This window comes from Clupea harengus, chromosome 9, assembly GCF_900700415.2.
Source record: "Clupea harengus chromosome 9, Ch_v2.0.2, whole genome shotgun sequence".
NCBI lineage: Eukaryota > Metazoa > Chordata > Actinopteri > Clupeiformes > Clupeidae > Clupea > Clupea harengus.
The window spans coordinates 18,217,692-18,477,353 of NC_045160.1; the positions used below are offsets into that span (position 1 = coordinate 18,217,692).

The 259,662-nt window shown below is 42.6% G+C and overlaps 11 protein-coding genes and 2 long non-coding RNA genes across 21 annotated transcripts; 9 read left to right on the plus strand and 4 right to left on the minus strand.

Annotated features, from left to right (window-relative positions):
• Window positions 1-799: 799 nt before the first annotated feature.
• ssr3 (signal sequence receptor, gamma) lies at window positions 800-3,034 on the plus strand. The gene is made up of 5 exons (XM_012824104.3): window positions 800-1,041; window positions 1,580-1,706; window positions 1,842-1,940; window positions 2,290-2,421; window positions 2,733-3,034. Exons 1-5 carry the CDS (start codon window positions 909-911, stop codon window positions 2,797-2,799), a joined length of 558 nt encoding a protein of 185 aa, XP_012679558.1. The 5' UTR covers window positions 800-908; the 3' UTR covers window positions 2,800-3,034.
• A 999-nt stretch (window positions 3,035-4,033) lies between these two features.
• kcnab1a (potassium voltage-gated channel subfamily A regulatory beta subunit 1a) lies at window positions 4,034-65,235 on the minus strand. Of its 2 annotated transcripts, none has more exons than XM_031573720.2 (14): window positions 64,613-65,235; window positions 24,746-24,789; window positions 19,536-19,573; window positions 17,315-17,394; window positions 17,171-17,215; window positions 14,776-14,820; window positions 13,689-13,732; window positions 13,217-13,303; window positions 9,018-9,103; window positions 7,414-7,534; window positions 7,071-7,165; window positions 5,375-5,495; window positions 4,879-4,967; window positions 4,034-4,777 (listed from the first exon to the last, which is right to left on the minus strand). In XM_031573720.2, the coding sequence occupies exons 1-14, from the start codon at window positions 64,867-64,869 to the stop codon at window positions 4,688-4,690; spliced, it is 1,242 nt and encodes a 413-aa protein (XP_031429580.1). In that variant the 5' UTR covers window positions 64,870-65,235; the 3' UTR covers window positions 4,034-4,687. The 2 variants fall into 2 exon arrangements, with proteins under 2 accessions (XP_031429580.1, XP_031429581.1); XM_031573721.2 differs by lacking the exon at window positions 64,613-65,235 and adding an exon at window positions 49,021-49,745.
• LOC116221846 lies at window positions 21,773-45,591 on the plus strand. The gene is made up of 3 exons (XR_004164312.2): window positions 21,773-23,348; window positions 23,523-23,732; window positions 44,693-45,591. It is a non-coding gene; the product is annotated as an uncharacterized LOC116221846 (long non-coding RNA).
• Window positions 65,236-82,502: 17,267 nt separating the features above from the next.
• LOC105897118 (vomeronasal type-2 receptor 1) lies at window positions 82,503-88,179 on the minus strand. Its single transcript, XM_042708631.1, has 7 exons — window positions 88,103-88,179; window positions 87,124-87,415; window positions 86,222-86,842; window positions 85,955-86,155; window positions 85,128-85,358; window positions 84,369-84,492; window positions 82,503-83,578 (listed from the first exon to the last, which is right to left on the minus strand). Exons 1-7 carry the CDS (start codon window positions 88,177-88,179, stop codon window positions 82,503-82,505), a joined length of 2,622 nt encoding a protein of 873 aa, XP_042564565.1.
• A 2,440-nt stretch (window positions 88,180-90,619) lies between these two features.
• Window positions 90,620-109,135, minus strand: gmps (guanine monophosphate synthase). Its single transcript, XM_012824084.3, has 16 exons — window positions 108,927-109,135; window positions 106,991-107,169; window positions 104,476-104,590; window positions 104,203-104,300; window positions 103,994-104,097; window positions 103,620-103,813; window positions 102,359-102,524; window positions 99,882-100,033; window positions 99,403-99,576; window positions 99,127-99,232; window positions 98,891-99,006; window positions 98,647-98,772; window positions 96,993-97,108; window positions 96,738-96,868; window positions 96,148-96,320; window positions 90,620-92,609 (listed from the first exon to the last, which is right to left on the minus strand). Exons 1-16 carry the CDS (start codon window positions 108,951-108,953, stop codon window positions 92,508-92,510), a joined length of 2,079 nt encoding a protein of 692 aa, XP_012679538.1. The 5' UTR covers window positions 108,954-109,135; the 3' UTR covers window positions 90,620-92,507.
• Window positions 109,136-109,161: 26 nt separating this feature from the next.
• slc33a1 (solute carrier family 33 member 1) lies at window positions 109,162-118,326 on the plus strand. Of its 4 annotated transcripts, none has more exons than XM_031573725.2 (7): window positions 109,162-109,276; window positions 113,727-114,507; window positions 114,887-115,086; window positions 115,198-115,382; window positions 115,528-115,645; window positions 115,842-116,057; window positions 116,324-118,326. In XM_031573725.2, the coding sequence occupies exons 2-7, from the start codon at window positions 113,769-113,771 to the stop codon at window positions 116,489-116,491; spliced, it is 1,626 nt and encodes a 541-aa protein (XP_031429585.1). In that variant the 5' UTR covers window positions 109,162-109,276; window positions 113,727-113,768; the 3' UTR covers window positions 116,492-118,326. The 4 variants fall into 4 exon arrangements, with proteins under 4 accessions (XP_031429585.1, XP_031429583.1, XP_031429584.1 ...); XM_031573723.2 differs by lacking the exon at window positions 109,162-109,276 and adding an exon at window positions 112,788-113,213; XM_031573724.2 differs by lacking the exon at window positions 109,162-109,276 and adding an exon at window positions 112,788-113,120.
• A 32-nt stretch (window positions 118,327-118,358) lies between these two features.
• Window positions 118,359-120,801, plus strand: c18h3orf33 (c18h3orf33 homolog (H. sapiens)). The gene is made up of 5 exons (XM_012823998.3): window positions 118,359-118,560; window positions 118,722-118,781; window positions 119,061-119,214; window positions 119,895-120,055; window positions 120,275-120,801. The coding sequence occupies exons 1-5, from the start codon at window positions 118,453-118,455 to the stop codon at window positions 120,545-120,547; spliced, it is 756 nt and encodes a 251-aa protein (XP_012679452.1). The 5' UTR covers window positions 118,359-118,452; the 3' UTR covers window positions 120,548-120,801.
• A 7,995-nt stretch (window positions 120,802-128,796) lies between these two features.
• On the minus strand, window positions 128,797-131,947 carry LOC116221847. The gene is made up of 4 exons (XR_004164313.2): window positions 131,730-131,947; window positions 130,008-130,171; window positions 129,709-129,811; window positions 128,797-129,351 (listed from the first exon to the last, which is right to left on the minus strand). It is a non-coding gene; the product is annotated as an uncharacterized LOC116221847 (long non-coding RNA).
• A 288-nt stretch (window positions 131,948-132,235) lies between these two features.
• On the plus strand, window positions 132,236-171,576 carry plch1 (phospholipase C, eta 1). Of its 5 annotated transcripts, none has more exons than XM_031573731.1 (24): window positions 136,002-136,565; window positions 147,589-147,735; window positions 148,989-149,232; window positions 150,578-150,707; window positions 151,111-151,281; window positions 152,163-152,256; window positions 152,759-152,962; window positions 153,087-153,207; window positions 154,416-154,587; window positions 156,651-156,758; window positions 159,099-159,260; window positions 160,474-160,536; window positions 160,788-160,891; window positions 161,698-161,795; window positions 162,016-162,195; window positions 162,717-162,824; window positions 163,127-163,251; window positions 163,622-163,706; window positions 163,999-164,145; window positions 164,360-164,439; window positions 164,600-164,659; window positions 167,192-167,552; window positions 167,960-167,987; window positions 168,312-168,402. In XM_031573731.1, exons 1-23 carry the CDS (start codon window positions 136,439-136,441, stop codon window positions 167,968-167,970), a joined length of 3,102 nt encoding a protein of 1,033 aa, XP_031429591.1. In that variant the 5' UTR covers window positions 136,002-136,438; the 3' UTR covers window positions 167,971-167,987; window positions 168,312-168,402. The 5 variants fall into 5 exon arrangements, with proteins under 5 accessions (XP_031429589.1, XP_031429587.1, XP_031429588.1 ...); XM_031573732.1 differs by having other exon boundaries at window positions 167,963-167,987; XM_031573729.2 differs by lacking the exons at window positions 136,002-136,565; window positions 167,960-167,987 and adding an exon at window positions 132,236-132,929 and having other exon boundaries at window positions 168,312-171,576.
• A 271-nt stretch (window positions 171,577-171,847) lies between these two features.
• On the plus strand, window positions 171,848-177,825 carry LOC105897115 (extracellular calcium-sensing receptor-like). Its single transcript, XM_012823995.3, has 8 exons — window positions 171,848-171,940; window positions 172,749-172,757; window positions 172,869-173,098; window positions 174,325-174,601; window positions 174,943-175,773; window positions 175,908-176,114; window positions 176,212-176,335; window positions 176,532-177,825. Exons 1-8 carry the CDS (start codon window positions 171,848-171,850, stop codon window positions 177,446-177,448), a joined length of 2,688 nt encoding a protein of 895 aa, XP_012679449.2. The 3' UTR covers window positions 177,449-177,825.
• A 166-nt stretch (window positions 177,826-177,991) lies between these two features.
• LOC105897155 (extracellular calcium-sensing receptor-like) lies at window positions 177,992-183,184 on the plus strand. Its single transcript, XM_012824040.3, has 7 exons — window positions 177,992-178,001; window positions 178,436-178,631; window positions 179,387-179,678; window positions 180,478-181,293; window positions 181,438-181,665; window positions 181,931-182,054; window positions 182,246-183,184. Exons 1-7 carry the CDS (start codon window positions 177,992-177,994, stop codon window positions 183,151-183,153), a joined length of 2,574 nt encoding a protein of 857 aa, XP_012679494.2. The 3' UTR covers window positions 183,154-183,184.
• Window positions 183,185-191,480: 8,296 nt separating this feature from the next.
• Window positions 191,481-197,108, plus strand: LOC105897152 (extracellular calcium-sensing receptor-like). The gene is made up of 6 exons (XM_012824035.3): window positions 191,481-192,021; window positions 192,782-193,073; window positions 194,024-194,839; window positions 194,988-195,215; window positions 195,668-195,791; window positions 196,091-197,108. Exons 1-6 carry the CDS (start codon window positions 191,780-191,782, stop codon window positions 196,996-196,998), a joined length of 2,610 nt encoding a protein of 869 aa, XP_012679489.3. The 5' UTR covers window positions 191,481-191,779; the 3' UTR covers window positions 196,999-197,108.
• A 3,045-nt stretch (window positions 197,109-200,153) lies between these two features.
• Window positions 200,154-205,629, plus strand: LOC105897154 (extracellular calcium-sensing receptor-like). Its single transcript, XM_012824039.2, has 7 exons — window positions 200,154-200,163; window positions 200,563-200,758; window positions 201,430-201,721; window positions 202,667-203,482; window positions 203,631-203,858; window positions 204,296-204,419; window positions 204,722-205,629. The coding sequence occupies exons 1-7, from the start codon at window positions 200,154-200,156 to the stop codon at window positions 205,627-205,629; spliced, it is 2,574 nt and encodes an 857-aa protein (XP_012679493.2).
• Window positions 205,630-259,662: the final 54,033 nt, after the last annotated feature.

The window sequence follows — 259,662 nt, forward strand, 5'->3', positions numbered from 1 at the left end:
TGTAGTGTTGTGTACTATAAAGTCAGACTTAAAGTCTAGCTTGTGCCAGTTTGTTACTCTTCCTATGCGTGTGTGCAAGTGAGTTGCTCAGTGAGCTTGCTTCCATGCTGTTTGGCACGATGACCTTGGGGTACCTCTGAAACAGTCATAGAGATTTACAGCTGAAGTAATGGTGGTTTGCATGACAGTTGTGATGCTCCATTTTGTATTACTCTTTTTCTTGTTAGGTTGTTCAATATAAGATTTATCATTTAAAATATAGACTATTTATTTCTGCACTTGTATATTAGCTTATTGTGTCGTTTTCTTATAACTGTTTTTAAATTCTACTTTCATATTAACATAATTAAGCTAAAAGGCAAACTGTTTCATTAATGTGGTTCCTTATCATTAGCCAACAAACATTTTCTCAAGCTTTATTCATGTTATTCATGTCTTTTGATACGTTTTTGTAATTGTGTTGTTTTGTGAATAAGTATCAGTATTCACTTCAGTCTGTTCTCATACAGGCTGTGTAATTGTACATTTATTTCCAAAACAGCATGCATTTTTCTATACTTGCAAATTCAACGCAACCAAAAAGAGGGGTCTCTATAGTCTCTTTCTCTTTCTTTCATTTAATCATCTTTGTTTTCGTCTTTTCATGTAATTGCAGAAAGCACTTCGTATTTGATCCCGTCTCAGTGGTGCTTTCATCTCTACTACACTAGATGGTGGTATACATTTAAGGAACATGGCTTGAGAGAAAATAAAACACAATTGTTTCCGGTCAATGGTGACGACTTCCGTGTCTGTGCTGACGCGGCGTAAGAAACCGAGCGATTCATACAATCTGTGGACATACGTGTCAGTCTCTTTGCTGTTCGGCACTGAAAGCTAGGTTCGCTACCAGGTGAAGTCTCGAAGCAATGGCACCTAAAGGCAACAGCAAGCAGCAGTCTGAGGAGGATCTTCTGCTTCAAGATTTCAGCAGAAACCTCTCGGCAAAATCGACAGCGCTTTTCTACGGAAATGCCCTTATCGTCTCAGCTATCCCCATTTGTGAGTAACGTCAACGCTAACTAGCCTGTAGCTAGTTATAGGCAGCCAACATGTCAGTGGTGCTGTTGCAATTGTTACTTTCATTAGCCTTCATATGAGGAAAATGTGTTGGCAGCTTAATGAAAGTTAATCTGGACAAACTTCATGTGAAATGAGCAGTTCGTAGTTTTTGTGACGATGTATGCAACAATCCTAACGTTTTACAGGTCAGCTAATGTTAGCTAGCTGTTATTCTTGGTTGAAAATAACTTACTGGTAGTTCCTATGTGGACAAGTAATGCAATGGTAGCTGCTATTAGGTTACTTAGGATTCCTCTTGTCATTTACTAACAATAGATAACTCTTTCGTATTAACTTATAATCATGTTAATTTACAATTTAATAAGTTAACGCCTAGAATGAATGGCTTGGCTAGCAACTCAATCAGTAGCAGCCTTTGATTGATCGCGGTCAGATAGCGTCTGTCAAAGTTTAATTGTCAACCACAGTATTCGTGGCTTTATCAAGTTAACTATACTGTATTTTTGTCTTGCACTAGGGTTATTCTGGAGGATCTGGCATATGGACCTGGTACAGTCTGCCGTTCTCTACGCCGTTATGACTCTCGTCAGCACATACTTGGTGGCCTTCGCCTACAAAAACGTGAAATTTGTTCTCAAGCACAAGTAAGTACTCTCCTGTCTACTAGCATGTTTCCTTGTACTTTCAATATGTTTTGTGGTGTGAGCTCTTTTATTGTTGTAAGGATTCTATGTGAGTGCATGAATGTCATTGCCTTAAATATATATATATATATTCAGGGTTGCCCAGAAGCGTGAGGATGCTGTCTCCAAGGAGGTGACTCGCAAGCTGTCTGAGGCTGACAACCGGAAGATGTCCCGCAAAGAGAAGGATGAGAGGTCAGTCAAACTCTCTTGATTGCAAGCTGACTATCAACTGATAACATGGTGCACCAACTATGTTAATATGCCAAAGGTCTATATTGATCAAACTGTCTATTGACCATTTAATGGCTTTAAGAGACTAATATGTTGAATCAGATTGGGCCTAGAGCTGTAATATGTTACTGAAATGCAAGTGAAAGACTTGAAAGGAAAAATTCAAGTTATTGTAGTTTGTTAGTTATTGTTTAGTTCTTGCTTACATTTCCAGCCCAGTTGGGAAGAAAGAGACTGAGGCCAGGAGGGAGTTATCTTATGTTGTGTGTGTTGAGGGAGGAGCCTGAATGTAATTGACTGTCTCCTTCAGGATCCTGTGGAAGAAAAACGAGGTTGCAGATTATGAGGCCACCACCTTCTCCATCTTCTACAACAACACCCTCTTCCTGGTATTGGTCATCGTGGCCTCCTTCTTCCTGCTCAGGAACTTCAACCCCACTGTGTATCCTTTACCCGGTCTTATAATAATAACAATAACAATAATAAACAATGAATTCTACAGGCCATGAAACACCCTTCAGGAGATTATAATGATATACCGTACTTCATTTTGAGTAGGAAGGCAATATGATACTCAGTGTAATAGGTGAAAAGGTCTTAAAAAGTTGGTTACATTTCCTGGTAGAAGTAGCTATATATTGTGTTAAGACTTGGGTTCAAATTTCTTGTAAAATGTTTGGTTGAGAAATTGAAAAGTGTATTTGCTGAGTGTTCTAGGCCCTTCTTTCAGTGTTTCTCCTTGACTGTCTACAGTAACTACATTCTGTCCATTAGTGCCTCGTCTGGCCTCATTGCCCTGTTGTCCACTGGATCGAAGTGAGCGAATGAACAAACGAGCTGGAGAGTTGGAACCACAAGAGGAGGAAAAGAAAAATTAGTTGGGGGGTGAGGTGGGCTGGTTTGGGAAGGGGTTGGGGAAAGCCAATGATGTGACTGTGGGCTGGACATTATCATTTCTGTTGTGCATTTTCATGAAATTCATGATGTCATCTGTGGAGTTTTTTTCTGATCTCCGCCATTCTCTTTTTATACAAATTAAAGATAATGGGCCTGAACCAGTCCTCTCAGTGTTTGTCTTTTCATGATGTTGAAGACTACCTAGAAATGGCTACAAAAAGAAGATGCACACATATTACCAGTCTGTGTTGGCATAATGCATTTTATTTCAAGCGAAATACAGGATTTATCTTTATATATTTATAAATATTTACATAAGTCACTGCTTTATGACAAGAAGGAAAAGCATAATGATGGAGAAAAGACCCTGATGCAAGTATATAATGGCTTGTTAACACCGTTTTAACTCTGAACCATAGAAAACAGGTTTTACATCACTATGATTCTAAAAACCTATGGTTAGTGAGGAAGTAAAGACAGAAGCTTTATGTACATGCAGGGTTAGGTTAAAGGCACTCATTAGGAGAGGACTGGGAAAGCAAAAAACTGAACTGTTTGTGTAGGTCTTTGTTATGAAGCTGGGGTGCTGTGCAAACAGTTGAATGCTTGAGTACAGAGTTTGCAGATGTTCATATCTAACTCAAATTTTCATTTAGATGACTTAGAAGAAATTTGACAAGACAGTTGCTTGATTGAAATGATGAGTTATATATTCACTCATTTTAAAGATACATGTTATTCGCCCTGCTAAGGAGTGTCTTTATTGTTAAAAGACATTTTAGCATCTTAGAGAGGACTGATGTTTATGTACAATGATTTATGCTTTAGTATTAACCAAAGCTCTTGATGGAGCCTTTCAGACAAAGGCCAAAAATTATCAGTCAAGTTTTTCCACCCGTTTCCTTTAGAACCAAGAACTTGAGGTACCTTAAAACTGTAAATGGAACAAATGAGTATAGGATCCCACGGAAAGTTTACATAAGGATGTCTTGTGCCACACTAGAGTTGTGCAATGTACCTACCTTATAAGCTGATTATAATACTGTGGCTGTTGTCAGGAAATAAGGGTTGAGGTCAGTTTGCTTATATTACACATGTTGCAAAAACCTTTACATCCCTCACAGTAATACATAGAAAAGGGATACAGAAATGACTCCAGCTGCAATGCACACTATTTTCAAATGAGCACAAGAAGGGTCGGCGTTGGGTCTTCGAGGGATTTCAGGTAGTAGCTGGCATAAGACCAGCATTTGTCAGCAGTCAATGATGTGGCTTCACTAAATAAGCAAATGCAGAGGCATAGCTCTCCCCCCGCAGGTGCATACAGAAGACAGTACAGTCAGGCGCCCATTCAGACTTAACAGGAGTGGGATGCAGTTCCCTGGTCCACCAGAGGAGGGCGACATGCTTCACAATTCCACCTTCCTTGAAATTCGACCCCCTAAAAGCTCTACTGCGTTGCAGCCCTGCAGGGGACTGCATATAGTAATATGGGACGGCAGTTGCTAATAAGCTCAGTTGTGCTGTTCTTGAACTGTATATAACGGATGCTTCTTCTTCTTGTGTGTTGTTACTCAGCTACCGTGTTCTTTCTCGGGGTACGCTTGTTTGAGATTCAGGCTAGGTTACTCAGATTCTATCCAGCTTAGGCATGCAGGTTTGGGGGTTTAAAAGGCCCAGCCCTGGGGGGCCTGTAGGGAGGCCAGGCTCTGGGTAGACAGTAGGGACATAACGGAAATCGTATGACCCACACTGGCTGCATTATCACTGTCATTTGTCTTAGTAGAAGACGCACAGCCTCACAGAAGAGCCTATGAACGGTAGTCCTTCTTACTGTAAGGTCGATTGCCCAGGATGTGGTCAATGTCAGTTACCACGTGAGAAGTCATTTTCGGAAGCACCTGTTAATTTGAGAGGATGCAGTAATGTTAGGCTAGCAAAAGACTGCTACACATGACGCTCTCTAGATATGCAAAAGACTGAGTGTGTGCACCTTACTAACCTGTATGGCACCCAGATTCTCTGTAAGCTGTTCAGGGTTTGATGTTCCAAGAAGCACAGAGCTCACTCCCTCATTCCTCAGACACCAGGCTGAATTGAAGAGTAAAGTTCTGTTATTATTAGCATAATGCATTCAGAATACATCTGATCAAACAGGACCTGTTCTAGCATGTAATGTCCACTAGATGGTCGCAGTACTTTACTGTGGAAGCCTGAATGCTCTGCTTCTGCGAACATTGCCAAGGTACCCTGACATAAGTTAACTCTGGAATGGATTTAGCCCTGATCCACACCAGCACCAGGTCAAATTCAGATTCAGATGCTTATTTGGGCTGCTGGGGCCTGCAGCTGTTCTAAAGTGACTATTTCTGCCTGCTGATTCTGCAACTCTCACTTGGTAGATAAATCATCTGGTGCCAGGTAAGGAAGGAACTGCACTGCAGCTAACCGCCAGAGCAAACCTGACACGGGTGAAATGTGCTGTTTCTTCATCTTACCCACAGCCAGCTGTGGAAGAGTACAGCCCAGTTTCTCGGCAATGTGACCCAGCTCCTTCAGTTTAGCCTGTTGCTTCCTGCCGTCTTCGCTCACGATCTTATCCCTCAGCCACTGGTATGACTGAGGAAATTAAAGGTAGGCAGGGGAGGATAAGAAAGAGAAAAGGACAGAAAAACTTTCAACTGTCTGATTAGGAAATAACATTTTTATCATTGAATACAGATTTTCAGTTGAGCAAAGAAATGACACACAAAATAAAACAATGCATAGGTGGTCACCGGGATCACCTGAGCAGGTGTGAAATGTTAGAATTGAAACTATATCATAGACAAACATTATTAATTAATTTGTTACTAGGCACCCACTAGAGAATACTATTCATTAGACATGGCATATCTACTCTCTTAAACCAATACATGTACTCAGATTAGCTTGCACTTTACAAATTATAGAAGGAAAAGTAGTAGCCATACTGGTCCAGAAGAACACATTTCCCCTTATCCACAGTTTTCCTGTATCCTAGCTGGCAATGAATTAACAACAGGAGCCCACATTTTACCGAAGTACAAATCTATCTGCATGTTGCCTCACAGTCTTGCTCTCAAAAAAAGTGTACTCTTTGTTTCCCTTGATTTGTTACAGGTTGATATGGATCAGATGGAGTGAATAACTAATTAATTGTCATCAATATGTTCACTGATACGGATCTTTTTGCACAAGGGTGCGACTATTATTTACACCCAGAGGCAATCAGAATGATAAGTTGTGCAAGCTCCTGATTTCCTGAGAGAATACATCAGTGCTCAGATACCAGCCATGGGTATGAATGGGTTACCAGAATGTCGTCTTTTTTAGTTTGTTTAAAAAGGTCTATTTATTATTCTTGTGTCATAAATGTGAACTTGGACATCTGGCCCATATTCACCAAGCATTTAATCTTACCACTAAGAGTACTTCTATGTCGCACTAAAAGTTTCTACCTAACAATTTTCTCCTAAATCGTATTTACAAAGCCGGCAGAGACTAACTTTTCCTGAGGAAAAGCATCCTAAACTAAGAGAGAGACTCCGTTGCTATGGCTGACGTCAAGTCTCATGCATGAACTTGCTTCAACTACTTCGGCGATGATTGACAGGTCTGATTGACAGGTCAGTTTTGGTGAGGAGGCAGGAGCTTCATTGCCTGCTGCAAAGAATGATAAAATAAATAAATAAATACGTGATACACCTAATGCTACACGTTAAATAATAGGCCTAGTGGAATACGCTATCGTTATTCGAGAGCGTCTTCGGTGAAATGCATCCTTATGATGACAGTTCATTTATACAATAAAACATTACATTTAATTCCATTTCACACTGAGTGGGTTGTTGGTTGGTGACGTAGGCTATTGCGTCCCTTACAAGCTCTATAAGTGTACCCTCGCGATTGAGACGGTATTTATTTGTTTGTATAATGCTATAAACAGCCTTTCTCCGATCGTTTGAGAGTTAATCTGAGTGAGTTAGGAGTCCTCTACTATTTCTCTCAAGTCCTCCCAGACTTAAGTGCCACTTTGAGTGCTAAGGGACTTTGTGAATAGGCCTTAAAGTTAAGGAGCTACTTTTAGCATTTAGATGCTTTGAGAATACAGGCACTGAATTCCAGGAAAGGCACATTCATTGGCTATTGTCACATAAAACTTAATCTACATACCTTCATGGAGGCCCTGGAGGTTTCAGGGATGCCATTTTCATACTTCCCAGTAATGATGCCACAGGCTAGGGGAGACCACGTCATAGCCCCCACCCCTGAAGACACAAAGGAAACACAAGTTAGAAAGTTGTGCATGATTAACTCAAATTCAGAACATATAACTGCTGTTCCTAAGAAAGCTTTTAGAAGGAGATTAGAAGAGGAATATATATTATACAGAGCTACTGTGGATTTGCAGCATCAAAAAGGGAAACAATTAATTGGGTCCCTTGATTGAAAGCAGGCAGATGGTGTGGGGTGAGGAGAGTTGGAGAGGGAGTGGGGAGGATTGATTGACACCTGCCTATTTTATGGTAGAGCTCAGGCAGCTGCACCTCCACCTTCTCCCTCTGGAAAAGATGATACTCAGCCTGCTCACACACCGGGGGGATGAGGTTGAACTGCCTCGCCACGGAGTACGCCTCCTAGAGCGGAACGAGTGAAGTTGAGGAGGGAAGAGAGAGAGAGAGAGAGAGAGAGAGAGAGAGAGAGAATGGAGTGGTAGGGAAAAAATGATATACATATGAGACAAAAAATCATCAATTATTTCCCTGGGCTAAAACAATATAAATATCTCCCCCTCAGACTACATTCTAAACTGGTTATGTTTCTTTTTAATGTGCCCATGATTTTGCCTGTGTTGTTATTTGCACTTACATGTGTGGGTATGCATGTCAGCACAGTGCCCAAGGACTAGACATGTGGCAGGCAATCATTTCCTTGCAAGCTAGGAAATTACCACATGCAGTCATATCATCTACACACTTCCTGCTGAGAAGCTGTGTTTGCGCTATTTGGCGTGACACCAGGAAGTGGAGCAAGCCCTCGCCATGGCACAAATTACAGGTTGTTGTATCTGAGCATCTCCTCTCCAAACTCTTCTCCTGCCATGTGCCTACCCAAACCCCTCATTTATAAGCATGAATTAATAATGTGGTTTCAATTGCACCACTTTGGTCTTGCTAATGCACACAAAGCCCCTGGCATGTTCTAATTAGCAGCCATTGAAGATGGCATACGCTGCGACTTAGCAAAGCCGGCACAAAAACAAAGCAAACGAAGAACTTCTCACACACACACACAAAAAATGGAGCACAGAGATAGATGACAATGGAGAACGTTTGGCGACTTGCCTATGTCCCTCCCCCTCCCCCTAAAAAAACAGCTTTACTCTGTCTCTTTCTTTCTCTAGAAAATCATTTATCACGAATGCCTCCTCACTCCATTTCCTCAAAGTCAGCTCCACACAGGACGAATGGTGACTCTGATGCTGGCGCCGCATCAAAGCGGCCGCAGGACTCCCTTTGTGAGCACCAGAATGCCACCGGATCCTATCAGACAAGGCAGCTTCTGAGACATTATGGATGGTCTCTTTTCAGTGCGGGCCTCAGACACAGTTCAGGGATATCTCAGCCCAGCAGCAGCAGCAGCAGAGCACTCATCTATTCTATTAGATCAGCTTGATGTTATCTGACTGTGTCTAAGACTCGTGAGTTGTGGGGATCATTTGTTGCTTAGTTCAAGCTCAGTGTTAAGGCTGATACTAGTTACCAGTTGTATGCATAAGGATGCACTTTAACCTGAAAGCTGAGCGCACCTCATGCGTCCAAGAACATGGCAAGAGCTCTGTGCTGAGGAGGGAAAGGTTCTCAGTCTGAGCTTCCTCTCTTTTTTCTATTCGATTTTGAAAACCTAAACATGTAAGTTCAATCAGTACTGGACAAGACTGCCAGCAGCTTTGACAGCTGCGCCTCCAAGTAGTATTAAGCCAGCATGTCCTTCAGCCTAATGTCCGCTCAATCTAACAGTCTTATTGGCATGTGTGTAATACACCGTTTACACGTACAGCTGCATGGATGAGCGTTGCATGTCACTCTCTCTAGACTCTCACTCGAATGGGCCACTCACCATAATTTCCATGGCTGTCCATCGTGACGTTCCCCAGTACATGGACATACCCTGATTGATGACATAGGTCATGGCTCTCACAATCTCTGAGAAAACAAAATCACAAATGATGCTGTCAGTTGTTTAAACCTGTGTTAAATGTCTGCAGTAAAAGACATACCAATGTGATTTGGTGCAAAAGTGGTGACTTAAGAACAGCAGATTTAAAATGGAGAACGGTGATTCAATTCATTTTGGTAGAAAAGTAAGAATTCCTGAAGAATGGAGAGATGGAGTGAGGGATTAAGAGAGTGAGAGAAATGAGGGAAGAAATTGGGAGTCCGTCAATTCAGTCACTGAGAATGTAGGTCTAAGAGTTACTTGTGGAGGAGACACTGAGTGATGGTTGGAAAAATGAGGCACATTCAACACAAAACTACAGACAGATAGGGACTGAACTTCTGTGTTAGTGGACTGTGCTCTAGGAAAACTACAGCTGCCAAAATAAGCAATCCCAGTCCAGATCCCTAGTTCATATGAGAAAATGTTGGTTCAAATGTGCCTGGCTGCTGATACAAAGCACACTTAAAATTGCCTTCAACTCCAGTCATTAATTCAGACGTGCCTAAGGCCCTGGCCCCTGGCCTTCGCTGCAGACAGTGAGTATGTGGAGAGTGACTGTAACGGGACTCTGTTCTTTGTGGAGGTTACGCACCCGGCGAGGCTGTCTAGGAGTGTTTAATATGCAGCACACGAGCATCAGGGGAGATGACACGGCACTTCTGCTCACTGCACAGCCTCTCTGCACTGTACCGCCTGCACCAGCCACACACACCAGATTAACATGGAGAGAGTCACTCAAGCCTGAACACCAGGCGGAGGGGAAAACTGACTGAAGGAAACTTTTGAAGTTTGTCTAAAAATAGTGAACATTACACTGAGAATGAGAGAGGGTGTGGAGGTACCTGCATTATTAAATTATCCGCAGTTGAAAAGGCTATAAATATTGCCCTTCATGACCCCTCAACCCCCACTAACAGTTAACAGTTAACAGTTGTTTCATGCAGTGGATCAAAATCAATACAAATCCAGTTTTGTCTGAAAAGGGTGAAAAATATAACATGTTGAAATAATACCCACGAACATATTTGTCCAATGTTGTCAACACCAGCACACTTTAACACCAGCATTCCATGTGTTTTTCACGCTGGATATAGATGTTGGAGTTAGACCTTTTTGCTTGAGTTAGACCTCTCACTTTGCGCACCAAACTGAAAAGTTCCCACTCTCATCGTCCTTGTGTTAGTGTGCAGTCAGTAGCTGACTCTGAGAAAGACCTGACCCTCTTCTGACCAGAGCCCATATCTGAATCCATTTGGTGAATTATCACTTGGAACCGAATATTGAATCAATAACACAGTAAAGTGTAATGAGACAGACTGAAAAATAAAGTTTACAGGTAGCTAGACAGAATTCCTCGGATTTGGGTGTTGGAGAAGACTACATGCATGGTTGTGGGCTTTTTTACTGTTCTACATAATTAGCCTCCAAGCTCCTTTCTCTTCTCTACAAATCACTAACAATAGAGAGCTCTTAAATGGCTGAATTTAGACTCTACACCAGCAACCAGCAAACAGAAAGATCCTGGCAAAAAAATTGAAACCTCCACAAAGCCAAGACACTACAAACTTTTATGTTGCACATAATATATGCACTTTTATGCCCACACTAGCAAACGGGTAAAACGCATTATGCATTTTGGGATTGTGAAGTTGGCTCTTTAAAGCCCTTTGTGTAATCCTCTCCATTTTCATCTTACAGTGTGTGAGGTCCTGGGAATAGGTTTTGTGTTTGTGTTTGTGTCATGTTTGAGAATAATGGTAATTGGGATGGTGTTTGTGCACAGGGAAAACATGTAGCATTCCTCATAGTGACCTCAAATAGTACAGCTCTGTCTGAGAGAGACAGATAAAGAGTGGTCTTAAACAAAAGAGCAGCCTTTGGCACTGAGGAGCAGCACTAAAGAACAGGAGAGGTGGAGCACAATGTACCCCAGGATTGTGCCACAACTGATTAACTGAATGGAGTACCACACAAAGCCAGGTTGTGTCTGTGTGTGTCTGTGTGTGTGTGTGTGTCTGTCTATCTGTGGGTCCTTGCGTGTGTGTGTGTGTGTGTGTGTGTGTGTGTATGTGTGTGTGTGTGTGTGTGTGTGTGTGTGTGTGTTTGCAAACATGTAAAAACATGAAAGATAGAAGACTATGAGAGAGATGCTGAGTTGTGCTATTATAGTTCATTCTGTTGTGTAAGCTGAAGTTTTGGATGAGCAAAGATAATGATGTGAGAGTAACATTAAGAAACATCTTCCACTGCCTCCGGCTGTGCTCTGGCTCTTTGTGTTCTCTTCTCTGCTATCTCTCTCCCTCTCTTCATCCATCCTTCACCATCCCTCTCTCTCTCTCTTCATCCATCCCCCTCTCTTCATCCCTCTCTCTCTCCCTCTCTTTTCATCCATCCCTCGCCATCCCTTTCCCTCTCTCTCTCCTTATCTTCATCCATCCCTCTCTCTCCCTCTTTTCATCCATCCTTCACCATCCCTCTCTCTCTCTCTTCATCCATCCCCCTCTCTTCATCCCTCTCTCTCTCCCTCTCTTTTCATCCATCCCTCGCCATCCCTTTCCCTCTCTCTCTCTCCTTATCTTCATCCATCCCTCTCTCTCCCTCTTTTCATCCATCCCTCACCATCCCTCTCTCTATCGCTCTCTCCCTCTCTTCATCCATCCCTCGCCATCCCTCTCTCTCTCTCTCACTGGCTATGCCTCACCTGGGGCTCCTTGACATTTAAAACACACCAACTTCTATTTGATTTTACATCTTTGGGATCACAAGTGGCTTCAGGTGAGTGAGTGTATTTCTTCCAAAGGGCCTTGTTGAGCAGAGTGCAGCCCCAGACTGGCTCTCTGTGCTTTTCAATGGCAGTCGCATGGCATTTCTGTGGCTCCGTGTATTGTACTGGCTCTGGCTAAGTGCAGTTGCTTTTGTGTGGTGCAGTGGCTAGCGGTGCGGGCGGCTGCGGTCCACGATCCCTCCTCTGCCTCAGGCAGGCTCGCTGAGTGGCCGAGTGAATGCCAGGCTGGGTCAGGTCACTCTGTGTGGTCACCGTGACTGGGCAGGAGTGACAGGGCCCCCCTGAGGGCCACTCCTAAGAAGGGTTGTGCAATTGTGCCAATCTCCATTTCACACCAAGCAGCACATCGCATAATCATCGATTTAAAGTTCTTGAGATTGAAGTCCTCAACTGCGCTCTACTGGGTACCAAGTACCAGTGCTGAGGTGGTTGATGTGGCAGTACTTCTATCTAGTGATATGTAAATAGACATGTAGAGTCTATTGTAAAGGTACGTTATAAAAATGTATTTGTTTTATTTTGTCTTTATTATGCTACAGGAAATATTATTCTGAAGAGAATGAGGGGGAAAACAAATCAGACAGAAGCAGAGGGATTGTGTGTGTGTGTGTGTGTGTGTGTGTGTGTGTGTGTGTGTGTGTGTGTGTGTGTACACACTGAGAGTAAGGCCAACAACTAACACCCTAACATGTGAGAGACAAGGCAAACACTGGGGATATTTTTTCACTCTCTCTCTCTCTCTCTCTCTCACTCAGGCCACAAATATGCTGCGTGCTTCCCCCTGCTGTGGTGGAGTACAGCACGCAGGCCCTGACCTGATTACTCATCAGCCTGGCACTCTGGCATCATGGGAGGGCCTGAGCTGGCAGAGGGGAAGCAGGAGGCCACACTGACACCATGACAGGGTCACTGGCCAGACCAGCGGGACAGATCACCGCTGACATTTGGGTGTCATGTCCCATCCCAGACCTGGACTTCAACATCCTCCAGTGAGTCCCACAGAGGCTGATGATAGAGTCATGCTGGGCCATAAGTGAAACAGCTCCCCTCCTCCTGCCATTCAGAGGCGTCTGTGCCTCCTGGGTAAGACACAGAGCTGAGCTTAAAGCCACTAGGAGACTATTGGAGGATGAGTTATGCCGGAACTGACTCGCAGCTCCAGAAAAAAGGTTATAGATTCTCAGGTTCTTTGTTCTTCTCCCATCAATGTTTTCTTTGAAGAAGATTCAAAATAATCATTCAGTAAAGGAGTCATGACAAAAGAGGCTAGGACACCAAAGGTACATGCCAGCTCTGCTTTGAGTTCACTTACCTTCCATGGGCGTGTTGCTGTCTGGCCTGTTGGCGAAAACAACATCCACATACTCCAGCTGCAGCCTCTGCAGCGAGCCCTTTAGACCTGTCAGGACACATTCACATGATTCTCTTGTGGAAAATACTAGATTTTGGCAAAACAAAGTGTTTAAGAGAGTTAAAATTACAATTCCCTCAAGCTGATGATGAAGGCCTAGTATGTGTGTGTGTGTGTGTGTGTGTGTGTGTGTGTGTGTGTGTATGTCTGTTTGTCTTATGCATTACATTTCAGAACATTACATGACAGCAATGCATTATAATGCCTTGTAATGACAAGAGGTGTGTATGCGTATGTGTATTTGAGAGAAAGAGAGAGGGAGAGAGAGAGAGAGAGAGAAAGAGATATAGATAGATAGATAGATAGATAGATAGATAGATAGAGAGAGAGAGAGAGAGAGAGATCGAAAGCAAATCTGAAAACTGAGTTTAACCTTCAATAATGTGCTTCCTTGAAAGACCCCTCTCAGTCTCTGCTCTGTACAAGAAAAAAGAAACACCAACACAAATACCATTAGTAGAGCAGGTGAAAGAAAGGGGATCCCCCACACTGAGACAGACTGAGACCTGTTAGGGGGATCAGGAGGACAAGGCCACACTGAGACAGACTAAAACCTGTGTGGGGGATCAGGAGACTGAGACAGAGACCTGTGTGGTGGATCAGGAGACTGAGACAGACTGAGAACTGTATGAGGGATCAGGAGGCCAAGACCACACAGACAGACTGAGACCTGTGTGGTGGATCAGGAGGCCAAGACCACACTTTAAGCTCTTCTTTGTCAGCCTGTTCCTATGATGTGATTTATCCTCTTCCTCTTTATCAACCCCTCTACCCCTCTCAGGCAAGCGCTCATTCGTATTCATGAAGAGACACACATAAAAAAGTCAATCAGGGGCTTTGAAAGCTTATCATACCTTCCAGCACCCCAGGACGACAGTAAAAGCACTCACAAAAAAGTTTTTTAAAGAGTGAGAGAGAGTGAGTGAGAGAGAGAGAGAGCGAGAGAGAGAGAGAGAGAGAGAGACAGTGCCGAAGCCTGTCTGGGTTCCCATCATGCCTGAGTAAAGTACTTCAGTATTATGTCTGTGATAAGACAGTCAGGGCTTTCAAAAAGGGAGAACTGGTAAAAAACATATGATTTATGAATCTTAAATGTGTAATTGTACAGTTATTTTCTCCATGCAGCTCTTTTAGTGACAATGTCCATTCCAAAAATATTTGGCAGACTTGAAGGAGCATTTGGCAAAATCGTATTTAAAAAGTAGGTTTGTTTAATTTCCATGAAAGCATACAATAAAATGGTTTTGCCTAGAGTAAATATTGCAAAATCCATCTAGACGGACACACATCAAATTATAGTCAAGTATACACAATATAAACAAATGTACACTCAAAAACGAAGAATGAACATTCTATCACTCAATACAACAGTCTCAGTGACAACTGCAGGAGCAGACATCTGCAGCTGTGTGTAGTAAGCGTGATTACTGGGATGTCCAGTGGGAATGCTTCTCACTTACTTTCCACCCCAGTAGAGCTTTGTGGTGATGACCAAACTGGACCGCCTGAGAGACAGAGAGAGACAGAGAGAGAGAGACAGAGAAAGAGAGACAGGGATTTTCTGTGACTCATTCCAATAATCAGTGAAACCCTAATGAACTCTGTTGGATCCTGTGGTCCCTGCAATCAAAGTGAAAAAGCCCATTTTGAATGGCTCTCTAATCCTTGCTGTTACACACACTCTTCCCACCATGAAACCCTCATCAGTTGCCGTGGAGTCATTACATCTTCATTAAAAGTTAACGATGCTATCACGGGATAATTGCACTTGTCATTTATGCTCACTCTTTTTGCTTCATGTGAGAGGATTCTGAAATGACTTTACGTGTTTCCCACACACGACGCACTGTTGCTGTTTTGCTAGTGCGCCTCAAGTTGTGCATTTACATTTTAGATGAGCGTAAATGAGCCTGTGGTGTGAACCCCCCCCCCCCCCAATGCCTCACATTCTAGCACATTAAACATGAAGTGCACCGTTTGCAGTCACCACTTACATAACCACTGGAATGGAAAAACCGCACAACACACACACAAGGAATACTGCAGCCGACGCAAGCATCTGACTGACACAGAGACAATCACAATGATGTTGAGAGAAACAAACTAAGACCCTCTCTCTATTTACACACACACACACACACTAGTCACACACACACACACTAATCACACACACACACATCTCACAGACACTTTCTCAGTGACACTGGGTAGCACTTTGAGGACTAATTCACACCAAGGCCTGAGCTGTAAAGCAAAGGAACAGCCAGCCAGTGAATGTGTGAGCACTCCTGCTCTGTCACTTGGCATTCCTCCAAAGAAACAGAGAGGAATGGAGGAAGAGATAGATAGATAGATAGATAGATAGTCAGATAGATACAAAGATATATAGCTAGATAGTCAGATAGATAGAAAGATAGATAGATAGAGAAGCTTGTCTGTCCATCATTTCTGTCCTTTCATGACCGCATCAGCAGTGTATCCTGGGTAAGCCAGCATGGCTCCCTGGAGATCTCATGAGGATCAGCTCACCCATTTCAGTTTGCCCTAGAAGATGACTGAAATAGCAAAGAGGACATGCAGCGCTACATGTGTCTAAACTCAACATGCTATCTTGGCATATTCCTCCTATGGAATCAATGGGAAGTTTATTGCTAGCATGCTATAATCTGAACCTTTTTATTTATGACCTCATCATCACCATCGTGACTTATAATGATTATGTTATTGCATTTCAGACATGATTTAATGCTCACAAAATACAGCTAATGTGTATGAAGTGGAGCTGAAAATGTAGAGCTGATAACTTTAATAACAAAACTGCAAAAAAAATTAAAATGTGTTTCTTGTTGGCCTCTCTCTCTGATTCTCTAGGCGACCCATGAAAGCATGATAGCTGTCGCCATGGATACCTGCATATGCAAGTGCCACTGCGTGGTTGTGGAGATGAGGGAAAAACAAAACACCTGGCAAATGTCTGATCAGAGCACCTGTTAGCCGTAAATGATTAATCAACTTTTTATGGCTATCAGACTAACAGGCACACTGCTGAAACCACACAGACGTGCAGCAAAACAGATGCTTGCTGTTAAAAACAACATTAAAGAGAATGGTTAGTGGTATAAATATATAAATATATAAAATTAGACCTATCCTAATGAACACGTGCAAGTACAGGTTCCAGATCCTACAACCCTTAAGTCGTTTTGTGCTGGTTTGGTCCCTCTTACTGTTATATTATTATATGGCATCATTAGATTAATAATACTGAAGTATCAGTGTGTAAGCAGCATATTACTGTTGGAACTGCTGGAGGCTGAGATAAATCTGAGGGGTTGTGAGATGATTAATAATAAAAAATTAAAAATAAAAAATATATATATATATATATACAATATCATATTTTCTCTAATTTCAGATTTTTGGTGCGCTATTAGATTATTTGAACATTTAGTGAAATGAAACCATGTGAGAAGTTTAGAGGGAAAATCACTATTGAGGGAGCTGTTAACAACGCTGGACATCTGACATGTGATCCTGACTACACACTGCTTTTTTGTAAGACGTCACAAGCCAAAAAGGTTGGAAACCACTGGTTTAATCTATAACTAGGTTTAGTATAGAAAAGCTTGTTCAAAAGGAAATACTCAAGTAATGTACAACTCTGTTGCTTCACAACAATGCTTGATGAAGTTAGGTCTATTGAGGCTGTAGATAACATACTGATTGGAGATGATGGATTTGTATACGTATAGGCGTGTTCAACACACTTTCAACATGCACCCCCCCAAACACACACATCATGCACAGGTATGGAGAGAAACAGGGAGAGAGAGGGGGAGAGAAACAGAGACATACCTCCAACATTTCTTCTTAATAATGTTCCCCAGTATGACTTCAGCCCTGTGATAAAACAGGTCCAAATCGATGAAAAGGCAGCCCCCACATGAGCGGTGGTGTGGTTATTACATTCATAAATCATTATGTCTGACTCTCACCCACCTTCCTGCAGCATACACCTCAGCCGTATCAAAGAGGTTGACGCCACTTTCATATGCTATAGTCATTAACTGTTCGGCTACCTGTAATTTAGACAGGGAAAGATTTGTATCAGTTGAGTCAACCTCTATCACACACACACACACACAGACACACATGCACACACACACACACAGACACACATGCACACACACACACAATCAAGGTCTGTAAAAAAAAAAGAGTATTCGCTGACCAGCAACCCCTCCATATTCCCCTTGACAAAAAGAGACCATCACAACCCACACCCAATGCCTGTCAGGGAATCTATGGTCATGGCATGCCATTACTGCAGACCAAGGGGTCCTGTGATTCAGCTCTCCTGTGTCTGGGCTCTCCTGCCAGGCTCCCTGTCCTGGCTGCCCCCGCCCGACTGTGATTCCACCAGACAGAGCACGGAGCTTCATAAATCACGCTGAACTGCTGAGAGGCTAATTTTGTCTCGGTCTGCACTTTACGATGGGGACAGTACTGTATATTTCTCTGCTGCATTGCTGTGTTTTTTTCTCTCCATTTGTGCCTGTGAGGGTGGGCGCAAAAGGTAATTAGCTTTGAAAAGTTCCTTGGAAAAACTCAGAATATCTTTCTAATGCTGTGAGAGAGAAACAAACTAACTCGATTTTCGAGGGTGCTGGGGAGATATACAGTGATGAAAGTGATTTAGGAGAGAGAGGAAGAAAGAAAGCCAAATCAGAGTTGAAATGTTGTGAGATTGTCCATATGGTGGCCTATCACTTTGTGACTGGCTGAAGGTGACCCTCAAAATGAATGAGAAGTGTGAAATGACAGATGTGTAGATGAGAGAGACAGATGGAGAAAGAAATACAAAGCGACATGTGAGTAGACAGTGTGTGTGTGTGTGTGTGTGTGTGTGTGTGTGTGTGTGTGTGTGTGTGTGTGTGTGTGTGTGCGTGTGTATGTGTGTGCGCGTGTGTGTCTGTGTGTGTGTGTGTGTGTGCACGTGTGTGTGTGTGTATGTGTGTGTGTGTGTGTGTGTGTGTGTGCGTGCGTGTGTGATGAAGTGGTCTAGAGGGTCACAGAGAGGATAACAGTTGAAAAGAGCTTGATGAGCTGAAAGTGAATAAAGAGGAACGCAGAGATAAGGACCAAGAGGGGAAGAGAACAGGTTGTTGCATAACATTGCGTAATACTGACTCCCCCCCCACACACACACATACACACACCACTCTCCTCTGCAGAGACATTTTTGCTGAGCAACAGTCTCTCTCTCCAGACAGAACACACACAAGAAGAACCGCTACTGAACACAATGCTCTGCTCTCCCTCTGAGCTTCAGGGCCCAGCAGTGGTAGAGAGAGGGGAGGAGCACGGGGGGGCAGACACACACGTTTTAGACACAAACTCACGTCTACTTTAGCATGCCATGGGGACAAAATAGACAAAAAAAAAAAATGTTATTATGAGGTGCCGTTTAGGCCGTATATACTAAGAAAGCTTGCACATACACTACTTTAATCTCACATGTGCACTTAAAAAGCTCACAAGCATAGCACTTTTACCTTGCCCACTCACTACGTGTTCTCGCACGGACACATAAAAAGCATAAAAAGAGGTCAAAGTAGTGTATATGTTACTTGTGTATTTATGTGCGTGTGCGAGAAAAAGTACTGTATGTGCAAGCCTTGTTCTATGGCCTTAAAGGCACCTCACACAGACACTCACAGTGTCACAGCGGTCAGCGGTGGTGTAAAAGCCCAATGATGAGGCTGCGGTGGCTTGACCTGGGGAGACTCAGCGTGTCAGCATATCTCTCTGTGTATGCATCCCGTGCGCAATATGAACCAAGACTCCTGTCTTTCTTAATCCCATCCAATGAGGGCAACAATCTTCTCTTTTTTTTTAGAGGGGGTGGACATGTTAGGAGGTGGCAGTGAAACAGTGAGGGCGGTATGGAGCACCTCCAGGCGGGGGAAGGAGGGGTGAACTCTGTTTATGTAACCCAGAGAGAGAGATGAGACTTAAGGCCAGCTCAGCCACTTCACACAACCCCCAAACCCACCATCAGCCTCGGTTAAACTCTGCTGTGACACTTCGCTACCAGCACCCCACAAACACAGTCTTCCCCTTCCATGTGTCTGAGTCTGGCTCTTGTGCACATGTCAGCCCACTTTAAATCATTGCAGGGACAGATTAGGTTTCAGTTGTGTTGTATCATGTCACTTACCTCATCTGAGACTTGCCCACCAAATGTCACCCAGGTGCCTGAAATGAAAAAATTTACAATATTTGTCCTGATATGTCTTAACTATGTTCGAAGCCATCAACTGATGGTATAAACAGTTTATTAATTTATATATCATATAAATATATATTATATTTATGTATTAATTAATACATCATTATATCATTAATATAATGTTTTTATTCGAACTATAATTGAAAATTTTCCTCAATATATTTATTGTATTCAGACATGTTCTTAAGCATCAGTAAATATGTTTGATATATCTTGTAGAAATGCCTTTGTTTATACCTAAATATTTGTGAAATCAGATTGTCTATTAGTTTTGTGAGTGGAACAGTTCATCATCATCTATATATTGTTCACTGACTGTTCCATCAGAATGCTTGATTTAGAACGCTAATAATGACCACGTTTGGCTTGGCAGCTGGCCGTGGTCCTGGGATGCCTATAGTTGAGATGCTGTGTGTGAAGGTAATGTGAGCTTAGAGCTACTAGTGAAATGGAGGAGGTGGGATGCTTTGCCACACCGGAGCATGTGACGTAGTGGATATGTAAGGCAGGTTTAAATCTCCTAGAATACGGAAGTGGGGTGAATTACAGCTGTCAATCATCCCTCTGTGTTTTGCTTTACAGATGTTTACTATGTGTACTACTCCAGCATCTTAATAAGTGCTGCATTTTTGGTGTATTTGTGTTCTATCCACTGTGTGAACTTGGTTAAGGTGGAGTTCACAGCATTGCTGCTGAAATCGTGCCTCCCTCAGAAACGATCTCATAGTGTGCTGGCTGAGATGCCGGCACAGTATGACAGCAGAGCAACTTCAGCTACCAAGTCCCTGAATCCTGCAGGACTGCTGGCACGAACTAGAAGAGGAACGTATGAGGAGAGAAAAAGAACGCTAACCTTCAGAAAGAGAAGGGTAGTAGAAAAATAGCAGCAGCCGTCGAATTTTGACATGTCAGTGTATGAAACGTGGGAATCCTGTACTTACTGCAGATAAACTTCAAAGGGAGCCCAGACAGATGAGGACACAGTTCAGTTTGGGGGACTCTACGGGATGATTATTTAACTTCCTGTGTCACAGTGCTTTGCTGTTGGGGTGCTGTGATCCATACCACAGTAGTTTTGTTTACACTGTTGGCAGATTCCTGCGATGCCCTTCAGCTGTGACATCTGTGCGGTTTACTACTAAAGCTTGCCAGCATGCTTATTCGTTTAGTTGACTTTGGCAGTGATTCATTGGCTAACAGTTTGGTCGCTGCCCTAATCTGGATTAAATAACCTTTGCGAGGGCACATTTCGAGCAAAGACCTTGCTGGCAGCCGTTATGGCCTCACTGGCCATCCTCACTGTCAGCGTCATTATCAGTCCATCAGCACCACCAGCAGCATGCTCTGCAGCAGGCTGGACCGCGTGTGGCCGGGCCCGGTGGCCCTGCGGTGCGGTCTCCTGCCCAGCCTCCCACCCTGGGTGAGGGCATGCAGAGGACACGCAGCTGAACAGCAAGGACATGGACGGATAGATGGAGAGAGAGAGAGGGATGGAGTGATGGAGAGCGAGGGGGGGGACGGCACTAGCCAGTGGGCTCCTGATATCAGGGCACTCCACTGCTGGCATGAACATGACGGTGAAAATAGGAGCAGATTAATCCTGGTGGGGGGGGATAGGGGCTCTGTGGTAAAGCTAAAGAACAAATAACAGATGGGGGGCATGGGACAGTCCTTAGCGCTGTTACATCCACATAAGGTGATAAAGACCCAGTGACACTGCACAACACTCGGCCAACTCATACCAATGACATGCTTATGGAGTGGAGAAGAGGACAGGGAGTTACAGGACTCACAGCTCTAATGAAATGTGTAATCACATACTTGTAATTAAATGACCAATTAGATACTTGAATAAGGAGCTTTGAACTGGATTGTGTAGCTGCAGCTACTGGCAATGGAGTGGATGATGGGAGGTCATGATGTCTTCTCTCAGGCTAGGACCAGCAACACATAATCAGGTGGTCTCTGCTCCCATCATGTAGGCTATGGCTGCCTACAGCCTCTGCCCAACATCATGTCATTCTCCGGTCCACAATTCCACGTTAATGTCTCCAGACATGTGCAAACTCCAAATAGAAGCAGTCAAGCAGCATTTACTGGAGTAGATGGTCTACTGTCTGTATGCCACTGTTGATCCAGTCTGTCTCTCTCCCTCTTTCCCTGCTGGAGAAGCCTGAGCTCAGACTGTCAAGTGGTGCAGTGGGACTGGGCTGTTAGAAATGGCTGATTAGCAGAAACAGGTCAAAGTCATCGACCCATTTCTGGGGAGATTCGGTGTAACAGCTGCTCTGCTGGAACTGCCTCCACTACTACCTCAGCAAAGCCTGCCATAATTACAGTTAAAAATCAGTTTAAACCCTTGCAAATAGTCAAGTGAGTGCTTTGCAAGCATGTGTCACTAAATATTTTAGTTTTCTTTTACATTGTCAAAAATGCTCTTGAGAGTCTACAAAACCCTTATAGCCTTATGGAGAAAGTCACTGAACCAGTCTTTTTGTTGTTGTTTTATGGCCTTCTGGAGATCACACTGTGATTTTATGTGCGCGTGTTTCTAGCAGTGTGGGAAAGGTGGGGAGGGGCACTATCAGGGCTTACACTGAGCGTATCAAACAGCCATCTTTCTCCCAGAGACAGGAGATAAACATCAGACATCCTTGGGTTGCTGCTGCACTTTTGAACCTACCTACTCTAACACACCCACTCGATCCACATGGCCAAGATCAAAACAAATTCAGAGAGAGAGAGAGAAGGAAGGAAGGAAAGCAAACTAAAAACTACGAGCAAACTAAGCCACTCTACCACTCCTCCCCACAAACTGAGGTTAAATGGAAATGTGTGTGAACCCCCCCCCCCCACCCTCCTTCTTCTAATGATTACAAATGACTGGTCTCCTCTCCTCTCCTCCTATTCTCTGGATGTGGGCAGCAGAGGGAGGGGGCCATGCGGGGGTGGCAATTTGAACTGCTTCTCGCTTCAGGGAACCACAAATGAATTACAGCAGGAAAAAAAAAAAGTCTTATCAGTGCGATGGGAGAGGAGAGCGTGTTGGTGGTAAAAAAAAGAAGGGAGACCGGATTATCGCTGATCCATAGTGGGTAATAAGTATTTGGGGAGATGTGCCAGGCTCTAATGGCACATAATTTATAAAGTCCACTTCAGTACTGTCAGCACATCACTGTTGAGTGAGGAAGATTGCCAGTGCCGCTGCCAAGCGGACGACCACAGCCCTTCCCTCTACACCAGTGGAGGCCATGCCAAGGGTCAGATGTTAAATATTAAGATAGCTGGATTTGCTGAGGGCAATTTCATGTCTGAGTGCACTGCTAAGTGTTGATTGGTCCACAGTCTGTGTGTCGTGTATGTGTGTGTGTGTGTGTGTGTCTGTAGCACGGTTGTGCAGTGACCCCTGTCAATAGTTCAGACACCACCCTGCAGGCTACACTCAGGCTGTTCCTCTGAGCTGCCTCATCATCCTATATCTTCTCCACAGACTCAGTTTTGATCACATCCTTCAGCATGGCTGTGCAGCTCCCTTCAGATTAGTTGTCTTACTACAGTTTACTGGTGTGTGGATTTACTGCATCCAAGCAGTCTTGATGTTGAGGGTCAGGTGCATTTAATGGCTTCTGCCGTCATTATGGAACCGGCAACTTGTGGAGAAGTCCTCTTCCCTCATTCAAAAATGAGAGCAGATGAGTATCCATGAAGTTGAAATGTTAGGTGCAGATAAGCAGCACTAAGGTAAGCATTAGTAATAGTATTTTAATTACTAGTATTAATAGTATTATAATTACTAATATGAATAGGAATAGTATTATAATTACTAATATTAATAGTAATAGGTCCTATTGGATGTTTTTGAATCATGTTGGTCGGAAACATGATTCCAAAGTGTTTCCACATTCATTTCAATAGGGGAAAAAGGGATGAAAAATGAGAAAAACAAAAGAATGACTGAGAGAGGGGGATTGCAAACATTTTTACAAGAGCACTGCACGAGGGATCGGAATGGACATGTCAGAGTTGGAGCGCTGATGAAATGTCAAAAGCACTAGGAGCAGACACAGTGCCAAAAACAACGGTGGAATAAAGAGAAGAAGACTTCAGAAGAACAGTAGGCCTACTGTGAGTATGTTGTGCTGAGGCAAATCACACCAATTACTTCCATGTAGTAACAGAGGCAGAACTAACACATTCAAATTGGTTTGGTATAGAGGGCACCTGTGAGAGAACATTGGATATAGTTTGAGAGATGTGTCTAATTTGCATGTAGATGAAGGTGAAGATCTCTCTAACTATATCTAATGTTCTCTCACAGGCCTTTAGAAACACTGTATCAGACTAGTTCATAGTAAATACAGATTCCATTTTAAGACCTTTAAAACGGATGTGTGTGCATCGTTTTGAGAATGACCCTGATACATAGCGATGTAATCCTATAAGGGACATATTCCAGAGCACAGTCTAGATCAGTTATTCTATGTGGGCCATGTATGTAGCTATGCTCCAAATTCCCCCATGTACACACAGTCATCTCTCTCTCTCTCTCTCTCTCTCTCTCTCTCTCTCTCTATCTCTCTCCCTCTCTCACACACACACACACACACACACACACACACACACACACACACACACACACACACACACACACACAGACACAGACACACACACACACACACACACACACAGATACAAAAACACACCCTCTAGCTCCTTGAACATGCTGATGTTGTGGTTCAGAGACTCACAAACAGCATTAAACGCTTTGCTCTAGTTAGTCTTGTGCTAATTACAAGCTCCTTGTGACCTCCTTGCTAATTTACAGTATATTAGTGTGTGTGTGTGTTTGTGTGTGTGTGTGTGTGTGTGTGTGTGTGTGTGCGCGTTTGCGTTTGTGTGCATGTGTGTGTGTGTGTCAAAGACAAGAATGCTCAAAACATGCACTGTGCAGTATAATACTAGAAAAGTATTTGTTTCTAGGCAATGAGAATGCTGGGCATATGAAATGGAAAATATAACATCTTTGTGTTCCTCTGAGTACTAATTTAATGTAATGTATAATCATGTCATGCATGTTTTGTAATTAGCACTGTAGGGCACACAACACAGACAACATGACAGTTTTGAAACATACTCACCAAGGCCCAGGCATGATACTCTCAGTCCAGATTTCCCCAGGTTCCTGTAAAGACAGAATCATAGCTGTTTAACTGCCTGGTAATAGTGTGGAACAGAGTAGGCCAGCACGAGTTGAAGGTGATAGTTATCCTTTTAAGTTCTTCATTTGTTTTGGAGTATCGGTGATTTTACTATTCAATTCAATTCAATTCAATTTTATTTATATAGCGCCATAACAATACAATTGTCTCTAGGCGCTTTACAGAGCCCAGAGCCTAGCATTCTGGTTAGTGGTTAGTGGTTTTGTTCCTTATAGTGAATAATATGTTTGCTTATGATCAGACCTCTGGCTGAAGAGGTCCTAAATGAACTCTAGTGACACCAATGTGGGAAACAACAGCATGAGTCATAACTACACAGCACACTCAGTACTGTCACCTCTCCCTGTGCAGAAATCAAACCTTCTCTCCTCTTAAGTATACTTGGCCATCACAATATTTGTGAAACAATGACCTGAGCTATAAACATGACTTTTCATATATGATCCATTGAATCCATTGATTAACTGTTGGCATCAGCATTCTTGATTGTTTTTAATGAGAATTTCTTTCCACTGCACTGAGGAATCACGTGAGAACACAATAACTTGAAAATCCTGTGTGCAGAATGAATTACTGAATATAATGGAAAAGGCCCTTATAGGAAAACGCTCCACAGAAAAATCCTATTACTAGACTTATCTATACACATAAATGACTGAAATGAAATACAGCATATTTGACAGGAAAGCGCCAGAATGTCATAAATGTGCTGCCATTTTGTCTTTATCTGGCATCACATCCACTCTCCTTCATTTAAAACAAAAGGACAATTCCCTTTATGCTCTTCCTCCCCACATCTCCCAATCTCCAATCTTGTAGACAAATAGGGAAATTGTTTAAATGGCCCCATGCTTTGGTCACTACATTATGGTCATAAGTCTTACGCAATGTCTTTGGGTGAAATGTTAGCTTCATTTGGCAGTGGGAGAAACACTGACTCACTGTGAGTCTTGAAGAAACTGTGGCTGAAGGACATCGGTAACGCAGACATTTGGAACATAACAGACCGAAAATCTTGGGATGTACTAAGACCATCCAGACAGTCTCACCCACAATGAGATGACTATACATACTTTGGATAGCCTTTACTCTACCATACCGGCACTCCACTCCAGCATATTCTTCAGGACTGGCTTAGTGATAAATAACCATACAGGTTATTCTGTGGAATTTGACAGGGCTATTACTCTGAGTTTCCTCCCCAACATTGATTCATTATTAATAAAATGTTGAAGCCATGGTTAACAGTCAAATCAGTTACCCTGAGGGATGGCATGTGCTAGATGGGCGTGTGGCCTTGGAAAGTTAACGATGACATTTTCACACAAGCACTGTCTCTCCGGGGGTGTTCGCTCACGGCAGGTAATTTACCGTACCGCTCGCTGTAGATGTTTCCATGGTAATGTGACCCTCGCTTTTGTGTATATAATGACTGTGTGTGTGTGTGTGTGTGCGTCATGGTTATACATTCCACTTAACATCACCCAGGGAAAAACAATTCATCATTTAGAGATGGAGAGAGAGAGTTTGTATATGTGTGTGTGTGTGTGTGTGTGTGTGTGTGTGTGTGTGTGTGTGTGTGTGTGTGTGTGTGTGTGTTTAAATAAAAAAAAAAGCTGAGAGAAAATTATCCTTCATAAAGTTACCCTTTGGGAAGATGTAACAGACAGGAAGATTGCAGAGAAAGAGGGAGATGGGAAGGGAACCCTTATAGGATACCTTAAATGCAGACTGACTTAATGGTTTCAAGTCTTGACAAGGATCAACCACTGAAGTAGTCCATCTTTTTGTCCGTTAGTAAAAATCCCACTTTTAGCCTCTGAGCTCTTACCGTGACGTTAGCTACACACCAGCAGATGAGACGGAATCGCGTGAATCTGGACACGATATGTGTCTGATGCGTGACACAGGTGAGTAATAACTCGACCTTTGAGAGATCTCTCTCTCCCTCAGTCAGATATCCACTGATGCATACAACATATCATACTAAGCAGCAAAGCGACAAACCCCTGTGCAGGGCTATGCCTGCTAAGCTATAAGCAGGGCACGTCCTTCTCTCTGTGGTCTATTCCATGAAGCCCATTGCATAAGCAGGGTGTGGGTGATGATCAGTGTTTGTGACACTGTGTGATATTGCCCGTGAGACTGATAAACACAGGCATTCATTGCCCTTTACAATGGCAGTGTGACCAATCGGTCATCACATCTCATCTGTCACCTCCTCTCCCTGGCAAACACCAGCCATATCGGCATGACAACTGACTGACACATGCCAACACACACGATGTTCCACTTTTCCCCCCTTTTTCTCACTACCACATCCTGTGTGCACATATATACTTGCAGACTCTCTCTCTCTCTTTCACTCACACACACACACAAGCACATTTTAGCTCACATTTTCATCCGGATAAACACTTCATTATTTGTGCATGAGTAGTGTTTCTTGAATGTCAAAATCACTTATATGACATTATTTGATTATTTAATTATTGAATGCTATCTGTCTGTCAACTGTTGGATCTCATCTGAGCATCAATCCATCAGATCTTTTGAAAACATTTTTGAACAAATACAAAATAATAATAGAGGACTGACAGAACTAAGAACCTATAAACACATTTTGAAACAGGCAATCAGCTGAGACTAACTTCAGTACTTTAGCCTACTTGGCAAGATGGGACAAAATGCTGTTACTGCTGAATTTCTCGCCTGGAGTCTATAGAGAGGATGAGGTGCGACAAAGTGAGGAGCGTGAGACCTTGAAAGCTGGCTCAGAATTTAGAGCAGTCTTACGAGGAAGTGCTGAGTCAGGCAGGGGAAGAGTGAGGGTGGCACAGGCACATTCTGTTCCTGCAACAAACAGCTGTTGAAGCTCAGCCAAACCCCTGCAGGCACTGATCACCTGAACAAGTAGTCAGTGTGTACTTACAACACACCTAGAAACCTACTGAGGGATTGAGATGAGCGCACACACACACACACACATACAGAGCGAGAGAGTGAGAGAGCAAGAAAGACTGAGAAAGACCAGTATGGAGATATCACAGTAGTTAGAGATAGAGGACACTTCATTAAAGTCACGCATAAATTCACTACAGGCTTATTAGCTGTTAGCTAATATTAGCTTTATAATTAGCTTATTAGCTGCATGTTTCACTGATACCAGAAGCTCACCTTTCCACACATTTGCCACTAAAACGCCAGTGGGACTGTTTCCATATAGTCATTTCAAGTTTTAATGAAGAGATAAGATTGCAGTTTTAACTTGCAATTTTATCTTGCAGTTTTAATAACGCCTTTGGCATTTGGCGAGTGAACGGTGTTAGAATTGAGCTGATTTAACTTGAACTCAGGTGTTTTTATGTGTGAGAGTAAAAACCTGAGCTTCCATACAGTGGATAACTAGGTTATGGTGTTAATGACTTGGTTTCCAGGGGCAACAAGAAAAAACCTGGCAGCACACTGTCCATCACCTTTTTGCTACATACTATGTTCTCTCACTCTCTCTCTCACACACACACACAAAAACACACACGCACTCACATTCTTTTGGCCTCTGTCTCACTCACTCCAACTGTCAGTCTCTGTCTCTCCACATCTGATTTCCACCCTTCCTCCCCTCACGTGTTCTCTCATTAAAGAAGCCCAGCTGTGCTGCAGCGCACGCAGGACACACACGTGTGTGGCGTACGCATCCCTTCTCAGCTCACTGGAGGATGAGCAGCATTGTGCTAAGAAACACTGCTTTGCCCCACACCACACCACACCACACCACTGTCTCATCAGACATGCTACAGCACACCTTGCTGCACCTGGCATGCAGAAACCACCCGCTTGGCATGTATCACACCTACACACGTCACACATGGCTGCGCATCTCGTGCATATGTGACATGCAAGGAAAAGTGTTAAGGGGCGGTGAGAAAAATGAAAGAAAGAAAGAAGTGAGATGTAAAGATCGAGGGAAAAGAGGGAGAAGAGGAGGCTGGGCTCTGTGTTGTTTTCGCTAACGGCAGTGGTGATTGAAGCGCAGGAGTGTTTTCTGAAAAGATGAGTCGAATTACCTTCGTAACACCGGCTAACAGTGATCTACTTCTGCATTTTGCTTTCAAAGGAAAAGGAAAATGGCTGAGGTCGAAGTGTAAGTTCACTCCCATATACGGCAATCTCCACCCACTGCATCATTTTGAAGTGGGTAAGGGGCTGAGAGGGGGTTAGGAGGGGCTGAGAGTTTAGACTGAGACTCTATGAATATCATGACCTGATACAATGTTACAATTGGTTGACTCTGCATCGGCCTCGCAAGGTTCATGGTGATTTTGAACAGGAGACGGCGTGTTGAGCCATTTCCAACCCAATAAAAATGCGAATTTTGTCAATATTAACACCAGCACTGACATGTTTCATCACAGTTACATCATATTAGTTAGTTTACAGCTAAAGAAAAAACATTTTTTAGGGTGCACTTACACTGTTTTTGTGTCTGACATGATAGGGCATTAATTAATGAAACTGAGCTATGCAAACATCAGTGCATGACCCTCTTTCTGTGAGTTTCTTCCTCTCTGTGACAATGACAGTTAACTGGTGCTCCTCTAACTCCAGATAATGAATACATTAATTTGCATTTCAACAGATGCCTAAACACCAGGCTAATACAATGTTTGGTAAACAAATGTTGAACCGAGACTAATTAGGAGTTTTAATGATCAATGATTTTGTTTGCACAGGGGGAAGAGTGCATCAGGTGTGAAGACATTTGGGATAACATGTTTTTTCTATTATGGAACAAGCTACACAAACAACAAAATGTAAACAGAAAAATAGATGAAATGGTAGCTATACGTAGTGTGCATGAAATATGTAGATATTATTTAGCCTTATTTGCTTGGAAGCTTTTCATATCTGCAAATTAACTTTCTCCTAATTTTAAGAAGTCATCGTTTAAAACGAATCGACTTCAAAATGTAGGGTCCTGACTTCATTGATCGACTTTTCCGACGGTGCGACTGTGCCCTCGCAAAGGTTATTTAGTCCAGATTAGGGCAGCGACCAAACTGTTTGTCTTACTCTAGCCACTAAATCACTGCTAAAGTCAAAAAAATAAATAAGAATGCTTTTCCTGCTTCGTATGGCGTGGGTGTGTCCACTCACAGATGTGGGAGTTCCATGTATAAGTTAAAAGTCTTTTATTGTCAGATGCACAGATAACACAGGGTCAGACTGGGCACTGAAATTCTTAAGACAAGGCACCGCACAACAACCTACCATAACATACCATAACATAGTATAAAATAACATGAATAAATGAGTAAATTAGTTCCTTTTAAAGCAACACCTTTTTCTGTGAAACTTCTAAATTATTTCATGTCAGGCAGACTTCCTGCACAAGAACCTCTGACTCCTTTGATGTAAACCGCTCCATTCACGACCGGAAATGTGTTGTTTGCTCTATTGTAGAACAATTACCGAGCTCCATGTGAATGTTAATAAGGTAAAGAATTAATTACTCAACCAATTTATTTTTGACTGTTCCCTGCTTTGTGTCAATGAAATTATCAAATATAGGTGATCCGCCTATTCTCACTGCACAGTTGCTGATGTGCGAAGCCTGTTCTCTGTGCTCGCTGTCCTATGACATTAGGGCCAGCTTTCTCCACAGTCATTCAAGGAGGTGAGAGGTTACACTGTGAGAAGAAGATATGGCCATATGGATTCCTCATTACCTAACTGCAATGCTGTGAGAATAGGTGATGCTATAGATGTTTGCTGAATGTCCCCAGGATGTTTAGTGATTGTCGTCCTCAGATTGTCCCCCATCTATAACGTTATAGATGTTTGGTGATTGTCGTCCCCAGATTGTCCCCCATCTATAACGTTATAGATGTTTGGTGCGTGTCCCCCGACCAAGGATTTGGGAATGTCCCCATGTTTGATGAAAGTGTCTGTCTCTCTGTTCCCAGGAACCTTTGCGCTTGGACAAACAAGGAAACACATCTGTTGTTGACTGAGGAGAGTCACCTTTATATTATAATGCACCTCTGTCTCCTGATGTTTGTCCGAAAAGATGAACCACTGTTTTCAGATCCCTCTATCGCCGGGTTTGGCATTGGTCTCCTATCTGCCCCCTTACTCTCTCATGCCCCCTCCCTTCTTCCCTTCTCCTGGGCTCGTGGGTCTCACCTAATCCACATTTTAAGGGTGAAATGGATTTGATGAATAGAAGGTGCCAGACCATTGGTGTGTGGTATCATTTAATGGTCTCAGTGCGAGGAGTACTAAGGGTCTCAGTTGTAGAACAATAGGGTAAATCTTTTCCAGAACCTTGGGAAAATATTGGTCCTATCCACAGTGACACAGCCAGCTGTGGTCACAAAATGCAGCCCTGGGATCCTACCTCCTGCCACTGTGATAAGGAAATACAAAGAAAATAGTGCAGAGGTCCCCAGATGTGTGAATAGTTTCTCCATGCAAATTCCCTTTTCTTCTGGCTGGGGTTTTAAAGGGAGGTGAAAAAATGTATTCTTCGAGTGTTTCTGTATTCAGAGCTCCCACACGTTATATTGGTGTGAAGACATATCTCAGGTATGCTATATCCTTGACTTGCTTTCTATTTTGTATCACTGTTAATAGTGTTATACAGTAGCTTTATGTTTTATTTGTGATTTAGCATAGTCATTGTGTTTCTATTTCTTTGATTTTGCATTGTATTTTTGCTCATTCCTGGCATTACAATAAATTGTTAATTGTTAATCTGTAGCATTGTCTCTTCTTAAGTTACTAAAGTTCTAAAGTTACAAGGAGTTTGTGTATCAAGCACTCACTGGGCAAAGTAGCTCTAGATCACAGCAGATTACTGACAGTCAGGCTACTAACTGTAATCATACCATGATGACGGTCCATGAACTAGTTTACAGAATGCTGGTAGAGTAGCGTGAATATCCGTAAGTGATTCCTTTGTGAACACAGATAAGTCCTTGATGAACGAGTAGTCAGAGACATTATATTGCTGATTATCATTTCGCAAATACAAGCCACGAGGGTATCCGCGGTGGCTAATAATAAAATAAATTCAGATTCAGAGTCAGATTGGTCAAGAGACAGCTTCAACCTAAGTAGTCGCACTAAGGCGGCGAATAAAAAAGATCACGCATTAGACCTTTGGCCTCGAGTAACCGTCTCTCTGCTCCATCAGTGGTGCTCCCTACAAATGTTCTCCAGATACTGCACGCCTCCTCATTACTGCATCAGCAGAGGGCTTTGCTCTGAGGTCTGTAGCAGGAGCACAACCCAGAGATGACAGCAATTACTGTGAAATGTGCACTTTTGACTGTGATTTGTATATAACATTATTGTACATCTGCTTTGTAGTGCATTACTGTGAATCACAATTATGGGACATTTTTAATAAATGAAACAGTATCTCACTGTAGAACTGATGTCCTGCATAGTATATTGCATTGTGGAAAAATAGAACCTTTTACTGTGAAAACCTTGATTCAGGCTTCTATCAAATTCCTTGGGTCAATTTTTAAAAGTGCTATATAATCCAATTCATTTGAATTGAAATTGAAAAGCAGGAAAAGAGCAAACACGACAATTAAACAATTAATTCAAGTTATTAAACAAGTTAATAACTCAGCTAAATGTTCATTCAATTACAAACCACCCAATGACAGGGCTCAAGACTCCAAATCAGTTCTGACCAATGGCAGGGCTCAAGACTCCAAAGCAGTTCTGCCCAATGACAGGGCTCAAGACTCGTTTCAGCCAATGACAGGACTCAAGACTCGTTTCAGGCATTTGTTGAACAGTAACAGTCATTGGCCAATTGCGGCTGTTAGTTGGAATGTGGCTCTGTCTTCTTTTAGCCTGTATACCTATAGCAACCAGATGACCTTTCCTGTTTCCTTTCTTCAGCATAACCTTATGGTTGGAAAGAAAATATAAAGGGTGGAGTGAGAAATACCTGCAGGAGAAAGAAAGAATCTAAGGCCTGCCCTACAGGATACCAAGCCTGAATGAGTCCACAGAGTCCTTTTCCACACTCATGTCAGGGGTATCGCATAGCGGAGAGAGAGAAAGCCCCGGTCCCCACTCAGCAGATGCAAGATCAGATGCAGCCGCACAGACCTGCAGTCCCCTGGAGATCAGAGATCTGTGAAATGGAAACTGTCACTCCGAGACCCCGGCTAAAGTGGGTGTGATCCATACCAGGACTATTAGGGCCATATCAAAACCACTATTTCTCCAGAGAGAAACACCCCAGAGTCAAAAGGCTGAGTGCTGCTTCAGTCTAACATGTAGTGCCTTGAATGCATAGATGTAAGGTCCAGATGGAGATAATATTGGTCCTGTCCCGCTAGCATTTATCCAGTGCATGGAAGGGAATGGATGCAGTTGAAGATAGAATACAGAGAATCAGAGAGAAAATAAGGGAAAGGTTATGTGGTTGAATAAAATAGTATTCAGTCTGGCCGTTCCTGTTCCCCAGCTGTAATGGTCCATATCTCTTCACTGCATCAGCTGTGTACTATGGTTGACTGTGGTTTAGGCTCATGATGTTCGTTTTGACATGCACCAATACCACAAAGAGTAGATCTACGAAGTTCCTTAAAACATGACATCGGTTGATGCAAAAATCCCTGGAAGGAGGATTGTGTGAAAGTGGAAGGAGCATCTGACAGGTGATATTCTTTGAACATCAGAGAGCTGGGGAAAAAGGGGGCTTGCTTCGGTAGACTTCTCTATAAAGCAAACAGGAGGAGTAATGGCTACAAGCCCTCGTAGTTTCCCGGCAACTCCGGAAGCTGTGGGCGTAATGCAAACCCATTGTGGTGTCGGTCCTCCTACCCACCGAGAGCGAGAGAGCGCGCGCGCGCGAGAGAGAGACTCAATCACCACGAGTGGGTGGATGGAAGGCGCCGCAGGGCACGGGTGGAAACGTTTTTCACTGGAGAGCCCTGCAACCTTGAGAGGTGGAGAGGAGTGGAGGAGGGGGGAGGGAGAGGCGAGAGCACAGACAATACAACTCAAAGTCTCCCAGATGAATGAACATGGCATCACAGCAACAGAAGCTGGTGCCTGAATCAAGTGTTTTTGACTTCAGTGCTTTTGCCTTCTTGGGTCAGAAGTTATGTGCTCCGCACACACACTCTTATGATCTACATCAGTCGTTCTCAAAGTGTGGTCCGCGGACCACTGGTGGTGCCCCGTAATGGTCCGCGACGGCAAAAAGTAAATTATTGCGACATTTCTAACATACAACTCAGAACGAAGAGATCACAGTCAGTAGTAGCCTAATCTATTACAGAGTTGCCTAATCTATTAACAAGGTCATGGATTGGTGGTTTAAGAGAAAATTAAATGAGAAATCCTCTGACAGACAAGGAGACGGTGCAACGGTGAGATGGTTCAGCCGCAGTGGGCATCATCCCGCCGCGGAGCTGCATTCAAACAGCGTTTTTTTCTCCCACTGCGGAGACAGCAAGATGATAACTATATTATGTGTTGTGTGACGTTGGATAATGACAACTCTTAATTATGAAAAGTTGACTACTAGGATGGCTTTATTAATGGCAGTCGGCTAGCCTACTGTTGGTAGGGAATTACTGCATTCGCGTGGTCCTTATGCGCATTGGTTGTGTTGTGTGATACATTGGCATGTCTGAGTGTGTGATGGGAGTATGAGGCTGTGAGCGAACTATAGTTTGTAACATAACCAAGTCACGCATGGAGCAGGTTCCAGATGCTTTGCCTAGCGCATCATATCTATAAACTAGCCTACCGGTACGTAAAAAAGGAGTGCCCACCCTCGAAAATCATGTGCCGCTAACAATTATCTGGCGCCAGGTCTGGGTAGAAGGCCTGTTGTTCCGGGGATATACTATTCAGTTAGATGGTCCGCGAGTTTTTTTTTATTGGCTAAGTGGTCCTTGGTCTGAAAAAGTTTGAGAAACACTGATCTACATCTACACACACGCACTAAAATAGGAATACTATCTGTCACCCCACAGCCAACAAAACTATATACTATTGCTAGCTACTTGCATTCACCGGACGTCTTGTACCTTTTGTATTATTAATTATCTTAGTTGGCCCACGCACAATTGATTTCTTCCCCTTTGTTGGTCTTGAAAGAGCAGCACACTTTCGAACTGTAAGCTTTGTGTGGAGTAATTAGGTGCTGTGCCACAGATAATCTAAAATGGCTGATGGATGACTAGGTACAGGAGACACAAAGCCTCTATTGTCAATTATGGGAGAAATAGTGTCGCTCTCAGCAGAAAGATTTTTACGTGCTGGTCAGACAGTGGACGCACACACACACACCCACACACACCCACACACACACACACACACACACACACACACACGCATGGACACACGCACACACGCATGGACACACACACACAGGCACGGACACACACACAAACACACGCACGGACACACACACACACACACACACACACACACACACACGGACAGAACATACACACATACACGGACAGAACATGCAATGCTCACACACACACATACAGTTGTCTGTATTTCTCTGTGATAGCTAAAGTGTATTTGTGTTGTGTTTTAGAGCCCTGGAGATTTTAATTATCAAACAGATGTTTGGGGTCATGTGCGTGTGTAGGTGCATCAGTGTGCGTCTGAGAGGGATGCAAGCTGCTACTTCCCTCTCAAGCATCCCTCTCAATGACATCCCACGCTTGATGGATGGGTAAGTCAGGGAACACACGGTCACAGTTGACATGTTTAAAGCCGGGAGTGAATGGACGACACGCTGCATGAGGGGAGGAAGGAGATCCCTGCTATCCTCACGATGCGTGATGGGCAGCAGAAGCAGGGGGGGGGGTGTAACCACTGGAGAGGAAAGTCACTCACGTTTCATAATTCACATGCCCCACTTTGGCTGAAACGCGTGAGTTCTGCTCTGCTGAGCTGGAACTGGTCTGGCTCCTGTACGTCCCCTGTGCTGCCAAACGTGTTGGCATTCCAAAACACCCCCCCCCCCCCGTGTGAAAGATTAGTCAGGTTTATACTCGCTTAGAAATGGGATGTCTGGGGGCAGGTTCGTTTTTTTTTTTTTATAGATGCTTGTAAATAGGAATAGCAAAAAAGCACTCGTATCACATATTGGTTGACGAACCCCTCCACGCCACCATTGCACAAGGTATTTATAATGTTGGTAGTGAAACAACACAGTAAAAGAGTGAGGGAATGGGAAATAGAGGGCAGAGAAAAGGAGGAGAGAGATAAGAGAGAGACAGACAGAGAGGGTAATGCTGAATTACTGATTTATCTTTCTCTCTTTTCTCATCACTACCCCCATGACCATCATTAAGCCCTTTAAAAGACACATACACACACACACACACACATTCCCCATAAGTGAGAGAAGGAGGGAGAGAGAGGTTTGAGAGGTCTTTAAATGTGGTCTAAAATTATAAAGAAAACCAAGCCTCTGCAGTGCTGGGAACATTTTCATTTGATCTGCACACGGTTCTCCTCCGCTTTAGCTGGAAGCAGGAAGCAGGGCAGTGAGTCTGTGTGAGTCCTACAGACTGATCCCGCCAGACCAACCTCAAGAGCTGGTGCCCATGGGGGGGATGCTCAGAATACACAAGGTGGTCGATATTCCTCACTGTTTGTGTGTGTGTGTGTGTGTGTGTGTGTGTGTGTGTGTGTGTGTGTGTGTGTGTATGTGTGTGTGTGTGTGTGTGTGTGTGTGTGTCCATGTGTGTGTGTATGACTGTGCACAATTTCTGAAAAAAAAATTGGGAAGACAGCCTGATGTGAAACAGTGAGTGGGGTATAGTTCTGAGTTCTCCACTGAGCCGCTCTAGGCTGAGGACCCTTGGTTAATGATAGACCTGTAGTCACTAGTCAATACCTGTTAGTGGTTTGGAAAGCAATTAATGTCCCTCTCCCTGAAGGTCATTGTGGACAAATGTCCCTCTGTGATCATTCATACAATGTACAGTAATAAAATATATACATTGTATGTAGTATGTAAAATTATATACAAAGAGTGAATGAAAATACATGTTGCCAGTTTGTTTAGGTACACCCAGTGAAAATGAATGCAGCCTATTAAAACAGTCCTGCCAAAAATCTCTTCTCATGATTGTTATAATGTTTAGTTTTTGCTTTCTATACATTCATTTGACATTACTGTAAGTGGCTGTTTGGGTGAAGGACTAAGCTATTACGTATTGATATATACATACACATTGCATGCTTTTTTTAGACCAAATATCACTGACTCACATGCCCCATTGCAATCCCACAACATATATTTAGCCGCTCTGAGATATGTGAAGCGCTGGGACACATGAAGGGGCTTGTGACAGTAAGCAGGACCTGCGCGCGCGCGCGCGCACACACACACACACACACACACACACACACACACACACACACACACACACACACACACACACACACACACACACACACACACACACACACTTTGATTCATTTAATCTCCCGGAGCTACTCGGCTGAAAATGTAGCCATTATTTGTGGGCGATTGTGGGGGACGGGGCTATAAGCAAGCGAGACATGTTTAATAAATCTCCTGTTGGTGTGAAACGGGGAACCCGATTATCTCCTCTGAACTGTAGTTTAATGGCATCTAAAGACTGGCTCCCTGTTAACCTGACCTATGCTGTAAAATAGGACACATTCATTCCCGAAATATAAATTCTGAAAGGACTGGCTCACACCGAGCACATAGACTCAGAGCGTGCCTTTCAAGGCGATGCCCACATCATAAATCTTCAGTATTATTAAATTACCATCAGCCGGTGAAGTTGTTTAATGTGATGCTTATTACTGGCAGCAGATTACATTCTGCCCGAAGCGTTTCCAGGCACTCAGGAGAACCACCTTGCCTGGCTTGGAGGTTTCAGGGTTGAAGTCAGGACAGATTGGCGAGCGCTGAGCTGTGCTTTACCCTGCCGTGTGGCTAATAACACTGGGATTTAGAGGCCAAAGCATCAGGTGCTGGGGGGGGGGAAAGGGGAGCCAGGATGGAGGAAGACCAGTCACCAGGGTGCACAGGACAGGGCAAGACATTCACCCCAGTGACCACCTGAAGCACAGTGGCAGAGCCTGTGTGTGTGTGTGTATGTGTGTGTGGAGACGACAAACAGTAAATGATGTATCTTGATACTTTATTTCCTCACATTTTACTCCCTTAGTATACAGTATTTGGTATACAGCAGTTATCAGCAGTGTAAAATATAGTATCCGTGTAGGAATCTGTACTGTAGTATTCCATCTGCAATGTTTTAGTATGCCGATACTACAAATCTGGAATGTGTCTGCTGCATTCTTGTGTGACAAGCTTTCCCTGTAAGGGACTGGAGAGTGTCGTGTTACATCAAGAGCTGTGAATTTGTCCCGCCGCCGAGGGGTTTGAAATCATTTGTCTTGTAAATATGAAGACATCTCAACCTGAGCACCATCCCCAATCCCATCCCCAATCCCCCCTCCTTCCAGCTGCATCTTTCTTCATTCACAGAGGCAAGGTTTTTTCTTCTCTTCGCATGTTAAAATAAATACTGCAACACTGGAGCAGCATTTAGCCAGCGCTATCGGCAATAGCATTTACACCACAGGGAACAATATCATAGATTATTCATGAGCAACTTGTTCTCTGACAATAAGTCTAGTCTGAGATTATTAGTGTGGAGGGGAAAAGAAACAGAAAAAGCACAGATTCAGCATCTCGGTGCTTCTCTTGTGGGGAGGTAATTAAAGTGCCATTCCCTGCTCAGGTGCGGGAGGGTCAGAGTCGCATTTGTTGGAAGAAAATCAGCGCTGCTCTCAGTTTATTCCCGTGGATAAAGTGTGATAAATGAAGCGGGTGAGAATTGCTTACTAAGGCGTAGGCTAAACACGGCGGCAAAAGTGGAGGTAAGCAAAACAGGCCAGAAAAATGTCATCACGACGGAGAACGAGAACAAACCCCACCGATGCCTAATTAACAGTCTGGCCTCTCCTCTTCTCTGCAAGCCATCTCATTAACCCCCCCCCCCATCCCACCCCACTGTGTTCCCTGTTATCATCAAATCAGAAACTCCAACACAGCCACCGTGCAACAGGAGTTTGCAATCATTACGCTGTAAATTAACTCCAAAGCGCAGTACGCTTGCTGCAGATTAAGTCACCAAGTCCAACATTAAGCCGTTTCCTGTGGACTCACAAAGTTCTCGCAACATGAAGCAAAGGGAGGAGGAGCCGTCAGTGTGACACCCGTTTATTTGGATGTAGTGTAAAAGCAGGGTTTAGCCCCCCCCCCCCCAGCCTTTCTCTGCGATGGTCACACTGCCTCTGTGAGTGCCCTCGTCAGGTTAATGAGCAGTGTGGGGGGATTGTGACTGGGGTCTGGGCCTCTCTGTCACTTAGCGACACAAGGGAGCGGAAGAACACAACCACCTTTTCTATTACACAGAGCACACACACACACACACACACACACACACACACACACACACACACACACACACACACACACACACACACACACACACACACACACACACATATATATATAGAGAGAGAGGGGGAGGGGGGTGGGGGGACTGGAGGCGTACCAAAAGTCAGAGGGATGTTGTTGACAGAACAGCATACCATTATTATGCCAAGGCAACTGCTGAACCAATTTAAGTATACACAGGCTTAAATACTTTATGACACTAACCAGAATCACAAGGCCAATCCAAACCGGGAGTGGACCAAGGGGACGTAGAAAATGTAATCACCAGTTAACAAGAAGAGGAGATGGAATGGCTGCTACCGATCCGCTGGGAATTAATAACAAGTTTTCAATAATTACAAAACTCTGATGTGCAGAAACTATTCTTTTTTGCCTTTTTCTGAAATGTTGTCACTAGTGTGTGTGTGTGTGTGTGTGTGTGTGTGTGTTAGTGTGTACATGTGCATATGTGTGTGTGCACGCCAGAGGCACCATTTATTCAAACTAATGACCAACATAATTTGCTTTCAATTAATTAATACATCTAACTATCCATAGGTCAGGTTCCATTGAACCAAGTCCCGCAGGCCTGAGCCAGACAGGTACCACAGCTCGTACAGCTGATAGAACCTGTATTTGTATCCAAGTTCTGGTTGTACACAAGGACTGGGTTTGTTTATCAACTGTGGGAAGGAAATGGAACCTCTTAAACTGACATGGGCACTTTTATGGCAGTAAGAACACAAAGCAAGCCTCACTTCAGCACCCTTTGCCTTCCTCATGTCACCCAGAAATGCACATCCCCCATACGAAGTGGCAACTTACATTTTTGCTGTAATTTACGTCTCCATGGTGATGTCGCTGTGATAATTCAGCTTCATGTTTCCTACTTTGTTTAAAGACCGGTTCACTCAAGGCACATTTCTACTAAATTAAAAGCAGTATGATGCTTCAAAACTGCAACCTTTACACTTTAACTGTCTTGACAATACATAGATTTCTGTAATGTAAGTATAGTTGCGTAAGATATAACAGATAGCGTAATTCTCCTAAAGATTGCCTGGTATTTCTGAGTGATCCCCCATGCCATTCTACCAAGAACATGCCACCATGTTCACCTTGTGTTCAAGAAATTGCATCAGTAGCTGTTCAGCAGCTTCGGTTATTTATATGTATATTGCACAAGCCACTAATTGCCTGTTCTTTTCTAAATACAAAGACGCAAAATGGTTTCCAGGAGCACATGACAATCAGACTGTGTGTGTGTGTGTGTGTGGTTGTGGTGGTCATAAAGCAATGATTAGTCTATTCAGATCAATATCCTCCCTTTCCAACAGATTCTAATGGCCAAGGACCCATTCCTGTCCCCGTCCTGACTGCGGGGGTATTGATCGTAATTAATTTTAATGGCTGTGGTAAGTGTGCCTGAGCAAGTATGCCCTAATTAACAAACAAACAGACAAGACCAACGGCGACCTTATGCTAATCTAAACTACCTCCGTCAGCTACATATGCACACTTTCTACATAAACAAGTATCACATTGGAATGTCAACTTATAACACAGTAACACACATATTGTTCTTTTCTATTAGTGCAAACAGTGTGCTATTAGAGGGGAGTGGGGATTGGCACTGGAGACAGATGTATTCAATTGGAGAAAACAAAATGAACACTTCTGCCAAAGCTTTCCTGGGTGATTATGGCTTGTCATATCATACTTGCTGACAAAAAAGAAAAAGGAATTCAGCTTTTTGTTCCTGGAATTCTTTGCCTCTGGAAGTGTCTTTGTACATTTGGGATATTTAATATCTTCATTACCGAACACTGAAAATCATAACACAGAGCTGGCCGATTTGGAACGTACTGTATCATCAGTGCCAGTTGAGCATGCATTTCCATGGCTCTCATCCAGTTTAAATGACATATTTGCACTCATTAGTCTCTTTTACCGATGAATAAACCCTTCCCTTTAGCTGTGTGTCTAGCCATTTGACCCCTACTGTTTCTCTAAGAAATGCACTGTTAGTAGAAATGCACCACAGCCATCGTTGCATTCTGTGCTATTGCTCACACTTTCCCCATGGGATCAATTATCTTTGCAGCAGGAGAAGGAACTGCTCGTCACACCGTTTTTTTTTAGATGCATCCTGCCAAAACTCTACGCCAACATCTGACGAGAACACACAAGCTGGTGAAACTGCGAAAACGTCAGTTTCCACCACTGGAGGTTTCCTCTGGTGGGTCCATGGAGAAAACCACACATCTAGAACATCAAAACATCTGCAAACGCATTAAACGTGAGCGCCACAGAGTAGTTGGCAGCCGCGGTGGAAGTGGGAGTGGGGATTATTTTGGGGAGGGAAGATGCGTATCGCAGCACCTTGCTTGCCTTCCGCTGCAGCCTCCATGGGACCAGAGGCAGTGCTCTGTCACAGCCAATAAGCTCTCAGTGCAGTTTGTTGTCTTCTTTATTCCTCTGCCAGGGACTGCAGATGACTACCCCGCTGTCGTCAGAACAACACTCACTCGCACCAGGACAATGGCTCTGAGTATCACCCTAAACCGTGTTCACACCATATCAGAAGGGATTGGGGATGAGGTGAGACAGGGGAATAATCTATGACGAGAATCTTCATCCGTGATTCGAAAGAAGAAAGTAACACGAAGAGAAACATGCCTACTTTTGAACAGGGTCACCCCTATGCCAAACTGACATATTTATCAGGGATTGTTACGTGATTACCCTACTTACTATACGATAAATACCAACACTATGAAATACAGCTAACTACAAAAATGGTCATCATAAACAAATTTAAATTTCATTGCTGTGTAATTAAAATGGTGTCTGCAACTATGTGATTTGTGGATGCTGCTTAGCGAGTAGTTGGAATGCATGTGGTTGGAGATATTCAATTCACATAATTGCCAACAGTAATTTAAACATCACTAGGACTGTGTCTTGGCTTTTTTTAATCACTAATGTAGCTCCATCTCGAGATGTAGTACTGCCAGACCACTCCCTCAGCACAGCCCCCCGTCTGGCACCTGTCCCGCCAGCCCTGCCAGGCTCCAGAGGGCCAGTGCTTATCATGGCCGGGCACCAGCCCTCCACATGGGCATCAGCGTTTTCTTAATAAAAGAGCCCGTTCTAATAAAATTAGCCTCTGAGGGATACCTCAGCCGTTTTGTCTCAACCTAGCACACCGTAAATGGTTTCTACAGCTCGATGCAAAAGCCAAAAGCTCTTGGCACTGTACGCCTCCATTAAGGCTGCTTTTGTGCAGAGGCAGGGCTTTGTGTTTGTTGATAAACTTCCCTGCTTTTTTATTCATGTCGCTGCCCTACTATTGCTTTTGTGCCCTTGGTTAAGTACACAGGGTTGGCTTTGCTATTTGTACTACAGAATTCCTGTGGATGGGAGCCATTGCTGTCTTACGATATATTTATATTTATTGTATCATTAGAGAGCTTGTGTGTGCGTTTGTGTCTGTGTGTGTGTGTGTGTGTGTGTGTGTGTGTGTGCATGCAAATACGTGTTCATGTGTTTTTCATCAGCTGTTGTGTTTTTGTATATGTGGCATTTTTGCCACTCTACATTGCTGCAGTGCCCTGTAGCTGTCATGGTGAAAGAATTCATTAATAATAGTCAGTGTTCATTCTTAATAATGGTCAGTGTTAACTCTCAATAATGGTCACTGTTAACTCTTAATAATGGTCAGTGTGAACTCTTACAAAAACACACAGAGTGTGGAGATATGCACACCCCCAGAGACAAACAAAAGGAACTACCATGAAATGATAAAAATGTCTAAAGAATGAAAAAACAGATTGTCTCCCCCCTCTGCTCTCCTTCTTTCTCTCTCTCTCTCTCTCTTTCTCTCTTCCTCTCTCAAACACACACACACACACACACACACAGTCACTGTGTTTCTCTGACAGTCTGCATGATCTTAACACCTCTCATATTCAGTGGGGGAGAGGTGGAAGCTACTTTATTAATAGAATTTCTCCTGGATGAAGTTGCCCCCCCTCTCCGTGTCCCCACACCTGCAAAATAAGCTGTTGCTGTTCACTGGTTGTGCTTAATTCATTTAGAATGAAGTTCACTTTTTTTCCCTGTGAACATTCATTTTTCCCCATGATTCTTACGTGCGATTTACATCATTGATGCCTTTTTTTAGCAATGTTGCCTATGCTTTCAGGTATATACTTGAATTGCACACTGCAATGCAGATCAATTTGCAACACAACAATACAGAGGCATTTTTAAGGCATTTAAACCTTAAACCTTCCAGAAAATGAACCATTTACGTGTTTTATTGAATTCCGGTTATTCCCATCAAGCTTTTTCACACACCACTACTCTTTCAGATCTACTCATTAATTTGCATAACCTACTGCTGTCATCCAACATCATTCCTCTTGGAGCACCAATCAATATGATCAATACAGCCCATTCATCAACTCCCACTGGCAGAGACTGTAGAAAAGATACAGCGTGAAGGACTCCCCCACGACAATCACAGGCTATCAGTTTGGAACTCCATCCGTCACCGACTGACCCGACGGGTGGCATCCCATTACCACGACTAGGGAGGGAGATGTCACCTTGTGATAGACTAGGCACTATGATTTTGGACCCTTTACTCCTGAAATACAGTACTCGCCCCGAGACTTTACGGTTCAGAGCAAAGTGTGTCCTTTAAGTTCAGAATGACTTTGCGCTAATTTAAGGTGCTTGATGTTCTTTAGTCATGACACTTTTTGTTGACCTTTCTTTCAATCTCTTCTCCACGGAGGGCCTTGGTTAGCGCAATCTGAAGACATCTCTAAAGGTCAGCAGTGACAAATGAGATGTTTCATTGTAAAAAGAAAAATATCTCTTGTGAAAATGGGTACAGAGTGTTTTCTGGATGAAAATGCTGACAGCCATTTTCCGTTAAGAGCCATTACGATGGAGACAGAGAGGACGCTTATCAGTGTGCTCTTTACTGTAATGTGGCATGATGTGGCAGATGGAGAACCACGTCCACAGGGGCCCTTTCCAGTGGCACATCTGACCTTTCCCAGAGTTACACGATGTAGGGAGGCAGTCAGGGGATGTTGTCATGGGTTGTGAGTCATGATGTGGCTTCATATGGACTCAGTCAAATGTATTAAGCGCAACACGCATCATGTCCATGCATCACATGCAGGAACTCCACCTCGCCTTAACAACATCAGCATAACCTTTGGTAGAAAAACAGACATTGCCATAGATTCATGGCTGGGTATATTATGTAGTAGCCAGCAGTGACACTGTGTGTGTGTGTGTGTGTGTGTGTGTGTGTGTGATCTCTGTGTGGTCATCCATGTGTGCAGGTCTTGGACTATGTCTCTGTGTAACAGGAGTGGAGTGAGGCAGTGGCCCATGGGAAAGCACACAGTGAGAATGAGACAATGGGCTGTGGAGAGCTGGTGAGTGAAAAGCCGAATTTCGAGAAACACTACACGACCTGCTCCCACCAGACTCCTACACTGCACACTGCATCCTCCTGCACATTTAATGGCCTTTTGACAGCCTGTCAGCGAGCCAGCGATCACTATCTTCACAAAGGGAAAGATTCAGTCAGTCATCGTACTGGTTCTGAAATGGAGGTTGAACCCTCGTCCACACTCTTCTCTGCAGTACACTCATTTTAAAGAAGCACCCACAGGTCGTTTCCGACAACCGCAGGCAGTTTGCCACTGGAGCCCGAATGGATGAATGACTGAACATTCAGGAACCGTGTCTGGACAGTCTGTCAAATCGCCTGAGAGCAGGTTCTTCATTTTGTTTTGTCTTGTCCGATGGCAGTAAGATCTGTGAGGCATATTCACCGGCCACCTGGCTAACGGAAACCTCTCTAATTTGGCAGGAGTGAGATGACACAAAGGGAGCCCTCTGGGGCTTGGTGTCTGCTCCATCAATGTCAGGAGTGGGAAATCTCATTTCAGATAATAAATTACATAAAGTGCAACCTGTAAGAGTTGAACTGATTTTCCAATGGCTTACGGCTCAGGCAAGATAAATGAGAGAATATCAGTTTTTAAATGTCTGTTTTTGGAAGACAGGGTGCTGGCATGGGTCATTATGAATAGTTATCAATTTTTTTTTTAATTACTCACCATATCTGTGATTAATGTGGTACAGTGCATACATTAATCTAAAATAAAGTGTGAACCATGGACACACGGATATCTAGGTAGAACAAACACACACACACACACACACACACACACACACACACACACATACACATACACACACACACACACACTGATGTTAGGACTCAGGCATCACACCTACCCGAAAAATCCTGTGGATTCTATATAGTGGGGCAATCAGTGCCATTGTCATGAGGTTGGGTGTGTGATGCAATTAACATGTAATTACCAAACGTCCACCTCCATCTTTCCATCTTGGGGAAGCTAAGTGCACATAGCTGACTGTTACATATATAGTATACCTTCAGGGAAACAAACTCAAGCACTGCTTTACTCACAGGCAACACTTCATAATGAACTAGAGAAGAATTTCCACAAGAAAATGGGAAGTGTGATTGCTCAACACCAGCAGGGGATCGCTACCCCTTGCCCAGCAAATGACAGATTATACAGACCAAACACTGATTATTATAATTATAATCTGGAACACATGAGCATACAGCGCACAGTATACTTTATGATTATTTTATGATTTATGTTTAGAGTAATAAAACGTTATTCAAAATGAGTTGCCAGTCTTTACTTGTTGTGCACTTAGGCAAAACAATGTCTAAAATTGACTAAAAGGTCTAAAGTGGTCTAAAAATATACCCATCCTCAATGAAACATATATTAGCCAACTTGCTTTGGAATCCTTAAAGTCAATGCAACTGAGTCTGCAGGTACAATTAGTCTAAACTGTATGCAATCGTTAATGTGCCTTTGGGTTGATGTTAGATTTGAAATGATTGCATTGGTAGCCATAACACCCAGCTAATCAGACAAGACCTTACATACTCTACCATACTAATATAGGCGCAAACCCATTACCATATACATGAATGTAATCAGGGAAATCATGAGCATGCCATTACACTCGGTCAGGATGCATTTGTTTGATGTACTGTACATAAAAACCTAGCAAATGAAAGTGAGCTTCACTAAATTAAGGAACTACTATGACTACCATTACTGCACACAACATAGCACACATGTGCAGACAGGCCTGAAAGATAAATCGTATTTTAGAATAAGTACAAATTCTTCTTCATTGTACACAATAGTGTTATGTAACTTGTATGAAAATCCTCAATGTCATTTCTGTTGTGGGGCTTCCTGGTGATTCCCATGTATTCTGCTCATAGCTGATTATGGTTTCTTTGTATGTGCTTTCCAAGCAATCTATTACTTTATGCATTTATTTAGTTGTTGGACAATAAAACATAGGAAATATGATCTATTTGATATGGTCTGTTTTGTAACTTATCGTGTGCCAGATAAATTGTGGAGCTTACATGTTGCATGCCGTAGAACATACATTTAACAGTCTCTGTTGATGTTTTTAACATTTACATGACGAAATACCAGCTGACTTGCTGGCATTGTTTTCAGAGATTTAAAAAAATCCTAGTATGTGTGCACATGTGTGGTACGCTTTGAATGCATTCATCATGGCGATAGCCGTACAGGCGTTAGCTATGGGCTTCTACATTACATTCTGCTAAATACGAGCTGACTTACTGCCGTTGTTTCAGCAATTCAGAAAAATCATAATCCTCCTGATTTTAAGTCTCCCCACTGTCATGGCTAACTGTAAAGGCGATAAGACAGAGCCAACAGGAGATAACAGTTTATAAAAAATCGTCGTTTTTGTTGATGTCTTCGGAGGGGATGAGAGACAAACTCAGTCACCATTGGCGTGGTTTAAACCAGATCCCTAATACAAGTTACATTAAAGCACTTTAGAACTCTCAAACTAACGTCAGTTAGCGACAGCTAGGTATGTGTAGACTGGCATTACATGGCATGCCATTGGAAACCTAGATGTTCTTGAGATGTAGCGTGAGATGGAAGTTCTCAGAAGTGTGTCCCCATTCATTTCAATGGGAAAAAGGGGGTAAAAAACGAAAAAACGCATTGCGTGGGTTTAGGACAGACATGTCAGAGTTACATGTCAAAAGTGCTAGGAGCAGAAGTGGTGCCAAAAAAAAAAGAGGTGGAATACTAAAGAGAAGATGACTTAGGAAGAACATTACTGTGATCATTGCTTCATGCTGATGTAATCACACTAACTACAAAACCCTTCCTTCTTCCAGGGATGCTGATGCTAAATTCATTAAATAAAATGAATTAACTGTCAACATTATATGCCATCACACAAGACCCTAAAACTCCCCTCCCTCCACACAACACAAAACATAACATAAAAATCACCAAATTTCCTTATAAAATAATAAATATTCATTATTCTCTCAAATAATATCCCCATGTGACGTAATTTCTGTGGCTTTTTAAAATATATTATGCAGTTCCAGCACATGTATCCAAAGCGTTCCTGGCATTTTGAAGGTAAACAGTCTGATCTACAGTTACATCTGGGATCGATCATAAACAGCTCGGTGAAATATATGACATGAGTGCTGCAGGGTCTTGTATGCTACAAGCATATAATCTTACAACTACAGTGTACAGTGTTACAGTTATATGCTTTCAGGGGAGTCATCACAAAGACAGATCTCTTTCTCTCTCTTTTTCTTTCTCTCTCCCTCAGACACATACATACACACACACACACACACACACACACACACACACACACACACACACACAAACACACACAAACGTGTGCAAAGAATAGGGCATCTCCTCAACAGTGATGCAGATTGAAAAGAAAAACATGAGGTTCTAGCGTAGGCTTAAAAGGCTTAAGGGGGGCTTAATAGCAGCCCCTGAGAGAATTAAACACATCCAGCACACACCGATGTACAAGGAGAGGACAAGGACCAATGCAGTGCCTCATTTAAAGCTCGCTCTCTCTCTCTGTCTCTCTTTCTCTCCTCACTCCTCACTCTCACATGCAGATACATGCACTCGAACACACACACACACACACACACACACACACACACACACACACACACACACACCAAGGCTACTTAGAGTCAAGCAGAGTTTAACTTCTGCACCAAATCCACCTCAAGTGTATCAGAGCTTGTGAGAACTGGTCCAAAAAGTCTGACTGTCTTGAGCTTATCACAAAGACAGGGAATTGTGGTTGTACCTATAGCTGAAATGTACACGTGCTGGGATTCCCACTACGAGCAAGTTCATTTACACTTTCTCTCTCTCTCTCTCTCTCTTTCTCTCTCTCTCTCTCTCTCTCTCTCTCTCTCTCTCTCTCTCGCTGTCTCTCTCTCTCTCTCAGAGAGAGAGAGAGAGAGAGAGAGAGAGAGAGACAGCCTTATGATCGTGCTGGAAGAATCCCAAAATGCTAGTGCTGGAACATTTTCAAAGATGGCAGATAAAAGATCGGTAAATAGTGTCTATGAAGAATGATAAATGACAATAAAAGAGACTATGAGAGCAACACAGAGAGTTGAGAGCATGCTTTACAGCCAGATATTAGACCGATGCAGGAGGTTGGTAATACTGTGGAAGATGGGATGGTGGTGAGGGTGACGTACCGGTACTTCATGCCCGTGTGTTTGCCGGTAGACTCCTTGAGGGAGATGTGGTTGCGTGGGGTGAAGTGGCCAAAGCTGCGGGCGATGATGGCCACCGTGCGGAACTTGGCCCGCGCCGCGTTTACCACGTTGGGGCTGGTGGCACTCTGCTTGCCATGGTCCCCATTGCGGCCCTTCAGGTTGTGGTCGGTGCACGCGATGGACACCTGCATGGCAGCAGCAGGTGGAGGCTGAAGGCTAGGCGCTCTTCGTCAAAAAAAAAACAAGACTGAAGCGATTAGAGGCTGTCTGAGCCACTGCTTGGATCCTGTGGTGGGGTCTTCCAGAGGACTTACTTCTCCCAAGGTGAAAAGTTGTCAAACCAGGAGAACCATGAAGGAGAAGAAGAAAAGGAGACAGGAGGAGACGCTGTCCTAAACGCTACACAGAAGCACAGACAAAGTTCCTTGATGTGGTCCTGCTCTCGGTCAGTGCGTCCTCCTGGGTATCTGTGTGCATATGAGTGCAAGTCTGAGAGAGAGAGCGAGATAGAGATAGAGAGAGAGAGGGAGAGAGGGGAGGGAGAGAGAGAGATGAAGAGAGAGAATGTGTGTGTGTGTGGGTGTGTGTTTGTGTGAGGAATGCAGGAGTCAGAGAGGAGGCTCTGAGGATGTGAGCTGATGAGTAGCCGGGGCAACGACAAAAAGCCGGCGGTGGAGAAGTGGAGAAGTGGCGAGGGGGAGGGGAGGGGAGGGGGGGTGGAGCGAGAGACGAGCGGAGGTGGAGGGGGGAGGGGAAGGTGCACAGGATCGGCCAGGAGGTTCACTCGTCCACAAGCACAGCGCATCAGCACATTACAGGACTGCGGTGACACCTCTCCTCTCTCTCTCTCTTCTTCTCTTCTTCTCTATCTCTCTCGCTCTCTTTCTTACTCACTTTTGCATTCCTGGTAGCCGATGTTAATGTGTCCCATTAATGTGCCTCTGCCCCAGATTCTCTGTTTACTTTCTCTCTCCTTCTTTTTGGCTTGTCCTCCTCTTCTGTGGTCTTCTCTCCTCCTCTGTTCTGTTCTGTTCTGTTCTTCTTTCCTGGTGATCTCAGCAGCGAAGCTCCAGCTCTGCCGCAGCGGCTCCAACGGAGAGAGAGACAGGCAGCCGTCCAGTGCAGTGAGCGCTTGCGCTCTATCTCTTCCCTCTCCTCTCTCTCTTTTTCTTCTCTTACTCTCTCCTTTTCTCTCTCAGCTTTGCACCGCTGTTTTACTGTTATTCGCACGAGCCTTGTGTCTCTTGTGTGACCTTCTGCAGCGCCCTTTTTTATTCCATCTGTCACTCTTCCTTTTCACTCACTCACTCTTTCATTCTTTCATTCTCTCTCTCCCCTCACACTGCTAAGTATCTAGCGAATCTGTGTTGTAGGCGCAGTGCATCTGTTCGCTCCAACCCACCGCACACACTCACGCAAACGATCACACATGCACACACGCACACACACACACACACACACACACACACACACACACACACACACACACAGACAGACAGACAGACACACACAGACACACAGACACAGACACAGACACAGACACACACACACACACACACACACACACACACACAGACACACACAGACACACACACACACTCTCACTCTCACTCTCACTCTCAGATACAACACTGAGGGAAAAGGAAGTAAGTGATAGGCTTCATTGATTCCTGTGGCAAATGAAATTTCTGTAAACACCACATGGCGTGTCCCAAAGCAACGGCCTTCAATAACAAAGAGCAGTGCAATTCTGCAGCGGAGATTCTCTAAGGCTTTGTGTCCGGGGATGAACAGAGGAAGAAACTAACTCCAAAGCAACAAAACTCTTGTTAGAAATTCCAAATAAACAACAAAATGAAACAGTCTACCCAATTCTAGACTCAAAATCAAGCTTGCTTGTGGTTTAAGGATGTTATAGCTACTCCAGTGCCTATGTGATGTTTGAATATGTTTGTGCATCAGGGCACAGATGTGTATTTGCTTGTGCTTGTGCTTTTGCGTGTGCCTTCATTGGGGCGAGCCTTTGAAAATGTCAGCATTGTTGTGCCACTGCGTGTTTGGTGAAATCATAAAGGCTACAGTGTGCAGTCACTCTGGGACAGATGACCTTTGCGTTCACATCAACACCTTCCTACTTTAACCTTACAAAACATACACCTCCCGCTGGCCTGCCTGTCATTAATGGCTCGCCGCAGGCAGCGCGGTGCCCCCTCGTCTCGGCCTTTTCTGCCTCCCCTGCCTCCATCCTCTCCCATTGTGGCAGGAGAAGGAGCGAGTGGAGGAAAGGATGTGAGCCGGAGAGGAGACGGAGAGGAGTGTGTACGTGCTAATGAGTGTAAGTGATTAGTGCGATCGAATGCTTCTGTGCTGACCCCTGCTGACCCCTGGGACTCCACAGCACTGAGGCGTGCAGAGATAGGGAGAGAGAGAGAGAGAGAGAGAGAGAGGGAGAGGGAGACATGTGTGTTTGGACTCAGTGTTAAATAAATTACAGTCACCGATAAAGACATATAGAGACAATATGTCTCTTGCCTTGAATTTGGAGAGGACACAAATGACAGAGAAAGGGAGGGAGGGAGAGATCCGTTTGAACTTTCTTAAACTATCACAGTAATCTAAGGTATAAAATCATCATAGCTTGGCTTTGGTGATCATTAGTGCTACCTCCAACTGAATGAAATTATGATGAGTGTGGTTGAACTACACACATCTGGCACTACTGAGCCTGTTACTCAACTCTCACCCACTCTTCATTTGCAGTTCATGGAAGGCGATTGCTGTCAGCCTTCCAAGCCTCCCATTAGGACTCTTAAGATGATACTAGGAAGCCGTGAATTCATTCCAGATCAATACAACAGCAAAAACATTATGGACCCTGCCATGACGACACTTTAGCACCAGAGGTGCAGTATCCATTCTGACCAATAAAACAGCTTTTTATTATTTCTTTTATCTCTTCTGGCTTCTGGTGATTGCCATAGGAAGTGAACGAAGCAAAGCAAGCCAAAACCAAAAGCCACAAATGTACAGCTAGTCTACAAGATTTAAGTGACCAAAGCTGGAGAAGCCATCATTTCAGATAATGAATGGAGATGGTGTGATAACAGACATAACAGACGTCAAGGACGGTGATTTGAAAGAACAGCGTGCAGCGGTGTCAGGCCCTTCACCTCTGCATTGGTAGAGTCAACACTGAAACTGAATGGCGGTCTAATTAGAACTCAGAGAGACGGAGAAAGAGAAAGAAAAGTGGAAAGTCCTTGGCTGAGTATTCATTCCACCACCCACATCTGAGAGGAAAAGTACAACCGGAGACTACGTATTAGTCACTGAGGTTTGCCTCCTACCTACTGTTTTACTGATGCAGCCACAGCCACAACCCCCCTGTTCTCATGCCCTTCACACAAGCACCCATCCACACAAAGCCCGCACTTACAGAAAAGCAAAACAGCATAACCTGCTCCTGAACCATGGCGAAAAGCAACTCAGAGCCATAGAATGTGGACAATGTATCACGATCAGCACAGATGTTTGTCCTTGAAGCCCGCATAGATCCATGGAGTGTGACACACAGCTGTGAGTGTGAACACAGTACCTGTGTATTACATCTCTCCCACTAAAACTGACCAAAAAACGTCATGGCAACATTCTAGATTCAAGACTACTTTATTTGTCCCTAGGGAAATTTGTGTGGGATGTTTTTACACCTAATCAGGTATCTCTTCTTGTGTTTAATTGGAACCCTATAGCGTCTTCCTGATGGGAGCAGTTCGTATTTGGAATACAGGACACGGGAAGGGAGCAGTTATCGTTTTCCTAGCCTGTATGGACCAGTCTGTTTATTTGTGATTTCAGTCAGATACATGTCCTGTATTTTAAAGAGCCAATCATATTGTTAGAAATGGCATAACTGTAGTTTTACCCCACCTGAATGTTCTGTTTATTTCCACCATTACCATAGCAATAGCTACGTCACAAAATGTGTCGTATGCACAGTGAGCAACACCACAAAGAATGAATAAATGTCAGATTTAAACGCAGATTCATGTGATGTACTCTAAACTCCGTCTGACCATCCTATGTGGAGTTACAGATCTCTTCCCATTCATTTAGAGGAGCCTGATCTCGTTTGCCAAAAATAGTTGCTCAGAGGCGTTGCCAAGATGGCTGCATGAGTGGCGAGACTTGCCTTTAAGGACTTTGCCGAATTGACATGGACATTCATCCCAGTCAGTATGTACACCCAAGTATTGTTAGAATGAACCTGGGTGATGCAAGTGTTATAAACCAGTAGTGGAGAATGAGCTCTGGATGTCCTGGATCAAAAATCCCTTCTTCTATTTTTTTTAGTGTTTACAATGTGATGATGGACAACACAACAACTTTTTACCCTCCAAACTATAGCCATAAATGTCAGCGTCTTTATTTTTGTAGGTTTTCAAGGGGTTGCAAAAAATAAAAGTATTATAGTTAGTATTGCATCATCAGTGCCACGATTGTCTTTATAGGCAAACTCATAAAAATCGAGCTGTCCATTTATGTTTGACTTCAGCCTGTGCTCAGGTAACAGCTCTTCAGAGTTTCAATACTGTCGGTGAACCAGTTTAGACAAGAGGTCGTCACAAGAGGTTTGCTCCTCTTAAAGACTGAATGGTAGATGGGAATGTGCCGAACAGTGGTGTGACAGAATTGGACAACGGTGATTTGGCTGTAGATGCGTTCAAGATATTTCTGTAGCATCTGTCTCTTTCTGGTGTCACATTTAATATACTCTTCAAACTCAGCTAAAGGCATTTCACGTTTGCAATGATATACAGTTACAGAATATGGACATACTATCAGGATCATCTTGGATACGTGTCTCATATATAATATATAACACATAAACCACCACACAACATAGAAAACCATACATATTAGAGACACTGCTGTGAATATGAACACAGTAGCAGTAATAGATGTCACTGCATATTTTGCTGTGTTGATCAGACTCAAGTCGAAAGTGCTGTGGTCTGCTCAGGCACTCTCCACACACTGCCGTCACTATGACAATGCATGGACTGAGCATGACCGCAGCAAGTGGCCTCGGGGTCTGCTCACGGCGCTGTCTCTCTTCCTCTCTTTTGTTCCATGCCTCTCTTTCTCTCTCTCTTTTTCCCCCTCTGTCAGAGACATGTCAGTGTAAAAGCTGCATCACTCTGCGTGCGTGACCCACAGCACTTGCCCAGTGCCTGCTGCTCCCCAGACTCGGCACATACCTCTGGTGGCTGTGATGCGAGTGGACAGCCATGCCAGGCCTGTAAACACACCAGCCGGGCAAGGTCTGCTCAGCCACTGAGAAACAAAGCTAACGGCATTGGTGTCTGGAGTGGCCCCACAAGAGCCCAGTTCAAAGTGTGGACGGAGAGAGTGACTTTGGATACTTACTGATGGCTTACAGTGAATGCATGATTAGTACAAGAGGGATTAATGAGGTGTTTGGTGCATTAAAAAACATTAGGAACAATGCATTCAAAGCCATTATGGCCCTGATGGGCATGAGGATGCAGGCATCTGGAATGTTACCTTGAAGTGAGAGGAAACATTGAATGCAAGGGATGGACTGGAGAGGGGGCAGTTAAGTATGAGAATGCCCATCATCAGGCCACTGCTGAATCAATGACCAAAAGCAGTTGAGTGACACACAGAAGCCCGGGGATTTAGCCGGAGAGTGAAGCCTGTCATCGTGAGCTTGGAAAGGTCACTGACACGAAAAGGTCATGGAAAGAGGTCAAAGTTGGCTAATGAGTTTTTATGCATCATGGACACATGAATAAGGAGTAGGCTTCTTAATCACAGGAATACCCTACATCAGGTCAGGTGCTGTGAGTGGGGAAGAGGAACACAGCATTTACTAGTGAAGCTGTGAGTTAGTTGTCTTGCACTGATGAAGAAGTCTGTGATTTTGCATCAGTGGTCGTGTAATGCTGTCATTGCGTTCCGGTCACAGAGAGCAATGTGGGTGTCCTTGGACATCTTTTCAGTTGCATCACTGACTGATGGCTGTTGTCCCAAGGTTCACTGTGACTACAAGATAACGACCCCCTGTTCCCTTCATTGTTAGTCTGCTTACCCAGCTAGTGAAAAGCCACAGGAACAGCCATCTATTTCTCCCTTCTTCTAATGAAACCGAGGAAGACAAATATCAACGGTTTGTTTCTTTGTTCCCCTTTGTCCCCACTATGTAACCCACAACCACAGTTGCATTTATTCAATAGAGAGAACAACACACATTGCTGTCAGAGACCAGGTTGTGCGTCTCTGTCAATGACAACCCAGCAATGCCCTGGTGGCCTTGGCCTGGTGAGAACTTACATGCTCTGTTCACATCTACATCATGTGACCAGAAGGTCAATGGAAAGCACAGAGGTAAGGACAATGAGACCTCCCTACAGCCTCTGCCTGTCAGTGATAGATAGCAGAAAGAAGAAAGTCCTCTTGTGTAATTTGGCCTGGCCTTGCTCTAAGTGTACGGTAAAGCACTTTTAAATGGATACTAACCAGGTTCAACTGTTGGTCACGAGTATAAAGCTCTCACAGAGTTTGCATGTTGAACCTCTCCAGCTGTGAGGTACAGGAAATAGAGCTTTGCAAAGCTTCATTCTGTACACCATTTTGTGAACAACAGCTTATGGGATACATAAAAGGTTTATGTGTTATTAAACAGGACCTCGCCGGTCTTTCTGTGCTTTTGATTGGTTGTTGATCCTTGTGCTTAGCCTAGTTAACGTGGCTGTGGGGAGTGTGCCAGGTGTCACAAACAGCAGGTGACTGTGGCTAACGTGTCCTGCAATCATTTCATAATGAAAAAATCTGCTGTTTGTTTTTCATTAGAGAGTCTTTTCTAAATCCTCTTGTGTAGCGTGAGGGATGCCGGGATTAGTGAAGGTGTTCGCCATATCGTCTGCACGCAAATGCCACAGTTTGTGAGTAACTGAAAATGTGTGTGAAATTGAATTAACTTGGCCACTCTGCTGAAACTGTCATGTGATGGAGAGACTCTAGCTGAGGAGGCCAACTGACCCTGGAACTGTTCTGGTTCACAGTCAAGTACCGCTTTCTCATATATTCCAATTAACATTCAGCAGAGACGCAAAATAAACATTTGAAAAAGTCAGGATGAACAAGGACTAGTTTAGCAATCTACTTCAAAATTCCCTTTCTTCTAAAAAAAATGACTTTTTACCTAGCTAATGGCAGTCTTTCGAGCAGTTCTTTGTGTGAATGTACAAATAACAGACCCGGAGAAATCCTTACCCTATCACTGAAATCGCTATGGAAACCGCAGCTAAAGACAGAATAGCGCATATTTTCTGTAAGCATTGACCCAGTGTCATTCCTGCATGAACTACTCTCATCACCCTGACTGGATGTTGTTTTTCCCGGTTTCATGAAAGAAAAACTTTCATCTCTCTGCGTTGCTTTTGATAAGACCATAGACCCCTGTGTCCTTCCAGCAGGGCAGAATATCTAGAGACATAAGGTAAGATAAAGTAATCATTTCTTTTCACTCTGAATTTGCAGAACATAAGGACCATGTGGCATACAAGTCTGGAATCAGCAGTTAATGAGGGACAACTAATCTTAGGTGTAGGGAGTTCCATGGCACAGACCCATATAGTTCCTGTTGATTGGGCATTGCTTTGACATGTGTGTAGAGTCTTGATAATTTAGTTAATGAGGGACACCTGTGCCCTGTCTGTTGGTTGGCTATACGCTCTCCCTCCACGCGCTAATTACTTTTTAATTACCTCCGAAGGGAAATGTGCCGTTTTCATGTTTTATGCCATCTCATCTCACCAGACTTGCACTGATAATTACACAATTATTTCTACGGTACGGCTAAAGAATTCAATTTTAAAAAGTCTGACTGTGTTTCTATTCTCCTCCTCTCTCTCTCTCTCTCTCTCTCTCTCTCTCTCTCTTTCGCTCTCATTCCCTTTCTCTCTTTCTCTCTCTCTCTCTCTCTCTTTTGCTCTCATTCCCTTTCTCTCTCTCTCTCTCTCTCTCCCTCTTTCTCTCTCTCTTTCGCTCTCATTCCCTTTCTCTCTGTCTCTTTGTCAAACAGTCTCAATCATCAACTTGAAGTACTGCCAAGAATAGCGCTGGAGACAGATTGAGGAATTGTTTACGACGAAAGCTGTAATCGTGCACTCAAGTGTTTTGTTTACAAGCTCAAAAAAAAAACGCCCATTGGGATGCAAAACGACCCCTAATGCCCAGGTATGTGGATGCATGTGCGCCGAGAGCTGAAGCCAGAGCCTCCAGAGCGTAACACAACAATGAGATGAGGAGGAGGGGTAAGAGGTCAGCACTTTTGGGGCTAATAGATCCCCCCTCCTCTCATGTGTAACCTGCGCCCGTGTGCGGCTGTATCATTTCCTCTGCCCACACACGCCCATAGAGCGACTCACAGAGGGTGGGCAGCACCCCTGGCTCCAGCCACATTCCCCCTGGACTCCTCCTAAGCTCCCCTGATCCACGCTAAACCCCTCGCTGATATCCAGAGCCCTAAAAATAGTGTGTCAGGGACGTGAGCAATGTTGAAGACTGGAGATGGAAGCTATTCATGTTTTCGTCCTCAAACACAGCTCCCTAATTGAACATGTCTCTGAATTTAGAATGTGTTCTGCAGTACATTGGTCAGGCTGTGCTTATGTATAAAACATATCCACGATAGACAAACTCGTGCACTCATTTACTTAACCGCAAAGTGCATGCCCCCCCCCCACACACACACACATATACGATACAGAAAGACAAACATACATAAACACGCACTGCACACACAGAAGAAAAGAAAGACACACACACACACACACACAGAGAGAGAGAGAGACATATAAAGACACACTCATCCATGTACATGTCTGTCAAAAGTGAGAGCTCTGGCATGTTGGTATGTAGAGCAGAGGACCCCCAGGGATGAAGAAAATGAGAAGACGCTCACTGATGAGGGGATCTAATCAGGGTGGCGCAGCCACTTAACATGCACAGCAGCGGAGCAGGGAACACCGTGTGCAGGACGCGCCCATAACACACACTAACGCATCGCCGCTGCATGAGCGCAGAGCACAAGGGAACCGCCATGTCCTCATTCAAGAACAATTCCAGAAGCGCTATCGAAGTAACACAGCCATTTAAGGAAGGCGAGCGCTGGCGTTTAATATTCTGGAGAAACGTCCATGCCAACGCTGTCTATAGTGGACTAAGCCACACGCATACCACATGACAATGTTGCATTCATGAAGATGTGGCTCAGGGTTTTCTGTCATGATTTGGGCACCAATTCCTTCTTGACTCTCAAGTCATTGTGCCCCACGCTAATCTGAATTGGTGTAAGTCCATGAAGAAAAGACTCACAGTCCAACAGTTAGAAGGCAATAAAGATGAGAGGAGACATTTGAAAAAGGAGAGCGTGGGGAGAGAGATGGATTATGGGAGGATCATTACGGTGGGTCACTGGCTTTGGGGGATCCCTGGTAATGAGAAGTCTTCAAATCTGAATGGGGTTTGAATAGTGGTTGGGGGGTGATAGAATGGTGCAGGGCAAGTAGAATGTAAAGCCATCCATCCCTCACATTAATGCACGTTATGTGGATATTGGCAGAGGGTGTCTCCCCTCCCCCCCCCCCCCCCCCCCCCCTTAAGACATGTGGATATGGGCAGAGGGTGTCTCCCCCCCCCCACCCCCACCCTTAGGACATGTGAGAGAGATAAGAAAAAATTGAACATCAGTGCTGAAGGTCTGTGTGTGTGTGTGTGTGCATTTGCCAGTGTTCCATGATTTCTCAGTAGAATTGACATGTGATAAAGTGACAGACTCACACACACACCCACACACACACACACACACAAGCATTCTGTGTGTTTGCAGGATACATCTGACATCCGACACTGACATCATCCCCCATCTTCACTTCCAGGCCTGCCACCTGTGACTACCCTCTGTGGCGCCAGCTTGCCTCCGTGTGTCATTTCCATCACGCGCTGATGGTCTATGAGACTTCAAACAGGGGGAGCCGAGCCCAAATTGAATTTCCTCTCTGCCTCTGACAGCCTCTTGCCTTTCTTTCTATGGGGAAGTGGAGAGGCAGAGGCAGAGGCACCTCCACCAGCCTGCCAAGCCTCCTCTCCCATGTCCAGGCAGGGGAAAAGCAATCAGAGCAAGCAGCCAGTGTGGCCTTATCACAGACAGGCAGAGGGCATGGGAGTCCTTGCACCAGTGCTGTCCTCCTGACACGGCCAGCTATCTCAGCAGCGCTAAGCTAACCTCACCCATGCATACTAATACGGACAGAAGAAGAAAGACAGAGGTGATGAAAAGAAAGTCAATAGGAAAAAAATTATGATGAATGGCTATCCAGACTCTCTATACTGGGTACCACCTGCGTATGGTGTGTGTGAGTGTGTGTCTGTCTGTGTGTGTCTGTGTCTGTGTGTGTGTGTGTGTGTGTGTGTGTGTGTGTGTGTGTGTGTGTGTGTGTGTGTGTGTGTGTGTGTGTGTGTGTGTGTGTGTGTGTGTGTGTGTGTGTTCGTTCGTGTGGTTAGATCACGCGTGAAATTGCACATTGACAGAAATACATGCATTAAGATGACATGGACCAGTGCACACAAACTTCATTACTTGTTCAGGACAGAACACACACACACACTCGTACATATGTACTCACACACTGACGTACACAGCTGCTCAAGAAATTCATTTACTCTCCCATGGCACGCTCATTTGATCTACAGCCTGATCAATGTGATGGATGTGTGTGATGACAGTATCTACTAATAGTGATGATTACAATGACTGAGTGGGCACATTGATGGCTCAATTATCTTTCTGCCAGTGGCTCCAGCATTCTGAGCACATGTATAGATGATACAAAAACAGCAATGTTGTTTGGAATATGAAAAAAAAACAAGAGAAAAAAATAGATGGACAAACAAACAAACAAACAAACAAAAACAAACAATGAAAGAGTGGTGGCTGTGGTAAAGGCTGTGGACTGCTCTCTCAAACCCAAGCCACTGAGAGGAGCAGCGTCCAGGAGCCAAGCCTGGCCTCTACCACACAGCAGCCTACTGTGGAGCCCCTTCCTACCCCACCCGACCCTACCCCACCCCACCACCAGTGGTCCAAAAAGGAGAGAGTGCGGAGAGAGATGGATTATGGGAGGATCAGTACGGTGGGTCACTGGCTTTGGGGGATCCCTGGTAATGAGAAGTCTTCCATTTACACCTTTCTTGCTTGTGTCCCCGGATGACAAATGATGGATGTTTTCTATAATTGATGCAGGACATTGACCCTTGCACACACACACATGCACACACACATGCACACACACACAAGCGCGGGCACACACAGTGGGGCACTCAGCATCGACTCTTGTTTCAAATCAATCAGGGGAAGATGGTACTAAGTACCTGCCTGCATTGGTTTTCTCAGTGCTCATGGAAATCCAATTAATCAGAATTGTACTGACAACTGGGCTCCCCCTAGTGGTCGACATGTCAATCTCATGTGCACTTGAGCAGAGCTTCCACCTGATGGGACTCATATTACTGTAACAACTTCTAACCCACCCACACACACACACACACACAGGAAGACCAGGCTTATCCCTGCCACCAGCATTGTCCACACAGGAATACAGTCTCTCCCCAACCTCATCCCTAATTAGGCATGTTCTTGACAAATCTCCATGGTAATCTTTTGAACAGTTTGGACGGGTGTTACAAATAGTCCTCCCCACAAAGTTTTCTCTTTACTGCCAAGTGCAACACATCCCCAACGATGTAAGCACTTCAAAAGACTTTAAGCCAACACATAACTTTCTTAAGAGACTGATCTCTAGCTCTCAAAACACACACACACACACACACACACCGCACACACACACACACACACACACACACACACACACACACACCACACACACACACACACACACACACACACACACACACACACACACACACACACACACACACACACACACAAAAGCGAATGCAGAATGCCAAGCAGATGGCAGAGTGGCAGTGAGCCAGGGCCAGTGAGATGTGCCAGTCAGCACAGAGCGAAAGTGTTCTCTGGCCGTGGGTAAACCTGTGGCACTTGCTCTCTTTGGGCATTTGAGCTTAAGTGAGCTCAGCCTTGTGCAAAAATGAATAGACAGCATGCCCTCGATCACTATTAACCGTTTCCCATCAATAATGTAGCCCCAGAAAGGGGGGGGGGGAGTTGGATGGGGGCAGGATTGCAGACAGCAGAGGAGAGTGAGAATAGATCGTATTGGATGGGTGGATCACAACAACAGGAGTGGAGGAAGAGAGACAACTGACGACTGATAAGGGTGAAAGGAAAGAATAGAAGGGTAGTCAATGCTTACACACACACACGCGCGCACGCGCACGCACACGCACACGCACACGCACACGCACACACATGCACACACACATGCACACATGCACACAAACATACACACATGCCCTTCATTGTGGAGGAGAGCGTTATCTGCTGTTGTGATTTGCTCTCATCTACTTAGACTTGCATGGGTGATCAGTAAACGATACAAAAACTGTGCAGTGTGAAAGTGAACAGGACATCGATAACAAATGTCAGTGTTATGCAGTGTCCCCGTGCAGTGTCACAGCAGAAGTGAAGATGGCTTCAGGCCTTAAAATAGTGACAAACCACATGATGAATTATTGATTGAGCTAAAAATACACATTCATTACCCTCTAAAAAGTCTAGTCCTCATTTCTATTGTACAGCTGGACTACAGCTGGATGAAGAATGTAACATCTCTCCTTGGGATTCATCAGTGCCATTGCATGTATTTACACATAAATCTTACACATCTCTGGTCAAATTATATTGTCAATAGTAGTTATCAAGCAATGTAATACATGAATGACAACAACAACAACATTATAGCATTATAACAACATGAAGGCACCCACACCCTTACAAATCTCTCATTTCTATAGATTAGATGTTGACCCAGCTTACCCTTATCCCTTTAACCATACGCCACCACAGCATGACATACCAAGAGGCCCTGCTGAGCATCACCTATCTGATTGCCACGCCAATTAAGAATTGAATAAGGCCACCTGCCTAGCCCTCATTAAACATTAATTATGTTTCCAAGATGAATAAATGATCTGTGTTTGGCACATCTGCGGCAACTTCTACCCTGCTCTGTGGCTCTGCTGCGCTCTAATTGTGGAGACTTAGAGCAACGCTTGTCAAAAAGCAAACAAGGGGACAATCCGACACCAGATGAAGGCAGTCACACGAGCCTGGAATCATTCGACGCAGTGCGTTGTTGGGGGACACATACACGAGTACTGAAGGATTTCAAAGATGGCAGCATGTCTAATGGCCACTCAAGGCGCTCCTGTAGTTAAGCGGGTTCGAGCAGCGCCCAGGCAATGCCAAGGCCATGTCTTCAATTCCTATCTCCCACAAGCACCGATAAATGACTGCTATCAGCATCAGCTGCTCAGTATACTTCGAGGCATTGTAATGGAAGATCTCTCAGCAATGGCAGGATCTGTTGTACAAACAGTGCTCTATAGGTATGCCATCCAGACAACATACAAGAACTACCAGTAGACCTGTGGATTTCAGTGAGAGATTCTAGTCTGACTGCAAGGGGGCTTGAAATTCTCAGACAAGGCTGTAATAAAAACCACAGCAGCACATTCCAGTGATAATAAACACGGATAAACACAGTGGTGGCTCCTGAAGCATTCCTTTTATGGGCAGCAGACTACATTACACTTTGTTGGCCAGGTATACATATCAGAACCATAAAATAGAGGATTCAGTTCACTTGTCTTTCCAAATGCAACAGGGAGAACTGACAGATTGAGTTATGCTCCTGGTAGATTATGTTTATTCAGACATGTTTGTTCTCTTAACCATTTCCCCTTCTTCCTGTGTCTGACTTGTGCACCTGCTGTGCACGTTTGTGGCCACGAAATACACCAGGATGTCGTCTTTTTGCCTACCGGGACTGCGGTCATGGATTTATGGCTAGGCACGGTTCCGTTGATTTAATGCGCTGCGGATCACGTGATGTGCCTGCCTCACTGGCCCCCTGAAGATATATGGGGCATCAACAGACTCATAAAGAACGAGTGTGGGTGAGAGTAAGGCAGGGACACTTCAACCTTCAACCCCGTCACATCTTTAAACACAAGGGCAAAACGATCCCAGTCACCGAGAGGCCTGAATGCGTGTCAGTCACGGTTCAGTTCCAGTGGACTTTTACTTTTAGATTCCTCTCCATAGCTCTCCACATCACAGAGCACAGATAACGTAACACTGTGCCGAAACGGTGCTACTGTTTGGGGCATGCACACGTGAGGGTGCCAAAGCGGTGCCATGATGTCACTGGCATTGTTGCTGTTATTGCTGCCCCTTCCCCCTCCTTGTGAACCCTAGGATGCCCCGGACCAGAAATAGAAGGGGAAAGCAGACAGTTATGCACATGCACAAACACACACACACTCACTCACTTTAGAAACGTTTCACACAATTCAAACAAATTCCATCATCTAATATTGAATGGCTCTGCACATATAGGACAGCTCTAGGGTCATGAGGTCACACACATCCAGCATTGATTTTTTAGGGTGTGTGGGCCGGGCGTCCCAATGAAACTGTGCCCATAATGACCTCTCAAATGGCCCCTTTTTCATGAGCGGAGTCGTGCAATCTGCAACCAACTTCCCAAAACCCGCTCACCAAATCAACACACCCTCATTCCAATCTCATGTCATCTCTCTCTCCATCCAGTCCCCTCTCATCTTATTTCCTGGAAATAACCAATCAGAGGTCATGTTTTCCTCCCCACAAAGCTAGGACCCCGGGCACTACACACATAGCACAGAGAGCAGCGTGTGTGTTGGGTGGGGAGTGGAGCTTCTCTGCAGACCAGTTGCAAAAACACAGCTGTCACAAGAATACTCACTGCCAGTTGTTCACTTCAATTACTACATAGAGCACTGAGCAGCCAAACATTACTGACAGCTCCCCTTCCAGAAGGCAAAGTACAAATGGGAACTGATGGTAGGTGATAGAGTCATGAGTTGCTGTAATGAGCTCAAATAAGAGCCCATACTTCATGTCCATATGGCTGATCTCTGATGAGGTGTTCACTCAGCATCATGTGCTCAGAGGGATAGAGATGCAGAGATGAATGTGATGTGGAAAATGCAAATCCATAGCAGTGCCAGAGCTAAATGTACTCCTGAGCTTCAGCGGTTTTGCAAAAGTTTGCCCAAGTATTACCAAACTGACAGAACAATGTCAATATTTCAGTGACAGGAAAAGAGAAAGAATCTCGTATTTTATGTGCTTAAATATTACTCAATCACTCTCCCCATTCAGTCCATACATGTTTATATTTGTATGTATGTGTGTGTGTGTGTGTGTGTGTGTGTGTGTGTGTGTATGTGTGTATATGTGCAGGTGCACATGCGCGTGTGTTTATGTACATGCCTGCATAAGTCTTTGGGTGTATACCTGTAAGCCATGCCGGTAGTGGCCCGCACTGAGTCCTGCAGCGAGAGCGCGTGCATGTTGAGGAACTCCTCCAGGTGCTTGAGCTCCAGCTGGGACTTAGCCTTCAGGCCTCTCCAGCACAAGAGCGGCGTGTACAGCCTCAGCCCCGCCGGGCTCTGCCTCCCACACCTGGGCCCCTGGGCCCTCTCTCCAGCCTTCTGCCCCCCCTTCTGCTTGGGGGCGGGGATGTCGGGGCAAGCAGCTTTGTACAGGTACATCTCTGTCTCTCTGTCCTCCTGTGCCTCTTGCACCCGTACGCATGAACATGCAGAGGAGCCTCAAATAGACAAATGTCAAGCGGCTTTGACTGACTCTGTCTGTCACAAACACTCCTTACAATCCCTTAGCAGATGCATGAAAATGACGAGAAGAAAATGACAGGATAAGTTTGATAGAAGGTCCAGATACTCCCGCTGAGTTAACTCACCAAGACAGACAACATGTCAGAGATGTTCTCGTCTCAATGTCTCAATTTTATTTGCCACTTTGTAAATATAGTCGATCAGTCCAGTGTGTTTCAGTCTCTAATAAATGCCATGGGAATCTGGGACATTTTCCCCTCCCTCTATCTCCCTCCCCCTTCCTCTCTCCCTATTTCTCTTTCTCTCTCTCTCTATCGCTCCACCTCTTTTCCCTACTCTTTCATTTCCATTCTGTCTGCAGACCGCCATGCTCTCCATGCTTGTCCTCGGCACTGTTACCTAAACATGCTGGCCATTGGCCAGGCTCAGTGAACTCTGACCTCGTCTGACAAGGGTCTTATCTGGGGGATTGTGGGAATGGATGGCCACTCCACTTTCCCATATACAGCATGGGTTTTCAGCAGGAGCGCTTTCACACTCATGCAACCTTTCATCAAGCCCCGCTGTTCCCAAATACCATGGAGGCAAGCCAATTTAGGCACGCGCAGTACTGGACTGGACACACTGCACTCTGTGCTGAGACAGAAACACACACACACACACACACACACACACACACACACACACACACACACACACACACACACACACACACACACACACAAACGAGCATGAGTGGTCTATTGACAACTGTCCCTTGTGTCCACCAGATCCATACCATCAACCGAGAGGTCAGAGGTGTTACGTAATCACTCTTTTTCCTGGGGTTTATTTTTAGCCAAATCAACAGGGGCAGACAATATTCCCAAAACATTTCTACAACTGAAGGAGTAAAGGGGCCTGCGTATCTCAAAACCAATTTCAGCAGTGGTCTGTACCCGATGGCTGATACCAATGATCACATCACTTGAACACTGGCAGAGGTCTGAATGTAAATCACTAATCACACTGCAGCCGCACCGTCCAAAGATATTTCCGGTGTAGATTTGGTTCCCTTTCCACATATTTTGATGTTAAGATGAAAATGGTTATATAAGACATTTTTCCTAAGAAGGATCATTCCCTGTCCTATTCTGTTACATATGCCCTCCCATTTGAATACATCCATATACCACTGCAAGTTTCTGAGCTTGAGTCATAGCTGGGAATACATGTGGGTGGAGGTTGTGGGAATTGTGTGGTCCATGATAGCTGTTCTGAGGGGAAACACACATCTAGAACTATGAGAGCTGTTCTGAGGGGAAACACACATAACTATGAAACAAGGGATCCCCTCCTCCACATTTTTCCACATCAAACTCAAACTGTCATGTAAAATACAGAGCTGAACTGGACTGGCTAGGAGGATTAGAACCCCCCTTGGGAAGGTATTTTAAGAACAATTGATGTTGGCCCATTTGGCCATTGCCCTACAGGACTCTACTGATCTGCTTTCCTTGTGATCAAATGAGAAAAATCAGAGCTGCCCACAGACAGGGAAGTGTTTCTCATGGATTGTATCAGTATTGATGACATTCTTCTCAACACTCAAAAGTACATCTCTGATTGTGGCTTGCAATAGGGTAGATTCTACTAGGAAGACTAAGAAGGAATAAAGTCAGCATCATTGTTGCCTTGTTGGTGAAGTGGCTGGTGCATTTTCCAGGTAAATTCTACCACTTTTATCCATGGTAAGATTGTCATAACTACAAACGTGTCCTGTTGGGTGTCGTATCCTGTGATTGGTTGGACTGTCAAAGTTGAATAATTTAATAGTGTCACATTGACATCATCTAAAATGTTTTTGAGTTGAGAGCTGTGGACTTCACAACTCATTGTCTTCACTACGTTGTACAGACACTTGATTGAAGGGCAACTAGCAGCCAATTTCCAAGGTCACTTCTGGGATTTTTTGTGCAACTTGGACATGGCCAAACATAATGATGATGACTGATGATCAGACAAATCAGATGTGCTTCACCTTAGTCTGTGCTGTTTTTCAACATCAGGACAAACAGAATACTGTATCAGAATGAAATACTAGAATTGGATTATTTGCATGTTTCCTTTAGTATATCATGTAACCATTAGTGTACTTAATGAGTGTTCTTAGATTTAAATGTTTTCAGAAATTAGACAATTTGAGATTGAACAGCCTAGTCTAGGGTGAAGCACCATCATTCTAGACAGATTTTAGGCTTTTATTTACCCCTTTAAGGCACAGCTTTTATTTGTACACGACATACCATGTGGGATGACGAAGAATGAAATCAGGATAGAAGTCTCCTGCTAGAATGATCCAGAGGATCAGAGGCTAATGTGTCCCTTTGCATCACAGCGGCTGGATGGATGGTTCCTGACGTGCATGGGTAACCATATCACATTCTCTCTTGATACTGGCAGGCTTCTCCAAGAGAGAGGAGGACAGCCTGCTGAATTTTTCAGTAAATGTCCCAGCGCTGCGGCATTACCTGCCTCTGAACCTCAATTAACCTAATCGGATCTCCCCCTTTCTGTATTAAAGCATTCCAGTGAGAAGAAAATGGCTTACAATGCAAAGTCAGTCAAGTGCAGTGAAGCGAGGAAAAGGAGGAGAAATCTGCAGAGACAACAGAGAGAAGAGAGAGAGAGAAAGATGGCTTTGGGACTGATACCATGGAGCTGCTGCCGCTGCGCTCAAAAGATAAGGGAATCAGTCACTGAAAAGATTCTGTCCAACTTTAGAGCTTGGCTAATAAACTGCATTTTGCTATAATGGATGAATGTGACTAATGAAGATAAATTGAATGATAAAATGCAAGCAGTTAAGTACCTTTTGAAACTCAAACACTACATTTGAAATGTTCCAATCTGGCTATAGGACATATCACAGCACAGAAAAAGCCCTGCTAAAAGTAGTGAATTATATCAAATCAAATCTTGATAGCAACAAGCCTTCAGATCTGGTGCTGCTTGAACTGAGTGATGCTTTTGATACTGTGGACCACCAGATTATTTTAGACAAATCAAGCCCGCATGTTGGCCTGTCTGAAGTTGTTTTTCACTGGTTTACTTAATTTCTTTGCGGAAGAATTTCTCTGTATCTATGGATGGCCACTCCTCCAAACACTATGAGGTTCCCTGTGTATGGGGCGCCGTTTGTAAAATGTTGCACGTTCGAAAATCCTGCTCAGTTTTGCTACATTTAGCATTTTCATACGGAACAAAAAGCACGACAATATTCGAATGTCACTTTTTCAAGCATTTAGAGAGAAATTCATGCGATAACTTTTCCAAGGATATTTTTTGGCAGTAACACAAAGTTGTTGAATAATATAAATGTTTCATCTAAATGTAAATGTTAAATATAAATGTAAATGTTAAATGTAAATGTAAATGTTAAATATAAACGTAAATGTTCAATGTTATATATAAATGTTAAATGTAAATGTTAAATGTAAATGCTAAATGTAAATGTTAAATGTAAATGTTAAATGTAAATGTAAATGTTAAATGTAAATGTAAATGTTAAATGTTCAGTCTACATGTCAGATTTGAAGACTGAACCTTACAATATTTACGGTAATTGGCTTTCATAGTTTTCACGTCACGTCAGAATTACCAGCTTGCGGGCAAGAAAATACACTCCACAGCTGTCTACCACTGGAATTTATACTGGAACTGACCATCTTTCATTCAAGATTATTTAATATATCCGCTTTAAAATTGTCTGACATAGGTAGTAAAATGCCAGACAGTTGCTGCTCGGTTGGCTGTTCAAATCGGCGAGGAGACAAGCCCGGCTGTTTCCAGCTGATTGTAGACGTCTTCTGGGTCAACTTTTCTCAGGCGGGCAGTAAACTAGCCTTCTATTTGGAGCTTGCAATAAAAGCATTAACCCTGTTTTGGTCGCCTCATTCATCAGAATAACTACCTAAAACGGGAATAGATCAAGAAATAAAGTCAAGAAACAAAGCATCAACACGATTAAAATTGGATTACCTGGTTTCTGCTGAGATTGCGACAAGTACCTAAGCAACTAGGCTAGGCTATTGTATTTTGTCATCCAACTGGTAATACTACAATGCCAGTAGAAAATACTTGGGAAGATAATTTCAGTTGTCATTCGCCAGACCAGGTGGTTGTACTTGTGTTAACCAGGAAATTGTGTAAAATGATAAAGAACAGTGTTGGGTAGGCTAAAGGTTGCTAGCTAACAGCATGTAGCTCGCTAGCTGGTAGCTAGCTATTAAATGGCAATCATCTTTGCTCTGATAATGAAGATGTTTATTAGTTTTCACCTTCCAGACGACATCGTTATTAACCCATCCCCTTCTGAAAATTAAATTACTATCTGTGCTTTTGGTAGGCTTTCAGTTTTTGAGGTGTGTAGGGGGACGGATTTTCTATTAGATATATGTAAATATCTCCAAACTGGAGCTCAGGCAGGGACTTCTACGACGTTACAGAAATACAAATATCAGCGGGTGCAGTAAAGGGATCACAGGTTCCCAAAATGTAATTTTTTTCTAGATATCTCTGTCTGGCTATTGTGGTATGATCTGTGTTTGATGGCGATCGTAATTGAGTAGGTTGCACTGCTCGACGATGTCCACTGTTGGTCGACACATTTTGCCCGCAAGGTATCCCTGGTAGTGTTACTGAAAGCTATGAATTACCGTAAATATTCGAATGTTCTGTCGTCAAGTCTGACATGTAGACTGAACATTTACATTTACATTTAACATTTACATTTACATTTACATTTACATTTACATTTAACATTTACATTTAACATTTACATTTAGCATTTGATATTTGTATTTACATTTAACATTTACATTTAACACTTATATTTAACATTTATATATAACATCGAACATTTACTTTTATATTTAACATTTACATTTACATTTAACATTTACATTTATATTTAACATTTACATTTAACATTTAACATTAACATTTAGATGAAATATTTATATTATTTAACAACTTTGTGTTACTGCCAAAAAATATCCTTGGAAAAGTTATCGCATGAATTTACATGCATTTCTCTCTAAATGCTTGAAAAAGTGACATTCGAATATGGTCGTGCTTTTTGTTCCATATGAAAATGCTAAATGTAGCAAAACTGAGCAGGATTTTCGAACGTGCAACATTTTACAAACGGCGCCCCATACCTGTGGGGTACCACAAGGATCCATTTTAGGATGTAGGACTTTAGGACTTAATTTGCTACCCCTGGGCAGTGTCATCTGGAGGCACGGCATATCTTTCCACAGCTAACAATTATGGTTTGGGGTGGGGGCTAAGCCATCACTAGGAATCGATAAGACATCACTACTCCTAATTTATATTAATGGGATCTACTGACATGCATGCTATCCATTAGCTTACATGTGGTACTTAATTAAAGAGAAATTACATTTTTTGTATGCATATAAGCCTGATTAAATTCTGTTAATTCGTGCCACTTCTGATTAATTTTCGTATCTCCCCTAGCGAGCGATCGAGAAAATTAAGGATTTGCGTTTTAATGACTGTTTAAAACAACAAACTACTATCAATGTCAGTGACTACCTCAACAGACATACAGACAAGAAGGTAAAGTAATCATAACGATCTGCATTATTCTAGCTCATTCTTTCACTCACTAGAATTCACATTCACTCAAAGACTTTACACTCCTGTAAACTGTAGTCTACGTTAAATTAATCATCATGCAACACTTCTTTTTAGCTATAGCTTATTAAAGGACAACCGAAATGAGAGCTGACTGGAAACAATAAACATATAGGCACATTTCTTTTTGTTTTAGGTTGGTATCTTTACTTCAATAACTTACTCTTTTAGCTGACAGGAAGGTAATGTTGAAGTTCTGTACTCCTTGCAGAGCGTGTTGCACAGACAAACGACAACACTAGCCTTCCCATTGTTCATTGCGCCGATTCTGTATTTGAACAACGTTGAAAACTGATAGCTTTGACAGTGAAGCACATTTAAACCCCCCCCCCCCCACCAAATACACTCAACTCAAGCCAAGACACAAGAAATATAAGAGTGATTTTTGACAATGATTTCAATTTCAAGTCTGATGTGGGGTGTCACTAAAACAGCATTTTATCCCTTGAAGAACATGATGCCATTTCTCTCTAGCAACACAGAGAGGTCGATGCATGCTTTTATAACTAGCAGGCTAGACTACTGTAACACTCCCCTTTCTGGTCTACCAAAGAATACAATAAATCAGCTATAATTAATTCAAAGTTCTACAGCACAAGTGCTGACTAAGACCAGAAGGAGAGTAGCCTACATGTATTAGTAAATTATGCACTGCATGTCCTTGCACAAGAGTACCCCTCAGAGATGCTGTTGGTTTATGAACTAGGTTGGCAACTCAGATCCTTAGGTTCTTCTCTTTGAGCTGTTCCTCAAAACAGAACAAAGAAAATCATTTTTGTGGATGTGAGAGGAGCTGAAAATATTGACAATTTTTAAACATAAACTAAAAACCCATCAGTCTGGCTTATGTAGACTTATTTGATTAATTCTTCATCATTATTATTTATTCATATCTACCTTGTTTTATTCATTTATAAAAAATGTAGTGTTTGCATTGTCCTTTATTATTTATCTTTTATTATGTCAACTACCCATCTTTTTTGTTGCCTTATTAAATTAACTGTGCATTAAGTTTCTAAATCCATTTAAATGATTGATTAAGACCATCACTGGTGTTTGTACAAATGCAAGAGGACCACAGGAGGAAATAAAAAAGATTCTCAAAGTCCTTTTAAGGATGAAGTGTGAAAGAGCAGAAAAAAAAGATACAAAAAAGAGAAAGCGAGAGATGCAGCTATTCTCGAAAAATGTGAAAGTAGCCCCTTTGATCGTACAAAAAGGTGAGTGAATGTGTGGGTGTGAAAGCGAATAATCTAGTCTGCAGAGGCCATGGCAGCACAGGTAGGAAACTAAGTGTTGGTGTGAACATAAGGAGCGCTCTGGGCCCTTCAGGTCGAGTTTCACGCCTAATCCCTTTATTCAGTACAGGGGAAAAGACAAACTCTTACCAAGAAAACGGTGCAACTGACGCTCGGAAACTATTCTCCACCTTCAAAACTCTGCTCTACCCTCCTCCTCCCCCCCCAGCTACTAACCTCACTGCTGATAACTTTGCTTCCTTTTTCACAGAGAAAGTGGCAGCCATCGGGCAACAGTTCGACCAACTGTCCCCCTCCCCTAAGGGCGCAACCGTCAATAGCTCATCTTTTCCTTCTTTCATCCCTCTCAGCGAGAGTGAGGTCTCCAAAATCCTAACAGGTAGCCGTCCAACTACATGCCCGCTGGACCCCATCCCATCCAACATCCTTCAAGCCATATCGCCTGCCGTCTTACCGGCAATAACACAGGTGATTAATGCTTAATTTAATTCTGGAACATTTCCTTCTCTTTTCAAAGTGGCTCGGGTAACGCCGCTGCTCAAGAAGCCGTCTCTCGATCCCACTCAGGTGGAAAACTATCGACCGGTCTCACTTCTCACGCTCCTATCTAAAACCATTGAGAGGGCAGCTTCCAAACAGGTCACCGAGTTCCTGTCAAAGAACAATCTCCTCGATCCGAACCAGTCTGGATTCAAAAGCGGTCACTCCACCGAAACAGCCCTGTTGTCTGTAATGGAGGCCTTAAAAACAGCTAGAGCAGCAGCCCAATCCTCGGCTCTCGTCCTGCTTGACTTATCAGCTGCGTTTGATACAGTCAACCACCGCATCCTTCTGTCCATACTGTCAAGTATGGGCATTTCTGGCAATGCGCACTCCTGGTTTGAATCCTACCTCACTGGGCGCTCGTTCAACGTGTCATGGCAAGGTCAGCTGTCTGTACCTCACCGCCTCACCACTGGGGTGCCCCAAGGCTCGGTGATGGGACCACTTCTCTTTGCCATTTACACCACCTCGTTGGGCCCTATCATCCGCTCGCATGGTTTTTCCTACCACTGTTATGCCGATGATACTCAACTGTTTCTGTCTTTCCCTCCTGAGGACACCACGGTCTCGGCGCGGATTTCGGACTGTCTCGCTGATATATCCACATGGATGAAAAATCACCACCTTCAGCTGAACCTGGCCAAAACGGAACTGATGGTCTTCCCAGCCAAACAGGTCATCCACCACAACATCAAGATCAATACTGACTCTTTATCTCTTGCTCCATCCAAAACAGCAAGAAACCTCGGGGTCATTATTGATGACCAACTGACCTTCACGGCCCACATCGCCTCTGTCTCCAGGTCGTGCCGCTTTGCGCTATACAACATCCGCAAAATCAGGCCGTACCTAACCCAGTATGCCACCCAGCTGCTGGTGCAAACCTTGGTGACCTCCCGCCTTGACTACTGCAACGCCCTCCTAACGGGCCTGCCGGCTTGCGTGGTGAAACCACTACAGATGATCCAGAACGCGGCGGCGCGTCTGGTGTTCAACCAACCGAAAAGGGCACACGTCACCCCGCTTCTCATCGAGCTCCACTGGCTGCCAGTAGCTGCTCGCATTAAGTTCAAGTCACTTATGCTTGCCTACAGAGTGCTTACTGGTTCTGCTCCCACCTACCTAAATGCTCTTGTAAGGGCAAATGTTACACCTAGGACGCTGCGCTCGTCTAGTGAGCGTCGTTTGGCACTGCCGTCCGTGCAAGCACGGCAATCCAGACTATTTTCATTTGTAGTTCCACGTTGGTGGAACGAACTGCCTAGTACTACTAGAGCAGGGGCGTCCCTCTCTACCTTCAAGAAGCTTTTGAAGACCCAACTCTTCAGAGAGCACCTCCCCTCCTAACTGGCACCTGACTAGCGCTTAACTTGCACTTCAGCAGTTACATTCCTGCACTTCTTTTTCCTCTTTTCTAGGTTGTTGTTTTTCTAATTCTCATGTAAAGTAGTATTTATTGTTACACCATGCTTTTTTATTGCTCTTAGCTTGACTGTTCTCTCCCTTGTACGTCGCTTTGGACAAAAGCGTCTGCTAAATGACTAAATGTAAATGTAAATGTAAATGAAAACAACAGGAAGGAGAAATGGTGAAGAGATCTTCCTTTCTAAGGCGAAGACATTCAATACTACTAAATTAACTGCTCTGATGGCGCTGGGCTTGGCAGTTGGCCCGCTCAATCCTCCTCCATTTGTTTTTGTCACCAGGGAGATGGGAAATGTCAAAACACACCCTTATGGAGTTGGACAGATGCCATGCAACTGGATACTAATCAGCAGCAACTCTCGGTCCAATGAGAAGTTATATTTACCCAAGACAAACACAAAAAACAACCAATGGCAACTTAATGCACAAAGCCATCCTATACCATCACACCAACTTATGTCATTTTTGTAATGTAAACTGCTAGATGATATCCTTTTCTCTCCCCCATCTCACACATGAAACGCATGTCTTAAATGCTCAGACATCTATTATGAAGACTGTCTTCGGTTAGGTTAATGACCTTTGTGATAGATATAACAGTCAAGTCAGCAAACAAAGACATAATATCAGCAAGAAAGAAAATGATTGTTATATTGTTGTGTAAAATCGGTTGTTTTTTTACCGGTTTTGAGCACCAGGACAACGTAGACAACACACCTGAAACAACTGACTAAATGACTCTTCTTAACTTAGAGAGACAAAGACAATTCACAACCATCACAATACTGTGTATGGAAGGCATGATCTAATTCCATAACATGAATCATATCACTAGTTCACATCTAATGCACAAATATGAACGATTAACATATATACGTTTTATGCCAACTGTTTATTTCTGTTTTATTTCTGTATATTACTGTTTATTTAATTCCACCTCCTGTTTTTCCTCAGCCTCTCCTTTCCTCTACTCTCACCTGTAGGGCATTCTGGTCTGGTACGCTATCGTGTCCTCCCTGGCCAGCCCATACAGCTTCAGGTACCAGTTGGTCTCGATCTCCCTGACGATGGCAGCCTTGCGCGCCCTCTGGAGCGCCGCCTGCTGGTGGAGGCTGTGGGCACGGCTCTCGCGGCTGTTGTCCTGAGAGTTGCGGTGGGCTCGGAGGCCGCTGATGGAGGCCACCGAGAGCTTCCGGAGCCTGGACGCCGGGTCCACTGTGGCCGCCCCGCTGCTGCGAGCTGCCAGCATGGTTGGCCAAAGGCGTCCTCCACCTCTTCAAACAGGCATGACCATCAAGTCTGTGACTGTTGGGTTTTGGGTAAATACGGGGACACCTGTCTTGTATTTTGCCTCTGTTTACTAATATCTGCTCTTCCCTTTTGCTTCCACGTCTTGTTTCTTCACCTCTCTGTCTCTTCCACTTCGTGGCTCTCTTATAACCTCCCCTTGTCCAAGGACTGAAACCAGATCCTCCAGCGCTCCTCTGCCTATCTGCTGGGCTGGAGTAGGGCTGGGCAGGGCCAAGATGGGCAGGATAGAGGTGCTGGGTACTGTCTGTTCCACCCTGCTTTCAGAAGCAGACACCCCGTAGGGCTTACTGACTCGGGGATTAGCTCACTCTGGGAGGGGCCTGCAGGTGTTCCCCCGCGTGAGCCTCAGAAATCTATAAGCCTCTCACACAGAGACCATAACCACTCATAGGGCACTAACAGATTTTCTCTTGATGCAATGCACAAAGAATAAAAAAAACACAAACTTTAGCTTACATAGTAAGTACGAGAACAGAGCTATGCACAAGACCCTATGTATGCGTATGGTCAGTTTAGTTATAATGGGCTGTTTAGTAGCAAGACTCTGAGGAGTGCTATTTCCTGTCATTAGACCTGCAAGGTTTTACTCTGAAAGGAATATCCCAGTCTCCTTAACACTCTGAGCCTTTAATAACACCACTTAGCGACTGTTGTGTACACACACTTTACAGACACACACACACACACACACAGACACACACAAACCTGCATGTACACATACGTGAAAGCTTTACATATACTGTAGGTTTATATATACACTCATCTAATAGTTAGAAGATGATATATAATTAGATTATATATGATTATACTCCGGTGACAAGAAATACAATGTTTTGCTTGGCTGGCAGGTGTCCCAATATTTCTTTATAACTGGACCCCTATGAAGTCGCCATTCTATATCAGTGCTCTGGAAACACTGAATGGTAACCATAGTAAACAACGCTGTAAAAAGCTGTCTATCCACAGAGGCAACTACAGTGAGTGTCACAGATTTCTTTGCTTCTGCCTCGTCCAATATTTTCATACAACACAACACCCTGTCCGCTGTTATCCTTTACATACCTCTTGCCTGTTGTTTGTCTTCAATAAACAACCAGCATATACAGTGATTACTTGAATTAATCAGTCCCATTATACGGTCATCACCGTGAAAACCAGAGAAGGTCAGAATGTCTGGACATCATTAAGCATCAGCATCCCATCATCCCAATATAACTGATCACATTATTCATGCCTTTAGTGCATCTATGGGAATCATTATGTTAATGTGTGATTGATGCTCTGCCAGTGACCTTGATGTCCCTCCTCAGCTCCTCAGCTATGTTAGGCAGAAGAACAAACTAGGTCCCAGTTCATTACCAGAAAATGAACTTCTGTGGCCTAAACTTTCCTCGTTGGTACCCAGGAGGTACTTATTTTCACTTGAATGCACAGTAGAAGAGTTTGCAAAATAGTTTAACACACACACACACACACTGTCTGTCTGTCTCTCTCTCACTCTCTCACTCTCTCTCTCTCTCTCTCTCTCTCTCTCTCTCTCACACACACACACACACACACACAGACACACCCTCTCTCTCTCTATCTCTCTCTCTCACACACTCACACACTCACACACTCACACACACTCACACACACACACACACACACACACACACACACACACACACACTCTCTCTCTCTCTCTCTCTCACACACACACACACACACACACACACACTCTCTCTCTCACACACACACACACACACACACATACACATACACACACACACGTCTTGAAGGTTACCAAAAGGACCTTCTGCTGGCATGTATGCAAATGCATGCTGATCTCAGTCAAACTGTAAATGAATTTGACAGTCCTTAAACTTCGGCCAAGTTCAAAGCTGATGCAGGGGAACAAGATGAGAACGCACTGCACTGCACCGTTAGTGTAATACCAATGTGGAAGCCCCTGGAGATGTAGGAAGTGAGAGAGAAAGAGGGAGGGCAGGGTTGGCTTTAGGGACTGCATATGTATAGGATAATGTGGATGCTTTTTAAGGAACGCTACTTCATCCAAAATGTGACCTTGTCCTCAGAGGAGTATTCCTTCATCTTACAGAAACAGTGAATGAAATTGGTCTGCTTCTGCAATCACTTGTAGATGCAACTGCTGTTTGATGACATGAAAAGTGGCAGCAATTTCGAATACCTCCCCCTGTGGGTTAACTTCCAAAATACTGTGTAACGGTAACTATGTTGAATTATTGAACTGGGTAAGGACTATCTGATCTGTGATGTTGGTGCAGCCTCTGTAATGCATATGGGAGCGCTTCATGCGGCAAATGCTCTGGCCTCTGGGCTTTGAGCGATGGAAAGAGGCAAAGCAGCGGGGTAAACGGAGAGGTGGACGCCTCCAGAAACTCCAGACTCCCCCCTCCCCCGAGACCTCACTGTGAACAGGGGAGAGACAGAGTCCAGAAAGGTCAGCCTCGGCACTAATGACACACAACCACAACTTCTGTCACTTTAGTCTTGAGGAGCCGGGTCACGGAGACCCAAAGAGTCACATAATACACGGGCCACAGAGGTCAAGGGGATCTCGGGCTCGTGCAGGCACGCACACTGAATGCCCGGGAGAGCAGCTGGCATGCGGGGTGGGTCTGGCCCACATCTGGCCCGTAGTCAGCTGCCGTGATGAGCATGCATGACTTGTATGGAGTCAGGCAGAGGACATACAGACCAGACAGACACTGTTGCTATTTGTAGATGGTGATGGAAACCCTCTCAAGATATCACTGCTCAGCCTTAATGTCCCCATAACCCCAAAGCTCCCTGTCAATCAATCACCAAAAGTCACACTGTCTCAACCCAGCTCTGCTATCCCCTGCTCAGAATCTATTAAATACTGCCATCAAGCCAATTCAATTCAATCAGCTAGTTAAAACTTATAACATTTGTAATGACATAATTACCAAATACTGAAATACTAAATTCAGAATCATAGTGTGTAATTACAATACAGTACAAATAAGGATTACATTTGCACATGCACACTTTAAATCTGTTCACACATAGCTGAATGGAAACGGTAAATGGCTCAGACTTCAGTGCATGACGAGATTGAATCTTTAGTCTGACACCAGAGAAAGAAGCATATTCTTGCATATTTAGGCAGAATTTCAATATTAAGAACAAATGTTTCAATCACAGCAGCGACATGCTATGTCCCATAGCACCTAAGGTTGAAAGAGCGACTTGCCTTTTTCCTGTTGATTGTGGCAAGGCGGAAGGAGAGACTGAGAGAGAGAAAGAGGGAGAGTGAGAGAAAGAATAAGAATGAGACAGAGTTCTTGTAAAATCAGCGTTTCATCACCTCAGAGAGCGATAGTGGAGGGAGTCTAACAGGCTCCCTGTGATATCTCAGAGGCCATAAATGACAACATGGAGTCCCATTTTCACAGGAATAGCTTTTTTAATTTGAGAATGGGGTGATTTATATTCATACCTCTCTACCCAAAAACAAGACTTCATGGAAACTAAACAGGACGATTCTAGAACATGAAAAAAAAACAGACTGAAATACAGTATGTGTCACAGTGTTCAGAGAAAAATTAAAGGCTAGAAACACAAAATTAAAGGGAATTAAACCGATTCACATGGAGGAATGGACAGGAATGATATTCCTGTTCTGCTTCCTTGAAAAATCGAATCATCCATCACAATGCAATCTATTTTTCACCGTGCCACTGGTACTGAGAGAAATTGTTTCCCGCCTCTGAATTTTTAATAACAAACAGCATGATAACAGAAAAACACAAGAGATTTCTCAGAGCAGTCCAAATGTGCAAGCATGCAAGCTTTAAACAATATCATAAATCAAACACACAAACGCATACACTCTCTCTCTCTCTCTGTCTCACACACACACACACACACACACAGGGAAAATAAAAATGTTTGCAATTCAGGATACACTGGTATTTTTTGTGATTTTTTGTTTGTAGCCTTTGCAGTGAAGGATCAAGAATCACTTTGTACTCACATCATGCTGTTCTTGTCGGATACTTTAAGTGTTGGCAGTAGTTGGTTATCTGTGAGGTGAGGTGTGGGTGAATATACAGTGTGTGTGTGTTGTGTCTGTGAGTGTATATGTGCATGCCATTGTGAAAGAAAGCATAAGAGCAAGGAAAGAAAGAAAGAAAGTGTTACAGTAAGAATGTATATCTCATAGACAGCAAGGCGTCATCCCTCAACGTGTGACCTTCTGCCACTGACTTCAGAGTGTCCAGCCAGTGGATGAGCTCACTTCCATGGGCATGAAAACCACTCCTTGTTAACATGAGTCCTCTGGGTGGCCCCTAGTATCCTGTTCACAAACAGACTACTACTATTACTCACGCTATTGTTAATGAGAGTGTTGGCTTTAAAGCACACGTACCTAACAGCGGCTGAGTGACCTGGTGTTCCACATCGACGGACCTACTTTCTCATTTCTGCTGACTTTCTCTAAACGAATGAAGTATAGAGACAGACTGTGTCACCTCTCATGGCCTCATGTAGTGGCAATGGCAATGAAATAGCTCTTTTTAAGAAGAAAGATCCAAATCCATTCAAAACATGATTATTTCTCTTTATCCTTTGATCTCACTTAGCCTTTACCATAGATAATGAGTGTAAAAACAGTTACTGTGACCCAGTAAACATGTATGCTCTTATGTTTTCAGTTTTTCTTTTCCTTCCCCCTTAAGTCAAACGATCTCTTGTATGAGCAATCCATTAGACATCTATCCAATAGGACATGAATCTAAAACTGAGAACACTTGTCCTGTCCAAAAAAGATTATTTTCTATATGTCAATATTCATCAAAGCACACACTGCACACACACGTACACGCACACGCACACGCGTGTGACATTGACAGTTCTGATGGGTGACTTCGGTAACCCTGTCACAGGACAGTTAACTGTATTCAGAGAAAGACTGCTATCCACCCACAAGCCCTACTGAAATCTCTATGGCCACTCATACAAACAAGCTCTGAATTTACAGTCAGCCATCTGATAGTACACCCAAGAACCTGTGCTTAGACATGAACTTATATAGGTCAATCTGAGTGCCTGTCACACCAGCTTACACACATGATGATATTTGTCTTAAGGATGATCAGTGAGGTCCCACCTGTACAGCATCTTGGAATTTCTGGGGTGTCCATTGTAGCCGTAACTTGCCACGTCAAGAGCCATTCCATTAGGCATCAGGCAGAATGTATAGGTTCAGCTCTGAAATAGACAACAGAGTTTTATGATTTGTAGCTACATGTATATTTTGCAATTAGTTACTCTTGAGTTTCGTCTATCCAGGAACCCAGGCTGCAATTTTTGAGTTACATTTTGAGTTACCCTACAGTACCCCTTCAGTCTCGCTTTTTCCCACAGTTTGATTCACTACTCTGTCCTCCCACCTGACCGGTTGGATGCACCACACATCTTTGAGCAGGAGCGAGGGCTGAGCTGTTCTCACCTTCACATGGAACTCATTCAGGTTCAATTTCAGTCTAATGGCCTCAGCATATACTTTAATATGGTCAATTATATGGTAAATGTACTTCAAAATAACACCACTTTGTATAATTAAAGTTGTTTGTAATTAAAATGTTTTTAATTTACAACAATTTTGTCAAAGCAGTTGGGTAAACATGGGTTGGCTAACACCACACACTTTTATTAAATGCCAAGAGAGCTAATCCCCACAGATCAACATACTCCTGCACTGGACACATGGGTCGTCCAGTATTTATAGCACTCCCACAGTCAGTATGCCACCATAGATATCACACAGAAGAAACACACCTTTGAACTTTACTATCTGTTGAGGAGTATGTCAATTAAATACATTATAATTAGATAGATTTCACATAATCACACACACAGACACACACACACAGACACACACACACAGACACACACACACAGACACACACACACACACACACACACCCCACACACACACACACACACACACACACACACACACACACACACACACACATGTGTGCTCCTATGAGGTTGAAGTAAATACGATTCCTGGATTCTTTGTGATCAGATCAACAGACCTCCAGAGGCCCAAACCACTCCAGACATCTCCACCATTTCAGCCTTCACTCCACACATTTCAGCCAACAGCGTTCTGTTCTCACCTGTAACGTACTCGCTGCTCCTGTTTTCACGTTTCTCCGGCTGTTACTCCACTCCTACTACTGCTAGGGTGATCTTAAATTTGTTTACACAAACACACATACACCACACAAAAAGGTCCTCCTCCGGCATGCCAGACCATCCCCTGTGGAAGAGTGTTGTTACACTTCCAATTATAGAACAATATCATCACACCACAAGGCATCTGAGGAGGCGCCAGGCTCAGACATACACTCCTCCATACTGCCTGCCGCTCCATAAGGAGCCAGGCCAGAGAGCAGCGCACAGATCTAAGGCCAGAGGTAGCTCCTATCAAGGGAATGCATCCATGTCTGTCACTGCAACTCTGAATGATGGAAGAATAAAATGGCTTTTATGTTCCCAACTCCTGAATGGAAGATTTAGGCAGATATGCTGGGTGTATGGGGCATAGGCAACCCATAGTCATCAGTCTGGTAAACTGAAACTCATGGGATTATCATCCATTTTTAGAGCTGCCGGTCTCAGGTGCAGCAGTTACTCGCCCTGACGTATTTGCATTTCTCATCAACCAGTGAGCTGTCTGTCTGTCACTCCTGTCCACAACAGACTTTCACAAGCGTGTGGAGGAGGTGACAGGAACCAAAATAGAGAAGGGTAAACACAGAGAGAGGCGCCCACCAGAGGTCAAGGGGTGAGTCCCTATTACATCACAGAGAATCAGCATGATGCCGTCACACTGGTCACAAACAGTGCCCATGCAAACGCAACTTATTTAATAAACTTAGGACAAATAAAAACACTGAAGAGAATTGAACGTGAAGTAGAATTTATTCAGTGAACTGCAGAGAAGAACACCATGACTCCAAACTAGATATACGTACATTCTCTCACCTAACAGCTGTTGAAGTTACCTCACTATGTACACTGCATCAGCAAGTTCATTTAATCTGGTATTGAAATTCCATTCACCATTGCTATTCACTGATCAATAATGCAATAGAACTGTAATGAATAATAAATCAATATAAGAATTTATGTGGAAATGAATTGCGGGCTATCTAACCAAGTGAACTTCTGGTGAGCAGGTTTTGAGGGTGGAGGGCTCAGTTATATTCTCACGCATTATAAACTTATATATTTGGCCGGTCGTTAATCATCCGCACACACGGTGGAGACGGTGGTGGCCATGGTGTTGGTGAGCGAGGCGGAGGTGCCCGTGTTGGAGGCGTCCTTGCCCAAGGCCCTCTGCCTCATCTGCTCCTGCGTGTTCCTCTCGGGCTTGACCAGCAGCACGTAGCACTTGGGCAGGAAGATGCAGGCCAGCAGGCCGAAGCTGGAGGCCAGGATGGCGAAGATCTGCACGGCCACCATGAACTTGCCGCGCGTGCTCAGGTAGGCCGGCACAAAGGAGATCCACACGATGAAGAAGACCAGCATGCCGAAGGTGATGGACTTGGCCTCGCTGAAGTGGTCCTCCAGCTTGCGGGCGGTAAAAGCGAAGGCGAAGGCCAGCAGTGCCAGCAGGATGTCATAGGCGAAGATGCAGCAGATGAACACCACGTTACCAGGGTCACACTCCAGGATGATCTTGATGTTCTGCGAGGCGGTGTTCTTGGTTGGGTGCGGGGGCAGGAGGCACAACCACACGGTGCAGGCCACCGCCTGGATCAGGGTACACACCACCGCGATCGCCCTCTGGTGGGCCGGCTGGAGAGCATCGGCGTCACTCTTAGGGGCCGGGGGTGCCGGCGCGGACTGCACCACGTCTGGGCTCTGGTCGGAAGCAGCCGCAGCTTTGGCGGCAGCCTTGGCGGCGTTCCTGGTCAGTTTTATGGCCCGGGCTCGGAGCATGAGCACAACGGACTTGCCCATGATGGAGGAGAGGCAGAGAGCGAAGCCCATGGCCAGGGCCACCTGGCTTGTCATGCACGACCAGTGCCGGGGCTCCCCGAGGAAGACGATGGAGCAGAGGAAGGTTACCACCAGGGAGAAGAGCAGGAAGAAGCTGAGCAGCGCGTCGTTCACCTGCACCATGGGCGTGCTCAGGTGCACCAGGAACACGCCGCCGACCAGGATGGTCACCAGCGCCCCGAACGCAGCGATCGCAATCAGCGTGATGCCAAGGGGCTCCCCAAAGTCCAGGAACTCGATGGTCTTTGGCACACAGGCATCACGATTGGCATTGGACCAGTCGTCCTCACTGCACTGGATACACGCTCTGGCATCTAGAAAGAAAGGCACAAAGGAGTCCCGACAAAAGACATTAGAAGACAATTCTGAGGAGATAGACTGACAGATCCTGGGCTTATTTGAAATGCGGTTCTGGTGCCTGATGCGGGGAGGGACACATGGGATGGTGTGTGTGTGTGTGTGTGTGTGTGTGTGTGAGGGGGTGCTCAGGCATTTGTGCTCAGGCATTTGTGCTCAGGCACAGCTGCTGCGCTGCATTGGGTGGATGACTTCACACAGCGCACAGTCCCACAGGCAGACACGTATGGTATGGTAAGAACAGTCCATGAACATGACAGCAGAGCTGAACACACCCACACACGCACACAAACACACGCATGCACGCACACGCACAAACACATGCGCACACAGGCACACGTACACACACACACACACGCACACACACGCACACACACACGCACACACACACACGCACACACACACACACACACACACACACGCATGCATGCATACACACATGCACACAACAACACACACCCACACACGCACACACATATACAAACACACATGCACACAAACATACGCACACACACACACATACTACCACATACACACACACACACACACACATACATACAACACATACTCACATACTCAAATCATATGTAATTGTGAAATGTGTCTATTAATACAAACAGGCTCTACCAGTAACCAAACTTATCCTACCCTGATCTTGCACACAAACATATTAATGTCACTCATTCCGCTCACATATCTCTCATGCATGTAAATAACTACATATGGATCATGTATCTTTGCAATCACCTGAGGTGTTACTGATTTCTCCATCAGCGCAAGGGATGCAGTCAAAGCAGCAGACGGGCTCCCCCTGCCTGATGCCTTTCCTGGTGCCCGGTTGGCAAATCTCACTGCACACAGAGCGCGGCACCTACGGCAGACCAGCAGAGGGCATCATGACACTAAAGAACGACACTCAATGAGATGATTAGTGTTTACATGGTGGAGATGGCAGGCACTGCCTGTGATTAAGGTGACCAGGTGTTCCGCTTTGTGTAGCACCACACAGCTTTTTGACCCGCATCCATTATTAAGTTAATGTCCCACACATGGCAGAGTTTTCTTAAAAGCCTGGCTTTCATCCAGGGGCTGAGAATAGAGCACTGAAGGCGGCATCAAGAGGCCGTCAATCAAACTGTGCCGACGTGGGGCTGGTGAACTCCTCTGCTACGTTACAAAAAACAAACTCACACAAAACTTTTCAGATAAGACAAAAAGCAAACGTGACAAAAGGTGTTGAAAGGCAGAATACAAAAGTTTCTTACTCAATTAGATAGATATTACATCAAAGTTTTAGGTTACCTCTCAGCATTGGTAACATGCCCCACACAAACGTACTACTCTGGTCACCCTGCCTGTGATCTATGGTCTAACCAGTAGTATATGAGGTTATATTACTTTCTGAATAAAAAACTGTCATTTTTGATCAGGCATATGAAAGGAATCACTGGCACCACCCATTTGAATGTGATCACGATGAGCATGTTGCATTACGTCCTCACTGACCTCAAAAATGTCACTGTTCCAGATGATGGATGTGTTGTTAATGGTCATCCTGGACTCAGCTGGTTCGGTGCTGTTGTAGAATCCAACCTGTACATAAGAAAGCTCCCCCTCTGGAGTGGTCTGCCAGTTGATGATCTCATATAAACCATCCACATCCCTGTCCTCCCTGAACTCAAACCTCTCGCCAGTGTGAGGGACGAGGAACTGCACGTTTTTCAAGTAGTACATCAGCTTTAGAGGGAAAGAAATAAGAAGTTAGTGTGACACACATTTTGCATAGTTGCACAGCAAACCAAAACTGCATGACTGCATCAAAGTAAAAACACACTGCTATTATTATACTGAGATACCTGAATTTCCCCACGGGATTAATAAAGTATCTATCTATCTATCTATCTATCTATCTATCTATCTACGTATCTACGTATCTATCTATTAAAGCAGCATGATCTGTGTGCCAGCATGACTGAGCCTCTGTGTGTCTGAGTGTACATACTGCATGTGTCCATACGTGTGTGTGTCAGGGCCTGTATTTGTGGTACCGGGGGAGTATGTGGGCCTGTGTGCATTTGCTTGTGCATGTGCAAGACATGGAAGTTAAATCTGAAAGGTTCAAATAAATGTAAATATTTCATTTAAAAATCAATGATTGTGAAAGGTGGTCATGATTTATCAAATAAGATGCAGGGCCAGCAAGTGTCAACATTCCATATTCCATATCAGTATCAGTTATTTTATCTTATTAGAAAAGTGGAAATGTTTTATAACTACTGATCATTCCACCTGTTGTTATCTTCTAACTACCAATGGCGCATCCAGCCACCCACCTGCCAAGGTTCAAAGTTGTTAATGTCAGCGCACGTCCCGTTCTCAAAGGGTCCTTTCCCGAGCTCACAGTGTTCCAGGTTGTGCAGGGCATGTGCTACGGTGTAGACAGCCTTATAGACGCTGTAGGTAATGCGGAGCTGTGACACATCAGTGTAGGTGTTGTTCAGATGCTGCAAAGACTCCCGACCCGAACACAAGCCCTCTGGCACCACTCTGGCCACGGCCCTGGACGCTGTGACGTTGCCAGCCTCTTGTGCTGCCCGCACAGCCCTGGCCTTGGCGTTCCTCAGGGCGCGGCCGTAGTCCAGGGTGCAGTTGAAAGCCGTCTCCCAGAATTCCTCGGTGAGCGGATGGTCATAGGGGTCGATGCTCAGCAGGTGGCTCTGCAGGTTGGGGATGTCGGCGCGACGCAGGCCAAAGCCCAGCGTGCCGCCCAGCATCTGCTGCACGCCTGGGTGGCGCGAGACAGTCGCAGCGGTGACCCAGGCCTCGCTGGCGATCCAGGTGCGATTGGTGACGTTCTGCCGGAGCAGCTCGTCCAGCAGAGGGCTGAGGTCCACGTCGGACGAGAAGACCACGATGATCTTGGCCGTGGACTCCACCACCGCCCGCACGATCTTCTGGATGTTCTCGGGCGAGCTCCCTTTCGGCAGCGTCTCGGAGAAGGAGATGCACACGCCCGCCTCCTCCACTTGCTCCTTGAACTCCTTGATGCCATTTTTGCCGTAGTCGTCGTCGGATGCAATGGTGCCCACCCACGTCCATCCAAAATGCAGCACCAGTCGGGCCATAGCTGAGGACTGGTGGGCATCACTGGGGATGGTGCGCAGGAACGTGGGGAACTGGAACTGACTCTCCAACACAGAGCAGGAGGACGAATAACTGACCTACAAACAATTATCATAAAAGAATATCAAATGGAATGGAAATACAGAATAATCAAATGGGTGCTCTGGTACATTTTACACAAACACTACGGCGTGTGAGATGTTTTCCAATCCTATATCTTACATCACCATTATACATTATTATATTATTCAGTGTGAATATTATATTAGAGGTCTTAATGTAATATCAAAAGTATCACAGGCCTGCTTAAAATAGTAATATAATATGTCAAATTAGACGAAACGTGGCATCTGTGTGAAGGAGCTGTCGTGCTGTGTACCTGGGGGAAGTAGTACAGGCCCAGGATGCGAGCCGTAGCGATGGAGAGGTCTGAGCCGCCGGCCCCCACCAGAGCAGCCAGAGGGGCTCCGGAGCCACAGCGGTAGTTGGGCACAGCTTCATCCTGCCCGGTGAGATAGGTGAGGGTGCCCTCCACCGCTTTAGAGATGGTGAAGCAGGAGTCATAGATGACATAGCCCAGATCTGTGTCTGGCAGCAGGTCCGTCCGTCCGTTTATCTCATTGATGGCAAACAGCATGGTCTGCGTCCAGCGGAAGACACGGAAGTTGAATCTGAAGGGTTAAAGTGAATGTAAATATTTAATTTAAAAATCAATGATTGTGAAAGGTAGTCATGATTTATCAAAGAAGATGCAGGGCAGCAAGTGTTAACATTCCTTATTCAACACCCATTTTATCAGTATCAGTTATTTTATTCATTATTCATATCTTATTAAAAAGGTAGAAATGTTTAAAAACTCTACTGATCAGTCCACCTGCTGTTGACAAATGATTACAATTCAGATCCATTATAACTTTGTTGGGTGCAAAATTTACATTAGCCACCAGATGACGCCAAATATACTTCAGTAAAGTAAAGGTCTTTGTGAAATCATCAGATTGGTATTGGTCATTATGGTGCATAAATCTTGTCTGTCATTTGATTAGTCAGTTAGAGACTGATGAAGATTTTAATTGGTTCTGCGTCAGATGCGGTGGTCCATGTGGCATGCGCCCTTAACATGGTACAGACAGAAGATGCATCAATAGCCTGCCCCTATGCCTAAATTCTGACTAGTAACAGAAATGAGACTCAACAATCCTTAAAAGAATCAGCAATATGAAAAAATCATAAAGCTGGACTGATATAGCACTGGTGAATTGACAATACATCAGTTATTAGGTCCATGTAAACTCTAAACACCGGTAAGTCAAGCGTACTCTTAAGCCTATATATCACAAGATATTGACGGTTCTTACCCTTCGCATCCAGACGATATAGGTTCCGATGTCGTGTTACTGTCAGCTGAAGCAAGGCTCTTATGAACGGAAAACATGCCGCCTACAATCACCTTCTTCTTTTCCAAACTTTTATAGCCATTCAGATTAAATTTGGCCTTAAGTTTACAACTCGCCTGCGCGTCAACTGTTGTGCAAAAATGTATAACTACTATAGCCCAAACTAGTAACCTACATTTTGTCTCATATCCTCTGAACTCCATGTCAGTAAGTGAGTGGGAAATCCTACCCGTTGCGGACACAATAGAGCTTAGACTGGTAATTGTTTTCTCAGATAGCGGCACCTTCATCATTTCCCAAGGGACTTTTTACAGTTGCATGGCACCAGCTTAGCCAGCGCACAGATGAGCTGAAAACGTTGTATGATTGTATCTCTAAACTTTATGTTGAATTTGGGTAAATGTGCCCAAACGAAATAAGAAAAATTGAGGACATGAAAGGTGTTGAGGCCAGTTATTGTACATAAGAACATTCAGAACATCTTAGTCTGTGAAATATTTGTAGCCTACTAGGCCAACGACTACTAGCCTCCTCCACTACTATTATTATAACCCACAATAATAATAATAATATTAAAATAATGAATAATACATTGTTAGTGTTATGTGTTAGCCTTCCATACCTATGGTGCTGTGACACCACAAGTTGTCGGTACAAAAAGAGTTTCCTAGATAATCGTCACGCGCTGTCCAAGAGGTCTTTTCCCCCGAGCATCAATTTTCAGAATTGAAACAGACTGCCAAAGGTGACTTGACCTATCAAACAATGCATGGTTAATACATTCAAGGAACACAAAATGCTAGGGGCTCCAAATTAATTACAGAATACATGCAGCGACTTGCAAGGAAACTCTGCTTGAACGCCCACTTATCATTAGACATGCTCCCCCCTGGTGTGGGTAGCTCGGTAATTGTCTCAGTACTGTATCACTAACATCCTTTGGGATAAGGTTGTTTAGACGTTGTGCTTGTCACTACTTGTCCTTCAAAAAGACGCGAGTCAAGCACCTGTGCCCTGATGTGCCGGGGGAGTGGAAAAGTCAGCGAGAGCTCACCTGCAGTGGGGGTTCAGCTGTCGGTTGTTTGTGAGATAATGATGATGCAAAAAAAAATCCTAGTTGTCTGCCCTGATAAGGAAATAATCATTCTACAGAATAATCAAATATACTTATAAGTAGCTAGAGATACATTATGAACATTTTCTAATGTTCTTGATAAACTGACAAATCGTTCCACAAATCACAAAAGCCTAGTTTTCTGAAAATAATATTTCATTCTAGCCTTGTAGGTCTTTTTATTTTCACATTTTAGTTTAGACATTTTTATTTTCACTGAGGTGGTATAAGAGAGGTAAACTTTAGGTTTTATTGTTGAGACGCCTTCATATGGCTCTTCGTGCTGTTCTCCTCAGAACAATTAAAACCTTCACCATTATAATAGGTATTGCACGTAACGCACAAGAATTTTCAACAATTTCTAAAATATAAAAGTTTTCACTTTTTCATTTTTCAATATGGAGTGTAGATTGATGAGGGGGGGGGGGATTAATGTAAAACTATTTTAGCATAAGGCTACAACATATCAAAATGTGAAAAGGTGAGGACGTCTGAATACTCTGTATGAATCCACTGTATATGTAATCGTCTTTAAAGATTGAGATGATAGTTCCATTTCAATCTATTTGAACTCAAAACAGAAAAGGAAATGTAACACCATTTTCTCCAGTGACAATCAAGGAGCTGGACCCTAAAATCAGCCCGGGGCCTACTACTCAGGCTTTTAAATATAACTAGTCATGAAGCTAGTTTGAAGTACTAGCATGAGGGCGCTATTCAATAAAACTAGTCATAAAGCTAGTTTGAAGAACTAGCAATTGAGGACAAATAATGAACATAAATCAAGAATAAGGGTGTCTCCTACAGGTTCACTCGTAAGTCTACTTCATAATAAAACCAAAGGCACGGTTTTCCCCATTTTACTTCAAATCCCATGTTATTGAATTGATATCTAGATTCCACTAGTGGGCAGCATTGCATTATTAAATCGGCACGGCTCGCCAAGATGGGAAAGCGTCCAGTATTACAACAATGATTGCATTATTTTAAATGAGGATTTATTTATGTAGGTATTTTGTGAGATATTTTAAGCTCTCCTCATTGCCCCGTGTGCACCATGGGCCTGTTCTGTAAAACTGGACATCACACCAAGCACATTAGGGCATGGGAGTAACGTGACTGTCAGACCTCCAGCCTTATGACCGGATCTTATATATATAAAAAAAAAAAAAATTACATTATCTGATTCTTCACGTTACGCATGGATGAAATTTCAAGGCCACTTATCAGTGAGTTCCAGCGGGGCCGTGCAGAATGCAGGCTTGTGATGGCAGAAGATTATCACGGAACTCCCTCCTGCATGGCCTGCCGCAAGACGGCATAAAGGCACATTTATGTTAATATAAAAACAATTTGAGTGACACTTTCAACATGAACTTCTTTATTAAAGCTTGGTTTTCATTATACAAATTTCAGTTTTTTCAAAACTGCATGCGGTGGCTTGGTTTGAGGCACAATACTAAAGGGAAAAAAGCATTGTTCTTTAAAAAATAAATCCAAAACCAGGAATTGCATAAATTAAACTGAATATTATTCCATATTGCAGTTCAACCCAACTACTTAATTGTCTATTAGTTTTGTGTTTCTGTTTAAACATATTTTCTGTAAAATATACATGTAAAAAGGCGACACCAGGTAACATTAAGAACAACTGTTTGCAATTAAGACAATGAACAAAACTGATCTTGCATGGTTCTTTGCCATTGTGACCGAAAAAGTTCGAGATAAAAACTGAAAAAACATACAGACAATAAATACCTAGCATGTTATTCATATCACCACTAATACTGCAACATCTATCTACAGCAGTTTCAGGTGAGGGGGTCTGTGGATCTGTGATTTGTCCATTGAGCAGGCCAGCACTAGGATCATGGTGGGAACATCTTCACTGGGGTACAAAGACAAGTTCCCACAGTCCCCCTCAAGTGTCCAAGCTGGCCATAAGTTAGAAATATTTCATTCACCCGTTCTGACCTCAGGATGAAGGAAAAAGTCCTGCTGCACAGAGGAGACAGCAAACACTCTCTCCTTCAGTCTCCGCCACGTGAGTTATTGAGTAATTGGACACGCTATTTCTCTAGATGCAAAAAAGCACAAAGGCTTATGGGTACACAGATGATGCCATTAAAATGTGCAAAATGTTGCCAAGGCGGTGAAACCGTTGGCCATGATTATGTTTTAATGAGTACACACCAATGAGTCTGTCGCTATTCTCCCCTACTCAATATCTACACAGCTTTCTTTTTCAACTTTAAAAAAAAATGCAGCATGAAAATGTTAGTCACTAACTCCACTGGGGATGGCTTTAGTCCCCAAATGAATAAGGGAAAGAAAGAAAGGAAGAAAAAAAAAAGAAGAGAAAAAGAGGAAAGAGGCACAAATTCTAGGATGACCCTCGGAATGGGGGGTTTCCTTCACTCACACACACACACACACACACACCTGTTGTTCACAGGATCAGAGTCGCTCTCTGAGGACGAGCTTCCTCTGCCCGAGATACGACATTGTCAATAGAATTTGGCAAAACAGTTAACTGAAGCTTTTTACAGACCGATGGGTCTTCTTTTTTTATTTAAGAAAAATAACGAAAAAAAAGTTGATTGGTCACGTCACCATGCCGGGCCTCTACTGTCTGAGGGGTGTTATGGGTAAAAAGGCCAGGTCAGGCCAGGCACACAGAGCCATGAGAAGTGATGGCCAGAGCGTGAAGATCCTCTGAATGACCTGACAGTCATCTCACTGTTGTTTGGCCACAACTTTAAAAAAAACAAATGAGGCTTTTGTTTGGCCCCTGATGCTGCTAAGCTCCATGGGTATATAACGCTGAAACGACCCTGTGACATTCTGGGGCTGCTTTATCTGATGCACCAGTAGGAGGCGCTAGACAACATAGGAGGCAATCAACCTTCCTGCATCTCAGTTCTCCCATCTATCAATATACACCTACACCACTTTCAGAAATCAGAAGCTAAAAAGGACAATGCTTTGTTACATAGGGAGAACTTAATAAAAATAGAAAGTTATCGTCATTGTCGACAATAACAATAATAGCAATAATAACAACAAACCTTTTTTTTTTTATTCAACATTTCAACCACCCCCCACACCCCAAAAAGGAGGAGGTGCATAAAGGTAGCGGCTCCTGGTGTGCGCTAATCACAGTACAGCCTGCCGTCGTAGGGAATGTTCCGATCGCTGCGGATCACTGTCAGGGAGGGCGGGGGTGGGGGTGGGTACAGATGGACCTCTGATCTACTCCCACTCGGTGGTTCCTGGGGGCTTGGAGGTCAGGTCAAACATTACCCTTGAGATGCCGGGGATCTTCTTGATCTCATTCACCATCTTCATAACAACCTAAGGGAGGAACCAGATTGGTGGGAGTTAGGGAGGTGAAGACAACGTCTGGGCTTTGTTTATTTGGTGTACTTAAAACTGTTGAAAAACACATGGTGGGGTGTACTGAAACAAATCTAAACTTAATGCAGGACTGGAATGTTAAAATGCCTCAATGGAAGTAAACAAAGTATTATCCAGACAATAAACCGCACCGTATATAAACTGCATTAATTTCATAAAACAAACCCGTGTATTGACCGCAGTTTTTTTTCAGTGTTGCATCATCCTGTCACGTAAAACGAAATGCCATGTAATTGTGGTGCGAGTGCTAGTAGCCATTTCAAAGTTGTATGGAATGGATATTTCAATCAAGAATGCTACGCTCCTTGAACGTACGCGCACACTAATAGGCACATTCATTCCCACTCACAGTGAAAACCATGCATTTATTTAGTGTTATGGTTTTGCGTTAGCCTTCTAGTCAGAATATGAGTCTGATAACGCTCCGTTGGGCTGTGATTATAGGGCGTGTTTCAACCGAACCAGGAAAAAAAATGCCTCTTCGCTCAATTGGATATATCTAGAACCAATCAGAGCAACGTAGTATGACCATAACGTAGACCATGGGGCCAGCTGATACATTAAACTTTTACTGGATCCCGTAGGAAGGACGGCAAAAACATCTTTTCGATCGACAAATGCCTTGATCGCGTTTCTCTGTTCCTCTTTCAAAATGAATGTGCTGTCAATGTCTTCTAAAACAGACTTGAATCTCCACATTTCAGCTCTCCAACGGCAGCCATGTTTGTTGAAAACGAATTCACCCCAAAAGCTCTTTGGTGACGTGATTGATTACGTTACGGTTGATCATCTGTCCATCATCGTATAAAGCCCGCCCTGACAATTTGATTGGTCTATCTATCTCCTCACAGATTTTTGTGAGGAGATAGTTTCTCCCCAACGGAGCGACACCAGACCGAACTTCCCGACCTAAAATGTTGTGGGCGGGGCTAAGTTCGTCTGGTATCCAGGCTAGTTTTGCGTGGGAATGGACGCTAAATGTTTAAGTCAAATCATTATTAGATCCCCTGGCATCCACTCAATTTATGTGTTCGAGAAGGGACTTAATTTATTACATTGGTATCAGAGCAAGCCCTTGCTCCACTGATGTCCCATTATTTCTCTCAGGATTGTTTAATGTCTATGTGAAACCATTTATCATCATCCACAAGTGGTTGTGATCACTCTGAAGCCAAGGCGGCCTTTTATTGGGGAGCTGATTTTGAGAATAAAACTTCCGGTTAGGGAGCAAATGGTGTAACTTGGTTGCCTAGTTGCAATGCTAGCTAACTAGCTAGCCAGAGGAAACTTTAAAATAACCTTAAATGGTTTAAATGGATCTGCATGACATGATAGCTAATGATCTAGCTGATGTTACAGTCTCCTTAAAATTATAATTGGAAATGGTAGAAACCCTCAGGGTGCCTGTGCAGCCTTTAACACAAGTTCAGATCAACATGAGTTCATATTAACACATGCTAGCAGCTGCCGACTGTGAAACTCGTTTGCTAAGCACAAGATAGCTAGGATGGTTAAAAAGCTACAATAGGCAGAAACCCTCTGTGTGCCTGAGCAGCTTCATATTAACAAATTCATATACACATATTAAAATGAGTTCATATTACACACACTAGCAAGTAGCAACTGTTAACAACATGGTTTCCTAAGGTAGCGATAGCAAGCAAGTATGGTTCATAGCTAGCTAGACCTCGCATGTTTTACACACCTCTCAGGGAGGTTCAAGCTCTGTAGCATCCTGTTAAATAGGTAAATTAGGCGGGAACACACACACGAGTGAGGATGAAAATGTGTTCTATCCAATGTTTTTTTTTTACCTGATACATTACTGGGATTTGTATGTGAAAGAGGGAGAGACCCATTCTACCTGGCAGAGTTATTGTGCGCGCTACTAACTTATAGGCAAAGAAATGTATAGACCGTAGAGCTGCAACGATTAGTCGACGTAATCGACGACGTCGATTATGAAAAGTTGTCGACGATGATTTTTTATTGTCGACGCGTCATAAAATATATTAAAAAAAACATTTTTTTTTTTTTTTTTTTTTGGCAGACGCTAGCAGAGCTACCGGTAATTTTCATTCGGCATTGCAATGCACTATAGGAAGTGCGAAATAGTGCATCTTTAACTACTAATAATTGACCCATCATTGAGAAAAATGGAACAGAATCTGCAAATAGCCTAGCATACAAATCATGCACCGTTTTCTTTGCCCTCCGTTCTCGTACCTTCATGTGCTGCATATCAGAAATGGCCGACTGAAAAGCGAATTATTCTGAGACGGCTCATGTTACCATGGAAACAATAAACAAAGCTCGCTTTAGTAGCTGCTGCATATGAGATATGGCTAACAGAAAAGTTGTCATTTTTCTCAATGATGGTCAATTATTAGTAGTTAAAGAAGCACTATTCCAGTATTTCAAAGAATGTGAGCTGTGGGAGCACAAGAACAGTGAGTTTCTAGCAGCAATTATCATAGACATATAATATGATATATCTATAACTTATAGTAAGGTTTAAGCTCATGTAGGCTGCTTGCTAACGCTATTTCATTTATGTTAAGTGCAGTGTAGTAAATCAGTGAATTATCAGAGTAGCCTGTATTTTCGTTTGTTCTGAATAGTTAAGCTCCTCCACTTAGCATTCTTCAAACAAAAGATTGTGGAAAAAATGTATATTTCATAAGTTGAATTTGAATGTCACTTGCAGCCCAGTTATTCTTGCGTTATTTTGCACTTGCAGAGGTTTGATTGCTAATTTGAGTTACTTTTAAAACTTTATTTGCACTTTCTCTTTACTTTTAAAAGCATATTTGCACTTTAATTTGTATTACTATTTAATGTATGTATTATGATTACATTTGTTACTCAAATACATTTGAAATTCAAATTCCAACATTTTGAGTCGTTATTTTAATTTGCTATGGGAAATAATCATTAGATTAGTCGATTAATCGAAAAATTAGTCGATAGATTAATCGATTACCAAAATAATCGTTAGTTGCAGCCCTAATAGACCGCACCCGAGTATTAACCGCAGGGCTGCAGAAATCTTACAAAATCAATGTTTAAACTGCGGTTAATAGTTTGGAAATTACAGTAGATCCCTGTGTTACCAACAAAAAACATTTGAAAGTAACATCATAACAACTATTACTTGGAATGATTGTAAATATGGTAACTTGTCAAACATCGTGTTATGATAGGACTGTGGCCTGCAATATCTGTTTTCAGAACAGATATAAAAACTGCACTATATTGTTTTTCCTTTCTGTTCTCCTTCATACTATGGACAGCAGGGCACCAATGGTGACCCACAACACTTCTGCAATGCAACTAGCAACAACCATTCAAAAGGAAAACAAATATTTCCTCCATAGAACAATCAACCTGCTTTTTTGACAGTCAAGCCTAAACATCCTGTAAACCCTGTTTTTAAATCCCTGCAGGTATATTATGTAATCCATGACGGCCTCACCTCTTCAGGGATTTGGTTGTCGGGCGTGGCCGGGATGCCGGTCATGAAGTCGCTGGTGATGAAGGTCCTGATGACCACAGAGCGCTGGCACGAGGGCTGCTTCTGCTGGGGGTCCCGGTCAAAGTGCAGCGGTGTCAGAATCACAGGCATCTGGCTTATTTTACGGGAGTAACCTGATTGGAGGGGTGAGAGGAGGTCATGGAGTTAGGCATACAGTGAACAAGTCCTCTTAGGCCAAAGGCAAAACCAGCTTGCCAAGCATGTCAAACAAAGTGCTCTCACTGGGGGAAAACACCACCTAATGACCCATATTACCAACACAATAAGGCACGTGTGACCTAATCTACTGGAGTGATAATTATTCCAGCGCCCAGAACAATGGATTCTCCTGTGGTCTCACCCGAAAAGAACAACTAACCAAGCAGGAGGTTGTTTGTCTGATCTGAACATGAATGCCACTGACTGACACCGGAGTGCTTTTGAGTGTTGTAACCGATTTATCTGGAATTCATAGGAGAAGTATTTGTGCATCTAAAAAAAATGTAAAATCCAACAATAAAGAGCACAGCTCTTCCTGTTGAAATCCTTACCAGACTCCCTCAGGATAGAGTGGGCCACATAATCGGCCTGTCTGAGCGTGCTCAGTACGACTGTGGTCAGGAAGGTGGGGGTGATGTCGGTGGGTGGCTCCTTCACTGGTGTCCCAAACACATACACCACTCTGGGGTTGGAAGAGAATGAAAAAAAAAAAAAAAAACGATGAATCACCATGGATAGAAGAAACTCTGTGAAACACGCAGAAGAAAATGCCACCTGTCCTGGTGAGAGAGATGGTGTGACATTACCTGTTGATGGTGTGACAGATGCGTGGGATGAGCCTGGATAGGAACATCAGGGACTCCCAGTGGGGGGGATCTTTACTGCATATTCCACACACATAGTTATATGATCGTGAGTCACCCTGCACAAGGGGAGAGAGAGAGAGAGAGAGAGAGAACAAAGGTCCAGTCAGACTTTCTGTTTAATGCGTCACACAGTCTTAACCTCAAATGACACTCTGGGTCACGAGCGTTATTTTTACTTTGTAACTTTCCAGACCTTTGTGACAGAAGTGTATCGAGACCAGTTGATGAAATATCCAAGCTAGCTTTTCAGTCAGTTCTAACTTCAGAAATGTTGATTATAGAAGTGAGAGATCCACAGTCTCAGTAAAGAGGGAAGGGTAAGACTTAACACTCTGCTGCCCTGTCTGTATTAGCAGTAGAAGCCCTGCCAGGGTATATTTAGCGTTGTGGGGTGAGGGGGGTGGATGTGTCTGGTTCAGACAGCCTGTGCTGCATCAGGTCTTGCCCCACACCCTGGTTGGTGTTTTCATACTGGGTGTGTGACCCGTCTTGCCACTCCCCTCCTACCCACTAGTCAGCCACAACACACTACCACAAGTCTCCAGACACAAACATCCTGAAGTCTCTGTCTCTCCCCCTCCCTCACGAACACACACACACACACACACTCTAGCAGACACACACAAGCTCATTGTTGTCTGCATCCATGTTGAACTGAGGGATCTTCAGCGTCCAACATACAACCATTCTACTGCAATCTAATCTTTCACTATCAACATGTTTACGTCTCTGACATTAAAACTCTATTTAAAACCCCAGATGGTCTAAGCTTACCAGGTCAAAAGAGGAAGCACATATAGTATATAACATACTAACACTATTTTCAGAAACCTTCATTATATGAACACAGCTATGACAATGACGATGCACAACTCAAAACACTCAAAGCACTACTGTCTTAATGAGAGAATATGGCAAGAATAAGGAATGAACACAATGTCCATACACATTGTAACCCCAAAACACACCAACCCTCCACACACAAAAAAAAAAATTACTTTTGCATCCAAGTATGGTTAACCACAGGGTGAGGCAACATGGCGCACTCACAGAAACAGCTGTTCCAAAAATACTCAGGGCTCCAGACAACAACTAGAAAGACTATTTGTGAATCAGGATATGATGCAGTCAAAGAAAATGATTAAGCAAATAGACGAGCAGTAAGTCAGTTTTCTACTAGGTTTATTTTCCCCCCTTTAACAATGAAAACATGGTCTGAACCCACTATGGAAATGATGGCCATTCCTTCTTGGAAAGGCCCGCTCTCCTTCTCTAGCCATACAGTAGTGCAGCCTGAACGACAGTTAGCTGGGCAAGTGAGATGGCAGCCGAGTTTATGCCGTTTATGCTGATTAATAAACAGCACACCAGTTTAAAGGCCATCGTAAAAGCCTATCCAACCTGCTTCAGACGTAGCGTTAGCATCTTATCTGTGATCCGTCAAAGTGTGGCATGTTGCCAGGTTTAGTGACCATGTGTTGCAGTCGTAAACTAAACACCAACAGAACACACACACACACACACACACACACACACACACACACACACACACACACACACACACACACACACACGCGCTCACGCTCACGCTCACCTGGACGCCCACTGTCTTGATGGGCAAAAGGAAGGCATTGAGTGAATGAAGGCTGGTGATCTGCATCATCTTTTCCTCCTCTTCATCTGATATGCACGACTTGACCCTCTGGAGGAGTGTGTGAGGCTGCAAAGACATTCCAGGGATAAAACACGCATCCAATCGTACAAACCATGAACTACTTTTGCTGTGGCTGATTAAGGGCAATTGGAATGGTCTTCATCCAAAAGTCTGAAACTGGTACCTTTTTGACACTGGCAGAGAAGTCTGTGATGATTTTAAGGATGTTGTTGGTCTCGGTAAAGTCTTTGCAGACGCAAGGCTCATCTGCACATATAACTCGGATGGCCAAGCCAGGACCTGCATCAGATAGACAGAGGTATATTACTATTAGTAAAAACCCAATTAACTATGATGACAAAAACAGCATTTTCTGCACAGAAACAAAGAGTTCACCTCATGCATGTGGACCACACTCACCAGGGAAAGGATGTCGACAGACTATCTCCTCTGGGAGTCCAAGTTCTCTGCCAAGGGCTCGCACCTCATCTTTGTGGAAGTCCTTCAATGGTTCTATTACTTTACCCTGGAAACAAAAAACATCACTTTTAGGAGGGCAACAATCCTTAAGAAAAACAAAGATTGTTACTAACTGTTGTTCTAACTTTGGAATACAACACAATTGATTTTCTAAAATCGGTACGTATAATGGTTGTATCAGAACTTCAGGGTCACTCTCTCTAGTAAGGTTCCTACCTCATCCCGGAGCTTGCGGATGAGCTCTGTGTCATTATGGTGCGTTTTGATGACCTCAGCCTTGCCGCTGGCGATGATTGAGGCGCTCTCAATCAAGTCAGGCCTCAACGTGCCCTGTGCAAGAAACACGTCCTCTGGCTTCAGGTTCATCTCCCCAATCACCTCATTGGCTACCTGTAGGAATACAACCACACGAACCCAACTCACACTTCAATGAAAGTGTTGCTTAACACAAGGGAGACGAGATAATTTAAACATACACATTTCTTTTTACAGAAGGAATATCGACCAACACCAAGCACCTCATGATCAAACATCAATGAGGCCATTTCCAGTAACTGCTTTTGTCATGTCTTCAATAGCGGCTTTGGTTAAGTATAAAAAAAAAAAGCCATGGCTTTTCTTAAGGAGAGAGGCATCATTATGGCCTTTAAACTTGAATGGCTGCTGACAAACAGATGAGACAGTTAGAGGCGCACCTTGACAAATGTGTCTCCGATGATCTTCCTCTTCTCCTCGGGATTTGTGGTCATGTTGAGTGTTTTACTGATGCGTTTCCTGGGTGTGCGGTCTTCATCAGAGATTGGCAGGGTTGTTGTGCCGTTATAGAAGGTATGTGCAGCGTTCACCACTAGACATAACAGGATATGGTAGATGGTTACAACATACCTTACATATCATCTTTACATCATATCACCTTACAATCACGGTACAGTGCTTGCAGTAAACAAAAAGCAACTTCTGTTTGAGTGGGCATTACAACATACCTTACATAAGGCAAAATGGTCAGATCATAACCAGTAACTGCCATTAGAAAAAATAGTAGTAATACTAATGTACCTATTAGCATATGAGCAGGGTTTTTCCTGCATAGAGAAAATTTGGGCGCGCGCCTACGCCGTTTTCCCGAGCGCCTACAACAAATCCCGAGCGCCTAAGGCAAAAAAAAAACTCCGCGATAAAAAAATAAATTAAAAAAAGCTGTCATTCATGGCGCAATTCAGCTTAATGGTGTTTTGAGCCCTCACCGTCGACTTCAAGACAGCACGCATCCCGCCTCCCACCCCTTGAGCCAATCATTGAACAAAGGCTGCTCCGAGCTTGCCAGTTTAGAGAAGACGTTAGTTTGAATTTGAGATTTGAGCAAGCAACTTAATGTAGCTAGCTTTTAGCTGTTTTAAACCAAGGCACTTTACTTCAAAAATGTTGTTTTCAACCTGCTTCCCAATCTGGTTAAAACAACTAGTGAAGGTGTTTTAGAATAATATTAATGCCATATACAATAACTGACTTTATGTTAACACCACTAATTCATGTTCGCTGTCTATAATTATTTAGCGCAATGCTAGCATGAATCTACCGTAATTCGATTTTTAACCAAGGCTATTGTACTGCAAAATATTGATCACGACATGTTTACAAATCTGGTTAAAAAGATAAAGGTGAGCTGTTATTTATAGATATGAATTATTTCTCAGGCATCTAATGGCTTACAGCTACCTGTAAAGCATCTAAACGTAGAGTAAGGGAGGTTGACTGCTAAATACAGTACATTAAGACAGCCACCAGTCTTTGGATAGCTCTCATAAGTGAGTTATTGTATATGGCATCAATATTCTAACCATCACACATAGGATATATATGTACACACACACACACTGCTTAAATAAAACACTAAGCCTACTATCAAAGTATTTTTTTTTAAGATAATGTAGGCAACTGCTAGCTAGTTAGATAATGTCAGCAACTGCTAGCTAGCTGCTTGCTCAAATTCAAACCAACGTCTTCTCTAAACTGGCAAGCTAGGAGCAGCCTCTGTTCAATGATTGGCTCAGGGGGTGGGATGCGCCTTCCATGTAAGCGAATATGGTCTCAATAGTATGTTTCAAGTATAGGCTACAGCCGAAACCTCGTTCTGTTTGATCAATAGTAATCGAGTTGATAAGCGTGTCTTCTTGTCTGAACAATACGCAACTGTGAGGTGCGCGAATGGACAGAGCGGCCAGCTGCCAATCACTCAATTTGCGTATGCATCCTGACTTCATCAGTCGACGGTGATTTTGAGCATAACATTCTATTTTCAGTATTCATGGCTTTCAATGTATTAAAATATCTGCTATGTTGAGAACCTACACAGGTGTAGGCTATTATTTGATTTGTCTACCCGTTTGAACGAGTACCAGTAGACCGCGAGGCCTCGGGAGAGGCAGACAACCGCATTGGTTTATCAATGAAAGCTCAGCTTGTTCTGAGGAGAGCGGATAGATTTGTGTTGCATCTCGAATATAATAATATTAATATTATCATTGATAAACCGGTGAGGTTGTAAACTGTCGTTCCGCTGCGAGGGCCAGCCCGACGTGCACGAATACACCTGTACAAATGCAAATGAAATGTCCACTCAAAATGCTGACAAAAGTTTGATTTCCAACGCAGCCTCCATTGGTGGGCCAATAGAAGTTAAACACACTATTAAACATATTTGTGGACAGTTTTAATTAAAAAAACAAAAAGAATGGTATGTAGCTTTGTATAATAAAAATGAATAGTAATAATTGATAAACTTGAATTTCATCATTTGTGTGTTCCATTTCTGACCACTGGTTAGTTCCAGATTCTATTGATATACATTTCAGTAGTTTGCATATATATGTAAAGAGATAAACCTTGATAATCTTTGAACCATACATGATAGCACCATGGGGCTTGGACTATTGTCAATCTATTAGCCTATCTATTTTAATCTAAAGTGGAAGCAAAATGATTTCCTGAAGCATATCCTCCATTATTTCTGAAATGGGTAAATGTAAGCTAATAAGGTGACATGGCAACACAGACTGTGTTTTTAGAGCACCGAAGACCCATTTTGACCCAGGAAAAACCCTGTATGAGTGATGGGTGCCGTGGTCCTATGGAAGCCTTGTGTTGATGGGTGATGGTAAATCAGGGATCTTACCTTTTAAATTGATACCAAGCTTTGTCAGAGCCTCCTCCACACTCTGACTTTCCCGTTTCCTCATAAATCCATTGTCAATGTGCACAGCGATCACTTGGTCCGGTTTCAATGCCTTGTTCAGGAGGGCTGTGCACACTGTAGAGTCAACCCCTCCACTCACAAGCACCTTAAAAGGAACACCACAGCGTAGCCCCATTGGAATCAACCAGTCATTTAAACAACAGTAGGTATAACAAGTTAACCTGTGTATATCGAAGGTCAATGTTAACTTAAAGTTACATTTCCTCAGAAAATGTCTGAAATGGTGTCTGTGGCAAATGCAGCTCAATCTGTGAAAAGTGTCATGAAACATACAGGCAAGCCCATGGGGACGTACGTACAAACTCTGAAAAACATATCTCTAATGATACAAAGAAAAACATATACATACATACATACGTGTGTGTGTGTGTGTGTGTGTGTGTGTGTGTGTGTGTGTGTGTGTGTGTGTGTGTGTGTGTGTGTGTGTGTGTGTATATATATAATATATATATATATATATATATATATATATATATATATATATGTGTGTGTGTGTGTGTATATACACATAAATTACAGTAAAATGATTACCGTGTGCATAAGATATACACACGGAATTCTGACCCTGTTCTCAGACAGCCCTTCTAAATGTGTCAGCCTCTTTGGTTTGGCAAACGCCACAGCTTAATTAGAGGGTTTTTAGCTGATTTAACCAAACTCACAATTACTTTAATAATCCACAACACTTGGCAGAGCCCATTGGACCGAAGTGCATTGGATTTCTCTAATCGGAGGTCCAGAAGATGCCAAGTGGGTGGGACTGAATGAGAGGTTGAGTACATGATTTTCCAATATAACCCATTTTACACCCCAGGAGAGCAAACCCACTTCATGGGAGCTCTGGGAGTCAGGCAATCACCTTGCTACAGGAGAGAACGCAGATTAATAGGAACTTTTAATTACTTGGCCCAAAATCCTGACCCCAAGCGCCCATATTCATGATTCAATCTGTACAGTCTGAACACACATTATATCACACTGTAATGCTGCCACTGTGACAATACGCCATCCCGATTAAGTGCCTTGGTAATGTCTGATTAATCATTAGATCATTTTCTGGAGGTGACAAGGATTGACAACTACACCTTCAATTCCAGACAGTCCAAAAGACTGCCGCAGGTCATTAGTAGGGAGTGAACGGTTACAATGAATTCTAACACTTGAGCCAAAACACACTCACCAGGACTTTGGACTTCCCGACCTTCTCTTGGATCTCCTGAATACAACTCAACTGGCGGTCCTGAACTGTGAAATTGCCGCTGCACCCAGCTATCTCAAACAGGAAGTTTTTCAGCATGTCCATCCCATTTTCTGTCAAGTCCACTTCAGGGTGAAACTGTGTCCCATACAGTTTCTTCTGTTCATTGGCAATGCCTAGCAGTGAAACACAAGGAGACAGAACATTACATTGGTAAGTGTGGACAGTGATCCCTTGATTATTCATAAAAGTATATTTGGGGGGATTGGGGCACTGCACAGACTTGCCAATCAAGTACCGGATAGCACGGTCGCACTGTGGAAAATTTTAAATGGTGAATCTTTTCCCCTCCGTACCTGCAACAATGTTCCCAGATGTGGCCACAACTTTAAAGCCATCAGCTACTTTGTCCACACTGTCTCCGTGGGTAAGCAGAACCATCTCCTCCTTTTGAAGACCCCTACAGTGAAAAAAAGACATCGCTTTAATCCCAGTGAATGGCTCAATCTGAGCTAGTCACAGTGTGTTCTCAAGCAACCTGTGTACAATCAGACTTTAGGCTTACCTAAAGAGAGAGCAGGAATTGTCAACGACAATGTGAAAGGCACCATCCTCCCTGACACTCTTTCTGTGCACTGTGCCTCCAAAAACTTTATTCATCATCTATAAGGGAATTCACACACATTACAAATTCAGGTCAGCAGTGGCAAATAATCAATGAGCATTGATTCCTAATGTATTAATATCCCCCAAATACATGCAGGGATACAAGACAGTGTAAATTAAGTAAATTATATGAGGTGAAGAAAGAATAAAGAATATTGAACCATCATCTCACCTGCATACCATAGCAGATACCCAAGACAGGCTTGCCAATCTTGAATATAGCTGAATCAAACCATGGAGCATCCTCTGCGTAAACAGAGTTTGGACCGCCTGATATAATAATAGCCCTGAAGATAATCATAGGGTCAGTTAGACATGGCACGTCACATTTTAAGTACATCAAAATGAATGCACACACTATGTACCCATGCCAATCTTAACCAAAGGATATGAGGGTCTTGCTTGCGTATCTTTTTAGTGATCGTAGAACCTTTTATTATGATGTTGGTGGAAAAAGTAATGACAAAATTACCAAGCCAGAGAAACTTCTTCACCAAAAAGTTCTCTCACCATCATGTGGAGGTGTGAATTGAACTGGCCGCACAATTCAATTTAAATGTTTTTTTTTAATTCGGAAATACAAGCACTGATGTTTTAATTTCCCTTTAAAACTTGTAAAGTGTTTAAAAAATAAATAATTAAACGCTGCATAAAAAGCTTATTTTTCAAAGATGAGTACACAGCAACACACCTACATTCTTTGTAGCCTAGTGCATTGGAAATACAACTTCTATTAAATTTCCTTTTAAACTAATTCTGCCCTTCTATTAAGCCTACAGGATTATTCAGTAACATGCCCTATAAAACAAAAATATTACATAAAAACAGCAGATACAAAAAAGATAAAATATGATTATCCATATCACAAGGTAATATGAACAGAAATTAATATGTAGGCCTACATGTGTTAAATACATATAAAAGTCTATTGAAGGAACTGTGGCCTGTATTTTGCTAATATAGCACCACAGGAAGTGGCAGCAAGTATGGTACTAGCATTGAGGTTAAGTAGCAGAGCTATATTAAAGCTATGTGTTTATTCGACTGCACATGATGACCGCGTTTAAAATATGATCAAACCAACGTGTAACTGTACCTGGCAACATAGCAAAGCTCAATGGATTTTATACATGTAGTATGCATTGCCGGTATCCGTAAGTAAACTTTCATTATGCTAGGAAGCATATTATTTAATTATTTAAAGAATGATTGTTTAATTTTCCTGCGTCGATGCAGAATCGGTAGCATCGCAATGCATCCATGCAACAACCCCCCCCCTTCATGTGATATTTCCAGAAAGGCCCGGGGGAAGCTGGTATTCTCTCACTATAATTACTCTGTAAGCAGCCGCCTAAAAAACAACCTCAGGAGTGTGAAAAAAAGACAGGCTGCATTTTCTAAGGCCCACACAATATTTTAAATGCTGAACGTGGAGCTGCTGGATTTAGGGCTGAGTGTAGAATAAGGAGGCTTTGCAATGAGGAGTCCACTGGTAAAAAAGGAGGTTGGGATGCATAAATTGGAGTAGGTCTTAACCTAAAGGATACACAAACCTGGACTAGTAAGCATAGTAGGACCATAAATGATCATTACACAGACTAAACTATTTGACTTCATGCCACAGTGTTTTACTCAAAGACTGAGTGCACTTCTGTCAATGGTCTGGCTGAACTTCATGTTCTGCCTACACCTCAGATCTCCTGTCAGCTCAGAATAAATAAATAAATAAATCATGGAGCTCCTTGGATTTTCCAGAGTTGCTGCTGTTCCTATAGAGCCTCTGGTTTGTAACCTGTCTCCACTTTACCTTAAGGCCGAGTTCTTAATATAAAATAACCTTACAAGTGCCAAGGTCAATGGCACTTGAAAAATAAGGGGTCTCGTTTGGAACTACAAAATGGAAAACTGCTATTTGTTGTTCTATTGATCGTTAAAATTGGCAGTCTTCGGCAGTTCTTGTTTTTAAATCGCTCATGCTCATTGTTTACTCAATTGAAACCACAAGTCCCACTTTGTATGCGTCTTTAGAGTGCTCCGATTAATACAATAGCTGTATGTTAACTTGTAGCAACATTAGTAAATGGTTGCCTATTCAGAAACTGATGCAAGAAGCTTTCAAGACCTTTTTAAACAGGGTACTCCAGGATAGCCCTAAAGGTTAGCAAGCAGGTTATGTACCAAACTCCTACTTGTAGTCAACTACTACAAAGTACCTAAGGACCCACAAAGAGTCAAGGATCTTCCTAATGCCAGTTTGAAGCACTCATTTCACCCCAGAGTTAAGCAATGACCTGAGCTTCAAGGTCTAGTCTAGACTGCCCACTTGTATCCCTTGAAGTACTTTATTTGAAAAAACTTTAACCCATGGATCACTAATTAACATGAATAGTACAAGAGAACAGATACAGACAGAAACACAAATAGCTTTGAGGCATTTAAAACCAAGAAATATCTATACAAGTCAAAATACTGCATCTGGCAATGTTCATGGCATCATATGTAGAAAGCAAAAACAATCAGTTAGATATGGTGGATGTAATTGATGGAGTAGCTTTACCAATCTACTGTTTCTTTATTTAGTGATGTCCCCAAAAGAAATGTCAGGTCATATTTCAGCGTGTTTCTTCATGTTGTATCTATCAAGAGTGGGATAGATATGGATATATATTAATGTTACACGGCCTTACCGAAAGCCCTGCTCTTCAATGGCGAATGCCGGCGTCTCCAGAGGCAGGATCTCTGACTGCACGAAAAGCTCACGCACACGTCGATCAATCACCTTTCCATACTGCGCCCCAGCATCTAGGATGACCACCGCACCATCGTAACGACAAGAGCTGACTTTGGTCTCTCCACTGATGTCCAGCTGCAAATAAATGTTTTAATTTCCATTACAAATCACATTACAGATTATCTAAAAATAAATATTTACTTTTCAAAAGCCCCTCCCCCAACTCTAGAATCAAAGATAAATGATAATCTTTAAGTTTCCTCTTGTAATTAAGGAATGTGAATGCATAAGAAAGTAAAAACTGTGTGGATGTCTTCACAGATTCATATGTGGATAGTCACATGAATCTCAGAAGTAGGTGCAACATGCCCCATCTCTATATGGATACAACCCAGTTACATAAGCTCAGCCACTGCTGCCTACATGCAGGGGCTATTCCTGAGTGCTGGATTCACCACATGTAGATGTTCCATCTGGTTTTATACTACTACCCTGTTAAAAGGCAAGCACTAGATTTTCACTGGAGCAATTCACAAAGGGAATTGCTAATTATGACTGACATGCAACGGGCATTACCATAATATGTTAATGGTATGTATATGTATATACGTAAGAATAGGCATGGCAATGACTATTAATAAGATATGGACCGCACACACAACTGAAGAATTAAGTACAGTGGAACTCTGACTTCATGAGAACAAAAATAGTATCCGTTGAGAAGACCAGTATTCCAATTCAGATATATGAACATTTCAAATGAAGATCAGACGAGTGTAAACTTACAGACGCCCTGAAACTGACAACACACATCAGTTAGCTAGTACAGCCTCACTGATGACAGACTTGAGGTTGGCACATCAATCACAAGACTTGAAACAGCTAGTTAACGTTATAAAGCTATAGCCTCGTTATCCATCCTAAAGGACCGGTCCTGCATTTAAGTGATTAGCTTGCATTCATCGTTGCTAGATGGTTTATTCACTAATTTATCCAATCAATAAATAATAGTGTCTCTTTCATTAAAGGGCTTTCCTTTTGAAGAGGATGGGTAATGTTAGTATAAACGCGTGAAAGTTCCCACGTGGTTTGTGTTACTTCCGTCAATGCTAAAACCAGTTGCTGACGTTCTAAAACACTTCTAACACAATAAACACTCTGATAAATACTATGTTGTCTCTGCACCAAGTGTTTAGACGCCCAAGTGCATAGGGGGGCAGGCGAGTGAAGTCAGAGCAGTGTCGGCAATCCAGCAGTGGAATGAACAAATCGAAAATCGGTGGCCTATCAAATATCAACACACTACCGCTAGCAAGCTAATAAGTCGACTAGCTTTAGCTAGATAGTTAGCAAGGCGTCATTTTGAAACGCAGCACTGTTGTAAGAGACATTACACTGTCAACAAAACCACAACACACAAGTTACGGAATGAATTAAAAAAAGTTGCTGGACTAACGTTAAGCGTATTCTACAGCCCACTTAAGGTTATGTTGGCTAGCACCGTGAGAGTTCATAGTGGGCTTGCTAGCTAGCTGGTTGAATCCACGCGGTTCGATAACAGGGTGCATAGGGAACACTCTTCGCTGAGCAACTCACTCTCAGAGGTAGAGCAGCATTGACAATGCATATGATCGGCAGCACATGTGGTAAAATACATCTCATTGTCGATGTGTTTTTTCCCTAAATGAGAAGTCAACAGGCATATCACCCTGCAGAGGGAAGCTGCAAGTTTCACCGAAACGACACAGGCCATAACCAGGGACTATCCCAAGAACCGAACCCCGCTCGAAAGGCATCCAGAATACCCATGGGGGACTACGGGCTCTCAACGCAAAAGAGACGGTGTTCATCCATCGGTTACTGGCAGCAGATGAGCCAGCAAACATACTGACCTTGGATTCTCCGTTACACAGAGCCATGAATGCCTGGAGTGTGGAAACAGCCTCTCTCTTCCTGGCTCTTCACAAGTATGTCTTTACAGAGGAACTCAGCAGCACGGGTTTCGCGCCGACCACTGCCACCGATAACAGCCTGCTCAGCGTTTCCCACAATGCCGCGTCCGTGCGTGTGATCTGCCACAGACTCCGTATAGCAGGAGCCGACTAAACTACTAGACTAGAGTTATGTCAGAGTTAAACTCGGCGACTTTCAAAGGAGGAGTTGCAGTGAGTTTCACGTGAATGAGAGATTGAGAGCAGTTTTTGTGCCCTAGGGAGAATATGTAAGGGCCACGAGTCTACATGTGAGTGCAATTTAAACCGTGCAGTTGTAATTTGATCCCCGTTTCCGTGTTTGATATGTATATGCTTTCATGAGAGTACATATGCCTTCTAATGGAACATAGTTAGATCTAATGCTAGTATACATTCGTATACATTAATTGTAAATTAAGTTAATTTAAAAAATATATATAAACTTTTTTCCAACGTTCTCTTTTTGTGTTGTTGGAGCCGACTTGCCATGTCCTTGAGTTGTGTGAAAAAGGGAGATTTTTTTCCAATTCATCGACACCTAGTGTGATGTTTACATTGTGCCTTAGCAAAAAATCTATCACCCAAGTGTCATGTGTCATGTGGCCTCGGCTATGGATATCTGAAATGTCAAGAGACCAGTATGTTTCAGCAGATGCATCTTCCTATAAGTGGGCTTTAGCTACAAGTTACAGGCACAGTGTAACATAAATGTGGATACTAGTCTACTGTGTCAACGTAACCAAAAAGAAAATAGAAAGCCAACACAGATATGGAAATGACACTGAACTTGATCTCATTGTCAAACAGGAGAGATGGAAATTGATTAAGTTGGCTTTTTTTTCCAGTCAGATAGTTGTTGTCAGTATTTACATTTCCTTCATCACATTATTGTCCTTGGCATTGCTACCACCAGTCCAGGTGGTGCAGTATGAGCACATGTTTCCTTTGGACTACAAACCAGTGTTCAGTATTTGAAAAAAAAAATAGTTTGGTCCACAAAAATCTTGTAACCTAGTCTTCTGGTATGCCCGAACGTTTTTGAGATGACATTTTAGTTTTGTCTAGTCGTCTCTAGGCCCTCTGCTGGAGAAAAGATAGCACAAGATGGTGATTTACTGTTCTCGTATGCATTATGGTTTTGCAGAAATAGACTAGGCTACCATAATATGACAAGACTTTTTCTATACTGCCTGAAACACTAATACATTTACAAAGACAAGGAGTTGACCTGTTAACAAGGGTGTCTCTGTCATGCCCAGTCACATGCCATTGCCCCATTACCAGGTTCACGTGGTCTTGATTTCTCACTAGCAGTGCAACATACAGTCACTCATTACTGGAATAGAAAAGGAAATGTAACCTCCTGATCGAGAAGATGCCTTCAGTTACGCTCTAACTACAGTATTCAATTCATCTGGTCTACCTGATTATGAAGTCAGGGAATAATGGATATTTTAGTCGGTTATTCTGAATTCTTAGTGTGCATACAATGCCACGAATGACTAAGACTCATGATCTTAATAACCAGGTCATCGAATTGAATGCATTTCCCTCCCACCTGGCCCCCACCATATTGTTTTGTGGAGGGCCCATGAGTCTGAAGCAATCCCTGGCACATGACTGCATGTCTTTCACCTCCGCTCCCCCAGCTTTGACCTGACCATTTCACAAAACTCGGGTCCTCAGGTTTAATTTGATTTAGCACATAGATATTAGAGCATGTATTTATTTTTTTCACGGTTCACAGAGTTTGAGACTGGAGTACTTTCCCAGATTTAAGGAATAACGTGTTGTGTGTGTGATTGTTTTCAATGACTCATCTGTTTGTTAAATTACGTGGCAACAGTAAGTACAATATTGTCGGTTGCCTCATACAACTAATGTCTGCTGGGCCCATAATGATCATAACAAACGGCAGGTTAATTGACACTAATAATATATTAGAACCACAGGGACCCTTGGTAACATCCTATCTCTACAAGAGGGGTATGGATAAGCAGATGTCTCATGATGACAATGATCAGAACAAAGAACATGGCTGAAAAAGTTAAACAAGAGAGGAAAACAAATGGTCAGAAAGAAATATTCATATTTACAATGAATTAAAATAGCATCCTAAAGAATGAACAAAGGGACTAGCATACTTCAACCCATCGCACATTATAGACTACTTTAACCCACGCATCGTTTTCACTTCTACTGCGTTACCCCACTCTAGAGAGTGCTGTCCAGTGCTGATATGACTTAGCTATTAATGAGCCCAACCCAAGGCTTTCATTTCAAATACTAAATAATTTGAGAAGTATACAACTAAATTATTAAAAAAACTAAAAAGTAAGGTTTAGATGTTTACACAACCTCTTTAGTATTAGGACAGTCAAAAATGGTTCATATCAAAGGCATAGCCTATGTTACTCATGCTCATATCAATCATGAAACCTTAATAAATCCTTTAATAAAAAGTGCAAAATCATTAGGCAAATCAAAGGCCCTTGAAAGTACAAATATTTGTTGCCTAGGCCTACTTGAATGAGAGACCACTTCTGAATGAAGACTGGCTATTCATAAAAGCCTAGTCATATACCATGAGAGACGGCGCCGCGGATGGCAGCCTCTGTGTTACGCTCTCTTGTACTTTTTCTGTTTTGTTTATTTGTGCGGTCTTCAGTACTCCCTTTCCTGCCACTTTAACCAGGGAAGAACTACTGTATGCTTGTGAGTACAGATTATTATATTGTATTATTATATTATATATTATATTTATTTATTATCCTAAACTGTTGCATGCATATTTTTCAGTTTAAGTACATTGAGAGCAATTAAACCCAGGAAAAATTCCTTGTATGTGGAAATGTACTTGGCCAATAAAGATGATTCTGATTCTGATTCTGATATATCTAAAACAATAATTGCTTGAAATAGAACATGAGGACAAACGAAAATAGGCACACAAAAACAGGTACCTGCAGTTAGCTCAGCTGGTGTATGAAACCTTGCACATTTGGCCCTGAGAGCTCAATGCACTGCACCTTCAAAAAACACATGCAGCTTAAGAAAAAACATGCAAATAGACAAAACACAAGCAAATTATGAAAGCATCAATTTGACAACATATATGCAGCATTTAGAAACTATGCTGGAAATTCAGAAAACACAGTGTTTCCCAGAGACACATAAAGCGATGAATACGTCTGGACATGCTTGTCGTTGTTTGCCAACCGCCATATACTGAGAAGAAGAAGAAAAAGAAGGACATGCTTGTTGGCTGTTGTCAGAATTTGCAGTGCGTTTTCTGTAACGTGTAGTGTTTAAATGCTGCACATGTGTTGTCAAATTGATGAAGATGTTGGCTTAATGTGCTGTGTTTCGTCTATTTGTATATGTTTCCTCAAGTTGCAGTATACTGAGCTCAAATTGATGAAGATGTTGTCTTAATGTGCTGTGTTTTGCTTATTTGCATGTGTTTTCTTAAATTGTAGTGTGTTGAGCTCTATGGGCCACCGTAGAAAACCTCAAGGCTGTCATTACTGCTAATTCTGTTCCACATGTTGAGAAAATAAAGCTCACTTAATCACTGTGAACTTACAGTGAAAAACTGTGAATTAAGTACAGTTTTATGCAAAAGTTTGGGCACCCCTCTGAGGTTGCATGTTAATAGGCTTTTTTTTTTATAAAAACTTGGCCTGGCCATAGAGTGTGGAAATCCGGAAGTTTGTAGTTTTTAGTGTTAGCATTTGAACACTTCCTGGTTCCTAAGAAAAAAAAAGCTTTTTTCCCAAAAACTACTTGTATGAACTTGCAGCCTGGTTGCTAGATATCTTAACCAGCTATGGTAACGTTTTAAATGCAGAATACAGGCCTCTGGGATACGGAATGTCACTTAGCTTTTGTGATATCGCAATGACAAAAATCATGAGCATTATTAGCAGACAAATACTTAATGCACATATGCTGCGAACAATGCATTAAAAAACTAATTCAGATTAGGTTAACATGAAACGTGCGGCGGAACAGAAATGTCGTCCCCAGTGACACGTCAGCTGAAGTGTACGGAAGTATTTGAGAGACGCACACGACTTCCTCGTTCTACATTTAAGCATCAATCGACGCTGGGTACTGATTTTCCTGAAATGCCGAACCTTTCACAAAATTTTACCTTGCTTGGGAGATGCGGGGAATTTACGGGTCATACTACAAATATATAATGTGTGTTTTACGACGTTAATTCATCCTTTTAATCTCTCTTAAGTGTCATGTGTTTCATCGGTCCAGGTAGGCTACTGTGCGTCACAGCTGACACAAGATGGTTTGTTTAGTTGTGTAGTCACGTTTTATACCAGCATTGTATGTTTTCTATAGAATTTTCATATTCATGTTTTTTTTTACACAGTTCACTGGCGTTGTATGTTTTCCTCTTTTGGTTAGTCTCTGCTAGTAAGAATGTTAGCTGGTTAGCATACCTGAATACCTAACTCCAAGCCAGATAAGCCAGGGTCCATCATCAGGTCAAACAGCAGTTAATTTCGTATTGTGTTATCTTATCACTTTCAAATCATACGTGCAAACATCTAACAGCTAAACCATAGGTGCAAGTTCGTCATGGACTCATCTCTTGAGCTGTGCGTTGTCAGAGCGCTTCTTCATTTCTCCTTTTCATCGGTATTCTCCTTTTCATCGGTATGTTAAACCTCAACTAAAGTAAACTGTCCTATTCTGTAGGTCTTTCGTGGGCACAACTGGATTGATGCACCTCAAGATATCATGGAGCTGCATGAATCAGTTACACACAAGAACGGGAGGCAGAGGAAGCCTGTTGTTTCTACAGACAACATGAGAAATCAGGAGGCCAAGTCATCAGACATTGACACTGAGGAGGAGGAGACATTGCTGTGGACTGAGGAGAACCACTCGAAGACCCACAAAGGCATAGGAGATGAGCTGGGGAAAGTCTTACTGCTCCTTTTCCTGTATGTCCTCCAGGGCATCCCCTTAGGCTTAGCAGGCAGCATTCCGCTGATCATGCAGAGCAAGAATGTCAGCTACAAGGATCAAGCTTATTTCAGCTTTGTCTTCTGGCCCTTTAGCCTGAAGCTGCTCTGGGCTCCTCTGGTTGATGCTATTTATTTCCAGAAGTTTGGACGTAGGAAGTCATGGTTGGTTCCCACACAGTATCTGCTGGGCCTCTTCATGCTGTACCTGTCTGTCACAGTGGACTCCTTACTGGAGAGTGATGAGCACAAAGGACCAGATGTGATCACTCTTACTGCAGTGTTCTTCATGCTGGCCTTCTTGGCGGCCACCCAAGACATAGCGGTGGATGGCTGGGCACTAACTATGCTGTCACGGGAGAACGTGGGTTATGCATCCACCTGCAACTCAGTGGGCCAAACCGCTGGTTACTTCCTGGGTAATGTGCTCTTCCTGGCCTTGGAGTCTGCTGACTTCTGCAACAAGTACCTGAGGTTTGAGCCTCAGGACAAGGGCATTGTAACCCTCGCAGGTGGGCCTCTCAAACACTACCAGTTGAATGCTTGAAAGTATGCCTTCTTATTATCAGTGTTTACATTGTGTAAAAGCAGGTTTGTTATTTTGTTGATGTTTTCTTGATTTCTAGCTACCATAGTTCACAATGTATTTATATTATTTATTTTACAGAAGCAGGTGCTTTTACTCTCCACGAATGACAGTTTCTTGAATTATGTAAATACTTCTTGGTCCCACCACTTGCTCACTCAGTCTACTGTCAGTAAACACAGATTGTCAGGGCTTTGTGTCTCCCCACAATGAACGACATTGCATGAAGGAGGCTACTTATAACACCTTTGTATGGGTATATTTGCCCAGTTGTAACATATCCTCTCCTTGTAACTGTTTTTCAGACTTCCTATTTTTCTGGGGGATCGTGTTTCTTGTGTCAACCACCCTGGTTGCCGTTCTGAAGAAGGAGAATAACCAACAGAACCTTAAGAAAAAACACAGGGAGGAAACACAGAGTGTCATGGAAACCTACAAACAACTGTTCTCCATTGTGAAGATGCCCACAGTGGCCACGTTCTGTGGTCTACTGCTGACTGCCAAGGTGTTGTATGAGGCCTAAAAACTGCTAAACTTTACTTATCATAGAGTATTGTGACAATTCTATAGCCTACTGATTAAGTGTGTGTGTGTAATATTGGCTTGTGTGTTCCAGATTGGCTTTTCAGCAGCAGATGCAGTGACAGGGCTGAAGCTGGTGGAAGCGGGTGTTCCCAAAGCACAGCTGGCCCTCCTGGCGGTACCCATGGTGCCCCTGCAAATTCTGTTGCCCGTCATCATCAGTAAATACACAGCTGGTCCTAGGCCTCTTGATATCTTCTACAAGGCCTTTCCATTCAGGTATTCTCACAGCTTCACCTGCAATGTTTCGACTTGCAAGAATATAGACGATTCCTGTCTGGCCAGTTTTTTATTTCCATAAGTCAAAGATTCATTCAAAAATGCAGGGTACCTGTTTTAAGTGTTATTGTTGTATTTCTCTTAGGTTGCTGATTGGTTTACTGTATGCGCTGCTTGTATGGTGGACCCCTAGTGTGAGACAAGAAGAGGGATTTCCCGTTTACTATTATGCCGTGGTGCTGATAAGCTATGCTCTTCATCAGGTAAACCTACCACTTCAAACTAGGTGGACATTGGCATCATTATGTGTATAGTCACAGTGTCATTTTAGGGTTTGATTCATTAAATGTATCTGGGTAAACTTCCTGAATGTTTTTCTTTTTGCTTTGTCATCGTGAGTGTCATGAAAAGCCATCTCCTTCGATGATGTGCTCATCTAGTTTCTACTTTCTCCAACAGGTGGCACTGTACAGCATGTATGTGGCCACCATGGCCTTCCACGCCAAGGTCAGTGATCCAGTAATTGGTGGCACTTACATGACCCTTCTGAACACTGTGACTAATCTGGGGGGTAACTGGCCCTCCACCCTGGCCCTCTGGCTGGTGGACCCACTGACCTCAAAGGAGTGCCAGGAAGTGGCCAGCCTGACCTGTGGCTCTCCAGACGAGGCAGGGGTGAGTACAACACCTAGCGAAGGATCATCTGATGTGTATTTCACTATTTGTGGGAAGCAGAGCTATAAGGTTATGGCTTAATACAGAAATTTAAATAACCTTATTTTAGGTTGTGTCATTGAAGATTCTAGGGTTTTGATGAGGCTGGATACAGTTTTAATGGCTTGCTGTTTTTGCAAAAAGTGTATTCTCACAGCAATGTTTATTGGCCATCATAGATTGCTGGAAGTTGCTTTAAATTCTGTCTATCTCTGTGTCTCTTCTAGCTTTGTGTGAAGGAAGGTGGCACGTGTGTGACTACGCTCGACGGGTACTATGTGGAATCAGTGGTGTGTGTTGTGATCGGCCTCAGCTGGTGGTTGTTGCTGGGCAAGAGGCTGAGGCGTTTACAGGACGAGAGTCCGCAGGCCTGGCACTGTAGATCATCAAAATAGGGAAACCACAGCAACACCCTGCATTCTCTTAGCACTTAAAGGGACAAGCACTTACCCCGCTCCTCCAAGACCTCTGGTCTGACTTTCAGTTCAGTTCACTCAATGCATACATCAGGCTGCTGTTAACTTGGACCATAAGAAGAAAAACTCCCCTGTAGAATCTGCTTGTCATGACTTCTTCCATCAAGAAATAACACGAAGACCTGTTCAAAGATATATGAACGAGGGTTATCTGCAATAGAAGTCTGCTCCAACAGATACATTTTCTGCATCTTGAAAAAATTATTCTTGTATTTACTTTACGTTCCTTCAGGGTAGGTGCCTTGCTCATTTTGAGGTTGATTCAATTTCTTTTGAGTTACCTCACACAACAACACTCAACAGTAGTTGAATTGCATGGGTTTGTTTAAGTTCAGAACAGCTACATTACTATTATTATACAGGGGGGAAAAAAATCAATTTATACAGTAAACTATTGGTTGCGGCGTATCACTTATCTCACACACATTGCTTTACAATGCACTACATGTTTAATCAACAGAACAAAGTATAATTTTGTGCTGTAGTGGATGTAATACAATGTGATTATACATGGTTAAGGTGAGTCCCTGTGCATACAACCATCTGTTAAATGATCTACTAATCTTAGGAGAATATTGGAATACTGAAAGTGCTCACACATGATGCACAATGCACTCAGGCTGTCACAAAACCCCTGTTTTATACGACTGTAGTATATCCTCAAGACCAGCATCTTAAAAGAGAAATAGCCGAAGAGTCAATCTGTTACTTGATCTTTGTGACTGGCACTTTGGCTTTATTACATCCCCCAAGAAGATTACGTTTTTGCACCTGTCTGTTGTTGTTGTTTGTTTGGTTGGTTGGTTTGTTTGTTAGCAGGATCAAGTAAAAAAAATGTGAGATATACCATTAGTTTCACTTTCGGTAACGTTGTAAGATATGGCATTAAAGGTGACTGTTGTGCCTTTGCAGAAGTGTGCACTCTTACTGAGTGTCATTGTCGTTTTTTTAATTTGTTGTTTGGCTTTTGAAATAACTTTGTGTGTTTATGTTTTTTTATTCTCACTGAGTCATTTTTGTGGAGAAGAAGATATAGACTTGATTGTAAACATCTCAAATTAATGTGTCTGTAATATCTTAAAAGCAATGTCCAAAGCTTGTACATGCCAGTGTATTCTAAACTGTTCCAAATCATAAAAAAACACTTGACCCATTGTCAGCTTATTTATGTTACCAATAATGTGAAATAAGTTGGAGCCAAATGATGTAATTTGATTTAACTAGTCTGTAATTTCAAAACGTATTACTTTGTGTTTGTTTTGGAAATGATTGTCCTTATCACTGGTGTTTTGATTTTATATTGCCTCTGAGCTTTCCATGGTCAGTGACCAGCCCTAAATTGTATTTGTAGATCTTCATCTATTTGTTATGCCAGTGAGATGAGTCAGGGTATGTGCATTTACGGTAATGCATATCTTCTAACAGTTTAGGGCGAGTAAACCCCAGGGATTTCAGTTATCTTTTTCCATGCCTTATGCACACTAATGTTGGCCTTCATCTGCTTAAAATGTTTATATTTATGGACATTTGTAGTGTTTTGTTTCAGCCTACATCATGTAGGTTCGATCAATATCCATTTAAACTCACTCTTACATGAGTGTATGGAAGGATGAGAAAGCAATCAGAAGATGATGACCGTGTTTTGTGACATTGTACATGTCTAGCAAATCAGTGCAAAGGAATTTTATACCAGCGTTTTTGAGATGTAATTCAAAAGAACTGATGTATATAATGAATACATGTGATGCAACTCATTATTCTTGTACTGCTGTGTAGTGTTTTGTCTTCGATCATTGAATTTTCGGAGTTATGAATCATGCGACTTGCCGTACTACGTAGTAGGTGGGATTTATTTTGTAGTTCAATGGCAAGTAAACAACATGCCGGATGAGCGACCAGCCATTCCGAATGAACCTAATGTTAAAGCAAATAATAACCTAATAGCTATAGTATCGAAGTTTGCTGACGATCACTTGGCACTTTTGCGGGTATGAAGTAAACTTTCAGCAACAACACCAAATAACAGTGCAAGAAATTAGTAATGGTGGTTATTCTCTTCGTGCAGCCGAAGTCGCTAACTGCTAAACGGCACACATCTCAGTCAGGATGCACGTTAACTGAGAAAAGCTGTGTTTGTTGTTTCCTGCAGAATGTCAGCACTGGACTAGCAATCGTGGGCATTGTCATTTTAGGAAGGAGCGTCAAATTGGTAAAGATGGTTTAAGAGTTGATATTTGTAACAGCAATCCAGTCTTTGACACTTTGTTTGTAAAGCTTAACGTTGCCTACTTGAAGTCCTGGACGTGAATGCACGCTATCAGGCGTTGGATATTCAACTTAACCAACACGCTGTTAGTTACTGCTTGTATGTGATCTGATCACATAATAATATTTGTTGGTATGGCACCCACTGTATTGTTATGCCCATGAGTTTTCGCGTTGATTATGCTATTCCTCAGAGACTTGTTTGGATGTCTGATGTTTGCAGATCACAAAGTTCAATGCTGCTTCAGAAATTCCCTCAAGGTTCATTGAACGAAACGTTAGTCTTCGAGGGAGAGTGTGCAACATCTCTGACAAGGGTCTGGAAGTGGAGCACATCCCAATTTATGTCCCTGCCCTTTCACCCCTGCTGGTGAAATGTGAGTGCACTTACAAACACTTTTACCTCCATAGGGACCACACCAAATCCATTCACACAACAGCTGTTATGTAGAGGACCCAGTTGGCCTACACCCATCCATATGCCCCTAATTATTGTTACCATCTCATCCTTTAATATCACCTATCATGCCATAGCTGACTGTTGGCAGTATGACTGCTTAGTAAACAGTGTTTCATAGTTTATTTACTTAAAGTGTACACGTAAGCTATTGGTAGTTCAGTTGTTCCTATTTGACCGCTTTTGACTCTGAGTTGCTGTCAAGTACATTTGGTTTATATCATACATAGGATATTATCAAGATATCCTCTCAGTTCTCCCATGGACCACACTCATGCAGTTGCAACAGACTAGCAATTAAAGATTAACCAAACCCTAAAACTGAAATGTTGTAAATTGTGCTCTGTTTCTTGTTGACAAAGGATTTAATTTAGAAGACTATCTAAATAGACTTTGCTTAAATACAGCTCTGTTTCAAATGCAAATATTCATCCAGTGTCTTTTGATTTTGCCTTTTTTGATGGATTGACTTTTCTCGTTAGGCTCTTGTATAGGGACATTTTAGTATTGGCACTTGTTTTAAAGCTCTTGTGGGAAGGACAATTGTAAGGACCCATTAAGCAGGTATGTTGCCTTTCCTGCAACCTTCTGGTTGTGCAGGTCAGACAAGCACTCCCCTACAGGTGCGTCTGGCCGGAGTGGAGCTGACCCCGGAGGGCTGGGACTGGCTCAGACGACAGCTGAAACCTGCGGAGACGGTGTGGCTGAAGCTGATTCGGCAAGAGGGTGAGACCCTGGACTGCTTTGTTTCAACAGGCCGGGTGAGGGGAAATCCATAAACTCATGGCTCATCACTGACATACTTTATTAACAAACTGTTTTACTGCCTTTTTCAACCTCTACCTTTGAAACTGTTGCCTGTAGTACATATCAGTTATGTTAACATGCTGGACCTTTACTTCAGGACAGTAAAGCCTGCTCTAAGAGTGTCACCTGGCTTGTGCTCTTCTTTCTCCTAACCCCTTTTCTCTGACCCTCAGGGCTCGTTCCTCAGCACCTGTTTGAATGAGGAGATCTTGCGACAGGGCCTGGCCCGGTCCACACCGATTCTGGGTTTGGGCCACCACTCACGGGTGTACTGGAGACTCCACAAGAGACTGCTGAAGGCAGAGCTTCATGCTGAGAGAAAGGGCCAAGGGCTGTGGAGAGAGAGCAGCCTCTGGGAGAGAGTCTCAATAGCCTTTAGGGAGAACATTGTGGTCAAGAGCATGAAACGGTTTCTTTCGTTTACCTCCAGGACCAAAGAACAGTGAGCTCACACTGATAATGGGACTGAAAATGATGAGTGTAATATATTGCTTAAAGTACATTATTTGTGAATTCTATTGGCCAACTAGCACTTTATATAACTGACTTTGGTAAAATGTTATAGTTCTTCACCTTCTTGATATGAACACAGTTGGAACAGTGTGACTAACTAAAAACTACGGTGGGGTGAGGGAGATCTTTTTTGGTAATGTATATGGCACGTGTGAAAAGAATGTAAATAAAAAAGCATGAATACTCAGACAAGCTCATTGAATTTCAGCTTAAAGAAGCATGATGGCTTTTGTCTAAAACTAGCGTGGGATCTAGCTAACCACCATTAGACTTGCCTAGCTTTGCCTAGTTTCCTTGTGTTTTCTGTGTCACATTTTTTAATTGTTAAAAGCGATACATCAGTTGTATCTTAGTGCTAGCTGCTATAGGAGCACGTGGGTCAGCATAATCTTGTTTCCTGTTCAGTCTCTCATCTCCATTTACAGTTCAGTACCCCTGCTTCTTGTGCTCAGAATGAGCAGGTTGGGCATTGTCCTTAGTAGCGATCTGTGGGGGTCTGCCCGATTACCCCACCCGGACAAAGCCGAAGCACTGTTGCCATGGATGCATCTGAAAGACAAAGAGTGTCAAAAGGTGATGAGCTCTTTGCGGCCCCAACTGAGGGGAACAGAAAGGATGGCTGTATCAGAGCAATGTGTCTTGACATATAAATCTCTAGGATCCAAAAAAATCTAAAATTCTTAAGTATGAACTATTACAGTCTTAGAAGATTGGCAAGACAAGTGCACAGCTGAGAGACTATAGGCAAAACTCCCCCCCACACACTCCACAGCCTGTGAGAAAGCAGTGAAAGCAGCATTCTGGGGGTCCACCAGGGCTAAAATTGGGGTGGTTAGGGAGGGGACAGCAGCTTGCAACTCACCCCCCTCAATCTTTGTTGTGCAAATTTAACTAGACTAACTCTAGACTTCCTATTGGCTGGGCAGTTTGAACTGAAAGGGTAATGGAGAGCTGATTGCAGGCCCTGGAAGACTTTGAGCTGGCGCAGCACTCCCAGGGTAAAACGAGGGAGGGAGGGAAAAGGAGGAGAAGAGGATCAGTTTTGCATGGACTGTTAGTGATATGTGAACTTGAGATACGGCACATACTGGGTCAAATGCATTTGTCCTAACATGGTCCTCTAAACAACAACGTTGTCCTTTTATAACAGTGTTAGTCAAGTTACTTTAATGAAGCCATTGTATGATTATACATTTGGTCTTGTCTTGTGGCGATTTATATTTCAATTGATTGTGTATAGTGGTTGTGCATAACAAATAGTGGGTTTACAACACCATAGTACACATAGATATTTAATTGTCACGTGATTAAACAGTCGCTATGTTTAAAGGGTGAACTAGAGAACGCATAGAATGGCTATATAGGGACATGGTGAATTGTGTCGTTGATCCCGCTCCATGAAATCCACTTCAGGCGTTCCCACAGGCCCCTTCTCACGTCAGTCACCCACCAGCCGTAACGTTTGAATGAGATATGGCATTGTGGCGGCAGAGTCTTACCCAATGCTGGTGTGGGACAGTTGAACGGTAAACACTCCGTGTGAACTTCGCAAGTTCCGGGCAGACTGGGCTTAAATATTGAGTGCTGTTTATTACTGGGGTGGACCATCTAAGGGATGTTTTCCTGTTGAGGACAATTACTTTAACCAAACCATCCTGTCTCAGAGGAATAAAGGCAAACCTGAAGTAAGTGATTATTATTTGTTAACAAAGCAGGTGCAAAAGATTGAAAGACCCTACCCCTTAAAAATGTAGACGCATTTAATTACAACATCTGTAGTGGGCGACGATGGAAGTCACCTATGATAGGAAAATGTAGCACGACATGTAACTGATAAATAGGCCCACAACTCCGCACCTGTTCTGACCCATTGTAGGCAATGATATGCCCTGACATCCCATGCATTATTTCCCCAATTCAATCACGAGGTTGACAATGCAAGTAGTCTTTGTACATTAGATTTATTTTAACGGTCTGTCAAAATGCTTTCAATTCAAATTTCAGTTAACTTTAACTGATTTTAACTGAATTAGGCTGAGGTAGTCAAACTAATGCTGGTTTAAAAAACGGATTAAAGTAATACAAATATATTATTAAGAAATGGGTTATTTCATCAGAAGTTATCTTTTTGCGAACTTTTAAGTTGTGGTATTGACATACATTTACCATTTCATAGACTCAGGCAGAAGTTGGGTGAACGAGTCATTCACAATTTTAAAGGTCCAGTTCATTATAACAAAAGGTTTTATTTAAAACAGCCGGTAGCGATCGAATGAAGAAGGAAATGGGTAGCTACTCCCCCCCCCCCCCCCCAATCCGGAGCCCACATCCCGGGGGATTTGAGAGTGTAGGGGTGGGGATGTCGTAATTAATGACGATTCAGACAAAGGCACGGAGGTGGTCATGTCCTCTTGTCCATCCTATATCACGGTGCTCCACTCACCAATCATTTCAAGTGAACTCTTTGTTGGTCGTGGTGGGACTTGCAGAGAAACCAACACTGGCGTCCTCTCTGAGAATTTGAGATTTCTCGTGAAAGTAAGAAAACAGCAGCTGTTGCCCTTGTTTATCATTGCAGTTCTATGCAATGTTGTGGTGCACTGTTACTTACACGTAATTACTTACACGATCTAAATTCCCTTTTCATGACAGCATTTGACTTGTCCCACAGCTAAGAGTCACAAAGTAAAACGATTCATTGGACAAGATCAAGCTTTCTTAAGTTTCTCATTTAAGCTGCTTAGCCTCCTAAAGACATGGTAGAAGCAGATTTAGGGGGCCGTTTAATTAAAGTATTCTCCCATCACGAAAGAAGATTTTTATACTGTCAAACTTGACCCTTTGGATCATTGTCCCCAAAATATTATCATCACCAATTACAACTTCCCATGAGTTTATATATATATATATCTTGGCTAATGGCACTGTCTCCCTAACATACAAATAAGCACTCACTCTGAGGTAATGTCCCCTCGCGTATAGGAATGTGAAACAATCTCATCCATGTCATGGAGATGCACCCACTGCACTGCACAATAATGGAACATGAACAGGTAAAATGAGTCCAGTGTTTTTGAAGTCATGCCCTTGTTAGTGTATCAGCTTGCTGCCCTGCTCAGGTAGGATAGGATTGGAAACAGGCCTCATTGTTGTGGTGGAGGCTGCAATGAATTATTTAACCCCCATTCTCTGTGGGACGGAGGAAAGGATGGTCAGGGGCATGCTGAATTGAACCCTTTGTAGTCAGAGCACAGAGCAGACTCTGAGGAGGTTCAGTGGAACTGGCAGAAAAAAAAGAGCCAGAGTTTGTGACAAATCTTTGTTCAGAGGTACAGTTGACCCACATGTCTGCCAAAGCCGAGGTCTGTAGAATCGTTTTAATGTCATTATGAGAGAGAGAATCAAGTGTGCAGTGACTATTTAATCTGATATTGTTATGATGCACAAAAAAACTAATAGTATTAGGAGTTCCATAATTTCTCATAAACATGTGTAAAAGGGTGTTTTAGGGTGTCCAAGAAGTTGTCAAATAAATTGTACTGGTATGTTGGAGAGGACCACACTAAAATCACATAAATCTGTTTCAAGTCACTGGAGTTTTGAACCCATATTAGCCCCTTCCAGGTGTGGTTGGCTGGTACTACAGCATGCCGCATACTACTGCATTCATGTGCATTATGCACTCATATGCATAACACTGCAACAATGTAGTATTTCACTGTCTGACACAACCAGTCCACACTTTTTTATGAGGCTGGTATAAAAATAGTAGCCTATATAATGATCAACCCTTTATGGACTGTTATTATTTCAGTGAGTAATTCACATTAAAGTTAGGTTAACTTTTGTTAAATATTTTGCCCTAATAGGAACATGGTGTTGTGCCCTTTTAGCTGTTGGTTTGATTACTGGTTTAGCATTATCACCTCTGTGGCAAACTGTGTGTGTGACTGTATGCAGATGATGGTAGAACTCATGTTACAGTTCAAATGGACTCTGATGAAGCCTCTGGGCCAGAGGAGGACTTGAACTAGTTGGGGACCAGTGAATGGCGTTGTTCATTGTTTGGAATTCCTTGACAACACAGATTTGGTAACTTGCACCCGTTTTGTCTTAGACAATGTATTGTCCTACTGCTTTGTGAATGCATAGAAACAGCCTTTACAAAGTTACAGTGTTACAGGGGGTTTCCCCAGCTCCTGACACTTAGAGACAAACTGTCACCAAGAAACATAAATCTCCACCTGCATTAAAACCAAGAATGTTATTTTTCCCCATCTCACTTGAAAGTATTATTTATGGTCTTCAGCAGTAATCTCATGAACATTCTGCTCTGACCTACAGCGATGACTGGAGGGCAGTGATAGTCTTAGATATCTGACAGCAGCTGGTGTGTGAAGTGTGAGTGTCTATATTGTGGCCCCGAGGTCATGAGAGCTATCTCTCTGAAAGTGTGAGATTATCTGGTGTGAGATTTTATCAGCTGTGTGACTGGGTGGATGTGTGGAGCGAAGGGGAGGGGGCTGCTGCGTCGCACTTGCACATGCAGCCGACATCTACCACTTTTCTGTGATCATATTAACACATACTCCTACACAAACACAGTGTGGTTAGGTGGGCACTGTGTCACTGTTTGATGCTTTCAAAATCTCAGACATATCAAACACCTGGGCTAATTCCCCTAACAGATTCATTTGTGGGAAATGATTGAATGGGTGTTGTTGCACTGTGCTGATGTGAGGTAGATGCTGTCTTCGTGTCTGTCCACCAGACCAATCTATTTTGTAGGGTGAGGATTTGAGGCCGAAAAAAAATGCAATCGATCACCTTTGACTTATTGAATTATCTCCGCAAATCCCATTGCTGGTGATGCAGTTAGTGTGGCAGACAGCTGCGCCCAGCCACGTGCATATGTGTGTGTTTGGGTGAGTCAGGGAGACAGAGACGGGGGGGTAATCATTTTTTTGGTACTGTGTGGTTTGAATTTAATTTGATTTAAGTCACTTGAGTGAGGGGAAACCCACACCTGCTCTAACTCTTTACTTGCTGCATTTAAAGGAATAGTTCACCCAAAAATGACTCATGTTCATAACAGTGCAACACAACACAAGCTTACAATAACGCCAAGCTCAAGCCCCAAGGTCAAAACAACCACAACATATTTGTTAAACAATTTGGACCCCATCTCATGTCTACAGTAAATGTTTAACAGCATGTTTGGCCGCTGTCTGAAATATAGTCTCAGCAGTCTCACATGACTGCCTCACCTCACATGTTGGAGGGCCGCTTATCTGCAGGCAGCTTCCAGCTGAGTTTCATGTGTTGTCACTTGTCAGTTAAGTGGAAGAACATACTATTTCCTCCCCAGGCACCAAAGGCTCTAATCTGGTGACTGTAATGACTCTCATTCCTCCTCTCTCTCACCCATTAGATTAATGTGTGATCTCAAGAGGTCCATCTCCTTCAGGGTGGAAACATCCCCAGCATTTACATGGGAAAGCGGAGCCTCTAGTCTACACCGCTGGCTTTTTTTTCCCTCAGGCGCACTGTTTCATTAAACTCGCATGACGCATGGCTTAATTTGAAAATAGCCTAACATTCATTGTTTCTTTTATTGGATCTTGAGTTTGAGGTGTCTGATCATTTGTAGGCCATGTGAAGTATTTTTTTAGTATGTCTATACTAAGAAGTGTCTTTATTAAGACTATAAACATAAATGATACTGGCACAGAATTAGATTTTTGTAGGGGAGTCACTGTGTCAGCTGTTGTGATTTGGGGTATTTTAGGTGCTGATGTTCTGCTTTATCTGGAAGCTGTTATCCTCTGTCCTTTTACTTCTCTTACTTCATCTACTCTTCTTCTATTACTGCAGAGTACTGCCTCTCATAGTTAACCTCCCCCCACCAGCTTCGACGTATACTCTTTCTTTCCTTGTCTCCCCATCTTTGTCCATCTTACCAACTTCTTATTGCCTGTTAACCTCTTTGTTTTTCTTCACCTCCTGCCTCTCGATCCCTTTCACGTATTTCACTCTCACTTCCCCTTGAATGTCAGTTCCCTCATTGCAGCACCTGTTGCTTGCCTTTTTCTGGGTGATCTATGGGGCAACTGTCAGGGAGAGTTCCGGAAGAGCAGGAGACTGCTCGGCGTCAGGCCTTAGTGTCTGGTTTCAGCCCACCTGAGGGGAAATGTCCAGAGGGAGGTTATGGGGTCAGACTCTCAGACATGGAGGATGGAATGCTCCCATTGAAGTCATGCCCGTTTGAATTCTGGCTTGAAGAGGTGTGAGGCACTGTTAAATTGCGTGGGAAAAAAAGAGTTTCTTCTCACTGTCTAATTTTCTTATGAAAGTGTTGAGTTGATAATTGAATCTATACATTAGAATGTACGCTTCATCAAAAATCCACAGCAGATAAACGAAAGGTTCTTTTGGTTTGAAATAGATCTACACCTATCCGTGACTCCGTTTTGTTATTTTCCTACCGTGTTTCATTCATGTCTTTATTTTCTACTCAGATACGTATCTCAATAACTCTTATTATTGTTTATCTTAAAAAAAATTATAAAATGTATAATACAAATATTTTAGTTTGATGATTTGAATCAATCAAAAGTGAACACAGAATTTTGATCACGTTATGAATGAATAGCCCATAATTTGTGATTTGGTGTAGAAAGGTCACAGTGCCATAATGATGTTGGTTTGTAGATGCTAACCTTCAATTATTCATGATTACAAATCATAAGGGAAAATGCTTTCAAATCAAATATGCCAGCGTGTGAACAATCAGCAGCAATGTAGCTTCTAAATCCTTGAGGGATTTAGCATTTTTGACATTTTGGCCCTGTTATTATCGTTCAAAGAGAAAACTTCACACAATATTATATCAGGCCATCATCTATGCTGTGAAATAGCTTCAGGTGCTTTGAGATCAGTCAGATTATGCACTGCAGTGCCATAATACAGTTTAATGCATGATGCGCCTTACACATAACGCCAGGGTTTTGTGGTGGATATATTGCTGGATATGTCACTGAGCTGAGCATTAACAAAGCTCCTTTACTGTTAGCTGAATATGTCATGACAATTACTTGTGATTCATATTTAAGCCATTTACCAGTCTGGGGTTAAAAGGACTGTGACACAACTAGGCCTTCTTCCCCTGCCCAGACTTCTTTTCATGTTCCCTCACCCTCTGTCAATCTCTTCTGGCAAACTTTATCATGACTCATACCTGTGAGCTTTTACAATTTGCTATCAATTAGAAAGTTATTAACACAACAATGATGCTTTCGTGGACTCACAACAGTCTCATTTAGTGTTCTTTGTTCCAAACTGACAAATTAGAATGTTTTTTTTTTTTTTATCTGATTTTGATCTGCTGTTACAAACAGTGGCTTGGTATGAAGCAAGTCCTAGATCATGTCATTATAACCTTTGGTTTCCCTGCTTTTGTGAAAAACCCTTAGACCGGTGAAGAGTTCACTTGGCTTTGTGGTTGCGTCTGAAGGGCTGTGGGACATTTCACATGGCAGCACAGAACGGCGGTGCTGGGTTTACCTTCCTGGTAGCCCTGAGGCTGAGATCAGTGTTAGATGACCAAAGGGATCACATGGTCTACTGGGCCCCCATCAGAGGCCAACTTCTCAAGTGTCGAGTCAGGATCGCGTGTGTCTCTGTCTCCACTGTGGCTCTTGCTGCACTTGTTTGTGGGTGTGAGTTCATGTTCCATTGGTTTGGCGCAGGAAGACAAGGTTTCGACCAGAATTACAGATGCCGCTTGTAGTTCGGTTGATAGAGCTTGGTGCGACAGTGATTGTATGATGCCATGAATTGTCATAAATGATTGAATTAGAATGAATGTCCAAGAGATCCAATGACTGATTATTCTCTTTCCTCCCTCTCTTCCATGTCTTTAGACACCCCACCCTCCTCTTGACCCTTCACTTCAGCAGGCTTCCATAATGAGCTCCTGGGGGATTGAGAGCCAGGGCAGTCCCCGGTACTGCAGACACTTCCTAACTGACAACAGCATCTTTCATGGTGGGTACTCAAACACTGTCATAATGTCCCTTTCATTTTTAGGTCTCAGAATGGCATAGATTGAAGTAAATCAGTTCTATCCGTTGAGATTTCCTGTCTGAACAGGCATGACAAGGTCATGTACAATTGACAGAGGTCCCAAGACTCAATTACAAGAAAAGGACCTTTATTAAAACTTTGGTCTAAACCCATTAGTTAGAGCTAAGGATAGACACCATAGCTTAAATAAACTGTCCTTGCTTAGACTTGATTTTGTGGACATATTCTTTGCCTAATTCTAGTATCTTTTGGCCTTCAAAAACGTGCAGTATATGTAGGAACTTTGTTTGTTCTGGCTACATGAAATACAATAGCTTTTGTTTAATTTAATTTCACATACAGTGCAGCTTTTTTGCCTTTGAATGTGAACACATGTGGATGAAAGGCAAATACAAATACCTTAATGATATTGGTATTTAAACAGTAATGCATATGGTAAACATGATTTTGCTTTGAGGTTTCTTAAGCCACTCGACTTTAAAGTATGTGCCTCAATGCTTTCTTATCATTTGCCATTCCTAAGTTGGCAAAGAACCAGCAGGGGGCAATGTCTCATCCTCTCACCCCTTAGGATATATAGAATATGTCAACACTACATCAGAAGAAACGAGGATTCTAAGCGGGTTGTTGCAAATCTCCATCATTAAAGCAACTGCGAAGAAAAATGACATTCATTTAGATTATAATATTCAGGCAGATAGACAGCTGACTTGGGAATGTTATTGTAATTGTTTTATGACATCCCACGACAGCCAGCAAGACAGTTGAGCATTCACACTAGTCTTAAAACTGAAATTCAATCAGTGAATGACTGAATTGACATGCAATTTTAAAAAGGCCACAGATGGCCATCTAAAGGAAATTGTGATGTCAGAATTATTAATACAAATGCTTGCAGCTATTGGCTATGCTCTCGTTGGTGGCTACTGGATTAAAGACATGATGCAAGTATATATATAAATAAATTAATAAATCACAAGAATATTAAAACCTCTATCTGTGTCTCTACCTTCAGGCGGTCTCTGGTGACTGTTAGCTTCCAACTGTGAGCCATCACACACTGTGTATGTCCATATACTTAGACTCTCCTCTCACTCTTGATCCTCTGTTTGCTAGATCAGGACACAAAAACCAATTGGTCAAACCAAACAGACAAAAAGATTCTATCTTGATATATCTATCAAGACGTATTAATCTGTCGAATAGGCTATTGAATCCACTGAAAATTCAGAAGACAACATTGCATTCAATTATCTTCGTAACGTTAAAGCGGAGATTTTGGGGGGCTGATGTGTGACTGCAGCAGACCTGTGGGTGGCTGGGTGGGTGTGTTTGTCTGACGGTTTGTCTGGTCCTCTGCCCTGCTCTCAGTGGTTGACACAGCCTGTCTCTGCTGAGCAGTGCTGTAATTTCGCCCCACACCTTCACCACTTAATCAGCCAGTGAGATCGGTCGGTGATGGATCGACCTGTCTGTGGACAGAAAGACAGATGTGACAATCAAACGCTGTAGAACCTGACATGTTCTCCTTGTTCTTCTCCACACCCTCTGCTTTCCCCTCCTCTCTCCTGTTGCCCCATGCATCTTTCCCCTGATTGTGGCTGACCGAGCTGGTGATGGTTTGGTTCCACTGGGAGGAAAGACATCTCAAAGATTACAGGCATGGGGAATAGGGAAAGAGCGAATCTGCCAGAGTTGTGGTGTCTACATTAAGACTGGCAGTTTGTGGAAATTAAAATAAAACCTTTGTCAACACAGATACCTCTGGACAGTTTATTCTATTCTAATACTATTAACACACAGAGAAAGACATACAGTAAAAAAGGGCATGTGAAGTCATCTGGCACCCCTTCCTATTGATATTGATATTGATTGTCTTACGTTTAACCTAAATTCTGATCAATCAGCACTTGTTTGATCTGACCTTTCTTCAGAAACCATTAACTATTTTATCTAAATAATGCATTAGGGACACAACATTTTTGCTGCAAGTGTTTTCCAGAGAGGTTTATAGGCATAACAGTGGCAATGCCAACCCCTCCTACACACACACACACACACACATACATACTTCTTGCAGAGGAAAATGTTATTTTTGTAATTTATGTGTGGAGTGTCTGCAGGGATGTGTCAGGGTAGACTCTCACTCATATATCTCCAGGCTTCATTTCCTTTAAAGTCACTGAGCACTTGATGGATACGCGTCTCGCTACACTACACCGAGACTGCAGACGAACCCAGCAGTAGAATCACTCTGAGGCAGCCCAGCAAACTGGATTTTCACTATAGGGGAGAAAAATGAGATAATGGAGTCATCAGATTAAGAGCCTACATAGTAGCCAGCCAACGAGCCCTTTTTCAGTTTTGCATCCCCTTGGGAATGAGGCCGGGTACCAACTGATAGTTTCTGCGAAGAGTGCAGCGTTTGATATCTAGAGCTGATCATTCGTTCTCATATGCCACAGCTGGGGATGTTATTGTCTTCTGGGCCACTGAGGTGTAATGACCCATGATGTGGCGAACTCCTCTGGGCCATACATTGCTGCAATTTTCCAGCTCATTTCATAATCAATGTGCCCATTGACATCAGCTTTGTTCACAGTTTTACATGGGATCACATGAAAAAATGCAGTTACTCAGATGAATACAGCAGATTGGTACCACTAAGATCTCTGGTATCGGTCATCTGATTGCCTCACTAGATTGTGAGTGTTTGAAGTTGTTTAAGTCCAAATCTGCCTTGCTTCTTCCAGAGAGGACCAGTAGCATGCGTTGGAAACCACAATACGAGTAGGCTACATTTAAAGCCTCTGTGAAATTTTCACGGACTCATAAGTGAGAATCTCCTGCATTGTCTAAGGAACCGTATTATATTTTTTTCACATGATCGACCCTATTGGTTACATGGTGAGCTCTTGGGTAGTTTCACACGATGATTTGACCCGCGAGTGATCATAAGTCTTTGACGTGAAACATTAAAACATGTATTCATTTAGAATGTCAAAACAATTGGTAACAAATTAAACAGACCTTGGACTACTTCATTGAATAGATACTCTGCCTCCTAGGCCTTGCTTGACAGTATGTCCAATCACAACTTATCAAACGGTATTCATTCCGCACAGTGGAAGAAATTGTTCATATCATGCAACACGCTGTGTTTCGCTATCCTCGGTGGATCAACAGCTTTATTTTCTCATCGGATTTCGAACTCAGTGGTATTGATCTGAACAAGGTTTTGTTATAGAAAACCGTTTTACCCAGCGTGCATCTCATCACAATGATTGTCTGTTTGTTGCTCAGCAGCTGAACTCAATTCATTTGACAATTTGCGCAGTCTGGCTGATTTTAATATTCCTCCATGCCGAAGGAAACCGTATTTTAAAGCCAGGAAAATTGGTTGTGATTGTCATGGAGTTTGAACTGGCGGACCGTTATGTCAAGCGCCGAAGCCTGTTTTACATAATAAAACTCACGTTGACTGTAAAATGCTTTTGCGCGTTTAAGTGGCCCAGAGCTGTCTTTGCTCTGACTTGCGCTATCGAACCTTTAGGAAATGTAAATTTGAATGCCTCCCAAATTCGCTACAACTGTCTTTTCTTTTACTCCGGCATCGCTTACACTGCCAACACATTCAGTAACATAAAGCCTGTTACGTTTATAATACGTCTTAAACGTTATAGAAAACGATGTATTAACAAGTGGTATTTGCAGATGAGCTCCAACCTCGCCCGTAAAATGAGACGTTGTTCACCTGTAGACTAGTCCGCAACACACCCCTCCCTCTCCCTCAAAACGGTTTCTCGCAAATGTTTTGAGTCACATGGATTTAGCAATATCGGATAGCCTCTATGGGAATCTCAAAGACAAGTCCGGGTATTGGGAGAGGGAGACTGAGGAAGAGAGTCAGCACAGACCAAGCCCGCGAAGCCTCAACTGCTCGGAGTACACAGTTAATCCGTCTCGGATGTGGAGTTTCAAATAAAATGGATGAATGTCAATTATTTTCTTCATTTGTTCTATTTTGGAGTAACCCTTTAAGCTTCTTTTTTGAATGTATGGTTTTTTCTTGAAATTATGTCAAAAATAAATGGAGGAACGCGTTGACTCAGACAACATCCCTTTACATTCCACATTCCGGAGAGGGATTCTTTGGTGAAAGTCATGCACACCCGCGATACACTGTAATGGCAGAACTAGAAGTTTTCAAAAATATCAGTCTTGAAAAGGGTGAGTACTATTTACAAAGAGTTAATCACTTTTTATTGTATTCTTCTCTAGTTTCCATCGACATGGATATCTGACTTGCTGTTTTATGGTTATCATTCTAGCGTTCATCATTCTTTTTTAATCAGGGATTCCACTATGCTATCCACTTGCGTGTTTAGAGTTGGTCTTGAGGAGCAGTCAGTAACTTGACAAATGTTAACACCTTTTAAAGGTTGATAATTTTTAAATCACTGCTAGCAGGTAAGCACCTCCGCTTAGGTGGACATATATTATGTCCATGTTACTGATTGTGTTTTAATGGTCCTTTTTGGAATAAACTTGTGGAAAACATAACGTCCACCCACACTTCATGTTGGAGGTCTGGCGCGGAGTGGAACTGTCCAAGGTCCTGCAATAGGGCGTTTGTCAATTCGGAAGATAAGGCACAAATGATGTTCGATTTACAGGAGGTTTTCCCACGGCAAAGGGTCTATAGATGGAGTTTGATTTGTGAACAATTGTTTGAGTTTGAACAGTTCTGGCATCTGGAGACAGGGTTGTGTATTTGAATACCTGGTTAATGGATACGCACGTGATCCAATTATGTGTGTTTTTATTTTTGCGCAGTAAAGTCCACACATACATCGTTACAAATCTCAATTCAAAATTCGGCCAAGACTCCTTTCTAGTTGCAATTATGTTCTCAGTGCAGTGCTTTGGAAGCCAGACAAACCCAGAAACATTTTCTGACACGTTCTCTGTCTCTCTCCCGGTTTTCTCTCTCACACACACATTATCTCTCTCTTTCTCTCCCACACACATTCTCTCTCTCTCCCTCTCTCTCTCCCTCTCTCTCTCTCTCTCTCTCTGTGTCTCTATGTGTGTGTGTATGCCTGTCTGTCTCTGGATATATTTGTGTGTGTGTGCTAGCATCAGCTTGTGCCATTCAGTTAGCATTTGTATATTGATGTTAGATGTGCAGGAATGGTCGCATTAGATAATTTGTTGTTATTCCAACCCTTCCTCACATAATACCGCCCATGAACCAATCACCACCATCTGTTGTGATCTGGTCTTGACAGTGCTGTGGTTAGTTGCAAACATGGCGAAACATGAAGAACCTGAGAGGCAAGAGATGCTCTGCGGGTTTTGAAGGACAAGATGTATTTATTAGCCTTGGAAAATATTTCTTATGACTGACTTCTCCTTTGTGCTGTGGCTTATAGGAATGTGTGGTATGTGTCAAGACAATGCTGTGTAGTTTGGTGACAGCACGAGGAAGAAGGGAATTTTGATGCGTATGTCTCCATGCAAGTGTTCCACCCACTGCAAGTGCTCTCCACATGGAGAAAATGTGTTTTCCATGTAAAATGTGTTTTTTTTTGCCATTCTGCTGATAATGATGTATCTCTGCAAGACTCTTTTGGCTCGGGGGCACAGAACCAAGTGAGAGACTCTTCCACTCTCTCTCCTCCTCCCTTTCCTTTGCCATTCTTATCTGGTGGAAAGACACGCACATACATTAAAGACACGCACATACATTCAAATAAATCAATTGCACAGAGTGCATCAAATTATGAAGGATTGCTTTTACCTAAATGATAATTCTTGCATTTGATTTGAATAGTAATTGTCACATGAATTGAATTTTTTACCATGACACAAACACATGACCATCAGTATTTGTGGCAGACCTGGCATTTGCCACTGTTCCTTGGGAACAGCCCCGGTGGTGAAACTGTTGGAAAAAAGTGTGGTGTGTGTGAACTGGTGGAGATTAGGGAGATCACACAGGGCCCTGTGCCTGTTTGGAGAGATATCCGCATCAGCGCAGCCTCATCGTGGCTTTGGGTGGAGGAAATGACAGAGGGAATATAAGACCCCCCCCACCCCACCCCCTCACATCAACACTGGCCCCCACCACCAACCACCAGTCAGCCATGCTTTGATGGAGGAGTTGGGGTGCCCACTGTGGGAGTTACATGCGCTCGCATGCGGCAGCGGCGGCCATGAATGCATTATGCCGCAGCGCTGTTGTTTTTACTGGGGCTGGATGGAGGCACCCGAGGGTCTCCTGAGAATAGATGTGTGGAGTGGCGGCAGCTCCAGCATCCTCATTGTCTCTAATTAGCAGGCAGAGCCAAGGAGGAGTGCTCTCACCAGGCATTGGGCTTCCCTTGGTGGGGCTGACATCGTGGGTGTTTGTTTTCTCACAGCTCCTTTGCACACATGGAGAGAGAAAGAGAGAGAACAAGTGTATGTATGCCACCTCACATCTATGAGTTATTTATAAAATATGAATGACCATGAATAATTACACTGACATGTGGTTCGAAGGGAGATTTACCTTCTCTGTTGGTATGTAATCCGCATTTATTCAGGTTCAGGGTGTTTTTTGAAAGTGGTATGACTTATTAAAAAAGCAAAATGTTTGGATCACTGAAGTGGTCCATACCAATCAGTTCCTATGTTTGAGTGGTAATCAAATCCCATAGGTAGGGCAACAGAGCAGTGGACTAATTTAATTTCATAACTGGATGGGTTTAATCTCTTCAGTATCTGTGATTTCAGTATAGCAGAGAGAGTGTGTTGTGAAATGATGCTGATTATGGTACTTTATGGTACCACCACACACACCAAAGAAAATTATGTTGCCTTGGTTAACATATTTTACATGTTACAGGTCCACATTTAGGCATCACTTCTGTAACATGTTACAGGTCCACATTTAGGCATCACTTCTGTGATTTTATTTGACTGTTTTTGAAGCACCATGCCTGACAAGATGAAGTGCTTTGAGAGGACATGCTCGCTCACACACGCACGCACGCAGGCACTCACCCACACACACACACACACACACACACACACACACACACACACACACACACACACACACACACACACACACACACACACACACACACACACGCACACACACATGCACAAACACAAACACATTTATGTGCACCATGCCTGTGTCCATACACTTTGTAGGAGTTGTTGCTCAGTAAAGCTCCCATCAAGTTAAAGCCCTCAGCTCCCAGCTTCAACAGCTTTTGAAAGATCGATCCCCATTGATCTGCTGTGGTCTCCTCCCCACTCTCACAGCACTTGCCTTCCCGTGCTCTAATCTCTTGATCACGCAGTCTGAAAAGAATATCTACACAGCCGCCTCATCAGGTCTCTCTGAGTAATCACACACTTTTACGCACGTATTATGTCATCACACACAGATTATCGCTCCGTCCACATCTGTTCACTTCAGCGGGGGAGTTGTTCTGCCAGCACACACACTCGTCCACAACAATGAATTATGCGATATGGAGATCTCCTGGATAAATCCGTGGCTGGTCAAAGACCCATCAACAAGAGTTCAAAGAGCCCCGTGCACAACAGCTGGAACAAGAGCTGGCAGATGACCAATAGGAGGGTCTTTGGGTGTGGGGAACAGGACCAACGAGCAGAGGGTTCGTGCCCAGAGATGGGGAGCGGGTGGTCAGTGTGCCTGAGACGTGTGTGAAGGTGCCATGGAGCTGTTGCCTGAGCCTGTGCAGCGGTCAGCTGTGGCCTCGGCTGCCTGTCTGCTTGCCAGGAGAATCTACCACATTGGCGGCAGCCTGGCCATACCATACAAATGTCATCTAGCATATTCAGGTAAAAGACAGCCTGATAGAGAGCTGTGTGGATGAGCTCATGTTGTGGACGTCTATGTGTGTAGTACTGTGCATGGAAAGTAATTGTATCTGTGCTTTTTTGTGCTTTGTGGCTATAATTTCAGTGGGATGCAATGACCAAACAGGCATTTTGTAATGATTTTTTATGGTGTTGAGCATTTGGGCTTTGAAATGAATGTTAAAAAGAGATGCATGTACTGTACAATAGCTGGTAGTTTATTACGAGCCAGGCTTCAGCCAGCCTCTAACAATTCTGAGGAACTTTCAATTGGATTGCCTATTTTTGGGACACTGAGACGCAGGTTATTTCCCATTATCCCTCTATGCCCTTTTTGGGTGTGTGTATTAGGACTGTTTATGAGAAGAGGTGCCCTGTTTTTTGCGAAACAGGTTTCTTCCTTTGGCTCGTGTCCTTGCTGACTGATCTAACCAGTTAGAAACTGTAGCTAGGTGGAACAGATGGCAGCAAACGCTATATGCAAACAGCATAAGCACAGGCTCCAGAGCTATTTACAGGACTGAGTTGTTGTTTATGATGCTAAACTGTAGATCTAGTCCAGGCGATGTGTGCCAAATTTGAGGTGATATGTTCACTATTTCATGAAATAATGAAACTTTGAGCACTTGCACAGTCTGGGGTCCTGAACATGTTCAGAAATGGAGCCATCGCAAAAACTCCTTGTGACTGCCAAGACTGCCACTTTACTTTCTATATTATGTATTTTGCATCATATCTCATAAACCATAGATGATAACAGAGAAATGTGATGTCTACCCTTTGATGGGCAAAGACTACAATGATACCATATACAACATCATAAACTGTTCAGGCGAATGGTTAATGGTGAATTCAGTATCTGCGAATTTTGGTTGACTTAGACTTCAGCTATAATATCATGTCTGTTGCATGCATGTTGTGTAGACTTGTAAACGTTTAATCCCTCTAGAGAACCTTCATCTCATTAAGGGTTAATGTAACATGCAGTACACTAAAAGCACTCTTAGTGTAGGCCTGTGTGTGTGTGTGTCTGTGTGTGTGTGTATGTTTGTGCCTCTGTCAGTAGCATGTAACTGAGTTGTATTTTATCATCCTTGTTCTGAAGAAAGGTTTTAATTGACTCCTCGTATATAGTTCTGTCACAACTGATCGTGTGCCTTTATCTTTGTTGGCCCTGTCGGGAGGGAAGCTGAATACCAATGCTAAAAGTGGAAATCAGACCGTATTATCAGATGATGTTACACAAAATGAGAGCAACAGCGATAAGTGGAAATGAATTTATCATCAGCCTTTTATAGCCCTCACTCCATTTGCACCAGTTAGTCTTTCTCTTTTTTTTTGTTGCCTGCCTCACAGTGTAAATGTGGTGTGAAGTTATGTGCATTTCAATAGCTCCATTAAAAACTGATTGTGATACTTTGTACTTCATACCATTTCTCAACATGTGAAAACGGTGTTAAGCTACCGGTGTACAGCCTTTGTCTTTGGTGAAGCCCGAGGATGGCTGTGGTGCACTGATAAAGATATTTTTGAAAAATCTGCTGTGACGTGGTGTGTCATAAACTAGGGTTGAGGTGTGAAGGCCAAACTTTGAACAGGTGTCTCCTTGCGCCATTACATTATGCATGTCTTCCTTTATACCGGCGTGTCTCATCTTTCAAATGGATGCTTTTGTATCACTCAGTTTACAATACTATATTTTGGAAAGTATATACGCCTTTATTACCAAACTAGGTCAATCTTTTTCGTCCTTTCCGGTTTGGCATTCTACACCTCCCTTTATTCATGTCTCTGTCCCCTGTTCTCTCTCCTTCACTCCCTCTCCTCTTTGCTCTTTGCTGAGCCTCTGTGCTTGTGTGGGGGTGGGCAGTGTGCTTTGTGGATGTAGGCATCAGAGGCTGAGGCTTTATGACCCAATTATCCTGCTTTTGATTTCCTTTGTGCCCCTCCTGTACACAGCTGCTTTGATCTCTTCTGTCTGCTTCCGTCAGGAGCGATGGGGACATTAGTTCACTTTATACCCCCCTCCTAACACCTACAGCCTCCTACTTCTCCCCCAAATACACACAAATGGGAGAAGAGACACACACACACACACACACACACACACACACACACACACACACACACACACACACACACACACACAGCTTTTCCTCAACTTCATTGACAGCTGTACATCACATCACTTAGCTTGCTCTTATGTGTTTGTTTATTTTTACAAGCCCCACAATCACACTGGCAAACTTTGGGTGTGTTGTGTTTTGTGTGTGCATGTTTGTGTTCCTCTGTGTGTGTGTGTGTGTGTGTGTGTGTGTGTCTGTCTTTGTGTGTAATGTGTGTTTTGTGTATATGAGTGAATATGTGGACAGTAAGACAGACCGGCCACATGTAGAGACCCCTGTGAGAGAGAATGGATTGTTTCAGGAACACTGAGACACGTGACGTGTATTCTAGTGGCTATTGAGACCCAGGTGGGAGGTGCGCCACCTGAGGCTCTGCCTTCACAGGGTCCTCTCTCCCATCTGTGGAACCTAATGAGCACTCCATCCTGCTGGCCTGGCAGTGGAGGCTCGATGGAGATTTGTAGAGCTCTAATCAGGCGTGAAGGTTTACTCTTCATACTGCTAATTGGGTTTAAACGAGCTGAAGAGAGAGGCTAATGACATGACTGTTAGAGTGAATAGACTGGAGTCAGAGGAGAGGAGAAGACAAGGGCAAGGAGTGAGTAAGGAGGGGAAGATGAGGACAAGGAGTGTCTCTTTTTAGTTGTTGTTGTCATTGTTTGTTTAGGTCGTGTGTAGTCATTTAGTTGACATACACAGTATACAGTGAAATGCAAAAGTGTGGGCACCCCTGGTCAACATTTTTGTTATTGTGAATAGTTTTTAGAGTGAATTTTAGAGTGAAAAAAGAAAAAGCTACCAATGCAAAAGCTTGGGCACCCCAAGAGATTTGAGCTTTCAGATAACTTTTACCAAGGTCTCAGACCTTAATTAGCTTGTTAGGACTATGGCTGGTTCAGAGTCATCATTAGGAAAGGCCAGGCATATGTCTAAGCTTTATAAATACACTGACTCCTCAAGCCTCCTGCCTTGCATGCTGAAAATGCCCCAAATGTATGCTCACAAAGCATGAGCAGGCTATAAGAGGATATAAAAGCTTTTCATCAGTTTGTAATGTAACTAAGAAATAGCAGTTAACAGAAACGGTGGAGTTGAACGAGCAAGAACTCCAAGAGAACTCCAATCAGAACTCCTGTTTGACTGCAAAAGACCCTCAGGAAGATTTGACAGACTCTGAGGTGGTGGTGCATCGACCTACTGTACCATGACACCTGCACAAATATGACCTTCATGGAAAAAGCATCAGAAGAAAGCCTTTCCAACATCCTTGCCACAAGATTCAGTGTCAGAAGTTTGCAAAGGAACATCTAAACAAGCCTGATCCATCTTGGAAACGAGACCTGTGGACTGATGTTGAAGTTAAAATAGTTTGGTTGAAGAAAAAAGGTGCAGAATTTCATGAAAAGAACCTCTCCAACTGTTAAGCATTGGGGTGGATTGATCATGTTTTGGGCTTGTGTTGCAGCCAGTGGCATGGGGAACGTTTGCATGCCGTTGTATCTGAAGCTGCATACAGTATCGGGCTGTAAGGAGCTCATAAAAAGGCTATTTTTTACCCTCACTGCAATTTCAGCATCTTCGATCCAATCTCATTAAAATAAAATCCTCCTTAACAGGCAGTGCATGTAATGATTAACCCTAAGGTCAACGAGAACTTGACTCGCTCCCACTCAGTCAAGAACTGTTGCAGCCTCAGAAATCCCTTTGTACCCACCTAAAATTAATTAAATTTCTGAATGTGTTATAACATGGCTTCCACACATTGACTTGTATGCTTTTTGACTAAAGCCAAAGGTTGTGAGGTGTTTTAAACTGCAACTGAGCACAGGAGACATTTTATTTCTTCAGTGGATGTTGGTCCACTGAACAATACCCCACCTTGTCAGCTAACTGAGTTTCCTCTAAGGCCTTCCCGACAACCATCCTGCCCATACAGTATGGAGGTCTACAAAAACATAAAGGGACAATTGCTCTGTCAGTTAGCATTTGGCTTAACTTAACTGTCCTTAAGAACTGTGCTACTTAAAAGAGAAGTTTTGGGGGGGCCACACGCAGCTCTACACTAAGTTAGACGTGATTGGTGTGTGAAAAAAACACTAAATGATATCAATATCAAAGTTAGATCCACAGAAATATCAATATTGTGGCAAGCTAGCCAAGAAGAACGCGCAGCAAGACAGAGACCTCAGTTTTGATGTAGCTCCCATGCCCTATGCACCGAGGAGGCAGGTCTTATACTCTGACATAACACTTAAACTGATACGCTGTTACGGCCAGCCTTGCTGACTGCAACATTGAAGACAAAAGAGTCAAAGGGGCTCGTGTCTAGGGGGGTTTATTTATTTAACAAAAAGACTAGTGCCACAGGTTCACAACAGTAGATATCCGTCTTGGCGTTAGGAGCAGGACGTGAGATCACTCGGTATTAGCCAGCGCTTCATCCACGGCAGGACACGCTTTATAAAGGGACGACTCCGCCCCCGAACCCAGGTTGCACCTGAAACCTATTAGTCAAAAGAAAAGAGCAGGCACAAAGTAAACAGAACTACTCCACCCGGAGGTTAAAGAGGACTGTAACACCTCCACCCCAAAATGGTGACTATAGTCTCCATAACTCAGATATTATTATCCATCGCCAGGCACGACATCCACAACCACGGATGCGTGCAGCACTATTTCAAAACATAGATCTGTACAGCTATGCTGTAACAATGACAACAGACAATGACCAAGCACACCAAAATCAAACATCCAATCATTCGCACAAACATACACAAAACAACAAAACAAAACCATGACATACAGTTCTTTCAAACCATAGACACGAAGAATAGAGACTACGGTACCCGTGACAGAGCGTCTGCTGAGACGTTGTCGGTTCCCCGCACATGTTTGATCTCAATGTTAAAGGGCTGCAAGATCAAACTCCACCGCATGAGACGCTGGTTAGCGTTTCTCATGCGGAAAAGAAACCTAAGAGGGTCGTGGTCGCTGTACACAACGACCTTCTCTAAAGCTCCCAAATAGACCTTGAAGTGCTGGACCGCAAGTACAAGGGCTAACGTCTCCTTTTCGATGGTGGAGTACCGCCGTTGCTGGTCGTTAAACTTCCTGGAGAAGTAGCAGACAGGGTGCTGAACCAGCACCCTGATCACTTGCGTCAACTGCGAGAGAAAAGCTTCGAAAAATCAGGCGCAGCCAACACAGGGGCAGAAACTAACAGTGCCTTGACGTTCTCAAAGGCTTTTCGACACTGTTCAGACCACTGGTACAGCACTTTAGGACTAAGCAGGTCCGACAATGGGGCCACTAGCGCGGAGAAGTTTTTGCAAAAACTGCTGTAATATCCCACCATACCCAGAAATCTGCGGAGCTCTCGGCGATCAGCAGGGGCAGGAAAATTGCAGATGGCAGAAACTTTCGCATCCAGTGGCACCTGACCCCCTCCCACAACTCGACCCAGGTATGTGACGGTGGCCTTCCCAAAATCGCACTTTGCCAGATTGATGGTAAGCCTGGCAGCAGAGAGTCGACAGAACAACTCACGAACTTGGTCAATATGTTCAGACCAAGTAGCACTAAAAAGGACCACGTCATCCAAATAGGCTTCACAGCCTGGCATACCTGTCAACACGGTGTTAATTAACCGCTGAAAAGTTGCGGGTGCGTTCCGCATTCCGAACGCCATAACGCGGTAACCTAGGAAATCATCGGGCGTAACAAGCGCCGAGATCTCCTTCGCACGACTCGTCAGTGGTATCTGCCAATAGCCTTTTAGCAAGTCAAATTTACTCACAAACACGGCAGACCCCACACGATCAATACAGTCATCCATCCTGGGCAGCGGATAACAGTCGGGTTTAGTGACAGCATTAACACGCCGGTAGTCGGTACAAAAACGAAAAGTACCATCTGCCTTCGCAACAAGGAGACAAGGTGAGCTCCAAGGGCTCATGCTGGGCTCAGCGATATCATTCAAGAGCATGTACTCCACTTCCTTTCTCAAGACCGCTCGTTTTACCGGATTCACCCGGTACGGGTGCTGCTTAATTGGAGCAGCAGTACCTACATCAATGTCATGTTCTATGACGTGAGTTTGCTTCGGTACATCACTAAACAGCTCAGGAAACTGGTGAATAATGTCTAAAATGTCAGCCCTCTGGGAGTCTGAGAGGTGCGGGAGACGTTCAGGCAAAACAGAGAGTGTTTCAGTATTGTTAAGACGCCCCTCAACCACAGCACGGGACGGGCAACTCTCAGCGTTGTCACTCTCCTCCACCAGAACAGAAAGCATCACCGTACCATCCGTGGATGGCAACGTATCGAACACTGGACTACAAGCAGGGATTGGAACACGCTCGAAACAAGGCTTCAGCATGTTAACATGACATAGACGCCTCTGCTGGCGCCGATCGGGAGTAGCAATTACGTAATCACGGTCAGAGACCTTGTCCTCGACCACATACGGACCACTGAACTGGGCTTGCAACGCAGAACCCGGAATCGGAAGAAGCATAAGGACTTTCTCACCCACTTCAAAGTGGCGACTGACCGCTTTACGGTCATACCAGTTTTTCATCTTACCTTGAGCTCGCCCAAGATTCTCTCGAGCCAACTCAAGGGCTCGGTGCAAACGAGACCTAAAATTCGTAACATGGCTGCAGACGTCCTTGACAGGAGACTCACTCAAAAACTGATCTTTCAACACGGCCAAAGGCCCACGGGGGGTGTGCCCAAACACAAGATCAGCAGGACTGAAACCAAGGGATTCCTGGGTTACCTCCCTGCTTGCGAACAGTAACCAGGGAACGGCGTCGGCCCAGTCTCGACCAGACTCCAAGCAATACGTGCGCAACATGCCCTTTAGCGTTTGGTGATAACGTTCCAGTGCCCCCTGGCTCTCAGGATGATAGGCACTGGAAACATTATGTTGTATGCGCAGCTGTTTCAGCACGCGAGCGAACGCGGGACATAAAGTTCGAGCCACGGTCAGTCTGGACAATCTTTGGCAGGCCGAACATAGAAAAGAATCCGAGGAGTTCTCTCAACACCACCTTGGTGGTGATCTTCCGCAGCGGGATAGCCTCTGGGAAACGAGTAGCAGCACACATTATGGTTAACAAATACCGATATCCACTCGTGGAGCGCACAAGTGGGCCCACAATATCAATAATTACATGGTCAAATGGCTGGCCCATCACTGGGATAGGGTACAGGGGAGCAGGTGGAATTGCAAATTCGATGTACGATTGACGGTCAGTTTTGCTACTCTGCCTAAAGCGCTGCCTATAGGCCTCTGGTACGAGCTGGTAGCTGCGCAGAATAGCCGCTTTGACTATGTCATAGCTTGAGAACGCGCAGCAAGACAGATACCTCAGTTTTGATGTAGCTCCCATGCCCTATGCACCGAGGAGGCAGGTCTTATACTCTGACATAACACTTAAACTGATACGCTAACATAAAGTAAGGCTAAACTAAGGCAGTAACAGCATAACACACACTGATGAAATAACAGTTATACATACTAATACTAGACATGAGAGGGAGGCATAACTTATCTTCTAACAGCATAAACAGCAACAACAACACAGCTCAGAGGAACTACACAGCCCCCTACTTACGTACATGGAATGTAATGTCATATGTAAAACTTTTTTTTTTTTTTTCTGTGTTACTGTATATGAAATAAATCATTATTTTTGCAATAATTTTTAACTTTTCCATATGGGTAAATTACTGTGTGTGAAATCTGTTCAAGCAAGCAACAAGGAAATATTAGTCATCGCTACGTGTTCTCTTTCAGTGGTGACTTTCTCTTTCAGTGGTGGCTATGAACTTTAAGTGTATTGTATCACACCATTGTGATTTAATCCTTAAAAGAAATAATTCTCCACATTCATCTTCAATGAAACAGACGAGACATGGCATTTGTGACTCTGTGGTGCAGTGTATAGAGGTTTGGTTGACCTTTACAAGAGGAAACACCAAGGCCAGGTGCCATAATAAGCCAGTTTTGCCAGCAATAATTTACCTAGAAATCAGTTTGGCTTAATCAAAAAGTCATGGTTATTTCTATGATGAGAATATTTCTATGTGGCCTTATCCCCAAGTGATCACATCACACCACTAAATGATCAGAGAGGTATGTCTACTATTGCTTTGCTGGTGTCATCCCAGTAATTAATAAACCCCAGTGGAGGCCCTACCGCAAGTGCTCTGAGCTGCCAGAGAGCTCACAGGCTTGTTTGTGGCTCTAGGGTTGTGTAAGCTGATATGGAGAAGCATGACGTGCAAAGTTCTGAAGCCTGAAAGAAACAGCACTGCAGCTGAAGTGAGTGGGCTCAGCCCTAATGGTTGTGGGAGTGGAGAGGTGTAGTAAAGTGCTTGAGAGCAGTGGGTGGATGGAGGCGTAGAAGGGTGCGGTGGCAAGATCATGCATCAGTGCTGAAAAAGAAATGGGTGTTTTCCTGTATGAGAAACTAAGGAACCATAATGTTGTTTTGAATTAATTCAGGATGAAAAAGACAAAGGACAGGCACAAATAATGCATGACAAACTAAAATAGTTCCCAAGTAGTCAAAGGATTAGAAGGAAAAAGAATAGCTCAAGAAAATCCAATTAGGAGAGAGAGGCGGTTTTTTCTCTCTTTCTTCTGGAGATCAGAAGTGTTTGATTTAGCTGCAGTCAGTCAGCTCGCTGGCTAAGAGCGGGATGCCCTGAATCTTTCATAAAGGCAATGCTTCATTTATAATGAACACGAGATGAGGTGTATTTAAAACACATAGAAATAAAGTCCTAAAATTCAGAGGAGCCTTTTTTACTTGTGTTCACCTAACACTTTAAACGCTCCCTCCAGTGAATTTTTGTCTTGACATTTATTTACAACGCCTTACATATCACATATCACATATCACATATCATAATACATCCTGTTACATTAACCATATGCACCAAATGAAGCTGCTCTTCTACTGCAGTCATTCAATTCAAATATAATGGTGTTGCTATTATACTGATACTGAACTGTTTCGACGAATATAAAGCCATCTCCCTGGTGTGTCAGTGAATATTGTGTGGAATCCTTTAGCTTGAATTGGCATGTGAGTGACACAGCTACATTCATAGCTGCAGATAGTGTAATACAGCCTGAAGATGCCCTACTTTTGTATTCATGCACTGTAATGACTGCGTGTGTGTGTGTGTGCGTGTGTGTGTGTGTGCACTTGCGCATGTGTGTGTAGGGTCTATATAGAGACCAGGAGGTTGAGGGGGTGATGGAGAACTTGTCTTTCATGCACATGGCAGCGGATAATTGGATTGAGGATTGTAGCACAGTCTGTGGGAAGCTGATGGGGAAGTGGGAATGGTTCAGCTGGCCGGGAAGAGTCTGCGAGGATAGGACTGGTAGGCAGGACACCACCCACTGTCGTGTTATTGTATCGGTTGTGCTGTCAGTCCTCCATGTTGAAGTGTGCCTCCCAAACAAGACAACGGGTGTCATTGTTTTTGCTGTAAGCTCATCCATTGCTGGCGCCTCCCCAAATAAAGCAACTTAGATGAAGCCCCCATCACCTCCGGGCCTTGGAACCTGAAATCTGGGCTCAGTGAATTGGAGCGCACAGTCACACATTTTCCTCTCTGTCTGAGCCCCAACTCCCGTGTGTTTGGAGAGAAAGAAGACGTATGTTTTCATCCAGTGGCTTGGCGTCTGCACACGTCAAAACAAGCCACACAACAGGAGCAGAGCAAAAGCACGCCACTTTGATTTTGTCTGATAAAGATCTCCTGGATTGAAGTCAGAAGACGTGTCTGGCATGACAGTTTGAAGTGTGTCTGCGCATGTGTGTGTGTGGATGTGTGTGTCTGTGTGTGCATGTATGTATGTGAGAGATCGAAATCTCCCTGGTTTGTTTTTTCTACCGCCGCTGACGTTCCGAGCGAGCTGAAGCCTTTCTTTGTTTCCTTCATCAAAGCTCGAGATTTTGGAGCAACTGCTCAGTCATCTGTGTCAGCGGCATAATAAATGGGTGACTGAGGGTGAAGGTGTCAGGGGGGGAGAGATCTGGCTCCTATCATGCACACTGTGGAATGGGGTGGGTGGGTGGGTGGGGGGTCTCTGCCAGGGCCCGGAGTGAAAGGGCTTCAGCTGCAGCGTAATTATTCTAGCACACCTGGCTCTGGGCACCTGAGCTCCACAGCAATACTCCACAGGCATGCAGGAGAAGGCTTTCAACAGTTTGTGTGTGCGTGTGTTTGTGTGTGTGTGTTTTTGTCTCTGTGTGTGTGTTTGTGTGTGCGTGTGTTTGTGTGTGTGTGTGTGTGTTTGTGTGTGTGCGTGTGTTTGTGTGTTTCTAAGGGACAACAGACGCTGGCTCAGATCAGATCCCTGATTCAAAATGGCTTCATTCTTTCAGTTTCTGAAACAGATATATTTGTCATCTCTTTCTGTCTCCGAAGTGCTACAACGGGCGTGTTCTTTTGCACCTACATGAGTAAATGAGGGTGTTTCTTAGTGGCCCCTGTAGATGTGTGTTCAGGGAGAGGCAGGCAGAGGACTGCTCATACATCCAGACAAAAATCTATCAGTCCGTTGCACACATAATTCACTTTCCCCCTAATTTACAGCATTTATACATCGGATATTCCAGCCATGATCCTCCTCTCTGGCTCTCCAAATGTTTTGAGGTTTTTCTTATAGCAAGCTCAAATTTGGAATGAACATATATCCAATCCATGCTATGAGGCTTGTAATACTGTGCTATAAATGACATGTGGTTTATTGTGTTAGAGCAAAGAAGCATGAGAATAATGGTCTAGCACAGTGAACATGTTTGATAATGAATCTGAGGTAATATCTTCAAATTTTTTCCCTCTCTCAGTCGAGCGATGTATGAGTGTCATGCAGTCTGGCACTCAGATGGTCAAGCTCAAGAATGGTTCTAAAGGCCTGGTCCGTCTGTTCTACCTGGACGAGCATCGCTCCTGCATCAGATGGAGGCCTTCCAGAAAGAGCGAGAAGGCCAAGAGTAAGTTTCTGAGCATGCTCAGTCCACACTGAATGGGCATTTGCTTTGATGGAGCATATCTTACATATTTAAAGATAAAGATGTTGATGAATTTTTAATTCCCAAGGGGTATTAAATTACAGCATTAATAATTGTCATTAAAGCCCATTATGCACCTCTGGCATACTGCAGGGAAACATTGATGGGGACAAATTGAAAAAGTACTTGGGAGGCTCAAATCAATTTTGGGCTCCTCGTTTACAAGGATGAAATAACAATGTCTGTTATTATTTAGTGTGGGTGTCAAGGCTGTCCTGAAAACCAAGCAAGGAAGACCAGATGTTTACTTGACTTTCGTTTATAAACATTTGGCTGCAGTTTGAATTGCATGCTCCACAACTCAGCTCATCTCGAAGGAAGTCATACTCAAGCTGCGTGTATGGTAGTCCGGAAGCTTCTGTCAGTGTTCCTGACCCTATCTAGCCCAGATAGAGGATTAGGTCTCCAAACTGAAATGCTCAGACCCAATTGTTCTTTTTCTGTTTGTCTCACAGTGCTGTAGTGGTTGGGACACTCGTGTGTAAGCCTCTTACTCCGTCGCCATTTGCATAATTACAAAACGATGAAAACCACAGATAGTTGCTCCATTGTCTGTATTGAGAGCTGGTTCGATTGGGGGTCAGAGACTGTTTAGTGTGATAAACAGTGCAGACTGAAATCAATATTATAAGATATATTTGATATGAGTGTGTGGATCAGATTGCCTCCTAAAATGTGTAAGCCTTTCAAAGAGCAGAAAGTGTTCAGTGAGTGTTCAGTGAATGCAGATCACAGTATCAGACAGTAACCCTGAAGTCAGATGTTGTTAGTGTGCAATCTATCACAAATGCCCTCATTCCCAGAGGCTGTGTGGAGGGAATCAGAACATTCACAGCAGAAACTAGGGTCACTGCCAAGCCTGTGGAAAGAATGGCAGAGAGAATGGTGAAGCATACATAGCAATGGCATATCCATTTATTTTCCATCTCAGCATCGGTTTTCCTTAATGTGTATGAATTTGTTCCTGATACCTTTGGCACACTTATGTATCTAATAGTGACTGAGGTATTGTGTCTTCCCAAATAGATCCATGTGTTGTATAATATATTATATATATATATTTTTATGTTACATTGAATTGCTGCTGTTTATCATTTTGTTCCCTACGTTTTCCCTCTAATTTCTCCTAAGAGATCATTTTTCTCTCCTCCTCTCTTTGTCTCTTTGCCCTCCAGTCACTATCGACTCCCTCTACAAGGTCACAGAGGGGCGCCAGTCCGACATCTTCCACCGCCATGCCGAAGGAAGCTTCGATCCTGCCTGTTGCTTCACCATTTACCACGGAAACCACATGGAATCTGTTGACCTGGTTACCGCCAATGCAGAGGAAGCCCGTACCTGGGTGACCGGTCTGAGATACCTGATGGCAGGCATTAGCGACGAGGACTCACTGGCCAAGAGACAACGCACCCATGACCAATATCCTTTTCTTCTCAGTGCTACAGGGAGATGTAAAGAAGATGAGTGGTTGCAAATAGATGTGGTAGATTTAGAGATTGGTAAGGAAGCATGTTGAGTACTATGGTCTGTGGTGTGTGAAATTGGCAAATGATTTGACTGCCAGGGAAAACTAATTCTCTGTGACATGTTTTTTATTTTTTGCTCTCTTATTTCCCATAGCCCGAATCTGATATGTGAGCGGAAATAAGACACAGAGTACCGTGTCTGCATTTTTAAGCAGATCTTACCACTCGAGGCTGAAGGTGTTATGGAGCGTGTTAGAAGGAGCTTATTGACAGTCTTGCTTCCATGAAGATTTTTGGGGCAAACACATCTACATAACTCTCCTCTCTAGTGAGAAGCCTGTTGGTACGCTAGTTCATTCTTGGCAGAAATACAGAATACACTCTAGAAAGCAGCTTATGCATCTTTTACTGTTATATTTATGGTCAGATGTTAAATAAAAGTGAAAACCGTATTGCTTGTCATACGGCTGCGCCTTTTCAAGCCTTTGGTCATAGTATGCCAGTCATGGCTAGCCACAGGTCCCTTGTGCCATTTGGATGACTTTCAAACACACAGACTATCAGTGACCCCCTCCCCCATCCTTGGCTTTGCTCCCGCCACCACCAGCCTCATCAGCTGTATGAGATTTTCAGCACTTGCTGAAATAATCCACTGAATTGAATCTGCCCTTGGCCTACAGAAACTCACATGGTCTGAAGATGTCTCAGATGGAGCCCAGAAGGTGATTTTCTACTGACACTTTCTTGTATGCATGGTGTACACATGACAAAGGGTCTAATGCGCACTTAATGGCATAGAGTGCACGAGAAACTATTCTAGACCCCCCATATTCTGTACACTCTGCATGCTGTTGTTTCCTCCTGATCTACTATGCTTGAGAATCCTGTCACTGGAAAAAAATAGGCTTGGTGTGAATAATGCATTGATTCACCATGCCTCTGAGAAACAGAGAAGTCATTTGGCTTCTTATTAGCCTTTGCCGCGTATTCATATTGATGAAGAGCTGTGAATGAGCCGAGCCCAAAATAGACTCTCTTCCCCTGTCACTCAGTGACTGGCCCCTCATGCCAAGTGTCCAAGGTAAACACCATTTCATGCACCCTTCCATTAGAAGTGGGGGGCCCTTCATTAAATATCATGTTCTAGGGTAGCAGTTCCCTGAGCCCCCATTTTATCTGATCTCAGTAGTACTTCACCATTTAGACTACACTCACTTTTGACTTTGGGACTTGTGAGATGCACATGCACATAACAGAATTTGGATAATCTTGTGGTTTTCTCCTTAACCCGTGTGAACATGGATGAAGCAAACATTTGAGGAAGCCGATAAGAATGGCGATGGCCTTCTGAACATTGATGAGATCTACCAGCTCCTACACAAAATGAACGTGAACCTGCCTCGTAGGAAAGTCAAGCAGATGTTTCAGGTGAGGAAAAAGTTGAGAGGTAAGAGAATCTGCAGTGTTAACGATTTAGAACAGAGGTGCCAAGCATTCCAGAAGACAGCAAGGCACTTGGGGAAATCTCTCATAGAGCAGTTGTAAGAAAGGAGCAACAATATTCTTCAGGATCACTTTTGTTGTAGTCATAGTGTAATATAGGATTACTGTGTATCGTGTGAATTATGGATAGAGTGTTAGGCCAGTACTGACATCTTGTACATTTTTCTAAGTACTCAATGGAAAGTTCCATTTCAGTGCATTCCAAGTAACACCAATTGTCCTACTTTAAATATGATTTCAATAAAATGCTCAATTTTCACTACAGATTATCAGAATTGGAGCTTAAAATGTGTCTTTGTCATTTCCTTTCTGTCCCTTTACTCTCCAGGAAGCAGACACAGATGACCAACAGGGCACACTCACATTCGAGGAGTTCAGCGTCTTTTATAAGATGATGTCCCTACGCCGTGACCTGTACCTACTGCTCATGTGCTACAGTGAGAAGAAAGACCACCTCACAGCAGAGGAGCTGGGCAACTTCCTACGTGTGGAGCAAAAGGTTCCTACTCCAAAGCTATTGAATGACAAAACCATATTTTGTATAATCTTTTTTGTAACGTGAAACCTGTGCCTTCTAAATTTTCCATCCATACGGTGCATCTGTACAAAGAGTATAATGTGATTTCAAGTTAGAATATGGAAGCCTGCATTTTTGCGAATGTTTATGAATGGTGAGGAGGTAGTAACCTGATTTCATAAAAACCCTTGCTGTCCCTACATTAACTCTGTATGGTCCACTGACCCTAATCTCTGTGAGGAATTTACCACTGATATTTTTGGTTGTGGCTTGGTTTTTCCTTCCTGTATATTCAATAGACTAATTCACATTAATTTCATGCCAGACTTGCAGCTTAGTATTTGGGATTCTCTTAAACCTTTTCTGGTGTCCGCCTTTTAGCAAAGCCTTTCTTTCCGATTCCTTCTACCTCCTTCCCTTTTTGTGGTCTTATCTTTTCTGGTCTTATCATTTGCCTTATGCATGAATGCTCTTTCTGCTCTTCTTTGAGTTCTCCCTCCCTTCCCCTCCCCTCTTTCGGCTGAATACACTCACAATTCTGGACTGGCCCTAAAATAAAAAATTGATAGAAACACTGCTGTCCAGCCAAGGGGCTCAACGGGACAATGCACTCCTCCAGCTACTAGTCATGCTTCGACATCTGTGCACTTCAAAGATATGGATCAGGAGGGCAGAAGCGACTGGGGGAATGGGGCAAGCAGTTGGAGTGAAAGAGGAGAAGAAGAAGAAGAAGAAGAAGAAGAAAAAAAAAGAAGAAAGATGAAGAAAGAAGATTCTGTATGAGCCTGAGAGATGAACTCTGAAACAGTTTGACAGGAGTTAAATAAATAATATCTGCCATGCCACTCTCCTCCACCCTGCAGATGCCAAATGTGACAGTGGAGTGCTGCCTGGACATCATTGATAAATTTGAAAACTCAGAGGAGAATAAGCAGAAAGGAATTTTAGGGATTGAAGGTGAGATTGGCCTGAATAATTTCCCCCATTTTAACTGTCTTCACTTGAGTCCCCCCAAAATGGACAATAACACAATAAAAAATAATGCAGGGGTAAAGCATGTTTCAGTTTAGCTTTTTGTTTGTGTGTGTGCTGATTAGACCACTGGAAATACACCCTAATAATAATAATAATCATAATAATCATAATAATATAACACTTAGCCAGCTCATTTATGGTAATTCTGCTGCAAAAATAGATAGACCCTCAATAGGCCCTCCCTCTGACTTTGAAACTGTTTTACAGCCCAGAGTGGTGCTCTAATGGATCTCATAGTACTTCATTTTAATATTGGATGATTGCTTTATTAATAACTGTATACATTTTTATGACCTAGAGTATGGTCTTATGTAAGCCCTGATGTCAGACTGGAATTATGCCTTCGGTTGTATTATTGCTATTCTTTGCCCTGCCTGCCCCCCGTCTCTCCGCCTCAGTCTCTCTCTCTTTTCATATCCTTTAGGGTTTACCAGTTTTATGCGCAGTCCAACATGTGACATATTTAATCCCATGCATCTCGAGGTGAACCAGGATATGGATCAGTCGCTGTGTAACTACTTCATCTCGTCCTCCCACAACACCTACTTGACTGGAGACCAGCTCCTCTCTCACTCCAAGACGGACATGTATGCCTGGGTGCTGCAGGCTGGCTGCCGCTGTGTGGAGGGTAAGAAGACTCCTGCACATCGTGCCAGTGGTTTCAGTTCATACACTTATCAGTCTATCAGTCCATTCATCCATTCGCCCATTCACCTATACAGTCTCCTAAGCCCCCTCTCTCTCTTGAGCAGTGGACTGCTGGGATGGCCCAGACGGAGAGCCCATGGTCCAGCATGGCTATACTCTCACTTCTAAGATCACCTTCAAGTCTGTTGTAGAGACAATCGACAAGTATGCCTTTATCAACAATGAGTAAGTGACAAATTGCCCTTTCCTCTTTATCTGTTTCTCTGACATTCAGCAGGTGCTGTCTTGCAATGTAGGCAAATAGAAAGCCTGTATAAACAAGGTCTGCATTTCTGAGTCATTATGAACTCCCCATACTGATATTGCTATTAACACTTAACATCTTAATTTTGTATGCATGTGAGCCTAATTGATTAATGAGAACCTTCAGCATACAGAATGAAAGCACTGTAGTTCCAGAAATTTGACAGATGCCAACATTCGTCCTGTCCTGATATTTGAATTCCCTTTTCTGCATCACATTTTATCAGTTCACGGCCACCTGTTTTCACTAATGGCAGCACATAATAGCGGGAGTGAGAGTGCAAATCACATGCAAATTACACCTATCATTTACCTTGGCTCTGCAGAGTGTGTGTGTGTGTGTGTGCAGGTATGCATGTGTGTGGTTGTGTGTGTGATTAGTGAGGGCCACGGTTAAGGTGTTCTTCAGTCCCCATGTGCAGCCGTAAGCCCTGAGGGCAGACCTATCTTTCGGACAGGTTTGACATTTAGACAGTGACGCTTTCTAGATGCCATTTCATTTTAGCGTTCCTGCAAGGAATATGCCATTTCATTTCTGAGCTCACAGTGATGTGACTCCCCCCCCACAGGCATGTAGGTAAAATGAGGTGTGAAGAAATATGGGGTTTGTTCATGATTCTTATGCAGGCAGAACAAAATCAGGGAACATTACAAAACTTTGAGAGTTTCTAAGAGTACCTTCTTACTTTAGTTTCTTCGGTATGTTGGGCCCAATCGCTGTGTCAAAATCTCAAAATCTCAAAAGGACACTGATTATACAGCATAAAAGAAAGTCACAGTTGTGTATATTAATCATGAATAACATATTGCACATGTCTGATGACTATGCACTAGCAGTGTTTCATTGTGTGGTTCTGAGTTAGGCTGCCTGTCCCCATTTAGTGGTTGTTTGCAAAAAGACTCTCATCAGTTTGACAAGTTTGTGTTGATCTATGACATACTTCTCCTTTGATCCAGAAATAACAGGTGTTGCAGATTGTCTCCCTTTGAATGTATGTTAATGACATAGCTGGGAAAGGCTGGTGCGAGTATAACTGTTGCATCACGGTGTGCCATATGTCACTGTCTAATATGTGGAATAGCTGCCATATATCCACATTCATCAAACATTACCCTACCCCTGTTTTCAGGTACCCAGTCATCCTGTCGATAGAGAACCACTGTAGTATCCAGCAGCAAAAGAAGATTGCCCAGCACCTGAGGGAAATCTTTGGGGACAAGCTGGATGTTGAGGAGGCTTTCAGTAAAGACCCAAAGCAGCTTCCCAGCCCCAACAGCCTGCGGGGCAAGATCCTTATAAAGGTTAAGCACTTCTGTGGTTTTATGGCTTTCTTCATCCCGTTATTGATCTGTTGTTTCTCCTCTCTGCATCGTCTGTGTTTCTTTTATCTCTCTCTGGTTTCAGTGCTCACACTCTTGATCTTTCCTCATTCTGTAACCTCCCTTTATATTCATCCTCTCTTCTTTCCTCTGTCCCTCCTCTATCATCTCTGTTCTTTCCTTATAGTTTTCTCCCTCTAGAGGTTAGTTTGTTCACATAATCCACGTTCAAGATGCTGCCTCCCCCCTCAATCCTTAAAACAACACAGAGACTTTTTCAAGTGTCATTCTAGAGTGTCTTTTCTGAGGAGCTTTGATTTTTTTTTTCATGTTTATTTTCCTCTTTCCTCTTTCACAAGTGAAAAGACACAGAAGATGAATGGGAAAAGTAGGTCTCTGTGTTAGTCATGGAAGATTACAAGTGTGAATGAGAATTGTTCATAAGGACTGGATGATAGCTTGTTGGCCACTTGCCATTATGGACACACACACACACAAACATGTACAAGCAAACATGCCCACACAAACAGACTTTTGCACTTAAATGATCACGGATGCACGCAGATGGGCAGACAAAAAAAAAACACACAACAAAACAAAACAACAAAAACAGCATTCCTCAAGGCCTTTTTTCCTCTCTGGCGCAATGAGCAACACACTCCATTACATTCGAAATGCACTCCTCTTACTGTCTGTTGCCTTAAAAAATAAATAGCCCGCTATCTATAAATAGCATGGGCAGACACGGAGAGTGGAGACAGGGCGCAGAAGGGAGAGATGGTCCTTAAGAGAGGAGTCAGGGGGTGGCACTGCCACAGCTGAGGGAGGTGAGGACAGATGGTCCCAGCAGCTTGCCACCCCATGGGACTTTCTCCTAATGAGGGCATCTCAACGTCATATGGAGCCGTCTCGAGACGGCTTCCCATGATGGGCTCCATCGATGGTGAGCAATTACAGATGGTTAAACTTGGCCTCAAGACCGAAGATTGCATACAGAAAAAACAGCCCTCCTACACCACTTGGTCTCATAGTTACAACCAACATTATTATTATATAATATAGTTGCAAACAGAGGACCCTGTAGCTCAACCCTGTACCATCAAGCTTCTGAAGCTAATCGTCTTTGGGAACTGACCAGTACCTGGATGTGCAACATTCTAGGAAGACTGGACAGTAGAACACCCTCAACCTGCTGTGTTGATGCCCCACTGCAGTGATGGGGATACCACCCCCCCTATAAGATGTAAAACTGAAGTCTAGACTTTCTGTGGTTGTAAAGGACCCCAAGTCACATGCTGCAAGTTAGAGTAGTGGTGGTGGCCCTTGTGTCGGCTCAAAAAGACTAATTTCCTATCAAGGTCACTTAAATTGTACCCGAGGTACTCATTTGCAAATTCTCTCTCTGCATATCTCACCATCATACAGCCTTTATGTTCTGAGGGTACTAGCGCATAATGGCAGCTGTTGCATCTATGTCGCATTTATATGTATGAGGTAGCCTCCTAAATTAGGCTCATCAGACTCCCATTACAGTTTGCTATGATGACATTTGTTGACTTGGTTTTCTGGCAGAGTCACAGATGGAAAGTAAGGCATCAGGTGCCTCAGGAACTCCTCCTTAACTGGCTCCATGAAAAAGGGAGGGAAGGAGAAAAAACGGTTGAAAAGACATCAAAAGGAGACAGAAAATTGCAATATTTGATACCCAGAAAAGGAGTGTATTTTCCATCATCACATGTAATGGATTATATGCTGATTTATGGAATTGTTGTTAGATGGGCAACATACATGTACATCACTTACATGGCACTTGAATGGCAAACAGAATGTAGAGATGAATTCCTAAGATTCGCCACTATGATCCCAAAAGTTATACATGGGTTTATAAATATAATGTCATACCTCCTGAAGATAACTGATTCCTACTGATGGCAAGTGTAAGAATGTAAGAATTCGTCCCTCGAAATAGACGGTTGTCTTTTTAAATGTTCTGTGAGGATCAAAGGGCACTAACGGGGGATCTTGCCGCTGTTGTGTCTCTACAGGGTAAGCGTCTGCCCACACATCTGTCAGCCGATGCAGAAGAGGGGGAAGTGTCAGATGATGACAGCGCCGATGAGATTGAGGACGACTTCAAACTGAGAAACAGCTCCGTAAGTGCCAAATCCAAACACAGCATACCCATCCCCCACACACAGGTGACCACTGCCAAACGGACATTGAAAATGTCAGGTTTGCTCAGACGAAAATAATTCCCTATCATAACTTTTGCCCTTCTAGCTGTTAGTCTCCTATTTTCCAAAAGCCCTACTCATTGTATTCGTCTCCCTTGTCTTTATTTTCAGTCTGACTTTTCTCATTGTTTAATCATTTTCACCTCTGCTCTGTCGCTTGTCTCTCACTTAGTATTCTTTAACACTTTCTTTCACAAATCACGCTTTTCACCACATTCCCAGGTATCTATGATGGTACCCAGCAGACCAGCTGTGCCAAACTTAGGGCAAAGTGAGTTGACTGACGAGAGCCCAGCATGCTTTGCTGCTATCCAGAAATAGCACACAATAGTCTAGATTGGCTCTCTTCTTACGAACAGTAGGAGATGTTTGCACAATAGCTACAAGCTTTAATGATTATGGAAATCAACTGAAATATCCATGGGTGGATGGCAAGAATGTTCTGGAAACCTCTGTACTTTCTTTGTGTCATGGATTATATAATTATGTGTAAATGGATTATATAAACCAACAGGTTACTCAGTATCGTATGTGTTTCATTCCACGATAGTGTTCATTGTAACTCTATGTGTATGTCCTGGCACTGTGTGAAATGCTTCTGCAGCATCTCTTTGCTTGGTGTGAAATTATGTTCAGGATTTGCATCCTCTGTGCTCTTGTGCTGAGTTATCTTCCTGTGATTGTGATGCCAGTAGAGGCTCTTAAATAATAACTCAGTCCATTTGGTATTCATGTAATACATCACAGGAACTTTCCTTTTGATCTTAAATCTTGGAATCTTAAAATGATTTCATTTTGGCGTGATTACTGAGTGTTTTGATACATGCAGAGCTATTGCTGGTATTTCTACAGAAATTCTTGACTGGAACACACACAAACAAAACAACACACTCTGTCATCAGAAACATTAATTTGGATGCCAAATGTGTGCTGGATATGATGCTGAGTTCATGGTCATTTAACAATAATTGTATCAGAGCACCGTGCTTTTGCTTTGTTAAAGGTAATTAATAGTGAATTGAATGTTTGTGGGGCAAAAAAATATTTCATGGGACATATGACACGCTTTCTTGATTTTAAATGATGTATAAAACTCAAATTGGTTGGCATATTATAGTGTCTTACAATGTCATCTTTCTGTTTATAAAAATATAAGATACTATGATATTATTATAAACATTAACATAAGATACTATAAGAGAACGCATTGGATTTAGATTAGCATTTCTTTTGCTAATCTTTAAAATCTTGTTATTTCACTGTGCCTGAAAAATAGTGTCAAAATGAGATAAATAATTCATAATTTGGAACTAAATTGTAACAGCACCTATTTGAAAAAGTTTTAACTTCATTAGTTAAATTATACATAAAGTGTCTTACTATAGACAGTAACACAACACTGAGAAGAACAATGTAGTTTTTATGGTTTATCAGATAACTAATATATGTCTTACACTAGCTAACAGTCTACATATATTGCCATTATAATAAATATTAGAATGTCTCTTTCCACCATTTAAACAAAAAAGGAAAAATGGACTTAATGGACTCTTAATGGATCCACTGCTGTGAGAACCACCTCGGAGGTGGTAGTCATTTACAGATCATGTGGATAGAGAAGCCACTATAATAATAATAATAATAATTGTCAGACTTCACAAGCGACACACTGCAACACACGCGATATATGGAGGCGACACAGGACACACACACACGGACACGCAGGCCTGAGGTCGGTGTGAATTTAGCCTCTGCTTTTTCCCATCCCGGACTGTCCTTCCTCCAGGACTCCAGGAGCAGTGGGCAGCTTTTAAGCGCCCGGGGACCAAGTGATTTGAGCCGTCTGTCTTGGTCAGGGACGGACGAAGAGTGTTCTGTTCTTTTGCATGTTTTTTCTGTTGGGGTTCTTAGTGGAGGAAACCCCTTGTGAACACCGGGAGGACATGCAAACTCCACACAGAAAGGCCCGGGAGATAGGCCACCTGAGCACTGAAGGTCTGGGGAGGACCTGCCCCCCAGAGCCAACAGCGCCCCATGCGGGAATCGAATCGCCACATACACACACTATGGCCCCAACACTGTTCACATCAGTAGTTTACGAAGCCTAGCAGGGAAAATACAGCAGCATCTGGAGAGCTGCCAACCCAGCAATTAAAGCTCTGCTTTCCTGTCTCATTTGCCTGAGGATAGATATTGTCCTTGTTTATTTCAAGTGTAACAAAACGGCACTAATCCACGCCTCCCTCACACTCACACCAGAGCAACAGCATAATCCAACGCCAGGTGGAATCCCACATCAGGAAGAAGCTTGATTCTCTGCAGAAGGAGTCACAGATCGGGGACAAAGAGGACACAGACAGCTTCTCCATCGGGGCCCTGCTGCGTGCCACACACGAGGGACTCCACAGAAACCTCAAAAAGGTGAAGATGTACAACAGCACCACAGCAGGCAAATATACATATAAAACATATACCACATATACCACATTTAAAAACATATACCACATATACCACATATAAAACATAAACCACATATACCACAGTGCCTGCAGCATGTTCTCTTCAGCAGGTTCACCACAACTGGCTCAAAGAGCTTGTGTATTCCACAGCATAAACAGCACACGCATATGCAGTAACACAGCTGAACCAACTGAACCATTTACTCACGATACCCAAGGATATACACCAGACACACATTCGCTCAAGTCAGGAATCAGCATCCACATGGAGCATGGCCCCAATATATTATGTGAAAAAAAGTTAAAATGATGTGTAACTTTGGGAAGAGTATGAGAGGTCATGAGCTCAAAACTACTCCTACTTCAATTTCTGTTTAAGTACATTATTTATATCAGTTTTTCACTACTTTCTTCTTTCTGTGGCTACTTTTTTATTGATGGTTTTCAGGATAACTCTTTGAACTCCTGACTACAGTCAAGAAAATCTAGAATCTATGAATGTTTCATTTGTTCTGCCTGTGTAAAAACCCTATTGTTTGAGTTCTTCAGCTTCACAGATTCCTTGAATCATCTTGATTCCACACACACACACACATAAAACAGAGAGAGAGAGAGGGAGAGAGGGAAAGAGGGAGGGAGGGAGGGAGGTAGAGAGAGAGATAGAGAGAGAGAGAGAGAGAGAGAGAGAGAGAGAGAGAGAGAGAGAAAGTTAAAAGGACAGTGAGAAATCTAGAAAACAAATGTGGGGGACACGTATGGACACCCTTGGGTTGGTTGGCATAAAGTGAGAGCAGTGAATGAGTGGGCTGTGGGATATTCAGGCTTTCGCTTTCCAGCCTGATTCCAGTGGATTCCAGTGATTCAAGTCCTTGTAGCTCCCTCTGTCAAAATGCAGAGGGAGGGTCTCCCTTTGTTCCCTCCTCTCCTCATGAAGACTGTGCCGGGTTATCCTCATATGAAACTCCAGTGTAGCTATTCAGTCCTCCTGAAATTGGTTTGGATACCAGCACTCGCCATAAGAATAAATGCAGAGAATTGAATGTGAATGAATCGAAAAAACTGTTGCAGATTAAAGTTATCAGCCTACATTACAAATTACATTACATTACATTACATTACAAATGCGTTACCTTTTTTGTTGTTTTTAACCTTCTGCACTAACATTCTTAATCCAGAACTCCAAAGAAACCCTGAAGAAATCCCAGAGTCGGTCTTTCATTGGCAACCTCAAACACAAGGTGGGCAAAAGTACCGCTCAAATGTCGAAATACTTACATCTTCTCCCTTGTGGCAACATATTTACCGATATGAAAAATGTTATATTTTTAATTGTTCATGTTTTCATTATGATTATACATCAATTATGATTATGCATTATACAATTTATATGATCTAGCTTATATACGTCTAGGCATTTAACACACAGGACGTACTTTGCACAGTAATGGCTGTGTTAGTTGAGACATAAGCTTTGTTTTTTATTTCTCAGAGAAATTCCAAGTCCAGGATGAAGTGTCAGAGTGTGGATGTGGACACAGATGATGAAGAGAATGAGGAGGTCTACGGAAAGGAGTTAGTTGGCGTGCCTTACAGGTGATGAGCGTGGTGATGGTGGTATTGTTTTGGATTGATTGATTATTCTATAAGCAGGACAAGAAGAGAACAGCCAGTGGCACTGGAATTGTATCCACCGTTGAACCCAAAAGGCCATCGTCACGTTTGAATTCTGTCTCGCTCAAGCGTATGAGGTCAGGAGAAGCCAAACGTGAAACAGGCCAAATGACCACATTAATTCCTAAGCCACCGCCACCTCATTTGGTATATATTTTAATATGATGTGACATGACATCATGTGACTTTAGGGTTGGCCAGATGCCATTAAACAGAGGGAATTCAAAGGCATATGCCCTTCTCTGTTACAAGAGGCAATAAAGATGAAATGGTGATCTGAAAGCATGAAGGAAAGGGACGTGGCACACCGATGAAGACTATCTGTGACACGACCATGGCTAATGGACGCCATTGGGCCTGTGGGATGTCATTAGATCAATGAGTAACTGTTGATGTGGTAAAAGTCAGAATCTAAGTCTACATCAATGAATTTAATAAGCAGTTTCATCTGGATCTAACACTCATGCTGTTGTGCGAGTCAAATAACTGTCTGAATTTGAAAGCACCAGATGACAAGAGAATGCTTGTAGGCCAAGGTTTCTTTCTGACTACCGGGCTCAATACTACTACTGTATCTCAGACACCAAGATAATTAATGAAGGTTTTGTCTGTTTTTATTCTCATCATCAGTGGGTATATATTTGTGTATGGCCACAGGGGTGTGTGCTCATCTGATTCATTACGGCCTGTGTGCCTTAATGTCTCTTTTTGTGTGTGTCTTAATGTAGAGGTGGCCGGCGGAGGAGGACTATAAAGCTGAGTAGAGATCTGTCTACTCTGGTGGGACTCACCAACACTCTGGCCGCACAACAAGCTCTGGATGAGGGTAGGACTCTGCCCTAGGATACCCAATATTCCTGTTTACTCACATTAATCTATTTGATTCAGAGCGATTAAGAAAATATGGATTATACTGGTACAATTGCAATACCACTAACACTCTGATTTGGACAAAATAACAATCCAAATGCAAAGGTGAATTCAATTTGATCTAAGTCTTACTTGTCTTTTATTGTCTGTATTTTGGTTGGTGCTGTGTCTGTTAGGTGCCCCAGGGAATGTGCTGTCATTCAGTGAGACAAGGGCACAGCAGCTGGTCCACCACCGAGCGGAAGAGTTCCTCCGTCTGAACCACCAGCAGCTCTCTCGCATCTATCCATCTGCCTACCGTATCGACTCCAGCAACTTCAACCCGCAGGCCTACTGGAATGTGGGCTGCCAGCTAGGTGAGAGACTGCTGAACTGTGGACACTGATAGACAAACACACATACATGCACGCACACAAGACACACTTTGTAAGTCGCAGCACAAATGGGACACGTCAACTTTCAATTATCACACTAACTGTAGACTGATCAGTGTGTGTTCCCAGTGACAGCTGCTGACCCACTGACCTTATCATGGTGTGTCATTGTGGGGTCCCCTCTGCACGGCCATATGCTCTCCCAGACACCATCTGGACTGCACTGTACCGCCCTATATGCACGTTCACATCATCACCCGACCAAATCACACCCATGAGGATGGGCTCTTCTATGCTTATCTCTCACGCCATTGTTTATTGTGCTTACACAGTGCCCTTCAGTTAGTTATTTGACACAAAATCTCTGTTTACCTCTGTTTGGCTTGTTAATAATATTATTCTAAAACTGTTTTTTGTAATGTTTTTGTCATATATTTATGTACATAACTCAGAGAGGAAATAATTACCTCCATATGGTTGTCTTGTCTCTTCCTGTAATTCAGTGGCTCTGAACTACCAGACAGAAGGTCGTATGATGCAGTTAAACCGAGCCAAGTTCATGGTGAATGGTGGCAGTGGCTATGTGCTGAAACCTCCACCAATGTGCAAAGGTGAGTTCAACAAGGAGTTGAAGAAAAAAACATTGTGCACAATGCTGTCAGTCACACTGCATAAAAGTGGCAGGTAAATTATGTGTGCAGGCACAGATACTATGAAGATACATAGTTCCCATAATTACTGATTAAATAAAGGTGTACAACAGGAATACTCCACCTAACCCTGTACATAAAATAAATTGTAAAACGTAATGGAGTGAGCAGTGAGTGTATTTGTTGGTTTTCGTTGATAAATACATAATTGGATTGAAGTGAACCTTGTAAAGGACAGCCATGCTTCTCTTTCTGTGTCCCAGGATCCTTCAGTCCATTTTCTAATGATCCACTTCCAGCATATCCCAAAAAGCAACTATTGCTTAAGATCATTAGCGGACAACAGCTCCCCAAGCCACCTGACTCCATGATGGGGGACCGGGGAGAGGTGGGTCTCCTTTGGCACCGTACAATACCTCCCTACCGTACAATACCTCCCTACCGTACAATACCTCCCTACCTTACAATACCTCCCTAACTTACAATACCTCCCTACCTTACATAGCTTCTCCCTAACTGACATAGCCCTTCATTACCTCCTAGTGAGAACGACACAAAATAGACTCCTGGAATTGAGCGTATTGATCCTAGTTGTTTATGATGAGATGAGCTGACTAGCCTTTATCAAGAGCTTCCAGTGAAGGAATAGATTATACCACATGAATTTGTGTCTTGTATCTGGCTCTCTCTGCATCGATCCTCCTACTTGACCTTTAGGATCTGTGTCCCTGCTTTTATCACTCTGTCTGTCCTCTCAGATCATTGACCCTTTTGTGGAGGTGGAGATCATTGGTCTTCCAGTGGATTGCTGTAAAGAGCAGACACGTGTGGTGGATGATAATGGTAGGAGTGTTTGGAACCTTGTGGGTGTCTGTGTGTGGAGCAGATGTTTTTTGTACTCTGGCAATTGTTATTACATAACATAAATTATTATATATTACATAACATAAATGATATCCTTTATAAATGCATAAATGAACATTATGAATAAATTATAAATTATTACATTAGATGAAATTAATATTATTATGATTTTTGTCCGTGTTGTTTTGTTGATTACTATTATGACCCCGCCAGTAGTTCTCCTGGTTTTTACGTCAGCAGATCAGAAAAGTAACCATAGCTTGTTTTAAAGGGTTTAACCCAGTATGGGAGGAGACTCTGTCCTTTACTCTACACATGCCAGAGATGGCATTGGTGCGATTCCTTGTCTGGGACCACGACCCAATTGGACGAGACTTTGTCGGTCAGAGAACCGTGGCATTCAGCAGCCTTATGCCAGGTAATTAAAGAGTTTTCTAAATTTGGTCAGCAAGATGAACGGTTCATGATTGTAGCACAGGGAAGGAGGGAGCGAGATGTAATGAAAATAATCTATTTATCCATGTTTGTTTTACTTGAGTTGATGGATGTGAATGCTTGAAACTTTCACTGAATAAGTACATCTTCTGTTCTGCTTGTCTTTTCTCCTTACATTTGTTTTTTCTCTCTGGTAGGTTACAGACATGTTTACCTGGACGGTCTGACAGAAGCATCCATCTTTGTCCATATCACAGTGCATGATGTTTACGGAAAGGTAAGAGTGACCTCAGGACTCCAACCCTTTTTTACCAGCTACTTGTTGAGATTATTTCTTTTTCTGAGTGGATAATGACACATATACTTCTAATGAAAAGACATGACTTGATCTTAGTAGTCTAGAAATGTGTCAAATGTTATGCATCTTTACTTTCCAGTGGAGTCCCCTAGTCCTCAACCCCAGCTATACAATAATGCACTTTCTAGGAGCTAATAAGGTATTCTGGGTGTTTAGTATATTGCATGGCACAGCATGATCTGTTGTATGGACATTGCTATGTTGTGCATGTGCACAATTTGTATGCATGTGTTGTGATTGCTTTATCCAATTCTGCGGTCTTAATGCAGTGCATCTAAATACAGTGGGGAAAATAAGTATTTGAACCCCTGCCGATTTTGCAAGTTTGACCACTTGCAAAGAAATGTGTGATCTATAATTGTAATAGTAGGTGTATTTTAACAGTGAGAAACAGAATATCAACAAAAAAATCCAGAAAACTGCATTTTATAACATTTATGACTTAATTTGCATTTGATGCAGAAAATAAGTATTTGAACCCCTAGCAAAACATGACTTAGTACTTGGTGGAATAACCCTTGTTGGCAAGCACAGACGTCAGACTTTTCTTGTAGTTGGTCACCAGGTTTACACACATCTCAGGAGGGATTTTGGTCCACTCCTCTTTGCAGATCCTCTCCAAATCCTTAAGGTTGCGTTTTCAATGGGAGGGAATGAGGTTCAAGCCCAATATTCCACGTTACATGGCCCCATCCATAGTCCCCTCGATGCAGTGGAGTCGTCCTGTACCCTTGGCAGAGAAACAGCCCCAAAGCATAATGTTTCCACCTCCATGCTTGACGGTGGGGATGGTGTCATATTCAGCATTCTTCCCCCTCCAAACGCGGCAAGTCGAGTTGATGCCAAAGAGCTTGATTTTGGTCTCATCTGACCACATCCTGTCTCCCAATCCTCCTTAGAATCATTTAAGTGTTCATTGGCAAACTTCAGACGGCCCTGTACATGTGCTTCCTTGAGCAGGGGGACCTTGCGAGTGCTGCAGTACTTCAAACCATTACGGCGTAGTGTGTTGCCAATGGTTTTCTTGGTGACTGTGGTCCCAGCTGCCTTGAGATCATTCACAAGCTCCACCTGAGTAGTTCTGGGGTTATTCTGCACCTTTCGGATGATCACCGATACTGCACGAGGGGATATCTTGCATGGAGCCCCAGACCTAGAGCGATTGACAGTTGTTTGGTGTTGCTTCCATTAACGAATAATCGCACCAATAGTTGTCTGCTTCTCACCAAGCTGCTTGCCGATGGTTTTGTAACCCATTCCAGCCTTGTGCAGGTCTACAATCTTATCTCTGACGTCCTTGGTCAACTCTTTGGTCTTGCCCATGGTGGTGAGGTTGAAGGTGTGAAGTATGATTCTTTGGACAGGTTTCTTTTATACACGTCACCAGTTGAGATCAGGTGTACCTTGTTAGGCCTAATGAGGACTAATCTGTGTGCTTCTTGGGCACATAAGTGGTCATTGGGAGCCAGAATTCTTGCTGTTTGCTTGGGGGTTCAAATACTTATTTTCTGCATCAAATACAAATTAAGTCATAAATGTTATAAAATGCAGTTTTCTGGATTTGTTTGTTGATATTCTATTTCTCACTGTTAAAATACACCTACCATTACAATTATAGATCACACATTTCTTTGCAAGTGGCCAAATTTGCGAAATCGGCAGGGGTTCAAATACTTATTTTCCCCACTGTATATCCCCATTTTAGATGCAAATCTTGTCTAACATTTTATTGATTCTGACCTTGTCTGTAAATTATTCATAATGAATAATCTTTGTATCTGTGTAAAATGTTCTCTGCATCACTGAAAGTTGTATACAGGCCAAAGGGCCTACTCAGGTTATGAATGGTGTTACACTGCATATATTTTAATTTGACAACCATAGCAGACAGTTCATCTACATAAACCTTATAGATAACTCGCTTGACAGGGCTGTTTGGATTTACAAATCCAAATAACTGAATTTAACATAAAAATCTTTATGTTACATTGTGTCAATCAATTAAATATCATCTTCCTACTCCTATCTTGACTTCTATTGTAAGCTAATATATATATGGGTATATAATATCTGTGGTTACAGAATTGACATAAGAGGAACAGAATTGTCCTTAATGTATTCAAATTGCTCAGTACACAAAGAGGGTTACATAATTAATTGATTATACCCTGGTATGGTACATTGATGTTTTTGTTAAGTTGAAAGTTGAAAGTTTTGTGTGAGGTTCTAAGATAAAAATATTGAGATGAGGCAAAAATACCAGGACAATCCAGTTTGCACTGTACAGTGCACTTTTGCTGGAATGCTTATATTTGCTGAATGGATGGTGCTGCCATCTCTTGGCAGTTCATAATATGGCATAGTCAGTCTGACTCATCACTTAATAATTAGCTGTCTGCATCGGTTGTTTGTACAGCAACTACAGTGTTGTCATTTGTACAGCAACTACAGTGTTGTCATTTGTACAGAAACTACAGTGTTGTCATTGCTGGACCACTAGACCTTGTGTTTTAAGTTCGCATTCTGACTGGATCCTCTGTTATGTGTTTTTTATAGTGTTAAGCATGCATATCTGGACTGGTTATTGTGTTATATGTTCACTGACCTTTTGAAGACCTGTTCATAATTATGCCTTTCTGTCTGTTTCTACTTGTATGTGTAATTTCTGTAGAACCGTCAGCTGAAAGGCATCAGAGGCCTATTTAATAAGGGCTCAAAGGCATCAGTTGAGAACGGACTCCCCATGCGAAAGCGTTCCCTTAGCGATCACCTCTTGCGGCGCACAGCCAGCGCCCCTGCCAAGGGCCGAAGGAAGACCAAAATGGCTCTCGCTGAGGCTGCAGAGGACCGGAAGAATAGCACCGGCGAAGCTTTACAAGCGCAGGAAGTGGCGTTGGACCGTCGTACCAGTCCTCGAGCTCCTCTCCAACACAGGCCAGTCTCCATGCCCTTGGAAAAGCTGCTGCAGGGCCAGCTCAGCCTGGCGTCCCCAGACCAGGGGAAGCCTGACCCAATCACAGACACTCTCATCGGTGAGTCTCACTCCTACACAAATTTCTGCCCAGACTCACCAAAGAACATTGTAATCAAAGTATGTCTGAATTAAGTTACGTATTTGGTCATTTGGAGACTTATTCATTTTGATGGTAGTGAGTTGAACGCAGTATGTCAGTAGATTGGGATGATTTTTTGTATCAGAGAGTTCTTTTCCACAGTAAGGATCACCCAGACAATTTATTCACACACAAAATATTTGAGCTTGTGTCAGAGCAAAGTAAGATTCAAGAGTATCTTCTGATTTTATTTCAACTCTTTAGTTACAGTATTTATATGTAACCGTCCCTGTGAGAAAGAGAGACTGACAGGTTTACACCTTTCTTCCTTAACACCTTAACTTGCTTTTGTCTTGTTCTGTCTCTACTGTTGTGCTTCTCTATAGTAGAAAACTGACTAGGATACCCTGGCAGGTAAACCAAATGCCTTACTAAGGTTGTCTCATCCAAAACATTTCAATATTACATCACTCCACTGATGTAATTTTTATTTCTAAAAAGAAATAGAAAATATCTTTCTAGCCAAAGATGTCATCTGGTCACATCTTTCAAAATCTGTTTTATAAATTCGATGTCAAAAATTTCATTCTCAAATCCCTCCACTCACAGTCTGACTTGGTGGTACATCACATTTGTCCTTGTGTTGCGGTTGGCGTGTGTCAGCATTGGTGTTCCATCCCTCATGAGATTCTGTTGCAATCGCTGACATAATCCTTTTCTCTCTAATGTCTTCCACAGATCTGGTCCACTTTGCACGCCCCAGGTCCATCTCAGTGGACCTCCTCATTGAAACCACACCCTCATATAATTCTGACGACCATTCCTCCTCTGTTGGCAAGATCCCAGGAGCAGATGAGATGAGTAATACTGCCTATCTGGTAATTGGAGAAGGAGAGAAAAATGTAGATGATCCCAACACAGCCCCTTCTTCACTGGACCGTGTCAGTCACAAGCCCAATGCTAAGGAAGTGCCAACTCCATGCTGCTCTTCGCCTGCACCAGGCAGCAGTTCAGCATCCCAGGTTTCAAGCCCAGTACATCACAAAACATCTCTTTCTTCGCCTTCACCTCTTGCAGTGGACCAGTATGATCAGCAAAGTCAGCTATCTCTTCAGGACAGTACCATCTCAAGGCTTATTGATGCTGTTTCCCTGGGCAATGAGTACGACACTTGTGGGTCAATATCGGCCTTGATTGGTCAGTTTGAACTCACAATGGAACATGGGACCCCTAAAACAGAATCAGGACAATCAATCTATGGCCCCTCTCTCTACAGTGTAACTCCAAACTCACATAGAATATCCCACAAACACAATAAAAGTAACACTATCAAAACCACAGATGCTTCAAGCAGTCCTCTCAAAGCTATCCCAAACTCACAAAAACATGCTTCCCCTAAGAAAGTCCTCCGGAACACTAGTAGTCCATCCACAGTTCCATTCTATTCTGAGCCTTTACTTCTCTCAAGTCCAGAGACCACAGAACCTGCAGTGTACACCATTCTTGATGAGGAAGTGCTGTCCCCGGTTTCTCTAAGTAACCAAAGGGATGAGTCCTTTGGTGTTGAGAAGAACTTCCGAAAGAATGCACATGGTTGCACCTTGGATTCTTTCCCTTCTAAACAGGAAATCGGTGTGAATCTTGAAGACACTGATTGCTGGGGGGAAAACAGGGAGGATGGCCAAAGAGGCCAGTATACCACTAAGAGATCAGTGCATGCCTGGCAAGCAAATGGCTACACCACCTCAGCCAGCACCGGTCCAAACCCTGACCACTTCGTCTTCTGTCATGAGTCAGCAGGTAGTAGTCTAATGGAGGTAGAGCTCAATGTCGATGAAGATCCGCTGGAGACCACACAGTTCTCTCCACGACATGGTTATGGTTGGAATGGCCGGGGGCTTAATAATACCATATCTGCTGGCATACACAATGCACATTACACTTCCTCTCTGCATGACAGACTCTCAAATGAGCCCTCACCTCTTCACCAGCCCACCCTACAGCCCCCTCCTTCACACAGACATGCTGGTCAGCCATTCCAGTTAGACCAGCGTCAAAGTTTTTCTAATCTGTGCCAAGATCGGTACCAAATCAGCAATGCAAGGACTGACCCCAATCACCACAATATCAATGATAGGACCTTATCGGGGAGGCATTGGAGGGACACTTACAGTGGATATACGACTAATGGAAGACAGGGAATGCCACAAAAAACAGATGATCATGATGAGAGAGCCGGACACTTTCATAATGGAAACCTCTCTGAATATCTGTCTGAGCCCCAAAGGCACAACTCCACCATGGGCAGGGACCTGTATTCGCCAATCTCAGACTGTGATGTTCCCTACAATTACACTGAGAATGGCTTTGTCTCAACCAAATATTCTCAGCACACCCAGGCAGCGCCCCCCCACATGGAGCATAGTTTAGCTGCACCAGGAGTAACTAAAGGCCCGAGCCCTTGCAAGTCCAAGAGTCTGGGAGACCTGACGTCTGATGACATCTCCTGCAACTTCCAAAGCAAGTACCAAGTTATCAGCCGCAGCTTCATCACTTCATCCCGAGACAACAGGAGAATGGCCAGCCTAAACCAGCGACCTCAATCTGCAGACCCCTTGACAGAGCAGCTACGCAAGCTAGTGACCTTAGAGCAAGAAGAGCTGCCCCAGTCGTCCCTCTCCAATCAGATCCCACCCAAGCCCTTGCCAACATCCCTGCCCTCTCTGAATCCTTTCCCTGTCAGCTCAGCGGAGGCTGCGGATGATCTTGAGGATCCCCCGCCTCTTCTGACCCGTCGGCTGTCCTCTCGCAGTCAGAGCCGAGTGCGGCACATCGCCAGCCGCGCCCGCGAGAAGCAGGAGGCACTGAAATCCCGAACTGCTGCCAACAGCAACCGAGTAGTTCTGCGACACAAGTCACCCAGCTCACAAAATCCTCTGCCTAACAGGCACTCCACTGGCTCCTACATTGCGGGGTATCTCGAGCAACTGGAGGACCGAGGTTTGCCTGAGGGGGCCTGTACTAGTCTCCGATACAGTTATGGTGATCATTACTACACAGATGACTCAGCGCTCCTCTCTGATTCCTGTCTTCCTTCAGAACCTGAGGTCTACTTCCTGCTCAGACTATGATTTTGTCTGTAACTCTGTGTATTATGTGCCCGCTCCACCTCCTGCTCATACTTATACTTACTTATACGCTCTCGATGAGGGTTGTCAGCTGTTAAGTAAGACAGCATGTTGTAAATATACCTGTTTTTATGTGTGAAAAGTCCTGTCCTCTTGTCCTACTGTGAGGCTTATGTTTTATTGACCCACAACTGATGAAACTACTTCACAATCTGTACTGCTTGTTACGCTTGATGTGACCTTACTCAGAATAATTGCTTTGATTTTGAGTCAAAGGTAATATGGTGAGCAGTATGGTCTTTGTCCTTTGATATTTCTCTTTGTCCTTTGAAAATGTGTATGTGTGTAATTATAAATTTGGCTCTTATTTTAAAAGAGCTGTACAGTCTTCCTATGTCTTTTGTTCTGTTTGTACATACAGATGTTGATTATCTGGTTTTATTTAAGGCACCATGAATCTTCCTGTTTTTGACTTTGTTGACTATGTTAGTAAGTAATGCATGTTCACTGTGGACTTGTCAAGCATGACTATGCACTGACTTTTAGATGTTTTCATGCTTTTGCACAGATTTAATTTTTTAACGTACTGGATGCAATACATAGACATGCTTGCTCTCTTTTAGTTATGAGTTCAATAATGGCAACAAAACAAATAAAACATTTAAACTTTTATTTTTCTAATTGCTTTGATACCAAAAGCAAAACCCAACCTTGTGTGTCTTTTATTTGTTATTTTTAAAAAGAAAACATTTCAAGCTTAACTAACATGCTAAGATTGTTTTGGTGTAGAGGTACTGAAATCTAATATTTGTATTTGCACCCAGTGGAAAACTGAGCTTTTTCCTACCAATGCAATAAAATTCTGAAAAATTTGATTGTGCATCCCCTCCTCCATCAGAGAAGTTTAGATTGTATCTTTTTTTCAGTGATGACAACACATCAGTTATTCCCACCTTTTTTTTAACCAAATGTGTTTACTTCAATGACTAACTGCCCAATCTATGTAACTCAGGCTAATCACTGTCCCCATGCAGCATCAGTCATCCGCACATTCATCGCTAAATGTTGGGCAATTATTGCTAACAGTTCATCTCTTGAGAGAGAGAAAAACAAATATGGCAAGACGCAGGGAACCGCTAGATCCTCATGGCCATGGATTACATCACCAAGTGGCCCACAACATTTGCCATCCCAGATCAGAGTGCCACTTCCAGTTCCAGTACCAGTTTGAGGCACCAGGTGAGCTGCACAGTGATCAAAGACAGAACTTTGAGGCCTCAGTGTTGGGCGAGGTCTGTCAGTAACCCCCCCTTCACCCACAAAGTGATGGACTGGTGGAGCATTTCAATCACACCCTGGCTCACCATCCTTGTCATCCAGCACCAGTGGGACTGGTCTGCCCCTGGTCCTGTGGTTGTAGGGGCACCATGTACATGTACTTTTAAAGCTGTGTGCTAAATTTGATAGCCATTATTATATTTCCAGGTCACATCCTCAATTCATTTTGGAGCAATTACTTCAGTTTTCTCAAAGGTCACACAATTTACTTTTAGCATCTTCAGTAAAATACACAGCATAAACAGTAAGGGCTTACATAGGTAGCATTCCACCCTTCAAAACACTATGGCGAACTTTTTCCAGTTAACCTGTCTGATAGCTCTCAAGAATGAGTTGAGGTTAGTGATGTTTGAGCATTTGACTGGACTATCAAATCCTGTACCACTTTTGCCCCACCAAACGCTGTGGATTCTGTGATTTATGGGTATAGGTGTAAGAATACAGAATTATAAAATGTATTTCTCTTGCTGTCTTTGTCATGCTCCTTGTTGAACGTTTTAGTGGTCCAAAATAACACAGCCATATGACCTAATGACAACTGCAAACCTTCACCCAACCTCTCTCAGATTAGCATCCCAGTGGGAGCAGTAGTGAACCGCACACTCATTGCTAAATGTTGGACAATTATCCCTAACTGCTTGCCTTCTGGGAAGAGTAATTGGAAACAACTCTCTGCTCTGTAATTCTTGTTTTTCTCACGTCCTCTCAGGACCGTGTGGTCTGAACAAATACCCATACTAACAGCACTCACACACACAGAAGGGGAGGCTGGCACTGAGTCAGAAGAGCTTCACCCATGCCCAGCTCCTCATCAACCCTTTTGCTGCAGGCTTCTGCCATACTGCTGCTTCTGCTCTGGCTGCCTGGAGAAGCAGTGGTGGCTGAGATGGCAGAGCAGCAGCAGAGCTGTTCACGCTGGGACCAACCTGAGGGGGTCGATGACCGTGGCATCTCTCAGGATGGAGATGTGGTCATTGGAGGGCTCTTTGTGGTGCATAACCAACCACCTACTCCAGACCTGAGCTTTATTAGGAAGCCTGGTCTAAAACATTGCTTTGGGTGAGTCTCTCTCTCTCTCTCTCTCTCTCTCTCTCTCTCTAAAATACACTCTTTTTTAATCCATGTTATTGTCACCTCATTGGGTATTTGAAGACGAGAAGACGTGTGATTGCAGATTTGCATTAGTGTGTGAACAAACCTAAAATCAATTTGAAAGTCTGAGATGAAACGTAATCTTTGATTCATAAAATGTATGTTTCACAATATCAACAATAAGCTTGTTATCACGTGTTTGCTCTTTTTTCCAGACATCACATGCAACCCTGTCACTAAATCTCTAATTCTTTGTAATGAATAATGTAAAATAATGTAAGAAACTATGTTTTTTTCTTGTTGTTTTACAAGACTGTATTTTGGTAGTCATTTGAGAGTTTAAAATGAAGTCATACAACATATGACAAAGTATGCCATCTGTGCCCTCTTTGTCTAAACTGTTTAACTGACCTTTTAACTAATGGGTGGGTTCTGGTTGATATTTATCAAATATCTCCTCTTTGTCGTCGTCCCCTTTTCAAGGGAAAATGTCAGAAATGTTTTGAAGGGAACTATCCTGTGCCATCTTATATTTGATACACATGGGGCAAATGGAGAAGGCAGTCACCCCACCAGCCTTGAAACCTAATCTCCAGGGCAATAATGCAGAATCCCTCATTTTTATATTTACTGAGCTATTTATTATTATTCAGTAAAGGTTTTGGGTGACAAACACTGGGCAATCTTGAGCATATAGTTCAATAATTCATTATGTGCATAATGTGTCCTGAATTACTACATTTCTAAATCTCATCACATATTTTTTGGAATAACTGCACATCAGGTACATTTGTAAAATGTCAACATTTTCAGTTCCAGTTTTAACATTTATATTGGTGTTCTAATGGATAATTAGATTAAATATTGAAATGGCCAGTCTTCACTATTTAAAATGGAATTTAGGACTGTTCTATATTGACATGTGTAACAAACCCAACATTGGCCATTGTAAATAATGAGGAATCTGTAGTGTGTTTTGTTTAGCAAGTGAATGAAGCTGATTCCTGATTCCAATGTATTTAACTAAGAAACTATAGGAACCCTCAAAACACGTTTATTTGACTGATCTTGTTCATGATGCGGGCATCAGTGACTAATTTGTTTATATTGTGAAGCATCAGACATGTCTCCAGTATTGCCTAATATTAGTATTAGTAGCAACCCTAATGATAATTTTGTGTCTCACATGTCAGTTTTCAGAAGCAACCTTACCGCTGGGCCCATGCTATGGTATTTGCTGTTGAGGAGATAAACAGAAATCCCTACCTCCTCCCAGGAGTGCGACTTGGCTACCAAATCTTAGACAACTGTAGCCAATACCCCTGGTCATTACGAGCAGTAATGTCTTTGATCAGCGGAGGGAATCATTCCTGTAAGTCTACTGGACCTGTGCGTGTGATTATAGGGGATGCATCTTCTACTCAAACTATCATGCTGTCCAGGACCCTCAGCCCTCTGCAGGTGCCACTGGTGAGTCACTCATTCATCATATAGTGGGGAGGAATAAACAGAGAGCACAGGAAACATGATCTGATGATTTATATGTTGTATCACCATTCAAAAAGTTATTATATGGCTTTAACGAAATGTAAAGCTCCTGCATCAGTGTACTAATAAGGATTCAAATATACATACAAGTTAGACAATCAAAATACCGTGCTGTGAATGAAGTATTATTTATTACGGAGCATGTTTTATTTATGATGGTCATGTTGCAGCTGTACATTTACAATCTTTCACACAATGTGAAATGTTGTTTGTGATGTTTGATTCATATTCATTTTAACTGGTTCAAAACCTCTACTTCACAGATCAGCTATCAAGCCAGCTGTGCCTGTTTGAGTAATAGACGAGAGTTCCCCAATGTCTTCCGCACAATTCCCAGTGATGTGTATCAGGCACGCACCATGGCCGACCTTGCTCATCGTTATGGGTGGACCTGGGTGGGAGCTGTGGTGGTGAATAACGACTATGGACTACTGGCAGTGCAAGCCTTCAGAGAGAGGGCACAGGGCACAGGGATATGCCTGGCTTTTTTTGAGACGTTAAACCGTGAGACCTTGGCCCAGGACGTGGATCGGGCAGCAACTACAGTGCAGATGTCTTCTGCACGGGTGGTGCTGGTGATTGCCTGGTACACAGATGTGGAGGCACTGCTGCTGGAGCTTGCTCGCAGGAATGTGACTGGTAGACAGTTCCTGGCCAGTGAGGCCTGGAGCACCAGCTCATACCTGCTCAATAACCCTGCCCTGAGAAATATCGGCAATGGAGTGCTGGGAGTGGCCATTAGGAGTGCACCCATCCCAGGCCTAGAGGCACATTTACGCCAGCTTCGTCCCTCCCGTCACCCACGAGACGCCCTTCTGAGAGATCTTTGGAGGGAGGAGTTTGGTTGTAACCCTGACAGTGGCTCTAGCTCTGACTCCTCCTCCTTACCGCCCTGCAGTGGGACAGAGAGCCTGGAAGGGGTGCAAAGCACTTTCACAGATACAACTCATCTGCGGGTGACCTATAATGCATATTTAGCTGTGTATGCTGCCGCACATGCCTTTCACTCTCTGCTGTCATGCAGTCCAATAGAGAACACTGACATGAACAGAAGCCAACAGTGTTCCTCTGACTACAATATCAGCCCAGCTAAGGTGAATATTTCAGCCTCAATTAATTTGTTCGGATAATTTGACATAAATTATGAACACAGAATATCATATAATTATCAAAACTCACCTTGACTTGAACCGAGATGAGCTTTACTGTCAACGTGTGCTCTTTCAAGCTTTTGCAACACCTGAGTCAGGTGAACTTCACCACTCAGCTTGGGGAGAATTTCCTCTTCCATGGTGGGGACATCCCAGCAGTGTATGACCTTGTGAACTGGCAGGAAGCACCTAACGGTGTGCTGAAGTACATCACAATTGGACGTGTGGAGGGATCCCAGCTACATCTGGAAGATTCTGCCATCTGGTGGGCCACAGGATCGCAAGTAATTCCATTTAAGGCTATACCTACATTCATATTGTGATACATACTTACTGAAATAACACTGCAATAATTACACTCCACCCTTCTGGCATATGCAGGTGCCAGGGTCTGTGTGCAGTGAGTCCTGCCCTCCTGGGACTCGAAAAGCAAACCGGAAGGGGGAGCCGATCTGCTGCTTTGACTGCCTTCCTTGTGCAGACGGAGAGATCAGCAACACAACTGGTGAGGATATAAAGTTTAGAGATGTGGCATCATTAACAAAACACCTATCACAACTGTCTTCTAACCTACTCATCTAATAACTAGAATTATTTTAGAAAATGAAATAAGTCAGATTGTGCCATGAAGGGATAAGAATATATTAAATAAATGTAATAGCACTCTAAATGTAGTAAATTGTCTTGTTTGTGTCTTTTAGATTCTCTGACTTGTGAGGGCTGCCCTCTGGAGTTCTGGTCCAACAATCGGAAGAACATGTGTGTTCCTCTCACTGTGGAGTTTCTCTCTTTCAACGACACCATGGGCATCACTCTCACAACTGTTGCTGTGTCAGGTGCTGTGATGACAGCGGCTGTAGCTGTTGTCTTTCTGTACAACAGACATACACCCATTGTGAAGGCCAACAACTCTGAGCTCAGCTTCCTGCTCCTGATGTCACTCAAGCTGTGCTTCCTGTGTTCTTTGTTGTTCATTGGTCAGCCAACAGACTGGTCATGTCGCATTCAACAGGCAGCGTTTGGGATTAGTTTCGTCCTGTGCATCTCCTGCATCCTGGTCAAGACTATAGTGGTTCTGGCCGTCTTTCGGTCAGCAAGACCTGGTTCAGACTCAATGATGAAGTGGTTTGGGCCGGGTCAACAAAGAGGCAGTGTATTTCTCTTTACCTGTGTGCAAGTGGTTATATGTGTTGCATGGCTATCCCTAAGACCTCCTATGCCTCACAGGAACATTGGGCTTAAGGGGTCAAAGATCATTCTAGAATGTACACTGGGATCAGTGGAGGGGTTTGCTACATTACTTGGCTACATTGGTCTGCTGGCAGCCATTTGCTTTTTGTTGGCATTTTTTGCTAGGAAGCTTCCAGATAATTTCAATGAGGCCAAGTTCATAACCTTCAGCATGCTCATTTTCTGTGCTGTGTGGATTGCTTTCGTTCCTGCTTATGTGAGCTCACCAGGGAAGTATGCCATTGCTGTGGAGATCTTCGCAATTCTATCATCCAGTTTTGGCCTCCTCCTTTGCATATTTATTCCAAAATGTTTCATAATATTAATCCAACCACATAAAAACACCAAGAAATATCTCATGGGAAAGACTGACAAAATACAGAAATGAATACATTATTTGCCGGAAGGCATTTTCATCCATGGAATGTTCACATAAAACCCATATGTGCATTATTTTGTTTTCTTTTACAAATAATAAAATAACAATATAAGAAAAGAACACAACACCCCACAATGTAATGTCCACAATAATACATTTATAAACTGTCCTTTGTAAAAACACTTGATGTACTGTATTTATTTTATTATTTTTTTCTATCTTATGATATTTTAGAGAGTTTTTTACATACAACCTTAATTCAAAACACAAAATCGTTAATAAAACATCAAAGTATCAATGTAGTTTCCCTTTCTATCCATCTTTTTTTGTTCAAGGATATGATTAGCTAATACATGGACATTTACGTGTGCATGGTAAAATTCAACCTTCACATTAATCACACTCACTTATGATGTTATGATGAGATATTGTCCTAAGTCATCGACATTGACATTGGCTTAGATGCTTCCTCCTTGCATCCGAGTGATCGAGAAAGAAATCAGTGTTTGACTGCCACCCTCAGGATGTTATGGAAGAGCACACCTCTGGCCAATGATTCTCTGTACACCCTGGTGTATATGAAAGATAACTACTATGTACTTCTACTATTAACCAATATCTACAGAAATAAACCTTTACCCTCTCCATTTTTGAGTGATGCCTGTGTAATGTGTGATTGTGTGACTATACAAAATATAACCAAAATATCCAAATAATAAGAGTTAAAGAAAATCTGTATTTAGAACATTGCAACTGTGAGGGGTGAATGCTAAGGCTGTTTTTAAAATGCACACAGTAGACTTACTGTAGCTTTGTTCAACGTTTCTAAACTCCCCAATAATAAACTATGAAAATGAAACGGCCAACCTGTCAGATGACACACTGAAAAGGCACAACCCTCTCCATAAAACAATTGAGAGCAAAGAGAGGGAGGCAGACAGAGAGCAGACATGTGGGTCTCTCCAATTCTCCTTCTGCTGGCCTGGACAGTGTCAGCGACCACACTGCTCTCTCCCATCCTCAACTCCAGCTCTGATACTCCTGACCTCTGCCAGCTGCGGGAGCAGTTCAGTCTGACTGGGATGCACCAGGATGGAGATGTGATCATAGGGGGACTGTTTGAGATCCATTTGTTTGCTTTGTTTCCAGAGCTGTCTTTCAGGACAAAACCAGAGCAGCTCTGGTGTCATGAGTGAGTTGAGAAGCTGCAGGCCAAGTATTAGTAAAAAATGAAAAACAACTAAAGATATTTTATATTTAAATGATGAGTGTATCAGTGTTATTATAGTTTAGAATATGTAATTCGTTTTTATTTGTATTTTGTTTTCAGTGTGGTTTTTGATTTCAGTTTAGTTTCAGTTAGACAATTTTTTGTTGCAAGAAGGTGAAAAAGGCAGAATGCATGACATCAAATATGATTGATTTCATTCATACTAGGTTGTTTTTATAGGCCAGTGTCTCTCAAGAAGTCAAACATAACGGGATAAAGTGGCATGGCAACCACAGTGCAAATCAACGGGGGCAAATGAAAACCAAACTTATTTTACCTGCAATTCTATTTCAATTTAGTTGCGCCATTGTAGTTTTTATTTCGTTTTTGTGTTTTGAAAGTGAGTTTTCTGAGCAAAGTGAGTTTTCATTCAGTTTAAAAAATATATTTTTCACAGCCACTTTTAGTCTTAGTTTTCATGAACTATAATAACCCTGGTGTGTGTGTCTAAGCATATGTATATATCTGTGTCGTATGTATTGTTCCACTAAAATACCAAATACCATGTGATGTAATAATGATGGCTATGAATGTAAAATAAATGTTTTATCTGACAATCCCCTCTCATATATAATTAACAGCAGTTAGCTAATAAGCCTAATTAATACCTAATTCATGGCTATGAGAGAGTAAGAAGTGGTATAATTATAATTTATTATTATTGTTATTATTGTCAGGTTTGACATGGAGGGTTTCAGAACAGCAATGACGATGGCTTTTGCTGTGAAAGAGATCAACGGAAACCCAAACCTACTCCCTTATATCAAGATAGGCTATCGAATGTATGACAATTGCATGAGGCTGGATGTGGCATTCCGAGCTGCCACAGCTCTTGTGAGCGGAAACGAAAAGTCTTTTTCAATGCGGAATTGCAGTGGGTTACCTCCTGTGGTAGGCATCGTGGGGGATGCTGCGTCCACTCACTCAATTGCCATATCCAGTGTACTGGGACTGTTCCGCGTACCGATGGTATGTAGCAGCAAGAAATTAAACTGCGAGCATATTCCGAGCGATCACTATTGGTTTCCGGACTTCTTGCTTTACATCCTAATATGTAGTTAATGTGATGTCAGTATCAGAGCAAATACAGCTGAAACTGTACGAAGCAAATAAAAGTAGCCAGATCAGATAGCTCTCTTCCCGCTTATATCCCCCAAATATGTTGGCAAGGATTCAATTTGAACTCTCGCCAAACTGAATTGATATTGATGAAATGAAAATGGACAGCTATCAAATGTCACAACCATAGAAACAGGACACTACTTGTTTATTTTTTACCAAAGCCTTTCAAAGTAATATAAAACTAAGATTCAATGTACAATGTTGTTTGTAAAGTACGAGGCAGTTATGAGTATTTCAATTTGAACGTTGCCAAGATCTTATATTCAAAACTTTTGCGAGCGTATGCAAACGTATTCAGAGGTAACGCAAATACATGTGAAAAAAAACATGCCCCTTTGTGCTCCATAATGAGCAGATGGTGCGAAATGCATAGTAAAAAAAAGTTCAGTACCTCTCTCTCTTTCCGATTTGTGTGTGTGCACGTGTATATGTGTAATACCACCTGTCTACTTGAGAATTTACACATTAAAAAGGACTTTATAAGTCTGTATGAGTCCACAGTAAGTTAAGAACCATTAAAGAAAAGGAGTGATCTTTAGTTAGCCTAAACTGTTTTGTCAGCATTATAATGTAGCATGTATAATCAGAAATAGTAATGCAATTTCATACATGGTTTAGAAACTTAATGATTTTCACTGTCTTTTAGGTAAGCTTCTTTGCCACCTGTTCCTGCTTAAGTGACAGACGGCGCTACCCCTCTTTTTTCAGGACTATTCCCAGTGACGCCTTTCAAGTGAGAGCTATGATTCAGATATTGCAGCACTTCAGATGGACATGGGTGGGTCTCATCCATAGTGATGATGACTACGGTCGACATGCTGCTCAGTCTTTCCATGAAGATATCGCTGCATTTGGTGGCTGTGTAGCCTTCTCAGAAACACTGCCCAAAGACAATGATATTGTGGAGATCAGAAAGATCATGCAGGTGATTCAGACTTCCACCTCACGAGTGATTGTGGTCTTTTCAACGGTATCATACCTAGTGCCCCTCATGGATGAGGTAGTTCGTCAGAATGTTACACGGCAGTGGATTGCCAGTGAGGCGTGGTCCACTTTTACTGCCTTTCTTATCCCGCGCCTGCTGCCCTTCCTCAGAGGCACTCTGGGCATTGCCATCCGGCGAGGAGAGATTGAAGGGCTGGAGGAGTTTCTATTGAGTGTCCGCCCCGACAACAGCCCTAACAGTATGGTGAAAAGGTTCTGGCAGGAGATGTTTGGCTGCAGGTTTGAGCCAGAAGAGGCCTTGGCAGTGGCTGAGGGAAGAATCTGTACAGGACAGGAGGACCTGAGCAAAGCTGACTTGGCATACAGCGATGTGTCGGACCTCAGACCCTCCTACAATGTCTATAAAGCAGTCTATGCCCTGGCACATTCTCTCCACAACCTGATGAGCTGTGTCCCAGGCCAAGGGCCCTTTCAAGGGAATAGCTGTGCCAGTCTCCATGATATGCAACCATGGCAGGTACAGATAAGCATGTAAATATGTTTTAAAACAGCTGACAAATTGTAGAACATTCACTGAAGCATTTGTGGAGGGCCTGGCTTTCACTATTCTCCAGATGTTTAATATCTCTCTTAATTCTTTCTCCCATCTTGTTTGTATCAGCTGCTTCACTACCTGCAGTCAGTGAACTTTACAACAGGTTTTGGGGATCAAGTGTCTTTTGACAAAAATGGGGATGCCTTGGCCATCTATGACATCTTGAACTGGCATGGGATGCCAGATGGTACAATGAAGGCTCGAACAGTGGGTGTTGTTGATGAATCACAACCAACTGGAAAAGTGCTCAGTCTGGATGAGGACAAAATCTTCTGGAACTTTGAATCAAAAAAAGTAATTTAACCTCCTAATATGTTGAACCTGAACGTACAGTATAAATGCTTAAAGTTGAAGTAAGTAGAGTGTATTAAAGCATTTATTAACAATAGAAAATGCTTGCAGCATCATCAAATATTACAATAATATAGACTTGTAAAGCTAGTGATACAAAGTAAATCATGTCACAGATATAGGAAGGTATTAAGTTGTTATATATCATACATAATATATTTTGATTATAGCTTGAAGAAGTCTGTTGTATGTCTGCTTTCAACCACAGCCTCCAAGGTCAGTGTGTAGTGAGTCCTGTCCCCTTGGAACCAGAAAAGTCAGAAAGAAAGGACTGCCTGTCTGCTGCTTTGATTGCCTTCCTTGTGCAGATGGAGAGATCACTAACATGACAGGTAAAAATGACAGACAATGTGACCCTATGTATCTGTGTGCCCCAGCATACTATTATGTTTTGGATGTTTATTTCTACGTCGCTCAAATAGAAAAGTTTCAATTACTGCACTTTTTTCAGTATGATTGGATCATTCAGTCTCTCTATTTCCTTTCCCTTCATTTCATTTCTACCTTCCAACTCTTCTTTTAGATTCTCTTGAATGCTTCAGATGTCCAAAGGAGCTCTGGTCAAACCTGGAGAAAGACCGATGTGTCCCTAAGGAGGTGGAGTTTCTCTCCTATGAAGAGGCCTTGGGCATCTCCTTGACAATAGCGTCTCTACTTGGGGCGTGTATTGCTGGTGTGGTTCTTGCCATATTTGTTTACCACCGTCATACTCCTGTAGTGCGAGCCAACAACTCCGAACTGAGCTTCCTGATCCTGCTTTCACTAAAACTCTGTTTCCTGTGTGCACTGCTGTTCATTGGTCAGCCCAGGATGTGGACCTGTCAACTCCGCCATGCAGCATTTGGTATCAGCTTCGTACTCTGTGTCTCTAGCATTCTGGTCAAGACAATGGTTGTGATTGCAGTTTTTAAGGCCTCAAGACCTGAAGGTCAGGGGGCCTTGAAGTGGTTTGGAGCAGCCCAGCAAAGAGGCACTGTCGTTATCCTAACTTCTCTCCAAGTGGTCATCTGTGTGATTTGGCTCTCCACTGCTTCTCCTACTCCTCACAAAAGCACTCACTACCAGAGCTCCAAGATTGTGTTTGAATGTGCAGTTGGCTCAGTGGCAGGGTTTGCGACATTGTTGGGCTACATAGGCCTTCTGGCAGCCATTAGCTTTCTGTTAGCTTTCTTAGCAAGAAACCTCCCAGACACTTTCAATGAGGCCAAGTTCATAACCTTCAGCATGCTCATATTCTGTGCTGTGTGGATTGCTTTCGTTCCTGCCTATGTCAGTTCTCCTGGTAAGTATGCAGATGCAGTGGAAATCTTTGCGATCCTGGCCTCCAGCTTCGGCCTACTCATGGCTATTTTTGCCCCAAAATGCTACATAATTCTCCTGCACCCAGAGAGAAACACCAAAAAGGCACTCATGAGCCGAGCCTCTAACTGAAATACCTCCCTGATATACTGTAGCATTTACTCTTTAATAATATACATCTATATATAATGTATATCTACAATATGCTCTTTTCCCTTTCCAGGCATAAAACAATTTTGGATTTGGTACACAACTCTATGGTCCCTACTTACAGTTGCCACAATCTCAATCTTGACCAAAGGCAAAGATAATGCTTTGTAATTCATTTGTCCTGCACTGTAAACACACATTTCCCTACTTTTTAATGCATTATTGAAGTTCACGGCATGAAATAAAACAAATTTTTCACTGATAAAGTCTGTTTTATAAAGGTTTCATTTAACTGATATGCTAATATGAGTTTGAACGTGTAAATACAATATAATCTGAATCAGCTTTGTAATCAAACAATAAGGTCAGTGTTTAACTTCAAATCAATCTGATGGTTCAGGATTTTGAATTTTATTAACAAAGTGATGGCAAAATGTATATAGTGTACGAAAAAGGCAAGCGTTTATTTTTGTCAAAATGAATATACTTCATGGCTAGGGTGAGTGAGGCTCGCCTACAGTGACGAGCATAATGCCTGTTGGTGTGGGTGGGTGGAATTCGATTTTTTTTTTCACCTAACAAACGATGACACAAACATAGAAAGATGCCATTTTGGAAATGACAAGCAAAGCTAGGTGAAGATCCAAAAGAGTCTGATAAGTATGAGCCATCGAAGCACTTTTCACTCACGCTGAATGGCTGAGAAGGTGTTAATCATTCTCCTGAGCCCCTCAGGAGTGCTAAAATAGTCATGATTGATGCTGCCTCGTCCTCTTTCAATACTTTGCTTGAAGTGATTCAGTCGACTGTGCTTTTCACCTGGCTAGTGCTACGCCTATTAATCTCAGATTCAAGGTCTTCTACTCCTACAAGTCAGTGAGTCCAGTTTCTCCCGTCACTGGCTTTGAGCGCCATGATTTTTAAAAGTTTGAAAGTTTTAAGTTAGCTACCTAGCTGGTTCGCTAGCTTGCTTGTTCTTGGCCCGGCCAGCTTGCTGCCCAGTTCGGTTGTATACTGTTTTTAGGTAGAACTAACTAGTTTTCCTTCGAGTGGCTAACTTTTTCTCTCGTTCTCAGCATGTCAAGGCAACTGCAAGGACAAAGGGGACAGACACTGGGAGTGCAGTTTTTGTCTTGGCAGAGAGCACGATGAGGCAGCACTGAAGAAACTGCAAATTCTGTGCGTTCCTGCGGCAGCCACCCCTCCCCCATTCCTTCACCCACCCTCATGGTAGCAACGCACCATGAGACAGCGGTGGAGCTGCCGCACGGCTTTTCAGACCAGCCTGTTCCTGATCGGGATTTCGGACTGGAGTCAGAGCCTGCCTGATGATTACACTGGGGAGGCGTCAGATGGAGATATGCGTATGGCTGAAGAACCACGGGGACCCTCTCCCCCGTTGGCATCCAGGACTAGGGTTGGGTACCGAGAACCGGTACCAATACAACCGGTACCTACCCGGACCGAAATGCAACGCAGATTTCGGTGCCTGAGCCAATTGAAAACGGTTGCTAGGCAGATTCCGCGGGGCACATGTAAAACTGCCCCAGCTCCCAATGTAAACTTTGTCCTATGTCGCTCACGCTCATTGGTGTTTTCATAGCAACAGTCTTATGACAGTGAAGAGCATGCAGCATTTCACAGAGCAAGCACAAACAGAACTAGCCATCAACCTTTTAACAGAGAAAATACCGAAAGGTAAACGGTCAAAAGTGTGGCTGTATTTCGCACCAAAATATTCAAACATCGCGACGTGCAGCAAATGCAACAAAACAATTGCGTGAAAAGAGTGGAGAGAAGGCAAAGAGTCAACGGCAGATCAGCAACCGAAGACTGAAAAATAAACGGAGATGACAGCTATACTTAACCTACAGTAGTCTCTTAAAGGGGCAGTACACATTTTCTCGTACTCAGTGTGTTCAAGTAACAAGATTAACTATAAACAAGATAGAAAAGATAGGTATAAACCAATCATAAAATGGTGAAATTTCATGAAATAAATGCAAACAAAATAATACATTTTTGACTCCAAAGGCAAATATGCTCATATTTTTGCAAAAGAAGTTTGAAGCTGTTTTTTGTATTTATTTATATTTATTTAAGTATACTATGAACTGTTGTTTACAGTTAATATAATGTTCATAGTTTGAAGTTAAAAAGTTTGAAGCCAAGTGTTTTGTATGTATTTATATTTATAATATACTTTAAACAGTTAATATATTGTTCAATTTGAAGAAAAAAAATTGAATTGAACAAAAGAATTGCTGAAGTATTGAAGCTGTAGTGTGTGTACAGAGTGTGTGTGTGTGTGTTTTGTATTTATTTAAGTATAGTCTAAACTTTTGTTAACAGTTCATATATTATTTAAGTTTTAAGTTAAAAGGTGTTTTGTATTTATTTATATATATAATCTACTTTAAACAGTTCATATATTTGGCAATAAAGCCTTTCTTAAATGTCGTCAATCGTAAACATTTTTTTGTTTTTTATAAAAGTATCGGTTCCGGCACCGTTTAGGCACCGGTATCGTTTTAAAAGTATCGGTTATGTACCGGTATCGATAAAAACCAAACGATACCCATCCCTATCCAGGACACTGGGCCAACAGCTGCATAAGGTAGCCCTAAAGGCGGCCAGCAGGCTAGGTCTCCCCCTCCCTGCCCCACCCAGCGCAGAGAGCTCATTGCTGGATGGCCAGTATTATAGCAGGATCTGCTGGTGGTTTTGTGTGCACTTACAGGGCCTCCTTTTGAGCCTCGTAGAGTAAGTGGGCATAATCGTGCCTTAAGTTTTCTTGAAGTGATAAAGTAGTTGTGTCCCAATGCTGTTTACACACCCAAGGTAGTCGCAGCTCTATTTCTTTTCTTACCCCCTCCTTTTTCATCTGCAGAGGATGAGCGTATGAACAAGCATTTGGTGGTGGGCCGAAGCCCCGTATCTGTTTAACTTTGTAATTTAAAATGGGACAATGTTTTTTTTTCTAAAGTTGGGGTGATTATGTTATTTCTAATGATAAACCAGTTGTTGTCAGGACAATCGGCACAATTTATCAAAACCATAGTGTAAAAGTTTGTTAAATTCCCTGTGGGCGTTACGAGAATATTTGTATCATTAACAATAACTTTTTCACATGTATAGTCATGATTCTACGATTTGTTAATTCCTCATTAACCTTTTCTCTGTCAAGTTTAATCAACATTAGACTCACTCTCGTTAGATGGTAGACTCATAAACAACTCAAAACATTACAGTCTAAGAAATATATAATCATCAAGGTTTTTTTAGGCTGGTAAATGGGAAAGAGGAAAGGAGAAGGGAAAAATGTGGATAAATAAAAAACACAGTAATTATTCACGATTGTATCAACGTGCTGCATTTCACTTACAGGTCAGTCATTCCCTAAATCTTTTGGATGAATGCAATTGTACATCTGGGTTTCTTTGGCGACTGTTGTCGCATCCAACAGCACAACATATCCCATGCATTTGAACTTTCTTGAACAGACGTTTTGTGTTGCGTGGTTTATGAGTCTACCTGCCACGGAACGAACAGACTTCGAGATAGGAGTACTGGTAACAGAGTTTATTGCAGACAGAGACAGCCAGGAACACACAGGACAGACAACAGGTTGCAGACACGGAGATGCTGATACGGACACGGAGAGGCTGAGGGGTTAATCCTCGAGAACACAGTCACAACCCTCAGAGGGTCACAGGCTCGTAGCACTGCTGGGAACTGAGGGAACTGGCGATCTGATCGCAGAACTAAACTAAGCAGAGGCAACCTCTGAGCGAACTAACTATAACAGAAAAGCCGTTACGGCAAACAAAACACAAGTCACACTCGGCAAGGCACTAACTAAACAAGAACTAAGATGATACGCTAAACTGGAACTAAGGAGATAAACGGAACTGATACAAACTAAGACGGGAGAGTACGTAATCCTCATGAAAGTCAGGTCGCAGGAAATCCAAGGTTGTACATCCGTTGAAGTGCGATACCAGACACCGCGTGAAGGGAGAGTGAGGTATATGTAGGGGCTGTGACAGGTGTGGGTGATTAGGAACCAGGTGAGTGCAAACGCGGTGCAGGTGAGTGAGGATGCAGGTGTGAATAACGTTGATTAAACTTGACAGAGAAAAGGTTAATGAAGAATTAACAAATATCATAGCTAACAGTAGGCTAGCCTATATAGTACAAACTACGGCTCGTTTTTTACACCATTTTTTACACCATCACTCGCGTATGAAAAAGACGGTTTAGAAAACAAACATGTTTTAAAACGGCCTTATACTGATCAAATTATTTGTCTCCGTTTCAATGGGTTGGAGCTGTTGCGGCTGCAGTGAAAGATGTCAATTAGTGATGTGTCGTTCGTGAACGATTCGTTCATTTTGAACAAATCCTTACAAGGATTCGAGAGTAACGAGTCCTCTCAAAAAAAGATTTGTTCATTTTCTCGTGGCCACGCATCGGGACTTGCATAGGCTCAGCCAAGGAAACAGAAATGATTAGTTGAATGCAGGTCACGTGAAAAAGGATCCAAAGACTCGTACAAAGACCGAGTCGGGAAATGAACGAATCATTTCTGTTTCCTCTAGCTACCAGTACTGAGCCTATGCAGGTCACGTGGAAAAGGATCCAAAGACTCGTATCCGGCAGATGAACGAATCATTGATCCAAAGACTTGGTTGGCAGAAGAACAAAACATTGATCCGAAGACTCGGTTGGCAGAAGAACGAAACATTGATCCAAAGACACGGTCGGGAGGTGAACGATTCGTTCATCTGCCGGATACGAGTCTTTGGATAATTTTTCACGTGACCTGCATAGGCTCAGCACTGGTAGCTAGAGAAAACAGAAATGATTCGTTCATTTTGACTGGGTCTTCGGATACGGATCTTTGGATCATTTTTCACGTAACCTGCATAGGCTCAGAAGAGGAAACAGAAAGGATTTGTTAACCTCGTTCTGACTAGGTTTAGTAAGACGTGAATGATATTCGTTCACAAGTAATAATTACAGGTTTCGTTATTTTAACTTTTTTCTACTTTACTTACAGTTCAGTGTAGCGCGTAATTGTTTGCCGTGATAATTAAATGCTAGTGTGATAATAAATTACCATTTCATCCAAACTTTCATGATATATTATTTTAATGCACGAATTTCTTATAAATTAGTATCTGCTGGTTGAAATGAGCGAATGACTCAAAAAAAAAATTGTTCATTTTACTGAACGAGATTTAAAGATTCAATTGACAAATTGTGCCGATAATCTTCCTGGCAACAACTGGTTTATCGTTAGAAATAACATAATCACCCCAACTTTAGAAAAAAAACATTGTCCCATTTTAAATTACAAAGTTGAGCAGATACGGGGCTTCGGCCCACCACCTACATGCCCTTCAATGCTATATGCAGCGCACAAGGGCTTTTAGACAGTCCAATCAACTTTTTGTGTGCTTTGGCACACAGGCTAAGGGCAGGCCTCTGTCTATGCTGGGCCACTCGTGCTGGATAGTTAAGACTATTGAGTTATTTTATGCAAGTTAGTCCTGGGAACCCCCAGAGTGGCTGAGTGCTCACTGCACTCGCGAGATCTCTTCTTCCTGGGCCTTTTTGAAGGGAGTTTCAGTGGAAGACATCTGTCGGACTGCAAGCTAGTGTTCTCGCCTCACATTCATTTGCTTCTTTATGATGGATATGGCTGAGCCTAGTTTCTTAGGAGCAGGGAGTCTGTGATTGCCTTGGCCCCAGAGAAAAGAAAAGAAAGCACACTGTGCATAAGAGAAACACACTGCATAATCACATCATAACCCTCCTGTATTGCCCCATGATCAGCTGATATATGGCCTTTCTCTAAAGGACCAATTCAGTGAGCTAGTGCTCCTGGCCTCCACTGTAATTCACGCGTGATGGGATCTTGTCCCATGTGTTACATCATTTCATGCAGATGGCAGTCCAAGAAAAAAATTAAAGTTTAAGGTTATTTCAAGTTTCCTTAGCTAGCTAGCTAGTTAGCTAGCATAGCACCTACACAACCATAACAACCAGACATCAATGTTTGCTAGCCATAAGCAGAGTTTAATTTCTCAAAATCAGGTCACCAATAAAAGGTTGTCTTGGGTTCAAAGTGATCACAACCACTTGATGATTATATTAAATGGCTTCACATAGACATTAAATAATCCTGAGAGAAATAATGGGTCATCAGTGAAGCAAGGACTTAATAATGAAAGGCCTTCTCGAACAGGTAAATTCAGAGGTTGTGATCCCACTGCAAAGTTTATGGTACGAGGTTGCCAGGGGATTGATTAACGATTCGACTTAAACGTTAAGCGTCCATTCCCACAGGCACCATAACACCAAATAAATGCTCAATAAATGATTTTCAGTGTGAGTGGTAGGTATTTGTGTGTGTGTGTGTGTCTGTGTGACAGCGGGTAAAGGGTGTACTGTTATTTCTTGAAATGCCCATTCCGGTTTTTAAATGGCTAGTAGGCTAGGGTCGCACCACAACTACATGACATTTAGTTTTATCTAAACACGATGACGTAACCTTCACACATTACACAGATTTGTTTTATAAAATGACATACAATACTGCAATGTGGTTTATGTACGGAGCAGTTAATAGTCAGAAAAATATGGTATTTTACACTGACACTGATTACCTGACAGGGAAAGTGAGGCGTGAAGCAGTGAAAAGACACTCAACCAACATTACTTTTCGGTTCGAGATTTCCCATCTCTATTTTTACAAAGGCTAGATCACCCTTCCCTTCCAGGCTTTGGGCAGCAAAGTTTGCCCTGATACACAATGGAATGACACCCAAAGCAGTAACATCTATGTATAGAATAGTGGTCGACCGATATTGGTTTTTCAATGGCCGATGCCGATATTTAGAGAACATGGCTGCCGATGGCCGATATATAATGCCGATATCATGTCATTTTTTTGCATCTGATAAAATACAACAATTTAATAACAATAACGAATGACAAACAAAATTGCTGAACTTAAAATAACATTTATTTAACACTGCTATTGTCTGCATTATCTCTGTTTGCTTATGTAGATCTGCACTCTGCACTTTACTTATTATTTTAAATAAAAAAATATTAATCAAAAAACTAGAGTCTGTTTAGTGGGTTAAAAATAAAACAACTATGTGCAAATGTTAACTGTCTTCAAATTGCTAGACCAACTCCTGAGATGAAAAAAACATTTCACTATGTGTAATGTTCACATGCTCCAATGGTCAACGTGTGCACTGAGGTAGGAACATGTCTTTAAGTAGCTCAATAAACTTCATATAACTCTTGACACATTATTTACTCTCTGAAGGTCGCTTGCATCTTTCAGTAGATTTCTCAATCTCTCTCAGGACACAGCAGAGATCTCTCCAATGGCGTTTGTAAATTGGCAATACGCTTCGCAGTTCTATCATCCAGTTGTGGCCTCCTCCTTTGCATTTGTACTCCAAAATGCTTCATAATATTAATCCAACCACATAAAAACACAAAAAAATGTCTCATGGGAAAGACTGAAAAAATACAGAAATGAAAACATTATTATTTATATTATTATAGGCATTTTCATCCATGGAATGTTCACATAAAACCCATATATGCATTATTTTGTTTTCTTTTACAAATAATAAAATAACAATATAAGAAAAGAACACAACATTCCACACTGCAATGTCCACAATAATACATTTATAACCTGTCCTTTGTAAAATCACCTAATGTATTTATTTTATAATTTATTTCTATCTTATGATATTTTACAGAATTGCACAAGAGTTTTTTTAAATAGAGTTTAAAAAAACAACAACAACAACCTTAATTCTGAACACAAAATCGTTAAAAAACATCAAAGTATCAATGTAGTTTCCCTTTCTATCCATCTTTCTTTTTTTTTTTTCAAGGATATGATTAGCTAATACATTGACATTTACATGTGAATGGTAAAAATCAAGCTCCATATTAATCACACTCACTTAAAAAGAGACAAAGGTTAAAAAAAAACCTTATGATGTTATGATGAGATATTGTCCTAAGTCATTGACATTGTTGTCCAGTAGGCTTAGATGCTTCCTCCTTGTGTCCGAGTGATCGGAGGGGGGAAATCAGTGTTTGACTGCCACCCTCAGGATGTTATGGAAGAGCACACCTCTGGCCAATGACTCTCTGTACACCCTGGTGCGTATAAAAGATAACTACTATGTACTTTATTAACAGAAATAAACCTTTACCCTCTCCATTTTTGAATGATTCCTGTGTAATGTGTGATTGTGTGACTATACAAAATATAACCAAAATATCCATATACTGAGTTATATAAACCTGTATTGAGAGCATTGCAACTGTGAGTGGTGAATGCTAAGGCTGTTTTTAAAATGCACACAGTAGACCTACTGTAGCTTTGTTTAACTTTTCTAAACTCCCCAAAAATAAATTATGAAAATGAACCCTCCCCTCTCAAACAAATGGCCAACCTGCCCAATTTGATAAATCTAATGTCAGATGACACACTGAAAAGGCACAACCCTCTCCATAAAACAATTGAGAGCAAAGAGAGGGAGGCAGACAGAGAGCAGACATGTGGGTCTCTCCAATTCTCCTTCTGCTGGCCTGGACAGTGTCAGCGGCCACACTGCTCTCTCCCATCCTCAACTCCAGCTCTGATACTCCTGACCTCTGCCAGCTGCGGGAGCAGTTCAGTCTGACTGGGATGCACCAGGATGGAGATGTGATCATAGGGGGACTGTTTGAGGTCCATTTGTTGGCTTTGTTTCCAGAGCTGTCTTTCAGGACTAAACCAGAGCAGCTCTGGTGTCATGAGTGAGTTGAGAAGCTGCAGGCCAAGTATTAGGAAAAAATGAAAACCAACTAAAGATATTTTACATTTAAATAATGTGTATATCAGTGTTATTATAGTTTAGAAAATATAATTTCAGTTTGGTTTTTGATATCAGTTTAGTTTCAGTTAGACTGGTTTGGGTTAACTTATTATTTAGTTTTAGTTTTTCTGGTATTATGAAGAAAGCCTTGATTTAAAGAAGCTGAAAAAGGCAGGATGCATGGCATCAAATATGACTGATTTCATTCATCCTAGGTTTTTTTATAGGCCAGTGTCTCTCAAGAAGTCAAACAGAACAGGCCAAAGTGGTATAGCAACCACAGTGCAAATCAAGGGGGGGCGAATGAAAACCGAACTTATTTTACCTGCATTTCTGTTTGGATTTAGTTGCGCCATTGTGCATTGTAGTTTTTATTTCGTTTTTGTGTTTTGAAAACTGTGAGTTTTAATTTTTTTCACAGCCACTGTTTGTCTTAGTTTTCATGAACTATAATAACCCTGGTGTGTGTGTCTAAGCATATGTATATATCTGTGTCATAAGTATTGTTCCACTAAAATACCAAAAACAATAATATTGCAATAATGACTGCTATAAATGTAAAATAATTGTTTTATCTGACAATCCCCTCTCATATATTATTAACCGCAGTTAGCTAAGAAGCCTAACTAATATCTAATTCATGGCTATGAGAGAGTAAGCAGTGGTATAATTATAATTGTTATTATTGTTATTATTGTCAGGTTTGACATGGAGGGTTTCAAAGCAGCAATGACGATGGCTTTTGCTGTGAAAGAGATCAACGGAAACCCAAACCTACTCCCTTATATCAAGATAGGCTATCGAATGTATGACAACTGCGTGAGGCTGCATGCGGCATTCCGAGCTGCCACAGCGCTTGTGAGCGGAAACGAAAAGTCTTTTTCAATGCGGAATTGCAGTGGGTTACCTCCTGTGTTAGGCATCGTGGGGGATCCTGGGTCCACTCACTCAATTGCCATATCCAGTGTACTGGGACTGTTCCGTGTTCCGATGGTATGTAGCAGCAAGAAATTAAAGTGGAGTGCGAGCATATTCCTAGCGATCCCTACTGGTTTCCGGACTTCTTGCTTTACATCCTAGGGATGTAGTTAATGTGATGTCAGTATCAGAGCAAATACAGCTGAAACTGTACGAAGCAAAAAAAAGTAGCCAGATCGGATATCTCTCTTCCCGCTTATATCCCCCAAATATGTTTGCAAGGATTAAAATGTAACTGTCGCCAAACTGAATTAATATTGATGAAATGAAAATAGACAGCTATCAAATGTCACAACCATTACTGAAACAGGACACTGCATGTTTATTTTTTACCATAGCCTTTCAAAGTAATATAAAACCAAGATTCAATGTATAATCTTGTTTGTAAAGTGCAAGGCTGTTATGAGTACTTCAATTTGAATGTTGCCAAGATCTTATATTCAAATATTGATGTCAGGGGTACGCTAAAGAGCCCCCTAAGGGTGATGGTGGTGATTTTTTCCTGAGTTACTTTTGCGTTCTATAGCAATAGTTTCGCATTTCCTCGCAATATATTTGCCTAAGCGAGGGAACGCAAAACTATTGCGAGCGAATACAAAAGTATTCAGAGGGAAGCAAATACATCTGAAAAAAAAACATGCCCCTTTGTGCTCTATAATGAGCAGAATCAGGACATGGTGCGAAAAGGAGAGTAAAAAAGAAATACCTCTCTCTCTTTACGTTTTGTGCGTGTGCACGTGTATGTGTGTGTAATACAACCGGTCTACTTGAGAATAGACATATTAAAAATGACAGTTTATAAGTCTGTAAGAGTCCACAGTAAGTTAAGATTCATTAAAGAAAAGGGGTGATCTTTAGTAGGCCTAAACTGTTCTGTCAGCATTATAATGTAGCATGTATAATCAGAAATAGTAATGCAATTGCATACATGGTTTAGAAACTTAATGCTTTTCACTGTCTTTTAGGTAAGCTTCTTTGCCACCTGTTCCTGCTTAAGTGACAGACGGCGCTACCCCTCTTTTTTCAGGACTATTCCCAGTGACGCCTTTCAAGTGAGAGCTATGATTCAGATATTGCAGCACTTCAGATGGACATGGGTGGGTCTCATCCATAGTGATGATGACTACGGTCGACATGCTGCTCAGTCTTTCCATGAAGATATCGCTGCATTTGGTGGCTGTGTAGCATTCTCAGAAATACTGCCCAAAGACAATGATATTGTGGAGATAAGAAAGATCATACAGGTGATTCAGACTTCCACCTCACGAGTGATTGTGGTCTTTTCAACGGGATCATACCTTCTGCCCCTCATGGATGAGGTAGTTCGTCAGAATGTAACACGGCAGTGGATTGCCAGTGAGGCGTGGTCCACTTCTACTGCCTTTCTTATCCCGCGCCTGCTGCCCTTCCTCAGAGGCACACTGGGCATTGCCATCCGGCGAGGAGAGATTGAAGGGCTGGAGGAGTTTCTATTGAGTGTCCGCCCCGACCACAGCCCTAACAGTATGGTGAAAAGGTTCTGGCAGGAGATGTTCGGCTGCAGGTTTGAGCCAGAAGAGGCCTTGGCAGTGGCTGAGGGAAGAATCTGTACAGGACAGGAGGACCTGAGCAAAGCTGACTTGGCATACAGCGATGTGTCGGACCTCAGACCCTCCTACAATGTCTATAAAGCAGTCTATGCCCTGGCACATTCTCTCCACAACCTGATGAGCTGTGTCCCAGGGCAAGGGCCCTTTCAAGGGAATAGCTGTGCCAGTCTCCATGATATGCAACCATGGCAGGTACAGATAAGCATGTAAATATGTTTTAAAACAGCTGACAAATTGTAGAACATTCACTGAAGCATTTGTATTAGGAGGGCCTGGCTTTCACTATTCTCCAGATGTTTAATATCTCTCTTAATTCTTTCTCCCATCTTGTTTGTATCAGCTGCTCCACTACCTACAGTCAGTGAACTTTACAACAGGTTTTGGGGATCAAGTGACTTTTGACAAAAATGGGGATGCCTTGGCCATCTATGACATCTTGAACTGGCATGGGATGCCAGATGGTACAATGAAGGCTCGAACAGTGGGTGTTGTTGATGAATCACAACCACCTGGGAAAGTGCTCAGTCTGGATGAGGATAAAATCTTCTGGAACTTCGAATCAAAAAAAGTAATTTAACCTCCTTTATATGTTGAACCTGAACATATAAATGCTTAAAGTTGAAGTAAGTAGAGTTTTGTTGTCAATCAATCAATAGATAAATAAAAAATACGTTCACACCCACAATAATGACATCATTCTGCCATCTTTGGAGGTTTACATCAGGCAGAAAAGGGTTCCTTTAACCAAAAACTGCAAAAGAATTCCGAGCTGAATGGATCACATTGGGAGATGCTATCTTTATGTTTATTGTTGAACTATTGTAACTAACAAAGCATTTATTAATAATAGAACATGCTTGCAGGATCATCAAATATTACAATAACATAGACTTGTAAAGCTAGTGATACAAAGTAAATCATGTCACAGATATAGGAAGGTATTAAGTTGTTATATATCATACATTATATATTTTGATTATAGCTTGAAGAAGTCTGTTGTATGTCTGCTTTCAACCACAGCCTCCAAGGTCAGTGTGTAGTGAGTCCTGTCCCCTTGGAACCAGAAAAGTCAGAAAGAAAGGACTGCCTGTCTGCTGCTTTGATTGCCTTCCTTGTGCAGATGGAGAGATCACTAACATAACAGGTAAAAAATGACAGACAATGTGACCCTCAGAAACAGGGTTTTATTTTAGCGATGTCTGTAGTGTTTTTCTAAAAGCCTCAAGAGGAAGGCACTCAACATACTACTCTAGTAGAATCTGTGTACTCGATGTATCTGTGTGCCACAGAACACTATTATGGTTTGGATGTTTATTTCTACTGAAATACGTCACTCAAGTAGAAGAGTTTAATTTATTGCAATTTATTCAGTATGAATGAATCATTCAGTCTCTCTATTGCCTTTCCCTTCATTTCATTTCTATCTTCCAACTCTTCTTTTAGATTCTCTTGAATGCTTCAGATGTCCAAAGGAGTTCTGGTCAAACCTGGAGAAAGACCGATGTGTCCCTAAGGAGGTGGAGTTTCTCTCCTATGAAGAGGCTTTGGGCATCTCCTTGACAACAGCATCTCTACTTGGGGCGTGTATTGCTGCTGTGGTTCTTGCCATATTTGTTTACCACCGTCATACTCCTGTAGTGCGAGCCAACAACTCCGAACTGAGCTTCCTGATTCTGCTTTCACTAAAACTCTGTTTCCTGTGTGCACTGCTGTTCATTGGTCAGCCCAGGATGTGGACCTGTCAACTCCGCCATGCAGCATTCGGTATCAGCTTCGTACTCTGTGTCTCTAGCATTCTGGTCAAGACAATGGTTGTGATTGCAGTTTTTAAGGCCTCAAAACCTGAAGGTCAGGGGGCCTTGAAGTGGTTTGGAGCAGCCCAACAAAGAGGCACTGTCCTCATCCTAACTGCTCTCCAAGTGGTCATCTGTGTTATTTGGCTCTGCACTGCTTCTCCTACTCCTCACAAAAGCACTCACTACCAGAGCTCCAAGATTGTGTTTGAATGTGCAGTTGGCTCAGTGGCAGGGTTTGCGACATTGTTGGGCTACATAGGCCTTCTGGCAGCCATTAGCTTTCTGTTAGCTTTCTTAGCAAGAAACCTCCCAGACACTTTCAATGAGGCCAAGTTCATAACCTTCAGCATGCTCATATTCTGTGCTGTGTGGATTGCTTTCGTTCCTGCCTATGTCAGTTCTCCTGGTAAGTATGCAGATGCAGTGGAGATCTTTGCGATCCTGGCCTCCAGCTTCGGCCTACTCATGGCTATTTTTGCCCCAAAATGTTACATAATTCTCCTGCACCCAGAGAGAAACACCAAAAAGGCACTCATGAGCCGAGCCTCTAACTGAAATACCTCCCTGATATACTGTAGCATTTACTCTTTAATAATATACATCTATATATAATGTATATCTACAATATGCTCTTTTCCCTTTCCAGGCATAAAATAATTTTGGATTTGGTACACAACTCTATTGTCCCTACTTACAGTTGCCACAATCACTGAATCTTGACCAAAGGCAAAGATAATGCTTTGTAATTCATCTGTCCTGCACTGTAAACACACATTTCCCTACTTTTTAATGCATTATTGAAGTTCAAGGTATGAAATAAAACCAATTTTTCACTGATAAAGTCTGTTTTATAAAGGTTTCATACAACTGATATGCTAATATGAGTTTGAACGTGTAAATACAATATAATCTGAATCAGCTTTGTAATCAAACAATAAGGTCAGTGTTTAACTTCAAATCAATCTGATGGTTCAGGATTTTGAATTTTATTAACAAAGTGATGGCAAAATGTATATAGTGTATGAAAAAGGCAAGCGTTTGTTTTTGTCAAAATGAATATACTTCATGGCTAGGGTGAGTGAGGCTCGCCTACAGTGACGAGCATAATGCCTGTTGGTGTGGGTGGGTGGAATTCGATTTTTTTTCACCTAACAAACAATGACACAAACATAGAAAGATGCCATTTTGGAAATGACAAGCAAAGCTAGGTGAAGATCCAAAAGAGTCTGATAAGTATGAGCCATCGAAGCACTTTTCACTCACGCCGAATGGCTGAGAAGGTGTTAATCATTCTCCTGAGCCCCTCAGGAGTGCTAAAATAGTCATGATTGATGCTGCCTCGTCCTCTTTCAATACTTTGCTTGAAGTGATTCAGTCGACTGTGCTTTTCACCTGGCTAGTGCTACGCCTATTAATCTCAGATTCAAGGTCTTCTACTCCTACAAGTCAGTGAGTGCGGTTTCTCCCGTCACTGGCTTTGAGCGCCATGATTTTTAAAAGTTTGAAAGTTTTAAGTTAGCTACCTAGCTGGTTCGCTAGCTTGCTTGTTCTTGGCCCGGCCAGCTTGCTGCCCAGTTCGGTTGTATACTGTTTTTAGGTAGAACTAACTAGTTTTCCTTCGAGTGGCTAACTTTTTCTCTCGTTCTCAGCATGTCAAGGCAACTGCAAGGACAAAGGGGACAGGCATTGGGAGTGCAGTGTTTGTCTTGGCAGAGAGCACGATGAGGCAGCACTGAATGACGGTCCCTGCTGCAAATTCTGTGCGTTCCTGCGGCATCCAGCCCCTCCCCCATTCCTTCACCCAGCAACGCACCATGAGACAGCGGTGGAGCTGCCGCACGGCTTTTCAGACCAGCCTGTTCCTGATTGGGATTTCAGACTGGAGTCAGAGAGCCTGTCTGATGATTACACTGAGGGGGAAGCGTTAGATGGAGACATTGACCTCGATGTGGATATGGCTGAAGAACCACGGGGACTCTCATCCCCGTTGGCATCCAGGACACTGGGCCAACAGCTGCGTAAGGTAGCCCTAAGGGCTGACAGCAGGCTAGGTCTCTCCCTCCCTGCCCCACCCAGCACGGAGAGCTCGTTGCTAGATGGCGAGTATTATAGCAGGATCTGCTGGTGGTTTTGTGTGCACTTACAGGGCCTCCTTTTGAGCCTCGTAGAGTAAGTGGGCATAAAGTTTGTTTCATTGAAAACAGTACTTCAGCGAAACACGATGGTGACATGCAAGCCCCGTCAGTTAGCCCATCGTGCCTTAAGTTTTCCGTGAAGTGATAAAGTAGTTGTGTCCCAATGCTGTTTACACACCCAAGGTAGTCGCAGCTTTATTCCGTAATCAGGTCGTTGAGCTTGCACTTTTCTTACCCCCTCCTTTTGCATCTGCAGAGGATGAGCGTATGAACAAGCTGTGTCCGGTGCGTGCCCTTCAGTGCTATATGCAGCGCACAAGGGCTTTTAGACAGTCCAATCAACTTTTTGTGTGCTTTGGCACACAGGCTAAGGGCAGGCCTCTTTTTATGCCGGGCCACTCGTGCTGCATAGTTAAGACTATTGAGTTGTTTCATGCAAGTTTGTCCTTGGAAACCCCAGAGTGGCTGAGTGCTCACTCCACTCGCGAGGTCTCTTCTTCCTGGGCCTTTTTGAAGGGAGTTTCAGTGGAAGACATCTGTCGGACTGCAAGCTAGTGTTCTCGCCTCACATTCATTTGCTTCTTTATGATGGATATGGCTGAGCTTAGTTTCTTAGGAGCAGGGAGTCTGTGATTGCCTTGGCCCCAGAGAAAAGAAAAGAAAGCACACTGTGCATAAGAGAAACACACTGCATAATCACATCATAACCCTCCTGTATTGCCCCATGATCAGCTGATATATGGCCTTTCTCTAAAGGACCAATTCAGTGAGCTGGTGCTCCTGGCCTCCACTGTAATTCACACGTGATGGGATCTGCTCCCGTGTGTTACATCATTTCATGCAAATGGGACTCCTAAAAAAAAAAAAGTTTAAGGTTTCCTTAGCTAGCTAGCTAGTTAGCTAGCATAGCACCTACACAACCATAACAACCAGGAATCAATGTTTGCTAGCCATAAGCGGAGTTACATTTCTCAAAATCAGGTCACCAAAAAAAAGGTTGTCTTGGGTTCAAAGTGATCACAACCACTTGATGATTACGTTAAATCGCAATTTAGATTTCAGTTAATTCACTGAATTTTGTTAATTGAAGAAAATAAACTGTTAACACTTCCATTTTTGAAAGCATTCTTAGTTTACAGCATTTTTTCACACCTGCCTAAAACTTTTGCACAGTACTGTATAATGCCGATATCATGTCGTTTTTTTTGCATCTGATAAAATACAACAATTTAATAATAATGACAAATGACATCAAAATTGCTGAACTTAAAATAACATTTATTTAACACTGTTATTGTCTGCATTATCTCTGTTTGCTTATGTACAGTAGATCTGCACTCTCCTTATTATTTTAATTTAAAAAAATGAGTGTCAACCTCCATATTAATCACACTCATTTAAAAACAAACAAAGGTTAAAAAAACATTATGATGTTATGATGAGATATTATCCTAAATCATTGACATTGTTGTCCAGTAGGCTTAGATGCTTCCTTCTTGTGTCCGAGTGATCGAAAAAGAAATCAGTGTTTGACTGCCACCCTCAGGATGTTATGGAAGAGCACACCTCTGGCCAATGATTCTCTGTACCCCCTGGTGTGTATAAAAGATAACTACTATGTACTTTATTAACTAATATTCACATAAATAAACCTTTAACCTCTCCATTTTTGAGTGATTCCTGTGTGATGTCTGATTGTGTGACTATACAAAATATATTACAAAATACAGTACAGTACAAACACAGTAGACCTACTTTGCTTTGTTCAACTTTTCTAAACTCCCCAAAAATGAACTATGAAAATGAACCCTCCCCTCTCAAGCAAAAGGCCAGCCTGCCCAATTTGATTAATTTAATATCAGATGACACACTGAAAAGGCACAACCCTCTCCATAAAACAATTGAGAGCAAAGAGAGGGAGGCAGACAGAGAGCAGACATGTGGGTCTCTCCAATTCTCCTTTTGCTGGCCTGGACAGTGTCAGCGGCCACACTGCTCTCTCCCATCCTCAACTCCAGCTCTGATACTCCTGACCTCTGCCAGCTGCGGGAGCAGTTCAGTCTGACTGGGATGCACCAGGATGGAGATGTGATCATAGGGGGACTGTTTGAGATCCATTTGTTGGCTTTGTTTCCAGAGCTGTCTTTCAGGACTAAACCAGAGCAGCTCTGGTGTCATGAGTGAGTCGAGAAGCTGCAGGCCAAGTATTAGGAAAAAATGAAAACCAACTAAAGATATTTTACATTTAAATGATGTGTGTATCAGTGGTATTATAGTTTAGAAAATATCATTTCAGTTTGGTTTTTGATTTCAGTTTAGTTTCAGTTTTTCTGGTATTATGAAGAAAGCCTTGATTTAAAGAAGCTGAAAAAGGCAGGATGCATGACATGAAATATGACTGATTTCATTCATCCTAGGTTTTTTTATAGGCCAGTCTCTCAAGAAGTCAAACAGGATAAAGTGGTATGGCAACCACAGTGCAAATCAAATAGGGGCAATTCTATTTGGATTTAGTTGTGCCATTGTAGTTTGTATTTAGTTGTTATTTCAGTTAACCGTTAACTGTTAGTCTTAGTTTTCATGAACTATAATAACCCTTGTGTGTATGTCTAAGCATATGTATCTATGTCATTAGTATTGTTCCACTAAAATACCAAAAACAATGTGATTTAATAATGACTGCTGTCAATGTAATATAACATAATAATTAATAACAGTTTTATCTGACAATCCCCTCTCATATATTATTAACAGCAGTTAAGAACTGCTAAGAAGCCTAACTAATACCTAATGCATGGCTATGAGAGAGCAGTGGTATAATTATAATTGTTATTATTGTTATTATTGTCAGGTTTTACATGGAGGGTTTCAAAGCAGCAATGACGATGGTTTTTGCTGTGAAAGAGATCAACGGAAACCCAAACCTACTCCCTTATATCAAGATAGGCTATCGAATGTATGACAACTGCGTGAGGCTGCATGCGGCATTCCGAGCTGCCACAGCGCTTGTGAGCGGAAACGAAAAGTCTTTTTCAATGCGGAATTGCAGTGGGTTACCTCCTGTGTTAGGCATCGTGGGGGATCCTGGGTCCACTCACTCAATTGCCATATCCAGTGTACTGGGACTGTTCCGTGTTCCGATGGTATGTAGCAGCAAGAAATTAAAGTGGAGTGCGAGCATATTCCTAGCGATCCCTACTGGTTTCCAGAATTCTTGCTTTACATCCTAGGGATGTAGTTAATGTGATGTCAGTATCAAAGCAAATACAGCTGAAACTGTACGAAGCAAATAAAAGTAGCCAGATCAGATATCTCTCTTCCCTCTTATTTCCCCCAAATATATTTGCAAGGATTAAAATTTAACTTTCGCCAAACTGAATTAATATTGATGAAATGAAAATAGAAATGTCACAACCATGACAGAAACAGGACACTGCTTGTTTATTTTTACCATAGCCTTTCAAAGTAATATAAAACCAAAATTCAATGTACAATGTTGTTTGTAAAGTGCAAGGCTGTTATGAGTATTTAAATTTGAATGTAGCCAATATATTCAAATATTGATGTCAGTGGTAAGCGAAAGAGCCCCCTAAGGGTGATTTTTTTCCTGAGTTACTTTTGCGTTCCATAGCAATAGTTTCGCATTTCCTCGCAATAGATTTGCCTAAGCGAGGGAACGCAAAACTATTGCGAGCGAATACAAAAGTATTCAGAGGCAACGCAAATACATCTGAAAAGAAAAACATGCCCCTTTGTGCTCTATAATGAGCAGAAGCAGGACATGGTGCGAAAAGGAGAGTAAAAAAAAATGGTATTTAAAAATAAATACCTCTCTCTCTTTACGTTTTGTGCGTGTGCACGTGTATGTGTGTGTAATACAACCGGTCTACTTGAGAATAGACATATTAAAAATGACAGTTTATAAGTCTGTAAGAGTCCACAGTAAGTTAAGATCCATTATAGAAAAGGGGTGATCTTTAGTAGGCCTAAACTGTTCTGTCAGCATTATAATATAGCATGTATAATCAGAAATAGTAATGCAATTGCATACATGGTTTAGAAACTTAATGCTTTTCACTGTCTTTTAGGTAAGCTTCTTTGCCACCTGTTCCTGCTTAAGTGACAGACGGCGCTACCCCTCTTTTTTCAGGACTATTCCCAGTGACACCTTTCAAGTGAGAGCTATGATTCAGATATTGCAGCACTTCAGATGGACATGGGTGGGTCTCATCCATAGTGATGATGACTACGGTCGACATGCTGCTCAGTCTTTCCATGAAGATATCACTACATTTGGTGGCTGTGTAGCATTCTCAGAAATACTGCCCAAAGACAATGATATTGTGGAGATCAGAAAGATCATGCAGGTGATTCAGACTTCCACCTCACGAGTGATTGTGGTATTTTCATCAAGATCATACATACTGCCCCTCATGGATGAGGTAGTTCGTCAGAATGTAACACGGCAGTGGATTGCCAGTGAGTCGTGGTCCACTTCTACTGCCTTTCTTATCCCGCGCCTGCTGCCCTTCCTCAGAGGCACTCTGGGCATTGCCATCCGGCGAGGAGAGATTGAAGGGCTGGAGGAGTTTCTATTGAGTGTCCGCCCCGACAACAGCCCTAACAGTATGGTGAAAAGGTTCTGGCAGGAGATGTTCGGCTGCAGGTTTGAGCCAGAAGAGGCCTTGGCAGTGGCTGAGGGAAGAATCTGTACAGGACAGGAGGACCTGAGCAAAGCTGACTTGGCATACAGCGATGTGTCGGACCTCAGACCCTCCTACAATGTCTATAAAGCAGTCTATGCCCTGGCACATTCCCTCCACAACCTGATGAGCTGTGTCCCAGGGCAAGGGCCCTTTCAAGGGAATAGCTGTGCCAGTCTCCATGATATGCAACCATGGCAGGTACAGATAAGCATGTAAATATGTTTTAAAACAGCTGACAAATTGTAGAACATTCACTGAAGCATTTGTATTAGGAGGGCCTGGCTTTCACTATTCTCCAGATGTTTAATATCTCTCTTAATTCTTTCTCCCATCTTGTTTGTATCAGCTGCTTCACTACCTGCAGTCAGTGAACTTTACAACAGGTTTTGGGGATCAAGTGTCTTTTGACAAAAATGGGGATACCTTGGCCATCTATGACATCTTGAACTGGCATGGGATGCCAGATGGTACAATGAAGGCTCGAACAGTGGGTGTTGTTGATGAATCACAACTAACTGGGAAAGTGCTCAGTCTGGATGAGGATAAAATCTTCTGGAATTTCGAATCAAAAAAAGTAATTTAACCTTCTTATATGTTGAACCTGATCATATAAATGCTTAAAGTTAAAGTAAGTAGAGTTTTGTTGTAAATCAATAGATGAATAAAAAATGCTTTCACACCGACAATAATGAAATCATTCTGCCATCTTTGGGGGTTTTCATCAGGCAGAAAAATCTGCAAAATCTTTCCGAGCTGAATGGATCACATTGGGAGATGCTATCTTTATGTTTACTTTGCAGAATTGCACTATTGTAACTAACAAAGCATTTATTAATAATAGAAAACGCTTGGGGCATCATCAAATATTACAATAACATAGACTTGTAAAGCTAGTGATACATAGTAAATCATGTCACAGATATAGGAAGGTATTAAGTTGTTATATATCATACATTATATATTTTGATTATAGCTTGAAGAAGTCTGTTGTATGTCTGCTTTGCACCACAGCCTCCAAGGTCAGTGTGTAGTGAGTCCTGTCCTCCTGGAACAAGAAAAGTCAGAAGGAAAGGACTGCCTGTCTGCTGCTTTGATTGCCTTCCTTGTGCAGATGGAGAGATCACTAACATGACAGGTAAAAAATGACAGACAATGTGACCCTCAGAAACAGGGTTTTATTTTAGCGATGTCTGTAGTGTTTTTCTAAAAGCCTCAAGAGGAAGGCACTCAGCATACTACTCTAGTAGAATCTGTGTACTCGATGTATCCGTGTGCCTCAGAACACTACTATGTTTTGGATGTTTATTTCTACTTATGAAACACGTCACTCAAGTAGAACATTTTCAATTACTGCAATTTTTTCAGTATGAATGAATCATTTAGTCTCTTTATTTCCTTTCCCTTCATTTAATTTCTACCTTCCAACTCTTCTTTTAGATTCTCTTGAATGCTTCAGATGTCCAAAGGAGTTCTGGTCAAACCTGGAGAAAGACCGATGTGTCCCTAAGGAGGTGGAGTTTCTCTCCTATGAAGAGGCTTTGGGCATCTCCTTGACAACAGCATCTCTACTTGGGGCGTGTATTGCTGCTGTGGTTCTTGCCATATTTGTTTACCACCGTCATACTCCTGTAGTGCGAGCCAACAACTCCGAACTGAGCTTCCTGATTCTGCTTTCACTAAAACTCTGTTTCCTGTGTGCACTGCTGTTCATTGGTCAGCCCAGGATGTGGACCTGTCAACTCCGCCATGCAGCATTCGGTATCAGCTTCGTACTCTGTGTCTCTAGCATTCTGGTGAAGACAATGGTTGTGATTGCAGTTTTTAAGGCCTCAAGACCTGAAGGTCACGGGGCCTTGAAGTGGTTTGGAGCAGCCCAGCAAAGAGGCACTGTCCTCATCCTAACTTCTCTCCAAGTGGTCATCTGTGTGATTTGGCTCTTCACTGCTTCTCCTACTCCTCACAAAAACACTCAATACCAGAGCTCCAAGATTGTGTTTGAATGTGCAGTTGGCTCAGTGGCAGGGTTTGCGACATTGTTGGGCTACATAGGCCTTCTGGCATCCATTAGCTTTCTGTTAGCTTTCTTAGCAAGAAACCTCCCAGACACTTTCAATGAGGCCAAGTTCATAACCTTCAGCATGCTCATATTCTGTGCTGTGTGGATTGCTTTCGTTCCTGCCTATGTCAGTTCTCCTGGTAAGTATGCAGATGCAGTGGAGATCTTTGCGATCCTGGCCTCCAGCTTCGGCCTACTCATGGCTATTTTTGCCCCAAAATGCTACATAATTCTCCTGCACCCAGAGAGAAACACCAAAAAGGCACTCATGGGCCGAACCTCTAACTGAAATACCTCCATGATATACTGTAGCATTTACTCTTTAATAATATGTATCTATATATAATGTATATCTACAATATGGTCTTTTCCCCTTCCAGGCATAAGATAATTTTGGATCTGAATCCTGACTACTGGCAAAGATAATGCTTTGTAATTTATCTGTCCTGCACTATAAACACACATTTCCATACCTTTTAATGCATTATTGAAGTTCAAGGCATGAAATAAAACAAATTTTTCACCGATGAAGTCTGTTTTATAAAGGTTTCATATGATTGATGTGCTAATATGATTTTGAATGTGTAAATACAATGTACTCTAAATCAGCTTTGTAATCAAACCGTAAGGGCAGTGTTTAACTTCAAATTAATCTGATGGTCAGGATTTCTAATCTAATTAAGAACATGACATGGCAAAATGTATATAGTGTATGAAAAAGGCACACGTTTTTTTGTTGTCAAAACATATATGTATATTGTATTTTATGCCTAGGGGGAGTGAGGCTCGCATACAGTGACAAGCATAACGCCTGTTGGATCGTGGGTGGAATTCGAGTTTTTTTCAATAAACATAGAAAGATGCCATTTTGGCAATGACAAGCAAAACTACGTGAGGATCCAAAAGAGTGATAAGTTTGAGCCAATCAAAGCACTTTTCACTCACGCCGAATGGCTGAGAAGGTGTCAATCATTCTCCTGAGCCCCTCAGGATTGCTAAAATAGCCATGATTGATGCTGCCTCATCCTTTCAGTACACTGTGCTTTTCACCTGGCTAGTGCTACGCCTATTAATCTCAGATTCGAGGTCTACTCCTACAAGTCTGTGAGTGCAGTTTCTCCCGTCACTGGCTTTGAGCTTCATGATTTTTAAAAGTTTGAAAGTTTTAAGTTAGCTACCTAGCTTGTTCTTGGCTTGGCCAGATTGCTGCCCAGTTCGGTTGTATACTGTTTTTAGGTAGAACTACGGTAACTCGTTTTCTTTCGAGTGGCTAACCAGCAAGGACAAAGGGGACAGACACTTGGAGTGCAGTGTGTCTTGTCTTGTCTCAACCTATTACAATCATTTGTTGCATGTTAATTGTGGCAGTTTTTTCAACGTTTCAGATGTGTAGTGTAACTGTTGCCACTATATAATGTATAATAAAAGATAAGACTTTTATTTTGACGCCTCCGCTGAGCTGCTGGTTAGAGCGTGAGACCAGAGAAGCACACTGATGACATTGCACACACACGTTAGTTAGTTAAGAGAGATATTAATGCCTTTAAAATGTCAAAAGAACTATAAAGGACTATAAAAGAAGATAAGAAGATTTCCTTTCAGTGCATGCAGCCAACGAGGTATTTTGTCTGTTTGTTATTTACTTTAACTTTGTGTTACTTTTGATGCTGTGTTTGCTAACCAGCTAACGTTATGTCTTATGTGTTTGATACCGTGTATTATTTAGTTTTCACGGTTTGATTTGGAGACTGCATTAAAACCCGTAAAAGGAAACCATTACTGTCTGACTGTGCTTGGGAGGGAGTCACAGTGAAAACTCGGACTGTTCGTCGACGTAAGTGGACGAAGCAGCAAGAAGTCTCAAGACTAGCAAGCTAATCTCAACGTGGTGGCTACGGTGCTTGGAACGTTCGTCAAAGGACTGGCAGATGAGTGGAAATCACGCACTTTCACACATTTGAAGATGCACACACTCACACTGATTGAGCAATCGTTTCAAAGCAAAGCCATAAGAACTTGGACACTAATAAGAGTGAGCTAAGAAGAGGGCTTTACAAAAGTTTGCTTAAAGGTTTATGTGTAGGCTAAAATTGAAGGACTGTTGTGTTACCGTGGTAAAGTTGGTTGGAACTTCGATATTCAACAGACATTCGGACACCCGTATGTTTAGGGACCATCAACAAATTACACATTTAAAATTTCAAAAGTCAATAGCTTTTCAACAACATGAACTAAAAACATAAAAATTATGTTGAACTGTTCAAAATGTATGCATACACATTGCACAGCCTTTATTTTGTTTATTTTCATATCAGGTTGTAACAAAATGTTTTAATTCAAAATAAATCTTAAAACTTCAATAGCTTTTTGGTCATGTGACTTATCATTAGGGTTGGGTACCGAGAACCGGTACCAATATGGAACCGGTTCCAATACAACCGGTACCTACCCGGACCGAAATGCAACGCAGATTTCGGTGCCTGAGCCAATTTAACACGGTCGCTAGGCAGATTCTGTGGGGCACATGTAAAACTGCCCCAGCTCCAAATGTAAACTTTGTCCTGTGTCGCTTACGCTCATTGGTGTTTTCATAGCAATAGTCTTATCTGATAAATGCCGAAATGAAGCACCGAAATCTGCGTTGCATTTCGGTCCGGGTAGGTACCGGTTGTATTGGAACCGGTTCTGATATGACAGTGAAGAGCAGGCAAGCACAAACAAAACTAGCCATCAACCTTTTAACAGAGAAAATACCGAAAGGTAAACGGTCAAAAGTGTGGCTGTATTTCGCACAAAAAGATTCAAACATCGCGACGTGCAGCAAATGCAACAAAATAATTGCGTGAAAAGAGGGGAGAGAAGGCAAGAGTCAACGGCAGATCAGCAACCGAAGACTGAAAAATATACGGAGATGACAGCTAAACTACCAACGGTAGTCTCTTAAAGGGGCAGTACACATTTTCTAGTACTCAGTGTGTTCAAGTAACAAGAGTAACTATAAACAAGATAGAAAAGATAGGTATAAATTAGGGATGCACCGATACCACTTTTTTACAAACCGATACGAGTACGAGTATTTTTATTTGTGTACTTGCCGATACCGAGTACCGATACCGATACTTCTTAGATTTGGTCTCCATGAAAGTGCAATTAATTTGGAGGCAGATTTTATTTTATCCTCTGCAGATTATGTCAAGCCTATAGTACAAAATTAACAGAAGGCTATCCCAAGCCAAAATTAAACAGAGCTTTCTGGTTTTAACACACAATTCAAACAGACAATATCATCACATTAGACAAAATGCAAATATAACCAGATAAAGGCAAATCAATTTGCTGCATAGTTAACTACACAGTCTGCTTAACAAAAAGTGAACAGAACTATTACTGGATTAGCACAAGAGCACATTTCAGTTACAAAAGGATCAGAAGAATCTCCTGTTCAAGTACACAAACAATCACTTAACCTATGTGGCACAGTCTTTCTCTCTACCTCTCTCTCTCTGTGTGTGCGTGAGTGTTTTTTTCTTTTGCAAGACGTCAGTTAAGATTGGTTGCTTCGGTCTTGCGCCACTAGCATCAGTGAACTCTGTGTACTTAGCACTATGGTGCGTCTTCAGATGTTTAATCAAATTGCTTGTATTAAACAGAGTAGCCTACTTTCCTTTCCGCCCCTCGACACCGTAGCAGTGCAGATCTTACACTGTGCCTTAGTCCTGTCGTCGTCATTTATCTTAAAATGAGCCCAAATCGCCGTTAAGGCAGCACAACGGAATTGCTAATCGCTAACGAGATGCTAGCAGCTAAATTTAGCGAAACCTGTATACTGAAATACTTTGACACTATGACACACTTTCCTAACACAGTCAAACATCAAGCAAATGCAACACAAGACAGCAAATAAGCTACTTACTAGTCTGGCAGAGAGTGGTAGGACAGGTAGGACAATAAATCACATTTTGTGTCAGCATAGCCCGGCCAGTTTGATGCAGTGAAATACTGATGAGTGGTATCGGTGCTTGGTATCGGCAATTCAAAAACGAGTATGAGTATTTTAACGAAGTATCGGCACCGATACCGATACTGGTATCGGTATCGGTGCATCCCTAGTATAAATAAATCATAAAATGGTGAAATTTCATGAAATAAATGCAAACAAAATAATACAGTTTTGACTCCAAAGGCCAATATGCTCATATTTTTGCAAAAGAAGTTTGAAGCTGTTTTTTGTATTTATTTATATTTATTTAAGTATACTATAAACTGTTGTTTACAGTTAATATAATGTTCATAGTTTGAAGTTAAAAAGTTTGAAGCTGTAGTTGGAAGCCAAGTGTTTTGTATGTATTTATATTTACTTTAAACAGTTCATATATTGTTCAATTTGAAGAAAAAAAATTGCCTTGGCAATAAAAAAAGCCTTTCTTTAATGTCGTCAATCGTCGCTTTGTGCTTTAAAAAAAAAAAGTAGCGGTTCAGGCACCGGTATCATTTTAAAAGTATCGGTTTAGCACCAGTATCGGAAAAAACCCAAACGATACCCATCCCTAATTATGTACTTTCAGATACATATCTGTGTGTACAGGCCTCATCGACAGCATCGGAGATGGTTTTCTCCTGTGCAGGTCATGCGATTAGTCAGGAAAGGTGTCGCATTTTGCCGGAGAAGGCAAAAATGCTGATATTTCTACAAAATAATTGCTGAAGTATTGAAGTTGTAGTGTGTGTGTTTTGTATTTATTTGTATTTATTTAAGTATAGTCTAAACTTTTGTTAACAGTTCATATATTATTTAAGTTTTAAGTTAAAAAGTGTTTTGTATTTATTTATATATATAATCTACTTTAAACAGTTCATATATTTGGCAATAAAAAAAGCCTTTCTTAAATGTCGTCAATCATAATTTTTTTTATTTATTTTTTATAAAAGTATCGGTTCCGGCACCGTTTAGGCACCGGTATCGTTTTAAAAGTATCGGTTATGTACCGGTATCGGATAAAAACCAAACGATACCCATCCCTACTTATCATCCTCAAATTAGTTTCAGAGTCTTCATTGACTATGTATACATGTTGCACAGCCTTTAGTTTTTTTCATTTTCACTTCACACTATTTTCAGTGAATATTTTGAAAATTTGAAACTTCAATAGCTTTTTGGTCATGTAACCTATCATCCTCAAATCTATTTCAGAGTGTTCACTGACTATGCATACATGTTGCACAGCCTTTAGTTTTTTCATTTTCACTTCACACTATTTTCAGTAAATTTATGAAAGTTTGAAACTTCAATAGCTTTTGGGTCATGTGACTTATCATCCTCAAATTAGTTTCAGAGTGTTCAATGACTATGTATACATGTTGCACAGCCTTTAGTTTTTTCATTTTCACTTCACACTATTTTCAGTAAATTTATGAAAGTTTGAAACTTCAATAGCTTTTTGGTCATCTAACCTATCATCATCAAATCTATTTCAGAGTGTTCACTGACTATGCATACATGTTGCACAGCCTTTAGTTTTTTCATTTTCACTTCACACTATTTTCATTAAATTTATGAAAGTCTGAAACTTCAATAGCTTTTTGGTCATGTGACTTATCATCCTCAAATTAGTTTCAGAGTGTTCATTGACTATGTATACATGTTGCACAGCCTTTAGTTTTTTCATTTTCACTTCACACTATTTTCAGTAAATTTATGAAAGTCTGAAACTTCAATAGCTTTTTGGTCATGTGACTTATCATCCTCAAACTAGTTTCAGAGTGTTCATTGACTATGTATACATGTTGCACAGCCTTTAGTTTTTTCATTTTCACTTCACACTATTTTCCGTGAATTTATGAAAGTTTGAAACTTCAATAGCTTTTTGGTCATGTAACCTATCATCCTCAAATTAGTTTCAGAGTGTTAATTGACTATGTATACATGTTGCACAGCCTTTAGTTTTTTCATTTTCACTTCACACTATTTTCCGTGAATTTATGAAAGTTTGAAACTTCAATAGCTTTTTGGTCATGTAACCTATCATCCTCAAATTAGTTTCAGAGTGTTAATTGACTATGTATACATGTTGCACAGCCTTTAGTTTTTTCATTTTCACCTCACACTATTTTCAGTGAATTTTTGAACATTTGAAACTTCAATAGCTTTTTGGTCATGTGACCTATCATCATCAAATCTATTTAAGAGTGTTCATTGACTATGTATACATGTTGCACAGCCTTTAGTTTTTTCATTTTCACTTCACACTATTTTCCGTGAATTTATGAAAGTTTGAAACTTCAATAGCTTTTTGGTCATGTAACCTATCATCCTCAAATCCATTTCAGTGTCCATTCACTTTTCTTTCCTTTTGGTTTAGTAAATAAATTACAGGTATAAATTGCTGAACGGGCTATTTAAGAGGAGAACTAGTGCTGATATTTCACCGCCATCTCCTTTCAACACACCCAGAACATGCAACCACTAAACAGTATCAAACTGCAATATCTGTGCAATCGCACATGGCATGACATATGATCAAATAATTGGAGTGCTACTCATCTGATAGCTTTATTACACAAGACCAGGTGCATGGTCACACCAAAAGATTGTAGAGGATAAAGTATAATAGCTCTTTAACTTGTTAGTTCAGACACGCCCCCTAGCGGGAGCATCGGCGCAACCGGGCTGATAACATCTTAATTACGTGCATGTAGCCACAAAAATAAAAAACATTTTACCATAAACAGACTTTTTTTCTGAAAAAGCACTAAAACTGCCACAGGCACACGTAATATCAAATGCCTGTGTTCAACAGTTCATTAGAAACGACCAAAAGAAAAACGTGGTGTGCCCCCTGCTGTGCCCCACCCCCTGACGCCTCCTCAAACTAATCGTCCATTTAAACATGCTATCTTTGCCAAAATGTCTTGTTATCTGCCATGAAAAAATCGTTATCTATCCAAACAACTAAATGATGACACTGAATAGTTTACCTGAGGATATTATTGTGGTTTATTTATGTACTCACATCACAGCACAAAACATGCCTCCATTTTCCCATATCATATGATCTCAATCTTCTCGAGCTCCTCGTGGCCATGACAAATATATATTTTTTTAAAACATACCTGAATAATCAAAGCCATATATCTCTTCTACGAAACTGTGTAGTTTTTATTGGCCACAGTACATTTTATTCCTTGTTCTACCGTAATTTTCATGTCTAGTGCCCACAAACCAACCACTTCCTGTAACAGATGACCGCATTCAAAATGCCTGTTTCTCCAATCCAGTTACTACAAACTGATTGACACATATTCTATCCAATAGTACTCATTCTCATGTTTACAATGGTATGCCCATTGCCTGTCTTTGAATAATATTACGGTGTGATTGGTCCACGCGTAACCGAAGGTTCTCTGGTGCGCTTTCCATGCGCCAGAGAAGTCATTCCGAGCACAGGCTTTGCGCATTCAACACAAAACGTGGAGTTTGCCCATGGACACAATTGGAACAGCTGGATTGTGTCCTAGACATGACATGTAAGTATCTATATCTGCATTTATGTTTTCAGACACGCATAATACTATTAGTATGCACTTTGGTATGTTCTCACAATATTGGCTTGCCTATGTATTTTTCTGGCAAATTAGCCAGCCTGCTAGCATGCTCGCTAAAGTTAGCTACATGGTATTTTGCTGTGTTGTGTGCTCGTAATGTAAAACTATGTAAATACATATCTGTATGGATGGTTTCACACATGCATAATACTATTGGTATGCATTTTTGTACGTTTCCAAATTATTGGCTTGCCTATGTATTTGTCTGGTAAATTAGCAAGCCTGCTAGCAAGTTCGCTAACGTTAGCTACATGCTATTTTTGCTGTGTTGTGTCCTGATGTAAACTATACATGTCTGCATGTATTCGTTCACACACGCATAATACTATTAGCATACATTTTGGTATGTATGGCATGTTATATTTCTCCTGTTGTGTACTCTCTATGTCTGCATCTTTCTTGTTTTTAGTTGCATATTGTGTTTGGTTGTTTTACAATGTCTTTATTTTTTTTGCTGGATTGCTGAGTTGTTTGTAACATTTGCCAATTGATTTATTTTTTCCAGAGAGATGTCCCTGCAGGAGATGCATCTGTCCGCTCCCCACTCATTTCATCTCATCTGAACAGATCTCATCTCATCAGAACAGAACTCATCTCATCTTATCCCTCCACACCCACACCCCACTACACCACCACACACCTCCACACCACCTCCACACACCACTACACACCTCCACACACCACTACACCACCTCCACACGCCTCCACACACCACTACAACACCTCCACACGCCTCCACACCCCACTACACCACCTCCACACACCACTACACCACCTCCACACCCCACTACACCACCTCCACACACCACTACACACCTCCACACACCACTACACCACCTCCACACACCTCCACACACCACTACACCACCTCCACACACCCCACTACAACACCTCCACACGCCTCCACACACCACTACACCACCTCCACACACCACTACACCACCTCCACACCCCACTACACACCTCCACACACCACTACACCACCTCCTCACCCCACCACACACCACCTCCACACCCCACTACACCACCTCCACACGCCTCCACACCACCTCCACACACCACTACACCACCTCCACACACCACTACACACCTCCACACACCCCTACACCACCTCCACACCCCACTACACCACCTCCACACCCCACTACACCACCTCCACACGCCTCCACACACCACTACACACCTCCACACACCTCCACACACCACTACACCACCTCCACACCCCACTACAACACCTCCACACACCACTACACCACCTCCACACACCACTACACACCTCCACACACCACTACACCACCTCCACACCCCACCACACACCACTACACCACCTCCACACCCCACCACACACCTCCACACACCACTACACCACCTCCACACACCACTACACACCTCCACACACCACTACACACCTCCACACACCCCTACACCACCTCCACACCCCACTACAACACCTCCACACACCACTACACCACCTCCACACGCCTCCACACACCACTACAGCACCTCCACACACCACTACACACCTCCACACACCACTACACCACCACCACTACACACCTCCACACACCACTACACACCCCTACACCCCACCACACACCTCCACACCACCTCCACACCCCACCACACACCTCCACAAAACATACATGATGTACTTTTGGGTACAAAACCACGAAACATACATGATGTACTTTTATATGGATCTGGATAGGTTTTTGGGTATATTTTGGAGAGGCTATAGACCATCATATGTGTTGTCACAATAAATTACAATATATTACACTGAAATTAATTCAGAATGGTTTGCTGTAGTACAGAAAGCAAGAAAAAAGTATGAATTCTTGATGTACAGTGACAGGTACTGGATGTTGTATTTGGTGAGGTTGGAGAGGTTATGAGACACTTGGAGACGTCTAAAGGTACCATATGGAAACTGATGTGTAACACTTGTAAACTTTTGTCTATCTGCTTCAAATTTTTTACACACACTGTCAAGATGTTGTTGCATCAGGAAATGTAAATGTTAGTTTCCTATGACATTCAAAACCCAGTTCTACACTGAAACATAAAAAAAACACTAGGCGTTTTATGTTTTTTTCTGACAAAAATGTTGGTTTTGCTGCTCTGAAATGTAAACTAAAATGACATAATAAAACACTTTAACTGATTGCATTTGATGGGCCAGGTGTCTTCTTTAATTTAAGCCATGAATGGTTATTATGCAATGTTTAGAACCATAGATATTCAAGTTTTAAATGGGACAGTGCAATATAGGCGGAAATTGTCAAAAATACCCTTCTGAATTAACAGGTTAATAACAATGCAACTAAACACATTCAAAACAGTTATATACAGAACACGAGCCACATTATTGTTATTTCCCCCATAATATTTAAATAAATGTTCTAAGCCATACAAAAATGTTGTGCTAAAAGGGATTGAGACTAAAGAAATAAGCAAATGAATAAAATAAATTATTTGGATGCAAGAAAAATAATAGCAGCAGACATATAGCAGCCACCTCATCAATATTGGTGTCAAAATCCTGGGGTTTCCTGAAAAACACATGTAAGAAGTATTAATAAGATATATTTTTTATTTTATTGTGTAAGCAGTCTGACAGTTCAAATGAACATTTTGAAGATTTTGAATTCCTAATTTGACTTACAGAAGACGGTCAGTGACAAAGACAACACTTCCATCTTCTTCTCTTTAATTTGTTCAGGACAGGTGTAGTCATGCCAAGGCATACCTGATGGAACCATCTTTGACAAGAGTCACACTGGATCTATAAAGTAATTACAATAATATTGTTTTAATTTAGCAAGTATTAAAGTCCATGAATGACAACCTGTAACACACTAGCATAAGAAATGCCCTCAGAATATCTATATTTTAATAATGACCTTGTGTCTTACTGCTGGGTTTTTGTTGGATTGTAGCAAATAAAGCTGCAAAAGTTATTTGTGTGTGAGGAATGGTAATTCTTGGTTAGTTTAAACCAGGCATACACATTTTGTTTCCTCCACACAGATTGTAAGATTTACATACATGTAAACCATATCATTTCTGGAGTTAATTTATCATCATATTGACATGAATGCATGTCTTTAATTAGGTAGTATTGTCATAATTACATTCACAGTAGTGTTACAATGAAATAGCTGACCCATATTGTATTTGGTCCACATCCAGGGGGCTTGTCTGTTCCGCACAGTGAACAGTCATTGGCCCTCATTCTCGAACATTTTCTGAAGTTTCTTCTGAAATGTTTCTTACGGGCTTCGGAAAAACAACGTAAGCAAAAGACATCCGCCAAATTCATGCACGCTTGAAAATGTGGTCCTACGCAGCAGAAGTTTTCTGGGCTGTGCTCCCCCGGAAGAGTTTTCTTAAATTGAAAGCGCGTTCTCGTGCTTAAGGGCACGCAACCGTAGTGACGTGTGCAGTCGGAATTGACCGAATCTACACGAAAGCAACAGCAGTGTTCGTGTACATTACATTTAGTCATTTAGCAGACATTTTTGTCCAAAGCGACGTACAAGGGATAGAACAGTCAAGCTACGAGCAATAGAGACCTAGTGTAACAATAAATACTACTTTACATAAGAAATAGAAAAACGAAATAGGAAATAAAAACGAAGTGCAGGAATGTAACTGCTATAAGTGCAAGTTAAGCACTAGTCGAAGTGCCAGTTAGGAAGGGAGGTGCTCTCTGAAGAGTTGGGTCTTCAAAAGCTTCTTAAAGGTAGAGAGGGACGCGCCTGCTCTGGTAGTGCTAGGCAGTTCGTTCCACCAACGTGGAACTACTTGAAAATTCTGGATTGCCGTACTTGCACAGACGGCAGTGCCAAACGACGCTCACTAGACGAGCGCAGCATTCCGGTGTAGTGCTTTTATTTATTTTATGGCATCACGGTGCCTCGTAGAATCATGACTATAGGCCTACATGTGAAACGTAATTGTTAATGATACTTTAAGCCGAGGATCTGTAGAGTTGATGTGAACGCAATCACCAACGATTTCTCACAAATTCATTAACACGGAGAGTTTTCTTAAATGCGATTCCTCAAAAAACCACAAGATGGCCCACGGGGCCATCTTGTGGTTTTTTAAGGAATCGCATTTGAGAAAACTCTGGCCGAGTTACGACTGCTATTTCGAGTTCGGAAAGTCTTCTGAAGTTCAGAGCAAATCCCAGATGAGAAAACTTTCATGAATGCCAAATGTTGTCCTAAATCCAATTCAGAAGAAATTCCTCTTAAATTCTTCTTAACTGCGTTCGAGAATGAGGCCCATTGTTTTCATCAAAGACTGGAACAAAATGAAAGTATATTTCAAGCCAAAAGTTAATAATGAATTAAATCAGACGTAATCTCCAATTTAACTCTCCATACCTGAGTACTCCAGAATGTCTGTTGCCATCTGGCATCTCTTGACTGACATTGTTTTTTTCGAAGTGTCAAACTTCATGTCTTGAGGGATATTGGGAAGGTTGTCCAACACCACCTCTGCCATCTTAACAATTTTACAAAACATTTATATTCTGACTGGCATGAAATTGATTTACTTTAAGGAAATTAACATACTAGGATATTTTCTCTGTATTACAAATCTCACCTGCATCACCAGTACACCACAGCTGAAGGAATCCTTCTGAATGCTGTGGGTTATTTCCCCTCCTTTCCACTTCCTATCAACCCAGTCACTTCTGCCGTGGCATGCTCTTCGCATCTTGAAGTATTCTCTGAGTAAGAGTGAAATAATGCAGCCTTTTTATAATACACTTTGTATGCCCGAGAGTTAAAATAATAATAATAATATAGCCTAATAATATGTATATTATGTTATTAGCAGACATGGGGTTATATCATTAACTTCTTTAACAAATAATAATATTTGCTATAACTATGATGTAATTTGTTACATTTGTACTTACCTAAATCGGGATGCGGCATGTTCGGAATCTAACTTCTCATCATGTCCAGCAGGATCCAAAACAAATACTTGGCTGGTTTTTGCATGCAGATACTGTGGAAGAATAAATGTTGCTTAATATAGTACACAAAAATGTTATATAAACTTCCAGTGGTTGTTGTCAATGTTAAGAAAACTAATGACAGCACTGTAGTCCTCAAAACTGACCTAAATAGAAAATCAGACAGTCACATTACCCTATCAGCAATAAATGAAGGCAGACTGCACATTTCTTTAGAATGATAAAAATGTATTATGTTTAGACGTACCTTTGGAAGACTCTGGTGACGGACTACTGTCCTCTTACCATTCATGATCACCCCCGCACTGTAATGGTTTAAGACATATACTGTACCGTCTGTCCATGTCCTCTGTTCTGCACAGCCACTTGAAAGAAGCACTCAATAGTCTAAATTATGTGAGTAGAAGAGGATCACAAACTGTTAATTAAATTCACAAAGACACAATTTATTAAGGTTGAAATAAGCATAACCAAGTTATAAAATGGAATTTTAAGATACTAATATTTAAGATATTAAACGCTAAATACAACACTATGCCATAATAAAACCCTAGAAACAATGTGACAATAGACTGTTGCATTAATGCTGGTTTGGTGTGTACAGTGAATGGTGAAGGGTCATTTCCTGTTTTAAGGTGCTGACTGCTCTATATTGTGCAGGTATTAGATGTGTAAAACAGTAATTGTACTTGTAGATTGCCCCTCCTAACAAATGAGGTGGTAGACAGTATCTACCATATGTATATAACCTGACATACATGGAGTTACCATGTATGTCAGGCTCGGCTCCAGAATTAATCGGACATGGGGGCATTTTGTATTGCTCTCTTATAGAAACCTTATAACTAAAATGAAAGGGGCACATCATACCATTTTTAGCTGACCCTGATGTATTTTTATTTATTTTTACCTCTCCCATAAGCCACTTGTGTGGCTGCAGAGTTTTCAGTTCCAAGTGGCGTAACATGTGTGAAACTCTTTTGCCATGGGAATGGATGACGGCAACCACCACCTCAGAGGCCTTTTTCTTCCACAGGGCTAGTACCTGCATATAACACAATAAAAACAAGGATTGATTTAACATTTTGTTAAATATCATCCACAAAACATCGAAAAATGCCCGAAATAACAGTGATCATACCGCTTAGAATAAAAATGTCTTCTACATAAATAAAGTGTATGTAATGAAATGTATATAATACCTTTGCTGCTATTTTGGAAGTGCTATCAGATAAACTGTCTGAGGCATTGCTCACAGCAGGCATTGTCTGAGTGGCCTTGTATGGCCCTTTTGACCTTCTGGGACCCTTTTTTGGGATTGGAATTTTCTTTGGTGTTTCAAAGTACTTAGATTTCCTCTTTGTGGTACCATCGTTTTTGTCTCTTTTTGCCCATTGCTCTTCTGCTTGGTCTAAGCCTGTTATAGCTGGAGGTTTATCAGTGATTAAAGTGTCTGGTAGGTTATTTTGAATGATATGCTCCTTGTATCTGCCTTGCAGAGAGCCATACATTTTGTGTATGAAATCGGCTGGACAGAGGTACTTCTTTTTCTGCAGGATGGAGTGTTTAACAATCCAAAACCACATCTCCACTTGGCAGTTAGTGTCACGGGTCTTTGGAATTTCTGTTGTTGCCTTGCTGAGTTTGTCTTTGGCATATCTTGTTAGATTGCCCAGCAATATCCCACTCCAAAGTGGAAATATGCCTAAGTAATGGTCAAAAAGAACATTGATGATTTCTGGACAGAAAAAGTTGTTCTTTGTCCCTGTTTTTAACTGTGATAGGATTTGACACTGTGCCTTTTGATGAACAGCCTGAAAGTCTCTGGTGAATGGAGATTGTCCCGACACAGTCTTTGCTCTGATGTTCATTTCACCATGGAACTGATCTTCTGAGTCTTCTTCCACATTCTCTGCTTTGATGTGTTTAGCATGCGATATGCTTTTGTCCAGAGTGTTTTTTGCAAGTTTGACAAGATCACCATCCTCCATTGAAGCAAAAAGCACACACATGTGTTGGAACACAGGAAGGGCTTCACCCATGCTTGTGCTGTTCAACAATAACGCAAAGCAATAGGTGGCATACTCCTTTAGTCCTTTGTCTTGTGTCCTTTTCCCAAATCCTTGTGAGACAGCCTTTACAATGTGGGCAGAGCAAAGGTGTAAAACTGAGAATTTATGGAGGTCACTGTTGGTTTTCTGAATTGCTATGACTTCATGGGCTCTTTCCAGATAGGCAGATATAGTCTCTTTGTTGAAGGACAGCAGCACACTATCCATCAGAGCCCAGCTGTAGTCTGTCTCTACCTGTTGTACTCTGCGGGATGTGCACTTGGAGACTCAAAGTTTCCATCAACCAGTATGTCAATGTTGGGATAAAATGTTGATTGGTTATAAGCTCAGAGATAGGGACAGGTGGCTTATCTTTGCCCATCCCTGGCAGTACAAGGGCATAGTACAGCACCCTTTTCTTTTGATTTGGGATCTTTGACACAACACCACCAGTAGCGTCAAGATGGAGAGTAACTGGTGTGGGTTGTTTTAGATGCTCCACCAATATGTTTATTCCTGCATCCATGTACAGATGGACTCCAAATGGGTCCACCTGCAGGTGCTGAATATAACCACCAGAAGAGACATTGCTGCTGCACTCCTTCATTATTTTTTGTGTGAGCATCAGCTCCAGCAGGACATCATTATGGAGTCTTGTACTTTTATGCACTTCCGAGGAGATCATTTTTAAAACATCTTTGGTAAGACTCCTGGTGATATTACCAGCACATAGTTCTACTCTTGGAGTCTTCCTGAGCTGCTGATAGTGGTAGTTGCTCACACCTTTGTGGATCGACCTGGCAATTCTACCTCTTCTCAGGAAGCTTGCATACCGAAATTTACTTTCCTTTTTTGAATGAGTCACTTTTCCTAATCTCAGCACTCTGATGGTTATGTTTTTTTGGGGGGTTATGGGCTTGTGTTTTCTCGCGAACACATACACAGCTTTGCATGACTTAAATGTGCACACTGCAGATACATGCAGGTATGGGGACATTCTTTTACGGCTGTGTGTAGCTTTAACATGTTGGTATTTAAATGACACGAGTGACATGAGTACAGCAAGGATTGATTTTAATGAACTCTTTGGAGAGGATTTCTGTTCATGGTCGCCTAAGTTTGTTTGTGCCTGCCAATGGTTTTATTTTATTCCAATTCTCCTTTTTAATTTTAATTGTGAAAACTTTGGGTCCAGGTTTTGTTGCTCTTAACTGTGATTGGTCAAATTCAGGAGAGCCTTTGTCTGTCTTTTTCTTCCTGTCTCTCGCCTTCTCTAACTCTCCTTCTGTATCTGTTTCCAGTGTCCCTTCTGTCTCTATGCTTTCACTGTGTTCAGGAGAGCATGTCTTCTTCTTCCTGTCTTTCGCCTTCTCTATCTGTCCTTCTGTATCTGTTTCCAGTGTCCCTTCTGTCTTTATGCTTTCACTGTGTTCAGGAGAGCCTTTGTCTGTCTTCTTCTTCCTGTCTCTCGCCTTCCCTATCTCTCCTTCTGTATCGGTTTCCAGTGTCCCTTCTGTCTCTATGCTTTCACTGTGTTCAGGAGAGCCTTTGTCTGTCTTCTTCTTCCTGTCTCTCGCCTTCTCTATCTCTCCTTCTGTATCGAGAAGAAACGAAGGAGGGCTTTCGCGATGGGCTTCGCTTTCAGGGAGCGCAATGGAATAGCCTCCGGATACCTAGTGGCAACACACATGATTGTTAATAGGAACCGATGCCCAGATTTTGACTTTGGCAAAGGCCCTACACAGTCCAAAATTATACGCTCGAAGGGCTCATAGATGACTGGGGTCGGGTGAAGTGGAGCGGGTGGAATAACTTGGTTTGGTTTCCCTACTATCTGGCAGCGATTACATGAACGGCAGTGTTTCACTACGTCAGACTTCAGGCCAGGCCAAAAGAAATAACGTAGGATACAATGATAACTTTTCTTGATGCCTAAATGGCCTGCAAAGTCATGATCATGCCCTTGTGTCAAGACATGCAGCCTCAACTTAGCAGGGATAACCATCTGATACGCTGTATCCCAACCCAGATCTTGATGCGGTGATGGCGTCCACTTCCTCATTAATAAACCATCTTCCCAATAATATGCCACTGATTTGTTCACTATTTCTCCCTTTCCAGCAGCTGTAGCACGGCATCTAGCCAAAGAAGAATCGTTTCTTTGTTCCTTCTTCAGCATCTCTCTGTCCACCGGCAGAGATAGGAACGATTTAGAACTTTCAGCACCAACGGCCGTAAACAGCGACCGGCGCGCTGCTTTCCCCGAGGACTCGGAAGACAAGACAAATGAAACCCCTTCAGGACGAGGAAGTACTCTCTCATGGGCCAGTTCATTCCCAATAATAAGATGGATATTATATCCATCGGCAGCTGGGAACAAACGGCCACTTAAACAAATCCCGACATTAATTTACTCTGAACATACACAGTGTGAAGTGGAAGTTTCAAAGTTCGCATCTCGATTCCTTGTACGAGAACGTCAGACTCACAATAGCTCTCTTCTGAAAAAGGCGAAGCAGAGGCGAGAATAAAGCTCTGAGCAGAACCTGTATCTCTTAAAATTTGAACAGCCACCTTGTCTTCCTCACGCCCGGTGAGCAAGACCATTCCTTTCGAAATAAATGGATCAAAAACGGGATCGGTTTCCCCGTGTAACTGACCTACCGGACAGACAAACCCGGAGCCTTTCGGACTCCTTTGCTTTGGAGCGTCTTTCCAAGTTTCCTCATTTAAGGAAGGACATGCTGCAATAAGATGACCAGACTCATGACAATAAAAACATTCTCGCGAATCACGCCTCGGTGGAGAATTATAAGACCTGGGATTCCTCCAACTCTGCTGTGAGGGAGGCGGCTGAGCAGAGACAAGACGAGGTGATGAGAAAGTGCTCTTGTGCGTAAGCACGAATTCATCTGCACAAACGGCAGCCTGAGCTAATGTCGTTACCTTCCGATCATTAACATACATTGCGACATCATCTGGAACGCAACGTTTGAACTCTTCTAGCAAAACCAACTCTCGAAGCAGTTCCTTAGTTTGTGTGCTTTGAGAAGTGCACCACCTGTCAAAGGCCCTCTCCTTTTCTCCTGCGAACTCAACAAACGTGAGCCTGTCAGACTTTCGCAGGTCACGGAATCTCTGTCTATATGCCTCCGGAACTAACTTAAAATTGCCGTTTTAACCGTGTGGTAATCAGCGCTCTGTTGCGAAGAGAGAGCTGAGTACACCGACTGTGCCCTGCCAGTCAGAGCAGTCTGCAAGAGCAAAGTCCACATTTCAACAGGCCATGCCAATGCAACAGCAACCCTCTCGAACTGAATGAAATATCTATCCACTTCATGTTCATTAAAATGCGGAATCATACGAGTGTTGCGACTCACATCAAACGGTCGGTTTGGTGGCAATAACACAGATGGAACAAGCAGTGTTGGATCTACTGGAGCAAAGTTAACATTATCACTCGGAGGAGGAGCAGGCCGAGGAGCATGGAGAGACGACTCTGCAGATCCCACCAGAACTGAGCTCGAAGACGCTCCATTTAACTCGCCCACCGGAGCATCTGCATCAGCAACAGGAGACAAGAAACGAGCAGGAGAGTGAACAGGGGAAGAAGGGTGTGAGCCCTGAGAAGGAACAGCCGAAGCGACGTTAGGAGAGATGGTGAGTCCTTGGGCAGCCAATTCCATCTCAAGCTTTTTTAGAGCGAATTCACGCTCCTCGCGGTCACGCTGGTGTTGGAATGCCCTTTGACGCTCATTCTCACTCGTTTCATTTTCTAATCTTTTCATATCAATCTGATGCTGAAACTCCATTTTTTTTAATCTCCAGTTCATTGTGCAACTGTTTCTCTTGGACCATTCGGTTCTCTCTCTCCGCGCTTATCCGCGCCTCTTCTAATTGCAACTTGCGCTCCTCCAATGCGTATTCTCTGATTTTAAGCTCCTGCTCCGAAATATTACTCGCCGATGATAAGACTGGCGAAGTTGGGCCAAGAAGCACCTCTTTAACTACCAGGCCCAACCCAACAGCTTTAAACAACGAATCTTTCAGCCTCTTATCATCGGATGTAAGACTAATCGAGTGATGCTCTGCAATCTTTATTAATTGCTTTTTGCTACACTGCTCTAACAGAGCATAGGAAGGACTCGTAAGAAATTCGTCTACCACAGACATCTTAACTTCTGTTGCTAACACTATCAAATACACCGAAAAGTTACAAGTTCACCGAAGGAGCTCAAAGTAACCTGTAGTAGTCAAATGTTTCCACTCAACATACCGTTTAACTCGAACAATCGATCAAATTGGCTTCATTGAATTCCTTCCCCCCCCCCCACCACAAAACAACAACTGGATGCTCCGCAAAATAGTAACTAACAGAGGGAAAATTCTAGAAGCCACGACCCTCAATTATCCACCACTTAATGCCACAAAAATAATCGAGTCCCTTGAATAGCTGGCCATGGCACCGAACAACGCAGCCAAAAAGATGCGCACAAGAGAGGAATAAAAAAAAAGAAAAGAAAAAAGATCTTCAACACTTTGTCTGCCACTTTACAAGTACTCACAAAAACACTCGGAAGGCACAATGCAAGTAACCAACCCAGACTGGGCGAGACTCTGGTCCCTAATTACCTACCCAACTAAACTAAATTACCTCAAATATCTTCAAAAGCTTACCAGTTAGAGGCCGAAACCTCCCCCCGGAGTTGCTTCCAATAACCCACCACCAAATCAAAGAAACAATCAAAACACTAACTTACCAGAGTCTCTTGGCCACAGGCGTGCTTCCGAACATAACGCATTATGGAAAAATCAATAACCAACGGACGACCCCAAAACGAGATCGAGGACCAACAGGGAACAAAACGAAAATAAAAACTAGGCCCTGAAATGAGTTAAAAAAATAACACATCAGGCCAAAAACACCAGGCCCTGAGAACAGGCCTCCGCAGCCTGGCACTCTCTCCCGAACTCTCACTCCGGTGAGTAGCGAACCCGACGGTAGTGGCGCGGGCTAGGCCCGAGGCTGGGATTAGCGGCAGCGAGGTGTAAGTGGCGAGACAGCCAACAAGAATGAGCAATCCCCAAAGCACGGCCTAGTGTGACGTAATCGGGCTGCTTTTAAAGGGCCGGGACTCCTAACCGTCCGATGGAATCAGAGCCCCGCTCAGCTGCGCGCCAACCCGCCTGTAAGACACACAAAGCACAACAGAGACACGGGCAAGAATACATATCAAGACCCACAGGGTCGTAACAGTCAGTGAACACTCTGAAATAGATTTGAGGATGATAGGTTACATGACCAAAAAGCTATTGAAGTTTCAAACTTTCGTAAATTCACTGAAAATAGTGTGAAGTGAAAATGAAAAAACTAAAGGCTGTGCAACATGAATACATAGTCATTGAACACTCTTAAATTGATTTGAGGATGATAGGTCACATGACCAAAAAGCTATTGAAGTTTCAAACTTTCATAAATTCACTGAAAATAGTGTGAAGTGAAAATGAAAAAAACTAAAGGCTGTGCAACATGTATGCATAGTCAGTGAACACTCTGAAATAGATTTGAGGGTGATAAGTCACATGACCAAAAAGCTATTGAAGTTTGAAGATTTATTTTGAATTAAAACATTTTGTTACAACCTGATATGAAAATAAACAAAATAAAGGCTGTGCAATGTGTATGCATACATTTTGAACAGTTCAACATAATGTTTATGTTTCTAGTTCATGTTGTTGAAAAGCTATTGACTTTTGAAATTTTAAATGTGTAATTTGTTGATGGTCCCTAAACGTACGGGTGTCCGAATGTCTGTTGAATATCGAACTTCCAACCAACTTTACCACGGTTGTTGTGTTAGTGGTGAATGCATCTTATTTGCTCAGCAAGTTTAACTGAATCTTGCTATTTACTCTATAGCCAGTTTTAAGAAGCTAAAATCTACATACTTTTTCGTTTTAAATTTCTATTCTATTACCAATTTAAAGTGTATTTTGTGGTAATACTAAGTGAAGGCTATTTGCCATTTGATGTTTAAGTTCTCAATAAGTGTTCCAAGGGAACCGAGATTTCTTTTATACATTTTCTAAGTGCATTTTGAGTTACTTAAGTGGGAATTACCCACTGACTTTACTGCTGTTGAGAATCATAGCTGATGATAATATTTTTAGTTTAAATATACAGATACACACATTTAATACACACATTTGAGTAAGCTCTAGCAATTTATCCAGACATTTATTATACTTCAGAGTTCTAGTTTTATTTACAATTTACATGTAAGCTATTCAAGACCTTTTGATAATGGCAGAGCCTAGTCAGTCTCCAACCCAGGTTAGGGATAGTGAAAATGAGCTGGCTGAAGATCAAGTCAGGGACACTGAAGCCCAACCAGAGGAAGTGCCTCAGCCAAAACGTGGTGATCGAATCCGTAAACAAACAGAGAAAGGCAAAGAAATGCAAGACAAGAAAATTAAACCACTGCAACAAAGATTTAACTACATTTACCAAAAATGGAGAACACAAGTTAAATCCGCTAAGCAGCCATTATCACAATCATCAGAGCCATTAGCAGACAGTCTGCTTCATGATATCATTGGCGACACCAGAGGCCTTTGTGCAGACGTCCAGCATGTTTATGAAGAGCTGCGCGGAGTCACAACACCAGACCATGACATGCGTCGAAGAGTGGATCGGTGTTTAGAGATTTCCAGCTTAATCGTGTCCAAAGCCTCGAGTCGTCTGAGTGGGAAGATGCCAGAGGGAGAAGAACAAGATTGGCCAGATGCAAGCTCTCTTTGGAACTCAAGTGTGAGTGAATTCGGAACTGTCGCCTCTATCTTAAAGGGCGTCTCAGAGCATTCAAACAGGTCTTCTGTGAAACATCAAGAAGCTGCCGCCGACGCTGCTGCAAGCCAAGCTGTTCTGGAAGTGTTGCAAGAACAAGAAAGAGAACAATTGGAAATACAGTGCCTGGAAGCAGAGGCTAAAAAGAAGATTGCTGCTCAAGAGGCCGCCTCTCTAAAGCGTCATTTAGAACAAGAAGCAGAAGAGGTGAATAGAAGAATAAAGAGAGAAGAGGAGGATGCTGAAATGAAAGCTAAACTGGAAGAAGAGCACACAGCTATACAAAGAACTCTTGAGGAAAGTCGGAGAAGAATACAGTATTTGGAGGCCATGAAGGAGCTCAGTGCAGCGCAAGCAAGAATGAAGGTGTACAATCAAGAGCCAAAAGACATCCTAGGCCATGGGTTGGTTGCAGATAACCAGCTGCGGGGCACCACAAGACACCTGCCCCTGCCTGTGTTTCCTTCCCCTCAAGCCATCACTACCGCCACGAGTGAAAGCACAACAGAGCTTGTCAAGGTCCTGGCAGATGCTTTAAGTGCCAACAGAATCCCAGTTCCTGAACCATCAGTATTCAGTGGCGATCCATTAAAATACAGTGACTGGAAGCTTTCTTTCCAAACTTTGATAGGCCAGAAGAATATTCAAGAGAAGGAGAAGATATACTACCTCCGTAGATATGTAAGTGGACAAGCCAAGAGTGCACTGGATGGCTATTTCCTACTTGGGACTGAATCTGCCTATGTGTCTGCATGGGATATTTTGGAGGAAAGATATGGAAACCCATTTACAGTTGCAATGGCATACAGAGAAAAACTCCAAGCATGGCCCAGGATCGGCACTAAGGAGAGCTTTGAGCTCAGAGAGTTTGTTGATTTTCTCAGAAGTTGCGAGGCCGCAATGGTCCACATCAAAGCCCTGGAGATTCTAAACGACTGCAATGAAAACAGAAAGATACTGTCAAAGTTACCCGACTGGCTTACTGCAAGATGGAATCGGAAGGTCATAGACGTTTAGTCAGTTTGTCAAATTTCTGATAAGAGAAGCGAAAATTGCTTGTAACCCAGTTACATCATTGCAGTCACTGAAACAAGTTGAAATTGAAAAGCCAAAACAACAACGATATCAAAGTTTTACAGCAAAGACACTAACTACAAGCTCCAATGAAGAGACTGTGAAAACCTGCACTTTCTGTGAGAAGACTGGGCACACTTTGCTCAAATGCAGGAAGTTTGTGGAAGAAGCAGTCTCAGACAGAGTCAAGTTTGTCCAAGCTGAAAGGCTGTGCTTTGGTTGCCTTAAGCCCGGTCACCTCTCAAAGAGTTGCAACCAAAGGAGCGTTTGCGACACATGCAACAGGCACCATCCTACTTGTCTGCATGAAGAGAGAGACAAAGTCAAACAAAGTCCAAGTCAAGACAGGTCGACTACAAGGCAGGAATGGAGTAGGGCAAGGCCCCAAGCAACACAACGTGAAACAATTGCAGTAGCTACTTCAAATAGAGTAATCCTTGAGGAAAATAATAAACAAACGTCTGCAATAATTCCTGTCTGGCTGTCATCTGCCGCTCAACCATCACAAGAAGTACTTACATCTGCTCTTCTGGATTCACAAAGTGACACAACCTTTGTTCTCAGTGAAGTAGCTAATGCTTTGGAGGCCGACAAAGAGCAAGTCAAGTTAAAACTCTCTACTATGACTTCAAGAACAACACTGGTAAGCTCTCAGAGAGTAAACAACCTTCAAGTCTGTGGCTTTTACTCCAACAAGAAGATCCATTTACCACCAACCTACACACGTGACTTTATTCCCGCCAACAGAACTTACATTCCAACAGCTAAAACTGCCAAAGCTTGGCCCCATCTAGAACACCTCCAAGATGATGTGGCACCTTTACAAGACTGTGAAGTAGGTCTGCTCATTGGGGACAACTGCTCGCAAGCCTTACTCCCACGAGAAGTTGTGTCTGGCGAAGAAAATGAGCCCTATGCACAGCGCACTGACCTTGGGTGGAGCATTGTCGGCCATGGGCATGCCTGTGTAGATTCTGGAGATGCCATCGGAATCAGCCATCGCATAGTAGTGAGGCAAGTGACACCAGGAGTTAACCCCTCCGGCAGTCTGAAAACTGAAGTACACTATGTGAATAGAACCAAGGTCAAAGAAATCACCCCCTCAGACATCCTAAAGGTCCTTGACCCAGACTTCTCAGAAAGAGCTGGAGAAGAGGATCCTGTGCCTCAAGATGATCTCAAGTTCCTGTCAAAGATAAGAGAAAACATCACACAAAAGGATGATGGGCACTACGAAATACCATTACCGTTCAAACAGGAAAGACCAAAACTACCTAACAAGATATGTGCAAAACATCGTCTAAATTGTCTTCAAAAGAGACTAAAGAAGAATGAAGCATACTACAAGGATTACGTGAACTTCATCAACGACATAATTTCACGTGGCGATGCAGAGAAAGTCCCTGAGGAGGAAATTGACAACAGCCCGGCTTGGTATATTCCACACCATGGAGTTTATCATCCGCAAAAAAACAGGGAAAATTCGTGTTGTATTTGACTGGTCTGCCAAATTTCAAGAAACATCTCTTAACGATCATCTACTCACTGGACCCGACCTGACAAACATGTTAGTGGGTTTCCTGTGTAGATTCCGAAAAGGCTCGATGGCAGTGATGTGTGACGTCGAAAGGATGTTTCACCAGTTTCATGTGAAAAGGGAAGACCAGGATTACTTACGATTCCTATGGTGGGAGTATGGCAATCTGAAAACCACACCCTCAACCTTCAGAATGAAGACCAACATCATTCTCTCTCCACCTGGACAGTTTATCAAGGAAGATCTTTATCTTCAAAAGAGGTGGCGTCGAGTTCGATGGAAAAAGGAATATCTTTTGAGTTTACAACCAAGACAAAAGTGAACAACATTGTACTTTTAAAAGGTGATCAAGCCCCACGTAATGAATGGAAGCTGGCCAGAATAACAGAAGTTTATCCAGGGTCAGATGATAGAGTGAGAAAGGTCAGATTGTTAGTTAGTGACACCACATTTAATGAAAAGGGTAAATCTACAACTAAGACAGTTTTCTTGGAGAGACTTGTGCATAAGTTGGTTACTCTGCTTGAAGCAGGCCTAGTTTAATATTTCTAATGTTTATCTTCATTCTATGGAAGAAGTTTAATGTTTATCTTTGCTTTCCATACTTAATGGTTAATGACAGATGTGTAATGTTTTAAGGTCAAAGTCTTTAACTGCAACAGTCAGTATGTGTAAGAAATCTCAGAGTAAGGTTGTGTGATTTGGTGGGAGTGTAACTGTTGCCACTATATAATGTATAATAATAGATAAGACTTTTATTTTGACGCCTCCGCTGAGCTGCTGGTTAGAGCGTGAGACCAGAGAAGCACACTGATGTCATTGCACACACACGTTAGTTAGTTTGTTAGTTAAGAGAGATATTAATGCCTTTAAAAGGTGAAAAGAACTATAAAGGACTATAAAAGAAGATAAGAAGATTTCCTTTCAGTGCATGCAGCCAACGAGGTATTTTGTCTGTTTGTTATTTCCTTTAACTTTGTGTTACTTTTGATGCTGTGTTTGTGTTAAAGAAAGTATTAGTATATTTTATCATGAATATCTTTTGGTTTAAGTTTTGTTCCAAAATGCTGTGTGCCCTGCGTTCTCCATGTAGATTGGACTTTGGAAGACAATTAGCAGAGTCAAGAATGTTAACCCAGAAACCTCACGTATATGTTTACATAAGATAAGAAGGACTTGGGGGGTTGTGGAATGTCTTGTTACTGGGCAGAAGTAAAGTTCAGCTAAAGTGCAGATATCCTAAAGTGTATCCCAGAATCCTGTCTGCCATCCTGTGTAAACATTAAGAGACAGAGTCAGGGTTGGGGGAAGGTAAACATTCTTATCTCTTGGAACCAGAGAACGGGATGGTACAAGATGGGAGTGTCATGTATGAACTGTGGACATTGTCTTTGCATAAAGTCTGTTTCTTTTTACCAGAGAAGGCAGTGATGGGTTGAACAGCGTTCTGAAAGCACTGCGCTCCTCTTGAAGGAGTGTAGGTTGAAGAAGCGGTCTGACGCCATTCACTCCTCTTCGCCAGAGTAAAAGTTTGTTATTTATTATATTCTTGGTTGTGTGAGTCTTAATTCTGAGGTTAATACAGTCCTAAAAAGGGTGAAATAATTCCCTAACAGTTTGCTAACCAGCTAACGTTATGTCTTATGTGTTTGATACCGTGTATTATTTAGTTTTCACGGTTTGATGTGGAGACTGCATTAAAACCCGTAAAAGGAAACCATTGCTGTCTGACTGTGCTTGGGAGGGAGTCACATGTAGGATGATCATGGCCTGCTGCACCTGCACAATATCGCTATGAAAAGCGGTGTACCACTGCCCTTGCAGCCACCTCACCAACCACCTCAACAGGATGTGCGTCCTGAGCCATTCCTGGGCCCGGAAAACCAACACGCTATCCAAGTCTGACAGAAATTAATTAGAAGAATGTAGGCCAAATAAAGTCTTTCAACATTCATTTGGCTGTCACTATTCCTTGATACAGTTTACAACTTATCTCAAGAATTTATCATTTCAGTAATACTCAAACAAGGGTGTCCGGTAGGGGTGTGAATCTCTCATGAAAAAGACGATCCGATTCGTATCTCGTTGCCACATGGCCACGATACGATACAAGAAAAGATGCATGTTGATAAAAAACGATTCGATGCAGTTCAATAATTGAAAACACTGCGTTGTGAGGAAACAATGGACCTCATTCTAGAACATTTTCTTAATTGTCTTCTTAAATATCTTCTTTCCAACCTCAGAAAAGATCTCTGCCGGATTCATAAACACCTGGAAATGTGTTCTTAAAGTTTTCTTAGCTGTGCACTGATTCTTTAATTGAACGTGCTTTCTCATGCACCTGAACTTGCATACAGAAACGCCCCGCCAGCTCCTTATAAGGGCATGCTATTGCAATGTGTTTACACTCCACAGGCAACGCGAAAGCAACTTCAGACTGATCTAATCATGTCAAAGCTAGCACCGGTAAACCCAGACCTAATTTCACCGGTGCAGAGGTGGAGGTACTTGTGAAGTCTGTATGCGTTACACGCTGGTTTGCCCTTAGCTGACTACGTACTCCGGTAAGAGAGTAGCCACAACCTTCAGGTGTAGTAGAAACAGGTTTATTTGTGTTTAACCTCCAGCGGGTTAACCGAGTGCATTTGGTGCTTGCAGTAGAATAATCATACATTAAAAGAAGTATTTGTACATGTTTGTGTGGTTTCTGTAGAATAAACAAAATACAGAATATAACATAAATATACATAATTAGCAATATGTACCAATATACATAAATATATGTATATCCGAACAATATACATAATAACATATCAATTATGAATCATTTATAATATATAATTCACTATTATGCAATAAACAGAATTGCTATGCAAACCAACTGAAATAATAATATATTAATACCTGCACTCAGTGTATCAGTAACACTGTAATCACAATGCTGTTACACTACTATACCACAAGATGGCACTCTAAGACCACAAATGGCCTGGCAGTCTGAACTCTAAGCTACCAGCGATATCAAAACTGGTTGGATCTCCACATCAGCGTCGGAGACAGGCTAGAACAAATCGATGCAACGTATGCGAGAAATGACTAGTTATAACAGCTAGTGCTAGTAAACATCAACATGAGGAGGGTAATGCTAGCAATAACATGAAACCATATACTTACATTGGCAGTAACGCACACGGCCACAACATTAACTTTATGCTAGCATGATATATTGAAAGCACGTCCACTTGTATTAGCAGCTGGTATAAAAAGGAAATGGAAAGTTCGTGCGCGTGCGCAACACCTCAGCCCCGACAGTGACGTGAGCTCCACAGTACTGTTGCAGAATGTAGATGTGTCCATTCTATTCCACTATGGCTATATCCACGCGATTGAGTTTAGTGCTTATTTATTTATTCACTGCCATTTGCAGTGTTCGTATAGTGCTTTTATTATCACGATGGCTCGGTCTCGGAATCATGACTATAAATGTTAATCATAATTGTTAATGATACAAATATTCTCCTACTTATTATTATTATAATTATTTAAATCCGAGGATGTCTGTGGAATCACGCAATCAACAACGCTGTATCTTCCTTGGCTGAAGTAGCTAGCATAGCATTGGCCATTGGAATGAATAACGTAGCTAGCATAGCATTGTCCATTGAAATGAATATAGCTAGCACAGCATTGGCCATTGAAATTAATGGGAGATTGGCTTATGCTATGCAGGCTTTGGCCAATGACAGGTCATTGTTCTGACTGAGATCAAATGCAACAGGTCAGTGAGTGAGAGTTTTGCGTAGCATTGCGTAGCAATTCAACGGAGAGACAAACGCTAATGAACCGGTTCACAACTTTAAATCGGGAAAAGACCGGTTTATGTTATTTTAATACCGATACGGGACTTCAGGCATCGATGTAGTCGTATCTTACACGCAAAAAACGGATATCGATACGTATCAGTTATTTTTTACACCCCTAGTCAGGGCATCTTTCTGTTTTTTTTTAGTGAGGGTATCGTGAATTTTCGCCATCGTTGACGCAAATGCTTCCAGTGCCCTCGCGATTCTCTCCTGACTGTCCAGCACCGCCTGTGTTATTATGTTCCCACGGGCCGTGGGTGCACGTGTGGCTGGGCTGGTGGACGGCTGCGGTTCTGCCTCCAAATCAGTTTCAGCTGTGAATAAATTAGTGGGTGATTCATTTATGGGAGATGCTCAGCGCACTGCAATGGCACATCAAATCAAACTTGATTTGTACAACGCTTTTCATACCAGGAGGTAACACAATGCGCCTCACAGTAGGAAAAAAAGGGGGGGAGGGGTACAAATTCAGAGATAAATAAACAGGAAATTACATACTAACCATACTGGCACCGTAAAGGACTGCTCAGTATGGTTATCGTCAAACGTTTCAATTGGATATCCATTGTGGGAGACCTGCTTACCGTCCGTTTCACTATATGGCGGAATCAATCGGGGAGACAGGACGGATGCTGAGGTTAGGAGATGGTACTCCTGGGCCCTCATTTATAAAATTTTGCGTACTTTCAGTGAGCGCAATCGGGGTGAGAAGGCATGGCTTCAGAGGATAACCTCGGTCACCTGTTTTCGTAGAAATGATTAGGTTAGGCTACCTTATGTACGCTCTAAAAAGCAAGAACCAAATTGGGCTACGATTTGTTTTTATTTTTAAGTGTTTACCTAGAAGCCTGCCGTCTCTGCCTGCTCCATCCTCCAGTCGGTTCCCAACATTGCAATAACGCACGATGAAGGAGTCGACCCTGGCCAGCTTGCAACAGCGTTCAGGATGACCATATTGGCATCACAAATGAGCTGCACATTTATTGAGTGGATGTTTTTCCTGTTAATATAAATGTACTCGGAAGAAAACCAGCCAAATGTAATCACGTCTGGGAACCCTGTTTTTTGAAGGAAACCCTCTTTTACATTTCGCTGTTCCTGGACACTGTACGGAAATGTAATATATTGCCAAAAAGTCGGCGCAATCACAGAAAACCCGCTCTCTCCTTATTGCCAGGTTGGCAATGTCTTCTAATAACGCCAATGCAGCCATATCTCCTACTGAAAACAAATAACTATCAGGCTTTTTATGGGTTATAGATTGAGCTAAATGTTTTACACGTGTGGAATTAAAATGAATACCTATTAGACGTGAATTTCATTCATGTGGGAATTATTCTGGATGTTTAATTGATTTTATTGAGCGAAACATTAATTTGGCCTTTCACCATTAGCCCTAATGGTGACGGTGGTAGTGACGATGATGATGATGAAACTGCGTGTCGGCGCTCGGAGAGTTCCGAATTCCTGCAGTACTCCAGTATTGCCACAAGGAAATGTACTTACGCAAACTAGAACCAGACGTAGAGATACGTCCTTTTCCACGTCTAAGATGGTTTTTATAAATCTGTACTTTTACGTGGATTTGATCGCACGAACACTCTAAGATCAAATTTGTGCGTAAGTACGTTTAATAAATGAGGGCCCTGGTCTGTGTTCATATTCTCAGCAAATGGCACACTGGCGACTGCTGTGGTGTCCATGATGGCCCAGATGCGCTTGTCCACCTCAGACAACCCTAAGCCCGCTGTTCCTCCTCCAGTGGCCAGCATCTCTCTCCTAAAGTTTGCGATTCTTTTTTTGGCCTCTAATTGTTTACTTCAGCCACTGTGCGCCCCTGTCCTGACACCACGTTAACCTCACAGGGTCAGCCCTATGTTCCCACAGCCCTATGTTCCCACATTTCTAGATTTTTCTGAAAATCTGAAAACACTTTGGCCGTGCAAGAACCCATTTCCAGGCGTTCATGAATCCTCCTAATGTTTTTAAACTGTTCCATGACAATCAAATCACATAATTGCTCGAATGTGTTAACATGGTAAGGACGTAATTTCCTAGACCAGGGGTGCCCAATGCGTCGATCGCAAAGCTTATGGTGGTAGATCGTGTCATTTAAAAAAAAAATAATAATAATTAAATTAAAGTTCTTTTTTTTTCTTTTCTATAAATCGCCAGATCACAACGGAAGTCATTTAAGGTTACCTTTCTTATAGAACAGATATAGCTTTTTCGTGTATTAAACAAAATAAAAAGCCTTATGTTATTTAGCTGTGAATAATGAAGGAAGCAATAAATCCAATTATTATCCAAACCCTTGAGAGCTGTTGCCATGGAGATTTAACGTTACTTTCTGTTTGAAGATAAGGTAGCAGCGAGTGTTGAAGAATGGATGACTTGAAATTGGATGACTTTAAATTAATATATGTAATTGAACAACATCAACAACTTTACGGATAAAATAAATAAACAAGGATAGCAAAACAGATTGATACGCATAGAATGAGAACGGCAGAAACGCAGGCAGGACGTCAGATGATGAGACAGATCACAGTGACACAGGCTGTTTTTTCCCCCTCATATGTGAAGGCTGAGACATTCATAACATTTTATTCAGTCTTACTGATGGTCCTTCTGTAATGCCAACAGTTGCACTGTGTTGTGAATAAGTTTTGTAGTCCTGGTAATCTTTTGTTTAGCATAAGGTTATTTATTTTTGTTCTTGATGAATGAATGTTTGTTTATTAATCAGTTATTTTTCAACAAATAACTCAACTTTTTGGAAAAGCTCCCTCGAAATCAAGAATTTTAGGCTGCAACTATCTCAAATAATGTCACCAATATCACCATGATTCCTTTAAGTGTCTGTGTCCCCCCCCCCCTTTTTAGCCATGCATATTCTCTATTTATGAACATGTTTTGTGGTAGATCATTTTTAGTTGGTCATTTAGATCACGTAGATCACAAGCCAAAAAAGTGTGGGCACCCCTGCCCTAGTGTTACTTGGTTGTTATTAATCGTTTGCCTTGCAGTGAACGACTCACTGGCGACCTGTCAACGACCACTGAACGGACCCCTAGCGCACGCAGCGTGTGACTAACATCAAACGAACGTCATATGACGTCCAATAAGCGTCATATAGCGTTTCCCGAACGTCCATGCATGTGGGTAGGTTAGACTGAGTACAGTTGATGCACCCGAAATAACTTATGTGCGTAGCAATCCTGAGACGTAATTTTTAGTTTGGACATGCCTACTAATGTCCTCTTTGATCCCGGGAATTTGAGCACCTAACCCATCTCTCGTACGAAGATATCGGCGAAAGTTTTTTCACCAAGGGAAGATCTTGATTTTATCATGTCCCTTCTACAATTAATATGTTATTAACCATACGTGATCAACAAACGCAACTTACATCATTGCAAACGTTATTCTGTGCACTATAAATCTACATATTCCATGCTATCATGTCATGCAAGGTCATTGCATAGTCTAGCGAAAAGCGGAGTGGAGGGTATATATGCTTGCTTGAGCCCAGCATGAAGTAGATGTACTGAACTTGAACGTAGCTGAGCACTGTTATAGCTGGTGCTGTTCCATGGCAGATGGATATGATATGAAGACTCTTGTGACATGGACAATGTGTGTGGATGTGTTGATGTTTTCTAATAATAAACATTGAGAAACACAAATTCAGTGTCAAATTTAAATCATTTATTTTAATAACATAAAACCCCAGGAATAACGCCCGCTATTTCGTAAATCACAGTAATAATAACAGTAAATCTTCGTCCGAAGACATTGCTAGTGAAAGAGGCTTTGTATTCTTCTTACTTTCAGCAGCATTTATCATCTTCTTACTTGCAGCAGCGCTAGTAGCAGAAGCCCCCCTCACACCTTTTCCTCGTCTTGGCGGATGTTCACTGTTCAGATCAACTGAATCCACTATGATTTTCCAGCGTTTTATAACCGTTTGACCATAAAACCCACACGCCAGCAAAACGCTATTATGTCATTATTCACACGCTCAACACGCTCGTCTAAGGTTGACTTATCGTTCGTCGCGCACCAGTGACACGTCAGCAGACGTTTGTCGCGCACCAGTGACACGTCACTCGGTCGCTGTTACACGCTCCTCATGCCTCAGTCCCACGCTAGTGATGCGTCAGTCCTACGTTATTCTGTCGTTAGTCACACGCCAGATGTGTCCACCTCGCCCTAGAACGCTCGAAATTGAACGATTAGAAAGTTCAGAGAACAGTGACCAGAACGTTATGGTGTGACGGGGCCTTTACAGATATTATAGACATCTCTACTAACTTATGTTTAATTCTAGCTTTTTGGGTAATGTATCGTTGAATAATTAAGACCTTTGTCAGGTTTTTAATGGCACACACGACACACTGGAACACACACGTGCATATATTGAGGTGACACAGGACACACACACACACACACACGCAGGTGGGCCTGAGGTCGCGGTGAATTTATTTTCTGCTTTTTCCCATCCTGGACAGTCCTTCCTCAAGGACCCCCCAGGAGCAGTGGGCAGCTTGTAGCGCCCGGGGACCAAGTGAAGTGAACTGTCCATCTTTGGTCAGGGATGGACATGTGTTCTGTTATTTTGCATGTTTTTTCTGTTGGGGTCCTTAGTGGAGGAAACCCCTTGTGAACACAGGGAGAACATGCAAACTCCATACAGAAAGACCCGGGAGATAGCCCACCTGAGCACTGTGCACTCTGGGGAGGACCTGCCCCCCAGAGCCAACAGCGCCCAATGTGGGAATCGAACCCATGACCTTCTTGCTGTTAGGCGGCAGTGCAAGCAACTGAGCCACCGTGCCACTAATGGTAATGCTCTGCCACTACACGCAATTGGCCTTTAGTTAACCTATCCAAATATATCTCTGTTGGAGACGTGAAAAAATCTGCCATCGATTCCATTCTTACCACACATTTTCCTACTTACTGAGCGAAATAACCAATGTGGCCTATGTTTTCAACAATGCCTTAACATAACACCGATCGTTGTTTTTTAGGCAATGGCTCAGATACGACAGTGCACAACCAATCAAGAAAGGCAAAGAAACAAACAGCGGTAACAGAGCATTCACACCTTTGCGTTGGAATGCGTTGATTCGTCAGGGTTGACGGATCCCCATTCACTTTGAATGGGGTGACGTCATCTTTTGCCGAACTGAATTGTGGCTCCGTTGGGTTCCCTTGCGTTGCGTTTCATGCTTTGCTTGTGGCAAGAGTTGAAGAATGTTCAACTTTTTGTGAGGCAATGCATGTGTGAACCGGGAGCGTGCCTATGTTCCCACAGCCCTATGTTCCCACAGCCCTATATTCCCACAGCCCTATGTTCCCACATTTCTAAGAGCTTTTTCAAAATGAGTTCTTATGTTCCCACATTTCTAATATTCATTACAAAATTAGGGCCTAAGTTCCTACAGTTCATCTAACCCTAAATAATAACCCTAACCCGCGGGCGAGTCCGCGATTTTTTTTAAAATGGCGATTTTTGTACTTTTTTTTGGCAACATGAACATGCAAATCGACTGTATAATTGTGGAGGAATTGATCATTTACTTTAGGCATGCATTTGTAGGTGTTTTTGTCCCGAAAACGGCTGGGGCTTAACAGGAAATGTGGGACCATAGGGTTTAATTTTCAGAAAAATCTAGAAATGTGGGAACATAGGGCTGTGGGAACATCGGGACTAATTTTTCAAAATAAATCTGGGAACATAGATCTGTGGGAACATAGGGCTGTCGGAACATAGGGCCTAATTTTCAAAATTGTCAGTGAAAAAAAAATCCTTAGAAATGTGGGAACATAGGGCTGACCCCTGTCAACCAATCAAATTGCCTTTCATGTATAACTGACAGCACAGGCGCTAGCCAATCAGATCCTGTATATGCTCACGTCTAAAAAGCGGCATACTCAAAAAAAAAAATGGCGGACCAAACTCCGTAGATGGTCGTATTTGTACCTAAAAGTTGTTTGTTTGTACAATGTAAAAACCCCTTTATTGTAACTGAAAAATACGTCTGATAGGATTTGCGAGGTGTCTGAGCCCCCTACCTAATGTTAGCATGCTACTACTTACAAGGTAAACAGCTTGCTAGTGGCGTGATTGGTTTGTTGACCTGTCAATCTTACTATAACGTCTCTGGTATCAACAGAACCCCATGCACCAGACTCCTCCGACATCCGTTGGATCAACGCATTCTAACGCGTAGGTGTGAAAGGTCTGTAAGCACTCTTCCCCTGCGCGGGGGTTCACGTTAGCTCGGTAGGTTCTAACCTACCATCCCCCACCCAGTTACCAACTACACCTGTATCCAATTGCCTTCAGCATGCACACAGCAGCGAAAGCCGAGAGCTGCAGTGCCTCCCAAATGGCTCTCCTCCTCCACAGCAAATCAAAGAAAGCAAACAAAATATCAAACAAAGGGCTACTCAAGGAAATCTTAGTCATAAACAAATTACCAAAATCAATTTCCAATTAAACAATTCTCAAAACAAACACATCACGATCAACATCGCGATCGACGGGTTGGCGACCACTGCTCTAGGACTTGGGTCTTCAGTAGCTCCTGTTACAGGTCGCTCTGTATATAATCTTGGAGTTGGAGTGCTATGGTAAGTCGGAGGAGGTTGCTCCTCGTATTCATTCTCTGTGTTCTCACCAAGTATGCTAGTCCTAGCCGCCACTGTTTTATCAGTGTCTTCATTTGTTTTGTAAGCAATCAGCTGTTGTTGTAGTTGTGCTATTTGTCTTCCGTCTGTCTCTGTTCTAACAGTTTTTGCCCTAACAGTTTTTGCTTTAACTGTCTTTGTTCTAACAGTCTTTGCTCTAGGTATCACTAAAGCCTCTTTGTGCCATTTTTCGTCTTGTTTTAACCCATTTTTTTCTTGTTTCTTGCTGTCACCACAAGCTTTGAGTCTGATTTATTGTATTAAAGCACTAGTTGCCTTTATTTTTAGCTGTCTATCAAATCCAAAATGTTTTTTTTTCCCAATCATGTATATGCTGCACACACTGTAACCCTCTTTCTATTGCCATTTGTCTTACATCTACCTCTAACTGATGTAAGTCTTCGAATTTAGGCGCCTGCTTCCCCATTTATTTTTACTCAACCACCAACTAGAGCAGTGGTCACCAACCTTTTCTGGCCAAAGATCACAACCTCTGCCTTGGTGACAGGCAAGATCTACCTATTGAGGCGTTGAGAAAAAAAGACTGTCCAGACTCCAGACTGTACAACTTAATTGAATGAAATTGAATGAAATTAAACACTTTGGTCCAGCTTTCAAATTGATGTGGCCAAGAACACACTAAATCATTTAATTTCAGTGCAACATAAAAAGGAAAATATTTGTTAACCGCACTCAATATGAACAAGAAAAAACACATTTGCAATGAGCAGGCTGGATATGAACTGCTTTTTTTAATCAACTGAAGTTACAACACAACACTGACAATCTTTGTTTTCAGATCATTTGACAGTTGTTTTGAGGCCCCCATGTTTCCACTCTTCAGAGGAGAATCAAGGAGAAGCACATCTTGCAATTGGCTACCTTAGATAGTTTTTCTAATGATTGAATGCACCTTTCTATGGAATTGAAGGCTTAACAAGCTAATCAGACTAATTATGTGTTGCAATTATTCAGGATTGAGTAGTTACAGGTGTTCAAATCATGAAAATTATTAGGGTGCCTAAATATTTGCACAGCCTATTTTACGACGACAGTACGACAGTATGCGTGCCTATTAATATTTCGAAAACCAACGCGGTAATTGGAATGAAGTGGGAATGGCTGATAACTAACATAAGCGCAAACGTACTCATGTAACGTGTCACCTTTAACATTAATATTTAGAAACACGTTGCAGTGTTAAACGAGTCGTAGAAGTTAAAATAGACAAATATATGCCTGGAAAACCGTTCGTTTGGGTAAGCTAATCTATAAATAGACTTATGATATCGTTTTTTTTTAAACAAACTGGCCGATAACCAACATAACAATGACTTCAAGAGAGCTCGAGGATGTTATGCACGCGAGTTGAGCCTAGTTGCGAGCTGTCAGACGAGCTGTCAGAATGTTGGAAATCTCTCTACATTGGGCAGACATTCTGCAACTTTACCCAATCTGACAGTACCAGACAATGACCACTGCCGCACGCTGACCCAACTGTTGGTAACTGTTGGCGTTTGTTGGAGAATGTTGGCGTTTGTCGGGGCAGTGTGCAAGCTGCTTTAGAAGGGGCATTTAGTGGGAAGGGCTACATTTGTGAGAAATCGTTGGTGATTACGTTCACATCAACTCTACGGACATCCTCGGATTTAAATAGCTGGCGTTCATGAATCAGGCGGAGATCTTTTCTGACTTTGGTCTTCCGAAGTCCGTAAGAAAACATTTCAGAAGACACTTCAGAAAATGTTCAATTTTTTTTTTTTTTTTTCTGTATTTAAAAAAATTATAATTTTGGAGATCGACAGGGAAGGTCTTCGAGATCGACACGTCGATCGCGATCGACGGGTTGGTGACCTGAACTAGAGAGTTCAACACTTTGAATGGGGTGTCGTCATCCTTTGCCGAATTGAATTGTGGCTCCGTTCAGATCGGCAAAGAATGACGTCACCCCATTCAAAGTGAATGGGGATCTGTCGCCCATAACGGATCAACGCATTCGGACGCAACCGTGTGAATGGGGTCTGACTGATTGATCAGTGGCCAGTACTAATAGAGGATAAGTGTAGCAGGGCAGGGGCTTGCAACACCAAGCTTGATACCGCTAATATCAACCTTTGGTCTGCATTTGCCATTGTCCCACCGTTCCAATAGACATATATACATGTATGTCACAGGTGGGGGGCGCCACCACTTAATCTAAATTACTACTACTACTGAGGAGCCAACCATATCCCCCCGAAAGAGATGTCAGAACTCAAGTGTAAAATGATACATTATTTTATTACTTTAAAAGAAGAGTCTAGGGGAATGCTGACGAGAGGGCAGGGGAATGGGGCAGTGAGGGCCTAATCCGTGGCACGGCAGTTGTTCCCAGTGCCTCCTACAGGGGGTCTGGGCCAACAGTTGCTTGTCTCCTCCAGCAGGGGACTGGGCAGCAGGCAGCTAGTCAGGGGCGTGGCAGTTACTCATGTCTTCCAAGAGTGAGAGGGGGGAGTCTAAGCCTAGGGGGATGATGGCGAGAGGGCAGGGGAAAGGGGCAGTGAGGGGCTAGTCTGTGGCACGACGGTTGTTCCTGGTGTCTCTTACAGGGGGTCTGGCCAGCAGTTGCTTCTTCCCTCCAGCAGGGAGACTGGGGCTGCAGGCAGCTAGTCAGAGGTGGGCGGCAGTTGCTCGTCTCCTACAGCAGGGGATCCCGGGCTGTGGCCAGCTAGTGAGTGGTAAGCCAGAGGTTATTAGTCATGCTCTGCGCTTGCAGATGGCACAGGGTACTAATGTAGCCTACCCAGGCTAAGTGCAGCCAGCTACCCGGAACTGTAGTATAAGTTAACACTAGTAACAGTGAAGGCACTTTGTGTAAACACTCCAAACACAAGGGACTCAATGTGTACACTTCATATGATGGCACAGCACCCAATGTCACTTCAAACAAAGTTACTTCCAACAATGACACTAAGCACAGTGGACTCACGTGACCAAGCAAAAGAACAGTCCGGGCAGTAATCTCAACGATTGGCTGAGAGGGTGGCAAACCATATACCCATTAACCATATAAATGAAACATGCAAACATAAAGAGAAAAACATGAAATTAGTCCAACATTACCCAAAGTCATCTGGACACCTATTTAAAATGATGCTGGGCAATTCTGTTCCTTGCAGCCGGTCCGGACAGCTCATCTAAGTGGACTGGTTCTATGTCTTCCTCAGGATGGTCCACGATGACTGGGGCCCTCTCCTTCCTGATCGTGGCCACATTGTGGAGCACTGCACAAGCCAGTGATTGCACATGCCCTGTCTGGTGCCACCCTCAGCCCCCGCAGACATGTAAATCTGCCCTTCAGTAGGCCAAAGGTCATTTCAATCCGCGCCCTCGTTCAAGCGAGAGCACCGTTGAAACGGGCTTCAGGGCCTGGTGCTGGCTCTGGATAGGGGGTCATTAGCCAGGGCCTGCAGGCGTAACCCCTGTCTCCAATTAGGAGTCCATCATAGTGACCTAGTATATGATATGTACAATGTTGGATCACCTCTACATAAAATAAGCAATTTCTGAATGACATGAGATTTGCTATACCTTGCTCGAAGCTGTGGCGCAGTGTACTCTCTGAATATCTGGGAGTCGTGAACGGAGCCCGGCCACTTGGCCTCAACATTCGTAATGAGGCAGGTGGAGTCACAGATCAACTAAGATGAATTGCAGTCAAGTCATTGGTATTGTACAGTACATGGGTAGCCTACAGCAGGCAATTTCAAGAGCCACAGAGCTCTGGATTTAGGAAAACATTTGGCATTCATGAAAGTTTTCTCATCTGGGATTTGTTCTGAACTTCAGAAGACTTTCCGAACGCGAAATAGCAGTCGTAAATCGGCCAGAGTTTTCTCAAATGTGATTCCTTAAAATGGCCCCTTGGGCAATCCAATTTGTGAGAAATCGTTCACATTAACTCTACAGACATCCTCGGATTAAAATAATCATAATAATAATAAATACGAGAATATTTGTATCATTAATAATTATGTTTCACATTTATAGTCATGATTCTACGAGGCATCGTGATGTCCGAAAATAAAATAAAAGGTCTACACAAACCCTGCAAATGTAAGTGAATAAATAAATAAGAACTCAATCGCGTTAGTGGAATAGAATGGACACATCTACATCCTGCAACAGTACCTCCACCTCTGCACCGGTGAAGTTAGATCTGCGTTTACTGTAAGTGCTCGCTTTCCGCTTTCACATGACTCGTTTACGAGTTGCTTTCGTGTCGATTCAGTCGATTCCGACTGCACACGTCACTTATAAGGATCTGGCGGGGCGTGTATGTATGAAAATTCAGGATCACGAGATCACGCTTTCAACTTAAGAAAACTCTTCCGGTGGAGCACAGCTCAAAACACTTCTGCTGCGTAGGAACACATTCTCAAGCGTTCATGAATTTGGCGGAGGTCTTTTTCTTACGTTTTTCCGTAGTCCGTAAGAAACATTTCAGAAGAAACTTTGAGAATGAGGCCTATTATTTTTTCTACACTTTTTGGACTGAGCCTGTTTCTTTTTTTGCTGACAACTTCTCCACATTTAGAAAACACTCGTTCGGAAGGAACTGATGAGGCCGGCGTACATAAAAATTGTTGCGCCAGTATAAAAAGATGAGGGTACACATTTTTATGATTCCTCCAGTACACCAGTGGCTCTTCTGATCTTTCCAATGGTGGATCGTTCATGTATTGCTGAACCTCCACTGTAGCATCCACTGTGGCATTTCTGGCCATCCTTGCTTCAGAAACATCTCTGTCGAGGGTTTCCCAAAGGTTAATATCTGAAAAACAAATATGACAGTAATCAGTACTAGGTTTCATTTTCTGTAACCTTTTTTACTTTTCACAACATTACCTGTAGTTGATGGAATTTTAAAATTCGCTGGAGCTGGTTGAGCTGATGAGGAGGTGGAGGGTTCTTCCTCATGATTGACAGGTGGTGTTATAAATAATTGTGAACACTGACAAGTGAGTCGTTTTATTGCTGCTTGTGCATTTGACTGATTGTAAAAACCTATGGCTTTGAATCTCGGATCTAACAGAGTGGAATGGGTCAGTGTGGTTTGATTCTTTTCTATGCTGTCAAATTTGTTTTGCATCATGATGATCATATTCTCCCCCAGTTGTTTGGCTATGGTGTGACCTGTTTTTCCCATGGAATCAAACAGGTAGAGCATGAGCATTTTGATCATTGGGATGATCTTTGATCCCGAGACTCTCTTCTCCAAGCAATTTGAGGCATGCCGTGATGGTGTCATAATCCTCAGAAGACAGAGGTCTCACATTGTTTCTGAGGGTTGCAAGAGCTGCCCCCACTGCCTGTCTCTCTTCAAAAAGGCGCTGAAGCATATGGTATGTGTTGTTCCAGCGGGTGTCCACTTCCTGAATCAGCTTATGTACAGGACCCTGCATCTGCTCCTGCACTTCTCTTAGCTTCTCCTTAGCTGTGGTGCTGGTCTTAAAATATGTGACCACCTTCCTTAACCTGGATCTAATGTCTGCAAGGACAGGAGTTGCATCGAGGCTCTTTTTCACCACTAAGTTCAGAGCATGAACAAAGCAGATGACATGGCGAAGATTTAAACTTCGCACAGAGGCCACCATATTGGCTCCAGCATATGTAACTATGGAAGTGACTTTGCCTTCTATTCCCCATTCCTCCATGAGCGACCTCTTCGCAGCCGAGATGTTATCTGCAGTATGAGACTTCGGGAAAGGCAGAACTCCCAAAAGAACTGTGGCCAGCTGGTCTAGCAGGTGACTGCTAGATATGCTTCCATATTAATGGAGGTCCACATATCAGAGGTCAGGCTAACAGCTTCCACACTCTGCATGACAGCCCTGGCCTTGGTCTTCTCCTCTTCATATTTTTGGACCACAATGTTCTTAAGAGCCCGCCTGGATGGCAGAGTGTAGGTAGGATCCAGCTAAGCCACAAAGTTCTTAAAGCCGCTGTCCACAATGGAAAAAGACTGCAGGTCTTTCACCACCATATTTACAAGAGCCTCATCCAACTATTGCTTTCGCTCCACTAAAACATATAAATAAATAAATAAATAAATAAAGACATAAAAAATAAAGATTTATGTACAATTACATGCCTAGTCATGGAATGAAATAATATATTGCAATAGAGTGTGTCTAATAAAAAAACATGTACCTTACCATGACTTGTGTTCTCCTGATTAACAGCAGCTCTATTATTTGCTGTGAAGTGCCTATTCATGGATGATGTATGTCTGTGAAGTCCGTATGCGTTACACTCTGGTTTGCCCTTAGCTGACTACGTACTCCTGTAAGAGAGTAGCCACAACCTTCAGGTGTAGTAGAAACAGGTTTATTCGTGTTTAACCTCCAGCGGGTTAACCGAGTGCATCTGGTGCTTGCAGTAAAATAATCATACATTAAAAGAAGTATTTGTACATGTTTGTGTGGTTTCTGTAGAATAAACAAAATACAGAATATAACATAAATATACATAATTAGCAATATGTACAAATATACATAAATATATGCATATCTTAACAATATACATAATTACATATAAATTATGAATCATTTATAATATATAATTCACTATTATGCAATAAACAGAATTGCTATGCAAACCAACTGAAATAATAATATATTAATACCTGCACTCAGTATGATCAGTAACACTGTAATCAAAATGCTGTTACACTACTATACCACAAGATGGCACTCTAAGACCACAAATGGCCTGGCAGTCTGAACTCTAAGCTACCAGCGATATCAAACAATTGGATCTCCAGATCAGCGTTGGAGACAGGCTAGAACAAATCGATGCAATGTATGCGAGAAATGACTAGTTATAACAGCTAGTGCTAGTAAACATCAACATGAGAAGAGTAATGCTAGCAATAACATAAAACCATATACTTACATTGGCAATAACGCACACGGCAACACAACATTATCTTTATGCTAGCATGATATATTGAAAGCACGTCCACTCGTATTAGCAGCTGGTATAAAACAGGAAATGGAAAGTTCGTGCGCGTGCGCAACACCTCAGCCCTAACAGTGACGTGAGCTCACAGTCCAGAATGGAGTTTTCCACAATGTCCATTAGTGCTGTCAAACGATTAAAATATTGAATCGCGATTAATAGCATTTATGTCATAGTTAACTCAAAATGAATCGCGATTAATCGCAAATTTTTATCTATTCTAAATGTCCCTTCATTTATTTATTTTTTCCATCATTTTATTTTTATTTTAATGCCCTTATCAACATGGAAAAGTGGATTGGCTTGCTTTATGCAATTTTTTTATTTTATTGAAAACCAACATTGCCAAACAGGGCAGTACAAAATAAAATTAGAAAGTGCACAAGGACTCGGCCTATAGTGCAGTTAAACCATGGCTTAATATTTTCTTTTTTTCAAGTTTGCTGGGAACAAAGAAGTCAGGCCTCTTATTTCAGAAACAATGAACCGTAACAGTTAGGTTACCAATAAAAGGTAAGCCTACTACTTCTTTGCTTTCAGCCAGCTGCCTGTTGACATTTTTAGACAACAGTGAAGCTTGCTTCTTTTGCACAACACAACTTTTAAAAGTAAACTTTCCATTCAGAAGCTTTTTATGATCCATCACACCGTATCCATCACACCAGTCACTCAAACCATAACGTTAGCCTACTACACAGTTTGCGAGGCCAAAAAGAACGTTAATCTAAAAAAAAATAACGCGTTAAACTGACAGAACTAATTTTCATGGTACTTCAATTCAGCAGAACATGCCAAACACCGCACCTGCAGAGATATTTTTATCATTATTATTTGTAAAGATAAAAAGCATTTAGTCTTCAAAGCTAGCTAGATGACTGCACTTATCATAGGCCTATAATTAGTTAGATAGATTATTTTTAGGACTAGCCTGCTGATACAGTCTACTTTTCCTACAGCCTAAATATTTAACAGCCAGCGCACCTTATTATGAGCAATCAGAATAAAGTGTTCCCACATGTCAGAACGACCTCTCTTCCTAGATGCTTCCATAATGATGATAAATCAATACGAACGTAATGACTGTCACAGTATGAGATAGGCTACTACGAACCAAACGCAATGTTGTGCGCTGAAGTTTTTATGCTTTTAAGGGCGCTACAATTCAGACTCGAAACGAGGCGGTGCCAGTTGCAGTGGCAGCACCTGACTGGTCCGTGTGGCGCTGTGAACCACTCAGCTGGTCCATTCAGAGAAAGAAGCAGTTGCTGTTTTGCGCGTAATATGTCACGTGATTTTTCCGTACCAAAGCAACCTTCGAAGCAGTGGTTTTATGGTTGGTGTAGTTTATGGTATGAAGCACGTTCCGGCACTTCAGTGTCGGGCTGCCATCACTACAAGCAACGCAACGGAACCCAACGGAGCCACTATTCAGTTCGGCAAAGGATGACGTCACCCCATTCAAAGTCAACTTTGACGGATCAGCGCATTCCAACGCGTACGTGTGAATGGTCCGGTCTCTAGTTTAAAAAATAGAAATGTAGGCTATGCATCATACATGTATATGTCTATGGTTTAAAACTTGTCATCTGACCGGAACTGAAAAAACGTTACGTTTTATTGTTTAATACCATTACTTTTAAACAATCGTTTTTTTTTTAGTTATTATGATGTTATACGGCTCAATACTCAACTGACTTGTTAACCTAACTTTTACGGGGCTATAGGCCTACAGCTAAACGCACAACCGGTGTGCTAATTGAACTTTTACACCGTGTCAAATAAGATATTAATAGTTACAAGCTAGTGTAAATAAACTAATTGCCGTATTGGCTTAACTGTTTATTTCACATGTTTTTTTTTTAAAACTTAAATTCAATAGATAACATTGAAGAACTATGACAGTGTACAGGTTTTTTTTATTTGTTTTATTTCGATATAAGACATTTAGTGTAGGGTGATTGCAGGAAGATAGGTGCCAGTCTTCAGGGGGAGGGTCTCTGTATGCTGTGGTCAGTCAAAAATCATTTTCTTGATGAGTTAAATTCTGTAGACCTGTGGAAGTACACAAAGCAAACTGCAAAACATACTTGTTTTAAAAACTTGCTAACTAACACCATTCAAAGCAAGACCTGTTTAGTGGAAAGCCCACTCACCACGTCAAGGTACAGGTCATGAGTGGGGTGTTAGTGAGACAGGACAAGACAGAAGACAAGGTTAATGAAAATGCAAAGCAGGCTTATATGAGAAATGTGTATGTATTTAACAAAGACATGCGACAAAGACATACAAACTTCACAGGGACATACATAGAACATGGTATACATATAACTTACCTTTAAAGGGGAAAATGAAGAGAGAACAACACTTACCTGTCCCCTTACAAAAAACAGTAAAGACAACGACAACAAAAAGCAAAGCACGTCCAACCCCAGGTGTCTGCTGACAGACTGTAAGTCACACTTGGGAACCGTAAAGGACATCCTACTAGTGCAACATACACTGCCCGCTGACCAAACCTGTAAAACTCAAACAAGGCACGTCTACATTTACATTGTCATTTAGCAGACGCTTTTATCCAAAGCGACTTACAATGTATACACATTTTACATTTTCACTGATGGCACACTGCACATCAGGAGCAATTAGGGGTTCAGTGTCTTGCTCAAGGACGCTTCGACAGGGAATCGAACTAGCAACCTTCTGATTACTAAACGACTTCTCTACCACTGTAGCCACGTCTAACCCCAGGTGTCCACTGACCAAACCTGTAAGACTACAGCAACGCACGTCCAACCCCAGGTGTCTGCTGACAGACTGTAAGTCACACTTGGGAACCGTAAAGGACATCCTACTAGTGCAACATACACTGCCCGCTGACCAAACCTGTAAAACTCAAACAAGGCACGTCTACATTTACATTGTCATTTAGCAGACGCTTTTATCCAAAGCGACTTACAATGTATACACATTTTACATTTTCACTGATGGCACACTGCACATCAGGAGCAATTAGGGGTTCAGTGTCTTGCTCAAGGACGCTTCGACAGGGAATCGAACTAGCAACCTTCTGATTACTAAACGACTTCTCTACCACTGTAGCCACGTCTAACCCCAGGTGTCCACTGACCAAACCTGTAAGACTACAGCAACGCACGTCCAACCCCAGGTGTCTGCTGACAGACTGTAAGTCACACTTGGGAACCGTAAAGGACATCCTACTAGTGCAACATACACTGCCCGCTGACCAAACCTGTAAAACTCAAACAAGGCACGTCTATCCCCAGGTGTCACAAATATAGACAAACATTTAAATGTATATGAAATCCATTCGTCTATCCTTCTTGACAAAAATCTCTGTGACTTTGTTGTAAAAGTCTTCCTTGTCTTCTTTCAGTTTTAAAAGTCTCTCCGTCTCTATGGAAATTAATGCCAGGGATGAAAGTTGTTCTTGGTCAGTTCGATTCAGACTGTATGTTTTCAGTCTTTTCAAAGCAGAGAATGACCTTTCCACGGACGCTGTTGTAGCTGGTATAGTGAGCACCAGCTGGAGTAACAGAGCATTCACACGCTTCCGTTGGAATGCGTTGATCCGTCAGGATTGACGGATCTCCATTCACTTTGAAGGGGGTGACGTCATCCTTTGCCGAACTGAATTATGGCTCCGTTGGGTTCCCGTGCGTTGCGTTTCATGCTTTGCTTGCAGCAAGAGTTGAAGAATGTTCAACTTTTCGAGAGGCAATGCATGCGTCAGCCAATCAAATTGCCTTTCATGCATAACTGACAGCACAGGCGATAGCCAATCAGATCCCGTATATGCTCACGTCTAGAAAGCGGCAAGCTCCAAAAAAAAAAGAGATGGCGACCAAACTCCGTAGATGGTCGTATTTGTACCCAAAAGTTGTTTGTTTGACTATTTTTTGCTTAGATTTTTTAAAAGTTACAGAGAAATAGACACTGTACAATGTAAAAACCCCTTTATTGTAACTGAAAAATACGTCTGATAGGATTTGCGAGGTGTGTGAGCACCCTACCTAATGTTAGCATGCTACTGCTTACAAGGTAAGCAGCTTGCTAGTGGCGTGATTGGTTTGTTGACCTGTCAATCTCACTAAATCGTCTCTGGTATCAACAGAACTCCATGCGCCAGACTCCTCCTCCGCCATACGTTGGCACAACGCATTCCAACGGAAGCGTGTGAATGCTCCGTAACTTTGTCGCCTCAGGAACTGTCTGCATCAGATCCTTCTGGGCCAAAAAGCTGAGAAGCTGTCCAGGGGATTTACATTGATCCCTCACCACCTGTGAGCTGTACAGTCCGATTAGATCAACCTTAAGTCTTACAACGTCAAAGAACCTGGCATATTTTGACAGGCTCTGCAGTTTGGCGTCATCAAAATGATGTGACATTTCATAAAATTTTGCACAATCAACCAAACCAAGGAAAGCTAGCTCACCAAAATCATCAAACCTAGCTTTCAGTTGAACACTGATATTGTCCAGGATGTTATAAAACATTCGTTTCCTCTCATCTCTGACTGACATTTGACTACGGTCACTATCTGTCGTTCCGAGCGTGGCACATTTCTGCTCAAATCGCTCATAGAATCTGTCAAACTCCTGTCTCTGACGTTCCACAAATCGAGTTGTGTCGCTGATTCGTGCACAACAAAAACCAATATCCATTACTTTGGTTTGAAGCACTCTAAACAGTGCATCGGTTTCGCTGAAAATGCCCTCATATGCCATAATTAGAAAGCATGTTGATGCTTTTGACAGCCAGCGCTCATATCCAGCGGCTATCATTATGGTGTCATTATCCCAACTATCTGGATTTTCGCTCATAATACGGAATACATCACGCAGATCAGATTGGTACATACTTATTGTCTGCAACAGTCTTGAATTTGAGCTCCATCTCGTGGGCGCTGCTCTAGGTAAACGTCGCTTCACAACATCATCCAATAGGTGGGTGCGCTTCGTGGACTTACTGAAAAATGACGCTAGTCCCTCAACTGTTTTAAAAAAAACTCTAGACTCAGGCATGCATTTTGCTGAATGCAAGAGCACCAGGTTCAATTTGTGTGCGTAACAGTGAGTGAACATGGCCTCAGGCACCTTTTCTTTAATCCTGGCCTGCACCCCATTAAGCTCTGAAGACATAGGTCTGAGCCACCAGCTTCTCAACACACTTGTACTTCTCCAACACTCCCAAGACATACTCGGCTATAGCAGGGGCTCGTCTGTCATCACTCACATCATCAAATCCCAAAAACCCTCCCTCACTTCACTTTTAGCCACATAACGCAAAATGACAGAGATCTGGGCTTTGTTTATAACATCCGTTGTCTCGTCTACTTCTACTGCAACAAATGAGGCTGCATTAATCTCATTTTGTATATCATTTCTAATTACCTCACCGACTGCTTCAATTAAATCGTTCTGTATTCTGTTTGACAATCCAGAAAAAACAGTGGATGTCTCCAAATGTCTAGCTAATCTTTCATCTTTCTCAGCAAAAACATGTAATAGTTCAACATAGTTCCCACGATTAAAAGAACTTGAACTCTCATCGTTACCACGAAATGCCAGTTCCTGCTTGGCGAGGAAGCAGGTTGCATTAATGAGGTCTTTTAAAATCTATCGGTTTTCCTTTACCTTAGCATTGTGGACGCTAACCTTTAATCTCCCCTGCTCTTCCAAAGCCAAATCTATTCTTACGGTTCCGAACGATTTCAAAGCTATTTGGTTTTGAATGTGGTTTCCTGACATTTCATGTATGCCTAGGCTTCTTGGCAAATTTTTCAAATCACAAAATCCGGATTTAGTCCAGACATTGTCACGCGTGCTAAAGAGAAGACAGGGAAAGCAGTACAGGCGGTTGCTTTTAGCACAGCCACATAGCCAGTCTTTTCGGGAGTACCACTCCGCCTGAAAAGAGCGAGTTACCTTCTGTCCCGTCGTTTGAAGCAAACCTTTTAGCTCCGGCATTGGTCTCCCATTATTAATCATTTCGCGTTTGGACTGAAAGTCCAGTTTTGAGAACTGCTTCAGCTTTGCAATAAAATCTTCCATTTTCGCCGTCAAGGTCAAGTAGAAGTGTAGAAGAAGAGCAACGTTCCCCAGCATAACCCCGACAGGTGCGCTCTCGCACGCCCCCTTCATTGAGGCAGAGGTACTGTGTGCCTCACCTACATTATTTTTCAATGCGTTTTGAGCTCAGCTCAAAGGTTCTACGCATGCGTCCCTTGTTTTCTACCGTCTATTTGAATAGGACATGCGCGAATTCAGCGATTTTGATTATAAAAATGCTCGAAATGATTGGAATCATGCAGAAATTACACTTATACCACAGATTAGTAGAGAAATATATATATATTTTTTTTACTTTTCCTCACCTGCCTCATAGGACCGCACGTCCCTGCGCAAGGCTTCACTTCGTATGTCAAGAAAAGAAGAGTTAGGGTGAAGGCGCATGTGGCGCCACAGCTCACGCTTTAACATGTTATCTTTGACATGCTCTATGAACTGATCTCTCAGTACATCATCAGGGTTTGGGAAACATAGGGGGGCTTTTCGTCTTACCATTTCCATTAATGACATTACCACATGGGAGTACTCACGCAAGGACTCCCCCTCTAATTGCCGTCGCTGGAAGAATTGTTGTTGTAACGTGATATATGACTGAGAGCACCCATAAGACTCAAGCAATAGTGTAAAGATTTGTTATGGGTTATCTCGCTCACCACTTGGCCCCAGTTTAACTTCTGCTTTTGCTTCCCTGTCTAATAAATCAAACACAAACAAGGTTTTCTCTGACTGAGACATAGGTCGTGCTCCTAATGAACATCGAGCCTCATCTACCCATTCATCTAACGTAAGGGGATCCTGAGCTATTTTGCCTGAAAACCTTGGGCATGTTCGCTCCCGAGGCACCCACACATAGCGCCCGGTTACCGGGGGAGAGGTGGGAGCTGGAACAGGGACCGGGTCTACTGAAACAGAGGGCTCACCCACAGCAGCATCAAGATTTTTAGCGACTGGCCCCGTATTCACTTCCTCTCTAAGCTTTTTACCCGATTGAAGTTTTTGAACCAGCTCAGTCAGGGCTCTCAGTTTTTCTGCTAACTCCTCACCAGACATGATAATGTAGCACTGGATGAGAAAAAGAAACAAAACCAAAGTGACAAAATCAAGACACCAATGATCACCCAAGTCCAAACTACTCAGTTATTTCCAGCCAAGGCTGATGCAGCAGGTTCTGGAGTTTTAGCGGTCTTCTGGCTGGAACCTGGGTGTGCACGTTCCCTCCTGCAGTTCAACCACTGTTTTCCCCCAGTATTGTTAGGAACCTACTTAAAGAGCCTTTCATTTGTTAGTATCTATTCAGCCTCTGTCACCCTGCTCACAGCGCCAAATGTAACCAGTACAAGGTTCACCCTTCCACTACTAGTGGTTTCCCCCCCAAGAGAGTCAATTGAATGACTAGACAGAGGCTGTACCAAAATATAAAAATAGGTTTATTAATAAATACTATTTTGTAGGCTCTAGGCAGCAGGTTAAGATCAACACAGACAAAGCCACTCACAGGCACCCCGTACAATGAAAAACACAGGAAATCAATAAACCAAACAAAAGAGAAGGTGGGACTGTGAGGCGCCTCTTGGATAAGGCCACTATCAGGGCTCTGGGTAGAGGGTATAGGGCCAACCACGACTAAGCAGTGGCTGGAGATGTAGTACCGGGACTGGCCAAAGGGAAGGGGGGGCTGGGAAGAGGGGTCAGCGTCACCTAACGGACGAACAAGTAAGATGTCTTAGCATGCAATGGTGATACACCCCGCGAAGGCACACTAAAAGAACAGGTAAATTGTCTTAGCACGCTAATGGTTATACACCCCACTATAGGACACACTAATGGAACAGATAAGATGTCTTAGCACACACTGGTGATACACCCCACAATGGGCAATCTGACACTGAGCACATTGAAGAGAGGTGAAGGAGGGGGGGGGGGGGGGGGGTTCAAGAAGGGCCAAGCCCTTTCACGCTACAACCAGAGAACAGAGCCTCTGACACAGAGAGAATGGGACAGGACAGGTTGGCCTTATAATATCAGAGGACACACAGTTTGCACATTGAACCGAAATAACAAACTTGGGGTTCGCTGTGACACATTCAGTTGCACCAGAAAGGACTGAAGCGCGGTGTAACGGTGCGGCTGCCCGTTACCGTGGCGGTAATGCATTCCGGGGCTAAAACAGAGCCTCCACTGTTCACAAGTTCAAGGTTTTATTTGTCACATGCAACATAATACCAGTAAGATGAGCAGTGGAATGTTTCTCCACTGGCTCCTACAATGTGCACACTAAGCAAGATACAAAAATAAAACCAACAATAAAAAATAGCAATAGAGAACAAGGCGGTATATGGACTATAAATTCAAAATGGCCAATGGATAGCCTACAAGCTTCTTTGGCTTCTGCAGTTGTCTTTGCCGATTCCGTATCCTTCAGCTTGACAACAAGCACGAAGCACGATTTGTATTTACGACAGTGGTATAAAAGTGAGCTATACTCCGCAACTTTAGGGGAAGCTCAGTCGCATAAAATACCAGTTGTCACGGAATGGGGCTTTAACGGGCGTTTCTATGGTGTATCTGACATGTCACATTATGGTGCTCACCCAATAAACAATGTTCAGACATGAAAATCCCTCACCTTTCGGCGCAATTCGCCGTTTTTAAACCAAAATAGGTGACCTACGTGAATCGTGTAGATAGGGGGGGTATTCATATTCAGTGAACTGCGAACAGGTGCGCGTGCCAGAAGGAAGCGCGAGTGCATGGAAATATTAACGTGAAGGGCCTTGCATCACCAGTGCAGACCACCATCAGAGGCTGAAAGCATGCCTGCTGAATAAGAGAAAAGGGCGAGGCTGAGACGTGGGCCATGGAGACACTGGTGGTTCAGGCAAAGAAGAAAAAATGATCTGGTTCTGAGAGTATTACGAACTGTAATGTAAATTGTTATCTTTGCCAATAAAATGTATTCAAATTAGGGCTGTCAAACTTAACGCGTTAATGAGATTATTGTGGCCGAGATTAATGCGATAAAATATTTGAAGGCAGTTAACGCAACTTTGTTTACTTCCAATGTGCATTGATACCTGACACGAAACCGCCGTGTGCCTGCAGTCAGGAATAGGAGAGACCGAGACGGTAGTTGAAGATGGAGACAGCAGAGGGATTGTTGGCCGGAAGGTTTCTGTTTAAAAGTAAAAAGGACGGAACAATTGACAAAACTAAAGTTGTATGTAGCATTTGTCAAGCTGAATTTAGCTATCACAGAAGCAGCTCGTCTTTAAGTTATCACTTATTGCAAAGCACCCGATAGAAAGCAGTCCCAGGTTAGATGGTCGCCAACCACCCACACTCCACGACTTCACTAGGAAAATAACTAGACCAGTCCGTGAAAAGGTTACCAACGCTTTAGCAGTTTGGGCTGCCGGTGACTGTCGGCCCATCAACGTAGTTGAGGACGGTGGGCTGTCTGAGGTGATTCGAATGCTTCAGAGGACAATTCTTACGATTTACCGTTGAGGGGCACCATTGTGTCTCGCATACATTCCTTGTATGACGGCGAGAGAGCACGACAAATTCAGCTCCTCGAACAAGCTGCCAGCGTCGCCCTTACTGGTGACAACTGGACGTCAGTCAGCAATGACAATTACCTGGGTGTCACAGCTCATTTTATTGACAATGTATGGAAATTGAGATCTTTTGCATTGGAAGTAAAAAAAAACAGGCGCGACATACAGCAGAGGAATTCATCGACGTCTCAAACAGATGGGAGATAAGTGGCAAACTGACCACTTTAGGCAATGATAGTGCCCGTATTATGTTGGCAGCTGCTAGGCTACTTCCATTTTAACATCTACCCTGCGCAGTCTGTACCTGGCTGGCACTTTATAGGTATGAGTTATAGGCCTGAGCCTCTTTGAAAACACAGTTCTGCGTGTAGTTTTGTGTTAAAAAAATTATACAATTAAACAACAGTGTCTAAAATACACGCTGTCTGAAAGTGATTACTCGTTAATTTATAAGATTTAGTCTTTAGAAGTCAAACAAACTTTTTAATCGCGATTAATCTAGATTAATGAATTTCAAAATGTGAGATTAATTCGAATTTTTTTTTTTTATCTATTGACAGCCCTAATTAAAATCTGAATTACATAACATTGTATTGGCTGTCAATCATGATGGAAGAGTAGACAAGTTAAGTTACAGCATGACCACCATCTCTTGTGGGGGCTATGCATTAAGCCAGAGGTCTTCAACCGGGGGTCCGCGGAAGTACTGCAGGGGGTCCGCCAAATTATTTCATCTGAAGCATTTTTGCATTTTTTCCCTCTTCCAAAAATTAAAAACTTCCAAAAGACTACATGAACATAAACAGAACGTAACAATTGCTGTCTATTCCTTAAAAATAATACATAGGCTACCCATGAGTCTTCACGCGATCATTTGATCATAATGGCAACATATGCACTTTTAGCTACATTTAGCTATCTGGTGCCAAAAGACGTTACCTGCCATAACCAGACAATTTGAAATAATTGATCGTTTTGTAATTTCTCTGAACAAAAGCTCCTCGTCAGACACCACTGATGGCGGTTCAGATGATCTACCTTCAGAGGATGCCAACACCCCTTCCAAAAGCGCAAACGGGAGAAGACATGTAAATATTCAGAGAATTATCTGAAGTTTGCCTTCACCTACAAAGAGACAGATGGTGAAGAATTAGCAGTGTGCGTGGTTTGCTCTTCCGTGCTATCAAACGAAACTATGAAACTATCAAAGCTGCAACGACACTCAAAGACAACCCATGCTCACTTAAAAACATTTAATATTTCCCGTTTAAAATCTTTTGAGGGCCAGCAGACCTTGATGAGACAATCAGCCAAAGTGTGCGAGCTAGCTTTAAAAGCCTCTTATCAAGTTGCATTACGTGTCGCTCAGACCAAACAGCCATACATAATTGCGGAAAGTTTAATATTGCCAACAGCTAGTGATATGTGCAAAACAATGTTTGGGAAGGATGAGTACGTAAAAAAACTGAAAGCATCCCAATGCCTGCCCTATTGATAAATTGGCAGTTGATGTGAGGGCACTACTAGTCGCAAAACTTTTGCACAACAATTAGATGAATCCACCGATGTGTCAAACGACGCTCAGCTTTTAGCTTTTTTGTGATTTGTCGACCAAAATGAGATGCAGGAGGAATTTCTATTCTGTAAGCAGCTGCCTGGAGGTAAAAAAAAGTTCAGAGATTTTCAAAGTGATCGACAATTTTTTCCGTGAACATGATATACCCTGGCCAAAATGTGTCGCGATGTGCACAGACGGTGCAAGAGCCATGTATGACGCACTGCATGCTTCATAGGGAGATTGTTGTTGCCAAAGACATGAATGATGAATTCTCAAACGTCAGATCTCTCACTAGGTATGAGATATTTTATCCATACTTAAGCTTCTCAAGCAACTTAATTCTTTGTCCCTCCCTAATTTAATACAGAGTGATGGCTAACTGTAAGGGAGAAAAAATGTCAATAATAAACAGAATAAATTGAAACGAGTTGTGTGTCACAGATGATTTGTAATTATGTTCAAACATGTGTAGGGGAGTGTGTGTGTGTGTGTGACTGACACTTAGTTCCAAATAAATTATATGAATATCAGGCCCAAATTTGGGGCGGCGGGGGTGGGGGTCCCTGCTCAGTGTCTTTCTCAGCCAAGGGGTCCTTGGGCTGAAAAAGGTTGAAGACCCCTGCATTAAGCCATTTGTGGTGCCCTTACCACATTGTGCCTCTTATACTGTATGTTAACCCAGTGACATCAGTGCATAATACTTAGTAAGGAGGCCATAATCATTTTGGACTCATGGCTGAACTTAAGTTTCTCTAGCTCTCCCCAGGTTGGCAAAAAAAGCATCTCTAAATGCATCAGATTGATGCTTTAAAATATGGAATATTACATTTTTTCGTACACACTTGTCCAGTCAGGATTCACAGTTCAATTTGTTTATTGGAGTTTCCGTTGAGGATATGAGTAGGACTGTATGGATGTGTGTGTGTGTGTTAGGAAGGTGTGTGTGATAGGAAGGCGTGTGTGTGGTTTATGTTTCAGATAACGCATACAGGAGGAGCACATGCAGCAGCATTCAAGTTCTCTGTGTCTCTGAGTGAAAGGAAGGGGCTGTGAGCACAGGTGTAGCTTATAAGGTTGGTGGCAGGGTGGCAAGTGATCAGGGCTTATTGGAGCTGAGTGAAACTGAATGAGGAAATGAACAGGCTGGGAAAGGGGCGTGGCCGTGAGTCTGTGAGGGAAGCAGGGAAAGTGAAAATCTTCCAAACAGCCGCCCCCAAATTTGTATCGCAAAATTGCTAGTAGGGGGAAGTCATGGGGGCCCGGGCAAGGCAAGGAGGGGGATGAGGCGGGCCACAGGTCTGGTGTACCTCTTGTCCCCCACCTGGACATCTGCGACCCTACAATGTCCATCTTTGCTGGTATGGAGGGCAGTTACCCTACCTACTGGCCATATGGAGCGGGGTAGCTGAGGGTCAAGAATGAGGACAGTGTCAGGTTGAA

Excerpts from the sequence above, each read along its gene's own strand:
- ssr3 (XM_012824104.3), top strand. The coding sequence starts at position 909 with ATGGCACCTAAAGGCAACAGCAAGCAGCAGTCTGAGGAGGATCTTCTG. Across the intron at positions 1,707-1,841 it reads AAATTTGTTCTCAAGCACAA|GGTTGCCCAGAAGCGTGAGG; the intron begins GTAAGTACTCTC and ends ATATATATTCAG. Across the intron at positions 1,941-2,289 it reads CGCAAAGAGAAGGATGAGAG|GATCCTGTGGAAGAAAAACG; the intron begins GTCAGTCAAACT and ends TGTCTCCTTCAG.
- LOC105897154 (XM_012824039.2), top strand. Across the intron at positions 200,759-201,429 it reads GAGCAGCTCTGGTGTCATGA|GTTTTACATGGAGGGTTTCA; the intron begins GTGAGTCGAGAA and ends TATTATTGTCAG. Across the intron at positions 201,722-202,666 it reads GACTGTTCCGTGTTCCGATG|GTAAGCTTCTTTGCCACCTG; the intron begins GTATGTAGCAGC and ends ACTGTCTTTTAG.
- c18h3orf33 (XM_012823998.3), top strand. The coding sequence starts at position 118,453 with ATGCCGGATGAGCGACCAGCCATTCCGAATGAACCTAATGTTAAAGCA. Across the intron at positions 118,561-118,721 it reads ATCACTTGGCACTTTTGCGG|AATGTCAGCACTGGACTAGC; the intron begins GTATGAAGTAAA and ends TGTTTCCTGCAG. Across the intron at positions 120,056-120,274 it reads GCTTTGTTTCAACAGGCCGG|GGCTCGTTCCTCAGCACCTG; the intron begins GTGAGGGGAAAT and ends TCTGACCCTCAG.
- LOC105897115 (XM_012823995.3), top strand. The coding sequence starts at position 171,848 with ATGGCCATGGATTACATCACCAAGTGGCCCACAACATTTGCCATCCCA. Across the intron at positions 175,774-175,907 it reads ACAATATCAGCCCAGCTAAG|CTTTTGCAACACCTGAGTCA; the intron begins GTGAATATTTCA and ends TGCTCTTTCAAG. Across the intron at positions 176,115-176,211 it reads GGTGGGCCACAGGATCGCAA|GTGCCAGGGTCTGTGTGCAG; the intron begins GTAATTCCATTT and ends TGGCATATGCAG.
- plch1 (XM_031573727.2), top strand. The coding sequence starts at position 136,439 with ATGGAGCTGTTGCCTGAGCCTGTGCAGCGGTCAGCTGTGGCCTCGGCT. Across the intron at positions 136,566-147,588 it reads ATGTCATCTAGCATATTCAG|TCGAGCGATGTATGAGTGTC; the intron begins GTAAAAGACAGC and ends TCCCTCTCTCAG. Across the intron at positions 153,208-154,415 it reads TATGCCTTTATCAACAATGA|GTACCCAGTCATCCTGTCGA; the intron begins GTAAGTGACAAA and ends CCCTGTTTTCAG.
- LOC105897155 (XM_012824040.3), top strand. Across the intron at positions 179,679-180,477 it reads GACTGTTCCGCGTACCGATG|GTAAGCTTCTTTGCCACCTG; the intron begins GTATGTAGCAGC and ends ACTGTCTTTTAG. Across the intron at positions 182,055-182,245 it reads AGAGATCACTAACATGACAG|ATTCTCTTGAATGCTTCAGA; the intron begins GTAAAAATGACA and ends CTCTTCTTTTAG.
- slc33a1 (XM_031573725.2), top strand. The coding sequence starts at position 113,769 with ATGGAGCTGCATGAATCAGTTACACACAAGAACGGGAGGCAGAGGAAG. Across the intron at positions 115,383-115,527 it reads TACAAGGCCTTTCCATTCAG|GTTGCTGATTGGTTTACTGT; the intron begins GTATTCTCACAG and ends TATTTCTCTTAG. Across the intron at positions 116,058-116,323 it reads GCTCTCCAGACGAGGCAGGG|CTTTGTGTGAAGGAAGGTGG; the intron begins GTGAGTACAACA and ends TGTCTCTTCTAG.
- LOC105897118 (XM_042708631.1), bottom strand. The coding sequence starts at position 88,179 with ATGTTTTCCGTTCATAAGAGCCTTGCTTCAGCTGACAGTAACACGACA. Across the intron at positions 86,843-87,123 it reads GCCTGTACTACTTCCCCCAG|GTCAGTTATTCGTCCTCCTG; the intron begins GTACACAGCACG and ends AATTGTTTGTAG. Across the intron at positions 83,579-84,368 it reads AGAAATCAGTAACACCTCAG|ATGCCAGAGCGTGTATCCAG; the intron begins GTGATTGCAAAG and ends CTTTCTTTCTAG.
- LOC105897152 (XM_012824035.3), top strand. The coding sequence starts at position 191,780 with ATGTGGGTCTCTCCAATTCTCCTTCTGCTGGCCTGGACAGTGTCAGCG. Across the intron at positions 194,840-194,987 it reads ATGATATGCAACCATGGCAG|CTGCTCCACTACCTACAGTC; the intron begins GTACAGATAAGC and ends TGTTTGTATCAG. Across the intron at positions 195,216-195,667 it reads GGAACTTCGAATCAAAAAAA|CCTCCAAGGTCAGTGTGTAG; the intron begins GTAATTTAACCT and ends TTTCAACCACAG.
- gmps (XM_012824084.3), bottom strand. The coding sequence starts at position 108,953 with ATGGCTCTGTGTAACGGAGAATCCAAG. Across the intron at positions 104,301-104,475 it reads GTATCTGCTATGGTATGCAG|ATGATGAATAAAGTTTTTGG; the intron begins GTGAGATGATGG and ends ATTCCCTTATAG. Across the intron at positions 104,098-104,202 it reads AATTCCTGCTCTCTCTTTAG|GGGTCTTCAAAAGGAGGAGA; the intron begins GTAAGCCTAAAG and ends TTTTCACTGTAG.
- kcnab1a (XM_031573720.2), bottom strand. The coding sequence starts at position 64,869 with ATGTACCTGTACAAAGCTGCTTGCCCCGACATCCCCGCCCCCAAGCAG. Across the intron at positions 13,304-13,688 it reads AAGGAAGCACATTATTGAAG|GTCTAAAGGGCTCGCTGCAG; the intron begins GTTAAACTCAGT and ends GTGTCCTGACAG. Across the intron at positions 7,535-9,017 it reads GGACAGCCATGGAAATTATG|GAGGCGTACTCCGTGGCGAG; the intron begins GTGAGTGGCCCA and ends GTTCCGCTCTAG.